General features: G+C 44.2%; 1 protein-coding gene across 2 annotated transcripts; it reads left to right on the top strand.

Annotated features, from left to right (window-relative positions):
- The first annotated feature begins 2525 nt into the window (after positions 1-2525).
- CRACDL (CRACD like) lies at positions 2526-156811 on the top strand. Of its 2 annotated transcripts, none has more exons than XM_077296521.1 (11): positions 2526-2731; positions 97521-97582; positions 116116-116284; positions 125937-126072; positions 127228-127377; positions 128652-128723; positions 132703-132927; positions 133631-135032; positions 146209-146381; positions 153735-153882; positions 155266-156811. In XM_077296521.1, the coding sequence occupies exons 2-11, from the start codon at positions 97534-97536 to the stop codon at positions 155409-155411; spliced, it is 2670 nt and encodes an 889-aa protein (XP_077152636.1). In that variant the 5' UTR covers positions 2526-2731; positions 97521-97533; the 3' UTR covers positions 155412-156811. The 2 variants fall into 2 exon arrangements, with proteins under 2 accessions (XP_077152636.1, XP_077152637.1); XM_077296522.1 differs by lacking the exon at positions 2526-2731 and adding an exon at positions 59309-59420.
- Positions 156812-243793: the final 86982 nt, after the last annotated feature.

Raw genomic sequence — 243793 nt, 5'->3', positions numbered from 1 at the left:
CAATGCGGACGTCACGTGGATAGCACTGCAGCCATTCAATGAGCTTTGTGGCTCTGAGCGGGCAGAGCCATTGAGTTCACTTAACACCAGTTGAATTCCTGCAGCAAGTCTGTTTGTTTTTACTTCCCAGTTCCTTTTCTTTTCCCCTCTTTAGGGTTCTGGGAGGTTACAGTTTTACATTTACTTTTGGCTCTTCTTACCTTTCCTTCTCTACCCTATAAGGCCGGTTTCACATTAGCGTTCAGAGGAGTTGCGGAGGGCTGCGGACTTCCTCCGTGAAGCCCCGCCCTCGGCTGCACCTCCACCTCTAGCTCCGCCTACTTCTGCATGCGGCTGGCATGCAGCCTGCGTACCTATATTTAACATTAGGTACGCAGGTTATGCGGCTGTATGCGGATGCTTCCGCATGCGTCGTTTTGACGATGCGGCGACCAGCGTAGGACGCAGCTGGTAGCAATTTCTTTTTTTCCGCAAAAAACATAACCGGTTCCCTTTAAATTATCTAGAACTATAAAAATTTTTAGTAAAGAATTTGTCTACTACTTGACAACCCCTAGCATCTCTGCAAGAGAAATTGCCATGCTGCAGTCTGGAAAGACGCACCGCATGTCCATCTTGAGTCGCCCCACGGGCAAGGGGTACTCGGTACCAGGTCCTGCTGTTTATCAGGGGGATGTCATGGTGGCTGCGACCCGGTCCGTGGCCCTGGGCGCCCATGTAAAAGGGAAAGGTCTTTAAAGGGATAAAGTTTATGTTCGTGACGCCACCTGTGGTATTCAGTCAGGGTGACTGACGCTGCTTTAAGGGGTCCGCTGGGGTGATGTTATGGCAGCTAGACAGTATACCTTCCCACAGGTGAAGTATGTCCCCAGGGCGTCCCAGTGTGTAGACGGTGGATGGTGAGAGGCGCAGAGAAGAACGAGGACACAAGGTTGCAGTCTCTTTACCTTTACTGAAGACTTCAGCATCCACAGTCCAGGGCATCAGATCACAGGGCAGGCAGAGTCCGTCCAGTTTGGAGGCAAGTCCAGAGTTCCCTTGTCCAGGTGGAAATCAGTGTAGTCCCTTACTGCCTATGGCCTCACATAAGGGTCTCACAGATGTGATGTTTCGCTCTCTCTGTCCCCATATAGGATAGGACAAAACCCGTATGACTGGTGACTTGAGCCTGTTTATAGGGTCTCTTAGATAACCCGGCTCTGTAGGTGTCACCGTGCCTCCTGGTTGTAGTGGCGGACAGGTAACCTGCAAGTAGCTGTCCTGCCGTTCTCTGAAATAAGGCGTAGAGGTCCTTACTCCCTCGGTGTTCCAACTACCGGGGGCTGGTCCCCTTCTAGTATCCTCTCCTTTGCTTCGACTTCCTTCATGCTAGCTGCAATACAATTCTGCCTTTCAATGTCTCTTTCTGGGAGATGCAGCTCTGAGGGCATGCACAGTTCTGTTGACCCTCTGTCCTCCTCAGACCACTGTCTGGAACTAACTGAGCTGAGCTCAGCCAGCAACTAACTAACTTTCCCTGCAGACTACCAGTTATCTATATATATGGGGATCTCCCCCTGGTGGCCTGTAGTGTGAATGTGTGTTGCATCTTTGTGGTACCTGAATGCAGTTATCCTTCCTTGCTTCCAAACGTAGCATCACTCCCAGACAGGAAAGCAATACCACTGCGATGACCAGGACCCTGGGGCCCCACACATCTCCAAAGAGGATCTGTGTACGCATAGTGAGCATGGGATTTCTTGAAATGCCATCCACTATGCTGTAACATCTGGATGCTGCACAAGTACGCAGCATCCAACCCGCAGCGTTTACTGACAGTGTGCACCTACCCTTATCAAAACAAACTGCTTTACTCACTCTTCCTGAGATCAGTGTTGAGCCTTCGCCACTGCTCTGGGTATACTTGTATGTTATTTTCTGCAGTGCCGACATCATGCCAACACCGCGGCAGCCAATCATTGAGCTCAGTGACTTGTGCAGTCAGTTCAGGTAGAGCCACTGAGCTCAGTGTTTGGCTGCAGTGCTGTGATAAGTCAGCACTGCGGACAATAACAGGCACCCAAAGGTGCTTGAGACTCAGTGCTGGACCCACAGACGGTCGTTAAAGCTAAGATTTTTAAAAAAAATACAAAATAAACTTTTCTTAAACAGGAAATCACCTTTAATTCCATAGTTTTGTGCTGTCATTGGCGCAGACCCCGGTGACTATATTTGGGCACATTGGGTTTCTGTCATGGAGCCCATCATTTTACCAGACAAAAAAAAAGTATGTCAGGCTGTTTTTTTCTGACTTTTTGCTACTTCTAGAATAGTGATTGTACCCTAGAATTCGTAATGTGTTTCTTGGTCGTCATACACACTAGTGCCAGTGCTCCTAATCGCATGGCATCAGAGAGACAGTATGTGCCTCTTGTGATACCTGCCAGGTGCTTGCAGTTCCGCACTTCGCCCAGCAGGGGCTCACGTTTCTTCTCCATACAGTACAGTCCCTGCATGTGTCACCAGGAGAAGCTGACCCCGCCTGCAGCCGGACTCTGAGCCCTGCTGGATCCTGCTGCGCTGCACACAGTTCCTGCTGGTCGGGGATCGTCTCCCGTGGGCGCACTGCCCACTCTCCCACTACTGCTCATCCCCGGGGCGATCGTCCTGCTATGTACCCGTCTGCACTGTGACCTGGATCTGTCTCCCGCAGTGTTTCCCAGCCTGTGCCCACACACCTGTAGCAGATAAGGTAAGGAACACACATAGGTGGCTTTACCTGTGCAGGCAGAGATGTGCAGTGCCCCAAACCAGTAGGTAGTTCTTATTTCAGCTGATTGTATATACAGGTAGGGTACAGTGCCAGCCTGGAGGGTAGTGATCAGCTGCTACTTTGTGCCCCTTATGATGCTGTCTGTGTGACCCGCTACTTGTATATTACATATCACCTGGGTACAGGTACAGTGCCAGCCTGGAGGGTAAGAATCATGTTTTATACTGTGCTCCTTGTATGCTGACTCTGCTCAGCTACCTGTTCACTAAATCTCACTTGGGTGCAGGTAAAATACAATGCCAGCCTGGAGGGTAGTGATCAGCTGTTACTACTTGTGCCCCTTGTGATGCTGTAGGTGTGACCAGCTACTTGTATATTACATATCACCTAGGTACAGGTAGTGTACAGTGCCAGCCTGGATGGTAGTGATCAGCTGTTACTTTGTGCCCCTTGTGTGCTGACTTTGTGCTACCTGTAGACTATACCTCACCTGGGTACAGTGCCAGCCTGGATGGTAGTGATCAGCTGTTACTTTGTGCCCCTTGTGTGCTGACTTTGTGCTACCTGTAGACTATACCTCACCTGGGTACAGTGCCAGCCTGGATGGTAGTGATCAGCTGTTACTTTGTGCCCCTTGTGTGCTTACCCTGTGTGCTACCTGTACACTATACCTCACCTGGGTACAGTGCCAGCCTGGAAGGTGATAATCTGCTGTACCTTTGGGCATGTTGCACTCGGTTCAGCCACACTCGCACTCATCCCTGTGTCACTATGTCCCTGTGCCTAGTACTGCTCTACAGAACATCGGCTCCTCTGCTCCTGTATGGAAATCCTGTCACTGATACTCTGGCCTCCTGTGCCACCTGTCTGGGAAGCACAATGTGTTTTTCCAATGTTTTTAACCTTCTGTTCAAATAATTTCCAAGATGTCAGAACATCATTTCCACACATAGTTTATGGTATCAGATTCACGTACCGTATATATAGTGAAAGCATTCAGGCATGGTGAAATCGTCATGTGATCTGGAGAGAATTTTCTCAGTGAAAGGAGAGTAACCAAGTCAGTGAAAAACAAGTTTAGCAAACTCTTGTTTTGAGATCTTGAGGAAGAAGTTTCATAGAAACCAATGATGCTATTCAAAGGTTTATTTGTAGATAATAATAATAATAATTATTATTATTATTGTTTATTAATTTTTATAATTTTATATCATATGTGTAGATCAGTTTTCCCCTACCTGTGGCTGGAGAACTACGGACGAGTGATATGTGAGAAAACATCGCATAGCACTCGGACCAGTGTTAATCTATGGGGCAGCTGACATCAGCTTTTTTTTTTTTCTCGGTCGTTTTCAGCATGCTGCGATTGTACATGTATATCGCCTGAGTCTCGCCAATTTAAGCCTATGGGTGCGAGAAAAAATCAGACACCACACAGACCATCCGTGTGACTTGCGAGAAATACGCACACATTTTCCTCATTTCAGCCCATTGAACCATTAAATTCTATGGGGAATATCAGTGAGAAATGTAAAGCCCTACGCATGTCATATGGATGCCATACCGATACATAGGTGGGAGAAAATTGCATCATCGCTTTGCAAACACATTACACACGGATGACCATACGGAGAACACTTGTGCGACTCTCGGCAGGGAGACTCGGACCCATTTTCCATACGTTTAGTGTGACCCCGACCTTACAATCAGCTATGAAGAAAAGGTCTCCAGTTGGTGACTTTTCAGACTTCCCGCACAGAGGAGCTGATCTGAGTGCGCATATACTGGTGTGTGTGTGTGGGGGTAAGAATACAAATATTAAGCTGGAGATGGAGTGATACTATTCATTAGAGGGGTGTTGAAGCTGGATGAGATAGTTTGATTGGAGTGCTTCATGCTCGAATTCCGAAGGGGGCAAAATTGGAACCCCTGTATGTAAGTATACTGCCTAGAAAGGCGGGTGGCAGAAGGTGATTTTTGGGAAGCTTTGGCTATCATTATACTGGTAATTGGGATTCTGGGTGTTATCATAGTGGGGGGGAAATGGGGCACGTTGGATGTTGCTCATGACCATCTCTCAGAACTGAATGTGGCTCTCAAGGTAAGAAAGGTTGGGAGCCACTTGTGTAGATCCTGTGATGGGGAGATATCTACTATATAATTGTCTAAGGGTAACTTCCATCTTTCTGTCCTGTCTTTCTGTCTGTCACGGATATTCATTGGTCGCGGCCTCTGTCTGTCATGGAAATCCAAGTCGCTGATTGGTCGCGGCAAAACGGCCATAACCAATCAGCGACGGGCACAGTCCGGCGGCAAAATGGCCGCTCCTTCCTCCCCGCAGTCAGTGCTCGCTCCATACTCCCCTCCACTCAGCGCTCACACAGGGTTAATGGCAGCGGTAAAGGACCGCGTTATGCCGCGGGTAACCCACTCCATTTCCGCTGCTATTAACCCTGTGTGACCAACTTTTTACTATTGATGCTGCCTATGCGGCATCAATAGTTAAAAGATCTAATGTTAAAAATAATATAAAAAATAAAAAATCATTATATACTCACCGTCCGTCGACCCTCGGATCCAGAACCGGCCTTTCCCGCTCCTCACGACGCTCCGGTGACCGCTCCATGCATTGCGGTCTCGCGAGATGATGACGTCCATATGGCAGATTTTTGAAATCTCAACTTGTTTCCTTGTACTGTATTCACCTGTGGGTTTTCCACTTGAAAATCTACATCAAAATTCTGCAGCCAATATGTTACGTGTTTATTTGTTCCAAAGGTATGTTCTCATGTCAGAGTAGATTTTCCATTTTCCGGATCTTGCGAAATCTCATCCACCAGCTGCAGAGCATAAAGTGATTGGCGCTGCGTGTCAATATTGGCTGCAGATTTTCACAGCAAATTTCATGCTTTGCAATTAAAATGTGAAACCTTCATAATAAATCAGCAACATTTCAACAGTGAATTCTGTAGCATAATCCGTGCGATTGTGCCTTTTGTACCTTTTGTCCAACAAAATTTTTCCCTTTTAATTACTGCACACCTTCTTTGACCCTGAAAAGGAAGGGACACTTAGATGACTAAACTTGCCATTTCTAGTAAATAGTTTAATATATTCATTATTTTACTTTGAACTTGATGGTGCTGCATCATTTCTCCATAGTGGTCTATACTAAATAGGTACAATTACAGTACAGCTACATGTCCTTCTGCTTCTCCAGACATTTTTTTTATTAGTGTAGACAGGTTTATTATCACTATTGATTTAAGGTTAAGCTATTCCAGCTACTCAGATAATGTATTATGGGACGTGGGACTTGGGCCAAGCAGGAAACAATAACCATTTGACGTTACTCTCAATAGTGTCTGGGTATCGCTGGAGACTTTCGTCTTTGTTTGTAAATCTTTACAACTTGACGCAAGCTGTGCATTTCCAAGTAACCTAAGATTACACAAGGATGTAGGTTTCTGGTTATGTTAATGCCTACAGTAGTTAAGGCCCGCACCTGTAAATCAGGTATAATTAATGCGGGATTACCTGGAGTAGTATTCAACCTCTAAGATTTAGTATTCAATTGTATTTAATTAGGAATTGAAATATATTTTTGATTAAAGTTTTCAGATTTGTTGGAAGGCCAGATTGACGTGCAGTAGGTTCATTACAGCCACCAGATGATACTCTACGGCGAACTGACTTTGTCATGTCTGAACCACAGCAGACCCTCTTGGTTGTAGTTTTGTGTTGTTTTGTTACTGGCTTTAATAAACTCATTCGATACCTGTCAGAAAGCCAATTTTCCCACCAGAGGCTAAGCTAGAGGTTCAGCTCAGGGGAAGCGAACCATGGGACCCTGATTACAACTACGGTGTTGCACCCTAATTTGGGGTATAGGGGAACCTCAGCAGATGACCAGGCTGTTACTGAAAACAAATATTACCGCCACATGGTGGCTATATAGTGGTAGATGCCAGACCTGCAGAACAAGCACATGATTACAGTACAGTTACAGATAGTGACTTACAGGTAATGTTCTTTATGGTGGATTCATTCATTTCTCCCGTCTTTTCCATCTGGCCCAAACCAACACGACAACTTCTCCCGCCAGAATACGGCTGCAGAGATTACATCAAAAACACATTTGTTCATATTTCCTGCAGTCTTCATCTATTCCCAACCTCCACAAACTCCTCATCCTGCTGATACCCCAATACTGAGCCGCCGTGGCATGCGATTAGGGATCAGCTGACGCTGCACAGTCTGAAGAAGGCGGAGGGAGATGAGTGAGAGGTGAACATATGCACTGCGCATGCCCATGAATCCCAGCCCCGCAGTATGAATAAATCAGAAGACACTGCGGGGCGGGATCTCGGGCAGCGCGGCCGCACAGGCACAGTCAGCTTGACATCAAATGATGTCAGAAGACGGGCAGCACTAACTGCGCATGCCCAAGGGATAACATAACAGCGCAGGCTCCGGGACAGATTCAAACAACGCTGAGGAGGCGGCGCCAAGGGGACATGAATGACAGCTGTGCTGCTTCTGATTAGGAAGGAAAGTCCCGCCTCCCTGACAATTTCACGGTATGAGGGGACACATTTTATAAGTGATTATTTCAGCGTGTGCAAGGAGCATAACTAAAAGAGCCACCTTGTCCAAATGCAGCATTAGTGCTGCACAAGGTGGCTCTTTTAGTTACAAACGCCTGGGGGGGTGACAGGGTCCCTTTAATAATGTCTCTTGGGTCCTCCACGTACAGCTCTCCTATACACAGTATAATGGTCCCACAGCTCCCCTATACATAGTACAGTGGGCCCACAGCTCCCTTATACACAGTATGATGGGCCCACAGCTCCCCTATACACAGTATGGTGGACCCACAGTTCCCTTATACACTGTATGATGGGCTTACAGCTCCCCTAAACACAGTATAACATTCTCACTGCTCCCCCTGTACACATAATGAATCCCACAGTAGTCCTCACACTGTAAGATGGCATGCACACTGAATAATGTCCCCCCTAGTGTATAATAGTCCCCATACTGTATAAGGGCCCCCACAGTAGCCCCTACACTGTGTAATGGCACCCACAGTGGACCCCACACTTTATTAGGGTTCCCTGCACTGTGAGAGGGCCTACCACATTTGTCCCTGCAACATATAATGGCCTCCCCACACAGTATGAGGGCCCCCACAATAGTTCCCACACTGTATGAGGGCCCCTCACAGTAGTCCCTGCAATGCATGCGGGTCCCCCGTTGTTTATGATGCCCCCATAGTCACAACACATGTTTTAAATTAAAAAAAAATCATATACTCAGCCAATCCAGGATCCTGATGAGTCCACCCGCAAAGTGCCAGTGCATGCACTGAACATCAGAGTCCCGGCTTGGCCAGTGCATTACCCTGCTGTTCTGTAGGCCACAGACATAAAGTGATCTGTGCTGTACATAACTGACAGCAGTAGTGTAGGAGATCATGTCTTAACTACCTCAGCATTCTGTACATGCCAATACAGTTAAGGGTAGATCTGTCCCCCTCATTAGCTGCGCTACTTGTTCCCACTGTCAGTATTTAGTGAGTTTTTGATGTTGCAGATTTTCGGCAGCATTTCTGCACTTATTAGGTAAATTAAGTTCCATGTGTTTTTTCATTACGCTTTTGAGTGCAGTTTTTCATGCGTTTTTTATGCTGCAGATTTTGCCTCCTTGTGGTTTTAAATGCTTTAAATAAAGCTGCTTTTTGATACTTCCTGGTATTTGGCTTTGACAAAACTTTATTCATACAGTCATGTGTGGATCACATGCATTTTAGACGTGTTTCAGTAGCGGAAACGCAATAAAAAACGAATACGTATCTTTTATTCTGGATTTTCTACATCTAATGGAATTCTATGTGGAAAAACTGCTGAGCATATCTGCAAACGATACTGACATGTTGTGGATTTGAACCCCACACTTCAGGTCAGTTTACGCTGAGTAAAATATAAGCACAGTGGACATAAATCCCATCTGCTCTGCTGGAACTGTAAGACGCTGCGATTTTTTGAGGCAGCAAAAATACAAAATCCACCAAAAACTTATGTGGGAACACAGCCTTTGGCCGGGGTCACACTTGTATAGAAATACATGCAGCCGCACGCTCCGGTCCCGAGTGCCGGCGGCAGTATTGAGGTGAGAGACTCGCGCGAGTTTCTCGCATTACACTCACAAGTGTGACCCCGGCCTTGCTCAGACAGAATGGTTTATGCAGCAATTTCTTTCCCTTGCAGACCATTGGTGTGTGTGGAAAGCAAGCCGTGTACACTGACACACTGGTTATAATGGGTTCGTGTACTTTGCAGGTGTGGTGTATTGAACTCACGGACAGTATTTAAATATATAAGATTAAAAAAAAACTGAATAAAAATGAAATAAAACCAGCACAAATGAGTACCAGGTATACTCTAAAATATAACTACATACAACAACAAGGGAGTACAAAGCACCTATATAAAATATATCAAATATTTATTTATTAATTGTTTGTAAAAATACCATATACACAATAATAAAAAAAAATTTATATGGACAAAGAAAATTAAAGTGAAGGATACAAGACAAAAAGGGATCCAACACAGTTACATATACAGGTCCTTCTCAAAAAATTAGCATATAGTGTTAAATTTTTATTTTTACAAACAATTAATAAATAAATATTTGATATATTTTATATGGTGCTTTGTACTCCCTTGTTGTTGTATGTAGGTATTTAAATATATGATTTTCTTTTCTGGACAAGCCCTTGGTGGAAGTTCAGATACAGAAGATACTTTCTAGCTCTTATGTTTCAACTAGTGTTAAGCGATACCGTCCGATACTTGAAAGTATCGGTATCGGAAAGTATCGGCCGATACCGGCAAAGTATCGGATCTAATCCGATACCGATACCCGATACCAATACAAGTCAATGGGACTCAAGTATCGGACGGTATTCCTGATGGTTCCCAGGGTCTGAAGGAGAGGAAAAACTCTCCTTCAGGCCCTGGGATCCATATTAATGTGTAAAAGAAAGAATTAAAATAAAAAATATTGCTATACTCACCTCTCTGACGCAGCCTGGACCTCACCGAGGGAACCGGCAGCGTTCTTTGCTTAAAATGCGCGCGTTTACTTCCTTCCGTGACGTCATGGCTTGTGATTGGTCGCGTGCCGCCCATGTGGCCGCGACGCGACCAATCACAGCAAGCCGTGACGTAATTTTCAGGTCCTCAATGCCTAATTCTAGGCATTCAGGATTTTAAAATTACGATCCGGCTTGTGATTGGTCGCGTCGCGGTCACATGGGCGACGCGACCAATCACAAGCCGTGACGTCACGGGAGGCAGGAAACGCGCGCATTTTAAAATTACGTGACGTAATTTCAGGTCCTGTATGCCTAATTCTGCATTCAGGACCTGAAATTACGTCACGGCTTGCTGTGATTGGTCACGTCGCGGTCACATGGGCGGCACGCAACCAATCACAAGCCGTGACGTAATTTTAAAATGCGCTCGTTTCTTGCCTCCCGTGACGTCACGGCTTGTGATTGGTCGTGTCGCCCCTTACCTTCCGGTGTCTCGCGCATCCCCCGCAGGCTTGCCGATGCTCCGTTCCCAGTGATGCATAGCGAGACAATGACCTGTGATGACATAGCGGTCTCGTGAGACCGCTACATCATGGGGTCATTTCGCTATGCATCACTGGGAACACGAGCATTGGGAAGGCTGCGGGGGCCGCGCGGGACGCCGGAAGGTAAGAATATCACTATTTTTTATTTTTTTTATTATTTTTAGCATTATATCTTTTTACTATTGAAGCTGCATAGGCAGCATCAATAGTAAAAAGAGAGAGAGAGAGCGAGAGAGAATTTCCCTGACGGGAAAATCTTCCACGCATGCTCAGTTTGAAAAGATGGCATCCGTCGCTGGATTCCTGCTTTTCACTGTCAGCGACGGATCCTGCGTCCATAGGTTATCATTATAGCCAATGACGGACAGTGCAGGATCCGTCGCTGAGCAATTTTTCACCACACAGAAAAAACGTTCCTCTGTGCGTTGTCTCCGCCTGACGGACAGCGATTTTATGAGGGATCCAGTGCACGACAGATGAAACGTGAGGCCATCCGTCACAATCCGTCGCTAATACAAGTCTATGAGAAAGAAACAGATCCAGCAGCACCATTTGCTGGATCCTTTTTTTTCACAAAACGACGCATTGTGACAGAAAAAGAAAGACTGAAGTGTGAAAGAGGCCTTACAGAAAACATTTGACCTCTGTCATTGCCAACAAAGGATATATAACAAAATACAAGTGTATAGAGCGAGGTCACGCCCACTGGCCGGGGGTATGTATAAATTATACATAACCTCTGTTCCCAGGTCTGAAGCCGGCGAATCCCCGTAGAGTACAGTGAATACTTGTGTGTGCACTGGGAGGATTCATAAGTCTGCAGTCACAACAGACTTATTGGTTTTGACCGGACAAGCCCTTTAATAGGCATGTTGCAGATTTTCAAACATTCCAACGTATTAATATGTAATTATGTGAATGGCAATTCCCTAGCAACCAGGTAACCCCCACATGTCCTCAGGCTGGCTAGCAGCCGTAAATCATTCAGCTGCAGCGATGAAAACTAAATCTCCAAGCCGTTACAAATACTCGGAGATCACCCGAGCAACGAGTACAGTCGCTCATCACTAGAAGAGACATGTAGATAGAATATATAGACATATAGAATAGATATGTAGAATAGATAGGATAAATGTCCTGTATATGTTTAATGTCACAAGCAACCTACATATAATAAACTTTCACCCTTTAGTGCCTTTCATGTAGAACTAGAGGGTGTTTCCTAGCCTTATTTAACCTATTAAATAAACAAATAATTTACAAACATGGTGTCCTCCCTTCAATTTTTGATAACCAGACAAGGTAAAACAGACAGCTGCGGGCTTGTATTATCATGCTGGGAAGGTCCTTGGTTATTGGGCCCTTCCCATCCTGAACGTACCAGCCCACAGCCGCCCCAGAATTGGCACATCACATTAGATGCGCCAATTCTGGCACTTTGCCGGCTCTTCCCAATTGCCCTTGTGCGGTAGAAATCAGAGTAATGGTTTATGGCGTTGATGTCAGCTGTGTAATGTCCGCCGGCATCAACCCCTGGGGTTAGTAATGGATAGGTATCTATCAGACACCCTCATTACTAACTCACTAAACTAAAAGAAAAAAACACACAAATATTTTATTTTCAAAAACACCCCCAACTTCTCAGTAACGTCATCACGCATGAGACATGTCCGGGAGTAACCTATGAAACGTCATTCTTATAACAACGCTTCATAGGTTACAATACTGAATCGGTGAATATCATGGGAACGCCATAGATTACATCAAAGCTGTGGGTATTTTTTTATTTTACTAATAAATTGGTGAATGAGGCTAAACACCCTTTAGGCTATGTGCCCACGTTCAGGATTGTTCGCAGAATTTTCCTGATCAAAACTAGACTCCTTTCGCAGGAAATCCGCTCGCGTTTTTCTCGCTTTTTTTTGCGTTTTTTTTCCAGAGCGTCCCAATACAATAATATAGCAACTCCGCAGTTTTTCCACAAAATTAATGAACATGCTACGTTTTTTTCCACGATGCTTTTTTTTGCGGAAAAAAAGCAAAGAATGGGCACAAAAATTGCATAATGCATTAAAATAATGTGATGCTTAATTTAAGTGTTTTTGCAGCGGAAAACTGCCGCAAAAACGCTAAAAATCAGGAGCGTCGGCACATAGCCTCAATGCCACATGAAAGACACTAAAGGGTGTAAGTCTATTATGTGTAATCTATATATTCTACTGTATCTTGTCTATCCATCTATCTATCTATATCTATATATAAGATTGCTTTATTAGTTTGAAATCTAACTTTAAATTACATAGAGAATTGCAATATGTAAAAGATTATGCTAAAAACGCATTGCATATGGATACTAGTTGAGAAAAATTGCATCTTACTCACATGATACTCATCCTACTTTCCTGGATCAACATCGGACCTATTTTTTTACACTAGAGTGACTCCAGCCTTTGACTCTGTAGTTGCACAGACGCTGTCTACCAGCCATATATCCCCAGCAATCAATCTGACTGACATGACTCAACTGATTGATATAGTCATGACAGCAGAAAGGTGAAATGCTGCTTGTCAGCCGTCACACCTTTGCATTAACTACCTCATCTTGTGTTACTAATCAGATTGTTCTACAGAAATTCTGCAAATCAGTTATACTGTTTATGATGTCCACAATTACAATGACGGCTTTAAAAGTTACTGTCTACTTTTCGAAGATCAAAATCATTCTACATTCCTTCTTTCTGAAGTATAATCAGCACTGACATGATGGCATAGCATTAGAATATACCTTTACTTTAGGCCTTATTCACATGTGTTTGTTTAAACACGCACATGAAAAAATGGTACCGGCGTCTTCAGTGTGTCCATTTTCACCATCAGTGTCTCATCAGTGTGTCATCCGTATGTCTGTTTTAATATCAGTCATCAGTGTTTCACGGATGGATAAATAAATAAATGACAACGCTTTTCCTTTGCAATGTTAAATATGGACAGCACACTGATGACACATGGCCACCATCCGTGTGCTCTACCTGTTTTTCAAGGACCCATAGACTTTTATTGGTTCTTTTCATCCATTTACTGGAAAAAAAAACAGACAAGTTTCTGTTAGTTTTGCATGGACACACATGGTCTGTGAAAAAACACAGTTAGACAGGTAGTGTGGCAAGCACTGTTGCTGAGATCCGAGGTGCTGGTGAAGTGGGATGGCAATCCCCGTATAGAGTAATGGTCAATCACCGCACACTCTTGATAGATGCTTGTGAAGACTTTATTATACAGGTGTGGATTTAGCGATAACACAATTCATGAATCAGGTTGTAATGATTATAGGGGATAACTCAGGAGACTCTTTGCGTGGAACAAGACAACTACAGGACACAGTTTTATAAGTGGTAGTCTATATTATCACACGGTGATTCAAACAGGTGCAGAGCAAAGCTCAAGTCCACAACACTTGATGTAAATATAAAATGCAGCTTAACAGTCTATAGGAACTTTAGAGGAAAACGCAATCAAGCAGAAAGTCTATGAAGCACAGTTGTACTTGAGGAAACTTGACCCGAATAAATCCTTGTTTAGTCCAAACACAGATAGATATGCTTATAAGACAGTTCAAGCAATGTCTTAGCTCAACCAGGGAGGCCTGGGTAATAATCTCAGGTTTAAGCAGAGCAGCAACAGCTTACATGTCCAGCAAATGCAGATGGAAACAAACACAAGCAGCCAGATGGAGGAGGATTGCTGGAAACCGATGTATGCAGCAGAAACTCAAAGCTGAGTAGCAGGATCTCCACACAGGTTCACAGGAGCAGGTGCAGGTGCAAAGCCAGGGAGTCGCCAGGGTCAGGACCTGGATGCAAGGTAGAATACTCTAGCACAGACTAAAGGCTGGGGTGGAGTTATATAGCAGAAAGACACAGTGCACATGAGACCAAAGACGCCATCTTGGAAAAGAGCAGTAATGCACAAAAGGTAATCAAAATGTTCAGAGTCCTGACACAGGAATTGGTGCAGGGATAGAGAAAATGGTGATGTGACAAGAACATAACATTTCGACGTTCATAGTGTCTTATTCTTATAGTCGCTGTTGGCAAAATTCACTGACCGGTGAAAAGGATATCCTGCTTGCAAAAGGACACCTGGGTCCAGGTTAGGTCCGGCGCACCTGCGCCTTGAATTGTAGGCTGTGCCGGACCCACCCAGGACCCAGGTGTCCTTTTGCAAACAGGATATCCTTTACACCGGTCAGTGAATTTTGCCAACAGCGACTATATGAATAAGACACTATGAGGGTCGAAATGTTATGTTCTTGTCGCCTCACCATTTTCTCTATCCCTGCACCAATTCCAGATTCATGAATTGTGTTACCGCTGCATCCACAACTTTGAAAAAACACAGACATATGAATAACACCATAGACTATAATGAGTACCTTACACCGAAATTTTACCTTTAAATCAAATTCCATGAATAAAATGTGGTGGAAAGATTACCGTATGTCTTTGTAAATACTGTACCTTACTAATGTGCCTGTCATTTTATATTGCTTACATTCGCATACAGGATTACTTTCAGTACCTGCTCTTGTTTTTTTATGAAAAGAGCAGACTAGTATAGGTAGACATAAGGACAGTTAGGCCGCGTTCCTACATTGAGTTTTTGGTGATTGTTGTACGCTACTTATTTGAGAAAAAATGGAAGTAACATGTTTTACATGATGGGTGCAGAAAATCTGCAACGTCAAAAACTTGCTAAAAACTCATTGTGGGAACATAACCTAATGACAGCATCTTTTTTATTTAGATAAATTAAAATAAGTCCTCAGAAATATTCATAATTAATAATAAACTTGGTCTGAACTTGGAACTTTGTTGCAAAGTTCAGAAACGTAATAACCCACTGTTTCCTCGCATTCCACAAGGGTTCAGTCTCTGCAGAACGCTGCCACTACCATAACATTCATATTGAATTTTATTCTCTATTTATCTGGCTACAATGTGGTATGACCGCACATAGCAGTCATTAGGCCGCCAAGTCTTTGCCACTATGCATTCAAAGACTGCAGCGATGAGTGGCTTTTAAACTGTAAATGAACTTGTGATTTTAAGGCTAAGTTCCTACAATGAGTATTTGGTGCATTTTTAACACTGAGTAGTTTCACCACCAATAAACACCGGTTATACAGTTCTAGTAAAGTGAATGGAGTTAAGATTAATCTCATTCCATATCTCTTTTTTTACGCAACATAAACTGAACTATGGTCCTTTTTTTTTAATCCGCAATATGTCAATTCTTTTTGCGGTAAATATACATTTAATTTGCGGATTTACCCCATAGACTTAAAATCTACTGAATGTTAACTTAGGCTAAAATGAAATTTCCAGCAGTAATAGTAACATTCTTCAGCCTGTCTTCACCTAGGTTGCCTTTTAAATTACGAATGAGAAGACAAAATATATAGTTACTTTCTCCAGTGATGGGCATACTCACTGTACTGATGCTGCTCTTCTTTCACAGTTATTTTGTCTCCAGCTAGCCTCTGTGCTTCCTTTTCTCGCCAGGTGGACATGTGAGTACTGCAGCCAATCATGCATCATCAATGCAGTCAGTGATTGGCTACAGTGGTCACATAACCATCTGATTGAAAAGAAATTGCACCATATGAAAAAGGTTTTGATTAATAATCATTTCACTCAGCATTTTTGACTTACGTCAAATGAACACATCAATAAAAAGAATGCAAATTATACTTTTATAAGGCTTCTAATATGCAAGTGTGTGCTAAATGTGTGACATCTTGTTTTCATGCCCATGTTGCTGTTTAGCTAGACAGGGCAACAAAAATGCTTTTCCACAGGTAAATCTGTGTTCTATTGTTTGAGAATTCATCCTAATTTTAATCTTTTGCCCTGTTTTCCTTAAGAGTGTTGTTCACTACTAGGACAACCTCTTCTCATTCCCCAGGTTTGGCCGCTATAAAATAAAACCACTTATATTCACTTCCCATGCTGGTGCCATTCTAGCAGTTTTGGCACTCGCGTGTCCCTGATTTTTGTGCTGTTGTTATGTCACATGAGGCCTACACCCAATCAGCGTGGCATCACTGTCCCTGCCTTTGGACAAATCGAACATCAAGAGGAAGTTTGAGAGCAGTGGCAGCCCTGACTTCCTCTTCCTGAGGACGTCAGCGCTGATTGAGTGCAAGCCTCACGTGCCAGAACAACCACACAAGAGTCCCTGGGAACTCAAGTACCGACATCACTGGAACGGCGCCGGCACGGGAGGTGAGTTTAAGTGTTTTTATTTTAATCAGGGCCAAACATGAGGAATGAAAAGTGGTTGCCCCATTAGTGAACAACCCATTTATTGAGAATAGAACATCTTGCAAATACAATTAAATAGACCACATTTGAAGGTACCTGGTATCTTGTAATCCTGATGTGTATTGGAAATCTTTATCTTGTCTGTGGTCACTGTATACAAACTTGTGAGGTGGATCCTGTAAGCCCCAGGTTTGAGGGGGCACATGGTCATCTGTGTAGACAGCAGGTAAGGCATTGCTGGAAACAAGAATTGAAAGCAATGGAGGCCACAGGCAGACAGGACAAAGGAAAGCAGGTGTGCCAGTACTAGAAGCACTGGAGGCCGCAGGCAGACAGGACCCAGGGAAACTGGTACTTGAATGACTGGAAGCTGTAGACAGATGAGACATAAGGAAACAGGTATGGAGCAGGTAGTGGTGCACAGTCAAACTAAGAGTTTTAATACCAAAATACAGGTATGTGCTTGATGGGCCTTATATTGGCCTAGGTAGATGATCATATGGGAGCATGCTGGGCTACTTGCAAAGGCCAACATGGAAGAAGAGAGAATTTAGGGGACTGAGGTGAAGGAAGTGGGACCTGGACCTGGGACAGGTGTGTAACACAAGCAGGTTTTACATTTTTCTGGTTGTATTTATCATTTTGTTGGAGAAGACATTTGGCTTTTGACAATGTTATTTCTTATTCTGGTGCCTATTGCACAAAAGATTAGGCATCTTAACTTTAAACAGTCATTATTATTTTGTAATAATATTGTACGTGACTACCAGAGGTACTCAATGCTTTCTTGTTTAGATATTGTATTGTCAGAGCTGGTTTGGCCGGTTGCCATATTAATTTTAGTTTTCAGTTGTTCCTGGATTTTAACCCTGTCATGCCATGTATTTTTGAGGTTGCCAAGGTGTTTGTCTATATCCTTCGGTTTGGTACATATGCAGTTGTATCTAATAGCTTGACGTTCAAGAATCTGAGGTATGTTGGGTGGTCAATTGACTTGTGGTACAGTGACATCTCTATTTTATGGCTCTGTAATATTAGTGAAGTGTTCTAAAAGCTTATTTCAGTAAATAATTACTTTTGTGATAAGCTGATCTTGGGATGATACTGGTTAAAATGCTTTTAGAACATGTTGCTCAGCTTTACTCCACATGGTTAAAACATCATCAATGTAATGAAGGTAAGCTTAGGCTTGATGGAGCAATTGCTGAAGAAGACATCTGCAAGCTTGGCAGTGAAAGAGTTGCATACAATAGCAAAATTTTACTCACCATCGCTTTACCTGTCTTCTGTAATTGTAAGTTGTTACAAACCTATAAATGATTCAATGAAGACTAATTTTATAAGCTTCACTAAAAATTCAGCTTTAATTCTTTTATATCAATTAAAACATGGTAAGCTTTTATTGTATTCTGGTGTTGGAAACTAGTGATGATTTCACATTTGTAATGGTTTGTTGATGCCAGAGGACCCGCAGACACAGTATTTATTTTATTCACTTACCGTATTTTGTAGACTATAAGACGCACCCCAAATTTTTTGGGGGAAAATATGATTTTTTTTTAAGTAAAACTGTGGTGTGTCTTATGATCCACTTTTATGGTAACTTGCCAAGGGGAGGTGTTTCCAGCTGCAGTGGAGTGGGGTCTAAGGAGGCAGGCTGCAGAAAGCCTGTGGCGACAGGAGTGAGGCGATGTTGTGGAGAATGGGGTGTTCAGTGATGCGAGGCTGCGGTGGCCTCCATACCTTCAGGAAATTTCGGTAGAGTTCCCGCATTTCCCATTGGTTACACTGAGGTAGATTTCAGAAAAAATGTCCGCTGGATGCGGCACATGCACAGATTAAGATTTCAAGAGCTGATATTTTAATCTGTGTGTACGCCACCTCCGTCGGCCTTTTTCCCGATGTCCACTGCAGTGAAAATAATGGGAAGTGCGGGGACTCCGCTGACATTTTCTGAAAGACCTAAGCCCACTGCATCCTCGCACTGCCAAAGACGCCCTCCTCCCAGCCCAGGGCCCGCAGCATGGCCCCTCTCCTGCCACCACTGCCAGCTTCCAGTGACCCTGCCTGCCTGGACCCCGCTCCACCACAGCCACCACACACCTTGTTAACATACATTCGGAGTTTAGGACGCACCCCCATTTTCCTTTAGGGGAAAAAACTGGGTCTTATAATCCGTAAAGTCCAGTATATAGCGACAGGACCGTCCCTAATGGGGCTCACAATCTAAATTCCCTATCAGTGTGTCTTTGCAAGGTGGGAGGAAACTGGGGGAAACCTACGCAAACACGGGGAGAAGATACAAACTTCTTGGAGATATTGTCCTTGGTGGGATTTGAATCTAGGACCCCACTGCTAGCTACTCAGCCACCATGCTTCAGTACAGAAAGAGGAGGAGTGGCGCCGGTCCGAGAGATCAGTGTAACTTTTTTTTCTTCCACCTCATTGAGCCCATTAGCATTAGCTTTTATGGTTATGGACAACATTTTTTAAATATGCTTTGGTTTTTATCTGTAAACTAGATGGTGACCCGATTCTAACACATCGGGTATTCTAGAATATGCATGTCCACGTAGTATATTGCACAGCCCACATAGTATATTGCCAAGTTACGTAGTATATTGCCCAGCCACGTAGTATATTGCCCAGCGACGTAGTATATTGCACAGCCATGTAGTATATTGCCCAGCCACGTAGTATATTGCCCAGCCACGTAGTATATTGCCCAGTGACGTAGTATATTGCCCATCAACGTAGTATATTGCCTAGCCACATAGTATGTAGTATATTGCCCAGCCACGTAGTATATTGCCCAGTTACATAGTATATTGCCCAGTTACGTAGTATATTGCCCAGCCACGTAGTATATTGCCCAGTTACATAGTATATTGCCCACTTACTTAGTATATTGCCCAGCAACGTAGTATATTGCCCAGCCACGTAGTATATTGCCCAGCCACGTAGTATATTGCCCAGTGACGTAGTATATTGCACAGCAACGTAGTATATTGCACAGCCACGTAGTATATTGCCCATCCACGTAGTATATTGCCCAGCAACGTAGTATATTGTAGTATATTGCACAGCGACGTAGTATACAGCACAGAGCCACGTAGTATATTGCCCAGCCACGTAGTATATTGCCCAGCCACGTAGTATATTGCCCAGCAACGTAGTATATTGCACAGCGACGTAGTATACAGCACAGAGCCATGTAGTATATTGCCCGTCGCTGATTGGTCGTGGCAATGGTCGTGGGCGTTTTGCCACAACCAATCAGCGACTTGGATTCCATGACAGACAGAGGACGCGACCAATGAATATCCGAGACAGACAGATGGAAGTGACTCTTAGACAAATATAGTAGGATAAAATGTCAGTGGTACACAGTTGTGGAAAAAAACGTTTACATGTGCATGAGCATATATTTCATTGTAAAATCCTGTCCTAATACAAGGATATCTTTAGTGTTTTTTAATTAAATAAAATATATACATCCAATCCTGCTATCCTTATGAGAAGATACAGTAGAATTAGAACTCTATGTTAATTTAAATTTTATGCCAGCTGTTAAAAAATACATCATTTTGATCTACGTACCACCACATCTGAAAATATGAGAATTTGACAAGAACATCTTGGTTACTGTCACGATATGGTATGAAATATCATAAGTTAGTTTTCTTGCTAGCATGCGGGGGCTAAACCCCCCCCCCCCTCTCTCTGGTTCTCTTTCCTTCCCTGTGTTTCTATCTGTCTGTGTAGAAGAGCTTGCCTTGTGGGGGAGTTTTATTGACGAAAGGTATTTACGACTAGCATAGCTGCAAGAGAAATTTGTGTTAGCAGGAACTGTTAGAGAAACTTCTAGAATCATGAAAATCCTTTGTTCTGTTTTTGAAAGATATTATGCAAACCGTTTAAGTTACGAACACCAAAATATATCGTCATAATCACACTCGGAGGATCTACGCATCACTATAATCACAGGCATGTAGCTCCATCTGGTGAAGAAGTAGGGATTTCTCAGTCAGTGTGCGTGACAAATAGGACTTGTTTGGTCTCGTCGGAGTGCCCACGGTACTGCGAGATGAGTGATGGGTATGGTGCGATTATTTTATGTTCTGTGGCGAAGTTACGGGCATCAGATATATTTAATGCCCAGTGAGTGATACTGAAGAGGTAGGAGGGGTTGGAAGAGCCAGCCCTTTCTGTGAGGTCACAGCCTGCAGGTTTTAAGTTGCTGGGAGACTTTCAGGAGGCAGATTTGGAGTTTTTCCTGGACAGACCTGAGCACGCCCAATGAGCTGGGACGTGTGGTTGCCTGCAATGCAATGATCTGAGAACATGTGAGTTATCTTTTTCTTCCTTTAATCCTTTTATTTTCATAATTACCTTGTACATATTTGCAATTGTCTCATTTGTAACATCTTTGTAAAATATTTTTATAAACACTGCCTAAAAATCATTTATGGGGTATATTATTTAATACTAGTTCGTTCTTCCTGCCCTAAACCGTACCCTGTCTCTGAAGGGAATTACGCTACTGTTTTTGGGGGTTTGCTCCAGACCCCTTCAATTGGAGCTGGTGGCAGCGACCGTGTGCCGGCTTTTGGGGGTCCCTGTAGCGACTGCGGCTTGATAATTATTGTTCCTGCCTGAGTGGGAGTAGTTATCGCATCGCTGCAGTGTTCCCAATAGCCAGTACATAGCAGGCAGCGTTTCTGGCGACTAATTACCCCAGGTGCAGTACCTAATCTGACCTGAGAGTAAGGGGGGCGCCAGAGAGCTGCAAGTGTTAAGTGGAACTGTAAGCGGGATAGACACAAATCCCTGCAGTTCATGGTATATTGAAGAGCAGTGGGATACCTAAAATAAGCCCCTGCTGTAAACAAGAGGGCAATAGCCTCGTGTGTGTTTTTTCATCACATTGTGGCAGTGGAGGGATACCTGGGATAAGCCCCCTGCACATGTGATAGCCGTCTGTTGGTTTAAAGTCACCCCAATCCGTGACATATTGTGGGCAGCGGCTGAGGGATCTTGACAGTCACGGTGTGAATCGTGACATATTGGTGGCAAGGCGGTGGGATATTAGAGCATTAGTGATTTGGTTTGAGCAATCATTCCTCTCACTAAAAACTTGCAGAAACTTCTTGCGAGAACTCTGCGCAAATAAGTTTGGAGAACGAACTCAGTGTTTATTAGTTGTGAGACAATTGTGTACTGGTAATTATCCCCTCCCTTTTTCTTCGTTTTTCTATCCTATCTTTTATTTGGCAACCATGGTTGTGCTGGGAGAAACCTTTTATAAGAAGCAGTCCAAGGACACTGTTATGGCGTTGTGCATGTCACAGCAGATTGACTGTACAAACAAAACCAAGGCTCAAATGGTCGCTGAACTGGTGCAATGTGAAGCAGACCAAGCCAGGCCACAGAGCCCAGAGGCCGCAGAAGCCGGCACAAGCGAACATGGTGCTGCAGCAGAGGTCCAACCACTGAATACGGGCCCTACTGGCAACCAGGGGGGTGCAGACCTCCTCCTGCAGCTGGCTCTGCAACAATGCCCCGCAGATGACCTGGACCGACGTCTGCAGCTGATCCAGCAATACCAAGAGAGAGCCGAGCGAGAGGCTGAGAGAGCCGAGCGAGAGGCCCAGGCCCAGCGAGCCGAGCGAGAGGCCCAAGCGCAGCGGGAGTACCAGCTGCAGATGGCCCAACTGCAAATGCAGGGGTCGTCCCAGAGCCGTGAATCCAGCAGCGCTCAGACACCAAAGCCCCGGCCCGACCACTTTCCTGTTATGGAAAAGGATGGGGACTTGGACACGTTTCTGCGGGCCTTTGAGAAGGCCTGCAGACAGTACCAGCTGCCTACACAAGAATGGGCACGGTACCTGACACCAGGGCTGAGAGGAAAAGCTCTGGAGGCGTTTGCTGTCCTCCCTCAAGAACAAGATGGTGACTATGAGGCCATCAAGCAGGCTCTGATAGCCAAGTACCAGCTTACACCCGAGGTGTACCGTAAAAAGTTTCGGACCCTCCTACGTGGCCCACACGACAGTTACAGTGATGTGGTGCATAGACTGGGGACCCACTTTGACCAGTGGACCCAAGGACTGTCAGTGACCACCTTTGCACAGCTGCGAGACCTGATGATCAAAGACCAGTTCTTCCGTCTTTGCCCAACTGAAGTGCGACAGTTCGTGATGGACAGAGAACCCAACGATGTGACGAAAGCAGCGCAGATTGCCGATGCCTATGAGGCCAACCGTAGATCGGAAGTGCGGAAGCCAGTCACCACCAGCTGGAGAGGGGGTAAGCCTGCAGCCAACGCCGGTACCCCTGCCAGCCAACACACCAGAGGTCCTGTCCCCGTGGCCAACAGCACCAGGCCTACCACCGAACTTCGCCAGTGTTACCACTGCAGGCAGACTGGACACCTCAGTCACCAATGTCAAGCCAAGCAGAAGAACCCCTCATCCCAGGCCCCAGGGCCTAATGCAGCCGTTCTTTTGGTGGGTGGTGTGGTTGGGAGGGTGTGTGACAACGTACAGCCCGTCACTGTGGGAGGTCGTGTTGCTACCGGCCTCAAGGACACCGGGGCTGAATGAACCCTCATCCGACCCGAACTGGCGGCCCCTGAAGAAATCATTCCGGGGAAAACCCTAACTGTCACTGGGATTGGGGGCATCAGCTGTCCCTTACCGATGGCCCGGGTTTTTATTGATTGGGGTGCCGGGAGCGGGGTGAAAGAAGTGGGGCTGTCTGATAATTTGCCCACTGATGTTTTGTTGGGGACTGATTTGGGGAGGTTGTTTGCATACTACGTCCCTGACACCCCTCCCCAATCTGCTAATAAGGGTAACGTTAACCCTGATGATGATGATGATGATGATGATGATGGGAAATCGCATGTGTTACCTGACCATGCTTTATCTTGTAGTGATGCATCTGCTAACCAATTTTTCCCTAGGATTGATGGTGAAAATGTTGTACCTGTGCCAACTGTATCTGATAATGATGTTTCTGTAAAAGTTGCTGTGTCCATAGGTACAGGAGTGCTCAGCCACGTTGCTCTGCGGAGTGAGACGGCTGAGGAACCCCTAGCAGGGGCAAGTGTCGGTGCTACAAGAAATGGGGAGATACATGGGAACTGTGAGACAGGTGACGCCATGAAATTGACCAGTGCCACCGAGGAAGGTAACTGGCCCCTAAGTAGCAATGCTCCTGAGGTAATGGGGGAGGATGGGGAGGTAGAGCCCATAGCAGCGTCAGCTGATGGGTCTGTAGAAACCCCCGGGGAGACAGCCTACGTAGCTGCTGTCACCCGCAGTCAGAGTGCCCGGAACGCAGATACCTGTCTGCCTTCCGGACCCTCCTCAGTCATCAGTGTGACTGAACCAGAGGTGGACCCAGTGCAGGTCCCAGAGGGCTCCCGTGGGCAAGGGACCCTGACGTCGCTTCTGGCTTCCCCTAGCCAGGAGTTTCAGGCCGCTCTGCACACAGATGCGAGCCTAGAGAGTTTGAGACAACTCGCCGGGACGTCATTCTCCGAGACTGATAAGGAGAAGGTGTTCTGGGAAGGAGGAAGGTTGTACCGGGAGACAGTACCCGGAGAATCACAAAAGGAGTGGTTGAGGGAAAGACAGCTGGTCGTCCCGCAGCAATTCCGGGGTGAGTTGTTGCGGATTGCCCATGAGATCCCACTAGCTGGACACTTGGGGATCAGCAAAACTAAGGCCCGGCTGTCTCAACACTTCTATTGGCCTAAGATGGGGACAGATGTGTCAAACTACTGCCGCTCCTGTGTCACCTGTCAAAGAGTGGGGAAGGCGGGGCCTGCTCTTAAGGCTCCCCTGATCCCTTTGCCAGTGATAGAGGAGCCTTTCCAGAGGATTGTGGTGGACATTGTGGGCCCGCTGGCCGTCACCAGCAGCTCTGGAAAGCAATATATTCTTACTGTGGTAGACTACGCTACCCGGTACCCAGAGGCAGTAGCTCTGTCGTCAATTAGGGCAGATAAGGTGGCGGATGCCCTGTTGGCCATCTTTTCACGTGTAGGATTTCCCAGGGAAATGCTTACTGATCGAGGGACCCAATTTATGTCTCACCTAATGGAGGCTCTCTGTAAGAAAATGCAGGTGAAGCACCTGGTATCGAGTGCATATCACCCACAGACCAATGGCTTGTGTGAACGCTTCAATGGTACCCTCAAACAGATGCTACGCATGCTGGTTGAGACACAAGGGCGCGACTGGGAGCGGTACCTCCCACACCTGCTATTTGCTTACCGAGAGGTTCCGCAGGCCTCGACGGGGTTCTCCCCCTTCGAGCTCCTGTACGGCAGGCGAGTCCGGGGACCCCTTGGGTTGATAAGAGAATCCTGGGAAGAGGAGCCGAACCCTTCTGAAGTGTCCATAGTGGAGTATGTCATGCGCTTCCGTGACAAGATGCAGACCTTGACGCAGTTGGTGCATGACAACATGACGCAGGCTCAGGCTGATCAGAAGCACTGGTACGACCAGAACGCCCGGGAGCGGACCTACCACGTGGGTCAAAAGGTGTGGGTGCTGGTTCCTGTACCAACGGATAAGCTTCAGGCAGCCTGGGAGGGCCCGTACGTCGTCCACCAACAGCTCAACCCGGTCACCTATGTGGTCACGCTTGACCACACTCGGGGTAGGCGAAAGGCCTTTCACGTCAACATGATGAAGGCTCATCACGAACGTGAACCTTTCGTCCTACCGGTCTGCAGCTTACCCGAAGACGGGGAGGAAGACACCCTCCTGGACATGCTGGCCCAAGCCAAGGCCCGTGGGTCCATTGAGGACGTGGAGGTAAGCGCCTCGCTAGATGAACCACAGCGGTTGCAGTTGCAAACCATGCTGGAACCCTTCCGGGTCGTGTTCTCCAACCGGCCTGGACGGACTGAGTTAGCCGTCCACGAGGTGGACACCGGGAATCATGCCCCACTACGGCGAACACCCTATCGAATCTCTGACCAGGTGCAGCAGATTATGCGCCAGGAGATCGATGAGATGTTACAGCTGGGGGTGATTCGACGGTCAAAGAGCGCGTGGGCCTCACCTGTAGTTCTCGTGCCAAAGAAGGACCGGACCACCTGGTTCTGCGTGGACTACAGGGGGCTCAACGCCATTACAGCCTCTGACGCGCACCCAATGCCGCGCATCGAGGAGCTGCTTGAGAAGTTAGCTGGCGCAGAATACCTGACAATAATGGATCTGAGTCGCGGATACTGGCAGATTCCCCTGAGCACCGAGGCGCAGGAGAAGTCCGCCTTTATCACACCCTTTGGACTGTACGAGTCCACGGTCATGCCCTTCGGCATGAAGAATGCCCCTGCCACTTTCCAGCGGATGGTCAATCTCCTGCTTCAGGGACTGGAGAAGTACGCAGTGGCGTACTTAGATGACATTGCCATCTTCAGTCCCTCCTGGGATGAACACCTGCAGCATCTCGAAGAGGTGCTCGGGCGAATTCACCGAGCAGGACTGACTATCAAGCCGGGAAAGTGCCAGATGGGCATGAGGGAGGTTCACTACCTGGGGCACCGGGTAGGTGGAAACACCCTAAAGCCAGAGCCTGACAAAGTGGGCGTGATCGTGAACTGGCCCACTCCCAGGAACAAGAAACAGGTGATGTCCTTCCTGGGCACTGCAGGGTACTATAGGCGCTTCGTGCAGCACTATAGTAGCCTGGCAAAACCTTTGACGGACCTCACCAGGAAGAAGCTACCCCACATCGTCAACTGGACAGATGGCTGTGAGGGGGCCTTCCAGGCGTTGAAAACAGCACTGTGCAACGCCCCTGTGTTGAAAGCCGTCGACAGCAGTCGACCGTTCTTGGTACAGACTGACGCCAGTGAGTTTGGCCTTGGTGCTGTGCTCAGCCATGTTGACTCGGAGGACCAAGAGCACCCCGTGTTGTACCTGAGCCGGAAACTTTTGCCGAGGGAAGTGGCCTACTCCACCATCGAGAAGGAGTGCCTGGCCATAGTCTGGGCCCTGCAGCGTTTGCAGCCCTACTTGTACGGTCGCACCTTCACCGTGGTGACCGACCACAACCCTCTGCGCTGGCTAAGCACCATGTGTGGAACCAATGGCAGGTTGCTACGCTGGAGCCTTGCCCTTCAGCAATTTGACTTCACCGTTAAACACAAAGCGGGCAAAGAGCATGGTAATGCAGATGGACTCTCCCGCCAGGGTGAACCCACGGAGGTGCGCATGGAGGCATACCGAGAGGTCCTGCCGCCGTAGCGCACGCCAAAAGGGGGAGGTGTCACGATATGGTATGAAATATCATAAGTTAGTTTTCTTGCTAGCATGCGGGGGCTAAAACCCCCCCCCCTCTCTCTGGTTCTCTTTCCTTCCCTGTGTTTCTATCTGTCTGTGTAGAAGAGCTTGCCTTGTGGGGGAGTTTTATTGACGAAAGGTATTTACGACTAGCATAGCTGCAAGAGAAATTTGTGTTAGCAGGAACTGTTAGAGAAACTTCTAGAATCATGAAAATCCTTTGTTCTGTTTTTGAAAGATATTATGCAAACCGTTTAAGTTACGAACACCAAAATATATCGTCATAATCACACTCGGAGGATCTACGCATCACTATAATCACAGGCATGTAGCTCCATCTGGTGAAGAAGTAGGGATTTCTCAGTCAGTGTGCGTGACAAATAGGACTTGTTTGGTCTCGTCGGAGTGCCCACGGTACTGCGAGATGAGTGATGGGTATGGTGCGATTATTTTATGTTCTGTGGCGAAGTTACGGGCATCAGATATATTTAATGCCCAGTGAGTGATACTGAAGAGGTAGGAGGGGTTGGAAGAGCCAGCCCTTTCTGTGAGGTCACAGCCTGCAGGTTTTAAGTTGCTGGGAGACTTTCAGGAGGCAGATTTGGAGTTTTTCCTGGACAGACCTGAGCACGCCCAATGAGCTGGGACGTGTGGTTGCCTGCAATGCAATGATCTGAGAACATGTGAGTTATCTTTTTCTTCCTTTAATCCTTTTATTTTCATAATTACCTTGTACATATTTGCAATTGTCTCATTTGTAACATCTTTGTAAAATATTTTTATAAACACTGCCTAAAAATCATTTATGGGGTATATTATTTAATACTAGTTCGTTCTTCCTGCCCTAAACCGTACCCTGTCTCTGAAGGGAATTACGCTACTGTTTTTGGGGGTTTGCTCCAGACCCCTTCAATTGGAGCTGGTGGCAGCGACCGTGTGCCGGCTTTTGGGGGTCCCTGTAGCGACTGCGGCTTGATAATTATTGTTCCTGCCTGAGTGGGAGTAGTTATCGCATCGCTGCAGTGTTCCCAATAGCCAGTACATAGCAGGCAGCGTTTCTGGCGACTAATTACCCCAGGTGCAGTACCTAATCTGACCTGAGAGTAAGGGGGGCGCCAGAGAGCTGCAAGTGTTAAGTGGAACTGTAAGCGGGATAGACACAAATCCCTGCAGTTCATGGTATATTGAAGAGCAGTGGGATACCTAAAATAAGCCCCTGCTGTAAACAAGAGGGCAATAGCCTCGTGTGTGTTTTTTCATCACATTGTGGCAGTGGAGGGATACCTGGGATAAGCCCCCTGCACATGTGATAGCCGTCTGTTGGTTTAAAGTCACCCCAATCCGTGACATATTGTGGGCAGCGGCTGAGGGATCTTGACAGTCACGGTGTGAATCGTGACATATTGGTGGCAAGGCGGTGGGATATTAGAGCATTAGTGATTTGGTTTGAGCAATCATTCCTCTCACTAAAAACTTGCAGAAACTTCTTGCGAGAACTCTGCGCAAATAAGTTTGGAGAACGAACTCAGTGTTTATTAGTTGTGAGACAATTGTGTACTGGTAATTATCCCCTCCCTTTTTCTTCGTTTTTCTATCCTATCTTTTATTTGGCAACCATGGTTGTGCTGGGAGAAACCTTTTATAAGAAGCAGTCCAAGGACACTCTTATGGCGTTGTGCATGTCACAGCAGATTGACTGTACAAACAAAACCAAGGCTCAAATGGTCGCTGAACTGGTGCAATGTGAAGCAGACCAAGCCAGGCCACAGAGCCCAGAGGCCGCAGAAGCCGGCACAAGCGAACATGGTGCTGCAGCAGAGGTCCAACCACTGAATACGGGCCCTACTGGCAACCAGGGGGGTGCAGACCTCCTCCTGCAGCTGGCTCTGCAACAATGCCCCGCAGATGACCTGGACCGACGTCTGCAGCTGATCCAGCAATACCAAGAGAGAGCCGAGCGAGAGGCTGAGAGAGCCGAGCGAGAGGCCCAGGCCCAGCGAGCCGAGCGAGAGGCCCAAGCGCAGCGGGAGTACCAGCTGCAGATGGCCCAACTGCAAATGCAGGGGTCGTCCCAGAGCCGTGAATCCAGCAGCGCTCAGACACCAAAGCCCCGGCCCGACCACTTTCCTGTTATGGAAAAGGATGGGGACTTGGACACGTTTCTGCGGGCCTTTGAGAAGGCCTGCAGACAGTACCAGCTGCCTACACAAGAATGGGCACGGTACCTGACACCAGGGCTGAGAGGAAAAGCTCTGGAGGCGTTTGCTGTCCTCCCTCAAGAACAAGATGGTGACTATGAGGCCATCAAGCAGGCTCTGATAGCCAAGTACCAGCTTACACCCGAGGTGTACCGTAAAAAGTTTCGGACCCTCCTACGTGGCCCACACGACAGTTACAGTGATGTGGTGCATAGACTGGGGACCCACTTTGACCAGTGGACCCAAGGACTGTCAGTGACCACCTTTGCACAGCTGCGAGACCTGATGATCAAAGACCAGTTCTTCCGTCTTTGCCCAACTGAAGTGCGACAGTTCGTGATGGACAGAGAACCCAACGATGTGATGAAAGCAGCGCAGATTGCCGATGCCTATGAGGCCAACCGTAGATCGGAAGTGCGGAAGCCAGTCACCACCAGCTGGAGAGGGGGTAAGCCTGCAGCCAACGCCGGTACCCCTGCCAGCCAACACACCAGAGGTCCTGTCCCCGTGGCCAACAGCACCAGGCCTACCACCGAACTTCGCCAGTGTTACCACTGCAGGCAGACTGGACACCTCAGTCACCAATGTCAAGCCAAGCAGAAGAACCCCTCATCCCAGGCCCCAGGGCCTAATGCAGCCGTTCTTTTGGTGGGTGGTGTGGTTGGGAGGGTGTGTGACAACGTACAGCCCGTCACTGTGGGAGGTCGTGTTGCTACCGGCCTCAAGGACACCGGGGCTGAATGAACCCTCATCCGACCCGAACTGGCGGCCCCTGAAGAAATCATTCCGGGGAAAACCCTAACTGTCACTGGGATTGGGGGCATCAGCTGTCCCTTACCGATGGCCCGGGTTTTTATTGATTGGGGTGCCGGGAGCGGGGTGAAAGAAGTGGGGCTGTCTGATAATTTGCCCACTGATGTTTTGTTGGGGACTGATTTGGGGAGGTTGTTTGCATACTACGTCCCTGACACCCCTCCCCAATCTGCTAATAAGGGTAACGTTAACCCTGATGATGATGATGATGATGATGATGATGGGAAATCGCATGTGTTACCTGACCATGCTTTATCTTGTAGTGATGCATCTGCTAACCAATTTTTCCCTAGGATTGATGGTGAAAATGTTGTACCTGTGCCAACTGTATCTGATAATGATGTTTCTGTAAAAGTTGCTGTGTCCATAGGTACAGGAGTGCTCAGCCACGTTGCTCTGCGGAGTGAGACGGCTGAGGAACCCCTAGCAGGGGCAAGTGTCGGTGCTACAAGAAATGGGGAGATACATGGGAACTGTGAGACAGGTGACGCCATGAAATTGACCAGTGCCACCGAGGAAGGTAACTGGCCCCTAAGTAGCAATGCTCCTGAGGTAATGGGGGAGGATGGGGAGGTAGAGCCCATAGCAGCGTCAGCTGATGGGTCTGTAGAAACCCCCGGGGAGACAGCCTACGTAGCTGCTGTCACCCGCAGTCAGAGTGCCCGGAACGCAGATACCTGTCTGCCTTCCGGACCCTCCTCAGTCATCAGTGTGACTGAACCAGAGGTGGACCCAGTGCAGGTCCCAGAGGGCTCCCGTGGGCAAGGGACCCTGACGTCGCTTCTGGCTTCCCCTAGCCAGGAGTTTCAGGCCGCTCTGCACACAGATGCGAGCCTAGAGAGTTTGAGACAACTCGCCGGGACGTCATTCTCCGAGACTGATAAGGAGAAGGTGTTCTGGGAAGGAGGAAGGTTGTACCGGGAGACAGTACCCGGAGAATCACAAAAGGAGTGGTTGAGGGAAAGACAGCTGGTCGTCCCGCAGCAATTCCGGGGTGAGTTGTTGCGGATTGCCCATGAGATCCCACTAGCTGGACACTTGGGGATCAGCAAAACTAAGGCCCGGCTGTCTCAACACTTCTATTGGCCTAAGATGGGGACAGATGTGTCAAACTACTGCCGCTCCTGTGTCACCTGTCAAAGAGTGGGGAAGGCGGGGCCTGCTCTTAAGGCTCCCCTGATCCCTTTGCCAGTGATAGAGGAGCCTTTCCAGAGGATTGTGGTGGACATTGTGGGCCCGCTGGCCGTCACCAGCAGCTCTGGAAAGCAATATATTCTTACTGTGGTAGACTACGCTACCCGGTACCCAGAGGCAGTAGCTCTGTCGTCAATTAGGGCAGATAAGGTGGCGGATGCCCTGTTGGCCATCTTTTCACGTGTAGGATTTCCCAGGGAAATGCTTACTGATCGAGGGACCCAATTTATGTCTCACCTAATGGAGGCTCTCTGTAAGAAAATGCAGGTGAAGCACCTGGTATCGAGTGCATATCACCCACAGACCAATGGCTTGTGTGAACGCTTCAATGGTACCCTCAAACAGATGCTACGCATGCTGGTTGAGACACAAGGGCGCGACTGGGAGCAGTACCTCCCACACCTGCTATTTGCTTACCGAGAGGTTCCGCAGGCCTCGACGGGGTTCTCCCCCTTCGAGCTCCTGTACGGCAGGCGAGTCCGGGGACCCCTTGGGTTGATAAGAGAATCCTGGGAAGAGGAGCCGAACCCTTCTGAAGTGTCCATAGTGGAGTATGTCATGCGCTTCCGTGACAAGATGCAGACCTTGACGCAGTTGGTGCATGACAACATGACGCAGGCTCAGGCTGATCAGAAGCACTGGTACGACCAGAACGCCCGGGAGCGGACCTACCACGTGGGTCAAAAGGTGTGGGTGCTGGTTCCTGTACCAACGGATAAGCTTCAGGCAGCCTGGGAGGGCCCGTACGTCGTCCACCAACAGCTCAACCCGGTCACCTATGTGGTCACGCTTGACCACACTCGGGGTAGGCGAAAGGCCTTTCACGTCAACATGATGAAGGCTCATCACGAACGTGAACCTTTCGTCCTACCGGTCTGCAGCTTACCCGAAGACGGGGAGGAAGACACCCTCCTGGACATGCTGGCCCAAGCCAAGGCCCGTGGGTCCATTGAGGACGTGGAGGTAAGCGCCTCGCTAGATGAACCACAGCGGTTGCAGTTGCAAACCATGCTGGAACCCTTCCGGGTCGTGTTCTCCAACCGGCCTGGACGGACTGAGTTAGCCGTCCACGAGGTGGACACCGGGAATCATGCCCCACTACGGCGAACACCCTATCGAATCTCTGACCAGGTGCAGCAGATTATGCGCCAGGAGATCGATGAGATGTTACAGCTGGGGGTGATTCGACGGTCAAAGAGCGCGTGGGCCTCACCTGTAGTTCTCGTGCCAAAGAAGGACCGGACCACCTGGTTCTGCGTGGACTACAGGGGGCTCAACGCCATTACAGCCTCTGACGCGCACCCAATGCCGCGCATCGAGGAGCTGCTTGAGAAGTTAGCTGGCGCAGAATACCTGACAATAATGGATCTGAGTCGCGGATACTGGCAGATTCCCCTGAGCACCGAGGCGCAGGAGAAGTCCGCCTTTATCACACCCTTTGGACTGTACGAGTCCACGGTCATGCCCTTCGGCATGAAGAATGCCCCTGCCACTTTCCAGCGGATGGTCAATCTCCTGCTTCAGGGACTGGAGAAGTACGCAGTGGCGTACTTAGATGACATTGCCATCTTCAGTCCCTCCTGGGATGAACACCTGCAGCATCTCGAAGAGGTGCTCGGGCGAATTCACCGAGCAGGACTGACTATCAAGCCGGGAAAGTGCCAGATGGGCATGAGGGAGGTTCACTACCTGGGGCACCGGGTAGGTGGAAACACCCTAAAGCCAGAGCCTGACAAAGTGGGCGTGATCGTGAACTGGCCCACTCCCAGGAACAAGAAACAGGTGATGTCCTTCCTGGGCACTGCAGGGTACTATAGGCGCTTCGTGCAGCACTATAGTAGCCTGGCAAAACCTTTGACGGACCTCACCAGGAAGAAGCTACCCCACATCGTCAACTGGACAGATGGCTGTGAGGGGGCCTTCCAGGCGTTGAAAACAGCACTGTGCAACGCCCCTGTGTTGAAAGCCGTCGACAGCAGTCGACCGTTCTTGGTACAGACTGACGCCAGTGAGTTTGGCCTTGGTGCTGTGCTCAGCCATGTTGACTCGGAGGACCAAGAGCACCCCGTGTTGTACCTGAGCCGGAAACTTTTGCCGAGGGAAGTGGCCTACTCCACCATCGAGAAGGAGTGCCTGGCCATAGTCTGGGCCCTGCAGCGTTTGCAGCCCTACTTGTACGGTCGCACCTTCACCGTGGTGACCGACCACAACCCTCTGCGCTGGCTAAGCACCATGTGTGGAACCAATGGCAGGTTGCTACGCTGGAGCCTTGCCCTTCAGCAATTTGACTTCACCGTTAAACACAAAGCGGGCAAAGAGCATGGTAATGCAGATGGACTCTCCCGCCAGGGTGAACCCACGGAGGTGCGCATGGAGGCATACCGAGAGGTCCTGCCGCCGTAGCGCACGCCAAAAGGGGGAGGTGTCACGATATGGTATGAAATATCATAAGTTAGTTTTCTTGCTAGCATGCGGGGGCTAAACCCCCCCCCCTCTCTCTGGTTCTCTTTCCTTCCCTGTGTTTCTATCTGTCTGTGTAGAAGAGCTTGCCTTGTGGGGGAGTTTTATTGACGAAAGGTATTTACGACTAGCATAGCTGCAAGAGAAATTTGTGTTAGCAGGAACTGTTAGAGAAACTTCTAGAATCATGAAAATCCTTTGTTCTGTTTTTGAAAGATATTATGCAAACCGTTTAAGTTACGAACACCAAAATATATCGTCATAATCACACTCGGAGGATCTACGCATCACTATAATCACAGGCATGTAGCTCCATCTGGTGAAGAAGTAGGGATTTCTCAGTCAGTGTGCGTGACAAATAGGACTTGTTTGGTCTCGTCGGAGTGCCCACGGTACTGCGAGATGAGTGATGGGTATGGTGCGATTATTTTATGTTCTGTGGCGAAGTTACGGGCATCAGATATATTTAATGCCCAGTGAGTGATACTGAAGAGGTAGGAGGGGTTGGAAGAGCCAGCCCTTTCTGTGAGGTCACAGCCTGCAGGTTTTAAGTTGCTGGGAGACTTTCAGGAGGCAGATTTGGAGTTTTTCCTGGACAGACCTGAGCACGCCCAATGAGCTGGGACGTGTGGTTGCCTGCAATGCAATGATCTGAGAACATGTGAGTTATCTTTTTCTTCCTTTAATCCTTTTATTTTCATAATTACCTTGTACATATTTGCAATTGTCTCATTTGTAACATCTTTGTAAAATATTTTTATAAACACTGCCTAAAAATCATTTATGGGGTATATTATTTAATACTAGTTCGTTCTTCCTGCCCTAAACCGTACCCTGTCTCTGAAGGGAATTACGCTACTGTTTTTGGGGGTTTGCTCCAGACCCCTTCAATTGGAGCTGGTGGCAGCGACCGTGTGCCGGCTTTTGGGGGTCCCTGTAGCGACTGCGGCTTGATAATTATTGTTCCTGCCTGAGTGGGAGTAGTTATCGCATCGCTGCAGTGTTCCCAATAGCCAGTACATAGCAGGCAGCGTTTCTGGCGACTAATTACCCCAGGTGCAGTACCTAATCTGACCTGAGAGTAAGGGGGGCGCCAGAGAGCTGCAAGTGTTAAGTGGAACTGTAAGCGGGATAGACACAAATCCCTGCAGTTCATGGTATATTGAAGAGCAGTGGGATACCTAAAATAAGCCCCTGCTGTAAACAAGAGGGCAATAGCCTCGTGTGTGTTTTTTCATCACATTGTGGCAGTGGAGGGATACCTGGGATAAGCCCCCTGCACATGTGATAGCCGTCTGTTGGTTTAAAGTCACCCCAATCCGTGACATATTGTGGGCAGCGGCTGAGGGATCTTGACAGTCACGGTGTGAATCGTGACAGTTACCCACTGGTCCCAGACCACATCCATAATCTCTGTCTTCATACATGAATTAAAATATTTCCAAAGTTTTCCAGTCATTTTATTGTAGATGCATTCTGCTGATTCATGCTGATTCATTTTACAGATGTAAAATAACTTCATAGTCTAAGGATATTGTTTGCTATCGTGAAAAGTGACAGAATCTAATATTAAATATTCATCCATCTTCATTGTGTCTGTATCTTATGAAACCATGGTTTCCTGTATCTTTTTCTCTTCGCCTAAGAACAGACTCGGGTAGAGTTTTGGCGGAAAGTGCAGGGGTATACAGTAGAAAACTAATATTTCTGTGTATCTATATTTCCACTTAAAACCATAAAACTGGAAATATTCTAAGAAATCAGAAATTAGAGTTGTGGCCAGAGTTAATTATGTTTCCTTTATTTACAGAGATATTGTCATTGTCATATGTAGCTGCTAGTTATTTTTGCGTAAGCAATAATGGATTGCTGCCATTTTGGCTGTTCCTTTTAAACTTTATTTTCAGCCAATAAAGGACTTTTTTCAGTATTTTGTAAGCAGAATTAACACAATTCATATCTATATATTTTACCTATTTTATTACAGTTTACTTATTAAACCCAATGAAAAAAAAATTTAAAAATGAGCATATACCATGTACAGTACAGACCAAAAGTTTGGACACACCTTCTCATTTAAAGATTTTTCTGTATTTTCATGACTATGAAAATTGTACATTCACACTGAAGGCATCAAAACTATGAATTAACACATGTGGAATTATATACCGTATATACTCGAGTATAAGCCAAGATTTTCAGCCCATTCCCCCTCTCAGCTTATACTCGAGTCATACCCAGTGGTCGGCAGGGGAGGGGGAGCGGGGGCTGTCTAATAATACTCACCTACTCCTGGCGCGGTCCCTGCAGGTCCCTGCTTCCCCGGCACCGCAGCTTCTTTCTGTACTGAGCAGTCACATGGTACCGATCATTACAGTAATGAATATGCGGCTCCACCTCCCATAGGGGTGGAGCCGCATATTCATTACTGTAATGAGTGGTAACGGTGACCGCTCAGTACAGGAAGAAGCTGCGGCGCCGGGGAAGCAGGGACTGCAGGGACCGCGCCAGGAGCAGGTGAGTATAATGGGGAGGGGGAGCGCTGCGTGATATTCACCTCTCCTCATTCCGGGCGCTGCTCCATCTTCAGCATCTTCTGCAGTGACGCTCAGGTCAGAGGGCGTGGTGACGTGGTTCGTCCGCGCCCTCTGCCTGAACGTCAGTGCAGAAGACGCTGAAGATGGAGCGACGCCCGGAATGAAGTCAAGTGAATATTGAAAGTGCCGGGGGCCTGAGTGACGGAGAGGTGAGTATGTGATTTTTTTTTTATCACAGCAAATGGGGCAAGTGTCTGTATGGAGCATCTTATGGGGCCATAATCAAGGTTTGTGCAGCATTATATGGGGCAAATATCTGTATGGAGCATCTTATGGGGCCATAATCAACATTTGTACAGCATTATATTGGTCAAATGTGTCTATGGAGCATCTTATGGGGCCATTATTAACCTTTATGCAGGATTATATGGGGCATATTTTAATATGGAGCATCTTATGGGGTCATCATAAACTTTATGGAGCATTATATGGGGCCCCTGATTCAATATGGATATTCAAAAACACTTAACCTACTGATGTCTCAATTAATTTTACTTTTATTGGTATCTGTTTTTACTTTTGACATTTACCGGTAGCTGCTGCATTTCCCACCCTAGGCTTATACTCGAGTCATTAAGTTTTCCCAGTGTTTGTGGCAAAATTAGGGGGGTCGGCTTATACTCGGATCGGTTTATACTCGAGTATATACGGTACTTAACAACAAAGTGTGAAACAACTGAAATTATGTCTTATATTCTAGGTTCTTCAAAGTAGCCACCTTTTACTTTGATGACTGCTTTGCACACTCTTGGCATTCTCTTGATGAGCTTCAAGAGGTAGTCACCGGGAATGGTTTTCAATTCACAGGTGTGCCCTGTCAGATTTAATAAGTGGGATTTCTTGCCTTATAAATGGGGTTGGGGCCATCAGTTGTGTTGTGCAGAAGTCTGGTGGATACACAGCTGATAGTCCTACCAAATAGACTGTTAGAATTTGTATTATGGCAAGAAAAAAAGCAACTAAGAAAAGAAAAATGAGTGGCTATCATTACTTTAAGAAATGAAGGTCAGTTAGTCCGAAAAATTGGGCAAACTTTGAAAGTGTCCCCAAGTGCAGTGGCAAAAACCATCAAGCGCTACAAAGAAACTGGCTCACATGAGGACCGCCCCAGGAAAGCAAGACCAAGTGTCACCTCTGCTTCTGAGGATAAGTTTATCCGAGTCACCAGCCTCAGAAATCGCAGGTTAACAGCAGCTCAGATTAGAGACCAGGTCAATGCCACACAGAGTTCTAGCAGCAGATACATCTCTACAACAACTGTTAAGAGGAGACTTTGTGCAGCAGGCCTTCGTGGTAAAACAGCTGCTAGCAAACCACTGCTAAGGACAGGCAACAAGCAAAAGAGACTTGTTTGGGCTAAAGAACACAAGGAATGGACATTAGACCAGTGGAAATCTGTGCTTTGGTCTGATGAGTCCAAATTTGAGATCTTTGGTTCCAACCACCGTATCTTTGTGCGACGCAGAAAAGGTGAACGGATGGACTCTAAATGCCTGGTTCCCACCGTGAAGCATGGAGGAGGAGGTGTGATGGTGTGGGGGTGCTTTGCTGGTGACACTGTTGGGGATTTATTCAAAATTGAAGGCATACTGAACCAGCATGGCTACCACAGCATCTTGCAGCAGCGTGCTATTCCATCCGGTTTGCGTTTAGTTGGACCATCATTTATTTTTTAACATGACAATGACTCCAAACACACCTCTAGGCTGTGTAAGGGCTATTTGACCAAGAAGGAGAGTGATGGGGTGCTACGCCAGATGACCTGGCCTCCACAGTCACCAGACCTGAACCTAATCAAGATGGTTTGGGGTGAGCTGGACCGCAGAGTGAAGGCAAAAGGGCTAACAAGTGGTAAGCATCTCTGGGAACTCCTTCAGGATTGTTGGAAGACCATTTCCGGTGACTACCTCTTGAAGCCGATCAAGAGAATGCCAAGAGTGTGCAAAGCAGTCATCAAAGCAAAAGGTGGCTATTTTGAAGAACCTATAATATAAGACATAATTTCAGTTGTTTCACACTTTTTTGTTACGTATGTAATTCCACATGTGTTAATTCATAGTTTTGATGCCTTCAGTGTGAATGTACAATTTCCATAGTCATGAAAATACAGAAAAATCTTTAATTGAGAAGGTGTATCCAAACTTTTGGCCTGTACTGTAGTAAGTAAATAAGTGAATAGTAATAATACATGTAAATAACATAGTGTAGTTAGTTAGCACTATTTTGATAAAAAAAAGTGTAAAAGCCATCGCACCGAGACAAGGTGTACTCAATCAGGATGGTGCTATCCTGTCTCTAGTATTGAAACCTTACCTTGTGTCAGCTTACTTATTGTAGTGTAACTGTGTGGTCAGCAAATAAAGGTGTCGTCCGGTCATGTCATGTTGGCTGACTTTTGCCTTTTGATAAGCCATTGTCTACAAACTGACAAGTATTGTCTTGTATATACTCGGATAGAGCAAGCATTAGTCATAACTGAGTTCCGCAGTAATATTCCACGATAGTGACAGTCATTCTGAATTTCAGTCTGCATATGTATTGTCTTTGTATATATGAACTTACTTGTTATCTAAGAATTAACTGGATGGTGTTCAGCACTTCAGATATCTATAGTAATGGCCGAAAGTGTTGTCACCCTTGAAATTGTTCCAGAAAATGAAGTATTTCTACCAGAAAATTATTGCTACTACACATGTTTTGTTATACATGTTTATTTCATTTGTCTGTATTGGAACAACACAAAAAGAAAAAAAGGCAAATTGGACATAATTTTATACAAAACCCCCAAAATGGGCCAGACAAAATTGTTTGCACCCTCAACTTAATATTTGGTTGCACACTCTTTGGAATACATAACTGCAATCAATCCCTTCTTATTACCATCAACAAGCTTCTTACACCCCTCAACTGGAATTTTGGACCACTCTTGTTTTGAAAACTGCTCCAGGTCTCTTATATTTGAAGGAGCCTTCTCCCAACAGTAATTTTAAGATCTCTCCACAGATGTTCAATGGGATTTAGATTCAAACTCATTGTAGGCCACTTTAGAACACTCCAACTCTTTGTTTACACCCATTTCAGGGTGCTTCTTGAAGTACGGTTTTTTTTTTCGGATTATAAGGCAAACTTTTTTTCCCCAAAATTTGTGGGGAAAATAGAGGTATGCGTCTTATAATCCGAATGTAGCTTACCGTCTGCAGTGGAGCGGGTTTCTGCTGCATCAAGCTTCTGGCAGCGGCAGGAATGGGGCGATGCTGCAGGCCCCAGGCTGGTAAGAGGTGGTGTTCAGCGATGTGCTGGCTCAAGACTTTCACAAAATGACGGAAGAGCCTCTGCACCACCAAACACCACATGCTACCAGCCTGGTGCCCACAGCATGGTCCCACTCCTATCTCTGCCGAACACCACCACCTACTAGCCAGGGGCCTGCAGCATGTCCTGCCTCCACCATCTTCCTGCAGCAGCAACCCTGCCACCTGGCACCCCTCTCCACTGCTGTATCCCCCAGGTAAGCTACCATAAGAGCGGATTATAAGACACCCTACTATTTTATTAAAAACATTTTTTCCTATTTTCATACCTCAAATTTGGGGTGTGTCTTATAATCCGGTGTGTCATATAATCAGCAAAATGCGGTATGTCTGTGGTCTTTTTCTTACTGGAAGACCCATGACCCAGGATGCAAACCCAGTTTTCTGACACTGGGCACTATGTTGCAAGCCAAAACCTTTGGCAATCTTCAGATTTCATGACTTGCACACATTCAAGGAACCCAGTACCAAAGGCAGCAAAACACCCCCAAAATATCTTTGAAACTCCACCATATTTGACTGTAGGTACTGTGTTATTTTCATTGTAGACCTCATTCCGTTTTCAATAAGCAATAGAATTATGTGCTTTACCAAAAACTGTCGGTCTCATTTGTCCGCAAGATGCTTTCCAAGAAGAATTTAAGCTTACTCATGTACATTTTGGCAAACTGCAGTCTAGCTTCTTTACGTTTCTGTGTCAGCAGTGGAGTTTTTCTGGGTCTCCTGCTATAGCGTTTCATTTCATTCAAATGTCAACGGATAGTTCATGCTGACACTGATGTACCCTGAGCCTGCAGGACACCTTAAATTTCTTTGAAACTTGATTGGGGCTGCTTATCCATTATCCATACTATCCTGTGTTGCAACCTTTCATCAATTTTTCTCTGCTGTCCACATCCACCGAGATTAGCTACAGTGCCATAGGTTGTAAATTGCTTGATTATGTTGTGCAGATTAACATATAATCTTGAGATTGTTGATATTTTTCAACAATTTTGATTCTCAGGTCCTCAAACAGTTCACTTCTCCTCTTTCTGTTCTCTATGCTTAGTGTGGCACATAAAGACACACTATGCAAGGTTTGAGCCAACTTTTCCCCTTTTTATCTGTTTTCTGGTGTGATTTTCATATTACCCCCATCTGTTACTTTTCGTTGGTGAGTTTGAATGAGTATCACATGCACAGTTGTTTACCCACATTTTTTTTAAATGGTGCCAACAATTTTGTATGGCCCATTTTTGGAGTTTAGTGTGAAATTGTGTTAAATTTGCCTTTTTTTCTTGTTTTTGTGTTCTTCCAATACACGCAAAGGAAATAAACATGTTCATAACAAAACGTGTAATTGAAACAATATTCTGGGAGGAATACTTCATTTTCTGTAACAATTTCAATGGTGCCAACACTTTCAGTCATTATTGTATTTATTATTGAGAGGATGGCAAATTATACATAAAAGTAATTATTTGGTGTGGTGCATGCATACATACTTCACTCCTCTTTGGTATAAGTACCTAAAAATATCCAAAATATAAATGTAGTCATTTTTGCTAACTCAAAATTGAAGGACCAGACAAAAGTGTCTATTGATGTGAAACATTCATTGTCTTGTGAGTCGGCATTGCTCTTACCATTTATGATGTAATACAGTAAAGAAGATTTGGACCCACCTTTGAATGCTACTAGTTTTCCTCTCCTTCCCCTTTATTCTCAAAGTTAAAGTGTAACTTTAGACATTTCCCTTACGTCAAAATCTTACATAAATTATATTTGCATTGTTGCCCTCTGTGGCTAACTTCTTATCATGTCTTTTTCACATCAGTATTGACTCACAACAAATTAATATTCTCAAGGTTTCATATGAAAAGAATGTAGGATGTTACCCCTGGATTGATCTACTCTATGTAAGATGGCTATTGGACACCTAGTAGATGGGAGATAAACCTGGAGTATTGCTTTAGTACATATAGGACTGAAATGGGTTAATCAGCCATGACATATTGATTGTGAGAAGCTGAAAAGTTGGGAGTGATGGCTGCTCACCATATCTCCACCCCTGGGTGTGGTTCACTTTGTAAATTGAGAGCTGTTTGTCTCACACTTGACTGTGTATATGAAGGTGTGCAGACCTCCTGGATTGAATGCTTTGCTAAAAAGCTGGAACCTAAGCTAGGCGGGATAACCAGCACAGTTGTGTGGACTTGTTGCTTTCTGATTTACTTTGTGCGGGAAAAGGGCTGTATTTGAGTTTCCTGTGATGTGGTTTATGAGGACTGAAATAAACCAGCCAGACTTTAAATAAAAACGGTTCCTATAATACGTTAGATCGCTCCCAAGTGAGTAGCATTGCTACCTCTTTTATAAGGGGAGTTTGATGGCTGTGTTATGGGCCACTATAGCTGTCTTAGGTATTGATGATACTGTGGATGGACGATGATCGGAGTATGTGGACAGTTCTGTTTTTGCGTCACTTTGGCATGGGTGTATATTTTGTGACAATGATGGGATTACATTCCTCCTTGTGAGATCAGAAATCCTGTTCCAAATTGTATTATGGCTCCATTCATGATCTGAATATTTATTGCCAAGGAATGGATCGGATCATGTCCTGTGAGATCAGGGAAGCTTTGCAGTTTTCCGAAATCCTTCTACAATAGTGTGAGACAAGCAAACTCTACATAAACAGACATGTATGGGTATTGGTGAGGGGTAAGGCTTAAACATATCTAGGTTGATGACCATGCTACTTGCGTGGTCAAGTGCCCCATCGGGAATCACTTCATGTGCAGAGTCCTGGGCTTTCTGCACTTACCATTCCCTCTCCTCTTGAGTGATAGCTCTAGTGGTCTGGTCGGATGCCATTTTGAAGCGCTGTGGTCATTTTTGAGATGTCAGAACTACTGATAAACACTCTTTAAATAAATCTATGCCACAATTTGTGTTATGAAAATAACAATATAGACTGCCTAACAAAGGACACTTGGCAGTGGCTATGTAAACTTGGATGCAAATCAGTCTCCTTACATCATCAGTTTTCTACATTAGGTTTCACATAGAAATCAAATGTAGAAGGTCAGATGTTCACAATGTGAATGTATGTTGCTCACTGTTTTCGTCAAACTATTTTTAATGTTTTCTATGCATAGTGAGAAGTGCCTGCATTCATGTTGTTTGTTCCTTAGGGGTTTCATTACTAATTGTCCCAGGTAGTGTGTTTAGTGTAATGTAAGCAAATTGCACTGGGTCAGATTATCCTCTGGAAATTTAATCTATTGTCAATTTGTGAAAGATGTTTTTCTGTTAAGTTAAAACATCTAGTATAACATCACTGTAACAAAACACTCCGGGATCGCCTTTGCTGGGGTTAAAGGTCACTTGGTTTGTGCATTGAACTCTGAGGCGACAGCAGGTTTCCAAGTAGACTGACCTCAGGTCAGGTTTATTAAAGTGAAAGCAAATACAGAAAACAAAACATAAAAATAAATCCTTGCCTGTCCAGCGCTAACTATACAAATACGTTCCTATCTAACAACTGAGGGGCTTCTCCCTCCCAGCTAACATTACACAGGTCACGAGCACAGCTCTCACTCACGTTTGCCTCACACAGACAGGCATTCTGTGTGCCCCAGGCTGACACCTGAAACCTCCAGCTGGTCAGCCTTTATTCCTGCACTTATTAACCCCTCGGTATCCTGAAGATACTGAGCGGCCTAATTCACATAGGACAAATACCTGGGCGAGATATACCTGCCCCCGACTACCAGACCGACATGACTCTTACATATCCTCCCCCCTGCTCAGACCACTCAGGTCGAGCAAGAATACTCTCGAAACAGTGTACTCGGGACAGGGCATCAGCGTTCCCCATCTGCACCCCGGGGCGGTGCTCCACCGTGAAAGAGTAAGCCTGCAGAGCAAGGAACCACCGGGTTACCCGACTATTACGGTCCTTGTGGAGATGCATCCACTTGAGAGGGGCATGGTCCGTGACCAGCCTAAACTTCCTACCTGCCAGGTAATATTTGAGGGAGTCGAGAGCCCATTTGATGGCTAGGCACTATTTTTCAATCACGGCATACCTCTGCTCATGTACATTCAGTTTCCGACTGAGGTAGAGGACCGGGTGTTCGACTCCGTCCCTTACCTGGGAAAGTACAGCTCCGATACCAGTATCAGAAGCATCCGTTTGCACCACAAACTCGCTGCTGAAATCAGGAGTCACTAGTACGGGCTGAGAGCACAAAGCCCGTTTCAGACTGTGGAAGGCCTCTTCAGCCGCTGAGGTCCATTTTACCATGACGGAATCCTTCCCTTTGGTAAGATCCGTCAAGGGGGTAGCCATGGCCGCAAAGTTGGGTATGAACCGGCGATAATAGCCAGCAATGCCCAGGAAAGCTTGAACTTGTTTCTTGTTCACTGGTTGCGGCCAGCCCTGAATTGCCTGTATTTTGTCGATCTGGGGTTTAACCACTCCTCTGCCAATCACGTAGCCCAAGTATCGGGCTTCTTCAAGGCCGATGTGACATTTCTTAGGATTCGCCGTTAAGCCTGCGTCTCTCAGGTCATCAATCACCGCCTGTACCTTCCGGAGGTGAGCTTCCCAGTCCACGCTGTAAATTATGATGTCGTCTAGGTAGGCAGAGGCGTACTGCCTGTGGGGCCTCAAGACTCGATCCATCAATCTCTGGAACGTTGCTGGGGCTCCGTGAAGTCCAAACGGCATGTAGATATACTGGAACAGCCCTTCCGGTGTAGCAAATGCCGTCTTCTCTCTGGCCGCCTCGGCCAGAGGGATCTGCCAGTACCCCATTGTTAGATCCAGGGTCATAATATATCGGGCTTTACCCAGCCGATCGATCAACTCATCGACCCGGGGCATAGGGTAGGCATCAAATTTAGAAACCGCATTCAGTTTCCGAAAGTCATTGCAAAACCGTATAGAGCCATCCGTGTTGTGAAATTGGATTCTGGGCTCCCCCGGTGGCCACTTGTGGAATTGAACTTGTGTGCATCATCCCCTCTGTTCACCTGCTCCTATCAGGATGTGGGAGTCGCTATATAACCTTGCTCCTCTGTCAGTTTCTTGCCGGTCATCAATGTAATCAGAAGCCTTCTGTGCTTGTTCCTGCTACTAGACAACTCCCAGCTAAGTTGGACTTTTGTCCTTGTGTGTTTTTGCATTTTGTTCCTGTTCACAGCTGCTGTTTCGTTACTGTGTCTGGAAAGCTCTTGTGATCGGAAATTGCCACTCTGGTGTTATGAGTTAATGCTAGAGTCTTAAAGGAATTTCTGGATGGTGTTTTGATAGGGTTTTCTGCTGACCATGAAAGTGTCCTTTCTGTCTTCCTGCTATCTAGAAAGCGGACCTCGATTTTGCTAAACCTATTTTCATTCTACGTTTGTCATTTCATCTAAAATCACCGCCAATATATGTGGGGGCCTCTGTCTGCCTTTTGGGAAAATTTCTCTAGAGGTGAGCCAGGACTGTCTTTTCCTCTGCTAGGATTAGGTAGTTCTCCGGCTGGCGCTGGGCATCTAGGGTTAAAAAACGTAGGCATGCTACCCGGCCACTTCTAGTTGTGCGGCAGGTTTAGTTCATGGTCAGTATAGTTTCCATCTTCCAAGAGCTAGTTCTCATATATGCTGGGCTATGTTCTCTCGCCATTGAGAATCATGACAGTTTGACCGGCCCAAAAAAGGGTTAAATTACTGGCTGAGAAAGGAGAGAAAAAAGAAGTCTGCTACAATTTTTTTTTTTTTTTTTTTTCCCTCTAGTTCTGAGTGTGCTCTTAATTGAATCACTTGCTAGTCTGCCTATACTGCAGCCTTCCTCTTTTTCTCTCCTTCTAATCCTTGAATGGCTCTGTGTTCACCTGTTTCAAATGGATCTTCAGAGTGTAGCTACAGGTTTGAATAATCTCGCCACAAAGGTACAAAATTTGCAAGATTTTGTTGTTCATGCACCTATGTCTGAGCCTAGAATTCCTTTGCCTGAATTCTTCTCGGGGAATAGATCTCACTTTCAAAATTTTAAAAATAATTGCAAATTGTTTTTGTCCCTGAAGTCTCGCTCTGCCGGAGACCCTGCACAGCAGATCAGGATTGTAATTTCCTTGCTCCGGGGCGACCCTCAAGACTGGGCTTTTGCATTGGCACCAGGGGATCCTGCGTTGCTCAATGTGGGTGCGTTTTTTCTGGCCTTGGGGTTGCTTTATGAGGAACCTCATTTAGAGCTTCAGGCGGAAAAGGCCTTGATGTCCTTGTCTCAGGGGCAAGATGAAGCTGAAATATACTGCCAAAAATTCCGCAAATGGTCTGTGCTTACTCAGTGGAATGAGTGCGCCCTGGCGGCGATTTTCAGAGAAGGTCTCTCTGATGCCATTAAGGATGTTATGGTGGGGTTCCCTGTGCCTGCGAGTCTGAATGAGTCCATGACGATGGCTATTCAGATCGATAGGCGTCTGCGGGAGCGCAAACCTGTGCACCATTTGGCGGTGTCTACTGAGAAAACGCCAGAAAATATGCAATGTGATAGAATTCTGTCCAGAAGCGAGCGGCAGAATTTTAGACGAAAAAATGGGTTGTGCTTCTATTGTGGTGATTCAACTCATGTTATATCAGCATGCTTTAAGCGTACTAAGAAGCCTGACAAGTCTGTTTCAATTAGCACTTTACAGTCTAAGTTTATTCTATCTGTGACCCTGATTTGTTCTTTGTCATCTATTACCGCGGACGCCTATGTCGACTCTGGCGCTGCTTTGAGTCTTATGGATTGGTCCTTTGCCAAACGCTGTGGGTATGATTTGGAGCCACTGGAGGCTCCGATACCTCTGAAAGGGATTGACTCCACCCCATTGGCTAGTAATAAACCACAATACTGGACACAAGTGACTATGCGTGTTAATCCGGATCACCAGGAGGTTATTCGCTTTCTGGTGCTGTATAATCTACATGATGTTTTGGTGCTGGGATTGCCATGGCTGCAATCTCATAACCCAGTCCTCAACTGGAGAGCTATGTCTGTGTTAAGCTGGGGATGTAAAGGAACTCATGGGGACGTACCTTTGGTTTCCATTTCATCATCTATTCCCTCTGAGATTCCTGAATTCTTGTCTGACTTTCGTGACGTTTTTGAAGAACCCAAGGTTGGTTCACTACCTCCGCACCGGGAGTGCGATTGTGCCATAGACTTGATTCCGGGTAGTAAATACCCTAAGGGTCGTTTATTTAATCTGTCTGTGCCTGAACACGCTGCTATGCGAGAATATATAAAGGAGTCCTTGGAAAAGGGACATATTCGTCCTTCGTCATCTCCCTTAGGAGCCGGTTTTTTCTTTGTGTCTAAGAAAGACGGCTCTTTGAGGCCGTGTATTGATTATCGACTTTTGAATAAAATCACGGTTAAATATCAATATCCGTTACCACTGCTTACTGATTTGTTTGCTCGTATAAAGGGGGCCAAGTGGTTCTCTAAGATTGATCTCCGTGGGGCGTATAATTTGGTGCGAATCAAGCAGGGGGATGAGTGGAAAACCGCATTTAATACGCCCGAGGGCCATTTTGAGTATTTGGTGATGCCTTTTGGTCTTTCAAATGCCCCTTCAGTCTTCCAGTCCTTTATGCATTACATTTTCCGCGATTATTTGGATAAATTTATGATTGTTTATCTGGATGATATTCTGATTTTTTCGGATGACTGGGACTCTCATGTCCAGCAGGTCAGGAGGGTTTTTCAGGTTTTGCGGTCTAATTCCTTGTGTGTGAAGGGTTCTAAGTGTGTTTTTGGGGTTCAAAAGATTTCTTTCTTGGGATACATTTTTTCCCCCTCTTCCATCGAGATGGATCCTGTCAAGGTTCAGGCTATTGGTGATTGGACGCAACCCTCTTCTCTTAAGAGTCTTCAGAAATTTTTGGGCTTTGCTAACTTTTATCGTCGATTTATTGCTGGTTTTTCTGATGTTGTAAAACCATTGACTGATTTGACTAAGAAGGGTGCTGATGTTGCTGATTGGTCCCCTGATGCTGTGGAGGCCTTTCGGGAGCTCAAGCGCCGCTTTTCTTCCGCCCCAGTGTTGCGTCAGCCTGATGTTGCTCTTCCTTTTCAGGTTGAGGTCGACGCTTCTGAAATCGGAGCTGGGGCGGTGTTGTCGCAGAGAAGTTCCGACTGCTCCGTGATGAGACCTTGTGCTTTTTTTTCCCGTAAATTTTCGCCCGCCGAGCGGAATTATGATATTGGGAATCGGGAGCTTTTGGCCATGAAGTGGGCTTTTGAGGAGTGGCGTCACTGGCTTGAGGGGGCCAGACATCAGGTGGTGGTATTGACTGACCACAAAAATTTAATTTACCTTGAGTCTGCCAGGCGCCTGAATCCTAGACAGGCGCGCTGGTCGTTGTTTTTCTCTCGGTTTAATTTTGTGGTGTCGTACCTACCGGGTTCTAAGAATGTTAAGGCGGATGCCCTTTCTAGGAGTTTTGAGCCTGACTCCCCTGGTAATTCTGAGCCCACAGGTATCCTTAAAGATGGAGTGATATTGTCTGCCGTTTCTCCAGACCTGCGGCGGGCCTTGCAGGAGTTTCAGGCGGATAGACCTGATCGTTGCCCACCTGGTAGACTGTTTGTTCCTGATGATTGGACCAGTAGAGTCATCTCTGAGGTTCATTCTTCTGCGTTGGCAGGTCATCCTGGAATCTTTGGTACCAGGGATTTGGTGGCAAGGTCCTTCTGGTGGCCTTCCCTGTCACGAGATGTGCGAGGCTTTGTGCAGTCTTGTGACGTTTGTGCTCGGGCCAAGCCTTGTTGTTCTCGGGCTAGTGGATTGTTGTTGCCCTTGCCTATCCCGAAGAGGCCTTGGACGCACATCTCGATGGATTTTATTTCGGATCTGCCTGTTTCTCGGAAGATGTCTGTCATCTGGGTGGTGTGTGACCGTTTCTCTAAGATGGTCCATCTGGTTCCCTTGCCTAAGTTGCCTTCTTCTTCCGAGTTGGTTCCTCTGTTTTTTCAAAATGTTGTTCGTTTGCATGGTATTCCTGAGAATATCGTTTCTGACAGAGGGACCCAATTCGTGTCTAGATTTTGGCGGGCATTCTGTGCTAGGATGGGCATAGATTTGTCTTTTTCGTCTGCTTTCCATCCTCAGACTAATGGCCAGACCGAGCGGACTAATCAGACCTTGGAGACATATTTGAGGTGTTTTGTGTCTGCGGATCAGGATGATTGGGTTGCTTTTTTGCCTTTGGCGGAGTTCGCCCTCAATAATCGGGCCAGCTCTGCCACCTTGGTGTCCCCGTTTTTCTGTAATTTGGGGTTTCATCCTCGATTTTCCTCCGGTCAAGTGGAATCTTCGGATTGTCCTGGAGTGGATGCTGTGGTGGAGAGGTTGCATCAGATTTGGGGGCAGGTGGTGGACAATTTGAAGTTGTCCCAGGAGAAGACTCAGCTTTTTGCCAACCGCCGGCATCGTGTTGGTCCTCGGCTTTGTGTTGGGGACTTGGTGTGGTTGTCTTCTCGTTTTGTCCCTATGAGGGTTTCTTCTCCTAAGTTTAAGCCTCGGTTCATCGGCCCGTACAAGATATTGGAGATTCTTAACCCTGTGTCCTTCCGTTTGGACCTCCCTGCATCCTTTTCGATTCATAATGTTTTTCATCGGTCATTGTTGCGCAGGTATGAGGTACCGGTTGTGCCTTCCGTTGAGCCTCCTGCTCCGGTGTTGGTTGAGGGTGAGTTGGAGTACGTTGTGGAGAAGATCTTGGACTCTCGTGTTTCCAGACGGAGACTCCAGTATCTGGTCAAGTGGAAGGGATACGGCCAGGAGGATAATTCTTGGGTGAATGCATCTGATGTTCATGCCTCTGATCTGGTTCGTGCCTTTCATAGGGCCCATCCTGATCGCCCTGGTGGTTCTGGTGAGGGTTCGGTGCCCCCTCCTTGAGGGGGGGGTACTGTTGTGAAATTGGATTCTGGGCTCCCCCGGTGGCCACTTGTGGAATTGAACTTGTGTGCATCATCCCCTCTGTTCACCTGCTCCTATCAGGATGTGGGAGTCGCTATATAACCTTGCTCCTCTGTCAGTTTCTTGCCGGTCATCAATGTAATCAGAAGCCTTCTGTGCTTGTTCCTGCTACTAGACAACTCCCAGCTAAGTTGGACTTTTGTCCTTGTGTGTTTTTGCATTTTGTTCCTGTTCACAGCTGCTGTTTCGTTACTGTGTCTGGAAAGCTCTTGTGATCGGAAATTGCCACTCTGGTGTTATGAGTTAATGCTAGAGTCTTAAAGGAATTTCTGGATGGTGTTTTGATAGGGTTTTCTGCTGACCATGAAAGTGTCCTTTCTGTCTTCCTGCTATCTAGAAAGCGGACCTCGATTTTGCTAAACCTATTTTCATTCTACGTTTGTCATTTCATCTAAAATCACCTCCAATATATGTGGGGGCCTCTGTCTGCCTTTTGGGAAAATTTCTCTAGAGGTGAGCCAGGACTGTCTTTTCCTCTGCTAGGATTAGGTAGGTCTCCGGCTGGCGCTGGGCATCTAGGGTTAAAAAACGTAGGCATGCTACCCGGCCACTTCTAGTTGTGCGGCAGGTTTAGTTCATGGTCAGTATAGTTTCCATCTTCCAAGAGCTAGTTCTCATATATGCTGGGCTATGTTCTCTCGCCATTGAGAATCATGACACATCCGGCTTAGGTATCAACACGATTGGACTGGACCAGGCGCTGTGCGACTCTTCAATGACTCCTAAGTCCAACATGGCCTTCACCTCCCGGGAGACGGCTTCACGGCGTGCTTCCGGAATCCGGTATGGCTTCACATGAACTGTGACACCAGGCTCTGTGACAATCTCATGTTTCACTAGCCTAGTCTGGCCAGGTTTTTCCGAGAAAAACTGTTGGTTCTGTAACAAAAACTGCTTAACCTCAGATTTTTGTCGTTCAGAGAGAGTCTCGGCAATCTGCACCTCCGGTATGGTAGGTGAGCAAACCGGTCGGGGCAGATCCGCTGTTAGGGCAGCGCGGTCTTTCCAGGGTTTTATCAGATTCACATGATAAATCTGCTCTGGTTTTCTCTTACCAGGCTGGTGCACTTTATAGTTCACTTCTCCAACTCGTTCCATGACCTCAAAGGGGCCTTGCCATTTTGCCAGAAATTTACTATCCACCGTAGGGATTAGGATCAACACCCTATCCCCGGGTGCAAACGTACGGACCTTGGCGCCTCTATCATAACTTTGCCTCTGGGCTCCCTGGGCCTGTAACATATGTTCCCTAACAAGGGGCATGACAGCAGCAATCCGGTCCTGCATTTGCGTTACATGGTCTATCACCGTTTTAAAGGGAGTGACTTGACCTTCCCAGGTTTCTTTTGCGACGTCCAACAGTCCACGGGGACGACGGGCATATAATAGCTCGAAAGGCGAGAATCCTGTGGAAGACTGGGGAACTTCCCTAATGGCAAACAGCAAATAGGGTAACAAGTAATCCCAGTTCTTTCCATCTTTGTCTATCGCCTTCCGGAGCATCTGTTTTAAGGTTTTATTTAACCGCTCAACCAGGCCATCTGTTTGAGGGTGATAGACAGATGTACGCAACTGGTCTATTTGTAAGAGCCTGCAGAGCTCCTTCATCACCCTTGACATAAAGGGAGTCCCCTGGTCGGTGAGTATCTGTTTTGGAATTCCCACCCGACTAAACACTTGTACCAACTCTTTGGCGATCGTTTTGGTAGCAGTGTTACGCAAAGGGATGGCTTCGGGGTAACGAGTGGCATAGTCCATGATGACGAGGATATGTTGATGCCCACGTGCGGACCGGGGAAGGGGCCCAACCAAATCCATCCCAATTCTCTCAAACGGGACCCCAATAATAGGGAGGGGTACCAAAGGGCTACAGAACCGAGGTTTAGGTGCCGAGATTTGGCACTCTGGACAGGACTCACAATAGTTACGCACATCATTGTGTATTCCGGGCAACACAAAACAATGCAATATCCTTTCTGTGGTTTTTTGTACCCCCAGATGTCCCCCCATTATATGTCCGTGGGCCAGGTCCAGTACCTTCCGCCGATAAGGTTTGGGTACCACTAACTGTTGCACAGTGTCTTCCCCTTTTTTTTCTACCTGGTAGAGTAAATCATTCTCAAGAACCATGTACGGGTACGCTAGCCTAGTGTCAGGTTCTACGGGTACGCTATCTATCACTTTTACATTTTTCCTAGCCTGAGTCAGGGTAGGATCTTTCATTTGTTCGCTGTGGAAGTCATCCAACTGAACTCCCAAATCGGGTAGGCAGGGTGCTGGATGGCTGTCTGCCTCCGCCTCTCGCTGAGTTTCCTCAGTTTCCCCCGCCATAACTGAGAAGGGGAACTGAAGGTTAGATTCAATAACCTCCCCAGCAACATCTTCCTGTGGGCTCTCGTCTAGGAACTCGGGACCTCCAGATGGCATGGGGGAAGATTCACGGTTACAGCTACCGTGAAGGAGCAACTGATTCTCCCACAACTGCCAGAAATGAGGAAAATCCCTGCCCAGGATTATATCATGTAACAATGCGGGAACGAGTCCCACTTTGTGTTGCACAGACCCATAGGGAGTGGAGATACATATGACCGCTGTAGGATATGAGCAGGTGTCACCATGCACACACGTTACAGAAAATTTATCAGACGGACCAGATGGAAGTGCCACCAGACTGGCTTTCACCAGAGTCACCACACTTCCAGAGTCTAGCAATGCCACAACATTTTTTCCCATCTACAGACAATTCACGCAGGTGTTTCGCTGTATCATTTTGACCCGCATTCACACTTACTAGCCGTGTAACCAAAGACATGCGCTTCTTAGAGTCCGTAACGTCGCACTGCATGGGTTCAGTGGTAACAGGACAGTTTGCAGAAACATGGCCCTTCTCATGGCAACGGAAACACCTAACAGGCCCCCTATTGAAACCAGAGTCCGACACCCTTGATCTCGGGGTGCGAGCAGTCCCGTGTTCCTCCCCCACAGTTTTTGGCAATTTTCCTTCCCCCGCAGTCCCTGGAACAGTCTTACCGGTTCCACGAGGAGGAGGTACAGTTCGGGTAGTAGCGGTATCATCAGGAAGTCCTTCCGCCACGGAACAACGCTCCACCAAGTCCACCAATTGATCCGCTGTCGCGGGATTTCCTTGGCTCACCCACTTTTTCAGCGCCGGTGGTAGTACTCTCAGGTACTTGTCCAGAACGATGCGCTGGATTATCTCCGGAGTTGTCAGTACCTCGGGTTGCAGCCATTTCTTTATCAAGTAGATCAGGTCGAACATCTGCGATCGCGGCGGTTTATCTGGCTGATAGGTCCACTGATGTACCCTCTGTGCACGGACAGCCGTCGTCACACCCAGCCGGGCCAGGACCTCAGCTTTCAGCCTCTCAAAGTCCTGAGCGACTTCCGGGTCCAAGTCATGGTAAGCCTTTTGGGCCTCACCGGAGAGAAACGGAGCAATTAGATCGGCCCATCGTTCCTTCGGCCACTTCTCTCTCAGCGCTGTCCGCTCAAACGTTGTCAGGTACGCCTCGACGTCATCTTCTGCGGTCAGCTTTTGCCAGTACCGACTCACATGGATTCTCCTGGACTCTGCTTCCGGGTTAGCCTCAGGCATGCTCACCAAGCGCTGCGCCACCTGTTGGAGAAGCTGGCGGTCTGCAGTCGTCACGTCCACCAACTCCTTCAGCTGTGCGGCCATCAAGCGATTAGCTTCCTGCTGTACGGCAGCGGACTGTACTAGGGCTTTCACCACGTCTTCCATACTGTCGCCTGTGCCACGGAATGCCCGCATTCTCCACCACAATGTAACAAAACACTCCGGGATCGCCTTTGCTGGGGTCAAAGGTCACGTGGTTTGTGCATTGAACTCTGAGGCGACAGCAGGTTTCCAAGTAGACTGACCTCAGGTCAGGATTATTAAAGTGAAAGCAAATACAGAAAACAAAACATAAAAATAAATCCTTGCCTGTCCGGCGCTAACTATACAAATACGTTCCTATCTAACAACTGGGGGGCTTCTCCCTCCCAGCTAACATTACACAGGTCACGAGCACAGCTCTCACTCACGTTTGCCTCACACAGACAGGCATTCTGTGTGCCCCAGGCTGACACCTGAAACCTCCAGCTGGTCAGCCTTTATTCCTGCACTTATTAACCCCTCGGTATCCTGAAGATACTGAGCGGCCTAATTCACATAGGACAAATACCTGGGCGAGATATACCTGCCCCCGACTACCAGACCGACATGACTCTTACATAACCCAATCAGAAGCCACACTGATGAATGTAATGCATTTCCTATGAGATAAGAATGGCCTTGCGTGTTTCGGAAAATCAGCCTTGCTTTTAAAAATATTATTTTATTTCTTTTATCTGATTACGAGATCCTTTGCTTAGTATCCAGATGTCTTAGAGCATAGGTAACAAAAAAAATGTTTTCAGTCAAAAGCACTTGTCCTGTACTGTATTACATGAACAATACATTGACTCAAGCTCGAAGGGAGTCTGTCAACCCAAATTCACATGTCAAACCAAGCCTATGCTCTGTTTGCACAATTATTAGGCAAGTGAGTATTTTGACCATATCATCATTGTTCTGCAGATTTTCCAGTGCCAAGCTGTATAAACTTGAATGCGTATTGGATGAAGCAGATCAGGTGATGTGTATTTGTGTAATGAGGGAGGGTAAGGCCTAAGGATATCAACAACCTTTATCTGGGGGTGCAGAATTATTAGGCAGCTGGTTTCCCTCAGGCCCAATAGGCCAAAAAGAGATTTAACTGACTCTGGAAAGTCAAAAATTGTTAAACGTCTCTCCGGGGGGTGCAGCACTCTTCAAATTGCTGAGTTGTTGGGACGTGAACAATCAAAAGTTTTGTTGCAAATAGTCAAAACGAAAACATGTTGCGAAAAAAAGACGCACATTAACTGCCAGAGATTTGAGAGGAATCAAACGTGAAGCGACCAGGAACCCATTATCCCCCAGTGCTGTCATATTCCAGAACTTGAACCTTCCAGGTGTGCCCAGAAGTACAAGGTGTTCAATGCTCAGAGACATGGCCAAGGTAAGGAAGGCTGAAACTGACAACCACTGAACAAGACACAAAAGTTAAAACATCTAGACTGGGCCAAGAAATATTTGACATTTTGTAAAAAAAGTTTTATGGATTAACGAAATGAGAGTCACTCTTGACAGGCCAGATGGATGGACCCGTGATTGGATCAGTAATGGCCACAGACCTCCACTTCGACTCAGACCCCAGCAAGATGAAGGTGGGGTACTGCTATGGGCTATTATTATTAAAGTTGAGATTATTTTGACCTTTTTGAAGATTGACTCAAAATCATCTCCTGAACCTATTGTCAGTTTTTAGAAGACATTTTCATTGATTAATGGTATAGGAAAAAGTCTGAATCTTTCAAGAAGACCATGATTTGTATGAAAGACAGTTCTCCATCACATGCATCAAAGTACTCCACTGCTAGGCTAGCCAGTAATTTCACAAGAAAGGAAGGAGGAGTGGGTGAGCACAGCCATCCCAGATGTTGTAAGAAAATACTTTATTTAATTTTCTAAACATAAAAAGGTAAAGGTTAAAAACAACCTCACACGTTTCTGGCATGTCAGTGCCATGAAACCTCTCTCAAGTAGCTACGAAAGTTTCACTCTCAGAATTCAGTCAGTAGCATAAACTGGCATGTCACATATCTCACTTAATTCCTTTTACTACCCTCCCTAGATTCAATAAAGGATTGGTAAGGGCAGGTTACAGATCTATAGCATACAGGTGTTGAAGTCATATTCGCTCGGTTTTGTCTGCTTTAATTACACAATGGGTGTGGATCTCGTTGCCTCGGTGTCATAATGTTTCTTCTGTCCTGTTAACACGTCATTGCCACTCAATAAGAAAACCACAAGAACCTGCTTTTTAGCAATGCAGTTACTATGAGGGATGCAGCAGTACGATCAGTAGGATGGCAGTGTTTTAGTGTTGGGTAAAAACCTCACTAAAGGGGAGACTAGGTCTTATGAAAATAAATCTTGATCACTTTAAAAATATAACAGACATAACATTCTAAAAATCTTTATTATTTATTATGACCTTAGCTTGCTGATAATATTATTATTATTTATATAGCACCATTAATTCCATGGTGCTGTACATGAGAAAGGGGTTACGTACAGGGTTATAGATATCGTTTATAGTAAACAAATTTACAATGACAGACTGATACAGAGGGGATAAGACCCTGTCCTTGCGGACTTACATTCTATGGGATAATGGGGATGAGACAGAACATCAGGGGTGCGGCAGCTCTGGTGGCGGTGAGGCGGCAGCTCTGGTAGTGGTGAGGCGACAGCTCTGGTGGTGGTGAGGTGGCAGCTCTGGTGGTGGTGAGGCGGCAGCTCGGGAGGTGGTGAGGCAGCAGCTCGGATGGTGGTGAGGTGGCAGAATGGTTATTGCAGGCTGTAGGCTTTCCTGAAGAGATGGGTTTTCAAGTTCCGTCTGAAGGATCAGAGGGTGGTGGATAATCGGACGTGTTGAGGTGTGGAATTCCAGAGGATGGAGCATATTCGGGAGAAATCTTGGAGGCGGTTGTGTGAGGAACGAATAAGTGTGGAGGAGAGTAGGAGGTCTTGGGAGGATCGGAGATTAAGTGAGGGAAGATATTCAGAGATTAGTTCAGAGATATAGGGAGGGGACAGGTTGTGGATGGCTCTGTAGATCAGTGTTAGTAGTTTGAACTGGATTCGTTGGGGAATTGGGAGCCAGTGGAGGGATTTGCAGAGGGGAGAAGCAGGGGAGTAGCGAGGAGAGAGGTGGATTAGCCAGGCAGCAGAGTTGAGGACAGACTGGAGCGGTGCAAGAGCGTTAGTGGGCAGGCCACAGAGGAGGGTGTTGCAGTAATCGAGACGGGAGATGAGGGTATGCACAAGAGTTTTGGTAGATTGTGGGCTGAGGAAGGGATGGATTCTGGCAATATTTTTGAGTTGGAGGTGACAGGAGGTGGCAATAGTTTGGACGTGCGGTTTGAAGGACGGGGCAGAGTCTAGAGTTACCCCAAGGCAGCGGATTTCAGGTGCAGGAGAGAGCATGATGCCGTTTACCATAATAGATAGATCAGGTAGGGGGGATACGCGAGATGGAGGAAAGATGATGAGTTCGGTTTTGTCTACATTGAGTTTTACGAAGCGAGCGGTGAAGAAGGGGGATATGGCTGACAGACACTCTGGGATTCTGGACAGCAGAGAGGTGATATCTGTGCCAGAGAGGTAGATCTGAGTGTCGTCCGCATACAGGTGGTACTGGAAGCCATGGGACTTTATGAGTTGTCCTAGGCCAAGTTTATAGATGGAAAAAGTAGGGGCCCTAGGACAGAGCCTTGAGGAACTCCAACAGAGAGAGGGCGGGATAAGGAGGTAGTGTGGGAGTGGGAAACACTAAATGTGCGGTCGGAAAGGTATGAGGCAATCCAGGACAGGGCAAGGTCTTTGATGCCAAGGGAAGAAAGAATCTGTAGCAGTAGGCAGTGGTCGACTGTGTGGAAGGCAGAGGGCAAGTCGAGAAGGAGGAGGATGGAGAACTGTCTGTTAGCTTTGGCTGTGAGTAAGTCATTAGTAATTTTTGTCAGGGCAGTTTCGGTGGAGTGGTGGGGGCGGAAGCCAGATTGGAGTTTGTCAAGGAGAGAGATGAGAGGTGGGAGGAAAGTTGAGCATAGACATGCTGCTCAAGGAGTTTTGAAACAAATGGGAGCAGTGATATGGGGCGATAGCTGGGCATAGCAGTTTGGTCAAGGCTAGTTTTTTGAGAATAGGTGTGATGGTGGCATGTTTGAAGACAGAGGGGAAGGTACAAGAAGATAGCGATAGGTTGAAGAGATGGGTTAGGTCTGGAATGAGCATGTTAGTGAGGTTGGGGAGCAGGTGGGAAGGGATGGGATCAAGTGCACAAGTGGTGAGGTGTGATTTGGAAAGGAGGTGAGTAAGCTCTGCTTCAGTGATTTTGGAGAGGGAGGTTATTAGGGAAGGACAGAGGTCTGGTATATGGAGTGGTTGGGGTGGTGGAACAGTAAAGGTTTACCTTGTTTGGTCGATCTTGTTTTTGAAGTAGGTGGCAAAGTCCTCGGAAGAGATGAGGGGAGTTGGAGGTGGCAGTGGTGGGTGGAGGAGAGAGTTAAATGTGCTGAACAGTTGTTTTGGGTTGTAGGATAATGAAGATACAAGGTTTGTGAAATAAGTCTGTTTAGCAGAGGTGAGGGCTAATTTGAAGGCAAGTGTAGCTTGTTTGAAAGCAGTGAAGTCGTCTGGCAGGCGTGTTTTCTTCCAACACTGCTTCGCGACCCTGGATGCTTGTCGAAGTTTTTTGGTGAGATTGTTATGCCAGGGTTGCCTATTGATGTTGCATTTTGCCATGCATGAGAGGAGCGACTGAGTCTATGGCTGATTGGAGGGTGGTGTTATAGAAAGCGGTGGCGCTGTCGATGTCATGGAGTGAAGATATGGAGGATGGGTAGAGGAGAGTCTGAGAGTCTGTGAATGTCTAGGTGTGTGAGGTTTCTGCTAGGATGTGGTAATGGCTGGACATGGAGGACGGGTGAGGAGGACAAGGATGAGAAGGTGAGTAGATGGTGGTCAGATGAGGGAAGGGAGAGGTTGTGAGATTAGATAAGGAACAGACGCGGGTGAAAATGAGGTCTAGTGTATGTCCGTCTGTGTGGGTGGCTGTGGTGGAGGACCACTGAGTGAGTCCAAAGGATGAAGTAAGGGCCAGGAGCTTGGAGGCTGCTGGCTGGCGGGTGTCAGTAGGGATATTAAAGTCACCCATGATGATGGTGGGGATATAAGCAGAGAGAAAGTAAAGTAGCCAGGTGGAGAATTGGTTGATGAAGGCAGAGGCTGAGTACAGCCGCACAAGCCAGTTCCATGGGTTAGGACCTGTACAAATCACTAAAACAAAGGGCAACAGAACTCTTTGGGGTGTTGTGCTGTTTTTATTACTATGTGATCTATAAACTCGTTGTCGGGTTTTCTTGGTTCAGTCAGTGGGAGTATAAAGCACATGGATATGCACTCTTATAGACTTTTAAGGAAAAACTTAGTGACAGACTTGGATATCTGAAATTTGCAATAAAAAACAAAGGAGGACTCAGATGAGTGTCATGGCATCCTCATGTGAGCAATAAATTGGGGTCCTGTTGCTCAGATTCTCATTGCTGACAGTTTGCAGGCTCCCTGCTAGTACGCTGTAAATGCTGCTGTCAGAGACTAACACAGGTGTTAAAGGCAGATGATTGCTGAATATCACAATCATCATCTGACGAGAAAGAAGTGGGTTCATCTTGTGAACTCGCATTAGGACGTAATAGGACATAACTGTACAATTATTGTGCCAGTGTTCTAAGTCTGTCGAGTCTAATTTTGCACGATCTAAGAGTTTTAGATAGTTTTGATAAATATGCCCCACTGTGTGTGATGCCCCCGATCATTTTCAGATTTGATCTCTGGAGTAGAAATAGATTTTACGTTTGAGTGCTACATATATACCATATATCTTACATGAGCTCTCTTTATGCAAAGACATACAACCCCGTGCCCATGAGCAGTGAAGAATACAGGTTTTTGCTGCTGGATGTTTGTTTCCTGTTCCAGCCTCCAGTGTGACATAGAAAACAATACAATCAGACATTCCATTCTGCTTCACAGAATCTGGAGATCAAATCCCACAGACTTTAGACCCAGCAGCTGAATTGGCTTCAGTCTATTCACTTCGCCTCGGGTGAACTAAACAGGTTTATTCCATGTCAGGTAATATATTCTAACATTTACAATAACTTTCCTAGCAGTGTCACGTTCAGGTTTCTCGGCGCTGTTTCTGTGTCACTTTTTAGAGTTTTGTCATCAGAAGAAACTCCAGGTGACTTCTCAGTCACCAGTCTTTTGTTTTCAGGATGCCTTCAGCTGTGCCCAGAGCCAGAACAATAATCAGTATATTACTGTATAAAACATATCTACTGATTAATCTTAATATAAAGACCACCTGTCTAATGTTCTCTTGGTCTCCTTGGGCCACCAAATCAGCTCTGACCTGTTAAGGCATAAACTCCCCAATACCTCTGTCATTATCCTATAGTATTTCACTCCAAGAAGATCCTGTTGCAGTTCTGGGTGTCCTTTGATTAACTTGTTTTCCTAGCACATGCCACAGATGCTTGATTGGGGAACATTAGGCCAAGTCAACACCTTGAACTCTTTGTCATGTTCCTCAAGTCATTGCTGAACACTCAAACAGAATTTGCAACATAGCATAGATCATTGTACTTCTTAAAAAGGACTCTTCCCTTAGAGTTATCTAACACCATTGTCATGAAAAGCGTCATGGAATAAATGGTGCTATAATAATAAATAATAATAATAATAATGAAGGGATGTAATTTACTGCAAAATTAAAATTGTTTAGGTGGATTTTCTGTTTCAAAGTAAGATCTACATGAATTCTGGGACTTAAGGTTTCCCAGCAGAACTTTGCCCTGGGCATCACACTGCCTCATCTGGTTTGTTTTCAGCCTATATTCATCCTAGTATCGTCTCATCACCAGATTCGTGATGCAGATGCAGAGTCCACATAATGTAGAAGAAAATATTATTCATCTGACAAAGTCATCTTTTTTCATGGCTTCCTGGTTCCATTCTGATGCTCATATTCCCGTTAGAGGTGTTTGGACACAGATTTCTGTCTAAGCCAACATTAACTGTTTCAGTAATTTGTGCTACTGTTGTTCCTTTGCTCCCTTAAGGTACCTTCACACGAAACGATAACGATAGCGATCCGTGACGTTGCAGCGTCCTGGCTAGCGATATCGTTTCGTTTGACACGCAGCAGCGATCAGGATCCTGCTGTGATGTCGCTGGTCGCTGAATAAAGTCCAGAACTTTATTTGGTCGTCCGATCGCTGTGTATCGTTGTGTTTGAAAGCAAAAGCAACGATACCAGCGATGTTTTACACTGGTAACCAGGGTAAACATCGGGTTACCAAGCGCAGGGCTGCGCTTAGTAACCCGATGTTTACCCTGGTTACCAGCGTAAAAGTAAAAAAAACAAACAGTACATGCTCACCTCTGCGCGTCCCCCAGCGTCTGCTTCCTGACACTTACTGAGCGCCGGCCCTAAAGTGAAAGTGAAAGCACAGCGGTGACGTCACCGCTCTGCTGTTAGGGCCGGAGCTCAGTCAGTGTCAGGAAGCAGACGCTGGGGGACGCGCAGGTGAGCATGTACTGTTTGTTTTTTTTACTTTTACGCTGGTAACCAGGGTAAACATCGGGTTACTAAGCGCGGCCCTGCGCTTAGCAACCCAATGTTTACCCTGGTTACCCGGGGACCTCGGCATCGTTGGTCGCTGGAGAGCGGTCTGTGTGACAGCTCTCCAGCGATCAAACAGCGACGCTGCAGCGATCGGCATCGTTGTCGCTATCGCTGCAGCGTCGCTTCGTGTGAAGGTACCTTTAGGCATCAATTTGCCTTGTGCACTCTTTTTTATATTGCTAGTTCACTTTGTGTATCACTTTAAGTAGGTACTAATCACTCTATACTAAAAGCACCTCCCAACCTTGTTTTGTAGAGGCCCTGACCCAGTCATATTTAAATCACACTTTGCCCCTTGTGATCAACTCTGTTACATTGTTACATCTGCCTGTTTTCCTGCATCCAACACATAAACTACAATTGAACCTTCATACATATGATATGGCAGTGCCCCATTATCTTTCAATATTGGAGGCAGGTAACGTCGTTATTGACTTCTCTGCTGTCAATCCCGCTTCCTCTTGAACCCTTGGTCTGTCTGTTCGGAGTATGGGACGAGGAGGCTTGGGAACATTATGTTGGGATTTTTTTACGAGAAACGCTATTTCTGGCACGGAAGATATTAGCGTTGCGGTGGATGGGAAACTCACCCCCCTCCCTTGGTCCTGGATTGAGTTGGTGAATACGATTGTCCCATATGAGCGTACACTTTATCAGAATAGGGGTTGCCTGGGCAAATTTAATAAAATCTGGGATAGATGGAATACCTCCCATCTCACTTTATGACCTAACCAATTGATAAAGATATAGTTTATTTGATCTCTTGTTCTGCAGACACTGCGCAATGGAGAGCATAATGTTACTGTTAAATGGCGGCGTAGTAGTAGTTCTGGAGGCTTAGTTTAGTTGTAGTTTAGGAACTTTACGTACTGACAGTTCCATAATTTCACATATATGTTTTTTTATATATAAATGATTAGCTTATGTATGCTCTGATGTCTTTTTCGTTTCTTGTGAATGTAACCATGCAAGCCAATAACAAAGACGAACATGTATACTGTATTTTATTTGTGATTAATAAATAAACAAATTTAAAAAAAAAAAAAAAAACTACAATTGAACCACTTTATATAAGAACTGACTGCTCACTTGCTGCTTATTGTATCCCACACCTTGACAGGTGCCATTATAACACATTGATCAGTGTTATCTAGTTCACATGTCAGTGGTTTTCATATCATGGCTGATCAGTGTTTGTATATCTCTTTCATCATCAATGAAATGGAAGACAAATGATGGACATAATATAAGACTTTCTCTGTTTTAGATATTCCCTTTCTACAGTTGTGCTCAAAAGTTTACATACCCCAGCAGAATTTTTGCTTTCTTGGACTTTTTTAAGAGAATATGAATGATAACACCAAATCTTTGTATCCACTCATGGTTAGTGGTTGGGTGAAGCCATTTATTGTCAAACTACTGTGTTTTCTCTTTTTAAATCATAATGACAACCCAAAACATCAAAATGACCCTGATCAAAAGTTCACATACCCTGGTGATTTTGGCCTGATAACATGCACAAAAGTTGACACAAATGGGTTTGAATGGCTACTAAAAGTAACATCCTCACCTGTCACCTGTTTGCTTATAATCAATGTGTGTGTGCATAAAAGCTGAGTGAGTTTCTGGGATCCAGACAGACTCTTGACTCTTTCATCCAGTCACTGCCATTCTGACATTTCTGGATTGTGAGTCATGGGGAAAGCAAAAGAATTGTCAACGGATCTACGGGAAAAGGTAGTTGAACTGTATAAAACAGGGAAGGGATTCAAAAAGATATCCAAGGAATTGATAATGCCAGTCAGCAGTGTTCAAACTATGATTAACAAATGGAAAATCAGGGGCTTTGTAAAAAGAAAACCACAGTCAGGTAGACCAACAAAAATGTCATCCACATCTGCCAGGAAAATAGTTCGGGATGCAAAGAAAAACCCACAAATAACATCAGCTGCAATACAGGACACTCTTAAAACTAGTGATGTGGTTGTTTCAGGATGCACAATAAGGAGGCACTTGTAGAAAAATGGGCTGGTCGAGTCGCCAGAAGAAAGCCATTACTGTGCAAATGCCACAAAGTATCTTGCCTACAATACGCAAAACAGCACAAAGACAAGCCTCAAAACTTCTGGAACAAGGTAATTTAGAGTGTTGAGACCAAAGTTGAACTTTTTGGCCACAACCATAAATGTTACATTTGGAGAGAGGTCAACAAGGCCTATGATGAAAAGAATGCCATTCCTACTGTAAAGCACGGAGGTGGATCGCTGATGTTTTGGGAATGTGTGAGCTACAAAGGCACAGGAAACTTGGTCAAAGTTGAAGGAAAGATGAGTGCAGCACGTTATCAGTAAATACTGGAGGCAAATTTGCACTCATCAACGCAGAAGCTGCGCTTGGGACGTACTTGGATGTTCCAACATGACAATGATCCAAAACACAAGGCCAAGTCGACCTGTCATTGGCTACAACAGAACAAAGTGAAGGTTCGGGAGTGGCTATCTCGGGCTCCTGACCTCAATATCATTAAGCCACTCTGGGGAGATCTCAAGCTTGCAGTTCATGCTAGACAACCCAGGAATTTACAGGAACGGGAGGCTTTTTGCTGAAGAAGAGTGGTCAGCTTTACCATCTGAGAAAATAAAGAACCTGACCACAACTACCACAAAAGATTTTTAAGGTGTCATTGATATTAGAAGGGGCAATACACAGTATTAAGAAATGAGGTATGTGAACTTTTGATCAGGGTAATTTGGATGTTTTGGGTTGTCATTATGATTTAAAACGAGAAAGCACAATAGTTTGACAATAAATGGCTTCACCCAACCACTAACAATGAATGGAGAAAAAGTTTTGGTGTTATCATTCATATTCTCTGAAAAAAGGCCCAAGAAGGCAAAAATGTATGTATGTACAGTGCCTTGCGAAAGTATTCGACTCCCTGGAACTTTTCAACCATTTCCCACATATAATTCTTCAAACATAAAGATACCAAATGTAAATTTTTGGTGAAGAATCAACAACAAGTGGAACGCAATTGTGAAGTTGAACGAAATTTAATGGTTATTTTAAATTTTTGGGGAAATTCAAAAACTGAAAATTGGGGCGTGCAATATTATTTGGCCCCTTTACTTCCAGTGCAGCAAACTCACTCCAGAAGTTCATTGTGGATCTCTGAATGATCCAATGTTGTCCTAAATGCCTAATGATGATAAATATAATCCACCTGTGTGTAATCAAGTCTCCGTATAAATGCACCTGCTCTGTGATAGTCTCAGGGTCCTGTTTGAAGCACAGAAAGCATCATGCTGACCAAGGAAAACAACAGGTAGGTCTGTGATACTCTTGTGGAGAAGTTTAAAGCCGGATTTGGATACAAAATTATTTCCAAAACTTTAAACATCCCAAGGAGCACTGTGCAGGCGATCATAATGAAATGGAAGGAGTATCATACCACTGCAAATCTACCAAAACCCGGCCGTCCCTCTAAACTTTCATCTCAAACATGGAGAAGACTGATCAGAGATGCAGCCAAGATGCCCATGATCACTCTGGATGAACTGCAGAGATCTACAGCTGAGGTGGGACAGTCTGTCCATAAGACAACAATCAGTCGTACACTGCATAAATCTGGCCTTTATGGAAGAGTGGCAAGAAGAAAACCATTTCTCAAAGATATCCATAAAAGGTGTTGTTTAAAGTTTGCAATAAGCCACCTGGGAGACACACCAAACATGTGGAAGAAGGTGCTCTGGTCAGATGAAACCAAAATCGAACTTTTTGGCAACAATACCAAACGATATGTTTGGCGTAAAGGCAACACAGCTCATCACCCTGAACACACACATCATCCCCACTGTCAAACATTGTGGTGGCAGCATCATGGTTTGGGCCTGCTTTTCTTCAGCAGGGACAGGGAAGATGGTTAAAATTGATGGGAAGATGGATGGAGCCAAATATAGGACCATTCTTGAAGAAAACGTGCTTGAGTCTGCAAAAGACCTGAGACTGGGACAGAGATTTGTCTTCCAACCAGACAATGATCCCAAAGCATAAATCAAAATCTACAGTGGAATGGTTCACAAATAAAAGTATCAAGGTGGTAGAATGGCCAAGTCAAAGTCCAGACCTCAATCCAATCGAGAATCTGTGGAAAGAGCTGAAAACTGCTGTTCACAAACGATCTCAATCAAACCTCACTGAGCTGTTTACCAAGGAAGAATGGGCAAGAATTTCAGTCTCTCGATATACAAAACTAATAGAGACATGCCCCAAGTGACTTGCAGCTGTAATACAAAGTGTTAAGGTACCGTCACACTAAGCGACGCTGCAGCGATACAGACAACGATGCCGATCGCTGCAGCGTCGCTGTTTGGTCGCTGGAGAGCTGTCACACAGACCGCTCTCCAGCGACCAATGATGCCGAGGTCCCTGGGTAACCAGGGTAAACATCGGGTTGCTAAGCGCAGGGCCGCGCTTAGTAACCCGATGTTTACCCTGGTTACCAGTGTAAAATGTAAAAAAACAAACACTACATACTCACCTTCGCGTCCCCCGGCGTCCACTTCCTGCACTGACTGAGTGCCGGCCCTAACAGCAGAGCGGTGACGTCACCGCTGTGATGTGCTTTCACTTTACGGCCGGCGCTCAGTCAGTGCAGGAAGCGGACGGCGGGGGACGCGAAGGTGAGTATGTACTGTTTGTTTTTTTACATTTTACACTGGTAACCAGGGTAAACATCGGGTTACTAAGCGCGGCCCTGCGCTTAGTAACGCGATATTTACCCTGGTTACCATTGTAAAACATTGCTGGTATCGTTGCTTTTGCTGTCAAACACAACGATACACGGCGATCTGACGACCAAATAAAGTTCTAAACTTTAATCAACGACCAGCGATATCACAGCAGGATCCTGATCGCTGCTGCGTGTCAAACACAACGATATCGCTATCCAGGACGCTGCAACGTCACGGATCGCTAGCGATATCGTTTAGTGTGACGGTACCTTTAGTTAAAGGGGCCGAATAATATTGCACACCCCACTTTTCAGGTTTTGAATTTCCACAAAAATTTAAAATAACCAATAAATTTCATTCAATTTCACAATTGTGTTCCACTTCTTGTTGATTCTTCACCAAAAAATTACATTTAGTATCTTTATGTTTGAAGCATTATATGTGGGAAACGGTTGAAAAGTTCCAGGGAGCCGAATACTTTTGCAAGGCACTGTATGTACTCTATTAGGCCACACAGAGGTAACAGAATCTTTAAAAATCTAGGCCATAAGTATCAGATGGAAAAACATTAAACAGATGCCCACACCATAAAAGGGTTCTCCAAGAATGTGATAAAATGCCCGTCACATAATTCAAACTGGATTGCATTCTCAAGAAGCACGTTCTTGAGACCTCTGTCTCAACTGACAGATAAACTGTATTGTAAGCACACATACTGGTGAAGTGATGGAGAAGGGCTGTAACAGGAGAGGAAATAAATCTTCTCCTCGACTGACTGTGCACAAAGGACTGCGCCTAGAGATAAAATCCTTTGTGTTCAACCAACCAAGAAAATATATTTTTTCTGATATCACAGCCCTTCTCGACTCCTATGTGCTTACAATACTGTTCTTATCTCATTGAGAAACAGGTCTCATGAGCTGTGTTTCTTCAGACTGCAACCCCTCCAGACACATGAGCATGGATGGGTTGCTGTTTGAGTTACGTGACAGGGGCCATTATATTACATTCTTGAAGGACCTTTGGTCTACACAGCAACTTTGTCTGTGGCACATTTCGTATGGTCAAGGATAGCTATGTGTAGCTGCTACATCGCTGCACAATGCAAGTGAATGGGGTTGCATTATGACTCTTTACCTACCTTGACAAGCAAGTCGCAAAAAATCCAACCAATACTTTCCTCAGTACACTATGGGTCGCACTGCAGACCCATGTACTTACATTGTTCTGTGATGTAGCAGTTATAGAGAGTTCTCTATGGCCGTACGAGCTGTGTCGCATTCATAGTCACTTTGTAGCCCAAGCCTAAACTTATATGGTTATTTATAAGTATTTTTTATAGTTTTGAGAAATGGCCTTAATCACAATATGGTGTATTATGTTTGGATGGATATGGCTTAGCCCAGTTTAATATACTGTAATTAATAAGCCCTTTTGAAATGAAAAAAGAAATGTATATATATAATTTGTCTCCTTTTGTATTATAGATTTTAAAGTTGTTGTTATCCAGTCTTTTTGGACAGTAAATTATAGACAAACACTGGACTACAGGTGTTTATTGAAAACATTGAATTCAGTGTGTACCCTTAACATTAATGTAGCAGGTCTATGGATGGATCATAATTACAGTATATGGGTTCCTGTTAGTGGGAAAACACTCCCCTAAACTGGAGAGCATGAATAAATAACTGAACAAGTGAAATAAATAGGCAAAATACATGTGGCAGAAGAGTCTATGGGATGGGTCAGTGATTTCCTATTCTTACTAATTGTATCAACCAGATGAGTATTTTGCCAATGACTTTTACAGTCTACAGTCTTAGTTCTCTCCTTTTCCAATTTTTACATGCCCTATCTAACCCTGAGATATTGTAGATGTGCCGTATTATAACATGGTTAGCTTGTATTGCGCCACGCAGTGTTTAGTCTTGTCACCAAGGGAATAAGGTAATGGAAGCTTAAAGTAAAAAGCAATGTCATTGTACTTTGCCTCTGGGGATTAGGCTAGCATGACTACATAGCAGTGTGTTATTATATCCCTGTCTCCATGTGATATTTCCACGAGGTCTTGTCATGTTACAAAATAGGAAATTAAAAATGGTTCATGGGCAATAAAACTGCTATTACAAATATTTAAATATAGATGTAGGTACTAATTGTCCTCATTCTCCAGGGTCAGTCCCATGTTGTAGCCTAGTACCTAATATGTCAGGGATGCACAACACATTGTCACATTATACCACCCCTAGGATCAGAAAAAAACCATATATGGATATTGCCATTTGCAATATGGTAGAATAGATTGATAGCATATGTTATAAAAGTATTTAGGTGGTTTCTTCGCTATCTGTAGAAGTTGGGTCCCCTGGTCCTCCGTTTGGAATTCCAGGAAAGTGGAGGCCGGGCAAATGTGTGTCTCTCTTAGAGAGGAGGAAGTCGATTCACGCTCGCCTAGTGACTAGGCCTCGTGATGTCATGACATCAGAGGGCCTACAAAGTTACAGATGTTCCCAGGATGCCAGATCAAAGTTGTCCGGCACAGAAGTGAAGATAGACTACCATAGAGGACCGGTCTGGATACCAGGCCTGGGCAGAGCAAAATATTGATTATCTCTAGTTTCTCTCCATTGTAGGTTATAGAAGTTGTAGAAACACCAAAGCATTTCACAACTGCCATAAACTATGATGGAAGGAGTTGCATATGTACATGGCTAACTCCCATTATCATCTTTGGAGTGCTGAGTGATCAGAAGACTCCTATTCATATTATTTATAGGAGTTTCACCTATTAAACATTTATGGTATTTTCTGTGGATATGCCTTAAATGTCTCAGATGGAAGTACGCTTTGAAAGTAGAAAACTGTGTTATGCCCACTGTAGGGTTTGGGGGGACAGAACATGACACAAGTATTCACAGAGAGGATCTGCAAATCATAATCCTCCTCCCTGTGGCCTGTGCTATGCAGAACTCAGCAGCCGCTTCGCCTGGTTCTTTTCCTACATCTCTCTATGTCTCTAAACTATCCTATGTAAAGCCTTTGGGTGTCCTGATAGTTGGGGGCTGCACAGAACAGCATTACCACATGTGGACCCCAGGCATAAGGTTGTGCATCTCCTGGTTTTCACAATGCTGACCATAGATATTAATTTTACGCCTCATTCACACTATTATAATCTGGACCCATATGAACCTCATACTGAAAGAGTCAGAAATAAGGAGCAATCAACAGATCTAATTCCGTAATTTTAGAAAGCTATATTTGTATATATACAGTTATTGTACGTTTGCAAATACGTGGTATGCTCTACTACTGCAAATATTGCTTTTCTATAGGAAGATAAACTGTTGAGGCCTCATACATGTGGCTGAATTCAGGATTTTTGAGATTATGAAGTGCTGCTCACTTGGCTCTTTAACGTCCCTGGTCAACCCTCGATTGCACTCTAAGGAGACTGCCATGACATTAATGTAGGGAGATTACCAGTTCTCCTTGATAGGTGAGGGTCCTTATAGGCATATCTTGTGGGCCTTGTGTACTAGAACATAAGGTGATGTTACAAAACAGCTCTATATTCTTAGGATATGTCCACACTGCGTCTTTCTATAGAGGTAATAAAATGTCAGTTTTTCACGCTTCAAGAGTTGTACCTTTTCTCTGGAGTTTAGTAAGCCTGTAGCTTCTTTTTTTAAGTATTTTTGGTCATCTGAGTGCTTTTTCAACATTTTTGTTACCATTTTTTTCAGTATTTATTGCCCATTTTTTATTCACATTTTCTGAAGGTTTTTTTTTAATCCATTAAAAAATAAAACAAGTAAAAATGGTGACAAAATGCTCAAAAAGACAACTGGGCACCTTTTTAGCTTTTTCTTCAGTTTCTATTGTAAAGTAATGTCCAATTTCCTAGAGAAACGTGCCAGAAGTCTGTATGTTACTTCTTTTTACTGCTTGAGATCTTTGAATTGTACATAAATATAAAGTATGATAGTTTTCCCTGGACACTGTACACCAGCCTATTTAGATTCATGCGTCAGCTGAGATTTTGCTTTGGTAAGCCTCTTTTGTAATGGTTTGGGAAAACTGGGCCAGGATTAGGGATGAATTGAGGGCCGGCACATTTGAAATCTTTGAAGGTCTAGATTTTGGCTGACATCCCAAAACTACTGTACATTCCAATTTATTTTTATTAGCCAAGTGAAAGAGTGACTACAGAATCCTAGAAAGTTGTTAAGGATGTAAAAAATTATACTATATTTCCGGATTAAAATGGAAATTACGATTGTTGAAGGCTTGTCAAGTATACTGGATATATTACATTTCAGAAATATTTTTCATGTAATTTTACTCCATTTAAAAGAGTTGTCTTTTAAAAATGTTATAGTACCATGAGGTTGCAAAGGTAAAAAGTAAACTGTAACTAGCCCTCCTTGGGTCAAGCTATGGTCTCCACCGCGGCTCTGGTATTTGTTAATCAGCTGTTCTGTTGACATCACCTTGCCACCAATCACAAGACTCAGTGGCTCGATGTAGATGGCAAAGCAGCTAAGCCTGCCATAGGAACAGATGTGCAGTTCTCAACAGTGGAGTTATTAACACCTGATCTCAGTGCGACCAGGAGACAATGATGAGAGCTTGTCACGGCAACCTGGGAGACCTGATTGTAGAAGATCACTGTGCATTGTGAAACACAGACCTTCCATTTAGACTGTGTATTTGGATTCCATATTAAATTGATTTGGTTTCCTTTGGTGCTGAAGAGGTTAAACGACCATTTATATGCTGGTCAGAAACATGCAGCTCCATTTCAGCTGCTTCTGAACTGGTCCTTAAGGCTATGTGCTCACGTTGCGGATTCGTGTGCGGATTTTTCCGCACCGTTTTTGAAAAATCCGCAGGTAAAACACACTGTGTTTTACCGCGGATTTCCTGCATTTTTTGTGCGGATTTCACCTGTCGTTTTACACCTGCGGATTCCTATTGAGGAGCAGGTGTAAAACGCTGCAGAATCCGCACAAAGAATTGACATGCTGCGGAAAATACAACACAGCGTTTCCGCACGGTATTTTCCGTACCATGGGCACAGCGGATTTGGTTTTCCATAGGTTTACATGGTACTGTACACCGCATGGAAAACTGCTGCGAATCCACATTGGCCAATCCGCTGCAGATCCGCAGGCAAATCCGCACCGTGTGCACATAGCCTAACTCTTCCTATAAAACCTGACCAGGCCCTCTCTGTCCTGCTGGTGGAAGCTCTGCTTCCTTGCTCTTAGGAGACACTGTGCTGAATAGGAGTTCATTGTTGTTATTGGAGATTCGTCTTCCTGTGCTGTGTGCTAACGCTAAGTAGCTGAAGGTTCAAGTTGGTTTTGTGGTGTTTTGTAGTTTGCTGTTGTACATGTATGTTTATCTCCTATTCCCTTTTCCCATTTAATTTATTCCTCCCTGTCCCTCTCCTACTCCCTATTGTTGGCTAGTGCTTTTGTATGATAGAGGTTTTCTGTTATCCCTGTTTTGTCTTTGTGCCTTGATTACCTTTCATTTCTGTCCCATGCCTCATTGGGTGGGGGAGGCGACATATTAGAGTTTTTACAGGGGCATAGTGAGGTCGGAGACTCAGGCCTCTCTACCTTTAAGAGTACCCCCCCAGACAGGGCTAGTTAGGGTCCCAGCTCCAGGGACAGTTTGAGGCCCCTCTTCCTTCCTGAAGACTGTCACAGATCTGCCTTCAGCGACCGGCGCCTGGGATAGTGTGAACTGTACTGCTTTTCACAGACGCCAGTATGTGTCACATAGATGGCACAGGGATGTGAAATACAGACACCCTGACAGTAAACGGACACAATGATGTCACACGGATGTCACATGTGTATATACGGGAATCACTCGGACCTCGGATCTCACCAGTACTGTTTTTTCCTGTACAGGAGTCACCAGGTCTTAAAGGGATGGTTTGATACCTATAGTGCATTTTATAAATATCTATCTTTAACCCCTTACTGCTTTTGTAATTTGCTACATTATAAAATTCCCTACCATTCTCCCTTTACGCCGAATCACTATATCTGTTTTTTTATTTTACTTCCTGTGATGCTTTATTTTAAGGGAGTCTCAAATGGATCATCACAGGAAGATGGCCCTGCCGTTACTGTTCCACAGCTTCTATCACTCCCCACATAAGGCAGCACAACAAAAGGAGATGGCACTGCAACCACCTACCACAGATGTATCACTGACGTCCTTGATGATGTCCTGTTTCACTGTTTCAGGGGATGATGGAGAAGTGGCCCCTGCATCATCTTGGCTGCCACCCTAGGTCTTGCTTCAGTCACTTTGCTACTATCACCACTATGTCTTTCTATCAAATGAGACATCATCAGGAGTCGGTGATAGAAGCAGCGTGAATGACAGTAGCACCTTCCTGCAGCTTCTGTAAAAATCTTCAAATGAGTCCTCATTAGAAGGCAGTGATAGAAGCAGGTTGAATTCGAGACACTGGTCAGGGGGTGGCCGCGTGGTATGGTACTCCATTGTTACCAGCCCTTCGGCTGTCCCAGTCCTGGAGCCAGACAGATATTACGAAACAGGCGGATGTGGCCAAGGACTGCACTGTGACCAGATTTGATATAAGAGTATGTTTGTAACAACTCTGCTGGCATCACGGCATGGCCTCTCATCTCTCACACTATCTTACCCACTGCTCCAGGTCATGATGTGGTTTCTGTTTCGTGCCAGCTCCATATTCTGTGTCTCTGCTCTCTGCATGCTTCCTGGCTGTGTGTATAGGGGGGCAGCGCCTGAACTCTCTGGTTCTTATAGGAATCAGGTGCACCTGTCTAATCTGTTCCTGACCAATTACCAAGAGGCCTCCAGTATATAGTGCAGCTCCACCCAGTGTTCTGGGCCTGTGAAATGTGTTAGCTCAGTTTGTGTTTAGCTTCTGAGTTTGCCAGGCCTTGCTCTGTGTTACTCCCTCTCTAGAGGCTCTTTGCCTTGCCTTGCCTTGATCTTGTTTTCCGCCCTCCAGGAGGCAGAATATCCTGGTCCCTGTGTCTTTGTTCTTGTTCCTTGTCTGAACTTAGTTTTATCTCAGTCTCCTTGTCTGTGGCTTCCTTCCCTGCTGTGTCTTTCCTTGTGTTCTCAGTCTGCTTATGCTCCGCACTCTTGCGGCTCTGCCTGCTCTGTACCTTTGTGGCTTTACCTCTGCTCCGCACTCCTGCGGTTCTGCTCCGTTCTACTCTGCTCCGCTCCTGCTGCAGCAGAAATCTCTTGCTGCAGCTCCTTTCCGCATTCCTTGCGGTACTTCTCTGCTTAGCTTTTGTTGCTACGCTATCTCTTGCTGCTCTACCATTCCTATCCGCAGCCTTGCGGTTGTCTCCTGTGTGAACAGGTCCCAACCTGTTCCTTCCCACTCCATTCCTTTCTGCTTGTTTCCGTACCTGCATCTTCTGTGTGAACAGGTCCCAACCTGTTCCTTCATTATCCTTTCCTTCTGGCTTGTTTCCGTATCTACATCTCCTGTGTGAACAGGTCCCAACCTGTTCCTTCATACTTCGTTCCTTTCTGCTTGTTTTCTTACCTGCACCTCCTGTGTGAACAGGTCCCTACCTGTTCCTTCATACTACATATCCTTACCTGCACCTCCAGTGTGAACAGGTAGCTACCTGTTTCTTCATACTACATATCCATACGTGCACCTCCTGTGTGAACAAGTCCCTACCTGTTCTTCATACGCCACACAACCAGCCCTGTGTTCTCTGCTGTGCCTGCCAGCCCTGTGTTCTCTGCCGTGCCTGCCAGCCCTGTGTTCTCTGCCGTGCCTGCCAGCCCTGTGTTCTCTGCCGTGCCTGCCAGCCCTGTTCTCTGCCATGTCTCTGCCAGCCCTGTGTCTCAGCCGTGCCAGCCTACTCGTCTGAGTTTCAGCCGTGCTCTTCTGCCAATCCTGCCTGATGCCCGCACCTGTCCTAGTATTCCTGTTCTCCAAGTGGGATCAGCAGCCACAGCCAGACACCACCCTGGAGTAGCACCTGGCAGCTGCCTGCTGCACAAGCCTGACCTCACCATCAGAGGCTCCAGTGAAAACCCAGGCAGCTGTCATAGTCACGCCCCTTCCAGGGTAGTCTGGTTTGTGGCACAGTGGGGCCACAAACCCCCCGAGCTCACGCCCACCAGTCAGGGCGTGAGCGTGACAAGGTTCACCCTTTCATCTTCTTCCAGCATATTTTGAGTGGGGCCGCTTCTAAAACTGCTGGAAAAAATAACTCACAAGATACTAAAAAGATTCTTCATATTCATTTCTGTGGAAAAATTGCATGCTGTTTATGTTCATGTTTAGGTTTTTGAGTGAGGATTAAAAAAAAATTAAATGCAATGCAAAGCACCATTTCATACATTCTGTACACTCATGGAGTGGGCCAATGGCGTTAGGCGCCCCAGCGCAGGCTTCCCATTAATGACCTTCAGCAATCAGAACGCATGGTATAGCACAGCCAATCAGGGGCTATCACAGGCATATACTGTACACTATAAGGGCCGGCGAAGGAACACCATTTTGGTAAAGGCATGTGGCTTTTTTCTATTTTATTTTTGTTTAAGAGAAAACTACGTATAGTTAGCTCCAAAAATATTTGAACACTGACCAAATATTCATGATTTGAGCTCTGCATGCCACTATTTTTTATTTAAAATTAAACAACTGAGATGAAATTGAAGTGTAGACTTTCAGGTTTAATTAACAAATTAACTTTATCATAAATGAAAGTGTATGTACACTTCTAAATTAATTTGGCTGCTTCAGTCTTTAGTCACATCATCAATAAACACTAGTGACCCAGTGCTATTGGATGTCATGCATGCCCAAGCCATCACACTGCCTCCAGCATGTTTTACAGATGATGTGGTATGCTTTGGATCATGAACCTACTTTCTTCTTCCCATCATTCTGGTACAGGTTGATCTTAGTTTCATCTGTCCAAAGAATGCCTTTCCAGAACTGGGCTGGCTTTTTTTTTCCCGCAAAGTCTAATCTGGCCTTTCTATTTTTAAGGCTGATTAATGGTTTGGACCTTGTGGTGGACCTTCTGCTTTCGCTCACTTGAAGTCTGTTTATGGTAGACTTAGATACTGAAACACCTACTTCCTACAGAGTGCTCTTCACTTGGATGTTGTGGAGGGGTTTTTCTTCACCATGGGAAAAATTCTGCAATCATCCTCTTCTGCCGTCTTCAGTGGATGTCCAGGCCTTTTTGAGTTCCCAGTTTTTTGCAGAATGTGTCAAACTGTCGATTTGCCCACTCCGAACATTTATGCTATCTCTCTGATGGATTTTTTCTTTTTTTTTTTTTTTGCCTGTTTCTCTTCTATTGAAAGCTCCTTTGACCATTTGTTTCCGGTTTACAGCAACAGCTTCCAAATGAAAATGTCATACCTGGAATTGGCTCCTAAACTATTACCTCTTTAATTGATCATGCATTAACAAGAGAATAGCCTGTGAAACCCATCAAAGAGCTTTTAAGATAATTGTTCAATTACTTTTGGCCCCTTTAAAAAAAGGCAGGTACATATTAAAGAGATGCAGTTCCTAAACCCTTACTTCAATTAGGATGTGAATAGTACCCCCATCCTGAAACTGAGATTCTGCACTTTAAGCCCACATTGCTTATATAACTGTACTGTGAATATTTTTTGGTGAACAGCTAAAATTACTAAACTTATGTCACTGTTCAAATATTTCTGGACCTACTGTAACTATAATCCTGAAACACGAAAATGAAAAATAAAATGAAAGTTTTTACCTACTAAAGTGTGCACCTTGTTTTAAACAATTTTTTGAGCCCTCTTCATTTCACAAATAATCTAACATTAGATGCATACATACAAGCCAGTAGTAGCCAGTTAAGTGCTTGGTTGTGGGAAGTGAGTCTACCTTCTTTTTTTTTTGGCCCTTTCTATTTTGTAAAGGCATATTTTCCCCCCTCACCTATAATATAAAGGTCAGTTTTTATTTTTGGAATACCTCTTTTAGTTGTCAACTCTACATACCATGCCCCCCGCAGCCATACTGCTGTTGTTGCCTCATATTTGTTACCTTCCAGCGTCTTCACCTTTTTTCAGTGCCGCTCAGGTCAAGTGGCACCATCTTGTGACCATAGCTTCTGACTGGCCGTAAGCCAGAAGTTACGTCATAGCCTCTCAATGCAAGTCTATGAGTGCCAGAACAAAGCTCTCATAGACTTGTATTGAGTAGTGACCTCCGTCTCGCTCCATGAAACACTGGAGGGGCTGACAGGTCACAAACTTCGGCAGACCGGCGGTGATAACAGATGAAGGCCCTGGAAGGTGAATAACATACTGGGAGCAGGGGACTTCTGTAGATTTGAAACACCACTCCAGTGGTAAAAAAAAAAAAAAAAAAAACTGGAGTGGTGCTTGAAACCAAAAAGTAGTTTACAAAGTTAAACATTATACTGTTGTCCAAATTAAAATATGCTAAACCAAAATATGACACAAGAAGATGTGGCAGGGCGATGGATAACAAAAGCTAATATCATGAATAAGAATGTAGTTGTACAATGTAGTAGAAGCTCTAATACCACCAGTAATGCTGGCAGAAACATATTGGCAATAGTACGAAATGCAAGTCACATTCTGCCTCCTTTTCAATCTCTGGCAAGTGCATTAGCAGGGAGCAAGCACAGGTTGTAATGGAGTACAGGTGCTTGTCACAAAATTAGAATATCATCAAAAAGTTAATTTATTTAAATTCTTCAATACATTATATAGAGTCACTACAAACAGAGTGATCTATTTCAAGTGTTTATTTCTGTTAATGTTGATGATTATGGCTTATAGCCAATGAAAACCCAAAAGTCATTATCTCAGTAAATTAGAAAACTTTATAACACCGGCTTGAAAATTGATTTTAAAATCCGTAATGTTGACCTTCTGAATTGTATGTTCAGTAAATGCACTCAATACTTGGTCAGGGCTCCTTTTGCATCAATTGCTGCATCAATGCGGAGTGGTGCGGCCTTCTGAGGTATGGAAGTCCAGGTTGCTTTGATAGCAGCCTTCAGCTCATCTGCATTGTTGGGTCTGGTGTCTCTCATCTTCCTCTTGACAATACCCCATAGATTCTCTATGGGTTTAAGGTCAGGCGAGTTTGCTGGCAAATCAAGCACAGTGATACTGTTGTTTTTAAACCAGGTATTGGTAGTTTTGGCAGTGTGGACAGGTGCCAAGTCCTGCTGGAGAATGAAATTTCCATCTCCAAAAACCTTGTCGGCAGAGGAAAGCATGAAGTGCTCTAAAATTTCCTGGTAGATGGCTGCGTTGACTTTGGTCTTGATAAAACAGTGGACCTACATGAGCAGATGACATGGCTCCCCAAACCATCATTGATTACTCTTCCTCCAGACTCTGGGACCTTGATTTCCAAATGAAATGCAAAATTTACTTTCCTCTGAAAACGACACCTTGGACCACTGAGCAACAGTTCAGTTCTTTTTCTCCTTGGCCCAGGTAAAATGCTTCTGGCATTGTATATTGGTCATGAGTGGCTTGACACAAGGAATGCGACACTTGTAGCCTGTGTCCTGGATACTTCTGTGTGTGTTGGCTCTTGAAGCAATGACTCCAGCAGCAGTCCACTCCTTGTGAATCTCCCCCAAATTTTTGAATGGCCTTTTTGTAACAATCCTTTCAAGGTTACGGTTATCCCGGTTGCTTGTGCACCTTTTTCTACCACACTTTTTGCTTCCACTCAACTTTCCATTAATATGCTTGGATACAGCATTCTGTGAACAGCCAGCTTCTTTAGTAATGACCTCTTGTGACTTACCCTCCTAGTTGAGTGTGTCAATGACTGCCTTCTGGACATCTGTCAAGTCAGCAGTCTTCCCCATGATTGTGGAGCCTACAGAAACAGACTAAGGGACATTTTTGAACGTTTTGTTCAGCCTCCAGTGTCATATCAGAGTGGATATTCAGTGTGACTGGTGGAATTGTCACCCAAAATAAGCATAGAAAACCCACCATTTGTCAAAATGATTCAGGCATAGATCATAGTTTTTAACGCTCCAATGACTGATACCAATGATTAAACTGGCCATAGTATCTGTCTACCCGCCTGACTATCCATTGAATGTCATCTACACTGTTCTCCTGTCACCAGTGTTGATGGACCATATGCTGCCATGCATCTACTCCCGTTCTGTCATGTTATCTACACTGTAGTATTATTGCCGGGGCTGCCATTGCTGGTCTTATACTATTAGGCTATGTGCACACATTGCGGATTTGTTGTGGATCTGCAGCGTTTTTTTCTGTGCAGAATTGCACCAAATCCGCAAAGGATTGCTCAAGCAAGGTTAATCAATGGGAATCTAGAATTGGTGTGCACATGCTACGGAAAATTCCATCCTGATTCACAGCATTTTATTTTTCACAGCATGTCAATTCTTTTTGCGGATCTGCAGCTTTTCTGCACCCATTAAATTCCATTGAGTCAGTCAAATCCGCAGCAAAAACACAGGTGTAAAAAGGTTTGTGGATTTGCTGCAGATTTGCTGTCTAAAATGCTGCTATTTGTCAAAGGGAAATTATGTCAGCAGGAGGAGGAATGTGTGGGCGGAGAATATGTGTGAGCAGAGAATATGTGCGTGTCTGTTTGTGCGTCTGTCTGCGGGTGTCTGTGTGTGTCTGTCAGCGGGTGTCTGTGTGTGCATCTGACTGTGTCAGTGTTTCTGTCTGTGTGTGTACCCTGGAGTCGTTTGATGGAACTACTACTCCCATCCGGCTACGTGTTTTGTCACATATAACAGTGATAGCATGAGCCGATGATGGAAGGATAGTCTCATAATCCGGCGCCTGTGTTGTAAAAAAAAACCTAAACATCTATATATTCACATACACAATACATACTCCCCGAACACCTAATCCCTGATGCCCGCATCTCCTGCAAGCAATAAAAAATAATGAACCAACATATACTCCCTGTCCGCAGTAGTCCATTTAATACCGAGTGTCCCAGGGGATCTCACGTGTAGAACAGTCACATCGGGAGATGTGACCGCTCTACCCGGCCTCCGGTGATACACTGCGGAAGCAATTACCTCCTGTCAGTTATCACTGAACCGCAGTGAGAGTTCACCAGAGTTCATCAGCTCATCAGATACCGGTCACCAGGTATCACTTCAGAGCAGTCCCCGGGTCTGCAGCAGCTGACTGGAGGGTCAAAGACATGGTTATGAGGTTCAAGTGGATGAAAGAAAAGACTTAGACAAACCAAGATCAGTGCAGGCAGCACAGGTTCAATATACGTAATTGAGGTTAGAAGCAAAGAGATTGGGATAAACGAGTAGGCAAAACAGAAGAGACAATACCAGAAAGCACCTTAATGGAATCTGCACAGAGACTGAGCTAGAACATTAGATCAGGCGAGGAGTGATGGGAGGAGTTGCCTAATAAACCCCCTACTGCTTGATGATAGGCCGGAGAATCTCTGCTGGACACAATAGCGTTAAGTGCCTGCAGAAAGTGGCAGTGCCCCCTATAGTCAGGTGGAGACTTACCAGCAGCAGGAGGATGCAGCAGTGTTAAAAATGCCACAAGAGGCAGCTCAGCGAGACAGCCTGTGACTGGGGAGAGCAGAGCGGTGACCGCAATGAGTAGGGCGGCATTAACTGCCCGTGCGAGGCGCCTTTGTGACTCATTGCTGTTTTGTCACCAGAAAAATTGGGTAATGTTTGGAGAACTTAGTAAAAAGTCTTTGTAACTGCTGAATGCTGTGGGTGCTAACCAGATCACTAGAACAAGGGGTGGCGTAGTCTATCCCTGTCCCCTGGATTACTCCTGAAGTGGAGACGCAGGGTTCACGTCCCTTGCTATGCTCCTATATCAACTCTTACCTGTCCCCTCTCCCATCCAGGGAGGAAAGCCAAAGTGTATAGAATTACACAAACCAGACAAACAAGAAAAGAGGGACAACAATCATACAAAATACACTCATCAAAAAACAGAGTTTAACACTGGGGAGTAAAAGGAAGGAGAAACCAAATAAAAAGGATGAGGATGTGCACACAAACAAAACTCCAAGCAACAATCTCCTGAACAAATCCCAACCATGAGCTACATCTCCAACCCCAAACCACGCAGTAAAAACTAACACTGGCAATTCCTAAGTACCAGAGGTGATCATATATAGCCAAGGGGAGTGGAAAACACTGAACAGCTGAGATAATCCAGGTAGGAAAGCTCCGGGATCTTCAACTGAAACGATTAACCCTTGCACCTCCAACAAAGAAAAAAACTGCACTGTTTAACAAGATGGTGAAGTACTTCTAACCAGTGCAGGAGTTCGTGAAACCAGATGCCGCAATCTTCTGGCCCCTCTCTTTCGTGGTATCACATTGACACCTTTTTTTGTTTAGCAAACCAGTTGCAGACCCCCCCAAAAGGTTTTTTTTTTTCACTTCAATTTGAGAGGTCAAAACTACTTCACATGTAAAATAATTTTTGGACCGCTTATAAAAAAGCTATTGCTTCTTCATTTAGCAAAATGCAAAGCTATTTATACTCCTCAAACAGGGATAAAATTGTTGCACCTTGCTGTGTGAAAATGCCAAGGCTTCCTCCATTTGTACCACCTGTCTATAAACACAACAATGCATGCATCTGCCACCCAGAAGGGATAATTTTTAGACCATCTATACCATTTAGGAAGCCAAAATAGTGTGGTACTGCAATTTGTTGTTTAATATGCTGTTGATTACCTCTGGAGACCTTCCCTTTTTAACCTAGCCAGATAAATCATTTGAATATTAAAATAGCTTGTTTTTATTACCGAGCTCAAAACATTTTCAATTATGGTCATGGCTAAAACTGTTGGTACTTTTGAAATTGTTTTAGAAAATGAAGTATTTCTCCCAGAAAATTATTGCAATTGCACGTTTTCTTATGCATACAGTATGTTTACCATATTTTGCTGATTATAAGATGGATCAGACCATAAGATGCTCCCCAAATTTAGGGAAGAAGAATAGGAAAAACATTTTTTTAATAAAATGGTAGGGTGTGTTAAAGTCTGCTTTTATGGTAGCTTGCCGGGGGGTGGGGGCTGCTGTGGAGTTGGGTGCCAGAAGGCAGAGTCGCTGCTGCAGTAAGCTGGTGCGGACGCAGGTGTGGGGCGATGTTGTGGGCACTGGGCTGGAAGGAGGTGGTATTTCACAATGTGAGGCTGCATCAGGCCCCGGGCTGTAAGAAAGCTAAGCCGGGAGCTGAGATCTCAATGTACGCAAGCCCCGTCTCTGGTGGACACTTTCCCAAAGTCCATCGCAGTGAAAACAATGGAAAATGCAGGGACTCCAGACACTTTGTGAAAGCCCGGGGCCCGCCACAGCCGCGCACTGCCAAACACCCCCTCCTCAAGCCCAGAGCTTCCAGCTTCCTTCAGAAGCAATGCTGCCTCCTGAGACTTCTCTCCACCTCAGCAACCCCCCACCCTCCCGCTAAGCTACATTCGGATTATGAGATGCACCCCCATTTTCCCAAAGGGGAAAAGAAGTGCATTATTTTGTGTGTATTGGAACAACACAAAAAAAACAGAGAAAAAAAGGCAAATTGGACATACAAAACCCAAAAGGTGCCAACAATTTTGCGTGGCCCATTTTTTTGTGTGAAATTATGTCCAATTTGCGTTTTTCACAGTTTTTTTTGTGTTCCAATACACACCAAGGAAATAAACATGAGTATATACAAAACGTGTAATTGCAATAATTTTGGGGAAGAAATACTTCATTTTTTGGAACAATTTCAAGGGTGGCAACACTTGGGCTATGACTGTAGCTCCAAGGGGACCTCGCATTGTTCTACACGTATTTCCCTGGTGATTAGAGATATTTTAATTATATAATTTTTGCAAATGTATTCGCCACAAATCGAATTTGTTGGGAAAATTCAGCATAGTTGGTGAACTTGAATTTCACAAGATATGCTCATCTCTTGATGTCACTTGTTTGAACTGTCTCCTTATGGAAAACTCTACAAAGAAATCTCCGTCCAGTCAGAAGACGACAAAAAAATGCTGCAGGACAAAGACCTCTCCAAAAACTTTTTAGGCCTCATTCACACGTCAGTATTTTTTGATCAGTATTTGTATTCCCAAACCAGGAATGTCTCCAAAACAGAGGACAGTTGCCATTCCTTCACTTATAGTTTTTCTATGCAAGTTCCACTCCTGGTTTTGGCATTCAAATATTGATCAAAAAATACTGACAAAATACTGACGTGTGAATGAGGCCTTAGTACCAGTCCAGAAAACAAAATACTCCACAAAAAAGGGGAGTTTCCTGAAGCAATTTCCACTACAAAACTTTGTCTTTTTTGACTGTCAGGATAACTTTTTGTGTGAAAGTACCTAAAGGTTAGCTTTACCTGTTTGAGTTTTGATATAATTTCACAAAACTGTGATATTTTCACACTGTGCAATTGTACCCCAAGCTATATAATATGTATGCGCTACTATGTGGCTTAGGCGACCATATGGCAGCTAATGTTAATAAAACAGTACAACATAATCTCTAAGCTGGAAATTGTGTTCTGAGGAATGAGACCAGTCCTTTGTTTCATAGTGTTTGTCTTTTTTATCTTTCTTCTTTTCTCCTCTAATGTCAGGCTGGCAGGGGCATATCTATTACCTTCTCACGGCTTATGTTCCTTGGCAGTATTCTTCATGTTTATCTGTGTGTTTCAGGGTGGGGATATGGTACAGAATTCGTTTGTTCTACTTATAGTCCTTTCTCTAAAAATGATATTAACTTTTTGACCTTTGATGCTAATGCATGGGCTGGTGCTTGATATTCTAAAGCGTTATCGTATACACACCCATAGTGTTTGTAGTCATTGAAAAGTATGGCTTAACATTCTGCTGGGTCACGCCATCCCAATTAAGATTTTGATAAAGGACTTTTAGTACTCCATGTCCTGCTATATAAATTAGATACACACGTGTTATGGTTCTCAATGGCAAGAGAACATAGCCCGGCAAACATAAGAACTAGCTCTTGGAAGGATGGAAACTAAACTGACCATGAACTAAACCTGCCGCACAACTAACAGTAGCCGGGTAGCGTAGCCTGCGTTTTATCCCTAGACGCCCAGCGCCGGCCGGAGGACTAACTAATCCTGGCAGAGGAAAATATAGTCCTGGCTCACCTCTAGAGAAATTTCCCCGAAAGGCAGACAGAGGCCCCCACAAATATTGGCGGTGATTTTAGATGAAATGACAAACGTAGTATGAAAATAGGTTTAGCAAAATTGAGGTCCGCTTACTAGATAGCAGGAAGACAGAAAGGGCACTTTCATGGTCAGCTGAAAACCCTATCAAAATACCATCCTGAAATTACTTTAAGACTCTAGTATTAACTCATAACATCAGAGTGGCAATTTCAGATCACAAGAGCTTTCCAGACACAGAAACGAAACTACAGCTGTGAACTGGAACAAAATGCAAAAACAAACAAGGACTAAGTCCAACTTAGCTGGGAGATGTCTAGCAGCAGGAACATGCACAGAAAGGCTTCTGATTACAATGTTGACCGGCATGGAAGTGACAGAGGAGCAAGGCTAAATAGCGACTCCCACATCCTGATGGAAACAGGTGAACAGAGAGGATGATGCACACCAGTTAAATTCCACCAGTGGCCACCGGGGGAGCCCAAAATCCAATTTCACAACAGTACCCCCCCCTCAAGGAGGGGGCACCGAACCCTCACCAGAACCACCAGGGCGATCAGGATGAGCCCTATGAAAGGCACGGACCAAATCGGAGGCATGAACATCAGAGGCAGTCACCCAAGAATTATCCTCCTGACCGTATCCCTTCCATTTGACCAGATACTGGAGTTTCCGTCTGGAAACACGGGAGTCCAAGATTTTTTCCACAACGTACTCCAACTCGCCCTCAACCAACACCGGAGCAGGAGGCTCAACGGAAGGCACAACCGGTACCTCATACCTGCGCAATAATGACCGATGAAAAACATTATGAATAGAAAAAGATGCAGGGAGGTCCAAACGGAAGGACACAGGGTTAAGAATCTCCAATATCTTGTACGGGCCGATGAACCGAGGCTTAAACTTGGGAGAAGAAACCCTCATAGGGACAAAACGAGAAGACAACCACACCAAGTCCCCAACACAAAGCCGAGGACCAACCCGACGCCGGCGGTTGGCAAAAAGCTGAGTCTTCTCCTGGGACAACTTCAAATTGTCCACTACCTGCCCCCAAATCTGATGCAACCTCTCCACCACAGCATCCACTCCAGGACAATCCGAAGATTCCACCTGACCAGAAGAAAATCGAGGATGAAACCCCGAATTACAGAAAAAGGGAGACACCAAGGTGGCAGAACTGGCCCGATTATTGAGGGCAAACTCCGCTAAAGGCAAAAAAGCAACCCAATCATCCTGATCAGCAGACACAAAACACCTCAAATATGTCTCCAAGGTCTGATTCGTCCGCTCGGTCTGGCCATTAGTCTGAGGATGGAAAGCAGACGAGAAAGACAAATCTATGCCCATCCTAGCACAGAATGCTCGCCAAAATCTAGACACGAATTGGGTACCTCTGTCAGAAACGATATTCTCCGGAATACCATGCAAACGGACCACATTTTGAAAAAACAGAGGAACCAACTCGGAAGAAGAAGGCAACTTAGGCAGGGGAACCAAATGGACCATCTTAGAGAAACGATCACACACCACCCAGATGACAGACATCTTCTGAGAAACAGGAAGATCCGAAATAAAATCCATCGAGATGTGCATCCAGGGCCTCTTCGGGATAGACAAGGGCAACAACAATCCACTAGCCCGAGAACAACAAGGCTTGGCCCGAGCACAAACGTCACAAGACTGCACGAAGCCTCGCACATCTCGAGACAGGGAAGGCCACCAGAAGGACCTTGCCACCAAATCCCTGGTACCAAAGATTCCAGGATGACCTGCCAACGCAGAAGAATGAACCTCAGAAATGACTTTACTGGTCCAATCATCAGGAACAAACAGTCTACCAGGTGGGCAACGATCAGGTCTATCCGCCTGAAACTCCTGCAAGGCCCGCCGCAGGTCTGGAGAAACGGCAGACAATATCACTCCATCCTTAAGGATACCTGTAGGTTCAGAATTACCAGGGGAGTCAGGCTCAAAACTCCTAGAAAGGGCATCCGCCTTAACATTCTTAGAACCCGGCAGGTAGGACACCACAAAATTAAACCGAGAGAAAAACAACGACCAGCGCGCCTGTCTAGGATTCAGGCGTCTGGCGGACTCAAGATAAATTAGATTTTTGTGGTCAGTCAATACCACCACCTGATGTCTAGCCCCCTCAAGCCAATGACGCCACTCCTCAAAAGCCCACTTCATGGCCAAAAGCTCCCGATTCCCAACATCATAATTCCGCTCGGCGGGCGAAAATTTACGCGAGAAAAAAGCACAAGGTCTCATCACGGAGCAATTGGAACTTCTCTGCGACAAAACCGCCCCAGCTCCGATTTCAGAAGCGTCGACCTCAACCTGAAAAGGAAGAGCAACATCAGGCTGACGCAACACAGGGGCGGAAGAAAAGCGGCGCTTAAGCTCCCGAAAGGCCTCCACAGCAGCAGGGGACCAATCAGCAACATCAGCACCCTTCTTAGTCAAATCAGTCAATGGTTTAACAACATCAGAAAAACCAGCAATAAATCGACGATAAAAGTTAGCAAAGCCCAAAAATTTCTGAAGACTCTTAAGAGAAGAGGGTTGCGTCCAATCACAAATAGCCTGAACCTTGACAGGATCCATCTCGATGGAAGAGGGGGAAAAAATATATCCCAAAAAGGAAATCTTTTGAACCCCAAAAACGCACTTAGAACCCTTCACACACAAGGAATTAGACCGCAAAACCTGAAAAACCCTCCTGACCTGCTGGACATGAGAGTCCCAGTCATCCGAAAAAATCAAAATATCATCCAGATACACAATCATAAATTTATCCAAATAATCACGGAAAATGTCAAGCATAAAGGACTGAAAGACTGAAGGGGCATTTGAAAGACCAAAAGGCATCACCAAATACTCAAAGTGGCCCTCGGGCGTATTAAATGCGGTTTTCCACTCATCCCCCTGCTTAATTCGCACCAAATTATACGCCCCACGAAGATCTATCTTAGAGAACCACTTGGCCCCCTTTATGCGAGCAAACAAATCAGTCAGCAGTGGCAACGGATATTGATATTTAACCGTGATTTTATTCAAAAGCCGATAATCAATGCACGGCCTCAAAGAGCCATCTTTCTTAGCCACAAAGAAAAAACCGGCTCCTAAGGGAGATGACGAAGGACGAATATGTCCCTTTTCCAAGGACTCCTTTATATATTCTCGCATAGCAGCATGTTCAGGCACAGACAGATTAAATAAACGACCCTTAGGGTATTTACTACCCGGAATCAAATCTATGGCACAATCGCACTCCCGGTGCGGAGGTAATGAACCAAGCTTAGGTTCTTCAAAAACGTCACGATATTCAGTCAAGAATTCAGGAATCTCAGAGGGAATAGATGATGAAATGGAAACCACAGGTACATCCCCATGCGTCCCCTTACATCCCCAGCTTAACACAGACATAGCTTTCCAGTCAAGGACTGGGTTATGAGATTGCAGCCATGGCAATCCAAGCACCAACACATCATGTAGGTTATACAGCACAAGAAAGCGAATAATCTCCTGGTGATCCGGATTAATCCGCATAGTTACTTGTGTCCAGTATTGTGGTTTATTGCTAGCCAATGGGGTGGAGTCAATCCCCTTCAGGGGTATAGGAGTTTCAAGAGGCTCCAAATCATACCCACAGCGTTTGGCAAAGGACCAATCCATAAGACTCAAAGCGGCGCCAGAGTCGACATAGGCATCCGCGGTAATAGATGATAAAGAACAAATCAGGGTCACAGATAGAATAAACTTAGACTGTAAAGTGCCAATTGAAACAGACTTATCAAGCTTCTTAGTACGCTTAGAGCATGCTGATATAACATGAGTTGAATCACCGCAATAGAAGCACAACCCATTTTTTCGTCTAAAATTCTGCCGTTCACTTCTGGACAGAATTCTATCACATTGCATATTCTCTGGCGTCTTCTCAGTAGACACCGCCAAATGGTGCACAGGTTTGCGCTCCCGCAGACGCCTATCGATCTGGATAGCCATTGTCATGGACTCATTCAGACCCGCAGGCACAGGGAACCCCACCATAACATCCTTAATGGCATCAGAGAGACCCTCTCTGAAATTCGCCGCCAGGGCGCACTCATTCCACTGAGTAAGCACAGCCCACTTACGGAATTTCTGGCAGTATATTTCAGCTTCGTCTTGCCCCTGAGATAGGGACATCAAGGCCTTTTCCGCCTGAAGTTCTAACTGAGGTTCCTCATAAAGCAACCCCAAGGCCAGAAAAAACGCATCCACATTGAGCAACGCAGGATCCCCTGGAGCCAATGCAAAAGCCCAATCCTGAGGGTCGCCCCGGAGCAAGGAAATCACAATCCTGACCTGCTGAGCAGGATCTCCAGCAGAGCGAGATTTCAGGGACAAAAACAACTTGCAATTATTTTTGAAATTTTGAAAGCAAGATCTATTCCCCGAGAAAAATTCAGGCAAAGGAATTCTAGGTTCAGATATAGGAACATGAACAACAAAATCTTGTAAGTTTTGAACTTTCGTGGTGAGATTATTCAAACCTGCAGCTAAACTCTGAATATCCATTTTAAACAGGTGAACACAGAGCCATTCCAGGATTAGAAGGAGAGAGAGAGAGAGAAAGGCTGCAATATAGGCAGACTTGCAAGAGATTAAATTACAAGCACACTCAGAACTGAGAAAAAAAAAAAAAAAAAAAATCTTCAGCAGACTTCTCTTTTCTCTCCTTTCTCTGTCAATTAATTTAACCCTTTTAGGCCGGTCAAACTGTTATGGTTCTCAATGGCAAGAGAACATAGCCCGGCAAACATAAGAACTAGCTCTTGGAAGGATGGAAACTAAACTGACCATGAACTAAACCTGCCGCACAACTAACAGTAGCCGGGTAGCGTAGCCTGCGTTTTATCCCTAGACGCCCAGCGCCGGCCGGAGGACTAACTAATCCTGGCAGAGGAAAATATAGTCCTGGCTCACCTCTAGAGAAATTTCCCCGAAAGGCAGACAGAGGCCCCCACAAATATTGGCGGTGATTTTAGATGAAATGACAAACGTAGTATGAAAATAGGTTTAGCAAAATTGAGGTCCGCTTACTAGATAGCAGGAAGACAGAAAGGGCACTTTCATGGTCAGCTGAAAACCCTATCAAAATACCATCCTGAAATTACTTTAAGACTCTAGTATTAACTCATAACATCAGAGTGGCAATTTCAGATCACAAGAGCTTTCCAGACACAGAAACGAAACTACAGCTGTGAACTGGAACAAAATGCAAAAACAAACAAGGACTAAGTCCAACTTAGCTGGGAGATGTCTAGCAGCAGGAACATGCACAGAAAGGCTTCTGATTACAATGTTGACCGGCATGGAAGTGACAGAGGAGCAAGGCTAAATAGCGACTCCCACATCCTGATGGAAACAGGTGAACAGAGAGGATGATGCACACCAGTTAAATTCCACCAGTGGCCACCGGGGGAGCCCAAAATCCAATTTCACAACACACACGTGTATACATTGCTGTCATTTTACGCAATTCTTCCATCTCCATTAGCACAGAGTTCTGATCTGGGACTACAGATCAGCTACAGTGCCTACAAGTAATCTGTGGTAGTCTGAGACACACCTGCTGCCTCACCATTAGTCCAGGCTGCTGCAACTCTGCCTCCTCAGATTCAATGCTATGTATAAACACAAGCCTAAGGGCTTGCTAATACGTTGCGATTTTGCCACTTTTTTTTCTGCTGTCTTTTTGCTGCGGAAAAATAATGCAGCTTTTTACAATACAAGCAAAGTGATTGAGATTTCTGAAACCTAAAGCACATGCGGAACCTTGAAACCAGGTGCAGAAATTGAATATTTGGGGATTTTTTTTACCTCACTATTTGTAAACCAAAACCAGGATTGTCCGATTATTCAACTCCTGATTTTGGCTTACAAATACTGAGGTATGTCTGTTAATGGCCTACAAAACGTTTTTACAAATCTGCAGCATGTCAATTCTTTTGGTCTTTTTGCTGCATTTTTTACCCGTTCAAAGGAATGGGAAAAAAACAAGTACATATGCATCAAAAATGTACATAAAAATGTTGCAAAAACGCATGTATTTTACACAGCTTTTTTCTTGTCAACACACTGGTTTTGTAGCTGAAGAAGATGGAATAAAATTTGGATGTTTTTGTACAACGTACAGTTTTCTCTACCCTTTTCAAAAATACAGTTGATGGTCGCAACTTTAAACAGCACTCCCATATCCTGAGACCAGTCGTTTGGCCATAAATTAATACTTGTTTCTGTGTTCCATTTTTTGGTGAACAGCTCGAATGCTTTTGTATTCCCTTTGCAAAGACATGTCAATAATAGTAGGTCCTAGAGTGCTGAAACCTGGTGGAAAACCATCTGCAACTCTGGGGAAAATTGGTCCAGTTATTTGTCTATAAATTAACATTTTCTCTTGGGCTCCAATTTTATGTGTCACATCTTGAGAATGGTCGGTCCTAGAGAACTGAAACCCATCATAAAACCTTTGGAAGCTCCTGATTTACCTATGTATTAAATTTGGTGTAAATTGGTCCAGTCTTTTGGCCGTGACTAAAGAACAGACAACAGAAATTCTTTGTTACTTATATAAAGATCATATCAGAGCATACCAACAGTACCTACTGTTTAAGAAATTAGACTCCTACCACTATTAAAAATATGAATTCCAATACAAAATTCCAAGTGGTATAAATATCTGCTTTCTTTGAGAAACAGCACAACCTTTTTTCTGTAGACTGTGTTTGGTATTACAGGCAAACACGTTTAAGGCTGTGTGCACATGGAGTGATTTTGCTGACTTTTTTAAGCAGAAACTCAAAGTTTTCATGAGGTTTTGAGATTTGGAGGAGGATTTGGGAGTTTTCACTTAGTTTGAGCTCTAAAAACTTAAAAAAACTCTGTGTGCACATAGCTTTGCTCTGTATATAATGTCTCTCATTGATTGTTTTTTTTTTAAAGTTAATTAAAACATGACTTGTGTATCTTTAAATCAAATGACCTGCGGAAAACAAGCAAAGGTCTGATGAAGGATGGCTGCAATGACGTATATTATTACTAATTAAATAAATGCTGGCACTGCTATGAATATGAAAGGCATTTTGTGTGTGTACAAAATACACAATGTATCTTGTACCTCAATTACCCAGCGTTTATCCTGGTTGTAGTCACTGCTGCCAGTCACAAGGATATTGTAATCCCTGTGGATCTGATCCAGGTGTTACTTGGCAGCAGTCACCTACCTATAAATAACCTCAAAGAGGCTCATCGAAGAAGCAGAATGGCATGATATGACATAGCACTAGTTGTGTTGTTGGTGCATGGCTGGCATAAAACAGTAATTGGATGTTAAATCTGTAAAAACTGAAAAAAAGCGTACTTATATATTTTTTGACTTATATATCCTAGTTCTTATAAAAATAATTTCTAAATTAAGTGAAAACATTCAGGAGCTATTTACTACACTAACTGGAAATGAAGGAATAGTATTGTTTGCTCTTTAAGGGTGGTAATGTAAATATTCCAGGAAGGGGCCAATAGCCACAAAGGTTCCCAGGCTATTAATATCACCTCACAACTGTTTGCTAAGCCTTTACTGGTTATTATAGGGTGACCCCCTCAAAGAAATGACATTGGGTCTCCCCAAGAAATACTACCAACAAAGGCTAAACAAGCAAACACAAAATTTTATTTAAAAAAATAAAAATGCAAAGTTAAACTCACCTTTCTGCTGATAATCCATTAATGTCCATGTCTCATGACGATCCGGATGGTTTGGGGAGCAATCACATCAGTGATGAGACCGCTCTCCACGCCAGTGAGGCATGGTGGAGGCAGCATTATGCTATGGGGCTGTTTTTCAGCAGCTGGATCTGGAGCTTTAGTTAAGATCAATCAATTTTGATAAATCTAAAAACCTGGATATGAAGAGGAATTTCACCTTCTTGCAAGACAACAACCATAAGCACATCAACAAAAAAAGGCTTTGACAAAAGATCAAAGGTTTGAAATGGCCCATCCAGAGCCCAGACCTGAATCCAATTGAAAATCTGTGTGTTGACCTGAAGAGGACTGCGTGCAGAAGATACAGTTGCAATCTGACGGATTTGGAGGGCTACTTCAAGAAGAGTGGGCCATTCTGATAGACTCCTACCAAAAATGACTGAATGCTGTCATAAATTCAAAGGGTACTTCAGCAAAGTATTAGTTAAGGGTGTGCATATTTGTGCAACTACATTATTTTAGTTCTTTATTTTTCTTTTTCCACCAAAAAAGATCTTTCTTTTTTTTTTTTTTTTTTCATTTAACCCCTTTCTGTCATTGGACATACTATTCCGTCCATGTGGGGTGGGCCCTACTTCCCAAGGACGGAATAGTACGTCCAGCGCGATCGGCCGCGCTCTCGGGGGGAGCGCGGCCGATCGCGGCCGGGTGTCAGCTGCCTATCGCAGCTGACATCGGGCGCTATGTGCCAGGAGCGGTCACGGACCACCCCCGGCACATTAACCCCCGGCACACCGCGATCAAACATGATCGCGGTGTGCGGGCGGTATAGGGAAGCATCGCGCAGGGAGGGGGCTCCCTGCGTGCTTCCCTGAGACCCTCGGAGCAACGCGATGTGATCGCGTTGCTGCGAGGATCTCCTACCTCCTTCCTCGCTGCAGGTCCCGGATCCAAGATGGCCGCGGCATCCAGGTCCTGCAGGGAGGGAGGTGGCTTACCGAGTGCCTGCTCAGAGCAGGCGCTGGTAAGCCTGCAGTGCTCTAAGTCAGATCGGTGATCTGACAGAGTGCTGTGCAAACTGTGATGTCCCCCCCTGGGACAAAGTAATAAAGTTTAAAAAAAAAATGTCCACATGTGTAAAAAAAAAAAATAAAAAAAAAAATCCTAAATAAAGAAAAAAATATATATATTATTCCCATAAATACATTTCTTTATCTAAATAAAAAAACCAAACAATAAAATACACATATTTAGTATCGCCGCGTCCGTAACGACCCCACCTATAAAACTATATCACTAGTTAACCCCTTCAGTAAACACCGTAAGAAAAAAAAAAAAAAACGAGGCAAAAAACAACGCTTTATTATCATACCGCCGAATAAAAAGTGGAATAAAACGCGATCAAAAAGACAGATATAAATAACCATGGTACCGCTGAAAGCGTCATTTTGTCCCGCAAAAAACAGCAACCATACAGCATCATCAGCAAAAAAATAAAAAAGTTATAGTCCTCAGAATAAAGCGATGCCAAAATAATTATTTTTTATATAAAATAGTATTTATTGTATAAAAGCGCCAAAACATAAAAAAATGATATAAATGAGATATCGCTGTAATCGTACTGACCCAAAGAATAAAACAGCCTTATCAATTTTACCAAACGCGGAACGGTATAAACGCCTCCCCCAAAAGAAATTCATGAATAGCTGGTTTTTGGTAATTCTGCCTCACAAAAATCGGAATAAAAAGCGATAAAAAAATGTCACGTGCCTGAAAATGTTACCAATAAAAACGTAAACTCGTCCCGCAAAAAACAAGACCTCACATGACTCTGTGGTCTCAAATATGGAAAAATTATAGCTCTCAAAATGTGGTAACGCTAAAAATATTTTTTGCAATAAAAAGCGTCTTTCAGTGTGTGACGGCTGCCAATCATAAAAATCCGCTAAAAAAAACGCTATAAAAGTAAATCAAACCCCCCTTCATCACCCCCTTAGTTAGGGAAAAATTAAAAAATTAAATTTTTTTTTTCCATTTTCCCATTAGGGCTAGGGTTAGGGTTAGGGTTAGGGTTAGGGCTAGGGTTAGGGCTAGGGTTAGGGCTAGGGTTAGGGCTATGGTTAGGGTTGGGGCTAGGGTTAGGATTAGGGCTAGGGTTAGGGCTAGGGTCAGGGTTAAGGCTACAGTTAGGGTTGGGGCTGAAGTTAGGGTTGGGGCTAAAGTTAAAGTTAGGGTTTGGATTACATTTACGGTTGGGAATAGGGTTGGGATTAGGGTTATGGGTGTGTCTGGGTTAGAGGTGTGGTTAGGGTTACCGTTGGGGTTAGGGGTGTGTTTGCATTAGGGTTTCAGTTATAATTGGGGGGTTTCCACTGTTTAGGCACATCAGGGGCTCTCCAAACGCGACATGGCGTCCGATCTCAATTCCAGCCAATTCTGCGTTGAAAAAGTAAAACAGTGCTCCTTCCCTTCCGAGCTCTCCCGTGTGCCCACACAGGGGTTTACACCAACATATGGGGTATCAGCGTACTCAGGACAAATTGGACACCAACTTTTGGGGTCCAAGTTCTCCTGTTACCCTTGGGAAAATACAAAACTGGGGGCTAAAAAATAATTTTTCTGGGAAAAAAAAGGATTTTTTATTTTCACGGCTCTGCGTTATAAACTGTAGTGAAACATATGGGGGCTAAAAGTTCTCACAACATATCTAGATAAGTTCCTTGGGTGGTCTAGTTTCCAATATGGGGTCACTTGTGGGGGATTTCTACTGTTTAGGTACATTAGGGGCTCTGCAAACGCAATGTGACGCCTGCAGACCAATCCATCTAAGTCTGCATTCCAAATGATGCTCCTTCCCTTCCGAGCTCTGCCATGCGCTCAAACGGTGGTTCCCCCCCACATATCAGGTATCAGCGTACTCAGGACAAATTGGACAACAATATTTAGGGTCCAATTTCTCCTGTTACCCTTGGAAAAATACAAAACTGGGGGCTAAAAAATAATTTTTGTGGAAAAAAAATATTTTTTATTTGCACGGCTCTGCATTATAAACTGTAGTGAAACCCTTGGGGGTTCAAAGCTTTCACAACACATCTAGATGAGTTCCTTAGGGGGTCTACTTTCCAAAATGGTGTCACTTGTGGGGGGTTTCTACTGTTTAGGCACATTAGGGGCTCTGCAAACGCAATGTGACGCCTGCAGACCATTCCATCTAAGTCTGCATTCCAAATGGCGCTCCTTCCCTTCCAAGCCCTCCCATGCGCCCAAACGGTGGTTCCCCCCCATATATGGGGTATCAGCGCACTCAAGACAAATTGGACAACAACTTTGGGGGTCCAATTTCTCATGTTACCCTCGGAAAAATACAAAACTGGGGGCTAAAAAATAATTTTTGTGGGAAAAAATTTTTGTTTTATTTTTACGGCTCTGCATTATAAACTTCTGTGAAGCCCTTGGTGGGTCAAAGTGCTCACCACACATCTAGATAAGTTCCTTAGGGGGTCTACTTTCCAAAATGGTGTCACTTGTGGGGGGTTTCAATGTTTAGGCACATCAGTGGCTCTCCAAACGCAACATGGTGTCCCATCTCAATTCCTGTCAATTTTGCATTGAAAAGTCAAACGGCGCTCCTTCCCTTCCGAGCTCTGCCATGCGCCCAAACAGTGGTTTACCCCCACATATGGGGTATCAGCATACTCAGGACAAATTGTACAACAATGTTTGGGGTCCATTTTCTCCTGTTACCCTTGGTAAAATAAAACAAATTGGAGCTGAAGTAAATTGTTTGTGAAAAAAAGTTAAATGTTCATTTTTATTTAAACATTCCAAAAATTCCTGTGAAACACCTGAAGGGTTAATAAACTTCTTGAATGTGGTTTTGAGCACCTTGAGGGGTGCAGTTTTTAGAATGGTGTCATACTTGGGTATTTTCTATCATATAGACCCCTCAAAATGACTTCAAATGAGATGTGGTCCCTAAAAAAAAATGGTGTTGTAAAAATGAGAAATTGTTGGTCAACTTTTAACCCTTATAACTCCCTAACAAAAAAAAATTTTGGTTCCAAAATTGTGCTGATGTAAAGTAGACATGTGGGAAATGTTACTTATTAAGTATTTTGTGTGACATATCTCTGTGATTTAATTGCATAAAAATTCAAAGTTGGAAAATTGCGAAATTTTCAAAATTTTCGCCAAATTTCCATTTTTTTTCCACAAATAAACGCAGGTAATATCACAGAAATTTTACCACTATCATGACATGAAATACAATATGTCTCGAGAAAACAATGTCAGAATCACTGGGATCCGTTGAAGCGTTCCAGAGTTATAACCTCATAAAGGGACAGTGGTCAGAATTGTAAAAATTGGCCCGGTCCATAACGTGCAAACCACCCTTGGGGGTAAAGGGGTTAAATTGTACAGATTATGGGTGGCATTAAAAGTGGAAGAAGTTCTGAAATGATTTTCCTTGGTATTGATTATTTTTATATGACACTGCATTTTAACAGAGGTGTATATACTTTTTATATGCACTGTTATTGTTATGAATGTAACACACAATCACGGGTAACGGAAAATGAAAGACCTACTGCAGGGAGACGCCGCACCCAAACCCAAGTGGTCCCTGGACAGATTAGAAAGACCCTAGCCACACAACTCAACAACATCCCTTCGGACTTGACTCACCGAAAAGGCCACCAAGGGATTTCTCCTACCTCCTAAAGAACCACACTATCAACTAGAGGAGAGGGAAGTGTGCAGGAAGATACCCAAGGTGAGAAAATTAAAATATGTTGATAAGGTTAGAAAGGGAAAGCTAAGGAGATCCAAAAGTAAACAGAACAAGTATATCCTCACAGAAACCTAACTACCTGAAAGGAAACTGGGAAGGAAGACAGACTCACTGCAGGAATTCAACTGGTGTTTAACATGCAAATTAAACCCCTTTGCTGAAGGCCTGGAACTCCTAAACCACCTAGAGGTATAGTCAGCAAGGAAGTGCAATGAAGGGTGAAAATATAACCCCTAACGCAGAATGTAATAGGGCAGACCAAAACGGGTAAATGGAAAACACCTGGAGAGAAGCAAACCAAAAAAATAAAAACAATTGGAACCATCAGTATTTGGACAGAGTAATAAAGGCAATAGCTCAGCAGACAGAGGAACCGACTGCGTAGCAACAGGTCACTGGATCGAATCCCCAAATCGAGCCCTTATAGTTATCCTCTCTATGGCTCATAGAGGCATACACCAGGGTTTCACATATGTGCTGAAAGTGAAGCTAAAAATGCAATGGGAACAGAGCCTAAAAGTAACAACTTGTTTTCTGATCAACCTATTTGCTTGAAGTCCCACTTTTCTGCCTGGACATACAAAATCTGTTATCTTTATCTAGCCTGCATAGACAGTGGGCACAAGGCAAAACTTAAATGCTAACAAAAACTCCATATTTGAGTTCATTCATGAGGCAAGATGGTAATGATAATCAGAATTAAAGGACCACAAGTGTTGGCACACAATTAGACTGCTCAATGATGATTTGCATAATGTGTTGGATAGGTATAAAGTAGGCTGAGGGGGTAAAATGTGGGCATGTTTAGAAAGGGTTAAGAACGTGGTGTTAGTAGTTTGATCTAAGTTGTGGACTTCTAAGTTTAAATGTGTTCTCCTGACATTACTCTGCACTACTGCATAATACCAGTGATTGTCTGTCTGCTGTCTCTAAGGCTGGTTTCACATTTGCGGATGGAGGTGCTGCGGAGGGCTGCGTACGTCCTTCGTGAAGCTCTGCCCACCACGGCACCTCCTCCGGTCAGCTCCGCCTACATCGACGTGGATACCCTATATTTACCATTGTGGCCGCGCTTAGTAACCCGATATTTACCCTGGTTACCATTGTAAAAGTTAAAAAAAAAAAACCACTACATACTCACATTCTGATGTCTGTCACGTCCCCCGGCGTCCACAGGGTTAAAACTGCTTTCGGCATGAGCGCTTGCTAATGCTGCGCTGCTGCCGAGAGCTTCCTGCACTGACTGTGTCAGCGCCGGCCGTAAAGCAGAGCACAGCGGTGACGTCACCGCTGTGCTCTGCCGGCGCTGACACATTCAGTGCAGGGAAGCTCTCGGCAGCAGCCCAGCATTAGCAAGCGCTCATACCGAAAGCAGTTTTAACCCTGTGGACGCCGGCGGGGGACGTGACAGACATCAGAATGTGAGTATGTAGTGTTTTTTTTTTTTTTACTTTTACAATGGTAACCAGGGTAAATATCGGGTTACTAAGCCCGACCCTGCATTTAGTAACCCGATGTTTACCCTGGTTACCCGGGTGCTGCAGGGGGACTTCGGCATCGTTGAAGTCGTTCCCCTGATCGTTGGTCGCTGGAGAGAGCTGTCTGTGTGACAGCTCCCCAGCGACCACACAACGACTTACCAACGATCACGGCCAGGTCGTATTGCTGGTCGTGATCGTTGGTAAGTCATTTAGTGTAACGGTACCATAACACTTTGCATCTGCACATATACAGTTGCTGACTGGTAACCAGTTCCTGCAGCTTTAGACAAGTACCGTTATTTAAGATGGCGGGACCGTATAATGTTCAAGAATACTGCTTCATTTACATAAAACATAAAAAAACATGTTCAGCCATGGGCCGTTTGTCATTTTTGTATTGATTTTCCAATTTGAAACATATGACATATATTCGGAAAATGTTTTCATTACGTTTCATTTTGTGTTTTACGCTTTGCTGGTCAGAATGCTCCCCGAAGAAAAAAGAATTGTGTCAAAGAAATGCAGTATTTTTCACATTTTTTTTCTCATTTCTAGGTCACCTATTCGGATGGAGCCAAAAGTGAAAGAAGGAGAGAGCCTTGTAGATGATAACGCGGGTATGTCGAAATAATGTCATCTGCATTTTTTTGCGTTCCTCTAGGGTAAGTTCAAATGTTGAGATTTTTTGTGCGGATTTTTCTGCAGTGTGGCCTTGCAATGGTTTTTGTAGAAGATTTGCCCGAGCTTGCAGCCTTTCCATTGCAAAGGGTAAAATCCATGTTGAATTCCGCACAAAGAATTAACATGCAGCGGATTTTCAATTCCGCACTGCTGATCAATTTCTGTACAGAAATTTTCAGCAACGTGAGATTTGGTGCCATCTCCGCTATTTAGCTTGTACTGTCACGCACTTGGTTCATTACTTGGTTCGTTCTTAGCAAATTAAAATATTACTCTTATATGAACACTAGGTGGCAGTATGCATCTACATTATGGGATGCCAGTAGCTGATAACTACATTTATAAACTTTGTTAAATACTGATATCACAGATCATTTTTTTTGTATTAACACAGATGAAAAGAACTGCTAATATCAGGCGTTCTGTATTTTTTTCTACTTAATGTTACTTTTTTATTTCTAACTTCATTTAATTATGACCTTCATTAGACCATAGTCCTAATATGTTAGAAGTATTCCCTTTATACTATATTCGGTTGTGTTCTAATATTCCATCACAGCATATTATTGAGTTTCTGTTTATAGAAGCACTGCCACTACCATTTGTATTGTTTAAATGTGTGTATGGGGATGTAATGTAGTGTAAGGGAATTAATATTCTCTCCTACCACTGCTCTCTTCGTTATCTGATGCCGTTCTCCTGCTCTTTTGAATGACATCACCACTCTGCAGACTGGCCGGGTCACACTGCGCTCTGATTGACCCGGAAGTGACTTTTACAACATTAGCCTATAGAGCTTCAGATCGAAGGCTCCAAAGGCTTTCATTATAACAGCGTATTCCTGCTCACGCATAGTGTGTAGAAAGAGCTGGCAGGTCTCGTTTGCTGTGCCGTCACTGGGAAGAGCAGAAGAAAGGCACTGGACACCGAAGAGAGCAGTGGTAGGAGAGTGTACTAACATTCTCACGCTACTTTACATGCAAATACATATTTGATCAATAACAAATTTTAGTGGCAGTGCTTCTTTAAAGGGAACCTGTCACCCCCAAAATGGAAGATGAGCTAAGCCCACCGGCATCAGGGGCTTATCTACAGCATTCTGTAATGCTGTAGATAAACCCCCGATGTCTCCTGAAAGATGAGAAAAAGAGGTTAGATTATACTCACCCAGGGGCGGTCCGGTCTGGAGCCACAGCGTGAAGACAAGAAGAGGACGTCATCGTAAGAAGATGGGAGGCCCCGGACCGGACCATGACGCCCATCAGACCAGACCGCCCCTGGGTGAGTATAATCTAACCTCTTTTTCTCATCTTTCAGGATACATCGGGGGCTTATCTACAGCACAGTGTGGGTATTATTATTTTACTGGGGGGATGACGTAGAGATTTAGAAGGGGTTGTTTGAGTAGTGGGCAACCTATGTAATATCTCTTTTAGAAGGTCTCAATGGTTGTATGCTCTACTGAATAATAGTGACATAAAAAAAAAGAAAAAAAGTAAGTTTCTGGATTGTGAAATGAATTACTAAGGTAGATTTGGATTGCTTCATAACATAGTAGGCAAGATAGCAGCTTCTATGTGAAAGAATTGCAATGAATCCATAAAAATCAGGTGCCCTCATCCGATTTACAGAAGAAATTAGTGGATGCTGCAATTTTTTTTTTTAAAACATTGAATCAGTCCATAATGAAAATTTCTCATCAGCACTGCCCCATTAAATAACATTGGTCCCAGTGAGGTCCATTTCTTTTTTTACAGGCAGCCCATGAGCCAAAAATACAGTTGTGTGAGCAAGTCTTTTGTCTGCAGCCTTTTCTACATGATCATCAAACATAAGTTTTATTGGTGATCGATTCCATTTTTGGTAGTTGGCCAACTAAAAACCCCTTTTATTATCCAAGGTGGCATAGTTTACCAACCAGTTTCAAATGTAATGAGACAAAATCGGATTTAAAAAATTCAGAGGAATTAGAGGAATTTCTGAGATATTTTTATCTATTTTTTGTGTATTTTCTTTGTTTAGTGTTCCTTTAAAGACGTCATTATGTAAAATCTTTTAAATGTTTTAGCCCTTTTTGCAGTACAGGGAATCTCTCAGGTTAGGTCAGTTTTACTAGTCTTTCAGCAGTCAACAATCTTTTGCTTCTGCTAATAACAGATCACATAATAATAATTTACAATCTACTCCTGCTTTTTCTCCTTCTACAGTAAATGCAACCGTAGTGCAAACGAAAGAATGGAGTATACAACATCCCACAAAATAGATAAAATAATTTTTATTCAGTTATCACATATAAATTCATAGTCAAACAGACACTACAATACATAGAGGAAAATATGGAGGAGACATGATGGTAGGCTAGGGGGCGCGTGGGAGACAAAATGTAACCAAGGGAAGCAGGACCAGATAGATAGCCAATGTAAGCAGCATAAGTAGCAAAATGTCTGGTGATAAAGAAGTAAAAAAAAAAAAAGTGTCAAAGACACCAGACACACATGCTGCAGTAAATAAATTCTGCTTACCCATCCTAGGTGGCGGCTCCCACACCTCTCCCTGCGGCCCCTTGACGCGCATTTCGCGTTTGCAGCTTTTGAAAGCTGACCCCCTTTTGAAAAAGCTGCAAACCCGAAACGTGTTAAGTTGTTAATATGTTATCCTGTATAATTTTCTATTCATATGTAACTTCTGTCATATATTACAGTAAGGATCTGGTCACATTTATGATGGGGCTTTCTAGCAGATGTTCCATAGAGGTTTCCATTACTTTTGACTACAAGAATACGGTTATTTTCACACATCGGTGAACCATAGATTGTGCTTGGATCAGAAGACAGATCTAACTATTTCATATATTCCCATGAAGCTGTCAGCTCAGGTTTGGAAACCCAACGGTTGGGTCTGGTCTTCGGATCCAAGCATGCTATTAAAACAGTGAAAACTTATACAGTCATGGCCAAAAGTATTGACACCCCTGCAATTCTGTCAGATAATACTCAGTTTCTTCCTGAAAATGATTGCAAACACAAATTCTTTGGTATTATTATCTTCATTTAATTTGACTTAAATGAAAAAACACAAAAGAGAATGAAGCAAAAAGCAAAATATTGGTCATTTCACACAAAACTCCAAAAATGGGCCAGACAAAAGTATTGACACCCTCAACCTAATACTTGGTTGCACAACCTTTAGCCAAAATAACTGCGACCAACCGCTTCCGGCAACCATCAATGAGTTTCTTACAATGCTCAGCTGGAATTTTAGACCATTCTTCTTTGGCAAACTTCTCCAGGTCCCTGATATTTGAAGGGTGCCTTCTCCAGACTGCCATTTTTAGATCTCTCCACAGGTGTTCTATGGGATTCAGGTCTGGACTCATTGCTGGCCACCTTAGAAGTCTCCAGTGCTTTCTCTCGAACCATTTTCTAGTGCTTTTTGAAGTGTGTTTTGGGTCATTGTCCTGCTGGAAGACCCATGACCTCTGAGGGAGACCCAGCTTTCTCACACTGGGCCCTACATTATGCTACAAAATTTGTTGGTAGTCTTCAGACTTCATAATGCCATGCACACGGTAAAGCAGTCCAGTGCCAGAGGCAGCAAAGCAGCCCCAAAACATCAGGGAACCTCCGCCATGTGTGACTGTAGGGACCGTGTTCTTTTCTTTGAATGCCTCTTTTTTTCTCATATAAACTCTATGTTGATGCCTTTGCCCAAAAAGCACTAGTTTCGTCTCTTCTGACCAGAGAACATTCTTCCAAAACTTTTTAGGCTTTTTCAGGTAAGTTTTGGCAAACTCCAGCCTGGCTTTTTTATGTCTCGGGGTAAGAAGTGGGGTCTTCCAGGGTCTCCTACCATACAGTCCCTTTTCATTCAGACGCCGACAGATAGTACGGGTTGACACTGTTGTACCCTCGGATTGCAGGGCAGCTTGAACTTGTTTGGATGTTAGTCGAGGTTCTTTATCCAATATCCGCACAATCTTGCGTTGAAATCTCTTGTCAATTTTTCTTTTCCGTCCACATCTAGGGAGGTTAGCCACAGTGCCATGGGCTTTAAACTTCTTGATGACACTGCGCACGGTAGACACAGGAACATTCAGGTCTTTGGAGATGGACTTGTAGCCTTGAGATTGCTCATGCTTCCTCACAATTTGGTTTCTCAAGTCCTCAGACAGTTCTTTGGTCTTCTTTCTTTTCTCCATGCTCATGCTCAATGTGGTACACACAAGGACAAAGGACAGAAGTTGAGTCAACTTTAATCCATGTCAACTGGCTGCAAGTGTGATATAGTTATTGCCAACACCTGTTAGGTGCCACAGGTAAGTTACAGGTGCTGTTAATTACACAAATTAGAGAAGCAGCACATGATTTTTCGAACAGTGCCAATACTTTTGTCCACCCCCTTTTTTATGTTTGGTGTGGAATTATATCCAATTTGGCTTTAGGACAATTCTTTTTGTGTTTTTTTCATTTAAGACAAATTAATTGAAGATAATAATACCAAAGAATTTGTGTTTGCAATCATTTTCAGGAAGAAACTGAGTATTATCTGACAGAATTGCAGGGGTGTCAATACTTTTGGCCATGACTGTATGTAAATCCCAAATGGACGCATTTATAAGTCATATGGGCCAGCCAGGCACTACTAATACCAGGTGAACAATAGATGCCATAGCGCAGATCTGAACTGAGTCTAATATACCAATACAGGTGTTGTCTGGTGTCAATAATAAAATGTGGCCTTTGCAGTAATATAACGAAATCAACATGTCATACCTGTTGCTACTCTAGTGCGCTATATTTCTTTTTTTACCACCATATTTTAATACATATGAATCATGGGAAATATATTTAGAAAATAAGTAATAACATCACTATTAGAAATGTGTCCGTAGTGGTAATTCCCTTTGCCTGCTCCACAGGCTCCATGCTTCTTTAGGGTAACTTCCCACCAAGTTACCAGCAGATCCGGAGACAAATTGTTTCTAAGGCGCTAGAGCTAATTTTATTCCTTTATTTATCCAAAATGCATCATCAAGGCAAAGTTTCTGCCAGCATGCCATTTTGCTTATGCTTGAAAAAGGGCGATTGATGGCTGGAACATTGACTTGATGATGCATCTTGGATAAATAAAGGAATGAAATTATCCCTACGATCACTATTCCAAATAATATCTAATAATTACAGTTACTGCTAAGTTTCTTTCCCAGCTGATAATCAGGCTAAGCTGCTTGGTTTCCATATTGTGCCCTGCCAGTAAAGTCCGTTTTGTTATTGACTTAATAGAAAGCAAATGCACATTTTTTATAGCATTTGATACAAAGGAAGAACTAATGTATGGCTCCTTTTTCCATTAATGTCATTTGTATCTTCAGGGGATAGAGCACAGATTATCACTACCAGCCTACAAATGTTGGCGTTTATCGCCTCTGTTTAGCAAGATCACTCGACTTAGATATGCTCTACACAACAATGAGTACTGTATATCCGGAATAAAATAAAGCCTGTGTAGATCGGCCACATTTAGACCCCTGTTTTTCTATAAACAGCAGGATTTTCCTGTTCAGCATTTTCACATATTCCGGAGTATTTATAGCAAATTAGAAGATTTACTGGAACATTTACTGGACCTATCTACTACTAGATATTTCCCAATGTTTACAGATATTGATTTATTGCTTCTCCTCTTATTACTTCCATGCTTGAGCACATTACTAGTGACATTATCGTCATTGGATTGCATATTTTTTGCTTTCTATGGCCAAAAAAACGTTACTGTGCCTTACCAAATATTTAGTCTTTCCAGGTTAAAGGGGTTATCTGGGACTTCTTAATAATAATTCTTTAGAAGAACTCACTGGCAGGTAGTTGCAATCAGAGGAGGCCACAATTGGTCTCCCTAGTGGTCTAGTGAGGGTTTTATGGATTATTATTATTATTATTATTTATTGTTATAGCACCATTTATTCCATGGCGCTTTACATGTGAGGAGGGGTATACATAATAAAAACAAGTACAATAATCTTAAACAATACAAGTCATAACTGGTACAGGAGGAGTGAGGACCCTGCCCGCGAAGGCTCACAATCTACAAGGGATGGGTGAGAATACAGTAGGTGAGGATAGAGCTGGTCATGCAGCGGTTTGGTTGATCGGTGGTTACTGCAGGTTGTAGGCTTGTCAGAAGAGGTGGGTCTTCAGGTTCTTTTTGAAGATTTCGATGGTAGGCGAGAGTCTGATGTGTTGTGGTAGAGGGTTCCAGAGTAGGGGTGATAGTAAGCTATAAAAAACTGGTATATTATAATCTTGTTTGCATAAAAAGACATGTCTTTTTAGTCAATAATGTTTATTTTGTAAAAATGATCCAATATTTGATTAATCTTGGTCATTATTGTATAGTTAGGATTACAAGATACTGGCATGCAATTTTCGGGAAAATAATTCAGACATACCGTAATTTCACACTCATAATAGGTTTTGTTCATTAATACAATAACACCACCTTTATCAATCAACTTAATTATTAATGACTCATCTGACTTTGGGGTCTTTAGAGCTGTTGTTGTCCACTCAACGTTCCAATTGCAGTTAACTTGGAAATAAAAATAAAAATAAAATGGAAATGTCCCAACTTAAAAAACTTAAGAGTGGTCACAATGTCCCGGAAAATCAAATTGATATAATCTTTGACACCACAATGTTTTTTAGGTGGTTTCAATGGGTTCTTAATTCCTAGTCCTTAGGCAGATAAGTAGAGTGGGTCAGACACGGATTCCCGTGTTCGAGTCGAAAAATATGCTTTCAATCGTAAACTATGATAAAAGTATTTTAATTCTCTATCAAAAAGAAAAGCAGTAAGTTATCCCCTAAAGTAAAATGATAACCCCTTTTGGAAGAGCCTATGTTGGGCCAGTAGGTTTTTTGAAGAAATGTTCATGACAAGGGCAGTGCCCTTACCTTGGAATTTCTCTGTATCATCTGTGTTGGTGGATTTGTGGCGTCTGGTCCTTTGGAATGTGTGCTTGGTCACAGTGGCTCGCATTGTGTGCATTTTTATAAAAACTGTGGGCAACGTGCATGTGAATAATACTCACTGCCTGAGCATGTGAAAAACAATCTTGTGAAGAGAGACGGTGGATGGTATTATGCGAGTTCTGAAATTTTAATAACAATCTGCAATATCTCGTAGAACTTTATGAATTATGTTGTTCGACAATAATTATCCAAAAGTTTTAGTTTTAGTTTTTAAATTCAATAAGATCAGTTGTTATCAGATCAAAAATCAAGATTAAATCAAGATTATCAAAAATAAAGATTATTATTATTATCAGATCAGCTGCTAATTCATTCTCAGTTGAGCATACTTTATCTGTTGATCGCCTTCTGGAGAAATTCGATATTAAGCAGTATGAAATTATTTGTACATTTTTTGATAATGCTTAAATTTTACTGCAGAACTCTTTGTTTGTAAGAAAATGGTAGGGCGTAAATTCATTCTCAAGCCCTGTGATATCATTTGTAATTTATGATAATTAGCAATATTGGAACAGGGTAAGTCATAAGAAATAAGTCATCTACACTCAAGTTCCCAGTCCCGAGACTTCAGTTGGGTTTTTGAAGTACGAAGTGAATTTCCTGTGGTGTAAAGCTATAACAGTATTGTCATGTCAGACACTGTCCAGACCAGGTCGTCTGACAGACAGCGGTAATTCCGCGTTTGACCACTGTTTGCTCATTGGCGTCGACTAGTTTTTGTCTGGCTGCTCCGGGGTTAATTTATCTGATCCTCGGATTGGAAGCTGGGCCATGCCCATTTCCTTTACATGGTTCTCCTGATCTTTTGGCGTCGCCGATTATAGCTTCTGTCTTATCCGTAGTTATCTCGGTCCGGAGTGGAGAGCTGGTTGTTGGAGAATCGTTGCTGGTGGTGTATTTTCCTCTGTCTTATTTACTCCTTCCTATATGTAACAACTCTGCTGGCATCACAGCATGGCCTCGCATTTCTCACACTATCTTACCCACTGCTCCAGGTCATGTTGTGGTTTCTGTTTCTTGCCAGCTCCATGTTCTGTGTCTCTGCTCTCCTGCATGCTTCATGGCTGTGTGTGTATAGGGGGCCGGCGCCTGAACTCTCTGGTTCTTATAGGAATCAGGTGCATCTGTCCAATCTGTTCCTGACCAATTACCAAGAGGCCTCCAGTATATAGTGCAGCTCCACCCAGTGTTCTGGGCCTGTGCAATGTGTTAGCTCAGTTAGTGTCTTGCTTCTGAGTTTGCCTGGCCTTTCTCTGAGTTACTCCCTCTCTGGAGGATTTTCTGTGTTATTTCCTTGGTCTTGTTGTCCGCCCACCAGGAGGCAGTATATCCTGGTCCCAGTGTCTTTGTCCTTGTGTCTTGTTCCATTGCCTTGTCTGCACTTAGTCTTACCTCGGTCTCCTAGTCTTTGGCTTCCTTCCCTGTTGTCTTTCCTTGTATTCTCAGTCTGCTTACACTCCGCACTCTTGCAGCTCTGCCTGCTCTGAACCTTTGTGACTTTACCTCTGCTCCTCACTTCTGCGTTTCTGCTCCTTTCTACTCAGCTTATCTTCTGCTGTTGCAGTTATCCCTTGCTGCAGCTTCTCTCCACATTCTTTGTGGCTCTGCTCAGCTTTGCTGCAGAGACCCCTCCCGCAGCTCCTCTCCGCTCCTTGCGGTTCTACCTGGCTCCGCTCCTTGCGGTTCTACCTGGCTCCGCTCCTTGCGGTTCTACCTGGCTCCGCTCCTTGCGGTTCTACCTGGCTCCGCTCCTTGCGGTTCTACCTGGCTCCGCTCCTTGCAGTTCTACCTGGCTCCGCTCCTTGCGGTTCTACCTGGCTCCGCTCCTTGCGGTTCTACCTGGCTCCGCTTCTTGCGTTTCTACCTGGCTCCGCTCCTTGCGTTTCTACCTGGCTCCGCTCCTTGCGTTTCTACCTGGCTCCGCTCCTTGCGTTTCTACCTGGCTCCGCTCCTTGCGTTTCTACCTGGCTCCGCTCCTTGCGTTTCTACCTGGCTCCGCTCCTTGCGGTTCTACCTGGCTCCGCTCCTTGCGGTTCTACCTGGCTCCGCTCCTTGCGGTTCTACCTGGCTCCGCTCCTTGCGGTTCTACTTCTCCTGCACTTGGCTCCGCCTCCTGCCTGTCTGCACTTGGCTCCGCCTCCAGCTCTTGGCTCCGCCTCCTGCCTGTCTGCACTTGGCTCCAGCTCTTGGCTCCGCCTCCTGCGGTTTTGCACTTGGCTCCGCCTCCTGCGGTTTTGCACTTGGCTCCGCCTCCTGCTCTTGGCTCCGCCTCCTGCATTTCTGTTCTTGGCTCTAGCTCCTGTGCTTTCGCTCTGCATCCGCTCTTGCGGTCTTTATCTACTTATTCCTAGGTCCTCGTGTCTGAACAGGTTCTTACCCTTTCTACATACCTGCCTGCAGACCGGTCCCTACCGGTTCTTCCAGTGTACCAGTCTTGTCCACCAGTCCTGCCAGAGAGCCAGCCGTGCCCGCCTGCCTTTCCAGAGAGCCAGCCGTGCCCGCCTGCCTTTCCAGAGAGCCAGCCGTGCCCGCCTGCCTACCAGAGAGCCAGCCGTGCCCGCCTGCCTGACAGTGTTCCTGTTGTACCCGTCTGCCTGCCTATGTGCCAGCCGTGCCCGCTTGCTTGTCTATGTTCCGTTCCCCGGTGGGATCAGCAGCCACAACCAGACTCCACCCTGGAGTGGTACCTGGTAGCTTCCTATTGCACAAGTCTGACCTCACCATCAGAGGCTCCAGCGAACACCTAGGAAGCTACTTAGTTACGCCCCTTCCAGGGAGGTTTGGTCTGTGGCACAGTGGGGCCACACACCTCCGCACGCCCGCGCCAACCAGTCTGGGCGCGAGCATGACACTATATTTGTATTTATTTTGCCCTGCACCTTTACAGTGTATTCCTGATTGACTGCGGCGTGGTGTATATTTTCCTTTATCCTTGTTTGTTATAACTGTGGGTATTGGTCTATTGCATTCAATGGGTGGTGGGCGGTGGTGTTCAGTCTAGGGCTGAATCAGGAGTCAGGGTGAGGGTGGAGGCCTGAACATGCACACCTTCAGTGTAAACTTCAGGTAGAGGGTCAGACAGGGTTTCCCTAGTCTGAGGGATATTGCAGGGGCCCGGGTTATTAGCTCTCGCCCTCCTTGTATCCCCGTGACATTTATACAGCCAGTTGTTGTATCGTCATAGGAGTAGGTAGATGTAGACATCTGGCCAGGTTCTCAGTACAGTTAGATAATATGGTAAAGCACACTCAGCTTATGGTGGGTGCTCCAGTGATAGGGATGGTTGTCCCAATCAATCTCAATGAAAGTCATTCTGACATGGCTTTTCAAAGTACAACAGTCTCATCAGATCTATCCAAAGGGAACCTGTCATGAGATTCATGCGGCCCAAACCAGGCAGCATGAATCAGAGTCTGACTGTGTGATTGCTTTACTTGGTGGTGTTTCAGAGAAACATAGTTTGTAAAGCTGGCTGGGAACAATAAGGAGGGACCTGACTAATCTGAAGCTGTCCCCAGCTGGCTTCTCCCTACTCTGTTCGTTTTGATTAACAGGTCTCGACTTATGTCAATCGGTTGGGTAGGGAGAACTCTGCAGACTGCATCAGACAGGTCAGTTCTGTTCCGATAGTCCCTGGCTGAGTTTCCCAACTATATTTTCACTGCTGTGTTCAAAGTAAAACATAGTGTTTGCAATTGTGCAGCCCGCTTCTGTTTCATGTTGCCTGTGAATCAGGCAGCATGAATCTAATGATAGATTTAATTTAATAGGAATCTGTCAGCATAATTTCACATCTCAGACTATTTATATAGACATCTTTCAATGCAAACTCCATCCATTACATGGCCAGTGTGTTCCTTTGTTAGGCCGGTGTCATACTTGCAACTGCAATGCGAGAAACTTGCGTGAGTCTCTCGCACCTCAATACCCGGCACTGCCGCTGGCGGTTTGGACCGGAGCACTCAGCTGCATAGAAATACATGCAACCGCACACTCCGGTCCCGAGTGCCAGCGGCAGTGCCAGGTATTGAGGCGCGAGTTTCTCGTAATGCAGTTGCAAGTGTGACCCCAGCCTTACTGAGAGATCAACATTTGACTTATATACAAATGAGGCTCAAGAGCTATTGTAGATCTGAAGCCTCTATCACTACAGCTCCATTCACAGCACGACCTCCGCCTGCTTGACTGGTGGCCTCTATGCTGTGTGACATCAGGCAAAGGAGTCGTCGACAGGGGCTGACTGGCCCAGGTGGCAAAGAGGCAAATGCCCCCCGGGCCGCTCCCCCAGCAGCTGTTCAGGGCCGGCTGCCTGGTGGTGGCTACAGCCACACAGCAAATTGTGCGCAGCCATGTCTGCTGTACTGTGACGCGGCTGGCAGCAGACACAGCTGCATCACAGTTAGCGCACACTTCTGCGCTGGGGCCAGGAGCTATGCTTGGCTGTCACCTTGACGGCTGCGCAGCTACTGCTCCCTTCATGTTCTCTATACTTCCAGGTTAGGTGTTGGGCATGCGCGATGGCGTCCTCACGCACACGCCGACATGACCCGGATGCTAGAAGCAGAGAGGCACTGCAGGGGAGCGACTGGTGAGGTAAGTATGACAAACTTTTTTGTTTTCTTTATAAAATAAATTTAATGGTGGGTAACTGCAAGTTATGAAGTGGGGGGTGTAAGGAGGCTGCACATGATGAAGTGGGAGAAGGGGACTGCAGGACTGCACATGATGAATTGTGTCTGATGTGGGACTGCTCATGATGAAATGGAAGGGGGATAGGGGGCTGCAAATGATGAAGGGGCACTGCAGATGAAGTGAGAGGGTGATAGGGGACTGCAATGAATGAAGGGGACTTCACATTAAAGTGGGGGGACTGCAAAATGATAAATTCAGTGTGAGGGACAGGGGACACCAATTTAATTGAAGGTGGGGGTGGGGAGAGCAAATGATCAATTGAAGAGGGGGTGGGGAGAGCAAATGATGATCTAGGGGAAGAACAAATATGAATTTTAAGGGTGGGGGAGTAAATGATGTATTGAATGTGGGGTAGAGCAGTTGATAATGAATAGAGGGTGAGAAAGACATGACAATGAATTGGGGCGGGAGGGGCATGTAACTATAATGAATCGGGGTTAGGGTTAGAGTTGTAGGTACATAGTGGGGGGCGTTGAGGATGAAGTGACTGGTAATGAATTGGGGGTAAGAGTACAGGTGCTAATTAATTTATATATTAAATGAGGAAAGTGGCTATTTAAAGTTAGTGGGTGCACATTGGTGGATTATAATTTATACTTGGAATGGTCGGTTAATAATAATAATTATGATTATTTTATTTCTATAGTGCCAACACTTTACATTTTAGAGGGGACTTGTACAGACAATGGACATTAAGCATAACAATAAACACATAGATCAACAGATACCAAAAGGAATGAGGGCCCTGCTCGCAAGCTTACAATCTATGGGGTTGCATAATAACCAATTATATATTGTTTGTGGGTGCACCTCTGTATTCAGATGTCTAGTGTACACCATGTTCCAAATTATTATGCAAATTGGATATAAGTGTCATAAAGATTTAATTGTTTTGTTTTTCAAATAAACTCGTGGATGGTATTGTGTCTCAGGGCTCAGTGGATCACTGAAATCAATCTTAAACACATGTGATCATTAGTTTTCCAGGTGATTCTAATTAAAGAAAAACTACTTAAAAATGATGTTCCACATTATAAAGCAGACCACAGGTTTCAACCAATATGGGAAATAAAAAGGATCTCTCTGTTGCTGAAAAGCATTAAATAGTGCAATGCCTTGGTCAAAGTATGAAAACATTAGATATTTCATGAAAACTTAAGAGTGATCATCATACTGTGAAGACATTTGTGACTGAAACAGAGCACAGACAGAGTTCATGCAGATAAAGGCATAATGAGGAAGGTTTTCTGCCAGACAAATTAATTGGATAAAGAGAGCAGCTGCCAAAATACCATTACAAAGCAGCAAACAATTATTTGAAGCTGCTGGTGCCTCTGGAGTCCCTCGAACCTCAAGGTGTAGGATCCTTCAAAGGCTTGCTGTGGTGCATAAACCTACTATTCGGCCACCCCTAAACAGTGTTCACAAGCAGAAATGGTTGCAGTGGGCCCAGACACACATGAAGATTGATTTCCAAACAGTCTTGTTTACTGATGAGTGTCGAGCAACCCTGGGTGGTCCAGATGGATGGAGTAGTGGATGGCCACCATGTCCCAACAAGGCTGCAACGTCAGCAAGGAGATGGAGGAGTAATGTTTTGGGCTGGAATCATGGGGAAACAGCTGGAAGGGTCCTTTAAGGTACCTGAAGGTGTGAAAATGACCTCTGCAAAGTATATAGAATTTCTGACTGACAACTTTCTTCCATAATATAAAAAGCAGAAACGTGCCTTCAGGAGCAAAATCATCTTCATGCATGACAATGCACCATTTCGTGCTGCAAAGAATACCTCTAAGTCATTGGCTGCTATGGGCATGAAAGGAGATAAACTCATGGTGTGGCCACCATCTTCCCCTGACTTCAACCCTATAGAGTAACAAGTATAGAGATGGCTAGCACACGACTGAGGGAAGTAAGGTGCTAGTGAACGGGAAGTAATCCCATCAATACGTAAAAGTCTATAATCACTGCACACTTTGCAACAAGGTTTCTGCTTCAAAATAACATGTGTTTTTATTTATAAGTGAAGAGGCGACAAGTATAGACGTTTCGGCCACTCTGTGGCCTTGATCACTGTGTCGCGTAGTATAGTTGTGTCATAGAGTGGTACTTGGTCGTCCTGGATCGGCATGGGCCAAAATCTGCTACGTGTAACCCCTGGGTTTGAGCTGCACAAGCCAAGATTGTGTGTGCGCCCCCTCAGGTTAAGCAGAATGGTACATGAGCCCAGAATATGCGGGAGTCAATCCTGGCCGGATCTGGAGTTGTATGTGGATGCAGGAAATGCTGGCACAACCGTGCCTTAGCGGTGGGAAGCAACCCTATAGAGAACCTTTGGAGTATCATCAAGCAAAAGATCTATGAGGGTGGGAGGCAGTTCACATCAAAACAGCAGCTCTGGGAGGCGATTCTGACTTCATGCAAAGAAATACAAGCAGAAACTCTCCAAATACTCACAAATAGTGTTGAGCATTCCGATACCGCAAGTATCGGGTATCGGCCGATACTTGTGGGTATCGGAATTCCGATACCGAGATCCGATACTTTTGTGGTATCGGGTATCGGTATCGAAACAACATTAATGTGTAAAAGAAAGAATTAAAATAAAAAATATTGCTATACTCACCTCTCCGACGCAGCCTGGACCTCACCGAGGGAACCGGCAGCGTTCTTTTCTTAAAATGCGCGCTTTTCCTTCCTTCCATGACGTCACGGCTTCTGATTGGTCATATTGTAGTATACTAGTAGTAAAAGTTGTACACTCCCTGACAGAAGTAATGTCGCTTATCCATGTTATGTAAATAAAAGCTTATAACCTGATGTTAAATTCATCCATTGGTTGTATAAATTATTCTTTTGAAAGCTGAAACCTTCCAAAATGTGGTTTAGGTTAAGAAAATAAATTGACATCAATGCAGAAATATTGATCAGTTAATGGACACAGAATGGTCAGATTTTAGCAAGACAAAAGTTTTGTCGCCTGGTCATATAATGCACCCAATCCTAGTTTACATCCTCACCTGTGCTCAGTAAATGATCGGTTATTTAGTGTGTGTGTATAAAAAGAAACCCAGCACCCCAGACCTTCACTTGAACTGCAACTTGAGCTCTTGACAATATGCCAAAAATCCACCCTGCGACCAAAGCCTGGATTATCAAGAGGCTGAAGACCAGATCCACTGCAGAGGTGGCGGGCACCTTTAATGTGTCTCAGCGTCAAGTACAAAGAATTAAAAAAAAGATTTGAAGAGACTGGAGATGTGTTTGACTAGCCCAGGTCCGGCAGACCCTGCAAGACAACTGCTCAGGAGGAATGTTTGTTGGTTAGAAAATCCAAAGCAAGCCCCTCTTCCACAGCAGCAGAGCTCCAACAGGTCTGGTCACCTCAAGTCCCTGTGTCAACTAGTAAAAGTTATATTCACCGCACGTGACACGCCGATCGTTAGCAAGGCGCGGGAGCGCCGCTTGTCATAACAGACACTGCAGGTCCACACTACTGGATAGGATCTTCCATAGGCGGACATTTAGATTACAATAGAGCTTATATTGCACCGCTGGGACTTTCCGCCTTCTCTGTATATCACTATCTTAGCTGGAACAAGCGATTACGTGACAAAGGCTCTGGTTGAGCCGAAACGTTGTATGTAAAAAATCACAGATGCTGTAATACTCTGTTACGCTCCCAGTTTATGTATAATAAATTTATACCAGACTTTGCATAAGAAACCTAGAGAAAGTGCAGTGAACTTAACTTTTACTGTTATTCTGGGCCATTGGTCCGTTACACTAGCACCTCAACATATTAAGGCTGAGTGCACACCTAAACCTTTACCTGTGTCAACTAGAACAGTTTGTAGGATTCTGTCTTAAAATGGCCTCCATGGTCGAATCAGTGCCCAGAAGCCAGCACTAAACAAAAGGCAAATAAAAAACCGTGTGGCATTTACAAACTCCCACAGCCTGCTAAATAGATGGACACTGGAAAAGTGGCAGAAGATGGATTTCTCTTCAGTAGAATTACACCACAGCTGCCACAAACACTGCAGGAGACTTACTGGAGCCAGTATGGATCCAAAATACACCCAGAAGACAGTTACATTTGGTGGTTGAAAGATCATGGTCTGGGGTTACCTTCAGTATGGGGGTGTGCAAAACATTTGCAAGGTGGAAGGCAATATCAATAGCCTAAAATATCAAGAAGTATTAGCTACCGCTTATATTCCAAATCATAAAAGGAGTCAAATTCTGCAGCAGGATGGTGCTCCAGCTCATACATCCATCTCTACAACAAAGTTCCTCCAGGCAAAAAAGATCAAGGTGCTCAAGGACTGGCCAGCCCAGTCACCAGACATGAACATCATTGAGCATGTTTGGGGAAGGATGAAAGAGGAAGCTTGGAAGACAAAACCAAAGAATCTAGATGAGCACCACAACTTCATTCACCAATGTTATGCAACATATATTTGTATTTTAAGTTAATTATTTGTCTGTGGGCAACAAAAATTTTGTCTTGCCAAAATCTGACCATTCTGTGTCTATTAACTGATCAATATTTCTGCTTTGATAACAATTTATTTTCTTAACCTAAATCACATTTTGGAGGGTTCCAGCTTTCAAAAGAATAACTTATACAACCAATGGATGAATTTAACATCAGGTTATAAGCTTTTATTTACATAACATGGATAAGCGACATAACTTCTGTCAGGGAGTGTATGGTGGCATCATTGGTCTTTGTATAGAATGTAGTTTCATGTAAAGGTAATGGTGATATTATAATATTATGTATTCTCTGTGTAGTGGTGATAGTACTAGGCACTGTGTAGCTGTATTGTTGTGTGTATGTTTGTAAGTAAGCTCCGTTATGGCACCATATCTAAGCAGTAAGCTTGGTTCTGGTACTCTATCAATGTAGTAATCTAGATTATGGTACTGTATGTATGTCGTAATCTCAGTTCTGCTCCAGTTTCTATGTACCAGACTTGGTTCCATGTAGTAGACTTATTAAGCTCGGTTCTGCTCCCTTATCTCTGTAGTAAGCTCGGTTCTGCTCCCATATCTCTGTAGTAAGCTCGGTTCTGCTCCCTTAGTTCTCTAGTAAGCTCGGTTCTGCTCCCTTATCTCTGTAGTATGCTAGGTTCTGCTCCCATATCTCTGTAGTAAGTTTGGTTCTGCTCCCATATCTCTGTAGTAAGGTCGATTCTGTTCCCATATCTCTGCAATAAGCTCGGTTCTGCTCCCATTTCTCTGCACTAAGCTCAGTTCTGCTCCCATATCTCTGTAGTAAGCTTGGTTCTGCTCCCATATCTTTGCAGTAAGCTCGTTTCTGCTCCCATATCTCTGTAGTAAGCTCGGTTCTGTTCCCCTATCTCTGTAATAAGCTTGGTTCTGCTCCCTTATCTCTGTAGTAAGCTCGTTTCTGCTGCCATATCTCTGTAGTAAGCCCCGTTCTGTTCCCATATCTCTGCAGTAAGCTTGGTTCGGCTCCCATTTCCTTGCTGTTAGCTCGGTTCTGCTCCCATATCTCTGTAGTAAGCTCGGTTCTGCTCCCATATCTTTGCAGTAAGCTCGGTTCGGCTCCCATATCTCTGAATCTAGTAAGTTCGGTTCTGCTCCCATATCTCTATAATAAGCTCTGTTCTGCTCCCATATCTCAGTAGTAAGCTCTGTTCTGCTCACATATCTGTAGTAAGCTCCGTTCTGTTCCCATATCTCTGGAGTAAGCTCGATTCTGCTCCCATATCTATGCAGCAAGCTCCGTTCAGTTCCCATATCTGTGTACCAACCTGTTTTTAAAGCCTGTTATCTCTGCTACTTTAATGTAGTGGCCAGATATAAGCAGGGAAAAGGAGGGCCACCGCAACTCGAGGGCCACTGCCTTGTGATTGCCCCCCAGGCTGAAAATTGCCAGCCAGCCCCTGGTCGTCGAACATGAGGAGGTGGCTCTGGATGCTGAATAGAGCTGGAATGACAGAGGCTTCAGATCTACAGTCTCATTTGCATATCACTACAAACACTTATTTCTCTGTAATGGAGGAATGGACTAGCCATGTAAAGGTATTGCTGGACTTGTCTTTGAGGGTATGTGCACATGTTCAGGTTTTTTCGCGATAAAAACACTATAAAAACTCATTAAAAACGCATGCATTATGCATCCTATCATTTAGAATGCATTCTGCAATTTTTGTGCACATGATGCTTTTTTTTCCCACGAAAAAAACGCATTGCGTTAAAAAAAGCAGCATGTTCATTAATTTTGCGGTTTTTTCGCGTTTTTCCCGCTATTCTATGCATTGGGAAAAAACGGGAAAAAAAAACGCATCAAAATCGCGGTAAAAACGCATGCGGATTTCTGGCAGAAATGTCCTGTTTTTGTCAGGAAAATTTCTGCCAGAAATCCTGACGTGTGCACATAACCCGAAAGTGCTACATGCACATACAAATAGTTTGGGGTGTGAAATCCTGTTAACAGATTCATTTGAAGAATGTATACAGTCTATGCTGTGAAACGTCATGATAGATCCGCTTTAAAACTGTCATTGAACACCTACATGGGCTACAGGGTGTGCAATTATTTACAGTAAATTGCCAGATAGAACACAAAATCTATTATATAATAATACTACTAGTCCATTAATATACAAATATGGCATATAATCTTATTTAGTATGTGAGTTTGTGTATTTAAAAAAACATTCTGTTACCTAAAAGGAGATTCAGATTTTATATTTATTTTTTTCTTTTAGCTAAAAAGAAATTTAAGTTTAAATCCTTCAAAAAATTATTTGGAAAAAAGAAAAGGAAAGAGCCTTTACCATCAATAAGCTCAAGCGGTCTCAAGCAGAGTCAGTCAGCCAGCGATGTCACCGTCCCAGAAACCTTGCCTGTTGATTATGACTCTGAGGAAGAACTTGAGTAAGTTATAGTAATGTATTCTGTAAATGTGAATGTGTTGGGTGTTTATGCTTCTATCTTTATTTCCATTGTTTGCAATTTAGCATGAAATATATTTTTAAGAGTTAATTTCCTGGGTGAAAAATGTAACATCTTAATTATGCAAAACGCTGCTGTATTCTGTTTGTTAAAAAAAATAGATATGTGATGTAAAGCTGACAAGACAGGCTGTGAGGCACCAGGCTGCCCGCCCTACTAGTAGTTGTCGAGGCGGCGGTGGTTGGTGCAGCGCTTCTTTAAGGCAACAAAAGTTAGGACCCACTGAGAGGTTTCATACAGTCTGCTCAGAATGTTAAACTAAAAGCCTCATGTTCAGTTACATATGATTTTGCCTAGTGGCATTAGATCAATGTATGATTTTGGAGGTGCTGTCGATTCTCTTTTTTCAGCAAATTATAAGTCAGTTTAGTGACCCAGAAATTGATCAAACATGTTAATGTTTAAATAGGTGCCAGTGTGAACTGTGCCTTAAATGGGCCTCTGTGTATGTGGAGACCTTCCAGGTGTCTTCCCATTTGCTTCTGATTTATGACCACCAGAGGGGTAGGTTTACACTAGACTGTTTTCTCCAGAGCCTAGAAAAATGGTCCGATTATTCGAAACATACTCTGCTCATGGTTTGAACAGCGTGGCACCAGTTTTACTTTGACGTGGAGGAGGTAGAAAAAAAGGTTCTCCATCTTCTACATTCTGTCAGTCTGTGAAAATGTCATTCAAGTGTGGTCATGCGTGGTCGAAATTGGCGGTCTCGACTCACAAAAAAACGTTACATGTAACTTTTTTTGTGGCGGCGGTCCACTGTCGCACGACGGTTGCAACGTGTGGCACTGCATCGCAATGCGTCGCTAATAAAAGTCTATGGAGAAAAAACGCATCCTGCGGTGTTGTGAAATTGGATTTTGGGCTCCCCCGGTGGCCACTGGTGGAATTGAACTGGTGTGCATCATCCCCTCTGTTCACCTGTTTCCATCAGGATGTGGGAGTCGCTATTTAACCTTGCTCCTCTGTCACTTCCATGCCGGTCAACATTGTAATCAGAAGCCTTTCTGTGCATGTTCCTGCTGCTAGACAACTCTCAGCTAAGTTGGACTTTAGTCCTCGTTTGTTTTTGCATTTTGTTCCAGTTCACTGCTGTAGTTTCGTTTCTGTGTCTGGAAAGCTCTTGTGATCTGAAATTGCCACTCTGATGTTATGAGTTAATACTAGAGTCTTAAAGTAATTTCAGGATGGTATTTTGATAGGGTTTTCAGCTGACCATGAAAGTGCCCTTTCTGTCTTCCTGCTATCTAGTAAGCGGACCTCAATTTTGCTAAACCTATTTTCATACTACGTTTGTCATTTCATCTAAAATCACAGCCAATATATGTGGGGGCCTCTGTCTGCCTATCGGGGAAACTTCTCTAGAGGTGAGCCAGGACTATATTTTCCTCTGCCAGGATTAGTTAGTCCTCCGGCCGGCGCTGGGCGTCTAGGGATAAAAAACGTAGGCAACGCTACCCGGCTACTGTTAGTTGTGCGGCAGGTTTAGTTCATGGTCAGTTTAGTTTCCATCCTTCCAAGAGCTAGTACTTATGTTTGCTGGGCTATGTTCTCTTACCATTGAGAACCATAACAGTTTGACCGGCCAAAAAAGGGTTAAATTAATTGACAGAGAAAGGAGAGAAAAGAGAAGTCTGCTGAAGATTTTTTTTTTTTTTTTTTCCCCTTCCCTTCAGTTCTGAGTGTGCTTGTAATTGAATCTCTTGCAAGTCTGCCTATATTGCAGCCTTTCTCTCTCTCTCTCTCCTTCTAATCCTGGAATGGCTCTGTGTTCACCTGTTTAAAATGGATATTCAGAGTTTAGCTGCAGGTTTGAATAATCTCACCACGAAAGTTCAAAATTTACAAGATTTTGTTGTTCATGTTCCTATATCTGAACCTAGAATTCCTTGGCCTGAATTTTTCTCGGGGAATAGATCTTGCTTTCAAAATTTCAAAAATAATTGCAAGTTGTTTTTGTCCCTGAAATCTCGCTCTGCTGGAGATCCTGCTCAGCAGGTCAGGATTGTGATTTCCTTGCTCCGGGGCGACCCTCAGGATTGGGCTTTTGCATTGGCTCCAGGGGATCCTGCGTTGCTCAATGTGGATGCGTTTTTTCTGGCCTTGGGGTTGCTTTATGAGGAACCTCAGTTAGAGCTTCAGGCGGAAAAGGCCTTGATGTCCCTATCTCAGGGGCAAGACGAAGCTGAAATATACTGCCAGAAATTCCGTAAATGGGCTGTGCTTACTCAGTGGAATGAGTGCGCCCTGGCGGCGAATTTCAGAGAGGGTCTCTCTGATGCCATTAAGGATGTTATGGTGGGGTTCCCTGTGCCTGCGGGTCTGAATGAGTCCATGACAATGGCTATCCAGATCGATAGGCGTCTGCGGGAGCGCAAACCTGTGCACCATTTGGCGGTGTCTACTGAGAAGACGCCAGAGAATATGCAATGTGATAGAATTCTGTCCAGAAGTGAACGGCAGAATTTAAGACTAAAAAATGGGTTGTGCTTCTATTGCGGTGATTCAACTCATGTTATATCAGCATGCTCTAAGCGTACTAAGAAGCTTGATAAGTCTGTTTCAATTGGCACTTTACAGTCTAAGTTTATTCTATCTGTGACCCTGATTTGTTCTTTATCATCTATTACCGCGGATGCCTATGTCGACTCTGGCGCCGTTTTGAGTCTTATGGATTGGTCCTTTGCCAAACGCTGTGGGTATGATTTGGAGCCTCTTGAAACTCCTATACCCCTGAAGGGGATTGACTCCACCCCATTGGCTAGTAATAAACCACAATACTGGACACAAGTAACTATGCGGATTAATCCGGATCATCAGGAGATTATTCGCTTTCTTGTGCTGTATAACCTACATGATGTGTTGGTGCTTGGATTGCCATGGCTGCAATCTCATAACCCAGTCCTTGACTGGAAAGCTATGTCTGTGTTAAGCTGGGGATGTAAGGGGAAGCATGGGGACGTACCTGTGGTTTCCATTTCATCATCTATTCCCTCTGAGATTCCTGAATTCTTGACTGAATATCGTGACGTTTTTGAAGAACCTAAGCTTGGTTCATTACCTCCGCACCGGGAGTGCGATTGTGCCATAGATTTGATTCCGGGTAGTAAATACCCTAAGGGTCGTTTATTTAATCTGTCTGTGCCTGAACATGCTGCTATGCGAGAATATATAAAGGAGTCCTTGGAAAAGGGACATATTCGTCCTTCGTCATCTCCCTTAGGAGCCGGTTTTTTCTTTGTGGCTAAGAAAGATGGCTCTTTGAGACCGTGTATTGATTATCGGCTTTTGAATAAAATCACGGTTAAATATCAATATCCGTTGCCACTGCTGACTGATTTGTTTGCTCGCATAAAGGGGGCCAAGTGGTTCTCTAAGATAGATCTCCGTGGGGCGTATAATTTGGTGCGAATTAAGCAGGGGGATGAGTGGAAGACCGCATTTAATACGCCCGAGGGCCACTTTGAGTATTTGGTGATGCCTTTTGGTCTTTCAAATGCCCCTTCAGTCTTTCAGTCCTTTATGCATGACATTTTCCGTGATTATTTGGATAAATTTATGATTGTGTATCTGGATGATATTTTGATTTTTTCGGATGACTGGGACTCTCATGTCCAGCAGGTCAGGAGGGTTTTTCAGGTTTTGCGGTCTAATTCCTTGTGTGTGAAGGGTTCTAAGTGCGTTTTTGGGGTTCAAAAGATTTCCTTTTTGGGATATATTTTTTCCCCCTCTTCCATCGAGATGGATCCTGTCAAGGTTCAGGCTATTTGTGATTGGACGCAACCCTCTTCTCTTAAGAGTCTTCAGAAATTTTTGGGCTTTGCTAACTTTTATCGTCGATTTATTGCTGGTTTTTCGGATGTTGTTAAACCATTGACTGATTTGACTAAGAAGGGTGCTGATGTTGCTGATTGGTCCCCTGCTGCTGTGGAGGCCTTTCGGGAGCTTAAGCGCCGCTTTTCTTCCGCCCCTGTGTTGCGTCAGCCTGATGTTGCTCTTCCTTTTCAGGTTGAGGTCGACGCTTCTGAAATCGGAGCTGGGGCAGTTTTGTCGCAGAGAAGTTCCGATTGTTCCGTGATGAGACCTTGTGCCTTTTTCTCGCGTAAATTTTCGCCCGCCGAGCGGAATTATGATGTTGGGAATCGGGAGCTTTTGGCCATGAAGTGGGCTTTTGAGGAGTGGCGTCATTGGCTTGAGGGGGCTAGACATCAGGTGGTGGTATTGACTGACCACAAAAATCTAATTTATCTTGAGTCCGCCAGACGCCTGAATCCTAGACAGGCGCGCTGGTCGTTGTTTTTCTCTCGGTTTAATTTTGTGGTGTCCTACCTGCCGGGTTCTAAGAATGTTAAGGCGGATGCCCTTTCTAGGAGTTTTGAGCCTGACTCCCCTGGTAACTCTGAACCTACAGGTATCCTTAAGGATGGAGTGATATTGTCTGCCGTTTCTCCAGACCTGCGGCGGGCCTTGCAGGAGTTTCAGGCGGATAGACCTGATCGTTGCCCACCTGGTAGACTGTTTGTTCCTGATGATTGGACCAGTAAAGTCATTTCTGAGGTTCATTCTTCTGCGTTGACAGGTCATCCTGGAATCTTTGGTACCAGGGATTTGGTGGCAAGGTCCTTCTGGTGGCCTTCCCTGTCTCGAGATGTGCGAGGCTTTGTGCAGTCTTGTGACGTTTGTGCTCGGGCCAAGCCTTGTTGTTCTCGGGCTAGTGGATTGTTGTTGCCCTTGCCTATCCCGAAGAGGCCCTGGACGCACATCTCGATGGATTTTATTTCGGATCTTCCTGTTTCTCAGAAGATGTCTGTCATCTGGGTGGTGTGTGACCGTTTCTCTAAGATGGTCCATTTGGTTCCCCTGCCTAAGTTGCCTTCTTCTTCCGAGTTGGTTCCTCTGTTTTTTCAAAATGTGGTCCGTTTGCATGGTATTCCGGAGAATATCGTTTCTGACAGAGGAACCCAATTCGTGTCTAGATTTTGGCGAGCATTCTGTGCTAGGATGGGCATAGATTTGTCTTTCTCGTCTGCTTTCCATCCTCAGACTAATGGCCAGACCGAGCGGACGAATCAGACCTTGGAGACATATTTGAGGTGTTTTGTGTCTGCAGATCAGGATGATTGGGTTGCTTTTTTGCCTTTAGCGGAGTTTGCCCTCAATAATCGGGCCAGCTCTGCCACCTTGGTGTCTCCTTTTTCTGTAATTCGGGGTTTCATCCTCGATTTTCTTCTGGTCAGGTGGAATCTTCGGATTGTCCTGGAGTGGATGCTGTGGTGGAGAGGTTGCATCAGATTTGGGGGCAGGTAGTGGACAATTTGAAGTTGTCCCAGGAGAAGACTCAGCTTTTTGCCAACCGCCGGCGTCGGGTTGGTCCTCGGCTTTGTGTTGGGGACTTGGTGTGGTTGTCTTCTCGTTTTGTCCCTATGAGGGTTTCTTCTCCTAAGTTTAAGCCTCGGTTCATTGGCCCGTACAAGATATTGGAGATTCTTAACCCTGTGTCCTTCCGTTTGGACCTCCCTGCATCTTTTTCTATTCATAATGTTTTTCATCGGTCATTGTTGCGCAGGTATGAGGTACCGGTTGTGCCTTCCGTTGAGCCTCCTGCTCCGGTGTTGGTTGAGGGCGAGTTGGAGTACGTTGTGGAAAAAATCTTGGACTCCCGTGTTTCCAGACGGAAACTCCAGTATCTGGTCAAATGGAAGGGATACGGTCAGGAGGATAATTCTTGGGTGACTGCCTCTGATGTTCATGCCTCCGATCTGGTCCGTGCCTTTCATAGGGCTCATCCTGATCGCCCTGGTGGTTCTGGTGAGGGTTCGGTGCCCCCTCCTTGAGGGGGGGGTACTGTTGTGAAATTGGATTTTGGGCTCCCCCGGTGGCCACTGGTGGAATTGAACTGGTGTGCATCATCCCCTCTGTTCACCTGTTTCCATCAGGATGTGGGAGTCGCTATTTAACCTTGCTCCTCTGTCACTTCCATGCCGGTCAACATTGTAATCAGAAGCCTTTCTGTGCATGTTCCTGCTGCTAGACAACTCCCAGCTAAGTTGGACTTTAGTCCTCGTTTGTTTTTGCATTTTGTTCCAGTTCACTGCTGTAGTTTCGTTTCTGTGTCTGGAAAGCTCTTGTGATCTGAAATTGCCACTCTGATGTTATGAGTTAATACTAGAGTCTTAAAGTAATTTCAGGATGGTATTTTGATTGGTTTTCAGCTGACCATGAAAGTGCCCTTTCTGTCTTCCTGCTATCTAGTAAGCGGACCTCAATTTTGCTAAACCTATTTTCATACTACGTTTGTCATTTCATCTAAAATCACCGCCAATATATGTGGGGGCCTCTGTCTGCCTATCGGGGAAACTTCTCTAGAGGTGAGCCAGGACTATATTTTCCTCTGCCAGGATTAGTTAGTCCTCCGGCCGGCGCTGGGCGTCTAGGGATAAAAAACGTAGGCAACGCTACCCGGCTACTGTTAGTTGTGCGGCAGGTTTAGTTCATGGTCAGTTTAGTTTCCATCCTTCCAAGAGCTAGTACTTATGTTTGCTGGGCTATGTTCTCTTGCCATTGAGAACCATAACACTGCGGGCAACTTTGCAGGATGCGTTTTTTCTCCACAAAGACGCATTGCGACGTGCAGTGCCCGACGCTAGTGTGAAAGTAGCCTAAGACGCCTATCCATTACTAACCCCATAGTCATATTATAAATAAATACACAGCCAGAATAAAGGCTTTTATTTGAAATAAAAATACACACTGTGTTACTTTTTTATTTAAAAATTAAAAAACAAATAATAAACAACCATACTCACCTTATGCCCATTCCATTGAAGCTATCGTCCCCTGTAAAAAAAAACAAAAAAAACAGAAAATAAACAACAATAATACTCACCTAACGCCCATTACATTGAAGTCTCCTGTAAAAAAAAAAAAGAAACAACCATATCCTGTCCAACATACTGTCTCACGCTGTAATCCATGTCTGCGATAAGAGGTTTTCAACCTGGACTAGCAGCATCAGTGACTAGCAGTGACATCATCAAAGTTACCGCAGGTCACTGACACTACGTTCCCAGCTCACTTTGCTGTGAGCTGGGCTGATGAACTGCAGTCAGTGACCTCAGTCAGATCACCGCTAGCACCGTGAGAAAGTCTCACGGTGCAGAGCTGAGCTCAGTGAGTTCACAGTTCACCGTAAGAAAACCCAACAAATATTAACCCCACTTGCCACCGCCACATGGCAAGTGGAAAGTGCTAAGCAAAGCGCCAGAATTGGCGCATTTAAAAGATGCGCCTTTTCTGGGGCAGCTGCTGGCTGCTATTTTTAGGCTGGGGGAGCAATATCCATGGCCCCTTAACAGCCTGAGAATACCAGCCCCCCAGCTGTCTGTTTTAGGCTGGTTTCACACTTGCGTTTTGATCTGCAGCGTTTTAAAAAAAAACGCAGGTGGTGAAAAAACGCATGTAAACTCGTTTAAACGCTGCGTTTTTTAGAAGCATGCGTTTTTGCATTGGGTAAAAAACTGTGGCGTTTGCGTTTTTGAAACGCATGCTGAGAAGTGTGTGACAGCTGCCAATCATCAAAATCAACTAGAAAACCCACTATAAATAGAAATAGCTAGGGTTAGGGTTAGGGATAGGGTTAGGATCCCTAGGGTTAGGGTTAGTGTTAGGGGTAGGGTTAGGGTTTGGATCCCTAGGGTTAGGGTTAGGGGTAGCTTTTTATTAGAAGAATGTCCTGGTCACCAGGTCACTGATAAGCCACCCCCACTATCAAGGTGATAAAGGGATCCAAACCCTACCCCTAACCCTAACCCTAGGGATCCAAACCCTACCCCTAACCCTGACAAGCCACCCCCCACCATCAAGGTGATAAAGGGATCCTAACCCTACCCCTAACCCTAACCCTGACAAGCCACCCCCACCATCAAGGTGATAAAGGGATACAAACCCTACCCCTAACCCTGACAAGCCACCCCCCACCATCAAGGTGATAAAGGGATACAAACCCTAACCCTGACAAGCCACCCCCACCATCAAGGTGATAAAGGGATCCTAACCCTAACCCTACCCCTAACCCTACCCCTAACCCTAGGGATCCTAGGGATCCATAGGAATTGGCTATTATGTTGACCTGGTGACCAGGACATTCTTCTAATAAAAAGCTTTGTTCAATGTGGACACCCCAAGATATACAGTATTGCTATAGAGTACTAAAAATATAAACTCGTTGAGTATTGACTGTCATAGTGTTAGGGTTAGGGTTAGGGGTAGGGTTAGGGTTTGGATCCCTTTATCACCTTGATGGTGGGGGGTGACTTGTCAGGGTTAGGGGTAGGGTTTGGATCCCTTTATCACCTTGATGGTGGGGGGTGGCTTGTCAGGGTTAGGGTTAGGGTTAGGATCCCTTTATCACCTTGATGGTGGGGGGTGGCTTGTCAGTGTGTATTCTTGTTTTTTTTTATAAAAACGCATGCGTTTTTAACGCAAGCAAACGCATGTGCTTAAAAACGCATGCGTTTACATAGACAGCAATACGTTTTTTTGCCACAAAAAAATGCATGCGTTTTTTTGCGGCAAAAAAACGACTCTAGAAATTACTACATGTTGCATTTCTGCGACCGAACGCATGCAGCAAAAAAACGCATGCGTTGTTAAACGCGGCCAAACGCGTACAAAAAAAACGCATGCGTTTTTAATGTTAAACATAGGAAAAAACGCATGCGTTTTTTTTTTAAAAACGCTGCAGATCAAAACGCAAGTGTGAAACCAGCCTTAGCTTGGCTGGTTGACAAAAATGGGTGGACTCCACACCATTTTTTAAAATAATTTGTTTAAATAATTTTAAAAAACAGCGTGGGGACCCTCTATTCTTGATAAGCAGCCATGATAAAGCTGACAGCTGAGTGTTGCAGGCCACAGCTGTCAGTTTTGCCATGCTGGTTATCAAAAATAGAGGGGAACCCACGCCATTACTTTGTTTAATTTAATTATTTATAGTGCAGGTGCCGCCACTACTCCCATCAGCCTCTGCCTGCTCTCGCTATTGTCAGCAACAGCAAGCATAAGCTGATAGGAGTAGTACTTCCATCAGCCATCGCCTTTGACCGGAGGTAAACTTTTTACCTCCGGTTACAGCTGCTGGCTCATGCTATCATCTGACAGCTTGGGAACCACAGTTCTCTGTTTGCCGGTAGTAATCTTAATGCCGTTCAGAGCCAGTGTTTGCCGCAGTGTCATGCAGATGACAGTGTGGCAAACAATGCATGTTCATGCCCCGCATTCATCTGCACGGGGTCCGGGTTTGGGTATTGTTCTGGTACCCAAACCAAACTTTTTAAAAATGTTTGGCCAAAACTGTCAGACCTGAACATCCAGGGGTTCGCCCATCACTAGACATGTGCACAGTGTCCTAGAATATCATAGGTACAAGCTCTATGGAAGTGAACAAGAAAGTTTGCAGGAAGGAGATTTATAGTGTTGATTTCTCCACACTAAATACTCTACAGCTCTTTGCAGCATCCTCTGCTGCACTTTTCCATGATGAACTCTGTGTTTGTAATGCAACCTGTCATTTTAGGGCGACAGCTGGCGTGCTGGGAAGCAGAGCCGTGTCACACGACAGCATCTTCATTCCAGAGATTGCACAAGAGACGGTCCGACCAATTCGCGTCTTCTCTCAAGAGAATGTGTCAGACCACATCAAAGCCCTGCAGGTACTGAATAGAAGATATCGCCATCTGTGCCTCAGGATGAGGTACTTTAAGTAGATCATGCACCGTTTTTCAGAATATTACCCATATTCTATAAGTGGTTAACTGAAGGAACTTCATTTTTATTAATATCACAAGTTTAACAAGTTCTCAGAAACATTTACACCACATAAAGGATTAAAGCAGTGGGGGGTTGGTTTCTGCTTGTCATGTATATAAAGTAACAAAACAATCCCATTGACCTCTCTAATCTGAAGTGCTTTGCACTGGCACCTCTGAGCTGTCAGAGGGAACTTATCTAAGTACATGCTACAAAGTAGAAACAATAGTAGTGGAACGCCAAAGCACTCACCAGTCTCGCAGTTTAGAAATGCTTTATTGCTTCATACATAAATCATCTTCACGGCACACAGGGAGGACGGATAAAGTGCAGGAGTGCTACGGACAAGACGACGGCCGTTTCGCGCCCAGTAACAGCGCTTCAACGGGTCACGTGAAGATGATTTATGTATGAAGCAATAAAGCATTTCTAAACGCGTTTCGGAATTTAATCCTTATTCATTGCAAAAAACGAGGATTGAATTCCGAAACGTGTTTGCTTGTCTTGCATTTTTTATTCCCAGGCACACTGTTGCGACTTTTAAGGATTGCAAATAAAGACTTCTCAATTTTATTGAAGACAACTATGCTGGATTTTCTTCATTTTTTTTACATGGTTTTTGGACTGCAGCACTGCAGGTTTTCTTGCATTGTGTCTCAAGTAAAGGTGAGCTGACTTTTTCTTTTTGCACTAGAGTTCAAGTCCTCTTGTTCCCTGAAGAGGAAATTTGAATATTTCATTTTCCAGAGGAGCATTGCACAGCCTATAAGTCTCCTCACCCTGGCATGTTAGGCATGCCACTCTTCACAAAGAGAAATGTTCCCCTTATACCGCAGATTTAACAAACGCTACAGTTCTAAAAAAAACAACTAACGTGTGCATGAGATTTCTGAAAATGCATAGCTTTTGCTGGTACTTTAAAAAGCAGCTTTTAATTTGCGTAAAAAACGCTCATAGATTTATACATGATACGCAAGTTGCTATGTATGGTGAACCTACGCTGCATATTTCAATAATGCCACCTAAGTAACAAAAACACCTCAATGCCTCAATTTCAGTTGAAACTCCAGGCCAGTATCAAAGTTGGCCCACCTCCCATTGGGTTCCTCAGTAAACGATCTGATGATGCTGGGACCAGTTCTGAAGATGATGGTCTACCACGAAGCCCTCCAGAAATGTCGCTTATACATGAAGCTGTTAAAACCAGGGCAAGTATATTACTAATTATAGAAATAGCACGGGAGTCGCACATTGGCAGCAGTTTCTAATGACCTAAAGTGGATAACTGAGAACTATGGAGTTACAGTGCCTTTCTCCATGATCTGGACTGTATCAAGCTGGCAGCACTGCAGACAGAGGGAACAAAGCTGGACATTGTTTGGGCATTAAACTGTATGGCGTGAGGCACTGACTAGTTAGCGTCCAAACAATGAGAGCTCATTTTGAAAAAAATCTATGCATGTGTTGGCAAAAATAAAGTAATGCCCTTTAATTTTTATTTTCTCTTCATATATTCAAGAAATGATTTCACGGTTTACCATGGTAATGGAATAGCTGAGCTCTGTGGTTGTAGTGCATCGAGTGAAGAGCGTAGCATAACAGCAGTGCAATCCATTATGCTGCATCACGCTTGCCTTTATTCCCCAGCCTGGCTACATAAGGGTCTTTGTAATCCACAGACACTAGATAATAGATAATGTATCTGTGTGATGTAATGTAGTACCCTAACAGATGAACTCTATAGAAAAAAAAAATGATTTGGATGTTATTTTCCTCTAATGGAAACACACCCAATGGCTTTTTCTCCATAGTCTTTAATCAATGCCCATTTGTTAAAAGATGGGACTAGTTTGAAACTTTCTGAAGATTGAAATTTCATTCCTTTTCAATTAAGTTACGGTAACTATAATATTTTTTTAGCTATTTACTGATTGGTACAATTCATGCCCATCCGCATCCCCTGGTGGAGCAATGGATGTAGAAATCGATAGGGCTTATTGATAGAAAGACTTAAGGCCCGGATTCATCGTTGCATTTTCACCAGTTAATTTGCCAGAATATCTTTTAATGAGTGACTTTTTGCTTTGTGCCAATTTATTAAACTATTTGCACCTTTTTTTAAGTTGTCTTTTGCTGTTTAGCAAATTTTCAAATTTTTACGGATTTTCCTTATGCTTTACACCAATTCATCGTATGCGACTATATGACAGTTATTTTTGAGTATTTTTTGTGCAATTTTTCAAAACGGGTCAAAGACAAAAAATAGGAAGAGCATTTTTTAATTTTTTGCTAAATTCATGGGCCAGTGCGCCATTTTGAAGAATTTGGGGCAAAAAAGGCAGCAAAAACCAAGACAAAAAAAGAAAAATTACTTGAAAAAGAAATGCAAATAATGAATCGGGGCCGTAGTCCAATTTCTAGAAAATGTTGACCTTTAGATCAGTATTTTAGTAATATTTTTCCCATTTTTGTATTATTTCAGTTTTCAGACATCCATAGACATCATCACAGCGCCCTTAGCTTAGGTGGAACTGGCAGTGAGGAAGACGAACAGGTAGTGTATCTCCCAAAAAAAGGAATCAACTCTTGACACCACATCAATTAATCTTCTGTTTGCTTACATTATTCCCTCTCCATTAGACAGAAGCAACTTGCCCAAAAGACAATCACTGGTTGAAGATTATGTATTTTGAGCAGAATGCTTGGAAAGCAAGCCTCATGTATTACTCTTATGTGAAGCTTTGGTTGAATTTTTTTTACATTTTGTCTATAGCAGTTATCTAATCTGTGCATATGAAGCAATAGCTAATTACATAGCAATACAAAAAATATGTAGGACAGCCCAATCAAATGGTACAATCACAGTGAGTGTTATAGAAATACAAAAAATGAAAGCATGGGCAAGGTAATCCTCAATAATGGCCTTATATAATAAATTATTCAATTTATGTATCAGAGTGGACTCCCGCGTATTTTATGCCATATGGAGGGTTGGTATTTATAACACACAAGTTGCTAGATCATAAATTAGCCCATAATCAACAGTTGTAAATATACCACATCTCAATACCATATGGACGTATTCAGCATGATGTACTTAGTATAAGCCCCAGTGAATCATAATAACTAATATAGTAAAGTGCATAGTGCTCAGGATATACAATACAGCGGTGCCTTCACATAGATGCTATCACATTGGTATGAGTCATAAGTGCAAAAATGCATGTAGGTACCCTGATTAGCCCTATGTGTCAGCAATAAAGAGGCATGGATATATAAACAAGTAATGGCTGGCCTGCAATTAATGTTGTTCTAATGCACAAGGGGTAAAACACCTCCCACATACAAATATGCTAGACACCATAGGTTTCCCTGAGATACGACATAAGTATAGATGAAAACGGTGGTGTACGACCTGATTAGGCTGTCCGGGTCCCCGACGCCACCGTTTTCATCTATACTTATGTCGTATCTCAGGGAAACCTATGGTGTCTAGCATATTTGTATGTGGGAGGTGTTTTACCCCTTGTGCATTAGAACAACATTAATTGCAGGCCAGCCATTACTTGTTTATATATCCATGCCTCTTTATTGCTGACACATAGGGCTAATCAGGGTACCTACATGCATTTTTGCACTTATGACTCATACCAATGTGATAGCATCTATGTGAAGGCACCGCTGTATTGTATATCCTGAGCACTATGCACTTTACTATATTAGTTATTATGATTCACTGGGGCTTATACTAAGTACATCATGCTGAATACGTCCATATGGTATTGAGATGTGGTATATTTACAACTGTTGATTATGGGCTAATTTATGATCTAGCAACTTGTGTGTTATAAATACCAACCCTCCATATGGCATAAAATACGCGGGAGACCACTCTGATACATAAATTGAATAATTTATTATATAAGGCCATTATTGAGGATTACCTTGCCCATGCTTTCATTTTTTGTATTTCTATAACACTCACTGTGATTGTACCATTTGATTGGGCTGTCCTACATATTTTTTGTATTGCTACTTCATTTTTTATGTGGTTGTTTAACCATTTTTAGTTTTTGAATCAATAAAATTGTTCATTTTTATCTTTGGCACTTGCTTCTCTTCTCTATTTGGATTTTGTTGTATGGCTTTGGGAAGAGCCTAATATAAGCCTGTTGATTGTAGGAGTAGCTAATTACATAGTATAAAGCAGAAGAATTCTTCATGGTTGTTCTACCCGCCACCATTAATATAACGCAGGTCCCACTTTTCTCATCCATATCTGGAGAATACACTCCCTTTTTAATCTTGGAATAACCATAGCAAGATATCTAAGGCAACAAGTGGAATATTTACAAGATGTACAAGATTTTCCACCCTCTAGAACAGGGGAACACCTCAAGGGCCCCTTGTCATAAACATCACCGCATAAATATTTCATAAGTGTTGATTTCATTTTAGGACCTCTTTCAGGATGTAGGTCCTCTGTTCTTCTATTCAGAATCCAGAAATGAAAAGACCATGGATACAGCATTCTCCATTGTAGTTTATTTGAGATGCTGAAACAGTTGAGTGTTTTGCTTCTCCCATAAACTACAATGATTATGGTAGCACTCATGCATGGCCACTTCTTATCTAGATGATGAAACGGTCCATTGGTGGTTACCCATGCTTATAGTCTTACCTGTCACTCCTCTACTCCTTAACATGCAAAATACCTCCAGACACTGTCAGGCATGCCTAGGTCCACAAAAGCTGAGGGTCACACAGATAGACATTGAGGGTCCAGTACTAAGGAGCTGTGGTACTCCTATGGGTGCAGGCCCCATCAGTTTGGTTTGGTTTCCATCCACTGAAACTCTCTCATATCTGTCATATGTCAAAAGATAACATTTTAGAATGTAATTACTGTAATATCCAAATAAATCAACTAGTATAGTACAAAATATGTGAATCAAGAAAAACAATATTGATACATAGCAGATTTTTTTTTTTGCCGTGGATTTTTTATATATATTGCATGCCTATCATCTTGTGCATTTGCACTTTTGTAATGCCTATCATCTTGTGCATTTACACTTTTGTAATTTGCAAAGTGTTAGCAAATATAAGTAAAATCCACTGTAAATTCAGCCTAACAGAAATTTCTGCAGCAGAGAAAACCCACGTTACATGAAAGTGGAGGTCCTGGCTAGGTGTGTGGACTTGTGTTGTGAGGGCGCTATGTCCGTGCAGGATGCACATAACCAATGTTTATCAGGACCAGGTGTTGGACAATTCAGTAAGGGAGTCCAGCAGTCAAAAATAAACTTTTTACTGCATGGGAACTTGGTGGGGAATATATACAAGCGCTGGTACACAGTCTTATGAACGTTTCCTTTACAACTTAAAACACTTTCCACACAGTTTCCTTCCTTCATTTCTCTATTGTTTTCCTTTCCTCTTTCTACTTGTCCTCTGTATCTACTGTTTCTCACTACTTCACCACAACCCAGCTTGACTGTACAGTCTTTCTTGGCAAGAATCCTTTCCTCAACCTGGTTCTGAGGCTTCTCTGCCTTAGGGAAGCTATGTGGCCAGTATGGCCGGTACTTATCTTCTCTAGTGCTGACTCTCTGGAACTCCTGCCCTGGATAATCTATTCGTTTCACATTTTAATTCCTGTCTAGGCCTTTACCTTCAAGAGTTATAAACTCTGGGCCTTACTGCCAGGTGCCCTCTCCCAGGACCTGTATCCGGTAATTCACTCTGTCTCTTAGTTCCTTCTGCTCCGTATCTTGCTATCTCTTTCTTTCGGTCCCCTCTTACTTTTGGGACACCCCAGAATGCCATACTGCTCACAATGGACCTTAGGTCAGAAACATGGGCAGCATGTCCATCTCCTTACACACAAACAGAGCAGCATGTGAAAACGCAGGAGAAACCAGAACTCTTTTCTGAGCCCAGTGCTTTATGCTGAGCTCCACTCATCCTCTGCCATCATGACCTCTTATTTCAGATAGCGTTTTTTGCTGATCCTCTTAGCTTGGTTCATGAATTGCTTTGCACACATTTATATGACAGAGCAGTCACCAACAAAATGTCGCTACATTGTGATTTCAAACTTTATATCCCCCTCCTTTGCTAAACAAAAGGGGAGTGACATCAGCAGTTGATGCCCACCTTTGCAGCTATATTAATGCTAGCTTGCATTCATTTTAGCTTTTTGGGGAAAATGTGTACATATGCTCCTCCAAGTGTCTAAAATTGGAAAATATGGTAATGCTACTTTTTTCACATATATTTTTTATATATTTATATTTTTCATATTTCTAACTTTGAAAAAATATTAATAATTGTTTGGAAAAATAAAAAAATAAATTGTTTTGATTTCCATTATTTATTTATTTTTTTTGGATGAAATATTCACTTTAAGGAGAAAGTCAGGGAGGTTTGGTGCTGGACTGTAAAATGAACACACACTTTTTAGCAAGTTTTACTTCTGAAAATTTAGTAGTTATACAAGATCTAAAAACATTTTCGTTGTCCCATTTTAGATCTCATCAGAAACATCTTCAAGACCTCTATCTCCAGATGAAAATGAGCTTAGAGAGGCTCACAAAAAGTATCACGGGAAAAGAGAGAGCATCAACCTTTCACCATCAGTGGATTTCAGCACTCCTCCTCAGTATTCCACTTTCCTGGACAATTCTGCTGCTAGACATAGGCTTTCAGTAAAGCCTAGAAATCAAAGGTTAAGCACGAGCAGAAGACCATCTGTGGTAATGTTGTGATCTTCTATGTTGTACAATGCTCATGTGTTGTTAGTTATCTTTATTATGTTTGTTGTATTGTTCCGAATATTATAGTTCACATTTCTCTTCTAGCAGCTGTAGCTGTGCTCTGTGCTCAATAACGTTCAAGTGGCCTGTGCCTTAATATGATAAATAGCTACTGGAGGTGTATACTGACATGACTAGCTAACACTGCTCGTTTACAGTGCTATTCAAGAGACTAATGACAATTGATCACAGTTAACAAAGAAAAAAATCAACAATGAAACTATAGATTTTGCTTGATCTTAATTGACCAATTTGCCATACAAATTACCATGTTACTCATCGAATGAGAAGAGTTTTCTCCTTAACAGCCTAGAGGACAAGCGTGATGGAAACGTCCATCAGATCTCAACATATGAAGCTATAAAAAATATTGAAAAAGATTTTTTAGTCTCTTATAAATCTCATTCCTGGATTGTAGCCCTAGGATCCCCTACCAATTCCAAAAATGTTAGCTTATGGTTCCACCATCAATGAAGAAGAAGCATTATTGCTGAGATTTAGTTATTAGATCCCTTACCAATTACAAAAAAAGTTACCGTAGTTTTTCCATTTACCATCAGTGGAGAACATGCTTCTTATATGAGGTCATTCTCCGAGAATTCTTCCTCTTTAAAACTAACATTATCCCTTTTTTATTTCTCAGGCAGTACAGGAGGAATCTTATAAAAATAACTTCACCTCTGTGGATGAGGAAGATGTTCTAACACCCAACCCAAAATTTCCAGTCCTTGGTTCTATGGAAGTTAATACTCATGATACTCACAACACACTGGATTTGAGCTTAGACAATAAGGCATCATCTTCAGAATCAGCAGAGGTTTATGAATCACAGAATCTTCCAGAAGTAGTGCAGAACAGATCTCTTGATCTGGATCCAGTTATAACTTCACAGTCGGAAAATGTCATAAGTGGTTCAGGTCCCGCAAACATAGAATTGGATTCAAGGAAAGAAGATCAGAGTGAATTGGTTTGTGGAAGTGATAGTGTTTCTACTAGCTTACCTTCTGTAGAAAAAGACATCCATGCTGTAATTTCAGCTAAGAATCAAAAGCACACAGTTAAAGAGAGCAGTGCATCAGCTGATGTAAAGCTTTCAGTTGTAGAGAAGACAGTTGCCAATACTTTAAGGACTACTTCTGGATTTTCCCAGGAATTGTTGGACAGTAGGAGAAGCCATTTCCAGAATTCATTGTTTGAAAACCCCATAAATTACCAAGATCAACCTCTGTCTGATAAAGAAAATAACAAACAGCACGGAAATGGAGATAAAAAACTAGAAAAGTCACATATAGAAGCTACCCAAAGAAAGTTTTCTGTATCATCAGCTTGGGAGAGACCTAGGACTGGCAGCTTTTCATTGAAGGCAAATGTTGAGAATGAGGCTCATAAAACCACAAAGTTGTCTGTATTGAAACCAGGTATGTCCAAAACTGAGATCATGAAAGAAGAATCCAAAGTTGCTGCAGCCAACTCTGAAAATAAGTCTATTAGTAGGAAGACTGAGTCTTTAACTAACCCTGAGGGTACGCCTGTAGACAAGGCAGTCTTTGGTTCCATTACCCCAAACCAGCGTACAATGCAAGCTGCCAATGAATTACCTGTGGTTACAGAATCACAACCAGGTTCTGAAGACAAAAAATCCTTTACTGTAAAGATAAGATCCACTTCTTTATCCTTAAGATACGGGGATGGCATAAATCCATTATCAAGTATGGTAAAGAGACACAGTGCAGAGTTTAAACAGACAAAAAATGCAGACTTGTCATTCTGTAAGGGGGAAGTAAATCCAGAGAAACCAGAACACAAAGATGAAGTTTTTAGCTCAAAGAGTGAGAATGAAAAGTGTGTATCAGAGACAGAGGGAACACAGGCTAAGCCACCGCTGCCCAAGAAGCCTGTTCTGCAAAATATTACAGTTGCTGACAATAACACGAATAAAGAAGCATCAGAACATGACTCCAGTCAAGAGAAAAAGATAAAACCTCCAGAGACAAAGATTGAAAAGAAAGTTCCTAATAGAAGGCTAAGCCTCAACAAAACAACTGGTAAGGTCTTCTCTATATTTTACATGTGTGGACCTCATTATCTTCCATGCTTCTGCAATGCTAAATCAAAATAGCAAACAAGAAGAAAAGTGTTGTAGTGGTTGTAATCCTCAGGGTATGTGCACATGTTCTGGCAATAGTTCCTCAGGAAGATGAACGACAACATAGGGATAAAACAACCCATTGGCTAACCGCAGTGGTTGGACCTGTTATGGTGGCACACTAGATACGTAAAGATAGCAAGGCACAGAACAAAGAAAGAAATTTTGTCCCGAATATCAAATCTAGGTAGTTATAAAGATTTACGGTATATTTCTGATTAAATATTTCTGTTTTTAATCCCACTTTGTCAATCAGTTTTTTAAAAATCAGATAAAACTTAAGGTACCTTCACACTAAACGATATCGCTAGCGATCCGTGACGTTGCAGCGTCCTGGCTAGCGATATCGTTTAGTTTGACACGCAGCAGCGATCAGGATCCTGCTGTGATATCGCTGGTCGTTGAACAAAGTTCAGAACTTTATTTGGTCGTCAGACCGGCGTGTATCGTCGTGTTTGACACCAAAAGCAACGATACCAGCGATGTTTTACACTGGTAACCAGGGTAAACATCGGGTTACTAAGCGCAGGGCCGCGCTTAGTAACCTGATGTTTACCCTGGTTACCAGCGTAAAATGTAAAAAAAACAAACAGTGCATACTCACCTTCGCGTCCCCCGGCGTCCGCTTCCCACACTGACTGAGCGCCGTAAAGTGAAAGTACAGCACAGCGGTGACGTCACCGCTCTGCTGTTAGGGCCGGCGCTCAGTCAGTGCAGGAAGCGGACGCCGGGGGACGCGAATGTAAGTATGTACTGTTTGTTTTTTTTACATTTTACGCTGGTAACCAGGGTAATCATCGGGTTACTAAGCGCGGCCCTGCGCTTAGTAACCCGATGTTTACCCTGCTTACCCGGGGACCTCGGCATCGTTGGTCGCTGGAGAGCGGTCTGTGTGACAGCTCTCCAGCGATCAAACAGCGACGCTGCAGCAATCGGCATCGTTGTCGCTATCGCTGCAGCGTCGCTTAATGTGAAGGTACCTTTAGAAAAGGCTGAGTAAGATTTGTAACAATTTGAGAGAAATTATAGCTGATATTTTTAACCGATGATTTTATTTCTAGTTTTTTTTATGGGGATTAAAGAAACAGACCTATAGGCTTGATAAAGGGAGTAATTACACATGATAGAATTGATTAAATTCAAATTAAATTTGGACTCAAATTTTATAAAATTCGCATGTCCTGGCAATTTCAAACCATTAGTAATTTTATTTGCTCAAATCTCATCAAAAAGCCCTCGGCCTTTTTACACATTGCAAAAAATTGCATAAGCCATAGAAGACTGAAAGGACCTCAGGTGTGACCACGTGGGCTTTCCCATAAGTCTTAAAGCTATCACATTACACGGAGGGACTCTCGTAGCTTTTATAAAAGCCAAGGAGGGGAAGGAGCATCCACTTTAGAGTGATTTTAGGATAGTGAGAGTATGTTGGAGCTGACAGCTCAGTAATAGTGCCAGAACTGCTCTAAAACTAAGGTCACTTTTATGTTATTAAGGCTATGTTTGAGGTAAAGAGATTTAAAAGGTTGGAAACAGTCCCAGGAGACCTCGCTGTGTTATACACATCTTTTCCGGGCAATTGGAGTACCAGCAATTGTCGGCAAATTTATTCACCATGAATTATATTTTTGGGAAAATTTCACCTAACCTGACAAATTTAAGTTTCACAAGATTTGATCATCTCTAGAAGTAATAGATGCAGCTACAGAGAAAGTATTAAAATCTTTATAGTCATTTAATAAAAAAGGCTATTGAGGTGTAAATCTAAAAAAAACCCTTCATAAACCTTACTACCAAGTCGATTGTTAAAAGAAACCATGTTTGGATGTAGTGCTATTGAAAGTGAAATTGTATCCAGCTCTGTACAGATCAGTTTTTATGTGTCTCCATCTTACCTTGATGTTGTGTTTCCATATCAACAAGCAAGAAGTACATTTTGTAGCTTACCTAGATGCAGGAATAAATAAGTGAAAAATCCTGTATATTGATATCCCTTTGATTTTATAGAGTATAAACCTTTTTCTTTAGTTTTCCTACTCTTTAGGTTTAGGTTTTCATTATTTGCAGTCATAAGAGAAGCTGGGTCAGATACTGGAAGTGTCATAGATACTGTATGAGTCAATCATCACTCTGGTACTGATCTTGGCTGAACTTGCATCTTATTCTAATAGAGAGGGACTCGTGAGCAGCTGCCAGATACCTCTAGATCTGTTGTAGGTGGACTTGAAGATAGTCGCTGGATCGTTCCAAAATAGCCTGGAACTGTCAACAAATATCTAATGTCCCTGGAAATTTTAATTGTGTAGAATTTTCTATGTACTGGCTAACATGGTACAAATATATATTTTTTTTTCTGTGTCAATTATGTAGAAGAAAACTCCAAGCACCTCTCATTTCTACATACACTATATGATTTAGAAACTACATTTTTTTCTTAGTGTCCTATTGGCAGTGTTGGCAAAAGGTACAAATTACAGGCATTGAGTGGGAGCAAATGCATTGCTATTTTTGGCTAAGAATATGTTTACACCAGTTCATGCTCACTGATTCTGACATCCACACTACTAAACACTGGTTAAAGTTTGTTTTTACAATTTATTTAGTTTTTTTCCTGCCAAGTTAGTTTTAAAATTGTCACACTAATGAAACCACAGAAACGCTCGCATCAGTTGTGGTTGACCAATGATTGTATGTAAAAAATGTAAAGGGAGACACTTATGTCAGTAACCCTTTTTTCTACAGCCCGAATTCTGGAAACATTTTTGTATAAATACTATAGTAATGCATGTTGCTGTACATTTAGCATTTACACATTTAGACTATGAATGTATAATTCATCTACGTGTCAAAGATGTTTGAAATTCAAATTTATTGTCTCTAGGTCCTTTGATGTACACAGACCTCATTGTCATATTCATGAAATCAGCTTCAAGTGGAGTGTACTTTGTAACTACAAGAGCTTTGTTATAGCTGGATGGCACTTGGAACAGCAGACAGCACCTTAAATAGTAGAGGCAAATAAGATGGCAGCTATATTGAGGCAGCAGGGTTAGGTATATGAGCATCACCTTGGAATAGTAGAGACTAGTATATTGGCGGGTACCTAGGAGCAGTGGAGTTCAGAGTGTGTACAGGACCTTGGAGTAGAAGAGACGAGGTGGCTGAAATGTACATTGAAGCTAAATAATTGGGGGTGAGAGCAGCACCTTGAAGTAGCAGAGATTAATAGGCTAGCTTTTGCCTTAATACGGCAAAGTTGAAGGTATGGACAGCACCTGGATTAGCAGAGATAAGTAGGCTGACAGATATATTGATTCATTAGAGTTGAGGGGGCGGACAGCGCATTGTAGTAACAGAGACAAGTTGGTAGGCACCTGGTAGTAGTAGAGCTGGAAATGCAGAAAGCACTCCAGAACAACTGAGAAGAGTAGACAAACAGGCTGAAGGAGAGCTGTTAGTGTGGCTAGCTCTCAGGAATAACTGAGCAGAGTAGACAATCAAGCACCTGTTTATAGCTGAACTGGATAGGAATTAGATAGCGAAGACAAGAGGAGAAATGATCCAGCTGAAGTCAAAGGCGGTTCAAACTTTGTGAGACTTTATTGGACAACTGAAACAATATAGCGTTCTTCAAAAAAATCTTTACCTAGCAAACACCTGGCACACCAGTAAGGACAATCAACGCGTTTCAACTATGAAGTCTTACTCATGATCTACCAAATAGTGCAATGAAAACATATATATAGTGTGCACGTGACATTGATTGGACAGACAATTAAAAATGCAAAAAAGCATGTATAAATGTAGAAAGAAGTAATCACGGTTAAGAATATCATGGAAATAACTTAAATTGACATAATATATACCCTTACGGGACATTACTTGAACATTAATTAGTATTGCTTTATTAAGTCTTGTCTAGCATTGAGACCATAAGGAATACGTGTGTCAAGCATAAACATCCAATATGTTTCCCGATTCAAAAGTTTCTGCTGTAAATTACCTCCTCTTGGAGGTTTATAAACCTTTTCTATTCCACAGAGTCTGAGACTAGTTAATTAGATAGCCTCTTGATAACCGGATACTCACACAGCGCATAGCAACCTGAACCAGTCTTAAAAGACCTAGGGTAACGACATCAGAGGTGCATGCCGAGTTACCATAGCTACCCAGCATGGACTAGCCCAGAGAGGGGAAGGGAAAAGCAGAGGTGGGAAACAGGTTGATTCACACATCTCAGTTGTGTTGTAGGAGTTTTTTTTTTAATACCTTAAAAATAAACATTTCTGTGATTTTGCACAAATCCCTAGGAGTTGAATATAACTAAAAGCACGTATGGAAATAGGTATGTGTTGGAAATCAACAAAGATAGCTGGATGTACACGAAATGACTGTGGTCTTCACTTCAGTTGGACCAATTGATTGACGGTACTAAAGTCCATCTGCCAGGTCAGTAATCTCTGTAAGCTGGACTGGAGGCTCGTAGATCTGTTACCTTCTGGGAGCCCAAGCCTGGCTTTTAATTAGCCAGGCTAGTGTGACATCATCTGTCACACTTTGCCGGGGATCCCAGAAGGCAAGTTATTCTTGAGCCTCCCATCCAGCAATCAGAGACTACTGAGTGAATTAACCTCTTTAATTATGGCTGCCCTGTTTCTCACAATCAGGTCCAAATAGAAAATACTAAAAATGTAACCCAAAAAATCTATAATAAAAAAGCATTGTTGGCTACCTTCTCCTTCTCCTCCATCTCTTCCACCTACACCTCCACCTCCTCCTCAACGTCCTGCTCCATTTGGACTTCCGCTTCCTGGTTCAAGGCTGACTACTATTTAACACGAGTTTAAATGTGATTGAATAATTCTTAACACAGCCACATCCCCAATTATGGAAAGATGATTATTTTATTTTTGTTACTATTATTTTCCTCCTCAAAATTATTTGTTTGTTTTTCAATGGGTTTTTGCAAATTATGGGTGACATTAAAGGTGGAAAAAGTTCTGAAACTATTCTTCCTAGTATAATTTTTTACATGACAAATGCCTGGCATTTTAAAAGGGGGTTGTAAAAATGTTATAAAAACATTTTCTGTCCACTATAGCTTGTAGATCTCCCCCATTCTTTATGAACTTCAGAAATTTTTAAACTCTAAAGATTAACAAAAAAAATCCAAGGACATCAACAATGAGTTTACTCAAAGCATATAATTTGGTACCAATATCACATTTCTGCCCAATTCTAGTATATACATTTAAGACTTTCTCCAAATGTGATTGCCTGCTTGGATATTTGCATTGAAAAAAACAGATGTACCTAATAAAATTGCCACTAAATGAACATTAGGCAAACTGCTGGCGTCTATCAGCATTGCTAAGTGCCTTTTAGAGAAGGAATTATTAATACAGTTAGTTTCTGGTGCCAGTTTTAAAGCTCTTCGGTATCCTTAATACTTGGTATTTAGTGATCATAGATACAAATCCTCCGCTGTCAGGTATGTAAATGGTACCATTAGTCACACTTAACAGAAGGTGCACTAAAGGTTTAACACATTGTGAATGTATTTTTAGAATCCAAGAACAATAAGCAGCCTGCTGGCTATCTCGTATCCATTAAATCATAGCAGTAATAGTTGCCAAGCAAAGGTTTTGCAAATCTAAAATTGATGTAGTTAATTGGCATCTTCTAGATGTATTTTAATAACACATGCACAGAGCTTGTCGAGTTGGGACTTTGGGACTATTGGGCTTATAGAATACATTTATTTTACTACTTCCAACAATATTAGTACAGAAGTCTTAGCAAGAAGAAAGCTTGGAAATAGTCAGGTTACCACTAATCAAAATGTTTTGATAGAAGGGAAAACATTTTTTAATGTATTATACACAAACAATTTACCAATTGCCTGCAACCTGTGACTTTTAGATTACGAAATGCAACAAGACACTACTATCTGCAAAATTTGGCACTAATTCATCATCTGTCACTTTCCTTTTTGGCCTTGAGGTACTTGCTGACGTTTATTGCACCAAATTCATCAAAATGGCGCACACGGTTCATGAATTTGGCAAAGGTAAAATAAAGGCTTCTTCCCTGTCGTGCAACTTTTTGAAAAACATGCCAAAAACTACACCAAGGCTGGACTTATGCCAAATTTCGTGACTTTTTCAAAAGTAGCAATTAATTAGGAAAAAATAGTTGGCATCACTACACTGCCCAAAAGCGGAAAACAAGAAAAAAAAACAGCTCATACAAAATAAACTTTAAAAAAGCGCAAATAGAATAATGTATTGGGTACAAACAAAAAAAAAAAAAGCATGGAACACACAAAACTAGACAAAAAATAGGCACATAGCCAATGATGAATCTATGTATAGAGTACAATTGGCATGATACCAATTTTACTGTATACATTGCTTCTTGCTTAGCTACAGATGAAGTCCTGACAGAATTTTGAATATAGTGTTTTAATATAATAATAATACTAATCGCCATTTTCAACATTTTAATTTTAATGCCCCTAAACCAGAGTAATGTCACACAAAATAGTTCAGAGATTACATTTACCACATATCTATTTGACATCAACACAATTTTTGGAACATAATTTTTTTGTTAAGAAGTTAGAAGGGTCAAAATATGACCAGTGATTTCTCATTTTTCCAACAAAATGTACAAAAACAATTTTTTAGGTACTGCATCACATTTGATGTGACTTTGAGGGATCTATATGACAGAAAATACCCAAAAGTGACACCATTATAAAAACTGCACCCCTCAAGGTTCTCAACACTCCATTCAAGAAGTTAAGTAACCCTTCGGGTGTTCCACAGTAACTGAACCAATATGGAAGGAAAAAATTAAGATTTAACTTTTTTCCCAAAAATATTCTTTTTAGCCCCAAATTTGTTTATTTTCTTAAGGGTAACAGGAGAAAATGGACCTCCAACACTGTTGTGCAATTTCTCCTGAGTATGCGGATACCCCATATGTAGGAGAAAACTACTGTTTGGGCACACAGCCGGGTTCGGAAGGGAAGGAACACTGTTTTACTGTTTTAGTGCAAAATTGGCTTGAATTGAGAGCCTTTGGAGAGCCCCTGATGTGCTTAAACAATAGAAACCCCCCCACAAGTTACCCCATTTTGGAAACTAGACCCCTCAAGGAACTTATCTAAATGAGTGATAAGCACCTTGAACTTCCAAGTGCGTAACAGAAATATTACTAATATATTTTATAGCCCCAATTTTGTTATTTTCACAAGGGTAAAAGGAAAAATAGACCCCATAAATTGTGCAATTTCTCCTGAGCATGCTGATACCCCATATGAGGGAGAAAACTACTGTTTGGGTGCATGTCAGGGCTCGGAAAGGAAGGAATGATGGTTTGGAATGCAGACTTTGATGGAATGGTCTGGGGGCATCATGTCGCGTTTCGAGAGCCACTGATGTGCCTACACAATGGAAACCCCCACAAGTGACCCCATTTTGGAAACTAGAGCCCTCAAGGAATTTATCTAGATGTGTGGTGAGCACCTTGAACCCACAGGTGTTTCTCAGAATTTTACAATGTTGAACTGTAAAATGAAAAATTTGGATTTTTTTTTTTACAATAATGTTGTTTTGGCTCCAAATTTTCATTTTCACAAGGATAGCAGGAGAAAATGGACCAGAAATTTGATGTGCAATTTCTCCTGAGAACATGTGTACCCATATATGGGGAAAACTACTGTTTGGGCACATGGCAGGCCTTGGAAAGGAAGGAGCGACAGTTTGGAACTTAGACTTTAATGGAATGGTCTGCCGGTGTCATGTCGTGTTTGGAGATCCCCCCACAAGTGGCCCTATACTTGAATTGATCTAGTGTTTTCCTGGTATGTGAATTTTACAATGTGGTGGCATATGTAAAATGTTTACAGTGCATTAAGTTGGCATACGTGAGTTGTGCAGCATGCATCAAGTTGGCATACATCAGTAGTGTAGAGTCCATCAATTTGGCTTGCGTGAGTACTGTAGCGAGCATCAGGTTGGCGTACATGAGTTATGTAGCGTGCATCAGGTTGGCATATGTTAGTTGTGTTGCGTGCATCAGGTTGGTGTAGGTTAGCAGTGTGGAGTGCATCAGGTTGGCTAACGTGAGTAGTGTAGAATGCATCAGGTTGGCATCAGTGAGTTGTGTAGAGTGCATCTCGCTGGCCAACGAGAGTTGTGCAGTGTACATCAGGTTGGCATACATGAGTTGTATAAGTCAGAAATTAATTTGGTAGTAGTATGTTGTTGGTCAGTGCTCGACGACTGTAGGACGTGCGCACTGATGTTATTCTCTTTTTCTGCTTTGGTATCTGCCACTAACCTTGATTATATTCAGTAAAAAATACTGTAGTAGACTCTGATTACTACAGTATATTTTTACTGTCCCTAATGTAGTCCTATTAACTAATCTAAATGAATTTTGCTACAATTTTTTTTTTCACAGACAAAAAAGAAGCAACAACCGGAGACCGATCAGTGATGTGTGTCACCGACCAGTGGGCAACAGCTTTTAGGCGCACCCATGAATGTGGTGCAAAAAAGGGATAAAAAAAAACAGGAAAAAAAAAGTCCTGGCCAAAAGCTAACACTGAGGCCATTCAGTGATGTGTGTCTGATCAGCGGCTGTAGGTGCAAAGGGGAAGGGAGAAAAATTAGATAGAAAAAAATCTTGGAAAACAGTGAGCATGATGGCGGATCAGTGATTTGTGTCACTGATCAGCTCTGGGTGGCTGCAGTACACACACATGAAGGTGGTACAAAGGGGGAAATAGACAGGGACGAAAATATGTCTGGAAAACAGCAAGCATAGACAATGATCAGTGCTTTGCATCACAGATCAGAACTTGTCAACTGCAGGATGCACAAACAAAAAAAACTGCCAAAAAATGAGCGATCAAGTACTGATCAGTTCTAGGTGGCAGAAGGTTTGTGGGGAGGGGGTTAGTTAGAGGGGGGAGGGGCAAAAGGGTAGGAGATGGGGATTGGGGTGTATTAGGAAAAACCTAGGGATCAGGAAAGGATCAGGAAAATCTTCAATCAGGAATCACAGAAGACTTCCAAAACTCTGTGGCACCACAACAAGGCCCAGCACAGTGCGACAGAACAGCAGTATGACCGCTCTACACATGTCTGAAGCTAGAGTTCGGAAGTGCAGGGCGGTCATACTGAGGTCAGGTCATCTATGTGTATTCTGATTGGTGTGATCGACGTCATCATCCAATCGCACCAATCAGAGCTGACGTTGCCATTGCTAGGCTCCAGCCTATGATTTGTGCTGTTACAGCACCTAGCATAGGCTGGACATTAGTGTTTCAGGTAATTTCATTGCCTGAGACACTGAAAACGCTGTGACTGGCTGTTCAGAATTAAAAAGCCAATCACAGATCCGTAGTTGCAAAGGGGCCAACAAAACCCACTGTGACGACAAGCCCAGGTGCCCTGCTGTTAGAAACAACAGTCATCTTAATGCAATAACCGAGACTGTGGTCACAATGCCACATTTTAGCCATGACATACACAGTATTTCCATGGTCGGTAAGTACTTACCCACTATGATGAACTGAGTACATCCAAGGTCGGGAATGGGGTTAAAGTAGGCTAGAGCATTTTTTTTCTGTAGAAAACTTGATTGCAGTTCTTGATGTAAATACAAACGAAAACTATCGTTTTTTACATGCAATTTAATAGCACATGTAAAAAATATACAATCATGTTGTAACGCCAGCATCCTTTCACGCTTCTTCCCCCTGCCCCCGGCAGGGATGCCGACATACTCACAGAGGTGGCCACCCAGCCGCGTACTCTATTCTGGGTCTCTCCATGCCTCCTCTGTCCCAGAGCCTGCGCACGCCGCACAGGTCTCCTGGTATGCGTGCTCCCTGTCTCTTAAGGAGACAGCATATGCACCTGATGTGTCTCTAGCCAATGGCTGAGAGGAACTTACGACTTAAGGCACCTTCATCTGTTGGAAGGTGCCTGAGTAACATTAGTATTTTGTTAGTCTTGCAAGCTACTAAGTCCATTGTCTGGTCCCTGTTCCCATAATTGTCACGTTACTCAGCACCTGAACCAGTTCTTCCTAACTGAACCTTCATAATCGAAATCAGTACCTGCACGTGCTACCATCCTGTCTAAACCCGAACCTATACCCTAAATACGTCTTGTTTGATCCTGACATTTGGTTCTGCTTGAACCCTGAGACAGTCCTACAGTCCTGAATTCACTCAATCTGAACCGGCTCCAATATCCGTTCTGGCTTTGATCCTGTTCCTGTCCTACCAGCTACTCCAAGTCTGTACCTTTGTCCCGGTCTCCTTGGGGTCAGCTGCTGCAGTTCTGAGGTCTATCCTGGAGTGGTACCTGACGAACACCTGCGGCTCAAGTCTAACCACACCATCAGGGGCTGTAGTGAAGAACCAGGTGGTAGATTAATGTGCAGCACAATGCATATGTATAGGATTGAACAAAACCTTCTGAAGAAAATAATGAATGCTTAATAATAAAAAAAAACAAGTGAAAACATGTTTCTGAAAAAAAATGTATACAATTTGAAGGCAAAGTTTACCTGTCATTGATTTTTTTCCTGATATCCTGCATATTTTACAAATATCATTCTTTTTATAATCGATACAGTGGACCTGCATGCAATATTTAATAAAAGTCCAACATTTTTAAGACCCCAAACACTAGAAACATAGCCTTAGGAGGATTTCCCCCAATAAAGCCTAACATACAGTATATTGAATTTCTCAGTCATACAACAGATGTACCTGTGATACATTGATTCAGTCATACAACAGAAGTAACTAATATATGTTTTTGCGAAAATATAGTTTGCTATATTCTTTATGTATAGTACAATTAATTAATTATTATAGTTGGTAAAAAAGTGTGTGGTTTAAAGAAAAGTAAAGAAGTTTGTGGTTAACAGAAAGGTTTGACATCAAATTCTAATGCTGTAATCAAAATTCAGCAATAAGAAAAATACCAACCTGAAAGTACATATGGAAAAATATTTACTTCCTTTTATATGTGTTACATCATCAGATAAAAACACTCCCGTAGCAATAGCAGAGCATATTAAGGCAGCTGAACGCAAGATAGAGCCTTCATGGATGTCTATGGCTCTGAAGAAACAAAGAAGTCTTAAAGATCGTCCTGTCTCTGAACACCACACTGTAAACCAGGATTCTGAAAAGCAAGACAAAGACAGAGCAGAGGTAATTTACAAAAACTGTGTACAAGTTTTTATTTTTTTAATTTGCTTCAATTATGGGAAAATATAGATTGTAAACTTGTGAACAGATCCCTCACTCCTCCTTTAACTTCTGAACTGTGTTACTTTATGATGTCCTTATTGTCTGTACATGTCCCCGCTTAACTGTAAAGTGCTGCTGAATTTGTTGACGCTATATTTTATAGATAAAATTATTATTATTGATATGTTATACACTCTTGGCAGAGCTCTTGGACTTTTGCTGTCTTAAAAAAGTAGAAAGTAAACCCTACCTGCTAACAGGATGTTATTCAGGTCTTTGTGGTGCAGTGGGAAAATGTCTGTTCTACAGTTCGCACAAGAGCCAATTGTTAAGGGCTCTCCTGGTGAGGTGGATTCTGTAAGCTGAAGGCCTGGGTGAGCAACACGGATTGGAGGCAATGATGCAGAGCAGGTCTTGATGGATAATATGTGTATCGATTTATTATGATTTCTTATATAGCATCGTAATATTCAGCAGCACTTTACAAATAGTAGCATCACTGTCCCCACTAGGGCTCAAAATGTAAATCTCTCATCAGTATGTCTTTGGAGTGTGGGAGGAAACCAGGGTACATGGAGGAAACCCACGCAAATACAGGGACGGGGAGAACATACAAACTCCTTGCAAATGTTGTCCGTGGTGAGATTTCAACCCATGGGTTTATCATTGAGGACCAGGACTGTAGGGTATGCATGATGGCAGACAAAGAAGCAGAGCAGTAAGGCTACGTTCACATTTGTGGTCGGCGCCGCAGCGTCGCTGCATGCGTCATGCGCCCCTATATTTAACATGGGGGCGCATGGACATGCGTCGCACTTGCGTTTTGCGCCGCATGCGTCCCTGCGGCGCCCGCGTCCGGGCGCAGAGGACGCAGCAAGTTGCATTTTTGCTGCGTACAAAATCAATGAAAAAAAGGACGCATGCGGCGCAAAACGCAGCGTTGTGCATGCGTTTTGCTGCGTTTTTGTTTGCGTTGTGCGTTGCGGCGCCGACGCTGCGGCGCGCACAACGCAAATGTGAACGTAGCCTTAGCACAACTAAAGCAGAGGCAGGTGTGCAGATAAACACAGGAACAGTTACTGATAGGAAACTGATCTCTTCCATCAGGGAAACAGTTAAATCACAGGAGTGCAGTCTGGTAACTGTCTAGCAGGGTATAAAAGTAAATGAGAAATAAATGGGGTCTGGAATATTCCAGCATGATATTGGTTGATAGCAGCAATGTAACAGAGAAAAATGAAAACGATTGACACCCTTAAAAGGTGTGTACCTTGATTGCAGAGCTCAATTGTGAGCAGGACTGAGAACAATACTAGGTGTTGTTAACTTGCATATTGAGATATGAACAACACCTAGTAAGCCAGACTGAGCTTGGAAATCATGCTGGTTGCAGCTTGGAAGTGAGGACACCTGGATGGAGCTCAGCTCAGTGAAGTAGACAAAATGTCCTGACTAGACATGAGCGAATATTGTCGGCTCCCTCCTTATTCGGATCACTAATAGAGCTTACCGAATAGTTGCAGTGGGAACCCGGATACCTGGAGTTCTCCCGATAATCAGGTGTCCGGTGCCGCAGGTGCATGTGTTGCGGCTGTGTGATAGTCACAACAAACAAGCTCTCCATGCATGTGTTGTGACTATCATACAACTGCGACACATGCAACTGTGGAGCCGAACAGCTGATAATCGGGAGCGCTCCAGGTAGCCGGGTTCCCGCTGCAGCTAACCAGTAAGTTCTATTAGCGAACCGAATAAAGAGGGATCCAACGATATTCGTTCATGTCTAGTTCTGATCAACTTGAGGTAACTGTGGACAATGCTACTTAATATCAAAGCACATGACCTCTGCCAAAGCCAGGCTTAAAAGGTCTATGATGATGATGTTAGAGGAGTTCACCAGGTTACCTGAGAAATTCATCATTGACCACTTCATAGGGCCTGTGAAGAAGGGAGCAAGGTCCAGCACTTCACCAATTTCTTGATGACTAAAGTTTGTACTTAATGACTGATGTACCATACTAGATCACTCTCAAATGACTTAGAATGGTTCATTTGTCTGTGACGCTGAGTCACTTTTCATGGACAAGCCGTGAGTTGGGGAAGTCAAGGAATCAGAAGTTATAAGCCAGGAATATACAGTACAGACCAAACGTTTGGACACACCTTCTCATTTAAAGATTTTTCTGTATCTTCAGGACTATGAAAATTGTACAGTCACACTGAAGGCATCAAAACTGTGAATTAACACATGTGGAATTATATACTTAACAAAAAAGTGTGAAACAACTGAAAATATGTCTTATATTCTAGGTTCTTCAAAGTAGCCACCTTTTGCTTTGACGACTGCTTTGCACACTCTTGGTATTCTCTTGATGAGCTTCAAGAGGTAGTCACCGGAAATGGTTTTCACTTCACAGGTGTGCCCTGTCAGGTTTAATAACTGGGATTTCTTGCCTTATAAATGGGGTTGGTACCATCAGTTGTGTTGTGGAGAAGTCTGGTGGATACACAGCTGATAGTCCTACTGAATAGACTGTAAAAATTTGTATTATGGCAAGAAAAAAGCAGCTAAGTAAAGAAAAACGAGTGGCCATCATTACTTTAAGAAATGAAGGTCAGTCAGTCCGAAAAATTGGAAAAACTTTGAAAGTGTCCCCAAGTGCAGTGGCAAAAACCATCAAGCGCTAAAAAGAAACTGGCTCACATGAGGACCGCCCCAGGAAAGGAAGACCAAGAGTTGCCTCTGCTTCTGAGGATAACTTTATCCGAGTCACGAGCCTCAGAAAGCGCAGGTTAACAGCAGCTCAGATTAGAAACCAGGTCAATGCCACACAGAGTTCTAGCAGCAGACCCATCTCTACAACAACTTTGTGGAGACTTTGTGCAGCAGGCCTTCATGGTAAAATAGCTGCTAGGAAACCTCTGCTAAGGACAGGCAACAAGCAGAAGAGACTTGTTTGGGCTAAAGAACACAAGGAATGTATATTAGACCAGTGGAAATCTGTGCTGTCGTCTGATGAGTCCAAATTTGAGATCTTTGGTTCCAACTACCGTGTCTTTGTGCGTCGCAAAAAAGGTGAATGGATGGACTCTACATGCCTGTTTCCCACCGTGAAGCATGGAGGAGGAGGAGGAGGTGTGATGGTGTGGGGGTGCTGTTCTAGTGACACTGTTGGGGACTTATTCAAAATTGAAGGCATACTGAACCAGCGTGGCTACCACAGGATCTTGCAGCGGCATGCTATTCCATCCGGTTTGCGTTTAGTTGGACCATAATTTATTTTTCAACAGGACAATGACCCCAAACACACCTCCACCTAAGGGCTATGTGACCAAGAAGTAGAGTGATGGAGTGCTACGCCAGATGACATGGCATCCACAGTCACCAGACCTGAACCCAATCGAGATGGTTTGGGGTGAGCTGGACCGCAGAGTGAAGGTAAAAAGACCAACAAGTGCTAAGCATCTCTGGGAACTCCTTCAAGATTGTTGGAAGATCATTCCCGGAGACTACCACTTGAAGCTCATCAAGAGAATGCCAAGAGTTTGCAAAGCAGTCATCAAAGCAAAAGGTGGCTACTTTGAAGAACCTAGAATATAAGACATAATTTCAGTTGTTTCACACTTTTTTGTTAAGTATATAATTCCACATGTGTTAATTCATAGTTTTGATGCCTTCAGTGTGAATGTACAATTTTCATAGTCTTGAAATTACAGAAAAATATTTAAATAAGAAGGTGTATCCAAACTTTTGGTCTGTACTGTACATCATAAACAGAGGAGTGAGACAAAGGCGTAGTCAGGTCACAGTCCGGCGTCAGAATTCTAGGAATGTAGCGGATCAAGCAAAGGGGCTAGGAAAAAGCAAATCCAAGGTCTGGCAACAAAAATCAGAATATAAGAACTGAGAGCACAGAGCAAACACACACTAGTTGAGCAAAGCTACAACTGGCAATGTTTTAATCACTGCCAGCCAGCTAACCAGGTAATCACTCAGAACGGGCGACACTGGAGGAAACCGCACAGGCCTGGCCAGTTTGGACAACTAAGCTGTCATTAACAGTACTGACAGCTCAGCACGCCCCTGCCTCAGATTGGGTGGCTGAGCTGTCATTCTCAATCCTGACAACTTAGCACTCCCCTGATCTTATAGAGCGACTCAGCTGTCACTCGTGGTGGAATCGTGACTGTCCAATTTTTAATCTAGTGAATAATGAACATCCCTTGGCATCCATCAGTCACTTGTTTCTTGTCCACTACTATCTAAGATCCAAGCAAACCAACAAATAAAGTAGCACTCTGTAGCGCTATAGCACGCAAACCTGAAATGTGTGAAATTTGAATTGCATTACTGCTCTAGAAAATTAGAAAAACTGAGAATATTTAGCGCATAAATTGGCCAATTCATGTGTCGCTGGCAGCCACTGTAAGGCGATTCTTGTTGTTGGGAACCTGCCTATGTGAATGCTCTATTGGGCTAAAGCCTACATTTCTATGGGAAGGTAGGATCCAGCTATAATTAAAAATTTACAAATATCAAAAGACTGACCGGCACATCCAAACAGAAAACATGTGTGAACAAGTGCTCAATAAGAGTAGCCATCTCCATATATAACAAATAAATAAAGTAGCCCTCTGTAGTTCTACAGCATGCAAACATGAAATGTATGAAATCTAAATTGCAGATCCAAGCTATACACTAGCTGTAAAGATTTAATTTTGTAACCTCAAAAAGATTATAATATTTCAAGCAAAAAGTAAGGTAACTGTCTTGCTGCTATCACTTAGCTAAACTCCATTGCACCTTTCTGCATTTTACTCACAGTTTGTCATTAACCCCTTTATGTTCCATGACTGGTATATATGTCATGGAGCATCTCTAGAACTTTGGAGAAAGCTCAGAAGCAGAGCCCACACTACAGAGGGCAGATGCGGCTATATTATGTAGCTGAAATCTTGCCTCTAACTCAATCACTGTCAGCGGCATTTAAGCGTCACTATGCGGCCTGGGCATTAGTTCAACCCCAGCCCCGCCAACCAATCCCTGAAATCACTTTTGTTGATGGGTTGCTATGAAAGTCAGGGGCCAGCTGAAGGCCCCCATGCTTGTTATATGACCTTTTCTGAGACGTCAAGCCTGTGGCTGGGCGACATAGTGTACTATGATTTTCTCTATGTACAGCAATATCAGCGTATATAGTACTTGCAGTTAATTAACCACATTTTCAAGTGCCCTAGGGGCCTATCGAACAACATTGTGGTTTTTTTAAATGAAAAAGATGTAAAACTTTGAACCACCCCACTTTTTGTCATTTAACAATAAATAAACATAAAAAATTTACATATTGGGTATCACTGGGTCCAGAATAGTACAATCTATCAAAATGTAAAATTAAGCTATTAGGCATGTGTCATAACAAGAAAAAAATCAAAGCACCAATATTGCATTTTTTGTCAATTCAGTATAGCCAAAAAATCCAATAAAAAGCAAACAAAGTATGATATATACCCCAAAATTGAATAAATAAATAAAAACACCAACACACCATGCAAAAAAAGTTATTGCTATTAAAAAAGGAGAGGAAAAAATGAAATCACAAAAACGAAAATGAAATGTATAGAAAAGGTGTTAAATGATTATTGTTGTGATGCTCTAAGTGTTAGCTATGTCTTGTGACACATGCTTCCTTTCATTTGTGTGTATAGGACAGTTTTTATATGCATGTTGGAGTTTGGATGCTATTAATAGTTTTTTTTGGATTCATTATTGTTTGTTAGTTGGTAAATCAGATCCGATCACTTTTCGATTCAGACCTCCATATCAGACTCCAAAACTCATTCAGAACATATACTAAATCCCTAAAATGAATTCAGATCCCAGAACCTTAAAATTATTTTAGGTCCTAGGCGAGACCCTGTCATATGATTCAGACCCCACACCAGACCCTAATATTAATTCAAACCCAAAGCCAGACCCCTAACATGATTAAGACCCTAGATACCTAAAATGATATTTCATAGTTCCCTATTCACAATAGTATTAATTACATAAAGCCACTAATCAGAAACAAGAATATAGAATTTTCCCTCCTTGTTTTTAGTTTATCACTCGGCCTCCTAGGCGCAGTCCATTTTGTACAGGGAGGACATAGATTATTTTTGACACTCGGCTCTTCACTACAATAATACTTGAGGGATAGCAAATTTAGAAATGATAAGGACACAAATTACAATAATAAATATAGAAAAGAACAATGATTAAAAAAAATAAATACAGAGAACCTAACAGTTGATACATGGTGCCTGATCTCCATGCCGCATGTATCAGACACTGGCTACATGATCTCCGCCAGGTATGTTTAACTGCGAAAAGCTGCAGTGATTTAGAGAAAAAAACATAGATAAAATCCACCAGGAACCGAGCTGCACAGATGACTAGTTGAAAAGACAGGTCCCTGGTGGCTTCTCCCTGCCCACTGCCAGTGACTGACAGGCCGCTCCCTGAGTGCGCTTGTAGGGAGAAACCTATAAGGCTACATCCCCACGGTCAGTAATTGGCAGCACTTTGGATGCAGCACATGTCCGCTGCCGGCTTTTGAACACAGGTGATTCCGCATGTGTTCATTGATACATTGTATGGGGACATTTATCTTGCGGAGACTGAGCGTATCCGCAAGATAATTAGATATGCTGCTGTCTGGAAAGACGCACCACTTGTCCGTCTCTGCAGGGAAGCCTCAGGTGTCGATGTACACATAATGGAGATGGTATTTATTGAAATCCCATCCACTATGCTGTAACATCTGGACGCTGCGGGTTGGACGCTGCGGCTGTACGCAGCGTCCAACCCGCAGTGTTTACTGACCGTGGGAACATACCCTTACTGAGGGGGGTGGGCAGCTTTTAATGTTGTAAACATTTACATGTCTGAAATCAAGTCATCAAGTCTCACCAATGCCACCTGTGCATTGGGCAGCAGGCATCAGCTGTCTGGTACCCTTTAAGAAAAATAAATAAATAATGATCAAACATAACAAACAAAAAAAATACAAATAGAACCAATAGAAAAATAAAAAGTAAACCTTCATAAAATAGTATTAATGTTATCTACAGCATAAGTAAGTAAAGGCTGTAACTGAATGCATGCATCAGATTTGCGGAGTTGAGTGAAATGATAAATGTATACAAGTTAAAAGTTAACAAAAACTAAATACTTGTACGACCCTGTTTTGTTATACCATGTTTAATAAAATAAAAATTTTATGGTTAAAAAAAACAAAAAGTTAACAAAAAAAAAATTGTTTTTTCTTTAAGGTCCAGTCGAAACAGCAAGTGGACGTAATTCAGAACAAAACAACAAGCGTGTCGGTTTCAGTTCTTCCTGAATCGTATGGACCAGACGCCAAGCTTGAAAAGAGCGAGCCGAGGCAAAGAGCAAACACATTGCCACATCCTGCCCATGGTGAGAAGAGCTTTTCCCCAGATGAGGGTGTGTTTTGTGCAGCTTCAGCACTAAAGCTTTTGAAGCAGACATTAATATTCTAGACATTGATGTCCTCCATGGACGCATGCATCTCGAACAATGTGTGAAGACTCATTAACCTCATGGTTCCCCAAACTCCTCACAATTATTTTATCTAAGAAAGGGTTAAAATGTAGTAGAAACTCAGGTGGTGTATCCCATTTATCTGTGTTTTCTGTTTGAATTTTCTACCCTAAAAACAGACAACCATATAATGAGCACGATGTTTTGGGAGAATCCGTCTCACCACATCAGAAGTTTTGTGTGTCATGGAGAAAAAAAAACATTGCAATATAAAAAATGTAAATAGGAAAAAGCAATAGTTTCCCATGTAGACCAGTAGAGACCAAGGTGTATGACACAAGTCTGCATGGTGCCCGAGACTTTCCATCAAATCTGATGGAACTTGAGCCTCCGACATAGAGGGAAACCTTTGGACACAAATGTGAACTGAGCTTGAACAATACATTCAATGGAATATTGAAAACTATATGACTACCAATCATAACAGGCTAATAAAGGTCTAGACTCTGATTAAGACATAAATAAGTAACTTCTCTAAGTACCATTTGCATTTTGGCTTCTAATACACATTAAGATAACAGCCATATGTTACAGATTTTTAACAGTCCGATGCATACAGTGGAGTCAAAACAGAATTTTTTTGCAGTTTTTCTTGACATTAAAGGGAACCTGTCACCAGGTATTTACTACCCCATCAAGTGTGATGTCGGGCCAGAGAGCCTGATTCCTGCGATGTATCACGTATAGAGCTGTATGCTGCAATTTTGATAAAATCCCTGTTTTCTCTGCTGCAGCTCTCTGAATGCTGAGCTCTGTCTAACCCCGCCCACACCACTGCTTGGACGCTTTCTGTGTATACTTTATACAGACAGAAAGCTGCCGATCAGTGGTGGGAGTGGGATTATACAGAGCTCATTAATGTGGAGGACTATCCGGCAGCAGCTTTATTAGTCCTCTAGTGATCATCTCCTGCTGATAAATGCAGTGATTTTATCAAAACTACAGCAGGCAGCCTAGTAAGTGATACATCGATGGAATCAATGCTGGTCTCTGTCTTTACATCATGCTGATATTTGTGGCAAAGACTGGTGACAGGCTCCCTTTAAATCAGTTTTCTAGTGTACTCTAAAGATTGGCAAAATGATTTAAAAAAAAAATGATTAAAAAAAATAGCAGAATATAAATACAGCAATAATTTACATCTATATTTATTGATTTACCAGAAGATATATACGGTATGAGATCTACCAACTATGCACTCAACCTACTATTCTTCTAATGGCGGCATTTGCTTTGTAGATGCTCAATTGTCTTTGCTGACAGAGAAAGAGGAGAAAACTCTACACAAGCAACAAACATTGTTGGTCTCACAGGAACCTTCTTGGATGGAACTGGCTAAGAAGAAATCCCAGGCCTGGAGTGACAAGCCTCACATCATCAAATAAGAGGAGGAAAAGCCTGTTGTCTGGTTCCTTCATACTTGTCCGGCTCCTGGGTCTCCTTACAGGCACAAAATACAGCGGGCCATGTAGACATAGCGGACCCTCCGTCAGTTTTATATAATCTGTTACTATAGCGGTGATTTCTGCCCTCCTCGCCTGTAGAAGACGGAGATGTATATGATGTATCATGTTAACACTGTTCATATTTCAGACTGGGGATCTTAGTTTCTTATGCACTGACTTAAATCAGCTTTTTGCCTGTTTGGGTCTGAACTTTTGTAATGTGAGGGGTTTGGGGGTTTTTAACAATTTTTTGGCAAAAAATTGGAGGAACATTGAAAAGAAATCAACCATTTAGAACTGATAAACAATTTCAGAGCCTTACTTAGGAGCGGTAACATAGCTAAAGATACAGTCAGATGTGCGGACAGAAAAAAAGTCTGGTTGGCTCTGTATGAAATCAGAAGGAAAACATCCTACGTGCTTCTGGTCCTGTCCTACTGCTGCACCATACAAATTGGGGCTGTGTATAGTCTGAGGGAATATCTCCCCGCTATGTGATGCACATGTTTCATTATGAAGTGCACCTTACAGATATATTATATAAAGCCATTTCATGCGGTGAACACTAATAGGCCCATCATACCTTTTTTGGCAAATTTTGATGGGAACCAAAATTAATGTCCAAAACGGATCCTTTGCATAATGGTTGCAAACGGAAGCAGAAGGACCTCTTATATTATTATGGGGTGCATCTGGGTTCCGTTATGTGTCTGTTTTTAGAACAGAATAAAAAGCTTATCATGCAGAACTGAATGAGGCCTAAATACTATAGACAACATACCATACCTAGTCTGGGGTTCAGTATACATCCACGTTGGTTGTTACCCAACTATCCAAAGCTGCTAACGGACAAATGTGGCCAAATGTGAGAACGGTGGAATTATTGCTGCATAACTAGGCAAATTTGTCATTTACCTGCCTAGGAAGCTTGGTGACTTTCCCTGTTATGCTTAAATGGCGGCCTAAATTGGTCGTGTATACTCTGCTGTCCTGATGATATATGGCTACATAAGTATAGTATTGGGACAATGGTATTCTTACGTTGCATCTGCCTCTGTATGAGCCATCAGTAAATGCGTTCCAGGCGCCCGGTGCCCCTACATGTGGACTACTGCTCGTACTACAGCTGCTAACGCTGCCAGTACTGTGTAGGCCAAAAGCATGGAGCCTAAGCTTAGCCGCACCGCTTTAACTCCCTGGCTCACATGCACTAGCATTAATGTGGTGGAGAAAGCATGGCTTCCTCCCTAGATAAGTTTACTTTGCTTCTCAGTTTCGTTTTTCATGTTTTGTAATATTAGTATAAAATAGAGGCAAAAATAAAATATTACTGTATGTCCTGAACGTTGTTATTCTTTCACAAATTGTCTCTTCAGAGAGGAAGAGAATTCTAGCGCCCCCTATAGGAAGCAGTAATCCTAAAAATCAATATCCACTCTCTAATGAGCCTTGTCACATGACTAAGGGCCCCTTCACACTGGTCGATTCTGCTACGATTACGACGCATTTGCGTCATATTCGACATCGCAGTACGAGCTCGTAGCCAGCGGTCACACTCTACGATGTTAACGCTTTTTCTGACGTAGTTGCGATGTGAACGTCACGCGTCGCAATCGTACGCTACCCTTCACACCGCCATAGTCCTACGACTCCGAGCGTGACGTATTACCAGCATGGGCGTGCTAAAACGTCACGCCCAATCAGGAGACAGGTATGCGGAAGCCCAACCCACGTAGTCGCATTACGAGCTCGTATGACCGCCGTCACATACTACGATTTCGACCGCCACAGCGAGACATTTACGACGAAAGAAAGTTCTGCTCTTTCTTTCACATCGTACGATGCTGGGCTGCGTCGCAAATCGTAACGCCATGTCACACTTTGCAACCTCGGAACGAGGACGGATAAACGTCACAAATCGAACGCTCGTTCAGACTTTGATTGCACAGTGTGAAGGGGCCCTTAGGATAAAAGCCAAAACCATTTTTTCATATGTACCCTTTCCAATTATAGTAAATCCCCTACTCCAACAAGATAAGAATGTGCTTACTTTTCTCCAGCATATTTCTATAAGTGCATTTACAAAATTCTCAAGCAATATATTGACATAAAAACGGCTGGATATTCGATTGGGAGCTAGCACTCCATACTTCTAAGGTTATACCTTCTCCTGTACATACATAGTAGATAGATATATATATATATATATATATATATATATATATATATATATATATATATATATACAGAGTGTGCTGTGCCACGGGTGAAGCATTGGAGAAGACTTGGAGACTCGAAGGAGAATCCGTGATCTGGACAAAATGATTGTGGTGCATTATTAGCTAATCCGAGGGCACAGATATCATGATTAAGGTAAGAGATTTAGGAAGGGTCAGGCTCCTGGAGGAGTTTATAAATGAATCTTGCATTTTAATCCGGGATAACCTAGCAGCCAAAAAACAAATTACAACGAGCTGGGGGATTAGTATAATAAGACCGCTGCATACAGGATAGGCTAAAACGGAGTCACATGGTTATAAGAATGTCAATTACAGTAATGTGGAAAGCTGAGGTACACATCTTCTTAGCTTGTGAAGATCAGGACAGATATTACATCTTGATGTAAATGATGTTCTCTTTATTTAGCTTCTTTATAAGATAAGAAACGAGGCGCAGTAGCAGCCGCTAGTTATCTATTCTATGCATGAAAATGGGTGTACATAAACAATCTGACAGAGAAGTGCAGAATTGAATGTATAAATTGGGTTAACAGACCATTAGCAACAGTGGCCTGCATTGTCCCCGCCCTAGGCACGTAGTGCGGGACAACTAATGTCCCTCCCGGGATCCCGGGGCTGACTGTCAAAATCAGGACAGTCCCGCGGGATCCGGGACGGTTGGGAGGTATGGAAGCAAACATAGTAATAGAGGACAAAGGTAGGTAGTGGTGGGGCTGGAAATGCAAGGTAGCTTGGTGAATCTGAAATGGGCTCCAACAGACTGGCTTATGGCTGAAGTAGTCTGGAATCGATGATTTTGAGCGTGAGTCAATACAGGAAAGTCACAACATAAGCAGAATTGTAAAGCAGAAGAAAAGTCAATATACGGGCTGAGGTATCATAATAGAAAACTACAAGTTAATTTCAGAAGTGTGAACCAGATCTAGCCGAGTTTATCACTGACAACTAGAGGTGGATGGTTGAGAGATTAAATATTGTAAGCCTCATCCAGGTCCCTGATAATAGTGATTTTATGTTTGGCATCTTCAAGGCACCATTCCTTGAAGGCCCATTTGATAATCCACAAAAGGAAGCTATTTAGATAAATTAGTTAACTTCCAAGCTCCCTATCTGGACAGCACCATTAGACCCCCAAAAAAACAAACAAGACTTCTGCACTATTGCAGAGCAGCGCCCAAAACAAAGGTGCGTGACTGCCTGGCAACTAAAACAGAAGGAATGAATATAAAAGTGTTTGCAAGAGTATTCTCTCTTAGGCCTGTTTCACACGTCAGTGGCTCCGGTACGTGTGGTGACAGTTTTCTCACGTACCGGAGACACTGACTCACGTAGACACATTAAAATAAATGTGTCTCTGCACATGTCAGCGTGTTTTCACGGACCGTGTGTCCGTTTGAAAAACACGGAGACATGTCAGTGTTCGTGGGAGCGCACGGATCACACGGACCCATTAAAGTCAATGGATGCGTGTCAACACGTACCGCACACGGATGCTGTCCGTGTGCCGCCCGTGTGCCAACTGAGTACCACACGGACGTTGCAGGAGATAGCGCGCTACAGTAAGCGCTGTCCCCCAACATGTGGTGCTGAAGCCGCCATTCATTTCTTCTCCCCAGCAGCATTCGCTGGAGAGAAGGAATGAAAAATCATTGTTTTTTTATTTTTTTGTGGTTAAAATAATGTTCCCGGTAACCTCCCCCCTCCCACCCCCTGTGCACCCGCCCGCTGGAAATAAAATACTCACCCAGCTCCCTCAATGCTTCCTCTCAGCGCCGCAGCTTGTCCTGTATGAGCGGTCACGTGGTGCCGCTCATTACAGTGATTAATATGCGGCTCCACCTCCCATACGAAGTTCGAAGGTTTAAAAGCTGATAAGAAATTTCTCATTTTTCAGGAGCTTCACAGGAATTAATGGAATGTGGAAGGAAAAAATGAACATTTTACTTTTTCCTACAAAAATGTTACTTTAGCCCCAAATTTGTTATTTTCACAAAAGTAGCAGGAGTAAATGCATCATAAAATTTTTGTGCGATTTCTCCTGAGTACACCAGTACCCCAGTGGCGTAACTACAAAGCTATGGGCCCCGGTGCAAACTTCCAAATGGGGCCCCCCCCCCCCACATTCCCCTAGATACGCCTCGGACTGTTGCAGGAATCACCTGCACTGCAACATGGTGTTGGGTGCCAGCACAGCCCGCACAGTGGTATATCCAGCACAGCCCGCACAGTGGTATATAGAGCACAGCCCGCACAGTGGTATATCCAGGACAGCCCGCACAGTGGTATATCCAGGACAGCCCGCACAGTGGTATATCCAGCACAGCCCGCACAGTGGTATATCCAGCACAGCCCGCACAGTGGTATATCCAGCACAGCCCGCACAGTGGTATATAGAGCACAGCCCGCACAGTGGTATATAGAGCACAGCCCGCACAGGGGTATATAGAGCACAGCCCGCACAGGGGTATATAGAGCACAGCCCGCACAGGGGTATATAGAGCACAGCCCGCACAGGGGTATATAGAGCACAGCCCGCACAGGGGTATATAGAGCACAGCCCGCACAGGGGTATATAGAGCACAGCCCGCACAGGGGTATATAGAGCACAGCCCGCACAGGGGTATATAGAGCACAGCCCACATCTCATCCCCCCCCCCCCCCCCCCGATAATGGTCCCACAGTCCAGTTAAAAAGAAAAAAAAAAAAAAAACTCTCCTCACCTTTCCTTTTGCCCGCGCTGCTCCCGGCGGCTGCAGTCTGCCCAGGACACAGCAGGTGCGCGATGATATGATGTCATCGCGCACCCGCAGTGTACTGTCAGAGGCAGAGCGGGGAATGATGGGAGAGGGAGCGTCAGGTGACGCTCTCTCCGACATCATTGCATTGAACTATACCGGTGTCATAGACGCCGGTATAGTTAAATGCGGCGGCACTGGCGGGGGGCAGCGGCACTGGCGGGGGGCGGGGGGAACAGTGCAGCAGGCGGCCCACTACTGGCACCGGCTCTTCTGGCATTTGCCAGAAGTGCCCGATGGCCAGTCCGGCCCCGCAGGTCAGGGGCCGGCCCTGGGCCCCTGACCTGCGGGGCCCGGTCGCAATGGCGACCGCTGCGACCGCGGTAGTTACGCCCCTGAGTACCCCATATATGGTGGAAAACTACATATCGTTTGAGTTTTAGAATGCTAAATTGGCTGGAAACCATAGTGTATGTTGGAGTGCCCCTGCTGTGCCTAAACAGTAGAAACTCTCCAATAATGACCCCATTTTGGAAACTAGACACCTCAAGGAATTTATCTAGATGTGTGGTGAGCACCTTGAACCATCAGGGGCTTCATTTTATAATTTTTCCCACAAAATATTATTTTAGCCCCAATGTTTTTAATTTTTACAAGGATAGCAAGAAAAAATGGACCCCAAAATTTGTTGTGTAAATGCTTCTGAATATGCTGATATCACATATGTGGATGAAAACTACTGTTTGGGCGAATGGCAGGGCTAAGTAGGGAAGGAGCGCCATTTGACTTATGGAATACAAAATTGACTAGAATCGATAGCCGACGCCATGTCGTGTTTGGAGAGCCCCTGAGGTGCCTAAACAGTAAAAACTCCCCCACAAATTACCCTATTTTGAAAATTAGACCCTTCAAGGAATTTATCTAGATATGTAGTGAGCACCTGGAACCCTCAGGGGTTTCACAGAATTTTATAATGTTGAGCGGTGAAAATAAAAATATTTCCCTCAAAAATGTTGTTTTAGCTCCAATTTTTTTATTTTCACAAGGGTAACGGGAGAAAATGGATGTCAAAACTTGTTGTGCAACGTTTCCTGAGTACAGTGTCACCACATATTTGTTGGAAAACAATTACTTAGGCATACGACAAGGCTGGAAAAGGAATGAGCGCTGTTTTGGCTGGAATACGTTATGGATACCATGTCACATTTGAAGAGCCTCTGACATGCCAAAACAGCAGAAACCCCCAAAAGTGACTCAATTTTGTAAACTATACCTCTCAAGGAATTCACCTAGGGGAGTAGTGAGTATTTTAACCTGCAGGCAATTCACAAACTTGTATAACATTGGGCTGAGTAAATAAAATATTACTATTTTTTCCACTAAAATGTTGCTTTGACCCCAGGTTTTCAATTTTCAAAAAGGGTAATAGGAGAAAATGAACAGTACAATTTGTTGCACAATACATCAATACCCCATAAGTCGAAAACTACTTTTGACGCACAGCACAGAGCTCAGAAGGGAAGACGAGCCATATAACAGTGCTGCACTGGTTTCAGGGTGCCATGTCACGTTGGCAGAGACCATGGGGTTCAAGAACAGCAGAAACCCTCATATCTGGCCCCATTTTACAAACTACACCTCTCAATGAATTCATCTAGGGGTGCAGTGATCATATTGACACCACATGTGAGTCACAGAATTTTATACCATTGGGCAGAGAAGAAAAAATAATTACATTTTTACCACAAAAAAAAATATTTTAGCCCCAAAATTTACATTTTCACACAGGGAAATGGTGCCAAAATGTGTCACAAAATGTCTGCTGACCATGGCAATACCCCATATGCAGATGTACAGTACTGTTTAGCCACACAGCGAGACTCTGGAGGGAGCGCTATTTGACTCTTGGAGAGCAAATCATTGTAGAATAGTTTGCAGACTCCATATACAGAGCCCATAAGTGCCAGAAAAGCAGATTTCCCCCTCAAGAGACCCCATTTTGGAAATTACACCCCTCTGGGAATTTATCTACAGGTGTAGTGACGATTTTGACTCAAGGGTTTTCCAGAAAAAAGCAGCAGTGGATGTTGCTGAGTGAAAATTGCAAACTGCCGTTGTAGTGACCAGTATGTTGCAGATACCAGTACATTGTAGTGACCAGAACATTGTGCCCAGATCATGCTTCTAGAGACTGGCACCTGTAACTTAGGCGGGCTTTCACCTCTACAGAAATGCCAAACATGTGGTTTAGGCATACTGTGGGGCTCAGAAAGGAGGGGGGCATTTGGGTTTGAGAGCGCGGAATTTGTTGGATTTCTTTTGAGTGAGGAACTATAGTGGTTTTGCAGAGCCTTTGTACTACCAGTAAAATGGAAGCCCCCTATATTTCTGTTAACAGATGACACACCTGAGTGGGAACTTTTTGTGGATTGAGTTGAAGCTTTTATTACATCGAAATCTCTGAGTGACATTATTCAGATAAAACCCAAGAGGGATCCATTCACTATAATGAGGCAGCAGAGTTACTCTGGACTCCGTCTGGCCTCTGTTCAGAGTTGTCCCTCTTTTCAGAGATGCACAAAACTGTGGCAGACCGTGCTTTTATGCACGCCTAAAAAAACACACCATCAGATCACAGGCCAGACAGCGTCCACAGTGTCCTCATCTGGCTCATTATAGGTAATCTTCCGCCGGGGCTTCCATCTGAATTAAGTATTTCAGAGATTTGCATGGAAACCCCGATGTAAGAGCGCAGGATCAATGTGAACCAAGCCTTACTGAGATCTTTAGAAGGCAGAATGAAAAAAATCAATAGCAGATGGAGAATTGGTTTTAATTATTTTTTATGCTGTTCCTCATGCGGTATCAGTGCGACTTTATTTTTTTGGGTCAGTGAGATTACAGCGATACCAGATTTACATCAGGTTTTTACGTTTGGCTGCTGTCACAGACTAAAAATGCTTTTTTTTACAAAAATATGTTTTTTCCATCGCCATGTTTAGATAATTATAATTTTTCCATATTTCTGTGACAGAGTCATGTGATGGCTTGTTTTTTTGCAAAACAAGTTGACGTTTTTATTGGTACGATTTTCTAGCACATGACATTTTTTGATCACTTTCTATTCAGATTTTTGGAGGGCAGAATGAACAAAAACCAGCAATTCAGGAATTTTTTTAACTTTTTTTATTGTCATTCCTCGTGTAGTAAAATTGATAAGGAAGCTTTATTGTTTAGGAGAGTACGATTACAGCTATACATTTACATAGATGTTTGGTACTGCCAAAGGCTAAGTCTTGCATCTATGGATCTCCTCCATAAGGTAGAGGGAAGACATAAGACATTACAATATCCTCAGCTAGAATGAGAATAAGATTGGAATACTTGATTTCAGATGGACAGAGACTAATAGAGCATTGACTTTAACATTGCTAGTATGGGGTCAAAACGGAACCACAAAATCAAACCTACAGTAGAGAAGAAGAAACCACATTTAGATCGCCTAGAATGATATACTGTGGACCTTATGATAACACCACTCCATCTCTAATCTCTGAGTTATCTTCCACACAAAATAATAATATATATCAAGCTGGTTAAATATAGGGTCAGATGAGAAATGTTCTTTTAACTCAGAAAATACACTGATTGCCTCTAGTTTCTAGATAACTGCATTAGCACCTTTTTTGTTAAATCAGTCAATGGTTTCACTATCTTATTCTATATTCTTAGAAATAAGCAATAGTAATTAGAGGACCCATGAAAGCACTGCAATACTTTCAGAGGTTTGGGTTTAACCCAATCTCTAATGGCTTGGACATTAGCGTGATCCACACAGAAACATTTGACATACAAGATATGCCCGAAGAAGTTTACTTCTTGAACCATAAAAGCACATTTTTCAAGTATAGCAGAAATTAATTGTCCCTGATTTTTTGTAGTACAGTGCATACATGTGACTCATAAAAAGGTGAAAAAAACAAGATGTAATTTAAATAGACAGTACCTTATAGAACACTTGTAATTAACAAAGTTTTATAAAACAACCAGAACATTACTTAGCCTGAAAGGCATCACAGTCAGGTGCATTAAATGTCTTCCACTCATCCTCTTCCCTGATACAAATGAAGTCATATGCCCACCTGATATCAAGTTTGATGAACTAATTGGATCCCAAGAAGTAGTTTTAGAGATAAGGAATGAGTGGCAGAGGATGCTGAGTCTTTATGTTAATTTTGTTAAGTTCTCGATAGTCAATACATGGTTATAAAGAACCATATTTTTTACCAATAAAAGGAAACCTTCCCTACATGGTTAACAGATATGATTAATTCATCAAGAGGTATGTGCCGTTTAATAAATTAGGAGAATTGTACACCAGTGGACCTCTTCATTAAGACCGACATGTGAAACGGCAGTCTTTATAAATCAACCCCATAATCTCTATGAGGGATTAATTTTTCAGAGTCCGAAAAAACATCAGTAACATTTCTAAATACCTCAGGTAAACTACTAGGTACAGCTTTAGACAATTTCACAGAAGTGATATACTTTTCTACACCTTGGGTGAGAGGTGTTTGTTAATAGAAGTAATTTTCATGAGAAAACATAGTTTTACCAAAGGTAAACCAAGATCCTTTGCCACCTTGACATCAACAAAATGTTCTGCGATACCACAATCAAAAAGCTACGTAAGCCAAACAGACATTTCAAGTTAAGATATGAAGAAAAAATTTTGCAGAAACATATGGAAATACTCTGGTTCTAGGAGGGTATCTCTGGACCCACCTAGGTGCCGAAGTTTTCTGGCAGCAGTTGTCCTGGTAGGTATGTATATGTTGGCCAGACTCTGCACAGTAGCTATATTAATCCAGCAATAGTTGCTTGACCCCTTGATGATGGGACTGAGACAAACCAATTTGCATGGGCTCCGCAGTAAGTATAGTAGGCATATAAATCTTAGTTGGGGGTGCAGAGTCAGCTGTGAGAGCTAAGGAATTCGGGAGGAGAGTGCTGTATTAACAAGTTATTGACTTGGTCAGAAAATCGAGTACACAACAGATGATGAAGGGCATTGTCATTCCAGTGTGAGTCTATTGTTGTAAACTCTGTTTTTGGGCTCCCTCTTGTGGTCACAAGTGGTACTGTGTGAGTGCTGTCTTTGGGCTCCCTCTGGTGGCTCTTTGTGTCATTCTGCAGGTCTGAGGCTGGTTCAGCTGTCTCGTTATCTGTTAGCTGGTTTCCTATTTAGCTCACCTGGACTTTCAGTGGTTGCCTGCTGTCGATGTATTCAGTGCTATTTTGATCTCTCCTGAATCCCTTCGTTATCAGTCTCGCCAAGAGAAGCTAAGTTTCTGTTTGGTTATTCTTTGCTCATCAGTGTTTAATATGTTTCTTGGTTATTTATTTGTCCTTGTCCAGCTTGCTAATATGTGATTTCCTTGCTTGCTGGTAGCTCTAGGGGGCTGAGTTTCTCTCCTCACACCGTTAGTTGGTGTGGGGGTTCTTGTATTCTCAGCGTGGATATTTTGTATAGGGTTTTTTACTGACCGCACAGTTCCCTGCCTGTCTTCTGCTATCTAGTATTAGTGGGCCTCATTTGCTGAATCTGTTTTCATTTCTACGTTTTGTATTTTCCCCTTACCTCACCGTTATTATTTGTTGGGGGCTTCCTATATCTTTGGGGTCATTTCTCTGAGGCAAGTGAGGTCTTACTTTCTCTATAGGGGTAGCAAGTTTCTCAGGCTGCGTCGAGACATCCAGGAATTTAGGCACGTTCACCGGCTACCTTTAGTGTGTTTGTTAGGATCAGGTTTTGCGGTCAGTCCAGTTACCACCTCCCTAGAGCTCGTTCTATGTTCAGTAACTTAGCTAGTTCATTCTGTGATCCTCAGCCACTAAGGATCATAACAGTACAGCAGGCCAAAAAAGTGTTTAATGCATCGCAGAAGTGGGATAAGAGAAGTCCTGAGTACAATTTTTTTTTTTCCCTCTCCCTTTGCTGCAGTCTGTCCAGCTTCTCTCATCCCCTTAATCTCTGGGTGGCTTTGAGTTCAGCTGCAGACATGGATATTCAGAGTCTGACTTCTAGTGTGGATCATCTTGCTGCAAGGGTGCAAAGCATTCAGGATTTTGTTGTTCACAGTCCTATGTCTGAGCCAAAAGTACCTATTCCTGAGTTGTTTTCTGGAGATAGATCTAGGTTTCTGAATTTTAAGAATAATTGTAAATTATTTCTTTCTTTGAGACCTCGTTCCTCTGGTGATTCCGCTCAGCAAGTTAGAATTGTTATCTCCCTGTTACGTGGCGACCCTCAAGATTGGGCTTTCTCCCTGGCGCCAGGAGATCTTGCATTGCTGAATGTGGATGCGTTTTTTCTGGCGCTTGGATTGCTTTATGAGGAACCTAATCTTGAGAACCAGGCAGAAAAGGCCTTGCTGGCTCTCTCTCAGGGCCAGGATGAAGCTGAGGTGTATTGTCAAAAATTTCGGAAATGGTCGGTGCTTACTCAATGGAATGAGTGTGCCCTGGCTGCAAATTTCAGAGAAGGTCTTTCTGAAGCCATTAAGAATGTTATGGTGGGGTTCCCCACGCCTGCAAGTCTGAATGACTCAATGGCTTTGGCCATTCAGATTGATCGGCGTTTGCTGGAGCGCAAATCTGCGCACCATCTGGCGGTGTTTTCTGAACAGAGACCTGAGTCTATGCAATGTGACCGAATTCTGACCAGAATTGAGCGGCAAGATCATAGACGTCAAAATGGGTTGTGCTTTTACTGTGGTGATTCAACTCATGTTATCTCAGCATGCTCTAAGCGCGTAAAAAAAAATTGCTAAATCTGTCACCGTTGGTACTATACAGCCTAAATTCATTTTGTCTGTTACTTTAATTTGTTCTTTGTCTTCCTATTCGGTTAGGGCTTTTGTGGATTCAGGTGCTGCCCTGAACCTGATGGATTTGTCGTTTGCCAGGCGCTGTGGTTTGGTCCTGAAGCCTTTGGAATTCCCTATTCCACTGAGGGGAATTGATGCTACACCATTGGCTGAGAATAAGCCTCAGTATTGGACTCAAGTGACCATGTGCATGACTCCTGTACATCAGGAGGTGATTCGCTTTCTTGTGCTGCATAATTTGCATGATGTTGTCATTTTGGGTCTGCCATGGCTGCAGGCTCATAATCCAGTTTTGGATTGGAAAGCTGTTGTGAACTCTATTTTTGGGCTCCCTCTAGTGGTCACAAGCGGTACTGTGTAGTGTTGTCTTTCTGCAGGTTGCAGCATCAGCTGGTTTGTTATCCTTGGTTGGTTTCCTATTTAGCTCACCTGGATACTCAGTTCCTTGCCTGCTATCAATGTATTCAGTGCTCTTCAGATTCCTTGTGGCTACCTTGCTCCCAGTCTCTCCAAGACAAGCTAAGTTTTTGTTTGATAATTTTTTGATTATCAAGCGTTCATTATGTTTTTAGTCCAGCTCGCTAAAATGTGATTTCCTCGCTTGCTGGTTGCTCTAGGGGACTGAGTTTCTCCCCCCACACCGTTAGTTGGTGTGGGGGTTCTTGAAATCTCAGAGTGGATATTTTGTAAGGGTTTTTTACTGACCGCATAGATTCCCTTTTCTATTTTCTGCTATCTAGTATTAGTGGGCCTCATTTGCTGAATCTGCTTTCACCCCTGTGTATGTGCCTTCCTCTTACCTCACCGTTATTATTTGTTGGGGGCTTCTATATCTTTGGGGATTATTTCTCTGGAGGCAAGATAGGTCTTTCTTTCTCTCTAGGGGTAGTTAGTTCCTCAGGCTGGCTCGAAACGTCTAGGATTTTTAGGCACGTTCACCGGCTACTTCTAGTGTGTTTGGATAGGTTCAGATTTGTGGTCAGTCCAGTTTGCCACCTCCCTAGAGCTTGTCCTATGTTTGTTACTTAGCTGGAGTAATTTGTGATCCTCAACCACTAAGGATCATAACAGTATAGCAGGCCGAAAAGTGTTTAATGCATCGCAGAAGTGGGATAAAAAGAAGACCAGAGTAATTTTTTTTTTTTTTCCTCCCGCTTTTCCTTTGCTGCAGTCTGTTTAGCTTCTTTCATCCCCTTGAACTCTGGGTGGTTTTGAGCTCAGCTGCAGACATGAATGTTCAGACTCTGACTTCTAGTGTGGATCATCTTACTGCACGGGTGCAAAGTATTCAGGATTTTGTTATTCATAGCCCTATGTCAGAACCAAAGATACCCATTCCTGAGTTGTTTTCTGGAGATAGATCTAGGTTTCAAAATTTTAAGAATAATTGTAAGTTATTTCTATCTCTGAGACCTCGTTCCTCTGGTGATTCCGCTCAGCAAGTTAAAATTGTTATCTCCTTGTTGCGTGGCGACCCTCAAGATTGGGCTTTCTCTCTGGCGCCAGGAGATCCTGCATTGCTTAATGTAGATGCATTTTTTCTGGCTCTTGGACTGCTTTATGAGGAGCCTAATCTTGAGAATCAGGCAGAAAAAGCGTTGCTGGCTATCTCTCAAGGTCAGGATGAAGCAGAGGTGTATTGTCAAAAATTTCGGAAATGGTCGGTGCTTACTCAATGGAATGAGTGTGCCCTGGCTGCAAATTTCAGAGAAGGTCTTTCTGAGGCCGTTAAGAATGTTATGGTTGGGTTTCCCACCCCTACAAGTCTGAGTGATTCTATGGCTTTAGCCATTCAGGTTGATCGGCGTTTGCGGGAGCGCAAATCTGCTCATCCTTTGGCGGTATTTTCTGGACAGAGACCTGAGTCTATGCAATGTGACGGTACTCTGACCAGAATTGAGCGACAAAGTCATAGACGTCAAAATGGGTTGTGCTTTTACTGTGGTGATTCTACTCATGTTATCTCAGCATGCTCTAAACGCTTTAAAAAAATCGCTAAACCTGTCACCATTGGTACTATACAGCCTAAATTTATTTTGTCTGTTACTTTGATTTGTTCTTTGTCGTCCTACCCGGTTATGGCTTTTGTGGATTCGGGTGCTGCCCTGAATCTGATGGATTTGTCGGTTGCCAGGCGCTGTGGTTTTGTCCTGGAGCCTTTGGAATTTCCTATTCCTCTGAGGGGAATTGATGCTACGCCATTGGCTGAGAATAAGCCTCAGTATTTGACGCAAATGACCATGTGCATGACTCCCGTACATCAGGAGGTGATTCGCTTTCTCGTTCTGCATAATTTGCATGATGTTGTCGTTTTGGGTCTGCCATGGCTGCAAGCTCATAATCCAGTTTTAGATTGGAAAGCTATGTCTGTGTCAAGTTGGGGTTGTCAGGGAATTCATGGCGATACTCCGTTGGTGTCTATTGCTTCTTCCACTCCTTCTGAGGTCCCTGAGTTTTTGTCTGACTACCAGGATGTATTTGATGAGCCCAGGTCCAGTGCCCTGCCCCCTCATAGGGATTGTGACTGTGCTATAAATTTAATTCCTGGTAGTAAATTCCCTAAGGGACGACTTTTTAATTTGTCTATACCAGAGCATGCCGCGATGCGGAGTTATATAAAGGAGTCTTTGGAGAAGGGACATATTCGCCCATCCTCTTCCCCTCTTGGTGCAGGATTTTTTTTTGTGGCCAAGAAGGACGGTTCTTTGAGACCTTGTATAGATTATCGTCTTCTGAATAAAATTACAGTCAAATTTCAGTATCCTTTGCCACTATTGTCTGATTTGTTTGCTCGGATTAAGGGTGCCAGTTGGTTCACCAAGATAGATCTCCGTGGTGCGTATAACCTTGTGCACATTAAGCAGGGAGATGAATGGAAAACAGCATTTAATATGCCCGAAGGCCATTTTGAGTACTTAGTGATGCCTTTTGGACTCTCTAATGCTCCTTCTGTGTTTCAGTCCTTCATGCATGACATCTTCCGAGAATATCTGGATAAATTTATGATTGTTTATTTGGATGACATTTTGGTCTTTTCTGATGATTGGGAGTCCCATGTGAAGCAGGTCAGGATGGTGTTTCAGGTCCTGCGTGCTAATGCTTTATTTGTGAAGGGCTCAAAATGCCTCTTCGGAGTACAGAAGGTCTCCTTTTTGGGTTTTATTTTTTCTCCTTCTACTGTGGAGATGGACCCAGTCAAGGTCCAGGCTATTCATGACTGGACTCAGCCCACGTCTGTTAAGAGTCTTCAGAAGTTCTTGGGTTTTGCTAATTTTTACCGTCGTTTCATCGCTAATTTTTCTAGCGTGGTTAAACCTTTGACGTATTTGACCAAGAAGGGTTCTGATGTGACTAATTGGTCTCCTGCGGCCGTGGAGGCCTTTCGGGAGCTGAAGCACCGGTTTTCTTCAGCTCCAGTCTTATGTCAGCCAGATGTCTCTCTTCCCTTCCAGGTCGAGGTTGATGCTTCTGAGATTGGAGCAGGGGCTGTCTTGTCGCAGAGAAGCTCTGATGGCTCTGTGATGAAGCCATGTGCTTTCTTTTCAAGAAAGTTTTCGCCTGCCGAGCGGAATTATGATGTTGGTAATCGGGAGTTGTTGGCTATGAAGTGGGCATTTGAGGAGTGGCGACATTGGCTCGAAGGAGCTAAACATCGTGTGGTGGTCTTGACTGATCACAAAAATCTGATTTACCTTGAATCTGCCAAGCGCCTGAATCCTAGACAGGCTCGTTGGTCGTTGTTTTTCTCCCGTTTCAACTTCGAGGTCTCATACCTGCCTGGTCTGAAGAACGTGAAAGCTGATGCACTTTCTAGGAGTTTTGTGCCTGACTCTCCGGGAGTTTCTGAGCCGGCTGGTATTCTCAGAGAGGGAGTGATTTTGTCTGCCGTTTCCCCAGATTTGCGATGAGTGCTGCAGAAATTTCAGGCGGATAGACCTGACCGTTGTCCACCAGAGAGACTGTTTGTCCCGGATAGATGGACCAGCAGAGTTATTTCCGAGGTTCATTCTTCGGTGTTGGCGGGTCATCCTGGGTTTTTTGGTACCAGAGATTTGGTGGCTAGGTCCTTCTGGTGTCCTTCCTTGTCGCGGGATGTGCGTTCCTTTGTGCAGTCTTGTGGGATTTGTGCTCGGGCTAAGCCTTGCTGTTCTCGTGCCTGCGGTTTGCTTTTGCCTTTGCCTGTTCCGAAAAGGCCTTGGACGCACATTTCCATGGATTTTATTTTGGATCTTCCAGTATCTCAGAAAATGTCTGTCATCTGGGTGGTGTGTGATCGTTTTTCCAAGATGGTCCATTTGGTGCCCTTGCCTAAGTTGCCTTCTTCCTCCGATTTGGTTCCTCTATTTTTTCAGAATGTGGTTCGCTTGCACGGCATTCCTGAAAATATTGTCTCTGATAGAGGATCCCAGTTTGTGTCCAGGTTTTGGCGGACTTTTTGTGCTAAGATGGGCATTGATTTGTCTTTTTCGTTGGCCTTCCATCCTCAGACTAATGGCCAAACCGAGCGAACTAATCAGACGTTGGAAACTTATTTGAGATGTTTTGTTTCTGCTGATCAGGATGATTGGGTGACTTTTTTGCCTTTGGCCGAGTTTGCCCTTAATAATCGGGCTAGTTCTGCTACTTTGTTTTCACCTTTTTTCTGCAATTCTGGTTTCCATCCTCGTTTTTCCTCGGGTCAGGTTGAGTCTTCTGACTGTCCTGGGGTGGATTCTGTGGTGGATAGGTTGCAGCAGATTTGGAACCATGTGGTGGACAATTTGAGGTTGTCACAGGAGAAGGCTCAGCGCTTTGCCAACCGCCGCCGCGGTGTGGGTCCCCGACTTCGTGTTGGGGATTTGGTGTGGCTGTCTTCTCGGTATGTTCCTATGAAGGTCTCCTCTCCTAAATTCAAGCCTCGCTTCATCGGTCCTTATAAGATCTTGGAAATCCTTAACCCGGTGTCTTTTCGTTTGGATCTCCCAGCATCGTTTGCCATTCATAATGTGTTCCATAGGTCTTTGTTGCGGAGGTATGTGGTACCTTTGGTTCCTTCTGTTGAGCCTCCTGCTCCGGTGCTGGTCGAGGGCGAATTGGAGTACGTGGTGGAGAAGATTTTGGATTCTCGTGTCTCTAGACGGAGGCTTCAGTATTTGGTTAAGTGGAAGGGCTATGGTCAGGAGGATAATTCCTGGGTTGTCGCCTCTGATGTTCATGCGGCCGATTTGGTTCGTGCCTTCCACGCGGCTCATCCTGATCGCCCTGGGGGTCTTGATGAGGGTTCGGTGACCCCTCCTCAAGGGGGGGGGGTACTGTTGTGAACTCTATTTTTGGGCTCCCTCTAGTGGTCACAAGCGGTACTGTGTAGTGTTGTCTTTCTGCAGGTTGCAGCATCAGCTATTTTGTTATCCTTGGTTGGTTTCCTATTTAGCTCACCTGGATACTCAGTTCCTTGCCTGCTATCAATGTATTCAGTGCTCTTCAGATTCATTGTGGCTACCTTGCTCCCAGTCTCTCCAAGACAAGCTAAGTTTTTGTTTGATCATTTTTTGATTATAAAGCGTTCATTATGTTTTTAGTCCAGCTCGCTAAAATGTGATTTCCTCGCTTGCTGGTTGCTCTAGGGGACTGAGTTTCTCCCCCCACACCGTTAGTTGGTGTGGGGGTTCTTGAAATCTCAGAGTGGATATTTTGTAAGGGTTTTTTACTGACCGCATAGATTCCCTTTTCTATTTTCTGCTATCTAGTATTAGTGGGCCTCATTTGCTGAATCTGCTTTCACCCCTGTGTATGTGCCTTCCTCTTACCTCACCGTTATTATTTGTTGGGGGCTTCTATATCTTTGGGGATTATTTCTCTGGAGGCAAGAGAGGTCTTTCTTTCTCTCTAGGGGTAGTTAGTTCCTCAGGCTGGCTCGAGACGTCTAGGATTTTTAGGCACGTTCACCGGCTACTTCTAGTGTGTTTGGATAGGTTCAGATTTGTGGTCAGTCCAGTTTGCCACCTCCCTAGAGCTTGTCCTATGTTTGTTACTTAGCTGGAGTAATTTGTGATCCTCAACCACTAAGGATCATAACAGAAAGCTATGTCTGTTTCAAGTTGGGGTTGCCAGGGGATTCATGGCGATGCTCCTTTGGTGTCAATTGCTTCTTCCACTCCTTCTGAGGTCCCTGAGTTTTTGTCGGACTACCAGGATGTATTTGATGAGCCCAGATCCGGTGCCCTGCCTCCTCACAGGGATTGTGATTGTGCTATAAATTTGATTCCTGGTAGTAAGTTCCCTAAGGGACGACTTTTTAATTTGTCTGTACCAGAACATGCCGCGATGCGGAGTTATATAAAGGAGTCTTTAGAGAAGGGACATATTCGCCCGTCCTCCTCCCCTCTTGGTGCAGGATTCTTTTTTGTGGCCAAGAAGGATGGTTCTCTGAGACCTTGTATAGATTATCGTCTTCTAAATAAAATCACGGTCAAATTTCAGTATCCTTTGCCATTATTATCTGATCTGTTTGCTCGGATTAAGGGGTCCAGTTGGTTCACCAAGATAGATCTTCGTGGTGCGTATAACCTTGTGCGTATTAAGCAGGGGGATGAATGGAAAACAGCATTTAATACGCCCGAAGGCCATTTTTAGTACTTGGTGATGCCTTTTGGACTCTCTAATGCTCCTTCTGTGTTCCAGTCCTTCATGCATGACATCTTCCGAGAATATCTGGATAAATTTATGATTGTGTATCTGGATGACATTTTGGTCTTTTCTGAGGACTGGGAGTCCCATGTAAAGCAGGTCAGGATGGTATTTCAGGTCCTGCGTGCTAATGCCTTATTTGTGAAGAGCTCAAAATGTCTCTTCGGAGTACAGAAGGTTTCCTTTTTGGGTTTTATTTTTTCTCCTTCTACTATTGAGATGGACCCAGTCAAGGTCCAGGCTATTCATGACTGGACTCAGCCTACATCTGTTAAGAGTCTTCAGAAGTTCTTGGGTTTTGCTAATTTTTACCGTCGCTTCATTGCTAATTTTTCTGGCGTGGTTAAACCCTTGACGGATTTAACCAAGAAGGGTTCTGATGTGACTAATTGGTCTGCGGCCGTGGAAGCCTTTCGGGAGCTGAAGCGCCGGTTTTCTTCGGCTCCAGTTTTGTGTCAGCCTGATGTCTCTCTCCCCTTCCAGGTCGAGGTTGATGCTTCTGAGATTGGAGCAGGGGCTGTTTTGTCGCAGAGAAGCTCTGATTGCTCTGTGATGAAACCTTGTGCTTTCTTTTCAAGAAAGTTTTCGCCTGCCGAGCGGAATTATGATGTTGGTAATCGGGAGTTGTTGGCTATGAAGTGGGCATTTGAGGAGTGGCGACATTGGCTCGAGGGAGCTAAGCATCGTGTGGTGGTCTTGACTGATCACAAAAATCTGATTTATCTCGAGTCTGCCAAGCGGCTGAATCCTAGACTGGCTCGTTGGTCATTGTTTTTCTCCCGTTTCGATTTCGTGGTCTCGTACCTGCCTGGTTCGAAGAACGTGAAGGCTGATGCTCTTTCTAGGAGTTTTGTGCCTGACTCTCCGGGAGTTTCAGAGCCGGCTGGTATCCTCAGAGAGGGAGTGATTTTGTCTGCCATTTCCCCAGATTTGCGACGAGTGCTGCAGAAATTTCAGGCAGATAGACCTGACCGTTGCCCACCAGAGAGACTGTTTGTCCCAGATAGATGGACCAGCAGAGTTATTTCCGAGGTTCATTCTTCGGTGTTGGCAGGCCATCCTGGGATTTTTGGTACCAGAGATTTGGTGGCTAGGTCCTTCTGGTGGCCTTCCTTGTCGCGGGATGTGCGTTCCTTTGTGCAGTCCTGTGGGATTTGTGCTCGGGCTAAGCCTTGCTGTTCTCGTGCCAGCGGTTTGCTTTTGCCTTTGCCTGTCCCAAAGAGGCCTTGGACGCACATTTCCATGGATTTTATTTCGGATCTTCCAGTCTCTCAGAGAATGTCTGTCATTTGGGTGATGTGTGATCATTTTTCCAAAATGGTCCATTTGGTGCCCTTGCTTAAGTTGCCTTCCTCCTCCGATTTGGTTCCTCTATTTTTTCAGAATGTGGTTCGCTTGCATGGCATCCCTGAAAATATTGTGTCTGACAGAGGATCCCAGTTTGTGTCCAGATTTTGGCTGATTTTTTGTGCTAAGATGGGCATTGATTTGTCTTTTTCGTCGGCCTTCCATCCTCAGACGAATGGCCAAACCGAGCGAACTAATCAGACCTTGGAAACTTATTTAAGATGTTTTGTTTCTGCTGATCAGGATGATTGGGTGACTTTTTTGCCATTGGCCGAGTTTGCCCTTAATAATCGGGCTAGTTCTGCTACTTTGGTTTCGCCTTTTTTCTGCAATTCTGGTTTTCATCCTCGTTTCTCCTCGGGTCAGGTTGAGCCTTCTGACTGTCCTGGGGTGGATTCTGTGGTGGATAGGTTGCAGCAGATTTGGAACCATGTGGTGGACAATTTGAAGTTGTCACAGGAGAAGGCTCAGCGCTTTGCCAACCGCGGTCGCGGTGTGGGTCCCCGACTTCGTGTTGGGGATTTGGTATGGCTGTCTTCTCGGTATGTTCCTATGAAGGTCTCCTCTCCTAAATTCAAGCCTCGCTTCATCGGTCCTTATAAGATTTTGGAAATCCTTAACCCGGTGTCATTTCGTTTGGACCTCCCAGCGTCGTTTGCCATTCATAACGTGTTCCATAGGTCTTTGTTGCGGAGGTATGTGGTGCCTGTGGTTCCTTCTGTTGAGCCCCCTGCCCCGGTGCTGGTTGAGGGCGAATTGGAGTACGTGGTGGAGAAGATCTTGGATTCTCGTGTTTCTAGACGGAGGCTTCAGTATTTGGTTAAGTGGAAGGGCTATGGTCAGGAGGATAATTCCTGGGTTGTCGCCTCTGATGTTCATGCGGCCGATTTGGTTCGTGCCTTCCATGTGGCTCATCCTGATCGCCCTGGGGGTTTTGATGAGGGTTCAGTGACCCCTCCTCAAGGGGGCTGTACTGTTGTGAACTCTGTTTTTGGGCTCCCTCTTGTGGTCACAAGTGGTACTGTGTGAGTGCTGTCTTTGGGCTCCCTCTGGTGGCTCTTTGTGTCATTCTGCAGGTCTGAGGCTGGTTCAGCTGTCTCGTTATCTGTTAGCTGGTTTCCTATTTAGCTCACCTGGACTTTCAGTGGTTGCCTGCTGTCGATGTATTCAGTGCTATTTTGATCTCTCCTGAATCCCTTCGTTATCAGTCTCGCCAAGAGAAGCTAAGTTTCTGTTTGGTTATTTTTTGCTCATCAGTGTTCAATATGTTTCTTGGTTATTTATTTGTCCTTGTCCAGCTTGCTAATATGTGATTTCCTTGCTTGCTGGTAGCTCTAGGGGGCTGAGTTTCTCCCCTCACACCGTTAGTTGGTGTGGGGGTTCTTGTATTCTCAGCGTGGATATTTTGTATAGGGTTTTTTACTGACCGCACAGTTCCCTGCCTGTCTTCTACTATCTAGTATTAGTGGGCCTCATTTGCTGAATCTGTTTTCATTTCTACGTTTTGTATTTTCCCCTTACCTCACCGTTATTATTTGTTGGGGGCTTCCTATATCTTTGGGGTCATTTCTCTGAGGCAAGTGAGGTCTTACTTTCTCTATAGGGGTAGCAAGTTTCTCAGGCTGCGTCGAGATGTCCAGGAATTTAGGCACGTTCACCGGCTACCTTTAGTGTGTTTGTTAGTATCAGGTTTTGCGGTCAGTCCAGTTACCACCTCCCTAGAGCTCGTTCTATGTTCAGTAACTTAGCTAGTTCATTCTGTGATCCTCAGCCACTAAGGATCATAACAGTCTATGGCCCAGTGCCAAAAGTCAGTTTAGTATTCCCAAGCAGTAGGTTTTCCTTGGCATAGGACTGTTAATTTATTTCTAAATATGTGCTCTGGAGTAGTTCTAAAAAAAATATGGTATGGATACTGGAAAATGATTTGGTAAATTCACTTTGGGTTCTGTAGTAGTCAGTGGTACTACAGCAGCTCTGGCCCGAGCAATTTCACTATGTTGGATTAGTACTGCAATATCCTGAACCAACTAGATCAAAGTCTAACTGACTGATCATAGCTGGAATTGAATCAATAGTTTAGGCCAGTGATACTGTCATGGAGGCCCCAAGCGAGTTTAAATAGTGCTTTAACTGGCTGACTTATGACTGGAGCAGTCTGTAAGGGAAGATCGGGAGGCTGGCAAAAATCGAGAGGTCAGCAACAGAAGCAGAATTGTGAGGCAAAAAAAATAATTCAATATAAGTCAAGGAACAGGTATCTCACTAAGAAACTAGGCACTAATTTAAGAGTACGAACCAAGTGTAGCTGAGCTTATCACTGGCAACTGGTGGTAGCGAGTCAGGAGAAGAAATTGCGTGAGCTCCACCCAAGGTTCATAGAAGGAAGCTTCCGCTAAACAGTAGTCCCAGAGCAAAATCCAAAACTACTACACGGTCACCAAGTAGCACCAATAATGTACTGTAGGTGCAGCACCATCCAGCAACAGAAGCAGAGTATTAGACATACATACTAATCCCTAATAGTCCACAAAAATGGCTATACTATATAAAACCTACACATCAACTAATAAACACCCCATAACTTGATATTGAAAATGCTTTCCAAAACACATTAAATATCCTTATGACTAAATTCATACTTGCATGCTGCTATTTTTTTCTTAAAAATCAACTTGCAGAACAGAGGCCAATGGGACAGCATTATGGTGAATCGGACTGGTCTAGCTTAATTTGTATCTGTCAATAGATAAACACTCCATTTGCAGGAACAGAAGAATGGATGGGACAGAAAAACAAACTTCTAACACTAGCTTGATTCTAATATTACTTAGCCTCTCAGATGTATGCATGAGATATTTATATAGTAGTCCCTCAAGTTATAACAGCCTCAGGATACCAAATTCTCAGCATATATTGGACTTGGACTGTTGTAACTTGAAACTACAGTATAATATGCAATACAGACACTGTCGATCTGAAGCACATGCTTTTGACAGGAAGGGGAAAAAAATTGTAGCTTTTATTTCATCCCTCAAAAAGCCGCTTTGCAACATTTTGGACACTTGTGGCCTTTTTCAAGTGAAAAGTGACAAAAAAAGATACAATAAGCTGCATGTCATTGTTTTGTAGATTTTTTCAAGCAAAAAGTGACAAAAACATAAAATACAATGCAGATAAAACATTGCAATGCGGCTCTTTAATTAACAAAATAAAAGTTCAGTTTTTCTGTCAGAAAAATTCTGGTGTTGTAGGAGTGGTGGAGCTGATGGTTTGCTCCTTGACATTCTACATAAATGTATTTGATGTTTATCTATGTTATAATAGGATGACACTCACTGGGGCTGCAGTTAGTTTAGACAGGGTTAACTGTAATGGCCAGCCCAGTTTGGGAGGGGGAACTAAGAGTTATTGCCAAGTTCAGAAAGTGATGAGTAGGGTGTGGAGAGCAGTGTGTGAAGCAGCAGGCCTAAGTCAAAGGCTGATAGGTACAGCATAGGCCTAATCATCAGGGCAGTGGATCGCCCAAAATACTCTTCCATGTGATTCTGTCTAACGGCCTAGAGCAATCTCGAGATGGACGTCTTTGGCCTGGGGCGCACTCTGCCTGTGAAGCTACGGGGAAAGATGGACTCAGACTACAGACTACATGGGGTGGAAGGTTTTGCAATCCAAATATACTGTTAGTGGTGGAGAAGAATTCCCTAGGGCTAGAGAAGCCAGTGAGAGGGACATTCTACCGATACCGAGAACCAGGGCTGAAGTGGTATCCGGTACCTGTGGGAAAGATGACAACCTGTTGAGCATTATCCTCTATATCTGCCTGTAAATACTGCCATTCACCAAATAAAAGTTTGGTTGTTTTTATGAACCTTGTGTCTCCTTGATTAATTGCTGCCCTGTTTCCAGAAGAGGGATTCCTGGACTCAGAACAAGAGGCCTACAGCCCAAAAGAAAGTGTGATGCACCTCACACACAGCAGCACACCGGGACTGGACACGAGTTGTCTGTAGGATGTCAAAGCGAGTTGGAACAGCAGCTCGCCCACAACTACTTCACTTGGGCATCTTACAGTGCCTTGGATTTTTGGAATACTGTTGATTCATCAGTCTAATAGGAAGCTGTTCCAAGAAAGCACGGTGATTTTCTAGTGGTGCTTGGAATTATCTTACACTCAACATGGACATTTCACTCGTAAAACCCTTGTAATAATATGAAGTGCATGCACTGATCAGCTGTCTAGTAACGCCTTTAGGGGTCACACTCATCAGTGTAAATAAAATCGGTCCGATGTTGTTCCTGAAAAGTAAGAAGAGTGTTATATGAGTACAATGCAATTTTCCTCACCTAACATTCGTATGACATGTTTATGCAATCTGTATACAATGCGTATTTAACATCAGCTTTTACATACAGTAATTCTCTATGTACTTTCAGGCTAATTTTGGAACTAATAAAAAACAATCTTACTTACTTAGCTTACTGTACATGTATTTAGCTAATAAATATTTTTATTTTAAAAATGACATGGGGTCCCTCTTAATTTTCTTAACCGGCAGAGGGAAAGCTGACAGGTGGGGGCTCATGATTATATTCTGGGAAGGGGGTAATAAACATGGAGCTTCCCAGGCTATTAATATCAACTCTCACCTGTCTACTTAGCCTTTACTGGTTATTAACAAGGGGTGACCTAAAAAAAAATTACATGGGGTCCCCCTATTTTTAATAACCAGAAAATGCTAGGCAGACAACTGCGGGCTGATATTAATAGCCTAGGAATGGGCCATGGATATTGGCCCCTCCCAGACTAAGGACATCAGCCCTCAGTCGCACTAAAAATGGTGCATCCATTAGATGCACAAATTCTGGCGCTTAGCCTTCTCTCTTCCCACCTAAACTGGAACAGTGACAAGTGGGGCAATAGTATTGGGGTTGATGTCAACTTTATTCAGCTGACATCAAGCCCAGGGGTTATTAATGGAGAGATGTCTATAAGACACCCCCATTATTAACCCCATAGTCAAATGTAATAAAGGCAAACACAGAGAATAGTCCTTTAACTAAAATAAACACAAAGTCCTTTATTTGAAATAAAACTCTCTGACCCTCTTTATTGTTTATTTATTATTTATTAATATCCAAGTAATAATTAAAAAAAAAAAAATCTTCACTTGTCTGCCGATAATCTGCGCTCTCACCACGCGACTTCTGTCGCCCTCCATGTGCGCGGACACACTCAGGATCCCTCTTCGCATCCAGGTTTCTTTGAAAACTCTGTTGGAACCAGTTTTGACAGCATATACATACGGTATTTCCCATTATAATTGTTCTGCTGAAGGTCCGGATGTGGACTGAAAACGTTCAACTTTTGTCTCTATGGATGCACATTGAATAAATAACTATTCACGCTAAAGTTCTTTTTGAGTGCCAAGTTTTTCTATTGTTTGGATTGCTACACAGAATAAGTCTACCCCAATATGGCCACTGTGCAGGACATCTAAAAACTTCCCATTGTCTATCTAGCAAGAGATTTACAGCTTCTAGCAGCTCTTTGTGATTGTTATATGTAAGGAATAGCTGGCTTTGTATAATTTATCTGCTTAAGGGGAATCTGTCAACAGGTTTTTGCTAACTCATCTGAGAGCAACATAATGTAGGAAAAGAGACCCTAAATCCAACAATGTATCACTTAGCTTACTGGGTGCAGCGGTTCTGACACAGAGTTTTTAGCATCTAGCAGAGCTCAGAAAGCTAATCTCGCCCACATCATGCTCTCTATGTACATTGACTTTTGACAGTAAGCTGCTTATCAGAGAAGAGGGCATTGTCGGACTAAGGCTATGTGCACACGTTCAGGTTTTTTCGCGCTTTTTTCACGTTTTTCACGATAAATACGCTTTAAAAATGCATACATTATGCATTCTATCATTTAGAATGCATTCTGCATGTTTTGTGCACATGGTGCGTTTTTTTCCACAAAAAAACGCATTGACGTAAAAAAAGCAGCATGTTCATTAATTTTGCGGATTTTCCGTGTTTTTCCCGCGATTCTATGCATTTGGAAAAAAATGCACAAAAAACGCACACAAAAAACACGTAAAAAATGCGGTAAAATCGCGGTAAAAACGCATGCGGATTTCTGGCAGAAATGTCCGGTTTTTGTCAGGAAAATTTCTGCCAGAAATCCTGACGTGTGCACATAGCCTAATAAGGCTATGTGCACACGTAGGAAATGTGGTGCAGAATTTTCTGCACTAAATCTGCATCTCCTGGCAGAAAACGCAGGTGCAGATTTGATGCAGTTTCGGCGCAGTTTCTATGCAGTTTCTGTGCAGTTTTTGTGCAGAATTTACCAGTGCAAATTTTTATCATGGAGGGGTGCAGAAACGCTGCAGAACTGCACAAAAGAAGCGACATGCACTTCTTTGAAATCTGCAGCGTTTCTGCGCAGATTTTTCTGCACCATGTGCACAGCTTTTTTTTTCACATTGATTTACATTATCATAGTGCAGTTCTGCAGCGTTTCTGCAGCAGAAACATCTGCTGCAGATCTGCACCAATTCTGCACTAAATCTGCATCGTGTGCATAACAGTTTCCTGTACATCAGACCTGGCAATGATAATGTCCTACTGATAAAACCTTAATTGTAAGTAAACAACAGCACACAGCTTGATAAGTGACACATTGCTGAATTCAGTGTTTCAGACCTTATCTCCTGCTGTCTTCAGATTATATAGCAAAAGCCTGCTGACAGATGGCCTTTGATCTTTATTTTATAGTATTTTCAGGTTTACATTTTGGATACTTCATAACCAATTATAGTCTCTAGTATCAAGTTATAATAGTTTCAATTTACAATGGTAGTCTCGGAACTAATAAATAATAAAACACATGAAACTTGAGGGAAGGCTATGCTTTAAACAATGTTTCTATGCAATTCACAATAGATGACGTAGACAGGGCACTACTGTGTAAAGTACTTACTATACCAGGAAGCAGGGCTGGACTGGGACTAAAATTCAGCCCTGGCATTTGAAGTCACACAGGCCCACTTGTCACATGGTGACTGTATAATATCTTTGTACACTTGTAGGTTACAAGAAGTGAGGGGAGTGTAACACGACTATATAACATATAATCACAGCTGTATCCAGCATTACAGCTCAGTCCCCATAGAATGTAAATATGCAAATTGCCTCTTCTGAGAAAAAGAGGACTTTACTCTATAGCGCCACCTATTGGAAGTAGCGATCCTACAAGTCACAATCAACCCTTTAACGAGTCGTGCAATATGACTTAGGATAAAAGCCAAATCAGTATCTCAATTCGCAGACACCGTGTTTCGGGCTATTGGCCCCCATAGAATGTAATGCAGCACAGCCCCCATAGAATGTAATACAGCACAGCCCCCATAGAATGTAATACAGCACAGACCCCATAGAATGTAATACAGCACAGCCCCATAGAATGTAATGCAGCCAGACTCCCATAGAATGTAATGCAGCACAGCCCAATAGAATGTGATGCAGCACAGCCCCCATAGAATGTAATACAGCCAGCCCCCATAGAATGTAATACAGCACAGCCCCCATAGAATGTAATGCAGCACAGCCCCCTTAGAATGTAATACAGCACAGCCCCATAGAATGTAATACAGCACAGCCCCCATAGAATGTAATGCAGCACAGCCCCCATAGAATGTAATGCAGCACAGCCCCCATAGAATGTAATACAGCACAGCCCCCATAGAGTGTAATACAGCCAGCCCCATAGAATGTAATGCAGCACAGCCCCATAGAATGTAATACAGCACAGCCCCCATAGAATGTAATGCAGCACAGCCCCCATAGAATGTAATACAGCACAGCCCCCATAGAATGTAATACAGCACAGCCCCCATAGAATGTAATACAGCACAGCCCCATAGAATGTAATGCAGCCAGACTCCCATAGAATGTAATGCAGCACAGCCCCATAGAATGTAATGCAGCACAGCCCCCATAGAATGTAATACAGCACAGCCCCCATAGAATGTAATGCAGCACAGCCCCATAGAATGTAATGCAGCACAGCCCCCATAGAATGTAATGCAGCACAGCCCCCATAGAATGTAATGCAGCACAGCCCCCATAGAATGTAATACAGCACAGCCCCCATAGAATATAATACAGCACAGCCCCCATAGAATGTAATACAGCACAGCCCCCATAGAATGTAATACAGCACAGCCCCCATAGAATGTAATACAGCACAGCCCCCATATTATGTAATACAGCACAGCCCCATAGAATGTAATGCAGCAGAGCCCCCATAGAATGTAACGCAGCACAGCCCCATAGAATGTAATGCAGCACAGCCCCATAGAATGTAATACAGCAGAGCCCCCATAGAATGTAATACAGCACAGCCCCATAGAATATAATACAGCACAGCCCCCATAGAATGTAATACAGCACAGCCCCCATAGAATGTAATACAACACAGCCCCCATATTATGTAATACAGCACAGCCCCATAGAATGTAAGGCAGCACAGCCCCCATAGAATGTAATGCAGCACAGTCCCCATAGAATGTAATACAGCCAGCCCCCATAGAATGTAATACAGCCAGCCCCCATAGAATGTAATGCAGCCAGCCCCCATAGAATGTAATACAGCACAGCCCCCATAGAATGTAATGCAGCACAGCCCCCTTAGAATGTAATACATCACAGCCCCATAGAATGTAATACAGCACAGCCCCCATAGAATGTAATACAGCACAGCCCCATAGAATATAATACAGCACAGCCCCCATAGAATGTAAAACAGCACAGCCCCCATAGAATGTAATACAGCCCCCATAGAATGTAATACAGCACAGCCCCCATAGAATGTAATACAGCACAGCCCCCATATTATGTAATACAGCACAGCCCCATAGAATGTAATGCAGCACAGCCCCCATAGAATGTAACGCAGCACAGCCCCCATAGAATGTAATGCAGCACAGCCCCATAGAATGTAATACAGCACAGCCCCCATAGAATGTAATACAGCATAGCCCCATAGAATATAATACAGCACAGCCCCCATAGAATGTAATACAGCACAGCCCCCATAGAATGTAATACAGCACAGCCCCCATATTATGTAATACAGCACAGCCCCATAGAATGTAATGCAGCACAGCCCCCATAGAATGTAATGCAGCACAGTCCCCATAGAATGTAATGCAGCCAGCCCCCATAGAATGTAATGCAGCCAGCCCCCATAGAATGTAATACAGCACAGCCCCCATAGAATGTAATACAGCACAGCCCCCTTAGAATGTAATACAGCACAGCCCCCATAGAATGTAATACAGCACAGCCCCCATAGAATGTAATGCAGCACAGCCCCCATAGAGTGTAATACAGCCAGCCCCATAGAATGTAATGCAGCACAGCCCCATAGAATGTAATGCAGCACAGCCCCCATAGAATGTAATACAGCCAGCCCCCATAGAATGTAATGCAGCCAGCCCCCATAGAATGTAATGCAGCCAGCCCCCATAGAATGTAATACAGCACAGCCCCCATAGAATGTAATACAGCACAGCCCCCATAGAATGTAATACAGCACAGCCCCCATAGAATGTAATACAGCACAGCCCCCATAGACTGTAATACAGCACAGCCCCCATAGAATGTAATAATGTAATACAGCACAGCCCCCATAGAATGTAATGCAGCACAGCCCCATAGAATGTAATGCAGCACAGCCCCCTTAGAATGTAATACAGCACAGCCCCATAGAATGTAATACAGCACAGCCCCCATAGAATGTAATGCAGCACAGCCCCCATAGAATGTAATGCAGCACAGCCCCCATAGAATGTAATACAGCACAGCCCCCATAGAGTGTAATACAGCCAGCCCCATAGAATGTAATGCAGCACAGCCCCATAGAATGTAATACAGCACAGCCCCCATAGAATGTAATGCAGCACAGCCCCCATAGAATGTAATACAACACAGCCCCCATAGAATGTTATACAGCACAGCCCCCATAGAATGTAATACAGCACAGCCCACATAGAATGTAATACAGCCAGCCCCCATAGAATGTAATGCAGCACAGCCCCCATAGAATGTAATGCAGCCAGCCCCCATAGAATGTAATACAGCACAGCACCATAGAATGTAATACAGCACAGGCCCCATAAAATGTAATGCAGCACAGCCCCCATAGAATGTAATACAGCACAGTCCCCATAGAGTGTAATACAGCCAGCCCCATAGAATGTAATACAGCACAGCCCCCATAGAATGCAATGCAGCACAGCCCCCCATAGAATGTAATGCAGCACAGCCCCCATAGAATGTAATGCAGCACAGCCCCCATAGAATGTAATGCAGCACAGCCCCCATAGAATGTAATGCAGCCAGCATCCCCCCCCAATAGCCCCACAATCCAGTTCTCACTCATTGATATGTAATAATAATAATAAAAGATCCACTCTACTCACCTTTCCTCGTGCCCCTGCGCTGCTCCCGGCTCCGGTCTCAGCAGCTGCAGTCTGCCCGCCCAACACACAGCAGGTGCACGATGATATGATGTCATCGCGCACCCGCAGTGTCAGCGGCAGAGCGGGGAATGATGGGAGAGGGAGCGTCAGCAGACGCTCTCTCCTCCATCATTGCATTCAACTGTACTGGCGTCTATGACGCCGGTATAGTTGAATGCGGGGCCGGGAGTGTGCCGACAGAGGGGAAAGTGTGCCGACAGTGGCACACTCGAGCAGCACACTACTGCCACCAGCCCTTCTGGCATTTGCCAGAACTGCCCGATTGCCAGTCCGGCCCTGCCAGGAAGGCACGTCATTACATACTGAAGAGATAGTCTGGCTTAGCAAAGTTATCGCATATCCATTCAGTAGAACGTGAGCAGAGCCTTTTAATAAGCTAAATTATTATTAACAGTCATCGTGAGCCGGTTATCAGACTGAAGCATGGTGAATTCTTTGAGTCTTAGTATAGCATGTGAATAAATATGGATGTTATCTATATAAACGCTCCTGAATTCTGGAGTTGTATCCTCTGCCAAACACGTACTAGAGGAATTTTATCAGCTGTTAGGCCATGTGCACACGTTCAGTATTTTTCGAATTTTTTTCGCATTTTTTTCGCTATAAAAACGTGATAAAAACGCGAAAAAAACGCGAAAAAAAACGCTAACATATGCCTCCCATTATTTTCAGGGTATTCCGCATTTTTTGTGCAAATGTTGCTTTTTTTTCCGCGAAAAAATTGCATCGCGGAAAAAAAACAACATGTTCATTAAATTTGCGGAATTGCGGGGTTCCGCACACCTAGGAATGCATTGATCTGCTTACTTCCCGCACGGGGCTGTGCACACCATGCGGGAAGTAAGCAGATCATGTGCAGTTGGTACCCAGGGTGGGGGAGAGGAGACTCCTCCACGGACTGGGCACCATATAATTGGTAAAAAAAAAGAATTAAAATAAAAAATAGTGATATACTCACCTTGGCCCCAGCAGTCTTCCCGCCTCTCAGGTGCATGCTGCCGCTTCGGTTTCTATAGCTGGTGTGTGGTGAAGGACCTGCGATGACGTCGCGGTCTTGTGATTGGTCGCGAGACCGGTCATGTGACCGCTCACGTGACCGCCACATCATCGAAGGTCCTGCACACACACGCCATCTAAAGGAACGGACGCCGCTGAGGAGATCGGCTGTCTGCAGGTGAGTATAACCATTTTTTTTAATTTTTTTTATTACTTTTAAACATTCTATCTTTTACTATTGATGCTGCATAGGCAGCATCTATAGTAAAAAGTTGGTCACACACTATGTTTGACAAGTGTGACCAACCTGTCAGTCAGTTTTCTAAGCGATGCTACAGATCGCTTGGAAAACTTTAGCATTCTGCAAGCTAATTTCGCTTGCAAAATGCTAAAAAAAACGCGAAAAAAAAACGGGAAACAAACGCAAAAAAAAATGCGGATTTCTTGCAGAAAATTTCCGGTTTTCTTCAGGAAATTTCTGCAAGAAATCCTGATGTGTGCACATACCCTGACTGTGTATGCAACCAATGCATTATGTTATCTAACAGATAGAGGAATACCTTCTCTTGCTACTAGATAGCTAAGTAGTTAAAGGGTTGTCCGGTCTAAACTACAAGTCTGCAGTCACTGTTGGCTGGCGGTCATGTAACCGGAAGAATGCGATATGCACACTCCAGAAAATATTCCGACTAGAAGGGCGCGACCTTGCTCAATGCAAGTGTATTGAGCGAGGCTGGAAACAGTCTAGCTGGAATGTGGCAGTGAGCATGTGTAGCGCCCCCACTGCCGCAGGGCCGAGGGGTACCCGGTACTGGGCCTCTGAGTCTCTGCTCTGGGGTTGTCACGATGGCTAGACCCGGTCCGTGACCCTGCTGAGGGGCGTACAGTAATAGATGTGATGGATGTGGATGGTGGTGGTGGTGCGGTGCAGTAAATAACGAGGACACCAGGTTGCAGTCTCTTTACTGAAGGTCTCTGGGTCCTCAGTCCGGAATACGGTTCACCAGGCTGTGCAAGTCCGGCCGGTCCAATGGCACCTCCAGAGTTCTCTTTGCAGGTGGAAATCTGTGCCTTCCTGCTAGCGCTATGTGTTGCGGTCCTTCCCTGCTGTGCTTACAGAAAGTCCCCACAACTGTTGTGTCTGTTTCTTAAGTTCCCTCACAACTCGATTAGATGATGTTCTGCTAATCTTCCGTCCCTCCCTGATGTTACGGTTAGGACGGCACCCGTATGACGGGTAGGCTCGGAGCTCTTCCGGGACCCTAGAGTCGCCCCTCTCCACAAGTTGCCCCCTATGTCTTCGTAGGTGATTTAGGTGAGACAGCCCGCCTATGACTGACTGTCCTGCCGTTGGTTTGAAGTATTGCTTGAAGCTAGATGTATGAATACTTCCTTGGCGTTCCGGCCGCCGGTTGTGCGCCTCAGTAGGATGTTGCCTCGGTCTCACAGCACGACTCCTACTGGTATTCTCCTTGTTGCTTTGATCTCGTTTCTCACTCAGCACAATCTATCTCGCTTCTAATCCTTCCTTGGGCACCGCCGCTATGCTGAGCAGGCACGGTCCCGTGACGTTCTCTCAAGTTGCCAGACCTCTGTCAGGATCCCACCCCCGACAGGGCCCTACCGAATCTTCCCCCACAACACCCTCTGCCACAAGGTGTTGCCTGGTTCCAACCCAGTCAGCTTTCTGTCTAACTTCCTGCCTGACCCCCAGTTTACCCACAGTGGTGAGGAGTGGCCTAATGAATAGAACCCTTAGCTCCCCCTGGAGGCCCGACTGTGAAATGTCTTGGTGTCTGTGATACCTGGTCAGATGAACTCCTTCAGTGCCATCAGACGTACCATAGCTCCCCTTAGGGGCGGAGCCACAGTACTGCAACGACCAGGACTCTGGGGCGCTGCACTCCCCCCCCGGTTAAATCCAGTACTCCTGGACTGGGAAGAAAACAACAATACAGGTTAGCAAAAAGACATACAATTTTGAAAATGCAATAACAATAAGTAAGCTTGAACAGAGCTTCCCTTTATGGGAGGTGAGGACACTTGAACGTTACAAACATGGTTAAACATTATAAATTACAGGCTATAAATAACTCCTGTTACCCAACCGGGTATTCTACTTAGTGCAAATTTTTGAATATTAAGTTAACATTGCCTTTAAGGACGTATACTCCCTATCCACTAAAGACTTACTTATAAAACATTATGAAACTGACTTCTTCTTTAAGGGCGTGCAAGCTGACCCACTAAAGAATTATTCTGAACATTATAATATTAATTAACTCTTTCTCTTTCATTCTCCTTCGTTAAATCTGCAGGACCGCCTGTCCTAACTGCTCCAGGCCTGCTGCCTCTCCTTTCTTTACAGGACCGCCCCTTTCAGCCCGGGCCTACTGCCTTTTCAACTACTATACTCAGTATAGAACATAACATTTACTTTCAGTTTGAAATCACTGAGCCATCCCTATATGGCTCCAAAAAGGACTCGCTGACTAACCCCGTACGGGTTCACTTTTCTGTCCTCATTCTTCTATCAACATTATCAAACATTTCTTACAATCAACTAATTGAATACATATAACTTTTACATGTAAGCATCATCATCATTTTCCTTTTTATCAAAACATTATTGCTATTTATCTGTCGTAAAGCAATACCATTATTTAAGTGCAACAAGTGAACATCCCCTTTAAGAGGGGACCAAGTCTTTATGAGGTAGCACATCTTCTCAAGCTACCAGTCCATACTCAGCAAAGGCTCCGGTGCGGTATCTTCACAAAGAGTCCTTCTTTAAGTAAAACCAGTAGGGAGCACCTCTAAGAAGGTGCAAACTATTTACAAGCAGTTTGTATCATGCACTGTTCATGATTGCGGCAGTTCTTGATAACAAAGAAGCAAATAGAAAATAACCAAAAAGCAGTAGGGATCCCGGGTCAACAAAGGGATCCCTTTAAGAATAACCCTAGACGGGTTTTAGCAGCAACATGGTGAAAACAGTTAACTTATTTACAGTCATTAAAACTTATTCACTACTCAGTTTCTGGCAGCCCCCACCGAGGCTTTACCTGGCAGGTGGCTTTCTGCGGCCCGGATAGGCTGAACTCCAAGTCCACTCCCACAGCCAGGTGTACCCCGTGGGTTCGGGTCTTCTGCACGACCAGGTCGTGCGCTGCAATGAGGGTCTGTGTGGGTCGATGGATGATGCTAGCAGCGGCGGCGGCGGCAGCCGCGGCTTCAGCGGCGAGCTCCTCCCCCTCGGTTCGGGATACCGCCAGAACGGCGGTGCAGCGCTGCATATCCCGGGCCCACCAGCTGCTCCCCTTTAGGTGCCGGCGATATGTGACCACATCCTCCGGCTTCAGGAAGGACTTGGCGCCGTCTCCGCACAAGCAGGGCTCCACTTCATCCCGGGTGATGCGGACTCTCAGGGCTGTCCCGATCTCCTGCACGAAGCCCTTTCCTGTCTGAGGCAGGTGTTATGGTTCTCAATGGCAAGAGAACATAGCCCAGCATACATAGGAACTAGCTCTTGGAAGGATGGAAACTTAAACTGACCATGAACTAAACCTGCCGCACAACTAACAGTAGCCGGGTAGCGTAGCCTGCGTTTTATCCCTAGACGCCCAGCGCCGGCCGGAGGACTAACTAATCCTGGCAGAAGAAAATATAGTCCTGGCTCACCTCTAGAGAAATTTCCCCGAAAGGCAGACAGAGGCCCCCACATATATTGGCGGTGATTTAAGATGAAAATGACAAACGTAGTATGAAAATAGGTTTAGCAAAATCGAGGTCCGCTTACTAGATAGCAGGAAGACAGAAAGGGTACTTTCATGGTCAGCTGAAAACCCTATCAATACACCATCCTGAAATTACTTTAAGACTCTAGTATTAACTCATAACATCAGAGTGGCAATTTCAGATCACAAGAGCTTTCCAGACACAGAAACGAAACTGCAGCTGTGAACTGGAACAAAATGCAAAAAACAAACAAGGACAAAAGTCCGACTTAGCTGGAAGTTGTCTGGTAGCAGGAACATGCACAGAAAGGCTTCTGATTACAATGTTGACCGGCATGGAAGTGACAGAGGAGCAAGGTTAAATAGCGACTCCCACATCCTGATGGGAACAGGTGAACAGAGGGGATGATGCACACAAGTTCAATTCCACCAGTGGCCACCGGGGGAGCCCAAAATCCAATTTCACAACAGTACCCCCCCCTCAAGGAGGGGGCACCGAACCCTCACCAGAACCACCAGGGCGATCAGGATGAGCCCTATGAAAGGCACGGACCAGATCGGAGGCATGAACATCAGAGGCAGTCACCCAAGAATTATCCTCCTGACCGTATCCCTTCCATTTGACCAGATACTGGAGTTTCCGTCTGGAAACACGGGAGTCCAAGATTTTTTCCACAACGTACTCCAACTCGCCCTCAACCAACACCGGAGCAGGAGGCTCAACGGAAGGCACAACCGGTACCTCATACCTGCGCAACAATGACCGATGAAAAACATTATGAATAGAAAAAGATGCAGGGAGGTCCAAACGGAAGGACACAGGGTTAAGAATCTCCAATATCTTGTACGGGCCGATGAACCGAGGCTTAAACTTAGGAGAAGAAACCCTCATAGGGACAAAACGAGAAGACAACCACACCAAGTCCCCGACACAAAGCCGAGGACCAACCCGACGCCGGCGGTTGGCAAAAAGCTGAGTCTTCTCCTGGGACAACTTCAAATTGTCCACCACCTGCCCCCAAATCTGATGCAACCTCTCCACCACAGCATCCACTCCAGGACAATCCGAAGATTCCACCTGACCGGAGGAAAATCGAGGATGAAACCCCGAATTACAGAAAAAAGGAGACACCAAGGTGGCAGAGCTGGCCCGATTATTGAGGGCAAACTCCGCTAAAGGCAAAAAAGCAACCCAATCATCCTGATCTGCAGACACAAAACACCTCAAATATGTCTCCAAAGTCTGATTCGTCCGCTCGGTCTGGCCATTAGTCTGAGGATGGAAAGCAGACGAGAAAGACAAATCTATGCCCATCCTAGCACAGAATGCCCGCCAAAATCTAGACACGAATTGGGTTCCTCTGTCAGAAACGATATTCTCCGGAATACCATGCAAACGAACCACATTTTGAAAAAACAGAGGAACCAACTCGGAAGAAGAAGGCAACTTAGGCAGGGGAACCAAATGGACCATCTTAGAGAAACGGTCACACACCACCCAGATGACAGACATCTTCTGAGAAACAGGAAGATCCGAAATAAAATCCATCGAGATGTGCGTCCAAGGCCTCTTCGGGATAGGCAAGGGCAACAACAATCCACTAGCCCGAGAACAACAAGGCTTGGCCCGAGCACAAACGTCACAAGACTGCACAAAGCCTCGTACATCTCGTGACAGGGAAGGCCACCAGAAGGACCTTGCCACCAAATCCCTGGTACCAAAGATTCCAGGATGACCTGCCAACGCAGAAGAATGAACCTCAGAAATGACTTTACTGGTCCAATCATCAGGAACAAACAGTCTACCAGGTGGGCAACGATCAGGTCTATCCGCCTGAAAATCCTGCAAGGCCCGCCGCAGGTCTGGAGAAACGGCAGACAATATCACTCCATCCTTAAGGATACCTGTAGGTTCAGAATTACCAGGGGAGTCAGGCTCAAAACTCCTAGAAAGGGCATCCGCCTTAACATTCTTAGAACCCGGTAGGTATGACACCACAAAATTAAACCGAGAGAAAAACAACGACCAGCGCGCCTGTCTAGGATTCAGGCGTCTGGCGGACTCAAGATAAATCAAATTCTTGTGGTCGGTCAATACCACCACCTGATGTCTAGCCCCCTCAAGCCAATGACGCCACTCCTCAAAAGCCCACTTCATGGCCAAAAGCTCCCGATTCCCAATATCATAATTCCGCTCGGCGGGCGAAAATTTACGAGAAAAAAAAGCACAAGGTTTCATCACGGAGCAGTCGGAACTTCTTTGCGACAAAACCGCCCCAGCTCCGATTTCAGAAGCGTCGACCTCAACCTGAAAAGGAAGAGCAACATCAGGCTGACGCAACACAGGGGCGGAAGAAAAGCGGCGCTTAAGCTCCCGAAAGGCCTCCACAGCAGCAGGGGACCAATCAGCAACATCAGCACCCTTCTTAGTCAAATCAGTCAATGGTTTAACAACATCAGAAAAACCAGCAATAAATCGACGATAAAAGTTAGCAAAGCCCAAAAATTTCTGAAGACTCTTAAGAGAAGAGGGTTGCGTCCAATCACAAATAGCCCGAACCTTGACAGGATCCATCTCGATGGAAGAGGGGGAAAAAATGTATCCCAAGAAGGAAATCTTTTGAACCCCAAAAACGCACTTAGAACCCTTCACACACAAGGAATTAGACCGCAAAACCTGAAAAACCCTCCTGACCTGCTGGACATGAGAGTCCCAGTCATCCGAAAAAATCAGAATATCATCCAGATACACGATCATAAATTTATCCAAATAATCACGGAAAATGTCATGCATAAAGGACTGAAAGACTGAAGGGGCATTTGAAAGGCCAAAAGGCATCACCAAATACTCAAAGTGGCCCTCGGGCGTATTAAATGCGGTTTTCCACTCATCCCCCTGCTTAATTCGCACCAAATTATACGCCCCACGGAGATCTATCTTAGAGAACCACTTGGCCCCCTTTATGCGAGCAAACAAATCAGTCAGCAGTGGCAACGGATATTGATATTTAACCGTGATTTTATTCAAAAGCCGATAATCAATACACGGCCTCAAAGAGCCATCTTTCTTAGACACAAAGAAAAAACCGGCTCCTAAGGGAGATGACGAAGGACGAATATGTCCCTTTTCCAAGGACTCCTTTATATATTCTCGCATAGCAGCATGTTCAGGCACAGACAGATTAAATAAACGACCCTTAGGGTATTTACTACCCGGAATCAAATCTATGGCACAATCGCACTCCCGGTGCGGAGGTAATGAACCAAGCTTAGGTTCTTCAAAAACGTCACGATAGTCAGACAAGAATTCAGGAATCTCAGAGGGAATAGATGACGAAATGGAAACCAAAGGTACGTCCCCAAGCATCCCCTTACATCCCCAGCTTAACACAGACATAGCGTTCCAGTCGAGGACTGGGTTATGAGATTGCAGCCATGGCAATCCAAGCACCAACACATCATGTAGATTATACAGCACAAGAAAGCGAATAATCTCCTGATGATCCGGATTAATTCGCATAGTTACTTGTGTCCAGTATTGTGGTTTATTACTAGCCAATGGGGTGGAGTCAATCCCCTTCAGAGGTATAGGAGTTTCAAGAGGCTCTAAATCATACCCACAGCGTTTGGCAAAGGACCAATCCATAAGACTCAAAGCGGCGCCAGAGTCGACATAGGCATCCGCGGTAATAGATGATAAAGAACAAATCAGGGTCACAGATAGAATAAACTTAGACTGAAAAGTGCCAATTGAAACTGACTTATCAAGCTTCTTAGTACGCTTAGAGCATGCTGATATAACATGAGTTGAATCACCACAATAAAAGCACAACCCATTTTTTCGTCTAAAATTCTGCCGTTCGCTTCTGGACAGAATTCTATCACATTGCATATTCTCTGGCGTCTTCTCAGTAGACACCGCCAAATGGTGCACAGGTTTGCGCTCCCGCAGACGTCTATCGATCTGGATAGCCATTGTCATGGACTCATTCAGACCCGCAGGCACAGGGAACCCCACCATAACATCCTTAACGGCATCAGAGAGACCCTCTCTGAAATTCGCCGCCAGGGCGCACTCATTCCACTGAGTAAGCACAGACCATTTACGGAATTTTTGGCAGTATATTTCAACTTCATCTTGCCCCTGAGATAGGGACATCAAGGCTTTTTCCGCCTGAAGCTCTAAATGAGGTTCCTCATAAAGCAACCCCAAGGCCAGAAAAAACGCATCCACATTGAGCAACGCAGGATCCCCTGGAGCCAATGCAAAAGCCCAATCTTGAGGGTCGCCCCGGAGCAAGGAAATCACAATCCTGACCTGCTGAGCAGGATCTCCAGCAGAGCGAGATTTCAGGGACAAAAACAACTTGCAATTATTTTTGAAATTTTGAAAGCAAGATCTATTCCCCGAGAAAAATTCAGGCAAAGGAATTCTAGGTTCAGATATAGGAACATGAACAACAAAATCTTGTAAATTTTGAACTTTCGTGGTGAGATTATTCAAACCTGCAGCTAAACTCTGAATATCCATTTTAAACAGGTGAACACAGAGCCATTCCAGGATTAGAAGGAGAGAGAGAGAGGAAGGCTGCAATATAGGCAGACTTGCAAGTGATTCAATTGAAAGCACACTCAGAACTGAAGGAAAAAAAAAAAAAAAAAAAAAATTTTCAGCAGACTTCTTTTTTCTCTCCTTTCTCTGCCAATTAATTTAACCCTTTGTGGGCCGGTCAAACTGTTATGGTTCTCAATGGCAAGAGAACATAGCCCAGCATACATAGGAACTAGCTCTTGGAAGGATGGAAACTTAAACTGACCATGAACTAAACCTGCCGCACAACTAACAGTAGCCGGGTAGCGTAGCCTGCGTTTTATCCCTAGACGCCCAGCGCCGGCCGGAGGACTAACTAATCCTGGCAGAGGAAAATATAGTCCTGGCTCACCTCTAGAGAAATTTCCCCGAAAGGCAGACAGAGGCCCCCACATATATTGGCGGTGATTTAAGATGAAAATGACAAACGTAGTATGAAAATAGGTTTAGCAAAATCGAGGTCCGCTTACTAGATAGCAGGAAGACAGAAAGGGTACTTTCATGGTCAGCTGAAAACCCTATCAATACACCATCCTGAAATTACTTTAAGACTCTAGTATTAACTCATAACATCAGAGTGGCAATTTCAGATCACAAGAGCTTTCCAGACACAGAAACGAAACTGCAGCTGTGAACTGGAACAAAATGCAAAAAACAAACAAGGACAAAAGTCCGACTTAGCTGGAAGTTGTCTGGTAGCAGGAACATGCACAGAAAGGCTTCTGATTACAATGTTGACCGGCATGGAAGTGACAGAGGAGCAAGGTTAAATAGCGACTCCCACATCCTGATGGGAACAGGTGAACAGAGGGGATGATGCACACAAGTTCAATTCCACCAGTGGCCACCGGGGGAGCCCAAAATCCAATTTCACAACAGGCAGGTAAACAATCACGACACCCCACTTCGGCAGGGAGCCCTCTAGCAGCTCACCACGCGCCTCCCGCTCCACTTCCCGCTGGAACTCCGCAATCAGGTGATTCTTGTACTCTCCCCAAGGGAAGGGCCCCATGTCTGGCCCCCCCGGTTCTTTGGGAGCAGGCGGCAGGAATGCTGGAGCGCCAGTGGCCGCAGCGGCGGCCGGGTCTGGTGCAGAGGTGAGGCAATCTCCCTGGGGGTCGCGGCACTCAGTACCCCTACCTGGGGTGACTCCTCCAGCGTCACTCCTTTCCCCTGGGGGAGGCACACTGGCTGGGGACTGCGCAGGCAAAGGGTGCCCCATCGACAGCTCCCACGGATCCACGTCCTCCAGCGGGGGCATATCCGAATAATCTTCCGGTGACGGGGGTCGATGCGGGGCCATCCTTTTCTGCAGGCCTTCTCCAGTCTCCAGTCCCACCTCATCTGAATCATAGTTTCATTTCTTCGGTCTCCGCCCGCCATAGAAGATCAGGAGGCGGATCTCCCCTATTGACGGGCCCGCCCTTAGGATGCAACAATATTTAGACTGGGCGGCCATTGTCCTTCGCGCTCTTCGGCTGGTCTACGCCTACTCCACGCCCCTCTTCTTCTCCTGCGCTCTCCTCAGCGCTGTAATGGCGGCGGATTTTGGCGGCAAATGGCACAGCACAGTCCTTGCAATAAAGTACAGTCCAAGCACAATAAATCACAGTTCCAAGGCACACATGACCTGATTCTTCAGGCTTAAGTAGATCTTGTTCGTGACGCCAAGTTGTAGCGCCCCCACTGCCGCAGGGCCGAGGGGTACCCGGTACCGGGCCTCTGAGTCTCTGCTCTGGGGTTGTCACGGTGGCTAGACCCGGTCCGTGACCCTGCTGAGGGGCGTACAGTAATAGATGTGATGGATGTGGATGGTGGTGGTGGTGCGGTGCAGTAAATAATGAGGACACCAGGTTGCAGTCTCTTTACCTCTTTACTGAAGGTCTCTGGGTCCTCAGTCCGGAATACGGTTCACCAGGCTGCGCAAGTCCGGCCGGTCCAATGGCACCTCCAGAGTTCTCTTTGCAGGTGGAAATCTGTGCCTTCCTGCTAGAGCTATGTGTTGCGGTCCTTCCCTGCTGTGCTTACAGAAAGTCCCCACAACTGTTGTGTCTGTTTCTTAAGTTCCCTCACAACTCGATTAGATGATGTTCTGCTAATCTTCCGTCCCTCCCTGATGTTACGGTTAGGACGGCACCCGTATGACGGGTAGGCTCGGAGCTCTTCCGGGACCCTAGAGTCGCCCCTCTCCACAAGTTGCCCCCTATGTCTTCGTAGGTGATTTAGGTGAGACAGCCCGCCTATGACTGACTGTCCTGCCGTTGGTTTGAAGTATTGCTTGAAGCTAGATGTATGAATACTTCCTTGGCGTTCCGGCCGCCGGTTGTGCGCCTCAGTAGGATGTTGCCTCGGTCTCACAGCACGACTCCTACTGGTATTCTCCTTGTTGCTTTGATCTCGTTTCTCACTCAGCACAATCTATCTCGCTTCTAATCCTTCCTTGGGCACCGCCGCTATGCTGAGCAGGCACGGTCCCGTGACGTTCTCTCAAGTTGCCAGACCTCTGTCAGGATCCCACCCCCGACAGGGCCCTACCGAATCTTCCCCCACAACACCCTCTGCCACAAGGTGTTGCCTGGTTCCAACCCAGTCAGCTTTCTCCCTAACTTCCTGCCTGACCCCCAGTTTTACCAGTATGTGAGGAGTGGCCTAATGAATAGAACCCTTAGCTCCCCCTGGAGGCCCGACTGTGAAATGTCTTGGTGTCTGTGATACCTGGTCAGATGAACTCCTTCAGTGCCATCAGACGTACCATAGCTCCCCTTAGTGGCGGAGCCACAGTACTGCAACGACCAGGACTCTGGGGCGCTGCATATGCACATCGCGTACTTGCAGTCACATGTCCTCTGTTCCCAGTGCCGGTACTGGATAATCCTTACAGTGCACAGTGTGCGCAATGTGAGGATTCACATAAATAGTTCCCAGCAGAGCAGATTCCATAGTCATTGCCTCTTGGGCACACATGAATTGGCCTATTTATGCCCAAAGTATCTTAATTTTTAACTTATTTTCTATAGCAGCAATGCAATTCCAATTTAATTTATTCAATGTTTGCCTATTATAGCATTACAGAGCACAGCTTTAATTTTCCATTTTTCATTTTAGTGTTAGTACTCACAAGTGTGAGGACCTTTGACGTGGGTTGTAAGCTTATCTATTTTGGCCAAAATATCGACCAATATCTCATGTATTGTATTTATTTTGCACATTATTCATCTTTTTTTATTGTACTTTCTTCCATTTTTATACAGGATGCAGCCAGGCCCTTTATTGTTGGTTGTGTGTACTCTGGTGTTTTTCCTTGGTGGGTGCACTTATACAGTGCTGGACAGCCCGCATTATCTAATAGTATGGGCGTCATCAATAGGCTGTAAGCCAGACACTGTGCATCACATGTATCTGTGTGACTGGCGTCCTATTAAAGCACCATCTGGGTGCATGCTAGCACATTGGTAATCTGACCTGGGTTTTTTTTGGAAGTGACTGTCATTTTTTTTTATATTTTCTGTCACATAGAGTGACTGCAGATCTGTAGTTTAAGACCCGTCAACCCCTTTAAGAACTTTACAGTCAGTTGTTTGTGCTCTGGAAAGAAAACTCTGAATGCAAATCATATTTTATTCTTAAATGGTTAGTATGCTTTCTGACATCTTGATCTCATTTCGTAGATATTGTGCTAATGGATGGGGTTTATGGCAGATCTAGCATGATGGTGGACACTTAAGGCCCCGTCTCACTAAGCGATTTACCAACGATCACGACCAGTGATACGACCTGGCCGTGATCGTTGGTAAGTCGTTGTGTGGTTGCTGGGGAGCTGTCACACAGACAGCTCTCTCCAGCGACCAACGATCAGGGGAACAACTTCGGCATCGTTGAAACTGTCTTCAACGATGCCGAAGTCCCCCTGCAGCACCCGGGTAACCAGGGTAAACATCGGGTTACTAAGCGCAGGGCCGCGCTTAGTAACCCGATGTTTACCCTGGTTACCAAAAAAAACAAACAGTACATACTCGCCTTTCGGTGTCCAGGTCCCTTGCCGTCTGCTTCCTGCTCTGACTGAGATCCGGCCGTACAGTGAGAGCAGAGCGCAGCGGTGACGTCACTGCTGTGCTCTCACTTCTCACTGTACGGCCGGCAGTCAGTGAGAGCAGGAAGCAGACGGCAAGGGACCTGACGGACATCAGAAGGCGAGTATGTATTGTTTGGTTTTTTTTACATTTACGCTGGTAACCAGGGTAAACATCGGGTTACTAAGCGCGGCCCTGCGCTTAGTAACCCGATGTTTACCCTGGTTACCAGTGAAGACATCGCTGGATCGGTGTCACACACACCGATTCAGCGATGTCAGCGGGACCTAAACGACCAAAAAAAGGTCCAGGCCATTCCGACACGACCAGCGATCTCGCAGCAGGGGCCTGATCGCTGGTACGTGTCACACATAGCGAGATCGCTATGGAGGTCGCTGTTGCGTCACAAAACTTGTGACTCAGCAGCGATCTCGCTAGCGATCTCGCTATGTGAGACGGGGCCTTTACTGTGCATGCACCCTAGGTGGGCAAAATGCATTTTGGACAGAACACTGGGGAAAAAAAGCCATTGATTCTTTATGGGACGGCCAGAGAAAGTCAAGTAATGAATTCTGCTTTCTCCAGATGTCCCATAGAGAATGAATGGAGTGAGGGTCGGACATATATACTGTGCTGTAGTTCAGTTCAGACTGGGGGAGAAAAGTGCTGCATTCCGAGATTGTTGAGGTCCCAGAGGTTGGAGCACCACCGATCTGGAAGTTATCACCCATTTTGTGGATATATAACTTATTTCGTTACCAGAATTCTTCATTACTCATTTAAAAAAATCATCACCGTATATTTTGTGTGAGTTTTACTTTTGTGTTTCAGTTCATCTGGGCGGCTTAAGGCGTGCAGAGCAAGGAAAAATCGTGTGACTACACGTGTAATGCCAAGCAAAAAAGGGAGGAAAAATTCCAGCTCCCTAAAAAAATCAAGTTTATTCAAACGAATAAAAAAAATACATCCATTATGTGATCAGAGGCAACGCATTTCAAACGCTTCATTGTCAAGCTGCAGGAAAGTGAGTCACAATATGGGTATAAACAATGGTATAGCCAATGAAAACCAATGTATAAAACCACATGACGGGGATGTGAGGATAAAACCAAGAACAATAATCACGTAACAAGAAAAAATAAAAACATATACATAGCAAGGAGGAATGAAAAAAAAAATAATTGTGAAATTTCTTTGCAGGTATTAAGACCTTCAGGATAACAGGAACCAAGATTATAAATCAGAGATCCTGCCATGTTAGTAGAAGTCTCCTGATGTCTCCTGCTCTAAAGGAATTTAACACACATTCAGTGCCAAATACTTTGAAAGATGCTGTCCAGCGTTCATGGTGAGTACTGAAATGTCTAGACGCATGAGAGATAACGTGTGCTGAGAACTGATGGAACAAACAATATCAGTTAAATGTTCAGAGGTGGGAACCTTCAATTTCCTAGTCCTACATCCAACACACATTTGGCTACAATCTGTAACAACAAATTAAATAAACCACATTCTGTGTATTACAATTGATATATTCCTTTATCTTATATTGCCATGATCCCTTGTAAGTTGTAAAAGAATGTGTGACTGAAGAATGCCCACAGGTTCTACAACAAATGCTGCCACATTTAAAAAAAAAAACCAGGATAATCCAAACAAGTTTTATGTAGATTCTCAGAATGAAAGAAACAGGGTGACACTATTTTTGCTACAACTATACAACCCAGTTGCAAAATGCTAGAGAGATTAGCATCTTCATATAGGATTGGTATATGTTTGATAATAGTAGAAATTGTTTGGTTAAATTGAGGGCCAAATTGTAAAAATAAAACAGTTTTTTTTACATTATTAAGCGTGGTACTATCTTTATGTGTGATTAAATCATGTACTTAAATCATGAAAAACAATTTATTGTATAATATTGCGGGCTTTATGTAAAATCCAACAGGGATAACCACTTTTCCTCAGTTTATTGCGATAATGTTCTATTTCTGTAGCATTATAGTGGTGTCACTACAATTTCTCATGAAACGCGTATACTCTCCCACTGGGATGGATTTAATGGTGTGCCTAGGATGGCTATTATTGGCATGAAGAATGGTATTCCTTGATAATGGTTTACTATAACTTGGTGTAAAAATAGTTCTAGTGTAGATCCAAAAATTATATAATTGATGAATGATTAGTATGAATGAAGGACAAATTGCAATGGCTGAGATACTGTATAAATGGCTGACACATCCCCTCTCCACATAAAGAGCATATCGTCAATGTACCTGCCATAATAAATGGATTGCCATTACAGTAAGTTATTAATTTCTCTAGTGGGTATGCTGAGTTTTCTGTGCGGATTTTCCCCACAGACTTACATTAGATGAGGAAAATCCGCAGATAAAAGATGCACATGTGTTTTTAGTGTGTTTACACTGTGGAAAGGCATCAAAAACACATGTAATCTGAACCTAAGTATGTCAATAAAGTTTTGTCAAAGCCAAATATGAGGAAGTATCAAAAACAAATCAGCTTTATTTAAAGCAGGACACACCAAAAAGAAACAAAAAAGCAGCATAAAAAAAACACGATAAGAACACATGAAAAAAAGGCACCCATAACACAATGAAAAACCACAAGCAACCAAATTTAAATATTAGGTGCAGAGATGGTGTAGAAAATCTACAATGTCAAAAACGCACCAAAAGCTCATAGTGGGAACGTAGCCTTAAAATTCATTCCTACGATGAGTATTTGGTGAGTTTTTGGTGGTGTGTTTCTTGTGCAGCATTTCTGCAGTTATTTGCTAAATTACGTTACTTGTGTTTTTTCATTGTGTTTTCAGAGCATTTTTTACATGTGTTTTTATCTTGTTAATGATGCTGCGTCTTTTGTCTTTCTTTGGTATGTCATGTTTTAATTAAACCCTTAATAAAATGGAAATACTGAGGGCTGACAAGGCATATGGTAGTACACTCACATTGAAGGGATGTGCAATTACCAGGCACAGCCCTGTTTCAAAGCCAGGTGATGGTGCAGTGCTGGAGCCACCAGGTATCAGATAAATAGTATCAAATTTAAAATAAAAAGGGGCATGCTTCGGGATGGGCCTGTTGGCTGTTTTTTTTGTGGTGCTTTGGCTCATTGTTATCATTGTGGGCTTAAATGACAGGTCGCTGAACCTCCTATTTTAAATAGCTGAGCAGTTAAAATTGTGGTCTTTACAAAAAAATGTTTAATTACAGCAAAAGTGGCGCCTGCGGTTGCGATAGATGCTACTGCGCGCGCCAAATAGCAGCAGCGCATGCGCAGTGGCATCTATTGGCAAGTGATGCTCCCAATCTGCGCACCAGTGGACAGGCCTTGCGTAGATTAAGAGCATCACATGCAGATAGATGCTACTCTGCACACGCTACCACCTGCACCATTTTGTTGGAGAAAAAAAAATTGGTCTCCAGCAAAATGGCATCGGTGCATGCGCAGTAGCATCTATCAGCAAATGATAGATGCTACTGGGCAGGCAGTGCCATTTTGCTTTAGTTACTTTTTTTTTTTAAAGACCACAATATTAACTGCACAATCACAGTATTTGAAATAGGAGGTTCAGTGACCTGTCATTTAAGATCACAAGGATGACAAATTACCAAAAAAAGACCCTCCCACTGTCCCACCCAGAAAGCATGAGAATCTCTTTAACTACCAACTGAAAACCAAGATTAAACAAGAACCACAAGACAGATTTCTTCAACCCAGTTATAATTTTAATCAGTATATCAGCGACAACCTGACAGTGTCTGTAGTTTACTTAGCAAAATTCTGATGACAGGTTCGCTTTAACCTAAGAGTTCATGAACCCTGAAAAGTACAGAGCAAGCAACCCCTGCCCACTGCTGGCTTAAGTGCTGTATGTAAGACCTCATTCAGACGTCCGTGTTACACATAAATGTTCTATCTGTCTTTTTCACAAATGGAACACATACCCATTAAAGTCCATACCTCCCAACTGTTGAAGAACAGAAAGAGGTCGAAATTATGAGGCGCGCATAGTGCACCGTGGCAAATTTCGGCCACAACCCAGGCCACACTACAATGCATGCCCAGTTACCATTTTTTCCCCCCTGGTAGGAGGAGATGTCAGAAGGGAATTGGTAGTGAGAGAAATTCAGACACATGAAGCTGCAGGGCATAGAACCAAATCCGGTACTGTCCGCCGTATCCATGACAGTTTGGATTAGAGATGAGAGGATCGATTTATGGGATTCCGGTGCAACTTGCAGGTCAGTGGTACCTGATGTCTATCATCCGTCGTCCCTGGCGCTGCTTTAGATTGGCCAGTGCTGGTGTGACGTCATCTGTGCATCCTGCTCTTCTCTAGTTGAGACCTGTGGATTTATTTTTTGTTCCTTCATTCACAGATGTAGCTTCCAGAACTTTCTCATCTTTGTGTAGTTTCACTAGACGACATTTGGCTTTTTGGTGTCTGTAAGGCCATGTTCACACGTATAATTAATACTATGTGTTTGTTTTCTGCTGGATCCGCACCAAACTGCGCACTAACAATCTTCTCTCAGTATTGCATTCTTGCTGCATTTTCTATGCCTTTTCTCCCTTATTTGATATGTTTCTGGTACAGGTGTGAAGCCACATTAAGTGCCTTTTATAGTACAGAAAAGCTTTAATTATGCACTTAAAAAAGTAACTGCTGTGTATGATTTACATGGCTTTTTTTAGGGTCCACATAGAATCCTTTAGAGGAAAAAAACAGCATCAAAACCCCTCAGTTGAGCAGCATCTTTAGTGGGCGCAGTTTTCATGAAATCACATCCACTTTGCTTGGACAGTTAAACACAGCAGAATTTCTGTGCGAATAAACACAGCATTTATGCTACATCTGAACACGCTCTAAATGTCTAAGCAAAGTAGATGTGATTTCATGCGAACTGCGACCTCGGTGCGTCTAAAGATGCTGCTGAACTGCGTGGTTTTGGTGCATTTTTTTTCTATAGCGGAGCCTAAAACAACACAAGGAAAAAAATGCTGTTGCATTTTTAAGTGCACAATTTAAAAAAATGTAAAAAAATGGAATTAACATCTGTACCAAAAAATGCATCAAATATTGGGGAACCAGCATAAAAGAAGCACAGCAAACACAAAAATCAGAGAATATTGTTATTGCGTCATGTGGTGGAGATGCCTGGGGAAAACCTGTAGAAAAAAATACAGCATTTACATTATGTGTGAACAAGGTCTCGGCGTTACATTTTTATCACTTTTGTTATGGGTTTAATAAAGAAAAAAATATCAATCAAGTCATTTTTTTTACGCCATTTACCGATCGCCATAAATAATCTGATCACTGTGTTGTGCGGGTCGTTACGATTACAGAGACACCAAATATGTCCATGCTATTTTAGATTAGTGATGTTTATTATTATTATTATTATTATTATTATTATTATTATCAAAATATATTTTATTCTCCCTCTAGAATACAGAGACATAGAAATATGCTCGTATATACAAACATATTAATAGCTTTATTTAGGTTGTGGGTTCAAGACCTGCGGAAACTCACAAAAAAAAGAGAAAATTACATTTTCGTAATTGCTTTTTTATTATATTTAGTAGTTTTACAGGAAACACAAAATCTGAATTTTTATTCACCTCAGTATACAAGTACAAAGAAATACACTGCTGTATATAATGTACATATATATTCTGCTTCTGGATTTACTGCCTTCAATACATCTCAAGATTACCAAATTCTCCTATGTGCATAATTATGGGCTGTGGCTCATTGCTAGAGCTGCTGCCTTAGAACATGGAGATGTGAGTTTGAAACCTGGGGAGACTTGATCACAAGAGAAGAAGTGATTAATAATAAAAAAAATTATAATTTAATCTATATCAGTGCAAAAAGATGTGGCCCCACCCCCAAGGAAGAAGGGTTAAGGAGTGATGAAGAAGTCGGAGAGAGGTTAGTAATAGAAGTCGAGACAAATCCCCGAGGTGGTGGGACTGAGTCCTGAAATCAGGACAGTCCTGCTGAATCCAGGACAACTGGGAGCTATGAAAGTCTATATAATTAGCCCGATTGTCTCAGATGAGAGAATCTATAGCCGTCTGGCCTTACCCTAAGAGGGTAGTATAATTATAGAGGAGGTTTCTCTTCCAGAGACAGCATCACTCTTGTCCATAAATGAAATCTGGCATTGTAGCTCATCCTCCTTCACTTGGCCAGTCTGACCCTGCATTTGGGGTTATCCACAAATATAAACTTTCAGTACCATCTTTATGCCGAAGACACACAACTATGCATGTCATCCCCTGGCCTTACTCCTGCTGTACTACAGAACACCACAGACTGTCTGTCCGCAGTCTCTGACATGTCCGCTCTCTATCTGAAACTCAACCTCTCCAAAACTGAACTTCTTCTGCTCCCGCCTTCTACTAACCTCCCTAAACCTGACGTTTCCCTCTCCGTGGGTGGCACCATAATAACACCCCGGCAGCAGGCGCGCTGTCTGGGTGTTATGTTTGACTCCGATCTCTCCTTCACATCCCATATACAATCTCTTGCCTGCTCATGCCGCTTACACCTAAACAACATCTCTAGAATCCGCCCTTTTCTCACCATAGAAACAACAAAAACCCTCACTGTCATCCTGATCCACTCCCGCCTGGACTACTGTAACACTCTATTAATTGGCCTTCCCCTCACTCGACTTTCCCCTCTCCAGTCCATCCTTAATGCAGCAGCCAGGGTCATCCATCTAGCTAATCATTACTCGGTCGCGTCCGCTCTTCGCCAGTCGTTACACTGGCTGCCCATTCATTACAGGATACAATTTAAAGTACTTGTTCTCACCCACAAATCTCTTCACAGTGCAGCACCCCCTTACATCTCCTCCCTCATTTCGGTCTATCGGCCTAACCGACCTCTGCGCTCTGCAAATGACTTTCGACTAACCTCTGCACTAATCCGTACTTCCCACTCACCAATACTACAAGACTTCTCCCGTGCTGCGCCAATCCTCTGGAATGCTCTACCCCAAGAAATTAGGACCATCCACAATTTGCATAGTTTTAGGCACTCCCTCAAAACACATTTGTTCAGAGCGGCCTATCATGTTCCCTAATCAGTTATTTTGTTTGTGTGTAGCCCATTCACTACTTCCATCTATCCCCCACTCCCTGAAGATGGCTGGACCATCATTGTAAATACATCATTGTAAATACACACCTGTACTTTGTATCTCCCCACCTCATTGTAGATTGTAAGCTCTCACGAGCAGGGTCGTCTTGTGTTGCTTTAATTATTGTATTGTTAACATTGTTACTTATGACTGTTGTGTTTGAAGCAGTTAAACTGTAAAGCGCTGCGGAATATGTTGGCGCTATATAAATAAAGATTATTATTATATTATTATTAAGCACAGGCATCATCTGTGATCTCTGTGTCTGTAAAATATAATGATCTTATATACAGATTTTTATTGCTATGAAATAAATTAAATAATTCTAAGCCATGGTAAAAATAATTGTATAAAGGCGTAGTCTGCAGGATATTAACCCAGCAGACAGCAGTTCTATTTACAGGTCATATAATTAAGTTTTAATGCCATTTTGAAGCGAGTTAGACAGCCATGACTAATCATCAGGTTGTGTTTCAGGCAGCTGATCGATCCCAGGTCCTGTCTTTGTGCCCTATTCACACTGGCCTTTCATTGCTAACCCTTCAGTTGAAAGCATTTTATGACCAAAAGCAAAGACACAGATGGATCACAACCAGGTTTATGGGTTTGTGACAGATGCCAGAATAATGTATGTTGGGTTCAATCTGGTGTTTGTTAATGGACCAAAAAAGGAAATATTAATGGATCTCTGCAGCGGAGTTGATTGTGGACACATTGTACATTTTTAGAAATCTTTTTTTTTCATCAATCTAATGACAAGAGGCAGATTTACAAATCTTACAAATACTTGTTTAAATATTCTCAATATTGATGTATTCCGACAACGCAGCACATAAAGTGCACATTAAGATACTGCCATACCAGATTGTGTGGCAGCATATGGCAATAATGGCATTTGATGGCTATTTGACCAGATGTAGATAGCTACGGTATTTTAATTACTAACACAACACTATCATATTCCACAACGCTCTACAGACATTATCATCACTGTCCCCATTAGGACTCACAATCTATATTCCCTATCCGTATGTCTTTGGAGTTATTAGATCGATCTTAACATGAGTTGCACTATTGCTATTGGGCTGAATATTGATATATGGTTATACGTTGTATGCTGTTCCGTAGGCCTCATTCACACAAACATTTTTCAGGTAGCCATCACTGAACAACCAAGTTGAGCACTGTTTAGGAGTTTATTACCACCATAATGTAACAGAAAGAACGCAAAAGTGTATGGATCAAATTCAATCCAGAAAAATGTTTCAACACTTTTTTGGAGTATTATATGCCACAGAAATGTACCACAAAGCACATAATACCATATGGATGAGAAATTTAATTCAGTAAAATTTTGAAACACTTTTTTTGAGTGTTAGATAATATCACAGAACTTTACGCCAGACCACAGAATAGTGTATGGGTGAGAAATGTAATCCAGCTAATTTTTTTAGCCTTTTTTTTAGAGTGTTAGATAGCACAGAAAAGTACAAAAGAACACATGAATGTGTATGACTGAGAAATTTAAGCCTGCAAAATTTTAAATGCTTTTCTTGAGTGTTATGTATAAAAAAATGAATCCAGAGCACAGAATAGTGTGCGGGTTTTGGAGTGTTATATAACACAAAAAAGTAACACAAATCACATAATACTCGATGGATCAAAATATATTCTATTTTTTAACCATCACCCTACCCTCCAAAAAAAGCTGCAGCTATATATTTGCCAACGGACTGCACAGTCCCAATTTCTGGCTACAGATTGGGTTCTGTCACTCCCCCTGCTCTTGCGACTCTCTCTCACCTCCTAGGCTAAATGCAGATTGTATGTGATATAAACAGCAAAGCAAACGATTAGCCCTTAGAAGGACTGCTAGTATGATGGCTCAGCTTCAACACCAGTATCCTCACTACAGGCCTCTGATTAGTTATACTGTGCACACAGGCCTAGACAAGCACTCTCTCCCTCCAGGAGCTATGCAATGGTGTCAATGTGCCAAAACGGGCAGCGTCTGTTCTTTTATAAGCCCTGATGATGTCACACGGCCAGCCAATCACAGTCATGCCACAACCAAGATGGCTACAGCATTACAGTACTGAGCAGGCAATCCCCGCATGCTTAGGCCTCTTTCACACTTCAGTTGTTTGGCATCAGTCATGTCCGACATCGTGACGGATCCGTCACAATTGTTGGAAAAACGGTTCCGACGGATCCGTTTTTTTTGACGGATCGGTTATACTGATCCGTCACGAAAACGGATCCGTCTAAACCGTAGCGTCCGTTTTTACATCAGTTGGAACCGTTTTTTGATGGATCAGTTTTTTTTAAAGGGGAGGATCTCAATGTGATTGGCTACTGGAAACTACTGGAAAACTATATATACTGTGTATTTACATCACATCTTTGAAAGGTTGTACAGAAAGTGGCAAAGATGGAAGGGGTGCTGGCAAACATAGCGAAGATATGTGCGGACTTTACTTTTGAGGCAAATCGGTTGGCAGTCATCGTTCGGGACAAGGAGGAGGAAAGACTGCGCATCCTGAAGCAGCGGCGGAAGGGAAGGCTGTGGATCCATCCCATCACAGCCCAACGCATGACCCGTGGTGTTTATTCCACACTTTACATTGAATTGAAGGAAAACCCTCAGAAGTTCTTTAACTATGTGAGGATGAAAGCCGAAAATTTTGAAATTTTATTGGGCCATGTGGAAGATTCTATACGGAGACGAGACACCCAGTTGCGCTTCTCCATATCACCAGCAGAGCGTCTCATGGTGACTATTCGGTAAGTTGTTTGTTTTTTTTTAAACGATTCTCATTCATCAGACTTATAACTGTAATGTTGTTTTTTTAAGTTTTTATTAATTATTGTCTTTTCCTTTTGTTAACAGATTCCTTGCAACTGGAGAGTCGTTCTCATCCCTACATTTTCAGTTTAGGCTTGGGATATCCACCATCTCCGGGATCATCAGAGATACCTGCCGGGCATTGTGGGAGTGCTTACAAGCAGAATATATTCCAGAGCCATCACAGGAGAGGTGGCTGGAGATTGCACAAAATTTTGAACAGATATGCCAGTTCCCAAATTGTGTCGGAGCAGTCGATGGGAAGCATATAAGGATCGTCAAACCTTCTGGCTCTGGGTCAGAATTTTACAACTATAAGAAGTACTTTTCAATTGTATTGATGGCCATAGCCGACGCACACTGCAAGTTCATCGCTGTGGATATCGGTGCGTATGGACGCGCAAATGACTCACAGATTTTTAAAAATTCACCAATGGGGCGTTGGTTGTATGGAGAGACATTTGACTTTCCGCCCCCTAGACCTCTCCCTGGAACCACCGGTCCACCGTTACCATTTGTGTGCGTTGGAGATGATGCCTTCCAGCTTTCCCCACATTTGCTTAAACCCTTTGGAAGTAGTGGACTGACCCAGAGGAAGAAAATTTTTAATTACCGCTTAACCAGAGCACGAAGAGTAGTGGAATGTGCTTTTGGCATCCTAACTGCGAAATGGAGAATTCTACTAACTGCAATTAAACTGCAGACTGAAACAGTTGATGATGTGGTGAAGGCTTGCGTGGTACTTCACAATTTTGTTTTATCAAAAGAACATGTTTCCCTGGAGGATAATGTGTCAGAAAGCAACTTGCGGGATTACGACAACACAACTTTTCGCAGTCCAGTAGCAGTCTCCAGAATGCGGGACAAGTTTGCAGACTACTTCATGTCTCCTGCAGGATCAGTTGACTGGCAGTATGAAATGGTGTAAAAAAATTTTTTTTCAAACTTGTAAAAATACCATTTTTTTGTTTGGTTAACCTTGCAGTTTTTTGTATGTTTTGTACCGGTACCCTTTAAACATTTTGTAATGTTTACTATTACCATAACCTTGGTGGTTTTAATACAGTTTTTTTTTTTTTTTTTTTAAAGAGAGACAATAAAATTGTTTTTAAACCACAAAAAAGTTTTATTTATTTACATAAAGTTTTTAAAGGTTCTCATAATTTGGGGTGGAGATAGTAGCAGAGGGGCTGACAGGGCGGGCCACGTCGATAGGGGGGGACAGGACATCACGGGGAGGAACAGAAGTGGAATGGGTGGTGAAAACATGAGGTTGGGCAGGGAGTTGAGGTACAGATGTGGTTTGTGGGAGGTATGGTGAAGGTGTTGGTGGGATTGGGAGCGGTGAAGTTAAAGGGGAAGAACGGAAAGGGGATGGTAGGAACTGGGAAATACTGAGGGGGGAAGAAAGGTATGGCGAAGGAGTAGAAGGAGGATGGACGGGAGGAGGATGGACGGGAGGAGGATGGACAGGAGGAGGACGGACGGGAGGATAGACGGCGACTTGAGAGGGGAAAGGTGTTGAAACATGAAGGGTGTGTGGAGGGGCTTGGGACATCGCCTGCACTAGAGCAGTGTGGCAGCCTTGCATCACATGCATCTGCAGGTCAGGAGTTAGATTCTCCATGTGCCTGAGGACTGACTGAAAAAAGCAGTGTCTTGGTGACTGGTTTGCATCTGACTGCATCCTATCCAGACGACTGCTGAGTTCCAATATGCTTTTGTGAAGCATATTGTAACCAGCAGATGTTTGCTCACCCAAAAGCTTGATGGCATTCTGGAAGGCTGCATTCAGATGCAAAAATTCAGGCGCATAGCTCCTTTCCTGACCTCTCTGGCGCTGCCGTCCTGACCCCAAAGGTGGTCTAGATGTTGCGGCAGTGTCAGAGGGGTGGGGTAAAGGGAACTCTATCTCATCACCTGCAGCTTCAAGTGACGAAGTCCACCCTGCTGCTCCAGCACTGGTGGATTGGGCCGAGGGATCACACAAAAGGGAAGGTACAGACACAGAAGGGTCGACGTGGTCCCCGGTGGCGGACCCTTGAGGGATCGCTCCAGAGGGGTGCAACTCTGATGCAGGCTCCCGAGTGCTGCAGACAGTACTGTTAAAGAAGAAACAAAAAAAATAATTAGTATCTTGATATTACAATTGCCCTTGCTGCCCCCCAAAAAATAGAAGGTTACACATTTTAACAGTTTGACTGAAAACTTGTGGTGTTGAATATTTACCTTCTGCTCAGCAGCGTCGACCGGAGGAACGACAGGGCTCTGGAATGTTTATACCTGCTCCTGCGTCCTCTAGATCCACTCGGGGCCTGCATCTCCTTGTTGAACTCCCTCTTGAAGCGATCCCTCAGTGACCGCCACCGCACGATAACCCTGTTACCTGGAAAGAGAAAGCAAAAATTGGTTACTATACAACACATTAAATCATGCTAACACAAGTTAATGAACTGTGAATACTTACGTGCTAGATCCTGGGCCCCAGCATCGAGTTCCTCCCAGTTATCAATAACAGCATTGCACACTTCCTCCCATAGCCGTCGGGTGACGTACTGGTCAGCATGGCGGCGGTCCGACATCTTCCATAGTGGCTCCCGACTTTGGACCGCTTGGATGAGGGTGTCCACATCTATGCCCTCCTCCTCTTCCTCATCCTGTTCGGGAGCACGCTGTGAAGCCTTTTAACAAAAAAAAAAAGAATAAAAAGGGAAAGATTATGAATTTTACAGTTTGCTAAACACCAAACCAAAAAAGGAACTTACTCTTCGTTGACTGCCGCGCCTAGCATTCCGACGACTATGGTAGGTGCTCTGAGGAACTCTACGTCGAGCCCCGGATTGTGAAGACTAATAAAAAAAAAAAAATAATAAATAAATTATGTGCTTGGATGGAAGCATATGTACCGTGTGTGTGCTGTGCTGAATGTTTGTGTTGAGTGTAGTGTGTTTTATGTGAGGATCTGTCTCTGCAAAACTTACACTATGCGCTCCCGCTCCTCTCATTTCTCCACCCTGCCCGTCTCCTTCATGAAGCTCCTCTGCTGCTGCTCCTCATTCTTCTTCCTGTGAAAACAGAATAAATACATATAGGGTTCAAAAACATTACCAGAGATGTACCCAAAAAAATTTAGGAAGAAAAAAAAAAAAACCTCAGGTGGCTGACGATGTGAGGGGGGCTCTCAGATGAAGACATTGTTATTCTGCCTGCGTCTGTCTTGGTCCCTAGAATCTGCAAGTATAAAGAGAGTTGTAAGCTACTATACAAAAGGATAGACGCAGCTTTTCGGGACTTTATACTTACATGCTTTCAAAACTTTGGGGGGTCTGCCTGCGTCGTCTTGGTCCCTAGTTCCTTGGTCCCTAGAATCTCCAAGTATAAAGACAGTTTTAAGCTACTATACTATGTATTGGTATGCCAAATTACATATCCCCCCCCCCCTAAAAAAATTTTTAACCACACCTAAAAAAAATAATAAAAAAAAAAAAATGTTAACTTGATATGCTTGATGTACAAGCTGCAAAACCCTCCACCTCCTGTTTCCCCCCAAAATTCCATGAAAGCAACACCAAAACTACTTCAATCTTGATATGCGCCATGCGCATGTTGGTAAACCTACCCACCCCCTCGTCCAGAGACAGTTTCAACCTTATAAAAAAAATTCCCTCATTCAAAGTTAAAATACCAATACCCAAAAATGATAATTATGGTTACCCTAGTTATAACCAGATAACATTTTGTATACCAAAGGTTTGCATTCTGCATTTATATATAAAACCTCAAACACCTTTATTGAATGTAGACCAGTTTTAAATTTGTCTTGAAATCATACTACGGACAGTTTTGTGTAATTTTTATTCAAATTTTTTTTGGGTTGGAAAGTAGGAGCTACACTGCTCTTTATTTGAAATACCAGTACAGTATGTTAATGTATGAAAAATCACCCTAAAATTCAGAACACATCACACAGCATTTAGAAACACACACACACACACCCACACACACACACACATCACAGCCATTAAAAATACCAGCACAGTATGACAAATAAAAAACAAGGCAGGCAGGCGGTCTGTCACACATCACACGGCATACACACACACACACACACACACACACAAGTCACAGCACAGCCATTAAAAATACCAGCACAGTATGACAAATAAAAAACATGCAAGGCAGGCATACACACACACGCTGGATGGCAGTACTCACATAGCAGTCTCTGGCAGGGTCTCTCTTGCTAGCGGGTATGTCTCACTGGCAGGATCTCTCGCTGGCAGGATCTCTCGCTGGCAGGATCTCTCGCTGGCAGGATCTCTCTCGCTGGCAGGATCTCTCGCTGGCAGGATCTCTCTCGCTGGCAGGATCTCTCTCGCTGGCAGGATCTCTCTTGCTGGCAGGCTCTGTGTTCTCTCTTGATGGCACATTGAGAAATGAGGCCCACCTGTCCTGTTTATATAGTTTTGGGGTTGTCTGGGAAAAGTATCAACTTTTTGGAGCATGCTCAGTTGAAAAAAAACGGATTGGGACGACGGATCCGCCAAATGACGGATCGCGACGGATCCGTCGCCCATAGGCGCCCATTCTATAAAATGACGGACGCGACGGATCCGTCGCGGACCACCGATTAGGCGGCGACAAAAAACGTTACAAAGTCCGTCAATGTCTAGACAACGTCCGCCTAATTTCGACGGATCCGTCGCATGGCGGATGGAACGGATGACCATCCGTCACAATCCGTCGCTAATGCAAGTCTATGGGGAAAATAACGGATCCGTCGAAAAAAATGACGGATCCGTTATTTGATGAAAATGGCGGTTTTAGACTGACGCCAAACAACTGAAGTGTGAAAGAGGCCTTATCTACTGTGTAAGGCTGCCGTCACACTAGCAGTATTTGGTCAGTATTTTACATCAGTATTTGTAAGCCAAAACCAGGAGTGGAACAAATAGAGGAAAAGTATAATAGAAACATATGCACCACTTCTGCATTTATCACCCACTCCTGGTTTTGGCTTACAAATACTGATGTAAAATACTGACCAAATACTGCTAGTGTGACGGCAGCCTAAGAGGTGCCAAAAATGCAGGGCGTGCATTTCAATTTTACATAGAGCACCGCCCATTACTCGCCGAGTAACGAGTACATCCAAGCACCGAGATACTCAAATGATAAGCGAAAAGCATGGTATCTACATATATGTCCATCATGAAACACATAAGGGGGGTTGTGATGGTACACTTACCCACCATGACTGACTCCAAAAATATACAAAAATACTTAAGTGGAGATGTCTAGCCATAAGGCGCTGTGTCACATTTGGAGAAAATCAAATACTGCATGTCAGCACAAACACCTCATATCATTTGTCAAGAACAGTGAAAAGAGGGAATGGTTTGGGCTGGTTTTACAATCACCGGAGATACTTTGCAGTCACTAAGTCAACTATGAACTGCTCTGCACCTGTGTATTCAAGAGTCAAATGTGAGGCCATCCTTCCAAAAGCTAAAGCTTTGCAAAAAACTTGGTCATTCAACAGAACAATGATCCAAAGAATACCGGCAATAGCTGAAAAAGAAAAGAATTAAGATGATGTAAAGATCCAGTAAAAACCCAAATCTCAACCCAACTATCACAGGAATACCACGACAGAGTTGGGACAGACGATCGCAGCGTCTGGTGACACTTACACCTGTGGTTGTTAGAACGGCTTCTGCAAGGGTTAAACTGCTTAGTGGGACTTCTGTAGTACTCTGTCTTAATGTATCAGCTCTTTTTGGGTTGGTTACTCCCTGCGGGTTTAAAAACCTTCATCCTTGTTTCTTTCCTTGCCAGTGATAGCTTACCACTTTCTGGTTTGGAGTTGAAGGAGAGTTCAGAGTTAATGAGCAGGCGGTTGGAGTAGTTTTCAGGAGATTTCTGCTTGGATTTTGTTTGTGTGTGTTCCTATTTATCCTCTACCATTTGTTTGTTGGTTTTCCTTTATCCTTGTCTGTTTTCCCCTGTCTATCTGGTTTGTGTTATTCCATATTTTTCTGTCCCATTTCTTCATGGGCGGGGGGAGGAAACAGATAGGTTTTCATATAGGAGTATAGCGAGGTACAAAACCCCGGCATCTCCACCATCAGGGTTAATCTGGGGATAGCCTAGGGTTCCCTTAGCTTGAAAGACAGGGTAGGAACCCATTGTCCTTGCAATTCCTACCGCAATATCATGACACCAACTGAAATGCTATGGTGGGATGTGAGAGAGCTGTGCAGAAGCAAAAGTCTACAAACCTCAATGAATTTAATCAAAGTAGTAAATAAGAATGGGTCAAAATTCCTCCAAATTAATGGGAAAGACTTGTAAAGTCCACAGAAAACTATTGTAATAGTATGCAGGTACTGAGTATGTCACCACGAAACAGACAGATCAACAATTGAGGGGTTTAATAACAGGAATCAGGTTCTCTTCGCAGGGAGGAAGCAATGGTGTAATGGGATCTACCGTGCTGGAGTACCTCTTTCAGTACCACCCCGTGTTTCAGGAGGTCCAATCTGCTTTGGCTGAGGTCTGAATGAAAGGACGCTGGCTGGAATTGCTTGGTTACATGGGCACATATAAAAGATCATTGCTTCTCCACGTGTGAACACACTTTACTCACAGGAGACAGAATATATATCACACAGATACAGAGGGCAGGCCAATTGAAAAGCGGCAGGCCAGACATACATTACAATAGCCGCAGGTGGCCAGAACCTGCCAATATTTACTGTGGGAATTACAAAGGTGGGGAGGTCAGAAGGGGGATATCTTGTCCCCTCTGCCCAGGGGCGCAGCCTGTGGGTTGATGCATTAGGGACATGCATTTCACATGGAACCTATTATACATACATATAACTGCACAACATATTCTGGGTGTTGGGAGGTTCCGTAACAAATGGAATATAACTAGCAATGAAGCAGTGCAAAAATATGGGAGTCAAACAGTGTAACAGAAGTAAGCAGGATTTATTGAGAAAAGAACACTTATCAGTCTGATGAGGACTTGCTTGAAGGGTCGTCTTCTCCAACGTAGGCACCGAGAAACAGCGGCACTTGTTGTCCCTCTGTTGTCCGTGGGCTGAGTAGTCTCTAGGAGCCGCTGCCTGGGGTTTCGGGAGTTAATGTGATATGCACAGGCTCTGAGACTTTAGCTTTTACAGCACAAACGATGGTCAGTCTATTATTAAGTCTCTCACCAGGAATCAGGGGCTCTGCACTGTTAAGTCTCTCACCAGGAATCAGGGGCTCTGCATTGATACCGTGGGTACCGGGGTCACAGTCTCTGTACTGATACCGCGGGTACCGGGGGGTCACAGTCTCTACATGGGCCAATGTCTCTACACGGGTCTCAAAGCGCCCCTCTTCAGTCACAGCAGAGTCCGCTTTCATGTACTCACAAGATGCAGTCTTTCTGGGCAATCTCCCTGTATTTGTCCTCTGACCGGGAGCTCTCTCTCCTGGAGCGCAGCTGCACCCTGCTCTGACCGCTACTCACGCTGCTCTCTCCCTTGCGCGTGTGCCTTTCCCGTTCTCTGCCCGGCTTCCTTCCTGTCCCAGTCTCTAAGTCTGCCCCCTGGGGAACCTGTATCACAGCTCAATGGTTCCAGGCATAGAGCCGAGAAGGTAACCGCCCCCGGACTCTTCTTGTGCTTCACCTCCTTACATTATTACTTCAAGTTACTGCTGCTAAAGGTGACTGGCAATCTATTGATTCATGTGGTGTACTTAACTGTTCATATGCTGCTTCTGCATTTTGGCATAGCTTTTGGCACAAAATAATAATACAGTGTGATTTGTCCTGTGTTGGTTATCTCGGGTTGTGTTTACTTAATTTTAAGACCTTGTAAGGACAAATGTTCTTTTTCCTGATATGTAACACCATACTCTGACTCATGATGTTTCTTAAAGATTTTTTTTCCAATTGCAAGTATACTGTGACAATTTTTGGATCAAAACTACTTAGTACCTACAAGAAAGACCCTACCTTCTATTTCACTTTTAGAGCCTCTTGCTATATGTTATATGTTGACAGTAAGTATTATATATACTATACTTCTCTACAAATAATTGCAGTGATGAAATCTCTGTCTTGTAGGGCTAGAAATGAGGGCACAGAGGCTTGTCGGTGGGACCAAGCTTCAATGGGGTCCGCCCCATTGACCCCAGAGATTTAGTATGATGGCTGTTGGATGCATAAGCATTTATTTCTCTCTGACAGCATTGACGAAAAGCACTTATTGCTCCTGGCATCTATAGTATTTTCAACAGCTTGGTCATAGTATCTATTCAAAGTAAAAGGAAATTTTGGTTACATTGTGCCAATGCTCCATCCCCAATTACACCCTAGACTGTGTCTACGGCTATTTTTACTTTCATAGTCTATGGCGAGGGTATATGTTGAAAGTCCTCCCAATGTATACATCTGATGGAAGGCTGTGATTTATCTCACTGTATGAGCATCCATTGGGGTTAGTCCTCCATAGCGTCTCCTTCTATCCCCTACTATCCCAAATCCTAACAGCACACTCATGTGCCCTAAGTACAATACCATTCAAGCTTTGCACACATTAATATTTAATGCTTTGGATCTACAGCATAGATCATTGCAGCATCTGGAAGCACTGCACTACACTCAGCCACAGCTGCTATGACCTCCCACGTGTTGTGCTTTACACTGAGCTGACACAGACAAAACAGTGCAAGAACATTATATGGGCTCTTTGCAGTTCCATTGTCACAAGGGTGTCACGTCCTCCTGGAAGACCTGGAGTTAGACGGTCACGTCGCGAAATGAATCGCAGGTCTTCTTTAGACATGGTGTGATTTGTGTCCTATATTAAATGGACTTATTTCTTCTGGTGCGGAAGTTAACCCTGCAAACATGCAGCTCCATTTCAGCAGCTTCTGATCTGGTCATTACTAGTGATGAGTAGAGTTGAGCGACTTTTACTTTTTTCGGATCGAGTCGGGTTTCACGAAACCCGACTTTGTCAAAAATTGGGGCGGGTGAAATCAGCCGATTATTGCGTAAAGTCGGGGGCCGACTGAAACACGAAACCCAATGCAAGTCAATGGGGAATCAAAGTCGGCAGTGAGTGGCGGACAGGAAAACACCTACAGTGCCCATTTTAATGCCAAAAACATCAATTCTTGTTACTGAAGCTTGTCAATCTTAATTTACTTTATAGTAATAGTTAGGCATTGAAAACTGGGGGTCATTTGGCTAAAGTTGTGGGGGGGTAGGGCTGGCTCAAGTTTTTCGTGGGCCCAGGAAACGCAGAATACGTCACGGCGGTGGAGCAGGGAGAGGTATTTCAACTTTGCAAGTGCTGTGATCCTGAGCAAGCAGTGGGGGCCCACTCGTTGGCATTGGCCCTGGCACAGGGCCCCTCATTGTACGGCGGTGTGTTTGACAGCGGATGGCGCCTCCCACCGGCAGAGACACTTTTGCGTACTATGAGGGGCCCTGTGCCAGTGACGTCACCATCGAGTATGCCCCCCCTCCTGATGAAGGAACCTGCACTTTCATCTGCACCTTCCTCTTTGTCCCCGTGTAAGGTGGTATAGTATGCGGGAAGGGGAACCTGACTTTCAGCAGGGTCAGATTCTGGCTGTGTAGAGTGCAAGGGGAATGTAGTGGTCTGGGTCAATGTACCAGCAGACTCATCTAGCAGTGGCTGGGCAATGGGCAGGATGAGGAGGAAACACAGATATAGGCCGAAATAATAAAGTGGGCTAAATGCAGTTCAAAATTGGTAACAGGACTAACCAGGCGGCATTGCTTTGTTCAGCGGAGGACAACTGTAATGAGAGGCTGACACAGTGAGTAGGCCCAAATAAGTAAGTAGGCTAAATGCAGTTCAAAATTGGTAACAGGACTAAACTGGCGGCATTGCTTTGTTCAGCGGAGGACAACTGTAAGGAGAGGCTGACACAGTGAGTAGGCCCAAATAAGTAAGTAGGCTAAATGCAGTTCAAAATTGGTAAGAGGACTAAACAGGCAGCATTGCTTTGTTTAGCGGAGGACAACTGTAATGAGAGGCTGACACAGTGAGTAGGCCCAAATAAGTAAGTAGGCTAAATGCAGTTCAAAATTGGTAACAGGACTAACCAGGCGGCATTGCTTTGTTCAGCGGAGGACAACTGTAATGAGAGGCTGACACAGTGAGTAGGCCCAAATAAGTAAGTAGGCTAAATGCAGTTCAAAATTGGTAACAGGACTAACCAGGCGGCATTGCTTTGTTCAGCGGAGGACAACTGTAAGGAGAGGCTGACACAGTGAGTAGGCCCAAATAAGTAAGTAGGCTAAATGCAGTTCAAAATTGGTAACAGGACTAACCAGGCGGCATTGCTTTGATCAGCGGAGGACAACTGTAAGGAGAGGCTGACACAGTGAGTAGGCCCAAATAAGTAAGTAGGCTAAATGCAGTTCAAAATTGGTAGCAGGACTAAATAGGCGGCATTGCTTTGTTCAGCGGAGGACAACTGTAAGGAGTGGCTGACACAGTGAGTAGGCCCAAAAAAGTAGGCTAAATGCAGTTCAAAATTGGTAACAGGACTAAACAGGCGGCATTGCTTTGTTCAGCGGAGAACAACTGTAATGAGAAGCTGACACAGTGAGTAGGCACAAATGAGTAAGTAGGCTAAATGCAGTTCAAAATTGGTAATGGGACTAACCAGGCGGCATTGCTTTGTTCAGCGAAGGACAACTGTAAGGAGAGGCTGACACAGTGAGTAGGCACAAATAAGTAAGTAGGCTAAATGCAGTTCAAAATTCATAACAGGACTAACCAGGTGGCATTGCTTTGTTCAGCGGAGGACAACTGTAATGAGAGGCTGACACAGTGAGTAGGCCCAAATAAGTAAGTAGACTAAATGCAGTTCAAAATTGGTAACAGGACTAAACAGGCGGCATTGCTTTGTTCAGCGGAGAACAACTGTAATGAGAAGCTGACACAGTGAGTAGGCACAAATGAGTAAGTAGGCTAAATGCAGTTCAAAATTGGTAATGGGACTAACCAGGCGGCATTGCTTTGTTCAGCGAAGGACAACTGTAAGGAGAGGCTGACACAGTGAGTAGGCCCAAATAAGTAAGTAGGCTAAATGCAGTTCAAAATTGGTAACAGGACTAAACAGGCGGCATTGCTTTGTTTAGCGGAGGACAACTGTAATGAGAGGCTGACACAGTGAGTAGGCCCAAATAAGTAAGTAGGCTAAATGCAGTTCAAAATTCGTAACAGGACTAACCAGGCGGCATTGCTTTGTTCAGCGGAGGACAACTGTAATGAGAGGCTGACACAGTGAGTAGGCCCAAATAAGTAAGTAGGCTAAATGCAGTTCAAAATTGGTAACAGGACTAAACAGGCGGCATTGCTTTGTTCAGCGGAGAACAACTGTAATGAGAGGCTGACACAGTGAGTAGGCCCAAATAAGTAAGTAGGCTAAATGCAGTTCAAAATTGGTAAGAGGACTAAACAGGCAGCATTGCTTTGTTTAGCGGAGGAAAACTGTAATGAGAGGCTGACACAGTGAGTAGGCCCAAATAAGTAAGTAGGCTAAATGCAGTTCAAAATTGGTAACAGGACTAACCAGGCGGCATTGCTTTGTTCAGCGGAGGACAACTGTAATGAGAGGCTGACACAGTGAGTAGGCCCAAATAAGTAAGTAGGCTAAATGCAGTTCAAAATTGGTAACAGGACTAACCAGGCGGCATTGCTTTGTTCAGCGGAGGACAACTGTAAGGAGAGGCTGACACAGTGAGTAGGCCCAAATAAGTAAGTAGGCTAAATGCAGTTCAAAATTGGTAACAGGACTAACCAGGCGGCATTGCTTTGATCAGCGGAGGACAACTGTAAGGAGAGGCTGACACAGTGAGTAGGCCCAAGTAAGTAAGTAGGCTAAATGCAGTTCAAAATTGGTAGCGGGACTAAATAGGCGGCATTGCTTTGTTCAGCGGAGGACAACTGTAAGGAGTGGCTGACACAGTGAGTAGGCCCAAAAAAGTAGGCTAAATGCAGTTCAAAATTGGTAACAGCACTAAACAGGCGGCATTGCTTTGTTCAGCGGAGAACAACTGTAATGAGAAGCTGACACAGTGAGTAGGCCCAAATAAGTAAGTAGGCTAAATGCAGTTCAAAATTGGTAACAGGACTAAACAGGCGGCATTGCTTTGTTTAGCGGAGGACAACTGTAATGAGAGGCTGACACAGTGAGTAGGCACAAATAAGTAAGTAGGCTAAATGCAGTTCAAAATTCGTAACAGGACTAACCAGGCGGCATTGCTTTGTTCAGCGGAGGACAACTGTAATGAGAGGCTGACACAGTGAGTAGGCCCAAATAAGTAAGTAGACTAAATGCAGTTCAAAATTGGTAACAGGACTAAACAGTCGGCATTGCTTTGTTCAGCGGAGAACAACTGTAATGAGAAGCTGACACAGTGAGTAGGCACAAATGAGTAAGTAGGCTAAATGCAGTTCAAAATTGGTAATGGGACTAACCAGGCGGCATTGCTTTGTTCAGCGAAGGACAACTGTAAGGAGAGGCTGACACAGTGAGTAGGCCCAAATAAGTAAGTAGGCTAAATGCAGTTCAAAATTGGTAACAGGACTAAACAGGCGGCATTGCTTTGTTTAGCGGAGGACAACTGTAATGAGAGGCTGACACAGTGAGTAGGCCCAAATAAGTAAGTAGGCTAAATGCAGTTCAAAATTCGTAACAGGACTAACCAGGCGGCATTGCTTTGTTCAGCGGAGGACAACTGTAATGAGAGGCTGACACAGTGAGTAGGCCCAAATAAGTAAGTAGGCTAAATGCAGTTCAAAATTGGTAACAGGACTAAACAGGCGGCATTGCTTTGTTCAGCGGAGAACAACTGTAATGAGAGGCTGACACAGTGAGTAGGCCCAAATAAGTAAGTAGGCTAAATGCAGTTCAAAATTGGTAAGAGGACTAAACAGGCAGCATTGCTTTGTTTAGCGGAGGAAAACTGTAATGAGAGGCTGACACAGTGAGTAGGCCCAAATAAGTAAGTAGGCTAAATGCAGTTCAAAATTGGTAACAGGACTAACCAGGCGGCATTGCTTTGTTCAGCGGAGGACAACTGTAATGAGAGGCTGACACAGTGAGTAGGCCCAAATAAGTAAGTAGGCTAAATGCAGTTCAAAATTGGTAACAGGACTAACCAGGCGGCATTGCTTTGTTCAGCGGAGGACAACTGTAAGGAGAGGCTGACACAGTGAGTAGGCCCAAATAAGTAAGTAGGCTAAATGCAGTTCAAAATTGGTAACAGGACTAACCAGGCGGCATTGCTTTGATCAGTGGAGGACAACTGTAAGGAGAGGCTGACACAGTGAGTAGGCCCAAATAAGTAAGTAGGCTAAATGCAGTTCAAAATTGGTAGCGGGACTAAATAGGCGGCATTGCTTTGTTCAGCGGAGGACAACTGTAAGGAGTGGCTGACACAGTAAGTAGGCCCAAAAAAGTAGGCTAAATGCAGTTCAAAATTGGTAACAGCACTAAACAGGCGGCATTGCTTTGTTCAGCGGAGAACAACTGTATTGAGAAGCTGACACAGTGAGTAGGCACAAATGAGTAAGTAGGCTAAATGCAGTTCAAAATTGGTAACGGGACTAACCAGGCGGCATTGCTTTGTTCAGCGAAGGACAACTGTAAGGAGAGGCTGACACAGTGAGTAGGCCCAAATAAGTAAGTAGGCTAAATGCAGTTCAAAATTGGTAACAGGACTAAACAGGCGGCATTGCTTTGTTTAGCGGAGGACAACTGTAATGAGAGGCTGACACAGTGAGAAGGCCCAAATAAGTAAGTAGGCTAAATGCAGTTCAAAATTCGTAACAGGACTAACCAGGCGGCATTGCTTTGTTCAGCGGAGGACAACTGTAATGAGAGGCTGACACAGTGAGTAGGCCCAAATAAGTAAGTAGGCTAAATGCAGTTCAAAATTGGTAACAGGACTAAACAGGCGGCATTGCTTTGTTCAGCGGAGAACAACTGTAATGAGAGTCTGACACAGTGAGTAGGCCCAAATAAGTAAGTAGGCTAAATGCAGTTCAAAATTGGTAACAGGACTAACCAGGCGGCATTGCTTTGTTCAGCGGAGGACAACTGTTATGAGAGGCTGACACAGTGAGTAGGCCCAAATAAGTAAGTAGGCTAAATGCAGTTCAAAATTGGTAACAGGACTAACCAGGCGGCATTGCTTTGTTCAGCGGAGGACAACTGTAAGGAGAGGCTGACACAGTGAGTAGGCCCAAATAAGTAAGTAGGCTAAATGCAGTTCAAAATTGGTAACAGGACTAACCAGGCGGCATTGCTTTGTTCAGCGGAGGACAACTGTAAGGAGTGGCTGACACAGTGAGTAGGCCCAAATAAGTAAGTAGGCTAAATGCAGTTCAAAATTGGTAACAGGACTAAACAGGCGGCATTGCTTTGTTCAGCGGAGAACAACTGTAATGAGAGGCTGACACAGTGAGTAGGCCCAAATAAGTAAGTAGGCTAAATGCAGTTCAAAATTGGTAACAGGACTAACCAGGCGGCATTGCTTTGTTCAGCGGAGGACAACCTGTTGTGAATTTGCTTTTTGCTCCCTCTAGTGGTTACTAGTTTTTTGACTCTGGTTTTTCTGTCATTCCTTTTATCCGCACCTGGGTCGTTAGTTAGGGGTGTTGCTATATAAGCTCCCTAGACCTTCAGTTCAATGCCTGGCAACGTAGTTATCAGAGCTAGTCTGCTGTGCTCTTGTCTACTGATCCTGGTTCCAGTTATATCAGCTAAGTCTGCCTTTTGCTTTTTGCTATTTGTTTTGGTTTTGTATTTTTGTCCAGCTTGTTCCAAATCTATATCCTGACCTTTGCTGGAAGCTCTAGGGGGCTGGTGTTCTCCCCCCGGACCGTTAGACGGTTCGGGGGTTCTTGAATTTCCAGTGTGGATTTTGATAGGGTTTTTGTTGACCATATAAGTTACCTTTCTTTATTCTGCTATCAGTAAGCGGGCCTCTCTGTGCTAAACCTGGTTCATTTCTGTGTTTGTCATTTCCTCTTACCTCACCGTTATTATTTGTGGGGGGCTTCTATCCAGCTTTGGGGTCCCCTTCTCTGGAGGCAAGAAAGGTCTTTTGTTTTCCTCTACTAGGGGTAGCTAGATTCTCCGGCTGGAGCGTGTCATCTAGAATCAACGTAGGAATGATCCCCGGCTACTTCTAGTGTTGGCGTTAGGAGTAGATATATGGTCAACCCAGTTACCACTGCCCTATGAGCTGGATTTTTGTATTCTGCAGACTTCCACGTACCTCTGAGACCCTCGCCATTGGGGTCATAACAGTTTGCCAGGCCAGTATTAAATGTTTAATGCGTTGCAGAAGAGGGATTATAAGAAAGAAGATTCTGAGTTTTTTTTTTTTTCTTTCTTCTTCCCCTTTACCTCAGAGTGGCTATGCTTGCTGCAGACATGAATGTCCAGACCTTGATTACAAGTGTGGACCAGCTGGCTACTCGTGTGCAGGGCATACAAGACTATGTTATCAGAAATCCTAGGTCAGAACCTAAAATACCGATTCCTGAACTGTTTTCCGGAGACAGGTTTAAGTTTAGGAATTTTGTGAATAATTGTAAATTGTTTTTGTCCCTGAGACCCTGTTCATCTGGAGACTCTGCTCAGCAAGTAAAAATAGTTATTTCGTTCTTACGGGGCGACCCTCAGGATTGGGCTTTTTCGCTGGCGCCAGGAGATCCGGCATTGACTGATATTGATGCGTTTTTTCTGGCGCTCGGTTTACTTTATGAGGAACCCAATCTTGAGATTCAGGCAGAAAAGGCCTTGCTGGCTATGTCTCAGGGGCAGGACGAGGCTGAAGTGTATTGCCAAAAATTTTGGAAATGGTCCGTGCTGACACATTGGAACGAGTGTGCACTGGCCGCTAATTTTAGAAATGGCCTATCTGAAGCCATTAAGAATGTTATGGTGGGTTTTCCCATTCCCACAGGTCTCAATGATACTATGGCACTGGCTATTCAAATTGACCGGCGGTTGCGGGAGCGCAAAACCGCAAATTCCCTCATGGTGTTGTCTGAACAGACACCTAATTCGGTGCAATGTGATAGAAAAACCGCAAATTCCCTCATGGTGTTGTCTGAACAGACACCTGATTTAATGCAATGTGATAGAATCCTGACTAGAAATGAGCGGAAAATTCATAGACGCCGGAATGGCTTGTGCTACTACTGTGGTGATTCTACACATGTTATCTCAGCATGCTCTAAACGTATAGCTAAGGTTGTTAGTCCTGTCACCGTTGGTAATTTGCAACCTAAATTTATTCTGTCTGTAACTTTGATTTGCTCACTGTCGTCTTATCCTGTCATGGCGTTTGTAGATTCAGGTGCTGCCCTGAGTCTTATGGATCTGTCATTTGCTAAGCACTGTGGTTTTACTCTTGAACCATTAGAAAATCCTATTCCTCTTAGGGGTATTGATGCTACGCCATTGGCAGCAAATAAACCGCAGTATTGGACACAGGTTATCATGTGCATGACTCCTGAACACCGTGAGGTGATACGTTTCCTGGTTTTACATAAAATGCATGATTTGGTTGTTTTAGGGCTGCCATGGTTACAGACCCATAATCCAGTCCTGGACTGGAAGGCTATGTCAGTCTCAAGTTGGGGCTGTCGTGGTATTCATGGGGATTCCCTGCCTGTGTCTATTGCTTCTTCTACGCCTTCGGAAGTTCCGGAGTATTTGTCTGATTATCAGGATGTCTTCAGTGAGTCTGAGTCCAGTGCACTGCCTCCTCATAGGGACTGTGACTGTGCTATAGATTTGATCCCAGGCAGTAAGTTTCCTAAGGGAAGACTGTTTAATCTGTCGGTACCTGAACATACCGCTATGCGTTCATATATCAGGGAGTCTCTGGAGAAAGGACATATTCGTCCGTCTTCTTCCCCCCTTGGTGCGGGATTCTTTTTTGTGGCAAAAAAGGACGGATCTTTGAGACCTTGTATTGATTATCGGCTTTTAAATAAGATCACTGTCAAATTTCAGTATCCTTTACCGCTGTTGTCTGACTTGTTTGCCCGGATTAAAGGTGCCAAGTGGTTCACCAAGATAGACCTTCGTGGTGCGTACAACCTTGTGCGCATTAAGCAAGGTGATGAATGGAAAACCGCATTCAATACGCCCGAAGGTCATTTTGAGTACTTGGTGATGCCTTTTGGGCTCTCCAATGCGCCTTCAGTTTTTCAGTCCTTTATGCATGACATTTTCCGGAAGTATCTGGATAAATTTTTGATTGTTTATCTGGATGATATTTTGGTTTTTTCTGATGATTGGGATTCGCATGTGGAGCAGGTCAGGTTGGTCTTTAAAATTTTGCGTGAAAATTCTTTGTTTGTCAAGGGCTCAAAGTGTCTCTTTGGTGTACAGAAGGTTCCCTTTTTGGGGTTCATTTTTTCCCCTTCTGCTGTGGAGATGGACCCAGTCAAGGTCCGAGCTATTCTTGATTGGACTCAGCCCTCGTCGGTTAAGAGTCTTCAGAAGTTCTTGGGTTTCGCTAACTTCTACCGTCGTTTTATCGCTAATTTTTCTAGCATTGTGAAACCGTTGACGGATATGACCAAGAAGGGCTCCGATGTAGCTAACTGGGCTCCTGCTGCCGTGGAGGCTTTCCAGGAGTTGAAGCGCCGGTTTACTTCGGCGCCTGTTTTGTGCCAGCCCGATGTCTCACTTCCCTTTCAGGTTGAGGTGGATGCTTCAGAGATTGGAGCAGGGGCCGTTTTGTCGCAGAGAGGCCCTGGTTGCTCTGTTATGAAACCTTGTGCCTTTTTCTCCAGGAAGTTTTCGCCTGCCGAGCGAAATTATGATGTGGGCAATCGGGAGTTGTTGGCCATGAAATGGGCATTTGAGGAGTGGCGTCATTGGCTCGAGGGTGCTAAGCATCGTGTGGTGGTCTTGACTGATCACAAAAATCTGATGTATCTCGAGTCTGCTAAACGCCTTAATCCGAGACAGGCCCGCTGGTCATTGTTTTTCTCCCGCTTTGATTTTGTTGTCTCGTATTTACCAGGTTCAAAGAATGTGAAGGCCGATGCTCTTTCTAGGAGCTTTGTGCCTGATGCTCCTGGAGTCGCTGATCCTGTTGGTATTCTTAAAGATGGAGTTATCTTGTCAGCTATTTCTCCGGATCTGCGACGTGTGTTGCAGAGATTTCAGGCTGATAGGCCTGAGTCTTGTCCACCTGACAGACTGTTTGTCCCGGATAAATGGACCAGCAGAGTCATTTCCGAGGTTCATTCCTCGGTGTTGGCAGGTCACCCGGGAATTTTTGGCACCAGAGATCTGGTGGCCAGGTCCTTTTGGTGGCCTTCCTTGTCAAGGGATGTGCGGTCATTTGTGCAGTCCTGTGGGACTTGTGCTCGAGCTAAGCCTTGCTGTTCTCGTGCCAGCGGTTTGCTCTTGCCCTTGCCTGTCCCGAAGAGACCTTGGACACATATCTCCATGGATTTCATTTCTGATCTTCCGCTATCTCAGGGCATGTCCGTTATCTGGGTGATATGTGATCGCTTCTCCAAGATGGTCCATTTGGTTCCTTTGCCTAAGCTGCCTTCCTCTTCCGATCTGGTTCCTGTGTTTTTCCAGAACGTGGTTCGTTTGCACGGCATCCCTGAGAATATTGTGTCAGACAGAGGATCCCAGTTCGTTTCTAGGTTCTGGCGATCCTTTTGTAGTAGGATGGGCATTGATTTGTCGTTTTCGTCTGCTTTCCATCCTCAGACTAATGGACAGACGGAGCGAACCAATCAGACTTTGGAGGCTTATTTGAGGTATTTTGTCTCTGCTGATCAGGACGATTGGGTGACATTCTTGCCGTTGGCTGAGTTTGCCCTTAATAATCGGGCTAGTTCCGCCACCTTGGTTTCGCCTTTTTTCTGCAACTCTGGTTTCCATCCTCGCTTTTCTTCGGGTCATGTGGAGCCTTCTGACTGTCCTGGGGTGGATTCTGTGGTAGATAGGTTGCAGCGGATCTGGAATCATGTGGTGGACAACTTGAAGTTGTCACAGGAGAGGGCTCAGCGCTTTGCCAACCGCCGCCGCGGTGTGGGTCCCCGACTACGCGTTGGGGATTTGGTATGGCTTTCTTCCCGCTTTGTTCCTATGAAGGTCTCCTCTCCCAAATTTAAACCTCGTTTTATTGGGCCTTACAAGATATTGGAAATCCTTAATCCTGTATCTTTTCGTCTGGATCTTCCTGTGTCGTTTGCTATTCACAATGTATTTCATAGGTCCTTGTTGCGGCGGTACATTGTGCCTGTAGTTCCTTCTGCTGAGCCTCCTGCTCCGGTGTTGGTTGAGGGCGAGTTGGAGTACGTGGTGGAGAAGATCTTGGATTCTCGCCTCTCCAGGCGGAGGCTTCAGTACCTGGTCAAGTGGAAGGGCTATGGTCAGGAGGATAATTCCTGGGTGGTCGCCTCTGATGTTCATGCGGCCGATTTAGTTCGTGCCTTTCATGCCGCTCATCCTGATCGCCCTGGTGGTCGTGGTGAGGGTTCGGTGACCCCTCACTAAGGGGGGGGTACTGTTGTGAATTTGCTTTTTGCTCCCTCTAGTGGTTACTAGTTTTTTGACTCTGGTTTTTCTGTCATTCCTTTTATCCGCACCTGGGTCGTTAGTTAGGGGTGTTGCTATATAAGCTCCCTAGACCTTCAGTTCAATGCCTGGCAACGTAGTTATCAGAGCTAGTCTGCTGTGCTCTTGTCTACTGATCCTGGTTCCAGTTATATCAGCTAAGTCTGCCTTTTGCTTTTTGCTATTTGTTTTGGTTTTGTATTTTTGTCCAGCTTGTTCCAAATCTATATCCTGACCTTTGCTGGAAGCTCTAGGGGGCTGGTGTTCTCCCCCCGGACCGTTAGACGGTTCGGGGGTTCTTGAATTTCCAGTGTGGATTTTGATAGGGTTTTTGTTGACCATATAAGTTACCTTTCTTTATTCTGCTATCAGTAAGCGGGCCTCTCTGTGCTAAACCTGGTTCATTTCTGTGTTTGTCATTTCCTCTTACCTCACCGTTATTATTTGTGGGGGGCTTCTATCCAGCTTTGGGGTCCCCTTCTCTGGAGGCAAGAAAGGTCTTTTGTTTTCCTCTACTAGGGGTAGCTAGATTCTCCGGCTGGAGCGTGTCATCTAGAATCAACGTAGGAATGATCCCCGGCTACTTCTAGTGTTGGCGTTAGGAGTAGATATATGGTCAACCCAGTTACCACTGCCCTATGAGCTGGATTTTTGTATTCTGCAGACTTCCACGTACCTCTGAGACCCTCGCCATTGGGGTCATAACAACAACCGTTATGAGAGGCTGACACAGTGAGTAGGCCCAAATAAGTAAGTAGGCTAAATGCAGTTCAAAATTGTTAACGGGACTAACCAGGCGGCATTGCTTTGTTCAGCGGAGAACAACTGTAAGGAGTGGCTGACACAGTGAGTAGGCCCAAATAAGTAAGTAGGCTAAATGCAGTTCAAAATTGGTAACAGGACTAAACAGGCGGCATTGCTTTGTTCAGCGGAGGACAACTGTAAGGAGAGGCTGACACAGTGAGTAGGCCCAAATAAGTAAGTAGGCTAAATGTCTGCCAAATTTTTTTTCACAAATAAACAGGTGGCATAGCTAGGTACAGGGGTGGGCTCCTCTGCTGAGTAGCAGACAGTGGTAGTAGGCGCAAAGTATTAACTGTTCTAAATGGAGGCCAGGGTCCCTCTATATTTTAACTACCATCTATCATTTCAACAAATTTATATTGGCAGTGCCATTGAAGGATTTAACAGCACAGACTACACAGTGGTGGAGCAGGGAGAGGTAAGTATTGCAAGTGGTAGAGCACTGTTCGAGCTGGGGGAGGGAACACTCTCTCATAGGCGGCGGTACTGGCACAGGGCCCCTCATATTACAATGGTGTGTCTGACGTTGGTTGTGCACCACCACCATCAGAGACACTTCATTGTACTATGAGGGAAAATGGCCTATGGTGGACATTCAGCAGCTGCAAATGGAGGAATTGGAGAAGTCAGTAAGAGGTGACCAAAAGCAAGACACTTTTCAGGCAAGCTACGTGTCAGCAGGGGAAGGTGGGGCAAAATAATTTGAAATCCATGATTGGTTCATTTTAATGAAGGTTAGATCATCAACATTTCGGGTAGCCAGACGTGTCCTTTTTTTCGGTCAGTATTGAACCAGCAGCACTGAATACTCTTTCTGATAGCACACTAGCAACAGGGCATGCGAACTCCTGTAATGCATATTCTGCCAATTCAGGCCAGGTGTCTATTTTAGATGCCCAGTAATCAAAGGGGAATGACCTGTGAGGGAGAACATTGATAAGGGCGGAAAAGTAGTTCGTAACCATACTGGAAAAATGCTGTCTCCTGTCACTTTGAATAAATGCAGCAGTACCTGTCGTGTCAGCGGTCATTACGAAATCACTCCACAACCTGTTCATAAAACCCCTCTGTCCAACACCACTTCAGATTTGTGCACCTCTAACACCTCTTCCATGTTGCCCACTACGGCTTGTGTGAGAATCATCACCGCCGCTGTGTGCTGGGAATGCCTGAACCAAACGGTCTACAAGAGTTGCTTGTTTGGTAGCCAATATTTGCTCAAGGTTCTCATGTGGCATGATATTTTGTAATTTTCCTTTATATCGTGGATCCAGGAGGCAGGCCAACCACTAATCGTCATCGGTCATCATTTTGATAATGCGGGGGTCCCTTTTTAGGATACGCAAGGCATACTCAGCCATGTGGGCCAATGTTCCAGGTGTCAATTCACTGCTTGTGCTGGGTTGAGGAGCACTTTCTTGCAAATCAACATCACTTGTGTCTCGCAAAAAACCCTGTACCTGACCTTGCAACGCCACCAGTTTCTATTGTCCTCTGAGAAGCATCCTCCTCCCATAAATATTCATCCCCATCCTCCTCCTCCTCTTCGTCCGCCACCTCGTCCAGGAGAGTTCCCTGAGCAGACAATGGCTGACTGTCATCAAGGCTTCCCTCCTCCTCGGCTGCAGATGCCTGCTCCTTAATGTGCGTCAAACTTTGCATCAGCAGACGCATTAGTGGGATGCTCATGCTTATGATGGCGTCGTCTGCACTTACCAGCCGTGTGCATTCCTCAAAACACTGAAGGACTTGACAGAGGTCTTGTAGCTTCGACCACTGCACACCAGACAACTCCATGTCTGCCATCCAAGTGCCTGCCCGTGTATGTGTATCCTCCCACAAATAAATTACAGCACGCCTCTGTTTGCACAGCCTCTGAAGCATGTGCAGTGAGGAGTTCCACCTTGTTGCAACGTCGATTATTAGGCGGTGCTGGGGAAGATTCAGCGATCGCTGATGATTCAGCATACGGCTGGAGTGTACTGGCGACAGGTGGATGTGCGAGCAAAGTCTTCGCACCTTCAGGAGCAGGGCTGGTAACCCCGGATAATTTTTCAGGAAGCACTGCACCACCAGGTTCAAGGTGTGAGCCAGGCAAGGTATGTGTTTCAGTTCTGAAAGGGCTATGGCAGCCATAAAATTCCTTCCGTTATCACTGACTACCTTGCCTGCCTCAAGATTTACACTGCCCAGCCATGACTGAGTTTCTTGCTGCAAGTACTCGGCCAGTACTTCCGCGGTGTGTCTGTTGTCGCCCAAACACTTCATTTGTAACACAGCCTGCTGACGCTTACCACTAGCTCTTCGATAATGGGACACCTCGTGTGCAACACTGGCAGCTGCGGATGGAGTGGTCGTGCGACTGCGCTCTGTGGACGAGCTTTCGCTTCTGGAGGAGGAGGAGGAGGGGTGGCGAACACCTACAGCCAATTGTTTCCTAGACCGTGGGCTAGGCAGAACTGTCCCACTATGGCTGTCCCCAGTGGACCCTGCATCCACCACATTAACCCAGTGTGCCGTGATGGACACGTAACGTCCATGGCCATGCCTACTTGTCCATGCATCTGTTGTGAGGTGCACCTTTCCACTGACTGATTGCCTCAGTGCATGGACAATGCGGTCTTTGACATGCTGTTGGAGGGCTGGGATGGCTTTTCACTTCAAAGAAGTGCAGACTGGGTAGGTCATAGCGTGGTACTGCGTAGGCCATCAGGTCTTTGAAAGCTTCGCTTTCTAGTTTCAATAAATTTTATTTTCAGAAACTCAAAAGAATTCAGGACATTTTCTCATAACTCTCTCCCGCGCAGGGGAAATTATACATGGATAATAAGATTCTATTTTCATTAACATATCAATTAAACAACAGATTCCCCTACAAGGGAGTTCAATAGGTTTCAAACCAAACAAAGAGAAAAAACCATACATACATTAACTCAAATTCAAAGATACAGATATGACGAGACAAGAACATGGGGAGACATAAAAGAGGGAAAATGGGGAGGAAAAAGAGATTCTGCATTTTACTTCGTGGTAGACTGCAGTATATGTACAAAGCTAGAATATATTTAGTTCCGTTTTGTGAGTTCCGCATCCCACCTCCCCTCACCCCACCCAACGCAGGCTCAACCCTAGTGTCATCGAAATCTCTCACAGGATAATGTAGTTTCAAATAGATAAAGTCAAGGTTTGTGCAAGATTCAAGTTCGTGTTAAGATCCATCCACGGTTTCCAAATCTGGTAGAAAGCCTCCCACACATCCTCCCTAGTCGCATGTATACGTTCATATAAGAGGATTGAATTCATTTTGTCTCTAACTGCTTGGAAAGAGAGTAATGGTGTCCTCCAGTTGGTAGCTATATGCAGCTTAGCGGCCATAAACAACTGGCTTATCAGCCTGTGGAATTTGTTAGAGAACCCTGGGTATTTGGCTCCCAAGAGGAATGTGGCCGGGTCAGGTTGAATTGTCTTGCCATACATTTTTTCAATTATTAATTTTACTTCCCGCCACATGGTCGAGGCTATTGGACACTCCCACCAAATATGTTTCATGTCTCCCACTGCATCACATCCTCTAAAACATTTATCCGGAATGTTGGGATATATAGTGTGTAGCTTACTTGGGACTAGGTACGTTCTGTGCAGTACTTTAATGGATGTCTCTGCCAGGGAGGCCTGATGACTACCCCTGGAAACTGTGTCACAGCATCGCCTCCAATTTTCCAAAGTTAATTGGATACCCAAGTCCTCCTCCCACTGTTTCATGTAATGTAGTTTGTCAACTCCATGTGCCGCATTGAGAGATCCGTATAGCAGAGAAATGGTTCCCCTTCCCAGTGGGTCATCCATACACCTCTGTTCAAAGCTAGTTACGCGAAAAGGGATGTTATGTTGCAGAAGTTGTTCCGCAAAATGGAAAACCTGATGGATACGAAAGGTTTCATTAGTGGGTGGACTGTATTTATGTAGAAATTCTTGTCTAGTTAGAATTATATTAAAGGGTGAGCAGAGGTGTTTTAGTGTGGTAATTCCATTAAGTTTCCACCAAGCAAAAGAGCGCGAGTCAAGACCCGGTGGGAACATGGGGTTACAGAAGAGGGGGGTCAGTGGGGCGGACTTAGATTGGAGTTCAAATTTAAACCTTTCCTTCCTCCAAAGGATCAGGGAATGTGCTGTGAAAGGTGCTGTAATGTGTAGGCCTTTTGGTAGTTTTTGCGTAGACCACATAAGGCCAGGTAAGGAAAATGGTAGCAAGAGGGACGATTCCAGTTCAACCCACCTCGGAGCCTGAGTGGCCGCGCAGGCATTTGTCAATTGGGCCAGCTGAGCCGACTTGTAATACAGTGTGAAGTTAGGCATGGAAAGCCCCCCCAGCCTTCTATGTATGAACATAATTTTTTGACGGATTCTGGGTTTTTTCCCCTGCCAAATAAATTTTGAAATCATAGAATGAATTTCGTGTAAGGTCTCATGTGGCAACGGAATGGGGAGAGAGCGGAATAGGTACAGAAATCTAGGCAGAGAGACCATTTTAATTGCATGCAACCTGCCCAACCAGGTCAACTTCATGTTAGACCATCTGGTTAAGTCAGCTCGGAGGCTTTTTATTAACGGGAGGTAGTTCCATTTGAGTAAGGTCGACTTATGAGAGGTAAGATTGACTCCGAGATAAGTTATGTAATGTTCATTTTTAACAAATTTGAACTGGGAGATAATATTTGTTTGCATGTCCTTAGCGGTGTTAAGAAATAGTGCTTCGGATTTGTCAACATTAATTTTGAGTCCTGAGATCGTCTCAAATCTACGTAGAATTGAAAATAAATTTGGGAGAGTGGTAAGTGGACTGGACAAAGTCAGCAGTAAGTCATCCGCAAATAAGCTCGCCTTATATTGTGCGCCAAGTCCCACAGGACCGAGTATGTTCGGGTTAAGTCGTATTGCCTCAGCTAGTGGCTCCATGGCCATGGCGAACAGGGTTGGGGAAAGTGGGCAGCCTTGTCTCGTTCCCCTTTGTATGTTGATAGGAGTAGGTCTAGTTGATGGGAGTTTCAGATAAGCTGTAGGGCTGTCATACAGTAGTTGGAGGCATGAAATAAGGGTGCGAGGGATGCCAAATCTGGATAGGACCTCAAATAGATAGGACCATGAGACTGAGTCGAAAGCCTTCTCTATATCTAAAGCTAATAATAGCAGGGGTTGCTTGTGAGAATTAGCTGTATGTATAATATTTAAATTTCTCCTAATGTTGTCAGGGCCTTGTCTATTGGGCATGAATCCCACTTGATCACGGTGAATAAGGGTAGGCAGAAATTTGTTGAGTCTAGTGGTAATGATGGATGTAAAGAGTTTGAGATCAACATTTAATAACGATATAGGTCTATAATTCTTGGGAAGGAGATGGTCTTTCTTTGGTTTTGGGATTACCGTCACATGAGCTATATAGAATTCAGGTGGCATCTGGGTGCCATTTAGTAGAGCATTACAGTAATTTTTAATGTGCGGTGTGAGGATGTTTGTAAATTTCTTGTAATATAATGCCGTGAGGCCGTCAGGTCCAGGGGCTTTATTTCTCTTTAGGTTTTTAATTACCGCAGAGATTTCATCTTCAGATATTGGTGTATGCAGTTGGTCTACAGCAGAGTTGGGGATTTTAGGTATTTTCAGTTCATCAAGGAAAGAGGATAAGGATTGTGGTGGGGGTGTCTGTGGGGAGGAATATAGTTTCTGGTAGTAGTCTCGGAATGTTTCGTATACTATATCCGGGTGTGCGGAGATTCTGCCCTTGGAATCTTTGATGGAGGTGACATTATTTAAAAATTCTTTGCTTCTGAGTCTACGTGCCAACATGTTAGAGGGTTTATTTGCGAACTTATAAAAAGTTGACTTAGTCCATGTTAACGCTCTCTCTGTTTTATTTGTAAGAATAGTATCTAATTGTAGCTTAGTGTCTCTAATTTGTTTAATCAAAAAGAGGGAAGTGGTGGCTTGGTTAGCTAGTTCAAGTTTCATAAGTTTAGCCTCTAAGCGTGCTTGTAATTCAGATCTTTGTTTCTTTTTATTAGATGCAATTTTGATTAGCGAGCCGGTAATAAATTTTTTATGTGCCATCCACACTAGTCCAGGGGAAGTGTCATCAGTGGAATTGGTCTGGAAGTACAGTTTCAACTCCTCTTTAATTTTAGTGAGAGTAGTGGGGTCAGTAAGTAAGGATTCGTTCAGTCTCCATTTGAATAATTTAGAGGTGGTGACATTGAATTTAAATGTTGATAGAACAACATCGTGATCAGACCACGATGATGGAATATGACGGGAAAATAGGACCGATGGGATCGTTCCTGCTGTAGTTAGGTGTAGGTCTATTCGCGAATAGGACCGATGTGCAGGTGAGAAGTATGTGTAACCCTTTACAGGGCCATTTAATTCCCTCCAGACATCGACTAGGCAGTTTTCTTTCATTAGGTGTTGTATTTTCTTTTTGTCAGCCTTTGTTATATCCGAGCGCTTCTGAGCGCTGCTATCTAATTTAGGATTAATGATGAAGTTAAAGTCGCCGCACCAGATAAGGTGGTCATACGTAAGAGTGGCTAGTTTTGATGTAATCAGCTGAAAAACCGACCTCTGGGAAGCTGCGGGTAAATAGCTATTAACTATGCAAATTGTCTGGTTTTGTGATGTTCCAAGAGTAATGAGGAATCTGCCCTCAGGGTCTGACTGTGCGTTGATGAGTTGAAATGGGAAGTTGTTTCTAATGAAAGTGGCGACACCTCTCGTTTTTTTATCCCAGCTTGATATATAGTGTTGTAAATAGTTGGCATCAAAATACTTAGGGTGGGAAAAGGTGGAAAAATGAGTCTCCTGGAGACAGATAATGTCTGGTGCGTGCTTTGAGTAATCAAGGAAGGCCTTCTTACGCTTAATGGGCGAATTGAATCCTCGGACATTATGAGAGATAACATTACACATTTTTCATTGAATATTTACCGCTAAAGAATGGAGAGGCTCGAGCGGGGTTCAGAACTGTGTTCTCAATTAGCAGTTGTTGAGTTGATTGGTTGGTGCAGTGATGATCTCTGTGGGAAAACAGTAGGAAGGAAACAGACTGGGTGGAGACAAGGACAAACATAACAATTAATATGAACAGACGGATATCAAATCCGGAAAATATGGCGATCTGGTTTACCATATTAGGTGGAGTACCAGGTATCGCCAAGTTAAGGCAGCATGGTATAAACCCGACATTTAGGCCCTTGATAGAAAGCTAGGTATAAGAAGGAACTATCATCTCCTTTCTCCCAACTCCAGGAGCAATCAGGATGAACAATAGCAACCCACTCTGCCTCCCAGGAAACAAGGCAAACAAGTTTGTAAGTTAGACATATCAGATGATCCGTGTGTTTTGGCTCCTCGTTCTGGGAATGTTTTGCCATTCTCTTGGTGGTCTTGGTTTTCTCTGCGGCATGGCTGAAGTCTCTATTGGGATCGGGATCCCCGCTTTAAGCATGGCTTGTTTCCCTTCTTCTAGTGAACGGCAGGTGTATAGTTGAGAGTTGTATGTAAAGGTGAGAGCGAAGGGGAAGCTCCATCTGTATTTAATCTGTGCCGTCTGCAAAGCTAATGTCACCGGTTTGAGGGATCTCCTTCTGGCGAGGGTGGTTGATGCGATATCCGCATAGATATGTACTGAAGACGGCAGACCCGGGAGGTCTGGATTATCACGTGCAGCATTCAGGATTAGATCTCGTGCCTCCTCATAATGTAGTTTTAAGATCACATCTCTGGGCATATCATTATTGCGTGGCCTGCCCAGGGCTCTATGGATTCTGGTGATATGTAGCATAGACTGATCTGTGTCAGGGAGTAGCGCTGTGAAAAGAGCGGTAGCAGTGTCTTTGAGAGCTATAATATTTTCGGGGAGTCCCCTAATCCGCAGATTACCCCGACGTAATCTGTTCTCATAGTCTTCGCATCGGAGTTCCAGCTCTGTGACACGTTCTGCGTGTAATTTGAGGGTTTCACGATCTTCTTCTAGGGCATCTGCAGTAGCATCCATCTTTTCCTCCAGGGCCACCGTACGTTGCATAATGTCCTGTATCTGGGAGGAGATCTTCTGCATAGCTGATGTAAGTTCTGACCGGAAAGTCTCTTGTAAAGATTTGGTGAGAGCTGCTGTGGAGATCGTTGTCTCGATGTGGGGACCGGTCTCGTCTTGGTCTATAATATCTCCCGCGCTCCCTGCTGAGGCCGAGGGGAAAGAAGTCGCAGCAGCCATCTTAGAGGTGCTACCGCTCTGAAAAAGATCCACGATGTTACGGCCTGGTGGTTGTCCCTTCCTAGGCATCGCCAGAGAGTGGATCGCCTAGGAGAACAGTGGGTCCAATTATGGTGTATTTGGTATAGTTCAGGTGCTAATTAGGGCCTAAACAGATAAGTCGGGTAGCGGAGTTCAGCAAGACATGACTGTCTCCGCCGAAGACCGCACATGCGCCTCTAAGAGGGGGGCTATTTTAAGTAGCCTTCATAATGCGCACAGAATTAGAGCTCAGTACGGACACTAGGTGTCGCTCTTGTATCAGTGTAGACGACTGTTAATCAGTTGAGCCTTTTTTGTGTATTATAGAATATATCATCAATTCTTGAATTGAGCACTAGGTGTCACTATACGTTTGTCTTCCAAAGCCCCCTCTTTATCTCAATGTAAGTTAAAGGGAACCTGTCACCACGTTTTTGGAAGATGGGATAAAAATAGCGTTAAATAGGGGCAGAGGTGGGCGTTACATTAGTGTGTGTGTTATGCGTTTATTACCCACCTAAGTTGCCGAAATAACTTTGCAAAGTCTCCGTTTTCGCCTGTCAATCAGGCTGGTCAGGTCACATGGGCGTGGTGTCTTCACCCAGATTTGGCGTAGTTTTCCGTTGGTGGCGTAGTGGTGTGCGCATGCCCAAAGTCCGGAATCCTCTTCCAGGGGATTTAAAATAGCGCGGTGTTCGTTATTGCATTGGTGATCGGTGGGCGCGGCCATCTTCCTTTGGCCGCGCGTGCGCAGAAGCGGTGCTCTGCTGGCCGCGGCTTCAGGAAAATGGCCGCGGGATGCCGCGCGTGCGCAGATGGATATCGCGGCGGCCATTTTCCTGAAGCCGCGGCCAGCAGAGCGCCGCTTCTGCGCACGCGCGGCCAAAGGAAGATGGCCGCGCCCACCGATCACCAATGCAATAACGAACACCGCGCTATTTTAAATCCCCTGGAAGAGGATTCCGGACTTTGGGCATGCGCACACCACTACGCCACCAACGGAAAACTACGCCAAATCTGGGGGAAGACAACGCCCATGCGACCTGACCAGCCTGATTGACAGGCGAAAACGGAGACTTTGCAAAGTTATTTCGGCAACTTAGGTGGGTAATAAACGCATAACACACACACTAATGTAACGCCCACCTCTGCCCCTATTTAACGCTATTTTTATCCCATCTTCCAAAAACGTGGTGACAGGTTCCCTTTAATCTGAAGTAGTAGGATGCTCAAAAGTCATATAGAAAGACAGATTCTTCAAGTGGTAAAGGGGGCTATTATGTTGTCAACATATAGGTCTCAGGGCATGATTAGTGACACAGGAGGTCGTAGTCTGGATACTATATGAGTGCTTGTTGTACTTTAAGGTGTTAAATGTGTAGTTAGTCTTCTACGGGCTTGGCTCAGAATCTGGTGGAGGAAAGGCTGCAGCAAGTCAGGTGCTGTGCCGAATTGCGGAGGAAAGGCAGCTATAAATGGAGTAAGGCGCACAGTTATGTTCTCTGTGGTCCCCAACAGGAGCAACAAGATGGCGCTGGGTATGGCGGGAACTCCTCAGGACCCACTCCGCCTGCAGAGTCTCACCGCCCCAGTCGGAGGGTTGCTAGATCAGGTGGGGGACACAGTAAGTTCGTCTGAGTTCCATCCAGCGTCCGCGATCCTTCTACTGCCCGACTCTGTCCACAGGGGGCAGCGGCCGGGGTTTAGCGCCACACAGATCCGCTCCGGGCGAGAGGCTGCAGCGCCCGCCGGCTTGTAGCGGTACCGGCGTCGGCAAGTGAAAGTTCGTACAGGTGTGAGCGGGGAAACAGGGCGTCGGAGAGGCAGCTTAGGAAGGAGGTGCTGTGTACCTTCTCAGCGCCGCAGCAGACCGCCGCCCTCCCGGTCTGTGGAGCCCTCAAGATGGCGGCTCCTGTATCACTTCTTCGTCCCCACACGGGGTATTGCTGGTCTTCTGCTGGGGTAACGAGCCTCCGCTGCTCTCCGGGTGTTTGTTATATCTTCTGCCAGATGGTAGGGGCTTTTTAGAATCTATGGGGCTATTTGGATTCCTTGGGGATCATTCGATGTCCGGAGCTCTGGTGAGGTGCGTCTTTTCTCCTTCACTATCAGGCCACGCCCCCCGAAAGCTTCACTTTCAACCAACCGGTAGGGCATCATCTCTAACGAGATTAGTCTAGCAATGTGGGCGTTCAAACCCTGTGTACGTGGATGAGAGGATGAGTACTTTCTTTTCCTAACGAGAGTCTCTTGTAGGGTGAGCTGGACTGGAGAGCTGCATTTGGTGGAACTAGCGGTGGTGGTGGTCGTGGACATGGCGGATTGAGAGAGGGTTGGTGATGGTATTCTTGATGTTGGCCTACATACAGTGTTTCCTACCAATAACCTTCTGATTCCCTGACTGCTTTGGCCTTGCGCCGATACCTCCACATTTGCTGCTGATGGTGTCCTAACCGGTGGGCTTACAGTGAGGGAAACAATGTAGCGTTGCTGACAACCTTCTTTCTGAGCAGGTGCACCAACGGTACGTGACGTTTGGTAGTTAGTCCAGGCTCGCAAGTGCATGTTGGTTAAATGTCTACGCATGCACGTTGTATTTAAATTTTGAAGATTCTTCCCTCTGCTAAAGGTCTTTGAGCATTTCTTACAGATAACTTTTGACTGATCATTCGGATCTTGGTTAAAAAATTGCCACACTGCACTCTTCCTACTATCAAATACCTTTTCAGGCATTGCACGCTATGCTACTTTCACCGGATGGCCACGCTGTCCTAAAACTGTTTTTGTTTTTGACACAAGTTTTTGGCCTGATACGGGCCTGCCAGATGACAGCTGTTGCGATGTAGATGGCTGCTGCGGATCATCCTCCTCCGCTTCTGAGCTACTAGCAGCGGCACCCTCTTCCCCCAATGGCTGCAAATCTGGGTCAACAACTGGGTCATCTATCACCTCCTCTTCAATGTCATGTGCACCTTCCTCTGTGACACCGTGTAAGGTGCTATAGCGTTCGGGACGGGGCACCATAGTCTCATCAGGGTCAGATTCTTGCTGAGTACACTGCGAGGGCAATGTAGTGATCTGAGTCAATGGAACAGCATAATAATCTAGCTGTGGCTGTGCATCAGTGCACTCCATGTCCGATTCATCTTGTAATGGGCAGTTAACAATTTCCCTTTCTAACCAAGGCACGGTATGTGTAAAGAGCTCCATGGAGTAACCTGTAGTGTCGCCTGACGCCTCCTTCACTTTTGGTTTGGGTGAAGGACCCAAGGAAACGTCTTGTTCCTGACCGGGAGCATCCACTGACGACTCGCTGCTTTTATATTTTGAACTCTCTGAAGAGGAGGCGAAAGAGCTAGAGGCTGAGTCAGCAAGGAAAGACAAAACTTTTTCCTGCTGCTCCGGCTTTAAAAGCGGTTTTCCTACTCCAAGATAAGGGAGCCTTCAAGGCCTTGTGTAGCCAGACGATGACACTGGCTCAACACCTCCAGCCTTAGGTGCTATTTTGCTTTTCCCACTACCACCAGATGCTCCACCACCACCATCAGTACCAGCTGGCAACGACCGCCCACGGCCTCTTCCACCAGACTTCCTCATTTTTGGGAAAATGCTACCAAAATAACAACCGTTATATGGTACTGTAAAACAAGGTAGAAGGTGTATATAAACTTGTTGAGAATTTAAATCTCCCTTTTTATTTTGTGGAGACTGCACTGCAACTCAGGCCCAGTGTATAACACAACACAATGTAAGTGGCAGAACGTGGCTGGCTGATATACAACAAACTAACAGAACTGACGTATATCCACTTTGTGACAATTTGAATCTCCCTTTTTTTGGAGGGAGACTGCACCGCAACTCAGGCCCAGGGTATAACACAACACAATGTAAGTGGCAGAACATGACTGGCTGATATACGACAAACTAACAGAACTGACGTATATCCACTTTGTGACAATTTGAATCTCCCTTTTTTGGGGGGGAGACAGCACCGCAACTCAGGCCCAGTGTATAACACAACACAATGTAAGTGGCAGAACGTGGCTGGCTGATATACGACAAACTAACAGAACTGACGTATATCCTCTTTGTGACAATTTGAAACACCCTTTTTTGGGGGGAGACTGCTCCGCAACTCAGGCCCAGTGTATAACACAACACAATGTAAGTGGCAGAATGTGGCTGGCTGATATACGACAAACTAACAGAACTAACTGTTACAGAACCCCCCAGCACCCAGAATATGTTATGCAGTTATTTGTATATATAATAGGTTCCAAGTGAGATATATGTCCCTAATGCATCAGCCCACAGGCTGCGCCCCTGGGCAGAGGAGACAAGATATCCCCCTTCTGACCTCCCCCACCTTTGTAATTCCCACAGTAAATATCAGCAGGCTCCGGCCACCTGTGGCTATTGTAATGTATGTCTGGCCTGCCGCTTTTGAATGGGCCTGCCCTCTGGATCTGTTGTGATATATATTCTGTGTTCTGTGAATAAAGGGTTGTGAGACTGGAAATACGTGGAGAAGTATGTTCTCATGTAATCTCATGTAATCAAGGAATTCCAGCCAGCGTCCTTCATTCAGACTCCAGCCAAAGCAAAGTGGACCTCCTGAAACACGGGGTGGTACTGAAAGAGGTGCCCCAGCTTGGTAGACCCCGTTACACTGGTGGCAGAATCTCCCTTTTTTGGGGGGGAGACAGCACCACAACTCAGGCTCAGTGTGTAAAACAACACAATATAAGTGGCAGAAAGTGGCCGGAAGATATCTGAAAAAATCCAAGGACTGTAGTACAATTTCAATCTCCCTACAATGATCTCAGGACAAGTATGGCAGCAACAAAAAGGACTGCTGCACACAAAAGTGTGGACAAATAAACAAGATATGAGAAATGGCGCTGAACGCGTCATACGAAACGTGACTTTGGCGCGAAGTTCACCGACCGCATGGCCGATCCCACACTAGGATCGTGTCGGGTTTCATGAAACCCGACTTTGCCGAAAGTCGGCGATTTTTGAATTTTTCCGATCTGTTTCGCTCAACTCTAGTGATGAGCGAATATACTCATTGCTCGGGTTTTCCCAAGCACGCTCGGGTGGTCTCTGGGTATTTGTTATTGTTTGGAGATTTCGTTTTCATCGCCTCAGCTGAATGATTTACAGCTACTAGCCAGGCTGAGTACATGTGGGGGTTGCCTGGTTGCTAGGGAATCCCCACATGTAATCAAGCTGGCTAATAGCTGTAAATCATCCAGCTGCCGAGATGAAAACGTAATCTCCGAACACTAACAAATCCTCGGAGATCACCCGAGCGTGCTTGGGAAAACCCGAGCAACGAGTACACTCGCTCATCACTAGTCATTACCTCTTCCTATATAAACTGGTCAGACCTTCTTGTTGTAACGCTCGTGCCCAGACTGGTTGGTGCGTGCGTCCGGGGTTTGGCCCCACTGGACCACTGACCAGACTACCCTGGAAGGGGCGTAACTAAGTAGTTTCCTAGGTGTTCGCTGGAACCTCTGATGGTGAGGTCAGGCTTGTGCAGCAGGTAGCTACCAGGTACCACTCCAGGGTGGTGTCTGGCTCTGGATGCTGATCCCACCAGGGGACAGGACACAGACAGGCATAGCTGTGACACTGGCTGGCGGACGGGTATGGCAGAGGCCCTGATGGGCAGACGGGCTTGACGGAGACACAGGCAGGCAG

The sequence above is a fragment of the Ranitomeya variabilis genome, chromosome 3 (genome assembly GCF_051348905.1).
Source record: "Ranitomeya variabilis isolate aRanVar5 chromosome 3, aRanVar5.hap1, whole genome shotgun sequence".
Taxonomy (NCBI): domain Eukaryota; kingdom Metazoa; phylum Chordata; class Amphibia; order Anura; family Dendrobatidae; genus Ranitomeya; species Ranitomeya variabilis.
This window is presented reverse-complemented; position numbering and strand designations above follow the sequence as displayed.

Bases quoted from the DNA above. Each gene is read 5' to 3' on its own strand.
- CRACDL (XM_077296521.1), top strand. From the start codon at position 97,534: ATGGAGCCAAAAGTGAAAGAAGGAGAGAGCCTTGTAGATGATAACGCG. The intron at 132,928-133,630 runs GTAATGTTGTGA...TTTATTTCTCAG, and splicing joins CGAGCAGAAGACCATCTGTG to GCAGTACAGGAGGAATCTTA. The intron at 153,883-155,265 runs GTGAGAAGAGCT...TTTGCTTTGTAG, and splicing joins ATTGCCACATCCTGCCCATG to ATGCTCAATTGTCTTTGCTG.